The sequence below is a fragment of the Sminthopsis crassicaudata genome, chromosome 1 (assembly GCF_048593235.1).
Source record: "Sminthopsis crassicaudata isolate SCR6 chromosome 1, ASM4859323v1, whole genome shotgun sequence".
Classification (NCBI taxonomy): domain Eukaryota; kingdom Metazoa; phylum Chordata; class Mammalia; order Dasyuromorphia; family Dasyuridae; genus Sminthopsis; species Sminthopsis crassicaudata.
In genome coordinates, this window is record NC_133617.1 from 669038464 (window position 1) to 669258230 (window position 219767).

The 219767-nt window shown below is 41.8% G+C and overlaps 9 protein-coding genes and 3 long non-coding RNA genes across 19 annotated transcripts; 4 read left to right on the plus strand and 8 right to left on the minus strand.

The window, feature by feature from the left end:
* The first annotated feature begins 8115 nt into the window (after positions 1 to 8115).
* On the plus strand, positions 8116 to 42382 carry P4HTM (prolyl 4-hydroxylase, transmembrane). Its single transcript, XM_074283231.1, has 9 exons — positions 8116 to 8737; positions 9592 to 9673; positions 24119 to 24309; positions 26068 to 26164; positions 29870 to 30032; positions 32216 to 32401; positions 36837 to 36927; positions 37475 to 37598; positions 40588 to 42382. The coding sequence occupies exons 1-9, from the start codon at positions 8333 to 8335 to the stop codon at positions 40803 to 40805; spliced, it is 1557 nt and encodes a 518-aa protein (XP_074139332.1). The 5' UTR covers positions 8116 to 8332; the 3' UTR covers positions 40806 to 42382.
* On the minus strand, positions 12820 to 20281 carry LOC141551514 (secreted frizzled-related protein 5-like). The gene is made up of 4 exons (XM_074283233.1): positions 19932 to 20281; positions 17525 to 17694; positions 15625 to 15711; positions 12820 to 14037 (listed from the first exon to the last, which is right to left on the minus strand). The coding sequence occupies exons 1-4, from the start codon at positions 20231 to 20233 to the stop codon at positions 13721 to 13723; spliced, it is 876 nt and encodes a 291-aa protein (XP_074139334.1). The 5' UTR covers positions 20234 to 20281; the 3' UTR covers positions 12820 to 13720.
* Positions 37593 to 40592, minus strand: LOC141551515 (uncharacterized). Its single transcript, XR_012484889.1, has 3 exons — positions 39609 to 40592; positions 39225 to 39375; positions 37593 to 38564 (listed from the first exon to the last, which is right to left on the minus strand). It is a non-coding gene; the product is annotated as an uncharacterized LOC141551515 (long non-coding RNA).
* A 190-nt stretch (positions 42383 to 42572) lies between the features above and the next one.
* Positions 42573 to 55051, plus strand: WDR6 (WD repeat domain 6). 2 transcript variants are annotated; one of them, XM_074283230.1, is made up of 8 exons: positions 42573 to 42793; positions 45816 to 47865; positions 48106 to 48264; positions 49205 to 49288; positions 49765 to 49881; positions 50336 to 50454; positions 50556 to 51421; positions 54351 to 55051. In XM_074283230.1, the coding sequence occupies exons 1-7, from the start codon at positions 42706 to 42708 to the stop codon at positions 51029 to 51031; spliced, it is 3093 nt and encodes a 1030-aa protein (XP_074139331.1). In that variant the 5' UTR covers positions 42573 to 42705; the 3' UTR covers positions 51032 to 51421; positions 54351 to 55051. The 2 variants fall into 2 exon arrangements, with proteins under 2 accessions (XP_074139331.1, XP_074139330.1); XM_074283229.1 differs by having other exon boundaries at positions 45816 to 48264.
* A 205-nt stretch (positions 55052 to 55256) lies between these two features.
* Positions 55257 to 63600, minus strand: DALRD3 (DALR anticodon binding domain containing 3). Of its 2 annotated transcripts, none has more exons than XR_012484888.1 (13): positions 63367 to 63595; positions 62775 to 63079; positions 61493 to 61755; positions 61257 to 61342; positions 59857 to 59982; positions 58673 to 58743; positions 58442 to 58503; positions 57958 to 58064; positions 57324 to 57491; positions 57095 to 57153; positions 56666 to 56779; positions 55994 to 56062; positions 55257 to 55853 (listed from the first exon to the last, which is right to left on the minus strand). XR_012484888.1 is itself a non-coding variant. In XM_074283232.1 (13 exons), the coding sequence occupies exons 1-13, from the start codon at positions 63550 to 63552 to the stop codon at positions 55734 to 55736; spliced, it is 1668 nt and encodes a 555-aa protein (XP_074139333.1). In that variant the 5' UTR covers positions 63553 to 63600; the 3' UTR covers positions 55257 to 55733. The 2 variants fall into 2 exon arrangements, 1 of the variants encoding a protein (XP_074139333.1); XM_074283232.1 differs by having other exon boundaries at positions 57324 to 57447; positions 57982 to 58064; positions 63367 to 63600.
* An 11795-nt stretch (positions 63601 to 75395) lies between these two features.
* LOC141551521 (uncharacterized) lies at positions 75396 to 77390 on the minus strand. The gene is made up of 2 exons (XR_012484891.1): positions 76572 to 77390; positions 75396 to 76337 (listed from the first exon to the last, which is right to left on the minus strand). It is a non-coding gene; the product is annotated as an uncharacterized LOC141551521 (long non-coding RNA).
* Positions 75962 to 92386, plus strand: NDUFAF3 (NADH:ubiquinone oxidoreductase complex assembly factor 3). Its single transcript, XM_074283238.1, has 5 exons — positions 75962 to 77399; positions 89291 to 89483; positions 91000 to 91066; positions 91574 to 91674; positions 91788 to 92386. Exons 1-5 carry the CDS (start codon positions 77326 to 77328, stop codon positions 91902 to 91904), a joined length of 552 nt encoding a protein of 183 aa, XP_074139339.1. The 5' UTR covers positions 75962 to 77325; the 3' UTR covers positions 91905 to 92386.
* Positions 92387 to 94706: 2320 nt separating this feature from the next.
* IMPDH2 (inosine monophosphate dehydrogenase 2) lies at positions 94707 to 100390 on the minus strand. Of its 2 annotated transcripts, none has more exons than XM_074283236.1 (14): positions 100117 to 100390; positions 99674 to 99722; positions 99435 to 99536; positions 99278 to 99352; positions 98876 to 99082; positions 98387 to 98474; positions 98105 to 98304; positions 97914 to 98004; positions 97570 to 97665; positions 96145 to 96288; positions 95726 to 95870; positions 95281 to 95424; positions 95091 to 95174; positions 94707 to 94930 (listed from the first exon to the last, which is right to left on the minus strand). In XM_074283236.1, exons 1-14 carry the CDS (start codon positions 100212 to 100214, stop codon positions 94876 to 94878), a joined length of 1578 nt encoding a protein of 525 aa, XP_074139337.1. In that variant the 5' UTR covers positions 100215 to 100390; the 3' UTR covers positions 94707 to 94875. The 2 variants fall into 2 exon arrangements, with proteins under 2 accessions (XP_074139337.1, XP_074139338.1); XM_074283237.1 differs by having other exon boundaries at positions 94905 to 95001.
* A 73-nt stretch (positions 100391 to 100463) lies between these two features.
* On the plus strand, positions 100464 to 103006 carry LOC141551520 (uncharacterized). The gene is made up of 2 exons (XR_012484890.1): positions 100464 to 100864; positions 102763 to 103006. It is a non-coding gene; the product is annotated as an uncharacterized LOC141551520 (long non-coding RNA).
* On the minus strand, positions 102512 to 174352 carry QRICH1 (glutamine rich 1). Of its 2 annotated transcripts, none has more exons than XM_074283234.1 (10): positions 174228 to 174352; positions 130390 to 130719; positions 122306 to 123334; positions 109665 to 109842; positions 108012 to 108166; positions 105931 to 106045; positions 105002 to 105110; positions 104445 to 104596; positions 103910 to 104000; positions 102512 to 103449 (listed from the first exon to the last, which is right to left on the minus strand). In XM_074283234.1, the coding sequence occupies exons 2-10, from the start codon at positions 130696 to 130698 to the stop codon at positions 103257 to 103259; spliced, it is 2331 nt and encodes a 776-aa protein (XP_074139335.1). In that variant the 5' UTR covers positions 130699 to 130719; positions 174228 to 174352; the 3' UTR covers positions 102512 to 103256. The 2 variants fall into 2 exon arrangements, with proteins under 2 accessions (XP_074139335.1, XP_074139336.1); XM_074283235.1 differs by lacking the exon at positions 174228 to 174352 and adding an exon at positions 173210 to 173355.
* Positions 174353 to 175894: 1542 nt separating this feature from the next.
* QARS1 (glutaminyl-tRNA synthetase 1) lies at positions 175895 to 189383 on the minus strand. The gene is given in 25 exon segments (XM_074283239.1): positions 175895 to 176078; positions 176913 to 177038; positions 177245 to 177311; positions 177467 to 177594; positions 177933 to 178025; positions 178415 to 178519; positions 178930 to 179073; positions 179192 to 179279; positions 180361 to 180498; positions 180740 to 180832; positions 180938 to 181068; positions 181144 to 181252; positions 181444 to 181522; positions 181651 to 181750; positions 182971 to 183057; positions 183332 to 183417; positions 183755 to 183826; positions 185195 to 185255; positions 185410 to 185463; positions 186217 to 186254; positions 186257 to 186280; positions 187119 to 187194; positions 187642 to 187751; positions 188554 to 188701; positions 189208 to 189383. Coding segments are annotated over 25 exon segments (2322 nt in total). The 5' UTR covers positions 189322 to 189383; the 3' UTR covers positions 175895 to 176027.
* A 16896-nt stretch (positions 189384 to 206279) lies between these two features.
* LOC141551523 (G-protein coupled receptor 22-like) lies at positions 206280 to 215264 on the minus strand. 4 transcript variants are annotated; one of them, XM_074283241.1, is made up of 3 exons: positions 215062 to 215264; positions 212853 to 212947; positions 206281 to 212143 (listed from the first exon to the last, which is right to left on the minus strand). In XM_074283241.1, the coding sequence occupies exon 3, from the start codon at positions 212111 to 212113 to the stop codon at positions 210746 to 210748; it is 1368 nt and encodes a 455-aa protein (XP_074139342.1). In that variant the 5' UTR covers positions 212114 to 212143; positions 212853 to 212947; positions 215062 to 215264; the 3' UTR covers positions 206281 to 210745. The 4 variants fall into 4 exon arrangements, with proteins under 4 accessions (XP_074139344.1, XP_074139342.1, XP_074139343.1 ...); XM_074283242.1 differs by having other exon boundaries at positions 212853 to 212952; XM_074283243.1 differs by lacking the exon at positions 212853 to 212947 and having other exon boundaries at positions 206280 to 212143.
* Positions 215265 to 219767: the final 4503 nt, after the last annotated feature.

Sequence of the window (219767 nt, forward strand, 5' to 3'; positions counted from 1 at the left end):
GAAAATTATTAATGTGCTATGTAAACAACTCATGGCTTGTTTTCTGGGCTTTCTTAAGTTGGATAAGTAAGGATATGAGATATGACGATGTATCCTGAAAGAATATTTCTTTAATAGTTTTTATTTACCAGATATATGCATGGGTAATTTTATAGCATTGACAATTGCCAAACCTTTTGTTCTAATTTTTCCCCTCCTTCCCAACCCCAGATGGCAGGTTGACCAATGCATGTTAAATATGTTAAAGTATAAATTAAATACATATATTGTATTTGTATATGTATTGTATATGTATACATGTCTGTAACGTGCTCTCCTGGCAGTTACAATTACTAGTCTGTCCTAGACCCACCAGAGTACCTTTGACCACTGTCCTTTGCAGTGTGAGCTCTACCCGGCTCGCCTCCTCTGAGGCCTTCTAAGGTCTCTGGCCACAATCTCTTGAATCTATAGCTTAGTAACCGGTAGCGCACTCAAGAACAACCACATGTAATCTTAAAAGCCTTTATTATACCTACTCACATAATGCTCTAACTGATGCCCTGACTTGTTGGTTCCCTGGTGAACACCTGGTCAGAAGACCCATGTGTTCACTACCAAAACCCTTACCTCTTTTGGCTACCCATCTTGGCTTGGCCACCCAGGCTAGGGAGCCAGAGTGAAGAGCACCAGGTTAAAGAGGGCAGTTGCTGCCTGCAGTGGGCTTACATAGGGCCTGTGAGGTCACACACACAGCCAATCAGCGAGAGAGTCACCCATTACGAAACTATCGCAATATGGCCAGGATCCCGCCCAAGGGCAGTCCTAATATCCACAGAAATTACTTCTGGGCCTCAATCTCCCGATGCACTGTGTCCGCCCATTTAAAGGGCCCTTACAATTCCCTTTCTCTTGTTTTGCGGGAACCGCACATCTCACCAAGCTAAACTTTTAGCACCAGCTATAGTTCACTTGATCCATGAGATGACAGTGTTATGCCCAAGGAGGTCCAAAGCAGCAGATCAGTAAACAGAAGTATGACAATGAGAACCAGGCTCAACAGTGGCCCAAGTGTTCAACCCATTCATCAAAGTCATACTCGAGATAATAGGCCAAAGAGATTGGATGCCTATGAGGTAGGATGTCAACACTGAGGTGGGAAGTCAACAAGGTAAAACATCACAATTCTAGTTAACAAATATCAGTAGGTAGGTTGTCACAATTCTAGTTACATTTATCACAGTTCTAGACCAATTCTAGTTTCTTACAATTTTCTGTTGCACTTTTCATACTCCTAGAACAATTCTAGCTTATCACAATTCTCAATTGCATTTTCACAATCCTAGAGCAATTCTAGCTTATCACAATTCTCTATTACACTTTTCACAATTCTAGAGCAATTCTAGCTTATCACAATTCTCAATTGCATTTTCACAATCCTAGAGCAATTCTAGCTTATCACAATTCTCTATTACACTTTTCACAATTCTAGAGCAATTCTAGCTTATCACAATTCTCAATTGCATTTTCACAATTCTAGAACAATTCTAACTTATCACAATTCTCTATTACACTTTTCACAATCCTAGAACAATTCTAGCTTATCACAATTCTCTATTGCACTTTTCACAATTCTAGAACAATTCTAGTTTCACAGGTGCACATAAGCAAAGTCATGTCCAGTAACATTGTCTCAATAACAATGGCAGGTGGGTGTGTTGGTTTTTCACCCACTAATTTAAAAGCATAGTCCTTCAATAGAAAGCATAGGGCAAAGCCTCTTCCCAGGCCACCATATGGCAAGTGGCCACGGGAGAAGCAAGCAGGCCCATTGTCCATTTACAGTCTTTATATTGCGTATCACCCAAAACAGTCCATCTCAGCTGCAACACTGGAATTGTGTCTGCTGTCTCTGGTGTCACAGTCAGGAGGGGCATCGCTGCCATCAGCGTCTGAAGGGCTGCGGACATCTGGCTGGTCTCTCTGGACTGTTGTCTGGTCCTTCTCTTGGATCCCCAGGTTACAAATGTCTCTGGTGGGGATGAACTCTGCTGCTGGATCTGCACCTAGGAAGGAATGTCCCCGGGGCCCAACTTGGGCCTTTCCAAATGCCATCCAGGCCTTTCCACATCACAGTGGAAACAAAGTTGTTGTCAAAAAGATTAACAAGCCAGACAAAAGTCAGTCTGTCACTTAGCTGCACTTTCTGTGTATGCCCGAAGTGCATTGCTAAGGTAAAATGCAAAGAATTTAAAAATGTAAAACCAAAATAATTTAAAAGTGTAAAACCGAAATAGATTAAAAATATAAAACCAAAATAACTTTAAAATGTAAAATCAAAATACTTTGAAGATGTAAAATCAAAAATGTTTTAAAATGTAAAATCAAAATTTAAAAATTGTAAGCAATCACATATCCCAAAATTCCCTTCTCTTGTTTAGAAGAGAAGATCTTGGGGATAGTCTGTGCAGTAATGACTTTACTAGAACACTCGGCTATATCCCTGAATTCTTTTGCCTAAAAATCAAAGTTTGAATTTCTGATACCGAATTGTACTCCAGGAGTGTGAATCAATAAATCTGATATTACTTTTCCTCCTGGGTCAAAGATCACACACTGTCTATTTATTCTAGTGATTAAAACAACAATTTTCCAACCCATTCTAGACATAAACACTGTTTTATAAGTACCCGTAGGGGGTTGGGAAATCAAGCTCACCTGTGGAAGTGGAAAATCCACGAGGTAAGAAAAGAGGAGTTTCAACTCTCCAAAGACGATCCTAGCAGTTTTACAAGTATAAAACTCCACTCTCTCTAACTGCAAGGTCTTATCCCTGTAAGGTTTCTTAGAAATTAACTGAACTGTATTTTTAAAACTTTTCTGATTATACTCAATACCCCACAATTCCTTTTTGCCTTGGGGCATAAAGCCTACTCCTGTCCTTTGAAATGAAGACACAGGAGTTTTGAATGGATTAATGGGCAGTGCAGATGGTATTATCGCCCTTCCTTTTCCTCCTCCCCCTTCTCCCTTGGCCCAAGTAGGTGAGGCAGAGGGAAGAATTGGAAAATCCCCCAAAGGCTGATTCCAAATCAAACCTGAGCTTTGCACATTAAAAGAACTAAACTTCTTCTCAATGGAAGAGTAATGGATAAATTCCTTAAAACAACAATGCAGGAGGTAAACCAACAAAATGCTAAGAAGAATTTCTACAACTTTAGTCCATGTGGTTCGTTTATTTCCTTCCTTAGTTTCAGCCACTGGTTTGAACTCTTCCTGTTCTATCTGTATTAACCTAGCTTTTTCTTCTTTCTCTATCTCCATCTGTAGTTTAACCTGCAATTCCAGCAACTCTTGCTGTGGCATTTCGTACTCTATACTGTCATACATACGCATTAGCTCTAGGTTGCTCCCTCTCCGAGCTATATTTACTGGGTGTGGGGATAGCCTTCTGGGAGCTTGACTACAAGCTTCCTGCTGTTCTTCAGTGGTGATCTTTGTTAAAAGATCTTCCATCTGGCTCTTTAACCTCTTGATATAAGCATTATGTTCAGCTGTGTCCTTGAGTCTGATCCCAGATTTACCTGGGTCCATATTGCTTCTCTGTCTTCCCTCTTAAGTGGCGTTTCTACCGGATCTTTCAGAATCTTAATTCTGAATATTAAATATTTTCAAAACCTGATAATTTCTGATGCGTCCACCACGTTGGGCGCCATTTGTAACGTGCTCTCCTGGCAGTTACAATTACTAGTCTGTCCTAGACCCACCAGAGTACCTTTGACCACTGTCCTTTGCAGTGTGAGCTCTACCCGGCTCGCCTCCTCTGAGGCCTTCTAAGGTCTCTGGCCACAATCTCTTGAATCTATAGCTTAGTAACCGGTAGCGCACTCAAGAACAACCACATGTAATCTTAAAAGCCTTTATTATACCTACTCACATAATGCCCTAACTGATGCCCTGACTTGTTGGTTCCCTGGTGAACACCTGGTCAGAAGACCCATGTGTTCACTACCAAAACCCTTACCTCTTTTGGCTACCCATCTTGGCTTGGCCACCCAGGCTAGGGAGCCAGAGTGAAGAGCACCAGGTTAAAGAGGGCAGTTGCTGCCTGCAGTGGGCTTACATAGGGCCTGTGAGGTCACACACATAGCCAATCAGCGAGAGAGTCACCCATTACGAAACTATCGCAATATGGCCAGGATCCCGCCCAAGGGCAGTCCTAATATCCACAGAAATTACTTCTGGGCCTCAATCTCCCGATGCACTGTGTCCGCCCATTTAAAGGGCCCTTACACATGTCCAAACAGTTGTTTTGCTGTACAAAAAGAATTGGACTTTAAATAGTGTACATTTAGCCTGTGAAGGAAATCAAAAATGAGGTGGACAAAAATAGAGGGATTGGGAATTCTATGTAGTGGTTCATAATCATCTCCCAGAGTTCTTTCGCTGGGTGTAGCTGGTTCAGTTCATTACTGCTCTATTGGAACTGATTTGGTTCATCTCATTGTTGAAGAGAGCTATGTCCATCAGAATTGATCATCATATAGTATTGTTGTTGAAATATAGAATGATCTTGTCTTGCTCATTTCACTCAGCATCAGTTCATGTAAGTCTCTCCAAGCCTCTGAAAGAACATTTTCTAAGGATATAATTTAAAAGCAGATGGAGCTTGGTGTTTGCCTAGTCTGTATCCTGACTTCTAAATGCCATGGGAGACGTTAATTGATATGGTAATTAATTGTGCTACTGAAAGCTGCATTTGACAATTCGTGTATGCAGAAGACTCCTAGTTGCCAGAAAAGCTGTGAAGATCTAAGATCTAGGCCTGAGATTAAGATAACTGTATAGTCTAAGCAATGCCTGAAGGATCTGATTTCTTGGATACCGAAACTACACTGATGCAAATCAAAACTAGTTTTAAGGTATTGCCCAAGGCTCAGAGTCACACACTCACAAAACAACACCAGACAATATTTAAATCCAAATGTTCCTGATCCCAAGAATAGCATCCTGGCCAGAGCTGCCCTGCCCTTGCCCCAGCCACCATGTTTCCCTCTCCACTAGATATACATTAGTCCATGGCATCTTGTAATACTATTATTAACATAATCCCAATTAGGGTTCAGCTCAAGTCCTGAACCAAATCATCCCACATTTATTTATCCTTGTGTCTATCCCAACCTCTGATCATCTCAGCTATGGGCACCAGTACATTTCTCTAGTTTCCCCATAATCCTCATTTCGGGTTTTAGAAAGTGCTCTCAAATCTCAAGTGCTTTTCACTAGCAAAGTCACATCTCCTGCTATCTTAACATTGTGTTCCTGCCAAGTAACTGCCTGCTATAGTCTTTTTTTAAATAGTCTTCCATCTAATTTGACCTTTCCCCTTCCATTATCCCTTCTGGAACCCCTCATCTATTTTTAACAAGCACTTTTATCTTAGTATTTTTTTCACAGTCTTTCCATTTTACATTCTCAGAAACCTGGATCTTCAAGTACCCCATCCTTGTTCAAATCAATGCTGGTTGTGTATTTCCTCATGTCCTTCACACACAAAACCGGAGAAAATGGCATATTCTTAAATATAAAATTGGGGCAGCTAGGTAGCACACAGAGCACTGGGCCTAAAGTCAGGAAGAGTTGAGTTCAAATGAGCTTCTGATACTAACCATGTGACCCTGAGCAAGTCACTTAATCTTGTTTGTCTTATTTCTTCATCAGTAAAATGAGCTGGAGAAGGAAATGGCAAACCAAGTATCTTTGCCAAGAAAACCTCAAATGAAATTATGAAGAGTCAGATATGATTGAAACCACTGAACAACAAGGTCTTCAATGATCACTTGTATACATTCCCTCCACCAGGAAATAAATACTAAAAGTATACTTAGGAGGGGCCTCAACTTTTCCTTTTCAAAGCTAGATAAATCTAAACAAATACAAAATGTCAAGATGATGAATAGAATCTTTGTTTTTGTTTTGACAATTGGTATTAAGTAATTTTCCAGGGTCATATAGCTAATATTGTGCTTCTGAGGCCAAATCTGAACTGAGCTTCTCTTGACTCCATGGCTGATATGCAATGCACCTCACCATCTAGCTACCCCAAGATGGATAGAATCTTAGAAGAGTTAGATATGAAAGCCCTCTGAAGAAAATTGAATAAGAGCTCTGGGACTAGAGTTGGAAAAACCCGATTTCAAATCCAGCCTTAGACACTAGCAATTGTTTTAAAAATTTTTTTGGTTATATATGATTATTTTTTACTTTTTTAATGTTATTTTTGCTGAGGCAATTGGAGTTATGTGATTATAAATATACACATTTCTTTATGAATCATTTGGAGTCAGTTTCTTAAATTGTAAAATGGGGATAATCGCGCCTATCTCAGGATTGTTGTGAAGATCAAATGAGAAAATATTTGTAAAGTGCTTAGCACTGGTCCATAGTGAATGTTTTAATACATTTTTATTTCCTTTCTTCCTTCTTCAACTCCTGTGACTCCTATGGCTGTGTGCCACATTCATGATCTTAACTTTGAAATTCCACTTTCCAGTCATTATTAGCTTTCACTAAATCTTCCCATCTGCTTCAATTCTCTGAAATTTATCCTTCACTTTTACTGTAATTTTCAGTCCCTCACATTATTCCTGTTCTCCTAATCCACTATCTCTACCTTGTCCTCACATCTCTCTTGATAGTTTAAATATTTACTGTACTCCATATATAACTCCATTGCCTCTTGCTTGGATGTTGATACCCTATCAATGATCCCATAGGTCACCTTTCTTCATTCTTAGTCATATGACTAACTGGGTCCATTACAATTTCATGTTAGCCAGTGTCAAATGGGCATTGACTGCTGCACAAGTTTTCTTTCTGATGGACTTTATCACACTCCATCGTCAGTTATAAACCTTTTCTTCCTTCTAGCTTTGCCACGCTCATTTTGTATTCTCTTAGCAGGTAGCTTTGCATCTTACAGGTAGGTGGCACAATGGGTCCAGCATTAAGCCTGATGGCAGAAAGATCTGAGTTCAATTATAATTGCTGACTCTAGTTGTGTGACCTGGACAAGCTACTTTTTTTTTAATAGTTTTTATTTACCAGATATATGCATGGATAATTTTACAACATTGACAATTGTCAAACCTTTTGTTCTAATTTTTCTCCTCCTCCCCCCGCCCCAGATGGCAGGTTGACCAATACATGTTAAATATGTTCAAGTATAAATTAAATACAATATATGTATAGATTGGATAACCACTGCCACAAAGAATATTGATATATTTTGGTGTATTTTTTTCTCTTTAACTTTTTAGGATATATATATATATATATATATATATATATATCCTAGAGTAGAACTGCTGCATCAAAGGACACATACAGTTTAGTCACTTTTCCCACTCTTGATTCATCAATATTATTCTGTGTATAAGAGACTAGGGAGCATGGATTAAGTGCAAAAAGGGACAGGCAACATGCCTGGGGGATTGAGAGAAGACTTTTAATGAAGAAAGTAACAGAATTGGGTGTTGGAAGAAGAAAGGAAGGGTAGGACATCAGCAAACAGTCTATTCCAGATGTGTGCGAAGGATTAGGAATAAATGGGGAAAGTATTAAGGGTTTACTATGATAAAAACATAATAAATCTTCCTCAAAGCCAGAAAATTTTGTTGTTTGACCCCCGGGCAACTTTTTTAATGCTATATAGATCCTGAACAATGCTGAGCTGGATTAGGAGAGGGAATTTTCTCAGGAAGTTCCGGAAGGCTTGGGGAGACAATAGCCATTTATTAAGCACTCACTATGTGCTAGACACTTTATAAATATTATCTTCTTCCCTATTACTTGTTCCCTAAACCAATGAAATCATAGGTCCAATCCCTATTCTGTACTATGTACTTAGTATTGGGGATGCAAATAGGAAAACAAGTATGCCTCCGCCCCACAGCCTGCTCCCAGCGCGCTTCTCCCTGCGCACACTGGGCCCCAACGTATCTCCTAGCAATTATTTCGAAGGTGGGGCGAAGGGCATGAGGGGGGGGCGGGGCGGGTGTCCATTGTAGCAACCTCTGGGCTGCTCTATCTCCTAGCAACCATGGGCGGGGAAGGCCAATGCAGCATCCTCAGTCTTGTCCCGTCTCTTAGCAACCATCACGAGGGGGGAGAGGGCAAGGGAGGCCGGCGCGTGCCCGCAGCTCAGCGCCACTTCCGCTTCTCTACTCAAGTAGGTTACTAGGGGCGACCGAAGCCGGGGCCGGGGCTTAGTGCCCCCGGGTGCCCCCGGGCGCCCTCGCCGGCCTCTTGCCTAGCGGCTCATCCTCATCTGGTCGCGGCTGGAGTAGGTGTGATGGCGGCAGTGGCAGCTCCGCGGCCCGAGGCTGAGGAGGCCTCGGAGCCCCCCTGGGCGCTGCTGGGCCCGGGGGCGGACGGGGAGGTCACGGCCAAGGCCCAGCTGGCCCCTCCGGGCCTGGCCGGGGGCAAGCCCCGCGGCATCTGCTCGCGCTCTTACTTCCTGGTGCTAATGGTGTTCGTGCACTTGTACCTGGGCAACGTGCTGGCGCTGCTCTTCTTCGTGCATTACAGCAACGGCGACTCGTCCGGGCCCGGGCAGGGGACCGGCCAAGCGGAGTCTCCAGACCCGAGCCCCGCGGCCGCCGCCGCCCCCGCAGCCGCCCCAGCTGCGCCAGCCCCGGTCGCCCCCCCAGCCCCTGGCCTCTTTGGAGCACCCCTCCTCCGTCTGGAGGGCATCAAGGTAAGCGCCAGGGACCCCTCTGGGGACTAAGAGAAAGGACCCCCGAGCTCAGCCCCTCCCTCATCTCCTAGAGAAACTAAAGCCAAACGAGCCAGAGCGACCTGTTCAAGGTCACGGCCAGAATTTAAATTCGGGTCCTTGAACTCCGGATGCAGTGATGGGCACTTTGGTCTCCTCTGAGTGTGGGGATGAGTTTGGGGAGAGGGAAGCATATGACATCTACAGACGGCCTCCTCCTCTTCCTCCTCCTCCTCCTCTTCTCCCCCTCCCCCCCTTCTACAGCTGCAATGTTAGAATTGTATTAGACCTGAAAGATAATGGATGTGTGTGTATCCATTCATATATTTACCACACACAAATTACATATATATGCATATATATACTTAAGCGTTTACTACATGGATACATGTATCCATGTAGTATCTGTAGTGATAGCATAGATAAATAGTATCTATCTGTCTAACATAAAACTGAAGAAGTGGGGACAGTTGTTATTTGGGATGGTTGTGTCCTAATTCTCCACTTTTTTCTGATTCTCTGATTCTTCCCAAGGGAGGAATGTGTCCTTAAAAAGAGGAATTACCTTATAAGTGAGATGATTTAGTTTCCAGGAAATCTCAATCTTATTATCTGGTCCTAGAGAAATTAGATTATTTGCAGTAGAAGCTTAAACTATTTCCCAAGGCCATTTGCCTTATGTGCTGTGAGTGAGCCCTATTTTGTGACTTTCAATTAAATTCAACAAAGATTTGTTAAAAGTATAACATAAGGGTTTTGCAAACCTTAAAAATCCAATATGTGCACAAAGTACTATGACTAAAGTATTCATTTGATCCCAATGTGCTGTTATCCAGGTTGGTTATAAACAGAAGGTGGAACTGATCCCCAACAAAATACACAATGTGAAGACCCTCAGCTTGAAGCCTCTTCTCTTTGGTAAGGACACACCCACAAAATTTTCTACAGAAATAGAACTGTCATGGTTTATATTTGTGAAATTACCTCTAGAGTAAATTTTAATCCAAAAAAAAATTTAATCCAAAAATCTGAAAATGCATGTGTTTTGCTTTGTTTTGTTTTTTTCCCCTGAGACTGGGGTTAAGTGACTTGCCCAGGGTCACACAGCTAGGAAGTATTAAGTGTCTGAGACCAGATTTGAACTTGGGTCCTCCTGAATTCAAGGCTGGTGCTCTATCCACTGTGCCACCTGGCTGCCCCCAAATTCATGTTTATAATAAACAACTCGATTTCCCCTTTCCTCCTTTAAATATAGACCAAAAAAAAAAAAATCACAAAAGTAAATTCCTTGTGCAAAGGAAATGAAAGCAATTGTTTGGAAGCAGAGGGTGTTAGTTGGACTTCTCCACTCAAGCCATTTGAGTGAGTTCTTTTTCAGATTCTTGCAAAAAGAGTTTCCATCTTTAGTCTTACTACTTTTCTACAAAGCCACTCTTGGAACATTGTAGTTCTTAAGAGCTAAAATAAAAAACTTCATTAAAACTATTCCCCATCCCAATACTTAAGTATAAAATGGGGGGGAAAAAAGTGATTTCTGTGGACTTCTAAAAAGAGTTAATGGGTAAACCTAGAATTGAACCTGCCCTTTTAGTGTTATTGTGGTCTTTTGTTTCTTCTATCTTCTTGGATGATGTTACACCAGTGAACTGATAGTGGCTATTGGACAGTCTGTGCCTGACAAGAAACAGACTGGTAAAGTGATAAACTCCAGAATCAGAATGTTAGTTTATCATCCTAGGATCCTTCTAAATGACTGTTACTGATGGATAATTCCAATTAAAGACTGAAGCTGGTTGTCTCATTTAATTTCCAGTGCTCCTGAGAAACTTCTTTAAGGATACTGCTTTCAAATTATATATTTTTAACAGATGTGGCTCACTTGAGTATTATTAGATTTCAAGTAGAATAGAATAGAATAGAATAGAATAGAATAGAATAGAATAGAATAGAATAGAATAGAATAGAATAGAATGCCAATAAGAAAAATTGATGAGGAACTTGTGAAAACTCTAAATATTATATGACATTTGTATTTTTATCAGAAATAACTAAAATTAAAAATTTTAAAAAAGAACTAAAGGAATATCTTTCCCCTCCTTCTCCCTATCCTGACCTCATTAGGAACTCAAATCCTAGCTGTCCTGGTGCTTTTCCAAAACCTCAGACACTTGGCGGGTTTAACGGTGAGGGGAAAGGTCCATTGTCTTTGTACCTGATATCTTCAGAACCACTGTTCCTACAGCCAGGGCTTATAAGCCAGATCTGGTAGAGAATCTTAGCATTTTGCAACTAGGGACTTCAAGACAATGGCTAGGATCTGCATCTGGCAAGGGCCCATGGGTCTAAGCACATCCTTTACGGCCCTGGATCAGAGGTTTGTGATTTGGAGGATCTACTTGGACTCGTGTCATCTGAATCTCTGTTTTGAGAAATAACATCATTGTTTTTGTTGAAACATTTTTTAGACTATTTTGGTCTTCCTGTTGTAGTTTGAATCCCATGAGATTTTGGCTAAGATGTAGATAGGGAGAAGAGCCCCCAGCAGAAGTTCCTTTTGAAAGGGTCTAAGCAAGAGAATGAACAAGCACCATGAGAACTCCCAATTCATGGTCTCTGGGTTAGCCATGTTGAAAATATCTGATATTTAAGTGTGACTTCTTGGAACATCTTTTAATAAGGTAGTTGTTCTAGAAACCCAGCTGTGGCTTCTATTCCTTTGGGACCTATAGAATTGAGAATAAACACAGGGTCAGGAAATGGGGCTTCTTCAGCCTTTAAAAGTCTAAATGGTGATTTCTTGTCTGCAGTTAAGTGAGATTTTTGTGGAAAATCCTAATAACCTGAACGAGTATCAGGAGGCACCTGGTTCCATCCTTTATTATCCATTTTTATTATACTTTTTCAGCAGTAAAAAGACAGGAGGAGAGGCTGAGCCAGAACCAAATAGTCAGTGTCCCTTTGATGGCAGTGATGTGGTGGGACTTGCCAATTTTTCCCCTCCCTGTTACTCTCAAATCTCCCAGAATTCTAAGCTTCTAGACTCTTATTTCTAATGATGCTGAGGTAACATGGACAGTAAGTATTGTCCAGTGAATTAAAGAGCTATGGCAATCCCAAGATGGAGATTCAGGTAGCTCTCTTGGAATGTTCTCAGGACCTCACCTTTCCCATTTGGAAGGAATGGTATAAAAATGAGCAATTATATAGCACTTCAAGGTTCAGATGTGCTTTGCATACATTATCTTATTTGCTTTCCACAGCAACCTTGTAATATCAATAGTGTAAATAAAAGTATTCTTGTTTTGCAAATAAGAAAACTGAGTCATAACAGTAAAATTATTTGTCCCGGGTCACAGAGCTACTAAAGGCTCAAACTAGTACTTTAACCCAGGACATGTGATTCCAAATCTAACTTTTTTCACTGTGCCCCAATTCTGCTACTACTTCCCTGAAAAGAGATTATATAATCTGATAACTCTCACTATATTTTGTTTTAGCTCCCAGATCTTCCTTTTCCATCTCACACAATTATCAGAGCCTGGACCCCAGTACACTTGGCCAAATCTTCTCTCTTCCTTCTTAAAATGATTAGTTCTTTTGAGCAAGGACTACATCTTATCATTTATAGATTCTGTGGCACTGATAAGCACTCAACAAATACTCAGTGGGTTATTATTTATTTACATTTTCCTACTGTTGAAGAGTTTTTTTTTTCCTTTTAGATGTTTTAGAAATAAAGGTAAAATTAATCATGATTGGCCTTCTTAAATTTTTGTTTTAAAGATAATATCTCTTTCTCTAGGCAGCAGCTTAATAGTTCAATTTGATACACATATACTATCTCATATACTCTGGCTGGGTTTCTTATGAAGAGTTTGTCTCATTTCTTTACATGTTCTTCCTGTTCCAGTATCCTTTGAATATTAAGAGCCCTTAACCAAATTTTCTACTGGAGTATGTTGAATGCCTTTCTCGTTGAGTCATGTTTTTATTTTTTATTTTCCTAAAAATAAATTTGTGATAATGTACAAAATATTTATTTAAAAATGCATTATTTGGTTTATTATCAGATCACTAAATCTTTCTGTCAGTCCGTCTCTCTTTCTCTATATTTTAAACAAAGACAGTTTGAAAAATATTATGAAAAGAACGTGTTCATAATAAATCCTGGAGACCTAACAATAACAGACTTAGATTTTAAGTGTTAATATTAGTATAGGTTTTAAGCAGCTTATCCTAGATGTGTACATGGAAGTCTCACTGACTATCCCAGAGGTCTTTTTTAGTGTTTCCAATAAGAACTTTAGGCTCAGCAAAGTTCAAGAAGAATCTATCTTGATTTGTTGAGCCTGGCATATTGATTTTGGCTTCAGAAAGATGTACCAAGTGAATCTCTGGGGCCCTTTCTGAACTGTTAGTAATATGTGCAGATTACAGAGCATTAAGTGGGACAGACATGGAGATATCTTCATAATACTCTCAGATGTCAAGGAAATGTATGCACAGCATTCCCTTTAGCATTATCCTTAGTGTCAAAGGGATCACACCCATCTGTCTTTTACTGAATTTCCCTCCACTTCATCTGAAATGTCCGTTTGTCTTATGTCAGTTGGAGGACCAGCCTGCTTTGTCTTATTTAACCAGTCACTTAGTATCTCTCTCTGGGTTTCTGTCTGGGAAGAGTCTGCCTTCCATCACACCTGTGTGTCTTTGAAATGCGAAGTCTGGGTGCAGTAGGAGAGGATGAGGATTATTTTGCCTCTCTCAGCATACATTATGGACAAGAGCTGGATCAACAAGTCCTTTTTTATCTTGGATAACCAGTTACTAGGGGTCTGAGTAAGATAACTTCCCTGCTAGAGTTTTGGCTTTCTAGTCAGTGTTCTTAGATGGAAAGGGGACGCTATTTTCCCAGGATGAGGGAGGCATCTGACTGCACACCTTTCTTCTTCTAGGGAGGCTGCCCTAGGGTCGGCACCGGTGGTGCTTCCACTTTCTGACTGCATGCTGTAGGTTCCGGTTCCTCTTGTTCCAGGCATAAGCCTTGTTAACCACCAGGCGGCTGCCCTGGACCTCCCCGCTGATTATGTAGGCCCCCGCATGAGTGCCCCGCATAAGGTTGTGTATGCAGGTAGCATCCCACTCCAGCCACTGCTGTAGTCTGGGGTGGACCTCTGCTGGCAGCAGTGGCCCACGCTTCAGTACCTCCAACCGCGAATCCATGTCATAGTCAGAAATGCTCAATGAGGTCTGGTTCCTCCGGGAGATCTGGATCTTCACGGCTAGGAGAGGTAAAACAAGAGTCGCAGTATGCCTTGATCTCCTGGCTCACCAGACAAGTGACTGTGGAGTCTCTTCACAGCTTTGGGCTTCTCTTCCATGTTCCCTATTAACCACTTCTGTGTGCCCTCCTTCCTATTCTTATCAAATTCCCAGGACTTCTTTCCAAGTCATTTATCTTTCAAATGGAAGTATCTCAGTAGTCAGACTGAAAACTGGGAAAGGACTAGAATCACTGACCCAAGATCCTTTTCTTCTGCCTCCTCTAATTTAAAACACGAGATAGGAAAAAGGTGGCAGCATCTTATCAATGTTAGCTTGTTTATAAGAACTGGTGTGAAAGATGGATGACTTCAGGGACCTGAAGGACTGAAAGAGGAGGGAGCAGCTCACACAGCAAAGGGTTGCATTGGTACCTGCTAGAGCCCCCCCCAATCCAGGTGCAATGGATGATAGATCCTTGGCGCAGTATTGGGGGGCACAAGCAGGACAGGGTAGAGCCATTGCAGAGGTACTAGAAATGTGTGCTCTTGGATAGATTCTCTCACCATCATCACAAGAGTTCAATTACCAGAAGCCTTTCCTGATGCCCTTAGTAGTAGGAGCTCTTAGGAGAGAGCTCCTCAAGGTAACATGAATATTCTTAACTGTTTGTGTTTTTTTTTTTTTCTTGAGGCAATTGGGGTTAAGTGACTTGTCCAGGGTCACACAGCTAGGGAGGGTTAAGTGTCTGAGACTGAATTTGAACTCAGGTTCTCCTAACTTCAGGGCTGGTGCTCCACCCACTGTGCCACCTAGTTGCCCCAATTCTTAACTGTTTATGGTTTGTATCCTTTTAATAGAATATAAATTTCTTGGACTCACATTTTTTCCCTTTTTTTTTTTTTTCATATACTCAGTTGGCCCCCCTTCTTCTATTGGTGAATTCCTCTTGTAGGTACTTTTTGTTTTAGGGATGGGCTAATTTCCCTCTAGGCTTTGCTTCTCTACTCTCCCTAATCCCCCAGTTCTTTTAAGCTATCTTTGAAATGTTGTCTTTCCTCATTTAGAATGTAAAATTCTTAGGGCCAGGATACTTTTTTTTGGCTTATATTGATATCCTCAGGACACTGTGCCTGGTATTTACTGTTGCTTGCCAGCCCAGTGTTTCTTACAGTATTTTGTATAGAGTAGGCAATTAAGAAATGTTTACTGGCTTAGATTAGCTTGAACTTTTCCCTCCTGAGATGTTTGAGTGTGAACTAAAAACCTTTCACTCTGACTCACTTTGGTAAGCTGTCAAACTCTTTGGAAATCCCAAATCCTATGAGAAAACTTTACTTCTGTTGTAAGGGTCGTTGTCCTGTTTTGCAGGACATGACTTTTTTGTATCATTGGCCTTTAACCCAAAGACTGATGTTCTGTCTTGTGATCTCTCATTTGGCATTTAAACATCACCTTCAAATGAATTGCCCTGATCCTTATACTGGCATTTAGCACAGCACTCAGGGCACAGAAGGCGTATGTTGACCTTTATTTGCTGGACAGAGTGAGGATCATGGGAGCTGAGGGTGTTGGGGAATGCTACTGCAGCCCTAAGTAATACTTACCAAAATCATTGGTACAGAAGGTATCCAGAACCTCCTTTGGGGAGCTTGCCTCTTCCAACTCACAGTCCCGGCAGCTGGCTCTAGGAACTGGTGGGGGAAGGGGAAAATGTCACTGTAAGCTATTGTTTTCAACAGTAAGGGAGCTGTGTGCCAAAGTGGTGAACTTGAGAGCCATCGTTCTCTCTGTGCCCAGCAACTTAGCCATTTACCTCCTACCCAGCTGTGAAAGGAGGGGCTACCCAAAGCTCACACCCATGGGTCTCACTTCCCATGTTCCAGAGCTCGATAAAGATTGAAGCTCCTTCTGTTTGTTTCTTTTTGTGATACCAGGAGGGCTATCTCAGACTTAGCCAATGAAGAAATGCAAGCTATCCACAGCCAACCAGAAAATAAATGCTCCAAATCACAAGAGATATGAAAATTAAAACAAGTCTGGGATTCCTCTTCATACCTAGCAGAGTGTCAAATAGGACAAAAGAGAAAAGTGACAGGTATAACAGTAGCACACTACTGGTGGAACTGGGAGTTGATTCAGCCATTCTGGCAAATGCTTTAGAAGGACCCCCAGACAATTACTGCCCTGGTCGTTGTCTTTGGCCCCACAATGAAATTGTTAGGCAGCTTCCCCAAGCATGTTAAGGATTCAGGACTTTTTGTGGTAGGAAGAATTAGAAACAAACTAGATGGCTACAAATTGGGGGCCGATCAAACAAATTGTGGCATGGGAATATAATGAAACTTTAATGTGTCATAAGAAATGATGGGAGTGATATATTCAAAGAAATACTGCATCATTTGCATGAATTGGTACAATGAAAGGAGCAGAAGCACAATTGACATGGGGGCCAAACCAAAAACAAACAAAAAAAAAAGAGGAGCACTTTGAACAGTTGATGCTGAAAATAGCTTCCATCTCTTTGAAGTGGATCAGTTACAGAATTAGACCAGCTTTCCCAAGACAGGGCCAATGGACTGTTAGTTACAAAGGTGGCAGAAGGCAGTCTTGATTGCCACAGAAAAAAAAGAGTGTCTAGTCTTTTAATGCACACACACAAAAACAACAAAAAGGGGGGTATCACTTATGGGATACACTCTCTCTATATATATACACACACACACACACACACATACACACACGTATTACAAGTTTTTTTGTTGTTGTTTTTTTTGTTTTGTTTTGTTTTGTTTTAAGAACTTTGGATCTCAACTCACTTCCAGTTGATCAATGATGGACAGAAATAACTACACCCAGAGAAGGAACACTGGGAAGTGAATGTAAATTGTTAGCACTACTGTCTATCTACCCAGGTCGGAAGCTTCGGAACTTCGGAAGCTAATAATTAATGTGCAACAAGAAAATGGTATTTATACACATATATTGTATCTAGGTTATATTGTAACACATGTAAAATGTATGGGATTACCTGTCAACGGGGGGGAGGGAGTGGAGGGAGGGAGGGGATAATTTAGAAAAATGAATAAAAAAATAAAATAAAATAAAATATTAAAAAAAAAAAGAACTTTGGATCTAAAGCCAGGGGAGTTGGATAAGGTTCCTGACTGAAATATTTCTCATGAACTTGTTTGAACCTGAGTTTCCTTTTCATAGGGGATAGGATGAACCACATAAGCTCTGGGGTTCTTCCTACCTCTAAATCTTGTGATCACAAAAGTTATTAAAGCAAGTCTTGAATCCCCCACCCACTGGAGCACGGGAAGAACATTTAGCCTTTGTTAACATGACTGGCTCTGTGTGGGTGTGGGTGTGTGGTAGCTGTAGTAATGTCAGTAGCGGTAAGAGTAGTGGGAGTAGGAGGAGCAGGACTAGGGGCAGGAGTGGGAGTAGTAACACTAGTAGGACTAAGCAGCAGCAGCAGCACACTAGAAGAGGCTGACTTACTTCTCCTGCTTGTACTCATCTCATCAGTGATTGCAGAGATGCATAGACTGTGATCCATGGGAAAGTTATCGCAGTGGAGGATCTGGGGCCAGGGGTATCCATAACAAGCCATGATGGGGGCGCAGCTGTCCCGAACACTTTCACAGAGACTTCGGCAAGGGTAGATGATCCTAAAGGAAGGAGATCAAGAATACTTCTTAATGAGGGGCAGCATACCCAGCCAGAAGACTTCTAAGGTCTTATCTTCAGCAGGAGGTGGGCCATGGGCTGAGGAATTTTTTTTGGCTACAGCAACCCATGAACCGATAAGCTAAAGCAGGAGGGCTTTCCTCCTTCATCATCAATGCAATTTTAGATCTTGGCAGTAGTGAAACACTAGCTCATATTTATCATGCTTTCAGGTTCTCAGCATTTCCTGTGAACAAGAATCATTCCAATTTATAGAAGAGGAAACAGAATGAGAGATATTCTCAGTGGTCAGTCACACAGCTAGTAAGCAGTAGAGCCAGGATCGAAAGTCACATTTCGGACGTTAGAACCAGCACTCTATCACCCCATACTATTTCTGTATATGTTCTCTGTCGTCCCAACTAGGCAAGTTCAGTGAGGCTAAGGGAAATGTCTTGATTGCCAGTATCTTTCATAGCTCAACTCAGCACAGTACACCCTGTACATTATTGGTGAAAGGAAGGAAATATTTCTTAAGCACCTACTATGTGCCAGACAGTGTGCTAAGCACGTTATAGAGATTATTTCATGTAATCCTCACAACATTCCTGGAAGGTTGGTGCTGCTATTGTCTCCCATTTACAAAGTTGAGGAAGCATAGGCAGTCAGAGGCTAACTGACTTGCCAGATCACACAGCTATTCATTGATTGTCTAAGGTCACATTTGAACTCAGGTCCTGACTCCACATCCAGCTCTCAGTTCATCAGCCACCTGGTATTGGTCAGTCAGAGAGGCCCTCCAAACCACAGGAATAGAGTAAACACTGGTCTCCTAAGTGTCGAAGTTTCAGTCACCCACCGCCTCTACCTTTCCCCAAGTTTCAAATGGCCTTCCAACCTGCACATGTGGTATTCCCCTGGAAGCACGGGGAATATAAAATCCTGAGAGAGGGTCTTCTCTGGACGGAGGCACTCAGGAATGCCTGAAGCAAGGAGCGTCTCTCCCACCCCTCCAGATCGTCTAGAAAAGTGTAGCAAGAGCTCTGCTCTTCATTTCAGTCCTTAGTATTTCCACTGCCTAATACTATCACCGTGAAGCCAGGAAGGCTTGTTTTACTGTCACCTTCATCAAGAATGCCTGCCCCCACCCCTTCCTTCTGCCTTCCCCAGGACTTGATTTGTACCTTTCTGGGTCATAGATTTCTTTTCCTAATCTCACTTATTTTGTATTAGTGTATGTTAAATTGTCCCACTGGACTTTAAGCTCCATGTGGGTGTGGACATTATCTTAGCTAAACTTCAAAAAATTCTCCAGTTTGTAGCACAGCTTGGTTTTGCTGTCAAACTGAATGAAATCGTGGTTCATTAATAGGGGAAAACACTCTTATCTGAGGAGTTGCTTTTTCCCCTCCCTCTACTGCCAGGAGACCTGGGGGCTAACCTGATATGTCTTTGGCTGTGAGGAGCTCTTTGGTGTGTCTATATCTATCCCTAAATCACAGCTATGAGAAAGGAGGAAAATGGGGATCTCCACATGGCACCATCTGTATAACTAGTGTGAAGTTCTTGTTGGCATCCAAGGATTTTTATGTCCTTTCTGGAAAGAGGGGTAATTTTAAAAGCCTTTTGGGGTATAGATCCATTTATTCCCTGAAAGGGAGGCTGCCATGTGAGTAATATGAGTGCAATTCCTTATAACAGGAGAGTAAAAGGGAGAAGATCAAACCTTGGACTCCTGTCAAGTTCTGGTGGAAAAAACAGTTTGTAAGGAACCATTTACAACAGTGGATGACCTTAAAATGAACAGCAGGGCAAAAAGAGATCTACTTTAGGAATGGAAAAACGTGAATAGCAAAATGGGAACCTGGCTGTTGAGTCAGTTAAGTGGTTCCTCATTTCAAAGTGGGATGTTACCAGCTAGCAGAAGTGGGAAAGAGGAGGCTTTTTTTCTCTTGGTTGGGGGTAGGATTCAGTCCTTTTCCTAGGGGGATTTCCACTTCATCTAAAGTGGGGCAGGAGCATTCTCCACAGTTATGACTTCTATGCTGGAAGCTCATAATCTGAAATGCTGTGTTTCTATAATAGCCTCAATAAGTATCAGTAACACAGAAAGCCAGCAGCCCCAGCTGCTCCATCCATCTCAAGAGAGAACCAAAGGACATGAGTGAGATAGTGCCACATGTTCATTAGCTGCCCCGTGGGGAACTTTTCCCTAGAAATAGAGAATTTAAAGCCTTACCTGTCCAGGCAAATCGGTGCAAAAAGTGAGCAAAGAAAGATCCGGGCATCAGGATGACATTCCCTGGCCAGCAGTGGCAGCCAGCTGGAGGACTGCTGAATCACTTCAGCCATGGTTTCATGTTCCAGCAGGTTGGGGATTCGCATTTCAGAATAGCCAATATCATAGCATAGAGCCATGTTCCTTGGAATGAATGTGCACCGGGAGGAGCTCCTGGGGAAAGCTGTCCCAGCCCTTAGAAAACAGACACATAGACCAACCAAGGCAAGGAGCAGCCTCTCCATGGACCCTCTGGTCTCCATTCTGCACCTTTAAGTTAACCTTTTAGATGGACAAATGTTCCAGAGGAGCAGAGGGGGCTGCTTCCTGTAGCTGTATGTGCTTTGGAGGGCTTTTTTATATGTGATCCTCTCCCTAGGCTTACTGGCCAGTTGTAACAAAAAACAAAACACAATTAACTGTTTTCCTAGAGTCTTTAGATTTCTAATTGGGGCCCTTGGCTCAGCTCAGCAGGTATGTTAATGAGGGCATCTCAGGGCTTGGTTATTCCAGCTCCTGTAGTCTGTAAATCTAGACTTGTTTGCTTTCGATTAGGTCACTACTGGATGCCATTATTCAAATGCTGCCTCTTTAGGGAGGCCCCTGGATTAGGCATCTGTTAATAAACTCTACCAGTTAGTTTTCTTCTTTCTTTTCTTTCTTTTTCTTTTTCTTTTCTTTTCTTTTTTTTTTTTTTTTTTTTTTTTTTTTTTTTTTTTTTTTTTTTGTGGAAAAGCAATCACGTGTTTGACCAAGTCAATTAGTTCCTATTGATTTAGCTCTGCTACTGGTTAAGCAGGCTTCCAGCCAGTAACTCCCGGTAAACCTTTCAGGCATTCTGCATAGATGTATTTTCAGGCTGGGAAGTTGTTTACACAAAGAATATGACTGTTTCTTTTGGGTTGTGCCAGGTGTGGGTTATGCATCCTGTCTCTTCTTGACCTTGCATTATAACCATATAAGTACAAACAATATGCAACTTCTCTATCCTTTATCTTCCAGTTTTTCCTGTTTTCAGTGATAGATTGTAATTAGGAGTAGCTTGCTTAGTGGAGAGAGAGATAGGATAAGTGGGAGACAGACTTGTGGAGACATATTGAAGGGAGTTGGATAAGTTGTTCTACATAACCCAGAAAAAAATATATTTATTTATTTAGTTTGGCGACATGTGTTTACATAACTATATTTTGTGATTCATGGTTATATTAATCTAGTCACATCAACTCAGTTTGCCCACTTTGATTCATTATAGATACCACCTTTTGCACATACATCAAAACCTCAGACACAGAGGCTGGTACTTCTATTTCTTCTTGACTTGTGCGGTGCCAATAATACCCTGATTTACCTTGGAGGCAATTCATAGTGAGCTGAGGGACTATGAGAATTTTTCTTCCAGTGGGGAGATATTCACAAACATCAGCATTTTGGCATTGCCCCTCAGAAATTTCTGTAGTAAGTATGTGAACTTGTTGTTCTGGTATGGACACTAGGCCCAAAGTAGAGAAGCTCTTGTTGATAGCCTGGACTTCTTCAGCCATCCTCTATCTGTAGGGCCAGTGGACAAGCCAGGGCCCAGTCCTTCACTCCCAGCCAGGTCCACTGAATTGAGATGGACTGCACAGTACAAGTTCTGCCCCTGTACCTCTGAAATCTACATCTGGAAAACACTATGGCTTTGTGAAGACAGTTGTTTTGGTTCAAGCCAATTCTGGCAAGTCAAATGGAGCAGGAGCTCTGCCTCTTCTTTGGAGGAAATAAGGTCATATTGGGCATTGGTGTCAATCAGCTCTTCCACTGCCAATCAGCCGAGTCTCATGCTCACCCCACAGGCATTTTAAATCCCACTTGCACACGCTAACAGGTCCTGGATGGTTTCATTGTAGATTGCCACAGAAGTAGCCACAAAGGCATAGCTCCAGCCTTGGGCCTCTGCTTCTCTGGCTCCTGAAAAAAGCTGCCTTACAAATCATGGGGTCAGCCCCTTAATCTGAGGTCTCCTCCAGGCCTCCTTCCATTGGGAATGTCTTGGCCGCTGCCTATCTGACCTTAGGCAATGATGCACATGGGAAACCGTCCAGGGTGACTGCCCAAGCAGGGAGACTTCTTCAAACACCTCATTCTGTCTGCTCCCCGTGGGAACTCTTGGTCAGAGAGGTCACAGAGGACAGAGGGACCTGGGAGCCCTTCTCTGATGCTGCAGAGAGATGTTTAGAGGCTTTAGGAGGCCCAGGAGGAGCAAAGATGAGGTTCTCCAGGTAGGGCAGGGTGGAGCAGCCCTTACCCTCGAGCTCTTTCCCCAGCTGTACTAGGCAGATGCCAACAAGGCAGCTCTGGGCTGGGATCTCTCCCTGATTCTTGTGTCTCTGGACCAGCCTCCCAGTAAGTCCCTTGCCCCTCTTGCATTGATTGAACCAGGCCTTTCTGATATACAGAAGTTCTTCCTGCGGTTGACCTAAAGACTACAGTGGAGACCCTTGAATGAAGGGTCTCTGTGCTGTTCCAGGACCTCAGTTCCTCTGCTTTTCAGGCTCAGAGGCACTCTTTATCCCCAGCCTTCTCTTTGTGCCAAGGCCTAGGACGGGCAGTTGAGGAGATAGAGCCTTGTCTGGAAGCATCTTCAATTACATATTCACCTTTTCCATAAGGGATAAAGAACTTCAGTTGCTGCTACTCCGGTTCTTTCAAGCCCCAGGGAGGGGGAAGGGAAGTCATCAGAGGGGAGAGGGGGCAGGCCAGGCAGGGACAGGGCACAGTCCGAGGCCATTGCTTCCACCTCCCAGAAATACTTGTTGTAGTATCTTACATTCCATGGAAGGGCAGCCAGGTGTCACAGTGCATAGCACACTGAGCCTGGAACCAGGAAGACTCGTCTTCCTGAGTTAAAATCTGGTTATCAGACACTGTGTGACCCTGGGCATATTACTGAGCTTTGTTTGCCTCAGTTTCCTCATCTATAAAATGAATTGGAGAAGGAAATGGCAAATCACTGTAGTATCTTGTCTAAGCCCAAATAGAGTCACACAAAGTTGGTGTCCGTAGTTGATCCCCATTGGACTCGTCTAGAAAACTAGGACACTCATCACACTATTGTGGCAGAAAATCATCAGATGGGAGAGAGCTGGGTGTTGTGCAAATGGAGCACTTGTTTTGAGACCACTTCCCCCTTAGGCTCATGATCGGATTTCTTCTATGAAGTATTTAAATTAAAAACAAACAAACGTAGGGGCAACATTTCCAGGCACTGGCACCAGTGTCGACTGCCAGAAACCTAAGTGACCATCTACACCAATGTCCCACGTTCAAAGTCCTAGACAAAACCTGTTCCTGGCAACTACAAAAGTGCAGGTGCCCGATGGGTAATTCCAGCCTAGATTCAAAATGAATAGATAGATGGACTTAATATTTGTTATTGAACTCTTTCCTTAGTTTCACAAGGAAACCTGATTTATTATAATCTGACCTAAGTGAAGATCCAGCCCCTGAGGCACTTCGACTGAGACAGGGCTGCAGGAGTCATGCTGCCCAGCCCTGCTCTGAACTTGGGTGATGTTGCTCCTTCTGCAATCTGTTATAGTCTCTTAGGGATAGCCATAGACCAGTGGTTTCTAAAGGGGTGTGATGTGGTGTATAGAGTAAGATTCTAATGGGCTCCAATCATTAAAGAAGGGGGGTTACCCTTTTCCCAGGCTTTTTTTTTAACTATATTTACTATAAATTTAGTATACTATACTATATATACTATACTATATATACTAATAATACTATACTATAAATAAAATATATTTACTATAAATCTGTCATCAATGAAGTGGCTGAAACCCATAGTCTTCGTTTTCTATAGGGAAACTGTCAGCCCTACAATCAAAAAAAAAAAAAAAAAAAAAAACTGTCTCCTTGGGATCCACTTGATATTAATCTCTTTGTCATACTTTTTGGTGAGGAAAGGGAGGAGTTAGAAATGAATCCATTTATAATTGCAATAATAATTTACATTTCAAAAAACTTCAGCTTTTTAGGCTTTCCTCCCTCTTTCTCCTGGCAGCACTCCCAGATAGATCAGCTTGGGTTTTTCTCTCAGGTGGCACAGATAGGTGCTTTACTTTTAATTAGTAACTTGACCATCGGCCTTTTCTTCTTCCTTGCAGAAATTCCTAACTTTCTGAGTGATGAAGAATGCAAGTTGATTATCCACTTGGCCCAGCTGAAAGGGCTGCAGAAGAGCCAGACCCTACCCACAGATGACTATGAAGAAGCCATGGAAATGATTGAAGTTAGCCCGATGGACATCTTCAATCTGCTGGACCATAATCAGGATGGGCAGCTACAACTCAAGGAGGTAGAGGAAAAGTGGCAGACTGGGGAGCATTTCTCCTAGAGGAAGGAGCGTGGTTTGGGCCCTGCTCCTCTCCTGAACTCAGGGCAAGGTGCCTGTATGTCCTCCTGTGTAGTCCAGAGTCAGGGAGTAGCCATACTACAAAGGCTACCCTGCTTCCTCCATACCCTTTTTAGAAAAGCCTTTCAGAGGGTAAATGCCCTTCCTGTGCTTAGGCTCAGAAACTCTTCACGGCCCAAATCCCAGTAGGAATCCCCCTCTCTCCAGTACTTGGTCCTTCCTTTGTCCTTCAGCATTGGAGGAACTGAGCTCTGGATTTCCTGCCTGGTTTTTTCACTCCCAGTCTCCCCCTTGCAAGGCCTAGGTCTTTCTTTATGTCTCCCCTAGAAATCCTTTTGTTTTTCCTAATCTAGCTGGTTCTGTTGGCCTCTCAGAAAGAGGCTGGGCCCAGGACATTGGCTCCCACCAGGAACAGTTAATGGGAGTGGAGAGAAATGAGAGGCTCCAGCTAGGTCAGGCTGAAGATCTGGCCACCATTAGATACTCTTCTTGGATTACCAGGATGGGGATTATCCACTTTTGTTTGTGAACTAAACTATAGTATTGTAAATGCCAGGCTGGTTTATGTGTAAGAAGAGCTCTGGCTTTGGAAAATGGCTCCAAGAGTGGTTTGCTACTAAATAACTTGGTGACTTTGAACCAGTCACTTCCCCTCCAGAATTTCAGGTGTTTTATCTATCTAATAAGTAGGCTGGCCTGGGGTGAGCCCTTGAGCTCCTAACACTAGATTCAGGATCCTTTTTTATATATAATAATAGCTTTTTATTTTTAAAATACATGCAAAGATAATTTTCAACACTCATTCTTGTGAATTCAAAACTTTGTGTTCCAAATTTTTCTCCTTCCCTTCCCTCCTCCCCATCCCCTCTCCAGATAGCAAGCAATTCAGTATAGATTAAACATATGCAATTCTTCCAAACATATTTCCACATTTGTCATGCTGTACAAGAAAAATCAGATAGGATCCTGTTCTCTACAAAGGATTTCCTTAGGATTCTTTTAAATGGTCAACTTTCTACTGAATATCTACATATTTCAGCAATGTATCTGTGGTATAACAGGAGGCCATCTTTAGAGCATATTTGTGGAGTAATATGGCAGGAAGATTTTCAAGTTGTGAGGACAGGAGCTGGAGTCAGGAGACCTGTGTTCAAATCCTGCCTCAGATATCTAACAGTGCTGTGGGAAAGACACTTCTCCCCATGCCTAGTTTCTTTATCTGTAAAGTGGGAATAATAGTAGCACTGGGTTGTTTGGGTCCAGTGAGAATATCTGTAAAGCACTTTGCATACTTCAAGGCATACACAAATGTTAGCTATTATTCATAACTTAAATATAAATTTTCTTAGGGATATCATATTTTCACTTCACTTAACAAATTTCAATTCAATAAATATTTCTTAGGCCCTGACTCTGTAGAAGGCCCTGGCTGGGAGATAAAAGATGATGGTCCTGGTGTAAGGAACTGTAGGCTCTAAAGTAGAGCGTGATCTGCTTTGTAGAGAGGTCCAGACAAGAGGCTTTCAGCTGGTGGGGATGGAGGGGACAAGTCCAAGAAGTGCCTGGAGGATGTGGGGCTGAGCTGGTGAGGCAGAGAAGGATTCTCCCCTGGTGACAGGGGACTGTAACTGAACTGGAACAAAATCCATGCTGGGGCTGGGCTCCCTCCCTGATAAGGCAAACCCATGTTGGTCATTTCAGGTGCTGACCCACACCCGTTTGGGGAATGGGAGGTGGATGACGCCTGAGAACATCCGGGAGATGTATGCTGCTGTCAAGGCCGATCCTGATGGTGATGGTGAATGTGGGGAGGTGGGAAGGCGTGGCTCCTTGAAAGAGTTTGTGCTTAATCCTGTTGTCCAAAGGGGACCCCCACCAGAGCACCGGCCTCAGCCGTCTGGGACATGTTCTTGTAGGTCTCCAGAGGGATGGGGCTCTTCTAGCTCGCCTTTATCCTTCATCAAGCTTCCAGCCTGGGGCTGACTGGGGCTTTCTTGAAGAAGGACCTGTTGAGGAGTGGGGGGCTGTGGTGATGTGCCCAGGAGTACCTGGCGATGCCCTCTGCCTCTTAGTGTCAGCCAGGGAGGGAAACTTTAGGAGGTTTTAAATGTAAAGGGTACGGTTGCTTAGAGATGACAAGTAAGAGGATAAACTTTTACTGAGCAGACTCTGTGCCAAGCTTTGTGCCTCAGCCTCCTCGGCAGAATGTGGTTATTCATAAAAGTTGGGGGTTTAATCAGCATATGGAAGTGAGACAACAGATTGGATAGAGGGAAGACTCAGATAAAAAAGAAAATGGAAAGACTGGCATGAAGCCTGGGCTGTGGGAGGGCTATTCTCTGGGCCATCCTTATGCTCCATGATCACCAAGTGTTGCCCCTGGAGAGTTCCTTGAAAGAAATGGGCTTCTGAGTGCTGGGCAGTCATTTTAGGTGGCTGAAGACTGCATGCAGTGGGGCTTGTGTTGCTCAATGGTCCCCATGTTCACAGCCATTCCCTCTTTGGGAGCAACCACAAATCCAGGCAACTATTTCCTAAAAGTTCAAAGTCAGGGCTATGGAGAGGATGTCACCTTTAGTCCTCTCCATGAGGGGCTCCTATTTATTCCAAAATATGCCAAGCCCTCTGGAGTTGGAGTCTTTCTTTTTTTCTTCTTCAACTTTCTCCTATCCTTATGTGTGAAAAAATCTGAATATAATAGTGGTACATTTCCTAATGTTTCTGACAGATTAAGTATGTATTTGGGGCTTTCAAAATGAATTATAAATAACTGTAACATTCACTGTTTCATGATAAATATATTTTGTAGTAGTAAAATGATGTCTGAGAGGAAATGTTATTCTCAATGGAGAAAAGGAGAGAAGATCAAGGAATGCCCACCCCTGAAGGAGGGGCATGACTGGGGTTTTAAGAATGAGTAGTAGGTAATTCATCAGGTAAAGAGGGAAAGGGAAAATAAGACTAAGCACAGAGATCAGGGAAAGCACAGAGATCAGGGAAAGCACAGAGATCAGGGAAAGCACAAGGACTGTTTGGGAAAGTGAGAGTAGTGTGGGGTCATAAAGGCAATTGGATGAGGAAGGTTGGAAAGGTAAAGTAATGGCAGATTGTGGAGGGCCTTGAGTCCTTTGGAATGAGGATGCGATTACTTCCAACTTCTGGGGGAGAACCAGCAAAGCCCTGGGGCAGAGAGATCCAAGAGAAAAGTCACTGGAGGAGAGATGGAAGTCTGCATCCTGGCACAAGAAAGCTCCTGAGCATCCATCCTGTCTGCCCAGGCCAGGCTGCTGAAGGGCTGGACAGGCTCTCTGTGGTGGGATCCTGGCACTCAGAAATAACCAGAAGAGAAGCTTTGGTGACATTTTCATCACTGGACTTGGTCTCACTTCACTTTAGATAAACTTGTCACCTACTGTTCTCAGTGTGTGAGCAAGACAGGTCATTTTCAACAACTGAGACACTCTGGGCTGGGCTCAGATGACAGTGGTCCGTAAGCTCTGACACCTAAGTAAGATGGGAAGACTTAATATGACCCCTGATAAGCAATGCTGCCTGTCCTGGGGGAGACAGAGGCTCAGCCTGAGTTACAGGCCTTTAAGACTCTTCCTCAGCCTGCAGGTTTTCACTTTCTTTATGGCCTCAGGTTATCAAGACCCAAACTCAGGGAAATGTCTCAGTAGGTTTTCACAAACTAATCTAATTATGGAAAAGTGGTTTTATTTCTTTGGGCTCTTGGGTTTTTTTTTTTTTTTTGTTTTTTGTTTTTTTTTGTCTCTACCTTTGAGACAAGGAAAATGGAGTTATGGCAGAAACACTAAACTCAGTCATTTACATTAGTCTCAGATGCGTTTGCAATCTGTTTTATTTCTGCTAAAAAAAAAAAAATTAAAAAAAAAAAGAAAAGTGAGAAACCTTGGAAAAACATCTTATTTAGATGGTTCCCACACAACATACACAAGAAAACCTGCTCTTTAGAAGGTCTACATTGCACTTGAAAGTATAGGAATAAATGGAGTGTTCCTTAGAATGATCAATAACATCTATTTCAAATCACCAACAAGCATCATAAGTAATGGGGATAAACTAGAACAATTCCTAGTAAGAGCAGGAGTGAAATGAGGTTGCCCCCATCACCATTATTATTCAATTTTGTATTAGAAATGTTAGCTTTAGCCATGAGAGAAGAAAAAGAATTTAAAGGAATTAGAGTGGTTAATGAGGAAACCAAATTATCACTCTTCGCAGATGATATGATGGTATACTTAGAGAATCCCAGAGAATCAACTAAAAAACTACTAGAAACAATTCACAACTTTGGCAAAGTTGCCAGATACAAAATAAGTCCGCATAAATCATCAGCATTTCTATATGTTATCAACAAAGTCCAGCAGCAAGAGATAAAAATTCCATTTAAAATTACAGTAGATAATGTAAAATCTTTGGAATCTACCTGTCAAGATAGTCAGGAACTATATGAACACAATTAGAAGGGCTGCATTGAACAGGCGGTACCAAGATAGGATTTCTAGTAGGTACTAACACTTGTGGATTCCTTTTTGGCCCCCAAGAGAGGTGAAAGCCTGGGGTGGGCAGCCCTGATAGTCTGTGACATCTGGAGGTCTTTGTTTGAATGCTCAGCTGTCACACTTGCCCTTAGAAAACATGTTGGACTTTTCTTTCAGCTCAGTCTGGCTATTAAAAACCCAGATTCCTTCCCTGAAAAGGTCATTCTGAGAGGAATGGATGTTTTCCCTAGCAGCCTGCCCTTATAAACTAGTAAAGGCTGTAATCGTCTCTCCTCATTGGGATCATTTTTAGGACATTTTTTTTTTTTTTTTTTTTTAGGCCATAGAATCAGACATGGTTATACTCAATACATGCCGCTAGAGTGGAGGGAGGTTTAAAAATCATAGAATTTTAAAGCTGGAAAGAACCTCACAGGTCATTTGGTAGCCATCTCCTCAGTGCAAAAATTCCTCCTGCACTTTCATTCCTTTTTTGACAGGTGGTAATTCAGCTTCTATTTAACTCTTTCATTGTTGAGGAGTAGGCTGTTCCACTACTGGCCAACTTTGTGAGAAAGTTGTTATATTCAGAAAGACATGTGTTATTCATTCCTTATGTTAAACCAAAATCTTCCTCAATGTACATTTTAAAAGGTTACAATGTAACCTTTTCCTGGTTCTGCTCTCTGGAGCCACAAAGGATGTTTCCTCTCACCTCCATGGGAGGGCCCCTCCAACACTTGAAGAGCAAGACCATGAGCCCCTGGACATTGCCCGTTTTGCATCCTCTCCTGAAGATGTTCTGTCACTCCTAAAACCACGTTCCAACCGTAGTTTAATCCCAGTCAGGCACCCGGTCTGTATTAAGGACTTACTGTGTCAAGTGCCACGCTAGTCACAGCAGCTACCAAGAACTAAGGGATCACCAGTGTGTGTGGCCGGGGTAAGCCCAGCATCCCGTGGTACCAACAAAGGTCTCTTCTCTTTGCTTTCCACAGGTGTGCTCAGTTTGGAGGAGTTTAAGCAGTTAAACCTCAGGGACTTTCACAAGTACATGGGGAGTCAGAAGGTGAAGGTGAGCGACCTGGTGCGCAATAGCCAGCACACTTGGCTGTACCAGGGCGAGGGCGCCCATCAGGTCATGAGATCCATCCGGCAGAGGTGAGGCCTTAGTATAGCCGCGTGCTCCTGGCACACTGGTGCCCACCTAGCAGGCAGGGGGGAGAGGAAGCATTGTGCATGGCAGAGAGAAGAGAGATACCAGTGTAGGATAAAGGAACTTAGCTTAGCTTTTCGCTGCTCCAAATGGCTAGCTTTCCCAGCGCCCAAAGTGGGGCTAGGAGCAGTCACGCACAGTGGCTGGCCCGGGTGTGGTATCCCTGAGCTGCCAGCCACTGTCTGTCAAAATTGTGAATGATGTGGCATGGCTTTTCCTGAGGCAGGAGAAGGGAATCAGAGAGGCTATCTGCCAGCATAGAGGAGGCAGCTTCTCCTAGGTCCTTCAAAAGAAAAAGGTTGTTGTTTTCTAAAGTTCTGTGGTGACTCTTTCCCCAAGAGACACACTTAGGAATCTAGCTCTAGGATACGATGTGAATGTTTAATGGAAAGATGTCTGGCTTTGAAAATTATAAAAACAGATTTTTTTAATATGGTACTTTAAGGTTTGCAAAAAAAAATACTTTGCAAACATCTTGGGTTGAGCAAAGAATTTTAACTTTGTGAGGTAGGTAAAACAAATATTTATATCCCTCTTTTATAAATGAGAAAACTGAGTTTTAGGGAGGGTGAAGGGTCACCTAGCTAGGCTAGAACTCTTGGTTCCTAAGCTTTCTGAATGAGGCATTTTGTGGAGAGACAAATTAGAAACCCAGGGACTATCCATTTAAAAGGGGAAACTGCCAAGTTGCCCTCTCAAACCCTGGGCCAGAGGTTTCTCAGAATGGGGGGGGGGTGACTTAGAGCATCCAGAGCTGACTCCCAAGAGGAATTCCTTCTTTAGCAGCTTGGAAAGAAGTGCCATCCCCATCTAGACTGTGGAACAGGCGGGGAAACTGGAGTTGGACAATTGGTCCTGTTTTTCACAGCTCTGGCACTGAAAATTTGGGGTCAGTATGGGTATAAATGTAGACTGTAAGTAAACCCAAACACAAGACCAGATCAGTCCAGTTAGTAGGAGCAGCTGAGTCCCATCATGTGCACCTTCAGTACATGGTGGGGTAGGGGTAGGGCTGGCTTAAGTTTTGTGTCCTTGGGGACCTAACTTTGTATTGTATAAAGTGGAGGCAGACTAGGAAGTTTGGGGGAAAGTGTGGAATGTATTAAATTGATTTAGCAAACTCTAGTTAATGAGACATTAAATAGGACATTTGTTAAAAATTGGATTGTAATGAATTGAAAGGCAGGTGGTGTTTAATTAAAACAAATACACCCTAATTAGGGGTTAACTAGATACAATTGGAATTAAAAAAAGGTTTGGCTGTTTGTTTTCAGTTAATTATCAGTAAGGATCTCTTCTGGTGAATTGCCCCCACCTTCAGTCAGCCCTTCTCCCTAAGTCTTTCCTGGTGTGACCAGATAGTTTAGGAATGGAAGGATGTTCAAGCTTGCTTCCTTAGCTCTGTGGAGAAGTTCTCCAGATGAATGATTAGCTCTTGCTCTCAGACCAATCTTAATGGAAATCTAATCTCACTCCTTCCCACTGAGTTGTCCTCTCTGTTTAGATGGGATTTGGAATGTAATTCACTGAGGGAATTGCCATTAACAAAAGTTCATTTGATTTTGGAGTTGTTGGGGTGGGGGAGGGTATAAGCCCTAAGAGATTTCCTAACTCCTGGACTTCTGATCATTGTGAGGATCTTCCATCTCCCCATATATTTCCTACTGGGGGCTAGGAATGACCCAGGACCGGAGACTGCCTGGGCTTCAGTCCCACCAGATAAGTTGGGAGTGGCTTCTCAATCATATAGATAAATCTCTTCTGCAGGATTTTTCCCTGGGGAGCATGGTAGGGACATGATGTCCAGATCTTGGGGTCCCTAGAATGTGTATGTCAGAGTAATTTGCCTGGCTCCCAAGGATGGCTGACCTGGCTCAAAGGTTGCTCTAGATTTAGAGCTGGAAGGGTCCTCCCAGGACTAACTCATTTCACACAGGAGAAGTGAAGAGACTCTCCAGGGTCTCAGTGCCATTTCTATGGCTCCTCAAAGGGCACCACTTTGGAAAGGCATGACTGAGGAGGACAAGAAGCCCATCTAGAAATGTTGCTGTTGAAGGAGGTCAGGATTCCACATTTCAAAGCAGCAGGAACTCTCAGGACCTCTTCTCTGCTGTGCTTTCTCTTCCAGGGTGCTCCGTCTCACTCGTCTGCCCAGAGAGATTGTGGAACACAGTGAGCCCATGCAGGTGGTCCGCTATGACCAGGGTGGCCATTACCATGCCCACATGGACAGTGGGCCGGTGTTCCCAGAAACAGCTTGCAGCCACACAAAACTCATCGCTAATGAAACATCCCCCTTTGAAACTTCCTGTCGGTAAGGGTCCCCCCTTAACCCTGCAACATAATGGAAAGATGGGGTGCTGAGAAGGAGGAAAAAGCAGCCTTTGTGCCTGTGCCTGTGTCTGTGGCACTAACTAGTTGGTGACTTTGAACAAATCACCCCATCTGGGTTTCAGTGTCCTCCTCTGCAAAATGGGGGGCTGGATTGTGGACCCCTAAGATTCTGTTTAGTTCCAAACTCTTGGAATTTGTATGACTGTTAAAGAATAAGGCTGGTGAGCTTACCAGAGGAGGAATTCAGATGTGGTCTGTTATAGAGTCCAGCTGTCTGCCTTCCATTCCGGTCCTGACTGATTTTTGACAATCCTTTTTTTGTTGTTGTTGCATATGTTGCCCAACATTTATCTTTTAACTTCTCCCTTCCCTTTTTACCCCTATCAAATGAGTTTAGCTCAACTGGAATAAGCTCCCTCATAATGTACTCATCTTTTTCTCAGTTTATAATTTTTCATTCCTTTCAGCTTCCTTCTCCTCCCCCATCTCCTCTGTATTCCTGTATTCTCCCTCTCCACAGATAGCTTTTTCTCTTTTCTTTTTGTGGATCCTTTTCTTCTGCCTCCAAATGTATCAATATTCTTTATTTCAATAAGACCAATATATCACACACACATCCTCTATCATTTAGCCTTGATAACCCAGATAGCCATTAGTCTAGCTTTCCTTTCCTTTGAAATTCAAATGTATAGTTTTTATATGCTATTCATTTATTCCTCTTTTAACCCTTTGCCATCGATTTCTCATCCCTATTATCCTACTGTAACTGATCTCAAAGATCACTTCCTTCTTGCAAAATCCTTTTCTCAGTCTTCATTTTCAGAAACCTTTCTGCAGTGTCTGATACTACCACATTTCTACTTCCTTGGTTCTTCTAATTTTCTAAAGTCTTCTCTCATTCGTTTATATTTTTTCCCCACCATGGTCCTAAATCTAAACAGCTTTCTTAGTCAGTTTGAAAAGTTAGTGTTTCTAAAGAAAAAAAAAATGAGACACCTCTCTCTTTTCTTTGAAGAAGACCAGGGGTATAAAATATATGTAACAGCTTCTTTCCATGGGCTATGATTAGTTTTGCTGAGCTGCTTTTACTTTTATTATAAGGGATGACTTTCTGAGAGGGAATAAAGGTGAAGATACAGTGGAAAATGTAAATGATGACTATCAACAGAAAAATTAGAATTTCTATAATATCTGATTCTCAAAATCTTATTTACTTTTCTTTTCCTCAAGTTAAAAATAAAGTGTGTATGTGTGTGTGTGGGGGGGGGAGTTGAGGCTGAAACTGGAGGAATTTGGATAAATGTAACTGAAAACAGTTCAGTGACATACAGCAACTTGAGACTTCTATCCATCTTCCTATGCTCTAAGCATTTCTCATAGTTATACTCATGGGTGTGTGCCTGACTAGAAGACAAGATATCTAAAGCTCTGATCTTGGTTTTCTTTGCTGTTGAACTCAACTAGTCCCATGGCTATAAATATCCCTTCTAAGTGAATGATTCACAAATCTATATCTTCAGCCTTAATCTCTCAAATCTGACATTCTCCAGTCTCATATTTCCAGCTGCTTCACTCCTTCTACAAGAATGATTTATGTAATAGTGCCAGGAGTAACTCTGAGCATTTGTCTGGACCTTCAGAACTGAACCTTTGGAAATGGTCTTTGGGTTGTTGTTTTACTCTCAGATCCCTTTAGCTTTTGTGATTGTTTTTCAGTTATTTTCCAGTCATGTCTGTCTGATTCTTTGTGACCCAAATTTGGGGGTTTGTTTGTTTGTTTGTTTTTGCAAAGATACTTGAATGGGTTGCCATTTCCTTTTCCAGTTCATTTTACAGATAAGGAAACTGAGGCAACAGGATTAAATGATTTGCCCAAGGTCACACAGCTAATACATATCTGAGGTCACATTTGAACTCAGCTCTTCCTAGCTCCATGCCTGATGCTCTCTCCATTCATTGTGCCACCTAGCTGCCCCTCTTTACTCTTTAGAGTAATATCTTTCTTATGCCCAGTACAGAGCAGACTAGGATAGTAATTTGGTCATGCATTGTTCATGTAGCTGATTGGGTCTAGCCTTATTCCTGTGGAAGTTAATGATGTATTTGTAGAATAAAGAGAATGATCTTTATATATATATATGGTTGTTTTTTTGTTTTGTTTTGTTTTTATAGCTTTTTATTGAGAGAACATATGCATGGGTAATTTTTCAACATTAACCTTTACAAAAACTTCTGTTCCAACTTTTCCCCTCCTTTCCTCCACCCCCTCCCCTAGATGGCAAGCAGTCCCAGATATGTTAAAGAATATGTTAAATACATGTATACACATTTATAATTGTCTTACTACACAAAAATTAGATTTAGAAAGAAGGTAAAAATAACCTGGGAAGAAAAATAAAGATGTAAGCAAACAATAACAGAGTGGAAATGTTATGTTGTGGTCCACAGTCATTTCCCAGTACTCTTTTGCTGGGTATAGCTGGTTCTGTTTATTACTGATCAATTGGAATTGGTTTGAATCATCTCATTGTTGAAGAGAGCCATGTCCATTAAAGTTGATCCTCATACAGTATTGTTGTTGAAGTATATAATGATCTCCTGATTCTGCTCATTTCACTCAGCATCAGTTCATGTAAGTCTCTCCAGACCTTTCTGAATTCCTCCTATTGGTCATTTCTTACAGAACAATAATATTCAATAACATTCATATACTACAATTTATTCAGCCATTCTCCAACTGATGGCCATCCATTCAGTTTCCAGTCTCTAGCCACTACAAAAGGGCTGCCACAAGCATTTTTGCAAATGTGGGTCCCTTTCCCTCCTTTAATATCTTTTTTGGGATATAAGCCCAGTAGTAACACTTCAGGGTCAAAGGACATGCACAGTTTGATAACTTTTTGAATAGTTTTAAATTGCTCTCCAAAATGGCTGGATTCTTTCACAACTCCACCAACAATGTATCAGTGTCCCAGTTTTCCCACATCCCCTCTAACATTCGTCATTAACTTTTCCTGTCATCTTAGCCAATCTGACAGGTGTGTAGTGGTATCTCAGAGTTGTCTTAATTTGCATTTCTCTGATGTTATTCACAGCTTATTGCTTCCCTGAGAAGAGTCTTTAAAGTTCAAAGTTCATTTACTTTATTCCTCCCAGAGTACAAGTCCCTGAAAAGAGGATATCTGGCCTCAGCTAGAATTCCAGGAGAGGAGGGGATTCTATCTAATGCCAATCAATAACTGTTAAGCAATTTATTTTAGATCATTGCAAAATGATGTGACTTAGTCCAGAGTCATTCTTTCTGACCCATCCTCTCTCAGTGGTGGAACTTGAACCTGAATAATCTTTACACTCTGGCCAGTTCTCTATCCAGTATGCCCACTATGTCTTGCTAGGCTTTGTATAGAATGGGTTCTCAACATATTCTGGTCAAAGGGGATGTTTACCTTTGGGCTGCTTTGAATTGTTATGAAGTTCTTACCAAGATGAGATCTGACCCTTCGCAACTTCTACCTACTTTTTGCTCTCCCAGGCCAAGCAAAAGAAATCTAATCTTTTTTTCCCACATGATTGCCTTTTAGATACTGAAAGATAGGAATCATGTTCCTGCCCCTACCTCTGCTCCATTGTCCATAGTTTTTTCCCCTCTTTATGAGGGTCAGCCTCTCTAGTTCTTCATGTAACATGGCTTCTGTATCCTTCACCATCCCAGTTGCCCATGTTTGGATTCACCCTCCAGGTGGTTAATGTCCTCTTAAAATGTAGCATCTGGAACTGATTATCAAACTCTGGATGTGATTTTTCCTGGATCAGCAGGACTTAAATCTCTCTTGTCAAGGGACAAGACATCCTGTGTCTTGATTAATAAATTAAGCAGACAGAAGATATTTTTTGAGAAAGGGACTAACAATTTTCCACCCTCATTTTTCTCCCTTTCTTGCATATCATGAGGCCTTTAATTTTTGGGGTTTTTTGTATTTGATTTTTATTTTCTCCAGTTACATATAGAAATATTTTTTTTGGTTATACATTCATTCATTTTTTAAAAAATATTTCCTTATGTGTCATGTTGAGAGAGAAAAATCAAATCAAGAGAGAAAAAAAAAAAAACAGGAGAAAAAGGAAAAAAGTGAACATAGCTTGTTCAGTCTCCATAGTTCTCTCTCTTTTTTCCATCCAAAGTGTATTGGAAAGTGTATCCAAGTGAAACTTGGATCATTGCATTACTGAGAAGAACTAAGTCTATCATAGTTTATCGTCACATAATTTTGTTGTTCCTTTGGACATTTATCAATTGGAGAATGACTTGTATTCTTATAAATTTGATGCAGTTCTTTTTATATTTTAGAAATGAAAAGACCTTCAATTTTGATTCTGAGATCCTAATTGTTATCTTGCCTCTTTCTGCCTTACAGCTATGTAACTGTGCTGTTTTACCTGAACAATGTCACTGGTGGTGGGGAGACAACCTTTCCAGTGGCAGATAACAGGACCTATGATGAGCTGGTAAGAGAACAAGTATTGTAGCCTAATTGGTTTACCTTGTACACACTTCTGCCACCATGGCCCTTTCTGAAAGTGACTAGATGATGTCCAGAGAAAAGTGAAAGATTGGCTTAACTTGACCTCTGGGATCTGAAGAAGAGCAATGAAGATTGACCCAGGTAGAAGCCATTTTACAGTGTGACCTGGTCAGGGCTTCAGCTGAGGAATCCTCTTTTTCTTCCTGTGTAGCTTCCTGAGATGACAGGAACTGGATTTTTCTGATGACTTGGGGAGAAGGAAGAGTCCTTTTGCTTTTAGTGAAAATTTTTTCCTGCCCTGATTCTTCAAGCTCTATCTAACATTAGGTGGAAACAGCTCACAGCCTGCCTTAGGGACTAAAGCAGATGGTTGGGGGCTCTATCCCACCCAGCTTTCTGGTAGCCCCAGGGGTGGGCAGTTTGGCAAGAGGTTCCCGGGAGTCAGAGATATCCACCCACCCCTCAACTTTCTCTTAGGCTCTTCCTGTGTTGGCAGCACAAACACTTACTACTTGCTGTGCCACTTACAGTCTCTGATCCAGAATGATGTCGATCTCCGAGATACCCGCAAACACTGTGACAAGGGAAACCTGAGAGTGAAGCCCCAGCAAGGGACTGCTGTCTTTTGGTACAACTATCTGTCTGATGGACAAGGTATAGCGCCTGACCCTCTGCCCTCCATGATGGAGCGGGCAGGTTTCCCCTCTTGTCAGGGCCCCAGAATTCCTGAGAGGCACTTTCACTGGCTCTGTCCGACATCGTTGGTTACTTCATCCCCTGGCCTGGATGTGAGGGGTTGGACAAACCAATCCCCTGACATTCTGAGTTCAAAGCATCAGTGTCTCCTCACCTTAACATAAACATGTCTGAATTGTACAATCTCTTCCTGACATTCCCTCCCCTTACCCACTTTTCTTCTTCACCAAAATACTTCTTTCTGAACTTTTCCATTTCCATGAAAGATCCACTTGACACTTTCCAAAGGGCCCTTTGTCACCTTACCCCCATGTGGCCTGGGGATTGACACAAGAGGAACTGAAGCAACATTAACTGTGGTGAATAAAAGCACCCCAATTCTGTTCTGACCCTTGTGCTATGAAAGGGAAGTCAGTCTCTACTTTCAAAAAGCTTATTGAGGCAGCTGGTTGTGCCTCAGAACACTGGCCCAGGAGTCAGGAGGACCTGAGTTCCAAACTAACCCGAGATTTTTAACAAGGACTAGCAAGGTGATCCTGGGCAAGTCAGTGAACCCCAATTGTCTCAATGATGACAAAAAAAAAAAAAAAGAAAAGAAAAAGAAATCTTGTGGTATAGATGGCCAAACAGGATATATTAGGTGATGGCACAGTGAATAAAAAGAGGAATTGGAAAACCCCTTCTACCTGTGGGACTTTGAGAAAAGTTCCTTTCTCTGAAGCTCCTCTTTCCCCAATATCATGAGTTAGTTGAATTAGATGATCTAAATCATACATCATGAGTGATAGAGTCGAGTGCAAGCAGATCTTAAAGGAAGGAGAGATTAGTCTAGGCTGATGTAATCCCAGGAGGTTTCTTGAAAAAGATAGGGTGGGAGGTGGGCCTTGAAGGGTTGGCAAAGTTTGGACAGGGTGGTGAAGGCATCTGAAAAAGAATAAATATCTTCACTTCAGCAAACATCATCTTAAATGCCTATTGTGTACAGAACACTATGCGTGGAATTGAGAGAAAATTTAGAATGATAATGCCAGAAGTGGTAGCGTTGGCAAGCCTATAATCCCTGTTCTTTGAGGGGGCTAAGACCAGTGGATTCCTTAAGTACAGGGCTTTTGAGACACAGTGGGGCTAACAGCTTCTGTATCATTTAGTCTGGGGATTGAGCCCATGAGTGGCTGCTGTACTTTGTCTGGACAAGATAGGGAGATTCGGCTCTTTGTTTTTGTAACTCATGGGGGGGAAGATGATATAAAGACAAATTCTTGCAATGCACACTATTGGAAAGTGTTTCTCAAACATTTTCCTCTAGCTAGGATCCTTCAGTTTTTAAACAAAACTTTGGCAACCTTGGAGTAAAATCCTCTAAAATGATTATGTTTAATGCCTCTTAACAAAAGATATATTTGCTTAAGGAAAAAGCTTGGACTGTTTAGGTCTTTTTCGGCACAGTTGGAGAAATACTAAAGATTGGGGCAAGCTTTATGGAGGTAGTAGCCTCAGATACCAGCTGTGCGACCCTGCTCAAGTCACTTAAAATTCTGTTTGCCTTAATCCCTTGGAGAAGGAAATAACAAACCGCTGCACTACCTTTGCCAAGAAAATCCGGTGGACAGTGTTGGTGTGATATGTCCATGGAGTCACATAGAGCCATCACCGAACAGCAGCAGGCCCTGTGCTCACAGGCAACGAATCAGCAAGCATTGCAGAACTTAGCACTCAACAGGCACGTTGCTAAGTACTGGAGGTGAAAAGACGAGAAAAAAAAAGACAATTTTTATTTTCAAGTAGTTTACAGATGGGGAAAGACAGATCATAAAAAATGCAATAGAATGGAGCTAAGGAATGTTGTAGAATGGAATAGATTAACTGATTGAATATGGAGGGAGCAGGGGAGAGGAAAGAGGTTATGAATATGAGAGATTCCTTAGGTAGTTTAAGGAGGTGTTTTAAGGGAAAAGATGTAGAGCATACCCAGGTAAGCCTGTCCCATGAGGAGGGTGGAGCTGTGGGTTTGGAGCTCAGAAGAGAGACTAGGGTGGGAGAAAAAAATTTGAGATTATATTTGGAAACACAGGAAACGTGACCTCCCTGCCTGCCCCGCCCCCACATAATTTGTGAATCCTAGTCTTTTCAAACAGATAAGTGAGCTCTTCCCTAGCCGTAGTTTTCTTTCTTTTTTTTATTTTTATTAATTTTATAATTATAACATTTTTTGACAGTACATATGCATAAGTAATTTTTTACAACATTATCCCTTGCACTCCCTTCTGTTCCGAATTTTTCCCCTCCTTCCCTCCACCCCCTCCCCTAGATGGCAGGCATTCCCATACATATTAAATATCTTATAGTATATCCTAAGTACAATATAAATGTGCAGAACCGAATTTTGTTGTTGTTGTTGTTGTTGCAAAGGAAGAATTGGATTCGGAAGGTAAAAATAACCTGGCGAGAAAAACAAAAAATGCAAACAGTTTACACTCATTTCCCAGTGTTCCTTCTCTGGGTGTAGTTGTTTCTGTCCATCATTGATCAGTTGGAATTGGATTAGCTCTTCTCTATGTTGAAGATTTCCACTTCCATCAGAATACATCCTCGTACAGTATCATTGTTGAAGTGTATAATGATCTCCTGGTTCTGCTCATTTCACTCAGCATCAGTTGATGTAAGTCTCTCCAAGCCTCTCTGTATTCCTCCTGCTGGTCATTTCTTACAGAGCAATAATATTCCATAACCTTCATATACCATAATTTACCCAACCATTCTCCAACTGATGGACATCCATTCATTTTCCAGTTTTTAGCCACTACAAAAAGAGCTGCCACAAACATTTTGGCACACACAGGTCCCTTTCCCCTCTTTAGTATTTCCTTGGGATATAAGCCCAGTAGTAGCACTGCTAGCCGTAGTTTTCTGCTGGGAGGCTTATGCTTCTTTCTTCTTCTTCCTCTAGGCTGGGTAGGAGAATTGGATGAATATTCGCTGCATGGTGGCTGTCTGGTCACCCAGGGAACCAAATGGATAGCTAACAACTGGATCAATGTTGACCCCAGCAAGAGTCGCCAGATCCAGTTCCATCGGGAGATGGCTCGTTATGCCCAGGAGGAGCTTGAGGCCCAGACTGAGTGGACAGTGGACAAGTCTTACAAGAATGTGCATGTAGAGCTCTGACAGTGCAGGAAGCCAGCCAGCCCTGGAGTAGCGTCTTCTGGGGCAGCCGTGGGAGCCTTGGGACAGCTTGGCTTTTTTTTTTCTACCAAGGCTCCCTAGCCTGGGGGGTCTAATCTTCCCCTCATTTTCAGGGCTCTAAGATGGTGGCTGAGGTTTTAGGCTGAATTAGGGGAGATGTGGCAGAATGGCACCATGCGCACTCAGGGGAGCCCTCTTGCCCTGTGTCCATGGAATTTCTCCTGGGGAAAAAAAGGCCTGAAAGGATTTTTAAAAAGGAATTTACTTGGAGCCCAAGAGCGTTCATCCCAATTCTTGGGGCTTCCACCGGAGGTGAGGCTGCTTGTTCCCTATTTCCATAGAAACCCTCCATCAGTCAGGCTTCCAGGGGCAGGCCCAGGCTAAGGCCGAGAAGTGTGCGCAGCAGCCCCCAGGAGAAGAGGAGGAAAGCAGGCTGCAAAGTCTGCAAGGACGGAGCGCGGCCGGGCTTGATTCTCACCTTTATGGCCCGTAGTTGAGAATTTCAGCCCTTGAGTTATTGTAGAAATGTCACAGTCAGAATTCCAGGAGAAGGAGGAGCCGGCCAGGCTGCTAGAACTCTGGCTGACTCCCAGGTTTCTCGGAGAACCCGGATCCCTGAGAGAAGTGTTTGTTGTTGCACTATCCTGCAGGGGCCATGGCGGCGGTCAGCTCACTAACGCTGTAGGGAGACTGCAGCCCTCGGAGCTTCACCCCTGCTGCGAGGGCCAGGCTTGCAGGTACCCGGGGCGCACTAAGCGAGACAGCCAGTCAGAGCGGGGCGGGGCCTGAGAGATCGGTCCTCTGCTCCTCATTCTGCAAAGGACCCAGACTTGTCTGGGCTCGGTGTTTTGATGACAGAGCCAGGACCAGGAGCCTTAGCTGCACAACGTGGCGCACGCATGGCCACCAGGGCGGCAGGAGCACTGGTTTCTTCTCAGGGGAAAATAGGCTTTAATCATGCTGAAGTACACGCTATTGGGAAAAAAGGGAAACTTTTAAAGTGCAATAGTAACAATTGTATGGAATGAAGTGGCGGTTTGGGAGCTATTTATTTTCTCACTTAAAGTCAGGTGTTCTTTACTAGCAGAGGCCGGGTCCTGGGGGCTGTCTGCGATCTCAGGGTGCTTGCTGTGTACTAGCGGAATTCTTCACTTTGCGCGTCTTCCTCCCGGCTCGGGGCCCCCCGCTGCACCCCAGCAAAGAGATGCACCTGGGGGCAGCTTCCCCTACGCTTCTCCCTCCTTCACACGCACGTGCGCATTACGGCTCTTCAGCGGAACCGAGCCATAGGAGCCCCGCCTTCCCTGGGCGCGGTTAGGGTCGGCTTCGGTCCTTCCGCCCGCAGTAAGGGAAGGACTGCCGGAAGTCTGTCCGCGCTCTCTGGGTTCCCGGCCCGGAAGTCTGGGCAGTGGGCGGGGGATGCCCGGCCTCCCTCTTCCGCGGCTGGGCAGGGACAGCCCCCAGGCTGCCTGCGCCGGCCCCTTCACTTTTGTGTGTACGTGTGTGCTTTGCGTGTGGACCCGAGGCCCTTCTAAAATGGCCAAATAAAAAATCAAAAGTGGTTCAGACTCTGTGGTACTTTCGGGGCAAAGGTCACGGCGCTCCGCGGTGCGGCTTAGTTCCGGAAGGGACCTGGAGCAGACAAGGACGGGTTTCGAATCACGTGGGTCATGGGGAACAGCCCATTGGTTTCTTGGTAGGACGGAGGGGTGGTCTTGAAATGAAACTGGCCAATGATTACCGACTTCGGAAGGAGTAGGTCGGGACGCCGGTCCGCGACAGACCGCTCATTGGCTGCGGTGCCGCTTTGGGCTTCTGCGCGCGAGTCGGGCGCCCGTCAGGAACCTGCGTGCGTGTGCCTCGGGCCCTCTGCGTGCCGGCCATGGGCTCTCCCAGAGGGAAGGCGGACTCCCTGCTGCTACTGGCGCCCATCACCGCCCTGGAGTGTGTAGGGGACCGAGTCGTGGCAGGTAAGGGGCTCCGGAGACGTGCGAGGCCCCTCGCCCTCGGCCTGTGTCTGGCGGGGCCTGTGGGCGCGCGGGCCTGGGAGAGGCGGAGCGCGACTCCTTATCTGCCGGGCGGCGGATCCCGGCCTCAGTGTCCTCGGCCCACTCGTTTCCCCGCTGGTGCGGACCCTTTGTCCCACGGGGCTGTAGCCGCCGATCGTAGATGGGCCTGGGAGCAGAGAAGGCGGCAGCGGGGCAGGCCCCCCGGAGTCAGGCTAGGATCGGGCTCCGGAGCGGCTCTGCAGGACGGGAAACTGAGGCAGCTTTTACCCGGAGTCAGGTAACAGACCGAATTGCCAGCGGCCTGAGTGTGACCTTGCGCGAGTCAGTCCCCTCCTCTGAGGCTCCTGGGCTTCCAGCGGCGGGAGGCGTCTGGGGTCCCCAGCAGAGCCGTGGCCCGGGGTGAGGAGCGCCCAGAGCCTCGGGGTCTCGTACTTTTGCTGGAGGAGGCTAGAGGAGAGCAGTGACTTGCACTCAGTGAGTCGCACTCAGGAAGCGGCGGAGCCGGTGGTTGTGAGCGCAAATCTGGTGTTCTCTCCGTGTACCCGAACCTGACAGCCGGCTTGGGGGGGGCGGTGCGGGCCGGGGAAGCGGGGGAGGTAAACCGCGTAGAGCGGCCGAAACAAGCCGCTCTACCTGCATAGATTTCCTGAGTAAAATGTAAATGCGGCCCATCCAGCCGGAAACCCGCATGCTCCGTGCGAGCTGCGAGAACAGACCCAGCTACCCCAGGCCCCGCCCAGCCTTCAGGAGCCCCCGGGCCGGCGTCCTGGGCTCTCACCTGCTGAGGCTACCCCGCGGTCCCAGCGCCCCCTCGTCCTCACCGAATGCTTAATACGCCCCAGTCACCAGGGCATCGTCTTGCCTCTCTAATGTCCTTGGCTCCAAAAATGTGGCATCGTAGCTGCCAGGGACGGGGCTATGCGGGGCCTCTAGCAACCGTTTGGCTAAAGTTGGGAGAAAAAGTTGATGAATATAAGAAATGAAATATCTCACCGAGAACTCCACTGACTGACTGACGATGCAGGAAACAGTTATTTTACATTCTTGCAAACATGGCTGTACCTCGTTTGTTAGATGGGAACTCCCTTACAGAGGCCAGGGCAAGCCTTTTGGGGTTTAGTTAGCCCTGGTCCATCCTTCCGGATCCTTTCCCGGTACCTTTCTCCCTTACAAGTAGACACTACACCCAAGCTTAAGCACCATGTGACCAGAGCCTTTCTTCCTTTGGTTCTGTCCTGTGAGTCTTTCCCCATCCTTCCTTATCCAAGAGGCAAACTCCCCCTCCTCATGTAGCCAGTCCCTGCCCCCAAGGAGCTTACATTCTTGTGTTCTTTTGGGGGGAAGATAACCCTAAGGGGGGGAGGGCAAAGTCTATAAGGCTCCTGTTCAAATCTAAAACTTCCACCCCCGATAATTCTTTGATATCCTTGTGGGTTTCATCTTTTTGATTTTCATTTCTCCAATTTAATTTTAATAATTTCCCATCCTTTCACACATGATTGATTTTAGTTATTTATAAAGATTATTTAAATTGATTCTACACACCTACAGAAGTAAATAGGTTAGTGGAACAAATTAGAGATAGCCAGACCAGTCAAATAGTTAATCATCAAGCATTTATGTATCTTGTCAAATCCTAGGAATGCAAAGAAAGGCAAAAAAACCAGTCACTGTCTTAAAGGGGTTTACATTTTAAAGAAGATTGTGCATAACTTACTAGGTACATGTAAAATAAGCAGTTTCCCACAAGCCTCCTGGAAGAGTAGAAAGGTGAGATTTAGAATCTTCCAAGTGTGGAGAAAACCAGTGAATGTAAAGGCACAAAGATCCAGGGTGCAGTAATCTAGAACTACAAGTAGACCAATGTAGCTGAGTATCAAAGGGGGGAAGTAGGGTCCAGATTTTAGAGAGATTTGAATGATGTTTGGAGTTTATTTTTTGATCCTGGTGGGAATAGGGATGAATTGAGATTCATTGAGCAAAGAGGCCATTCAATTGTGAGCTCCTTAAAGATAGGATCTATCTTTTGATCTTTTTTATGTCCTGCCTGGCACACAGTAGATGCTTAAAAATGCTTTATTGATTGTGAGGTGATGTGGTTAGATGAATCATTTTGGCAGCTGAGAAACGGCTTTTAAATTTGGTATTCAAGAGATCATTAGCAACTATAAAGAAGGCAGTTGATGAGGCCAGAAGTCATTTTTACAGAAGAGAGAATAGGAGCACTGACTGTAAGCTCCTTTCCCAAATTTCTCCCAGATAAGAAAGCATGTAAAATGAAAGAGGGGATAATTGGATCAAGATGAAGGAGATGTGGCCACAAGTGCAAGCAGCATGGAAAGCTTGAGGATGACTGGGAATGATGTGGGGACCATTCACAAGGAGGGAAGGACCACCCTTCACCTGAGGCCGGAATAAATGGAGATGTCTTCGTTTATGGTGGAGGGATAAGAATATGAGGAAAGGAGAAGAGAAATAAATTTATGTGAATGTCTGTTTTGGGGGGGGAGGGGAGAAGGTTTCTTGGAATAGTAATAGGATTGTCTTACTTGGTGTGGAGGAGCCCATTAAGATTAGAGAACTTTGTGACTTTGTAGTGGGCCTCATCAGCATAGTTTTGTGATTTTCTTTCAGCTCTGTTCAGAAGCACATGAATAAGCATGAAGGATGCAGGTGGTGGAAGTCATCCAGGCACGAGGCAGCAGTGGGGAATGGTGGATTTGGAGACACAGGAGCAGCTGTTAAACTCTCAAGTCACTTGCTGCTTTACTTACCTTTGTGACCCTGGGCAAAGCCATCTGACTCAGGGTTTCTATAAAATGAGGAGATGGCTGGATGACTGACATTCTTTCTGACTCTTAATCTATAATTCTGTAGGAGGGCTTGATGAGCCCTAAATTTCTTAAGTCACATTTATAGGGACTTCATCTTCAGAATGTACATGTTGATAATCTTGACTTTATTTTGTTATTTTGCTATCCAGGTGAAGGGCCCAACCTGCTAATCTATTGTTTGAAAACTGGTGGGCAGCTTGTAGTAACCCAATTTGTGCCAAGTGTCCTCCATCATTATTACATCCATGGTATCAGGGAACTTCAGAGCCCAGCATCTGCGCAGGCGTCAGAGACGACCTTGGCTATCTTTGGAAGCAAAGGCCTCCGTGTGCTGACATTGAGCTGGGGAGAGGAGGCAGTGAAGCTGACATGGCTGTCCCAGCTTTGTGAGCTTCACGACTGGATCTGGGATCTTCACTGGATCCAGGTTCCTGGAAAAGCCTCTCCTGCCCTGGCCCTGGCCCTGGGACATAACTCAGTGGTCCTTTATGACCACCTCCATCAGCAGGCCTTGCAGGAGGTACACTGTGATGAGGTGTGTATGATCTATTCGGCTTGCTTGGTAGGGAAGGACTGGCAGGAGCTGGTGCTGGTGGCTGGTACTGTCTTTAATCAGCTGGTGATTTGGCACCCAGCTGATAGCACCAGTGAGAAAAGAAGAGTCGGAGTAGAAAGAAGAATAAGTGGGCACGCTGGGGTCATCTTTAGCATCTGCTACCTGGAGAACAAAGGCCTTCTAGCCTCAGCCTCCGACGACCGGAGCGTCCGGGTCTGGAGGGTGGGAGACCTGAGGAGCCCTCACAACTTAGTCCAGTGTGTCCTGGTGTGTTATGGTCACCAGTCCAGGGTGTGGTCTGTCAAGCTCCTGGACAACTCTATCATTAGCATTGGAGAGGATTCAGCTTGCATTGTATGGAACTACGTGGGTGAAATCGTTCAGAACTTTAAAGGACACAAAGGTCGGAGCATCAGGGCTGTGGCCATCCACAAGACACAGGCCTGGGTGGTCACAGGCGGAGCTGACTCGGGCATTAGGCTTTGGCCCCTTAAAGGGAAGAGGCTTCTGGACAACAGTCTCTTACCGCTGGACTTTAGCTCGTTCACAAAGAAGGGATCTCCAAAAGCCTTGACTTTAGTCAGTCCTTCCTGGCTTCTTGTGATGACTGATCTTGGAGCCGTTTATCTTTATGACTTGACAGTTAAACAGTGGAAGTTCATCTTGGATGATATCAGCTACCAGTCCTACAGTTTGCTGACGGCTGTTGAGCTCCCTGGTGGCGGTGTGGTGTGTGCCCTGGGAAACCTGGAGGGTCACGTTAAAATATTCTCCCTCGGCTACCCTCAAGAGGCAAGGGACCTGAAGCTGTATAAGGGGAAAGTTCATAATCTGAGCTGGGTCCCACGCCAGCCCCAGGATGCAGGAAGGGATGCTCTGTGCTGCGCCCTTTTTGCTTCTGGCCCGGAGGGTGTCATCTTGTGGCTGGACATCTCTCTGGGTCCTTCAGGGAGGCTGAACAAGGTGGAGGAGCGATGGCGCTACGTCCTTCCCCTCTGCAAGCACAGGTGGCACACCTGCCTCACCTTCTTACCCCAGGGGGACTTGCTCGTGTGTGGTGACCGCCGGGGCTCTTTGCTCTTGTTTCCTTGTGGAGAGGCTGCCGCTGAGCCGAGTGGGGAAGAACGAGGAGACCGGGAGAGCAGCAGCAGTGCCGACAGTGACGAGGATCGGGGGGCGTCCGGGGAAGGTGCCCCAATTGACCTTCTGTTTGGCATTCATGGGAAGCAAGGAGTCACCTCAGTGACCTTCCATAGGGGTTACATCTACAGCACGGGCAGGGATGGCTCCTTCCAGCAGCTGTGTGTGCAGGGCCGGCGGCTCCGGCCGCTGTGGAAACGCAAACCTTGCAAAGGCCTGGACTGGCTGGCTGGGCTCAGCTTCTCTCCTGATGGAAACCTCCTGGTCCTTGGGTTCCATTCCACTGACTTTGTGGTCTGGAGCCCAAGCACTCATGAGAAGCTGCACGTAGTGCCCTGCGGCGGAGGCCACCGCTCCTGGGGCTATGCCCACTCTCCGGATACTATGGTCTTCGCCTACATCAAGGCTGGGGACGTCCTGGTGTATGAGGTCCACGAGGAGCGCAGCTGCTGCCCAGCAGTCCTGAAGGAGTCCCTGCATGGCCGGGAGCTCACCTGTGTCAGGTACGTTGGGGCCGTGCGGACGCAGGAAGGAGGCCGCACGATTGACATCCTGGTCACAAGTAGTGAAGACACAACTGTGAACATCTTGGCTTTTGGAGCCGCTTCCTCTGGCGCCTTTTTGCTTGCTACCATCAATAACCACATCTCCAGCGTGCGCACCCTGGCACTGGGTGGGCCTCATCCTGATAGGGGAGAGCCTCAGACAAGACTCCAAACTCTCCTTTTCTCTGCTGGCAGTAGGGCTGAGATGCAGTGCTACCAACTGCTGGTCACTCCAGACCCCAGCACCCAGGCAGGGCTCGCCTGCCAACTTACCCATCTGGTCTCTCACCGCTTAGATGAGCACTGGGACCGCCAGAAGAACAAGCACAAGGTTATCAAGATGGACCCTGAAACCAGGTGACATTTATAACCTATATTGACTTACACATGGGAAGCTTGAGAGGAAGCAGGGTTACTAGCAGTAAGGAAAAGGCCTGGGCTCTCTTTCTTCTGTCTGATGGTGGAAAGCTGGCCCTTGGTCTTTTGGAGGAAGCCCTGGTCTAATCAGGTTTTCTATTTGTTCATCACCTACTGTGCAATGGCCCTAGCCTCGGGGTCTGGGTGGAGATGGGGAAGGGGATAAAAGAGGAGAAAAGATGTGGATGCTTAACACTAGTAAACAGTAAAATGTTGTAGTCTCCATTGGTGTTGATCACTGTGCTCTGGGAGCTCAGAGGATGGCAAGGGTGGGGAAAGCTTCATGGAGAAGGTGATAAATTCTAAATGGAGGGCCAGAGGCTTTTTTTCCCTATGAAACAAGGGTAGTTTTTCTGCTTATGGGAGGGTGAAAGGTTTGTTTGAAAAGGAAGATAATGGAAAAAGAAAATTCATTACTAATGTCTAAAGGTGTATGCTTAAGGTAGTGAGGATGTTAGCTAGGAAGGTGGCAGTGGGAGGGAAAGGGAGAAGAGGAGGGATGAATGAGAGATTAAGAAGTAAAATTATAAAATCAACAGGGTTTGGCAATTGTCAGGAAACAGAAAGTAGCCTGGAGAATGAGAGAAGTATATCCACAGGGATCCCTCCCTGGGAACCCTTGATCTTGTGAGGAGAGTCACTAACTTTAGGAGATAAATTTGGATAGAGGGGAAACAGATCTAACATTTAACAGTTATTTTTGAGCGGCAACCAGAGGGCTAATGTGTCTGAGCTGGATTGCTGCCCTGTTGAGTCACACTAAAACTACTGCTGTACCTTACTAACAAAAGAGGAATTTAGCGTAGCTCGAGTCCCTTCACAGCCTTTGGGTGCTGATTATTCCTTCACCAAGATTAGTCAGCTCTGTCTCTAATCTCAGGTACATGTCCATTGTGGTGGTGACCAGTCCACAGCAGAGACCTGGCCTTGTTCTGGCTGCAGCCTGCAGCGATGGCTCTGTCAGGTGAGTAGCAAGTTCGTTTTTTTGTTCTTTGTGGGAACATGAGGGAAGATGGAGGCAGAGGTGAAAACAAGGACAGGGAAAGAAAGAGCGAGCCATATAAATGACAGATCTTTCAGAGTCTGGTCCTGCACGCTCTTGGATGAGACCATACTGCAGTCACAGTTTGTTCTCAATTCTCTGCATGTAGGTCATGATTTAGGCAGGTGTAAAATACATGGAGACTAGTTTCTCCATACTGCCCAATGGGGATAATTCATAACAGCGTCACATCATACTTGGCAAAACATGAGAAGGAAAGAGTAAAACCCTGGCAAGTGATGTTATAGGGGTGGCAAGATTCAGTGCCTGCCTGTGGTCACCCAGCCAAGTGAAGTATCAGAAGCTCACTGTGCCAGACGCCTAAGTGCACAGGGAAGTTGCCACTTCACTGGGAGATGACTATATGATCTTGCTTTCCTCTTGTTCTTTTTTGCGAGGCTCTTTCTGGTGGATGAATTAGCTCGGAAAGCACAGCTCTTCGCAGAGTCCTTTTACCATCAGCGCTGTGTCCTAAAGATCCAGACATTGACATACGAGGCAGGAACTGGAACAAGGTGAGTTGGGCCTGGGCCTTGTAGGAAATTGCTTTAGCAACCTGTGCCATACAACATCCTGAGCATTTGGCTCAACCAGCCAGAGTCTCTTAGCCTGCTGGAAGCATCATTATCCAACAAAGACAGATACAGGCCTGAGAGGGAGAGAAGGTTTGGAAGGACCCCTGAACTTGGAGGCCTGCAGACATGTACCTGTGTGGGAGTCATCAGTGCACTCAGCTGGGTCTGAAAGTTCTGTTTCTGGTTGGACAGGATTTGGGCCAGACAAGAACAGCAGTAGCTCTAGGAAACCCTACTGGGCTTCCTTGCCTTGGCTCATGAAACTTAGCCAGAAAAACTTGGGCTAAAAATGGTGGGTAAAAAGACCAGTTCCCTTCCTGACACCCTGGCAGGCCTCAGAGTGGGCAGCTGGATGCCCTTTAACCAGCAGTTTCTGAAACTTTCCCCTTCGTAGAGGTGTGGTCCTGTGTAGCGCTGCCACGGATGGGAGCATTGCTTTCTGGGACATCACTGCCATCTTAGATCGTGCACCTGAGGTCCTAGAGTCGCCAGGGAGAATGCAACCCCCTTGTGGTGAGTCTGGCCCCACCAACCTCCCTGAGAGCATCTTGCTTCAAGCTTGCTCTCCTTTCCTGATGAGATGGCTTCGTCTTTGACTAGCTTTTGCTTTCTAGATCTGGGACGCCCCTGCCTGACCGTCCAGGCGCACAGCTGTGGAGTGAACAGTCTTCACATCAGGGAGACGCGCACGGGGCAGTATCTTGTGGCCAGTGGCAGTGATGATGGCTCTATCCACGTCTGTCTGGTTGCTGTTAAAATGCCCTTGATTCCACAGGGCCCATCACAAGAGGACAGGAAGTTCACTCCAGAGACCCACGTACATGTGGTGCAGAAGTTTTCTGTGGTTTCAGCTCATGCCGCCCATGTGACCGGATTGAGAGTCCTGAGACCGGACCTCCTGGTCTCTGCCTCTGTTGACCAGCGCCTTACATTCTGGAGCTTAGGTTCTACTGGCCTGGCTTTTGTGAGCAGCAGAGTCTGCCATGTGGCTGATGTGGCTGAAATGGATTGCTGGACCAGCAGATCGTGTCAGAGCTATCGCTGCGTCCTCTCTGGACAGGGCTTAGAGATTGTCCAGTGGGTAGGGTGAATGGTGCCCTGAGAACAGCCAAGAAGAAACCCAGTCTAGGGCCGAGCTTCATGAAGAAAGCTTTGTCCCTGGTAATCCCAGCCCTGGTTCTGTCCCTATCCCTGGCAACAAATCAAACACTTGATCCCCTTCAGTGAAGGAATAAAGAAGCTATAAGTAGGGGCAGCTAGGTGGCACAGTGGATAGAGCACCAGCCTTGAATTCAGGAGGACCCAAGTTCAAATCTGGTCTCAGACACTTAACACTTCCTAGCTGTGTGACCCTGGGCAAGTCACTTAACCCCAGCCTCAGAAAAAAAAAAAAAAAAGAAGAAGCTATAAGTGGCCCAGTCACCTGAGAAACCTTATTTCACAGAGAGAACAAAGGACTTTGAGGATGTTGGAACCCAAGGTAAGAAAGAGTGGCTCTGAGAGGACATATCCTTCATGGCTGCCAGGGTAGTAAACAGTATCTTCCTCTGATCCTGAGGCTTCTGGGCATCTGAGACAGGAACCATTAATGTGCATGATCTGGGAGGAGCTCTGTAGCATTCCAGCCTCTCCAGGCACAGGTTGGGTAGCCCTGGGGGACAGGATGCTTAGGAAGAGGGCGTTTTGATTTCTTCTGAGGAAGGAGGAATGAAGGTGTTTTACTCGGTGAGAAAGTTTTCTGAATCACAGAGCTATATTTCAGAAAAGAGGTTCATGTTTCTGTAATACTTTGTGTCTAAGGATTTTCCCCAAGCAATTAGTGAACTGGGGAGTCTAAAAAGCACGGCTCTCATTTTGTAGCAGAGGGAGCAAGATTGGCATTTATTTGGCATCAGTCCTGTCACTGTCCTGTTCCCCTTCCATTACCTTGGGTACAAGATTGCCATTGCTGTGACCTTCAATTTGCCTTGCAGTTGGGATCCTTCTCTCCTACTGCTTTCCCACTTTTCTTGCTTTAATGCAGCCTTTTCTTTGCCCTTTGTGTGGGTGGCTTAAACCTTGGGGTTCCTTCTTTTATAGATCAGTTCTTGTAGTCAGAGAGCTTTCTGTGCTTTTGAGTCTCTTGATTCTGTCTTCAGCCCTTTGTGTTCTGACTTTCAGCATCTCACACTGTTCTCTCTGGAGAGAGTTCTTAATTGGTTGTGTTTTCTCAGTCTTTATCCTTCTTGACTTGTTGCCTGGGCTCTCGTGGGTCACCTCCTGAGTGACTGCCCCTCTCCAGGCTCCTTTGCTGACTTGAGGTCCACCTCACATCCCTAACTATGGGATCTGTCAGGGGTCCGGCTCTCACTCTGCTCTGTTCTGGGGACCCTCATCAGCTTCCATAAATTTTAACTCTCATCTCAGTACCCATGACCTCCCAATCTCTTTATCTATAGCTCCAGTCTCTTCCCAGTCCACCATCACTGTAGCTCCAGTCTCTTCCCAGTCCACCATCACTAATAGTCTGTGGAATATTGCAAATCACATGTCCCAGAGACACCTCACACTCAATTCCCTCAATTCCCCTCGTCTAGCATTCTGTCTTCAGTCCAAGGAACTGCCTTTTTTCTAATCTCCCAGGTCCATAGTTGGTATCGTGTCCCTCCTCATATCCAGTGTGTTGGCACATCTCTACCATTGACCTTTTCCCTCCATTCACATAGCTGTCCTCTTTACTGAGGCTCAGATGATCATTGCAAGTGACTTCTCATTGGTCTCCTCCCTGCTTCAGGGCTTTTGCTACCTTGGTACATGCACTGAAGGCAAAGTCATTTTCCTTAAATACAGAAATGACCAGGTGATTTTTCAATTCTTCCATCACTGGTACCTTCCTGTTTTCTCTAAAATCAATAGTTTTAAACCTCTTGTTATGTCATGTGCCCCTTCTTAGAATGTTTCTAAAGTCATAAAATACAATGCATAGGGTTACAAAAAGTTATACTGAAATAGTTATCAAAATATCAAACATATTCACAGATCTGTTCTCGAGAATAAAATTTAAATTCTTTTTAAAAGCTTTTAAACCCTGCACAGTAGCCTAGCCCAACCTGTCTTTCCACCCTCATTGAATATTACTCCCCTCTCACACCTGTGATCCTGACAAACAGGCTTTCTTTTACTCATTCACAACACTCCATTTCCCATCAGCTTTTGCAGTGGCTATATCCTTTGCCTTGAATGTACCCCCTCCTTACATTTGCCTTTTAGGATCCCTCTTGTTCTTTGAAGCCTTTATTGATTTCACATCCATTACCCAACACCACTCTATTTTTTTGCTTAATTGCTCCACATGTTTGTATTGTTATATTTTTTTATTATACTCATTTCCCCCATATTATCAAATCCTGTTTAAAGCAGTTATTGCTTCATTCTGTCTTTGTATTTAGATCTCCAGCACCCTACATGTAGTAAGGGCTTATTTTTTAATTGATGGTCTGAATGACGTCCCCACATGTAGAAGCAGCAAGCCAATCTGAGTGTGTTCAAAAAAACCCCAGCAGCACCATGCTTCACTAATGATCACAGCTCCAGTCTTTTTTTTGGGAGGGGGGGGGAAGAGGGAGGAGTGGTGGTAGAAAAAAGAGGTGTTGTCCTCTTTAAGGGCAAAGGTTAATATGGAATTCCTTTTGGTTCATGCAACTTGATTTGCAGTTCCAGCTCTCCACATACATTCACTTCAGCTCAGTTTCATTTGTTCATTTATACCCTGTGCCTGGGGTTTGGTACACTTGTATATACAGGCTCTGCTCTGAGAGCTTCTGATCTATTCAGATATACAGGAGAAAGTGAAATAAGGACAGAGATGTGGGCAAAGTGCTATAAGAATTGTGGGCGTGGGAGCAGGGCTTGTATGTCAATGTACAGTGTCCTTAGTGTCTGAGAAATTTTACTTGAAGGTGATGGTGGTGACAGCAAATCATTTGAAGGTACTTGTTGTAATGCTCTAGTCCATTTTAAGTGGAATTCTGAAAGAGGCTAGTAGGAGTTTAGTCTGGTCAGGTATGTTGGAACTGGGTTGTGAATAGCCTTCAATAGCAGAATCAGTGAGTAAAGCATTGGAGGGCCACAGAAGTTCCTGAGCAGAGAAGTAATCATAGTACATGTAAAAAGATTACTCTGGCTCTAGTATAGAGGGGGGCGGGGGTAGAAATGAAAGCAAGGCAGGTCCCATAAAGACTGGAAAGCAGAAACCCTAAATGCACTGTTCCATTTTGGCCCAAGAGCAGCAGAATTCCAAGGCAAATAAATTTAGTTGCCTCAGGTTATGTGCTGATGCCTGATATAGAAGTGTTCTCAGAGCAGGGGGGCCTGCTGAGGCTAAATGACTTGTTTTCTAAAAAGTTTCTCTGTATTTGTTTCTTCCACAGAACTCACCTCTCTGGGAAGGCAGCTTACAAGATAATCACATCCCACCTTCACTTGGCGCCCAGCCTGAGCTTCCCCATCCTCAGTTGCCCCTTCTTTCTGGCAAAACCAGATTTGGTTACTCAGAACCACACCAGATGGGTTAGCGGTGTCACTTCCTCGACCCCTTTCTCCTCCGAGTGTAACAGACTGCTGTCACACATGATGAACCCTATAACATCACTCTGCTCTCAAGACACTCAGGACTAGGGAGCCCTGGGGTCAGGGACCAAAGGTCAGACCTGCAGTAAGTTCAGGGGTCACAATCATGCAGAAGTGCTGTGGGTTCATTGGCTCCTACTTAGAAAACTGCTCCTGGATGTTTTTGAGGAGCCTCAGCTTGCTGCTGTTCCAGAAGAGCCAATGTAGAGGAGATGTGTCTACCTCCCAACCTCCCCCAATCAGTGTCCATTTAGTAGTTACTCTGTTGGCACTGATCAATCACACAGTTGAGTTGGGAAATGACAAAGGTCAAGGGGTAGGGGTGGCCGTTGGCAGCAGCGATTAATGGGCTCCTCAGTGAAAATCCGTATGCATTGTTAAATCAGCAAATCCCAAAGGAAGGCCCAGCCTTGGCCAGTCTCTTCATACTAGAGTACATGTAATCCTAGGACCTAGTACATTGGCTTGAGTATGTGTTTTAATAAATGCTTATTAAACTGGATTACTACTTGTGTCTCACTGCATTTTTGTGGTCTGAGCTACTACTGCCTGACTGTGTGCTTTGCCAGCAAGCAGCAGGACAATGTGGGGGCTGTACCGCAGCACAAGTGGAGGGTTCACCACCACCCCACTCCACCCCCCTGCAATGCTCATGCCTTTGCTTGATGAAATTGGGGCAGGAGGCGAAAGAATGGATTCAGAAGTTGTTTAAAAGTTTCAACTTGGCTATTGTTCCTCCTGAGCAGAAACCCAAGGTGCCCTCCTCCTGATAACCAACAAAAGCATTTTATTTTAGATAGAAATGTTTGCTGCCAACTTCTGCCAACAGTCCAGGGGCTTTCTGGGCCCTGATAGTACTAGAAGAGTTTCTCTTTGCTTGTTAGTAAGAGAAATGATAAATTATCTTAGGGAACAGTAGTGACTGCTGAGTGTGGCCCAGCAGATGGAGTAGGCCACCCAGAGATTGCTGGAGGCTATAATGGTGGGAGATAATTTTGGCCAAAATACACCATTTTAACCAAGGAAAGGTAGGCAGCAAGTCACCACAACCAAGCACCCACCTTGCTCCCCTTTACAAAAATGCCCTGAGACCATGGAAGCAGGGTATGGAGAGTCCAGTGCCCTAGGGGTAAGCAGTGAATGGCACATCGGGAAGGCCCTTGGAAGAGGAGAAAATCGTTCCCTCAGATCTGACTGAGTGGGGGAAGATGCAGGGTGGCCAGGGCACTGTGAAAAACCTCCCGAACAGCATGCATCAATTGTAGCCGAGCAAACATCTGGCCAAACAGGTGAGGTTGTGGTTCCTGCAGGGAAAGGAAGCCATTCCGCACATATCAGGGCAGATCACCACAGCACTCTCCCTCTTGCCACCCCCCAGACAGCACCCCCCCCAATGAGCCTCTCCAGCTGTCATGGCCCTAGAGGAGGTCAGAAGAGAACTCACCCCAAGGATGTGTACTCTGTTATAGTAAGAGCTGAAGTCCATGCTCAGATGCACCAGGAACTTGCACACCTAGGGAAGAGAATATCCCTCAGGTTCACCAAGACATAGAGGTAAGAGTGAGACCTGAAAGCAGGAGGCTCACCTTGCACCTCCCTTACAAAGGAAATCCTTGGATATAGGATTTTCCCAGGGGGAGCCAGGAGTAGGAGAGAAAATCGATTTTTGTCAAATTCTTTTGTCTATCAAGAACTTTATGCTTCTATGTAACCTAAATCACATTCCACCTTCATTCTTGAGCCCCAATGCCCAGCCTGAGAGCCCCATCCTCGGCTGCCCTTTCTTTCTGGCAAAAACAGACTTGATTATTCAGAACCACACCAAATGGGTTAGCAGGAATCACTTCCACATCAGAAAGTAGCCCTTTGATCCTCCATTCATGGCCTCTTTGGGTACCAAGCAAAACTTAAAACTGCTCCTGAGAACCAAACTACCTCTTGTGTCGGTCTGGGTGGAGAGGTGGAGGAATGTTTTATTAATCTTCCGGAAGGCCTGTTCTCTGGCAGAGAGGGGGCCATCTGTGCATCTGTGCCTCCCGACCAAGCTGGCTCAGAGAGGACTTGCCCCACCCTGACACACACCCCCCCCTGCCCCACGACGGGCATGGAGCCGTACCGCCTCTGTGTTGGCTGTTATCCGGATTCCAGGGCTCTTGACTTGGAGCTGGGCTGACTGGCTGAGCACCTCTGGAAAGGGGATGATGCCATTGAAAAGCAGAAGCCATTCCCCCTGTACAGAGAAATGCACTTACTGGAGACACACCTTCATCTGGTCTGGCCTTGTTCCTCTGATCGGCCTTACTCACCCTTGGGTTCCAGGACTGGCAGAAAGCTTAGTTTGATTTAACAGACCAAAGTTTAGTTGGGGTAACTAGATCATTAGTGTGGGGGAAAGTGTGAAGAGCCTTTTAAGAGTGAATAAAGGAGGCTTCAGGCAGGTTTATCCAAGAGTTCCATGTCTTTGTCTTTCTAATAAGCATATATTTGCTCTGCAAACAGGGACTTTCCCAACTATCCCAATCCCCTCCTTGTCCTGGTCACTCACCTCTTCACGTAACAAGGAGAAATCCAGCTCAGACACATCAGGAAAAGCAGGATATAAACCTAAAAATGAGAAAGCTCTCAGAAAGTGGCCAAACGCCCTTGGCCATCCAGAGAAGTAGGATGCTTAGAGCAGCTTCAAAACCATCAAGTTCAAGTATAGAAGAACAAGGCTCCTGATTGCTTCTGTCCTTGCGGGCATCTGACCGACGTCCCTGTCCCCCATAGCTTACCTTGCTCCACACCCCGCTGGTAGCCATCAAAGAGTGTGGCAAGGCGGGCACAGTTGTACATGACAAAAGCTCCACTCTTGGTACCTTTGGTAGAGATGCTGGTGTCCTCCAGGTCCAAGGCCATCTGTCAGCAACATGACAGTCCCTGAACCCCAAGAGTTCTTGTATCTGGAGTCAGCCCCACCTCCCCTCTGTGGCAGAAGCCATGTTTAGAATCAATTGTTTGAAGCTGAAAAAGAGATTACCTAGTCCAATGCCCTTATTTTATCAAGGAGAAAATTCAGACCTAGAGAAATGACTTGCTCAGTGACAGAACTGGCTGCGCCATATCTAGAGTCTCCCCTTTGATTCTCAGACTTATTTCAGATTCTTATCTTATTTTTCCTACATCACAGCTTCTTCCCCATTCAGCCAAGAACACTAAGCATACGGGCAGTTCTTCCTCAACTTTCCCTTTCACCCCGTCCCAGAACCTTTCAAAGGCATAATTTCCCTATCATGAAGGAACGGCATTATGCTGATCCACTCTTAAGTTCTGCTCTCCATTTTGGGCTGTAAGGGGGAAAGCCTGGCCCATAGCATCCCAGGTATCCTTTCTCCGTTGTGGCCTCCCAGGGTCTCATCCCTTGCCCACAGCTGCAGGCCAGCCAGGTCTCACCTGACTTCGATGGGCTGTACTTAACATTTCAAATTTGATTGCAGCAGAAGTAAGAGCCCCAATTATTTCATTCCAGGTCTCATCTATGTATGGGGCAAAATCCAAGACAGGCACATCAGTCTAAGAAAAATGATCAGCTCCCTCCCTCCTCCTTACAGTGCTCTCTGTTATCTCTAATCCCTTTTCCCTTTCTCAGCTCAGCAAGGGGTACAACAAACAAAACATAACAAAACAAATTTTGGAGGAAAAAAGGACAATGCATTCCACAACCCAACAGAGAAGAGATTTTGTACTGGGTCTCCCTCCCGTAATTCCCAGATCACTAATTGAGACACTGCTAAGAAACAGGAGAGGCCCAGCCAGTCCCCACCCGCCATCTTCTATCAGGGGCAGAGCCAGGAGCCTCAGGGAGGAGGGTGATCCCCCGGGGCCTCTGGCTCCCACACCCACAAAGCATTACCCTGAACAAAGTCAACTCCATACTTCAGCACAGAGGCCTCCCGCATCTGGGCCTGCCGGAGCCTGCCAAAAACAGCCCAGGTGAAAATGAGATGCAGCGGCCCCTCTGGCCAAAGCCCCCCAGGGAAGGCCTCCTTACCCCGGGGACGAGCCGGCTGGCTTTCCAGCCCCACTCCAATCGTCCCATCCCAGGATGTCACCTCCAGAACGTGATCCAGAGCAGCCTCCTCACCTGTAGTACTGGGGAGCACTCAGTGGGGTAGGGGAACCCACAACTTTCACTGGTCCACAGACAAGGTGCTTCTGAAAGAGGGGGAGATAGATGGTAAAGTCCCCAGACTGGCCTGAGGAGAGCTCTTCCCCCACCCTAACTGCTGGGCTTCCAGGTAGAGGCCACGAGCCTCCAGGTGGTCACAGTCCCAGCGGCTGCCCGCTTCCTCCATCACAGCCTCAACCCAGCTGCTGCTCTCCCCATCCTGCTCCCTGCTATGGGTCTGATCATCATCCTACCCACAATTTATCTGTGAGTAACAAATGACAACACTTAGGAAGAGCCCCCTAGGTGCCATGTACTGTGCTGAGGGAAAGGCATGGAAGCCAACAAAGACAGACAGCTCCCACGTCTCAGAGCTTGAGCTCTAAGCAGGAAAACGCTGCAGACAAGGCCCAGGCAGGCGCCAGGCAGGCTCCCAGGGCATGGCTTTGCACAGCTTCTGGCACTCCTCATTTTTCACACAGACACAAGACTTGGCCTTCCAAACCCTCACCAACCCGCTTACATGTTCCCTCTCCTAAAGCACTTGCCACTTGTCAACCAGACTAGCTTCTCCAGGCTCTGTCCAGCACCCCGGACACCCCCTTCCCCAGAATGCCTTCGCCCCTGCTGCGCCTCCTAGGCTTAGATCTTCAGTTGAGACAGTGATGACCCCAGTTCACAAACCAAAATACTTAACATTTCATCACACTCTGCCTTGTTCTCAGCCTAACACAGATGTTTATAATTCTCTTGTCTAATTTTGGTGGGTTGTGATGTTATAGCAAAGAGACAGAAACTGGGAAATTTCTGAATCCTCCATGATACGAGAGAGCCCAGTAAAACAGCAATGGCTAATAACTGTGTGCGTCACTGGTGAGATATGGGCCACTTGTGGCCCACTCAAGGTTCCATACAAAAAGGCAATTACTCCTCCTCAGGCCCAGCCCCTTGGGGTTTAAGAGCTGAATGCACAGAAGGGATACATGGCTGTGATAGAGGAGCAGGAAGGAGGAGGCAGCAAGTCATAACCTGAGAAGGCAGCAAAACACATCCATCCATGCAAAGATTAGTGTGTGCTGGTTGGCAAAGGGTGGAAAGGGAAGCCTATGAGTTCTCAGGTGGTCAAGGAAATGACGGGCTTTCACTGATCCGTTACTAACCTGCCTGGAAGGGGCACTGACATCCACCAGTCTCCAGAGCAGGTCCACCTTCTGCTGCTGGAATGCTTCCTCACAGCTCACCACATGCACCACGGAACAGACTGGGCCTCCCACCGAAGACTCAGCCTGCGGGAGGCAGCGCAAGTATTGGAACCCCCATTTTGTAGAAGGAGAAACCAAGGGACCACCAGATTCAATGGTTTATTCATGGTCACACAGCTAAAAAGTGATACAGCTTGACAGAGTCCAAGGCTCTTTTTAGTTTGCCAGTCCCCATTTCAGAGCAGTCAGCATCACTGCTGGGCTTGTCTGCTTAGCATAATTGCTGCCATACAGTAGGTGCTTAATAAATGTCTCTTGTAGAAATGCAAATTACGACAACCCTGTGGTAGCAACCTCTCAGGTTGGCTAAGATAACAGGAAAAAATAATGAAGAATGTTGGAGGGGATGTGGGAAGACTGGGACACTGATGCATTGTTGGTGGAGTTGTGAATACATCTAGCCATTCTGGAGAGCAATTTGGAACTATGCTCAAAGGGCTATCAAACTGTTCATATCTTTTGATCCAGCAGTGTCTCTACTGGGCCTGTATTCCAAAGAGATGTTAAAGGAGGAAAAGGGACCCACATGTGCAAAAATATTCACAGAAGTTCTTTTTGTAATGTCAAGGAATTGGAAAATGAGTGGATACTCATCAGCTATAAAACAACTAAATAAGTTATGGTAGAATAATGTAATAGAACATTAGCATGCTAAAAGAAATGACCAGCAAGATGATTTCAGAAAGGCCTGGAAAGACCTATATGAACTGATGTTGAGTAAAGTGAATAGAGCCAAGAAAACATTGTACATAGTAACAACAAAATTAGGTGATGATCAGCTGTGATGGACTTGGCTCTTCTCAATAAGTCAATAATTCAAGGCAATTCCAATAGACTTGGGACGGAAAGTGCCATCTGTATCCAGAGAAAAAATTATGGAGACTGAATATGAATTGAAGCATAGTATTTTAACCGTTTTCTTTCTCATGTTTTTTTTTTTTTTTTCCCATTTTCATCTATTTTTTTGGGCGCAGCATAACAAATATGGAAATATGTTTAAAGGGACTGCACATATTTAACCCATATCAGAGTATTTATTGTCTTGGGAAGGAGGGAGACAAGAGGAAAGAGAAAAATTTAGAACAAAAATTTTACAAAAATGAATGCTGAAAACTATTTTTACATGTTTTTAGAAAAATACTATTGAAAAAAAATATTGTAAGAACAAAAGACATCAATAAAGCTTCTATTTAATAAAATGAAAGAAAAATAAGTGTCTTTTGACTGGCTGACTTAACCCAGATCAATTCAAGGGATAACAAAAAGAGAGATGATGGGGAAAGAGAGATTTTACATACCTTGCTGTGACTCAAAGGGAGATTACTAGAGCAGTGCTGGGCAGCCTCTTGGAGCTCCATCAAGGCTCCCAGCTGATCCTCAGTTACTACAGAAGAAGGAAGAAAGGAGAGGTGGGAGGAGCCCAAGACTGGCGTTTCTCTTTAACTATGAATTGGCATTCTCCCTTGGCAGAGTCTGAACCAAAGGAGGAGAGCTGAGGGCCATCCCTCCCCAAAGGTGACTTCTTAGCTTTTACCTAAACAGATGTCCAAGTTGGGGTCAAAGCCTTCCAGGTCTGGCTGCTGCTCCAAAAACTCTTTCAAGGATACTTTGCATACCACTCCGGGAGGTAAGTCTTCGGTTGGGGCAGCAGCATGATCTCTAAGAACTTCCTTCAATGCTACAGTGGATTCTGGGGCTGAGGATGACTTGGAAGCTGATGGCCAGTTGACTTTTAGCTGCTTCAGGAAATCCCTAAGCCCAGGGTCCTGTACAGCTGGAACCTGGTAAACCGTCACCCTGGAGAGCAAACAAGAACCCTAAACCTACTGCATCAACGCCAAAAACAGCCAATGGTCCGACCTTCTTAAACTTCAAGAACCCATGTTCTTGGGGCCTTTACATTCAACATGTCCTAAACTGAAGTATTTTGCACTACAAATACTTAGACCTGTCCTTCCTGCAGACTTCTCTATGGACTCCACTAACCACCCAGTCACTAGAGTTTGAGCCCTCAGAATGGCCTCCTGCTTTTCTTTCATTCCTACATCCAAAAAGCTTTCTCCAAATTACAAAAAGTGGCTAAGCCCACAGCTTAAGTGAATTACAGGTATTTAAAGATGTGCCTTTTTAAAAAAGTCTTTATTAACAATGGTTCATAACTGCTTGCGGTTTTGCAGTTTACGCAGCCCTATAACGTTAGGGGACAGATAGCATCCCAGTTAGGAAAAGGGAGCTCAGTGGGATCTACCCACACTGACACCGGTGACCAAGAGTTGACTCCTCCCTCCGTCTTGAAGAACAAGGCTATTTTCTAGTCTTTTCTTTAAGTCTTTTCTTTTTTCTCCATTAGAACTAAAGAATCTCATTCATAACTTGTATACCGGCTTGTGCATTGACAATTATATTCACGCACAAGGGTTTCCATAACTTCATTTGCAGAAGTTCTCACGCCCACCACCACGGCTCACATCCTCTTTGGGCCCCAGTAAAGTTTCTTGATTCAGCGTCCTGATGATGCGCCTCTCCCCACTTTTGCTAGAATAGCTCTGAGCTAGCTAGCAGTCAGCCGTTCTTCTGGCGCGAGCGCTCTAACTCAGAAGGACCGGCCTGCATCGTCTCCACCCGGGACGGACTTGCACACCACAGGGACTACACACAACAATGAGGCGCGTCCGCCTCCTCCCCGCCAGCGTCCCGGTAGAAATTATGGCGGGATTGGGCTGGGGCGCAAGGCTTCCCGGGGTGAAATGCCTGCAAACCTTCCTTTCGCTTTGATAACCTGCCGTTTCCCGCCAGCCGCGCTGGCTCTGACTCACCCCTGTGTCCGCAGGGCCTGGGCCAGGTGGTCGGCCACCAGGACGGCTCTCAGCTGGCTCAGGCTTAAGGCGTCGGGGCCCCTGGCGCCCTGCAGGGACACGCAGTCCAGGATGACGCTGCGCTCCGAGGCCGACGAGGCCGGCTGGGGAGCCACGTAGCCCTGCAGGGAGCTCAGCACCTGTTCAAAGACGGTGGGCCTCTCCAGCTGCAGGGCCAGGCCGGCCTGGGTCTGCGTGCATTTCTGGATGGGAGGCACACCCGGGCCCTCTAGAGCAGCGACCCCCTCGAGGATGTCTTTTGGCACCTGGGAAGATGAAGGGGAGGGATGAGGAGCTGAGCTAGTGACCTGGAGGATCACATGACCCGCTCCTGAGCTGGGGCATCCCTCCTCCCCGGGAGGGGGCCCATTCGCCTCCTTTCCCCCTCCTTCCCCGCAGCCTCCGGTTGGAGGTTACACGGCTGCTTCCAGCTCAGCCCTAGGCAAAGGGGCAACGTCACGTGCGTGTGCCCCAAGCTGGGCATTCGAACCCCGGGGATGGGAGGAAGGCGCTAGGGCCGGGGTGCGGCCACTCTCCGCCCGCTGGGCCCTACCTGCCCGTCCCCGAACAGGGCCCGCAGAGCGCCGCGGGGCGCTAGGAAGTCGCGGCTGCGCAGGTTCCGGGCGCTGTTCTCTTTGAACCACACGGAACCGCCGGAGCTGGCAGAGAGCGGCTGGGGCTTCAGGGCGGCGTTAAGGGCCCCCAAAGTTTCTCCGACCCCGAAGCGCCCGGTCGCCATGGAGACCGGAAAGTAAAGGGCGGAAACGGAAGCCGGAGTCTCGGGCGTGGCCGGAAACGGAGCGAGCGCGGGGACGGCCACGTGGCGGCCAGGTTCCCTGAGCCAGACCTGGCGGCCGAGCACGTGGCAAAAGGGTGCCTTAAGCTCGGGAGCCTGCTCGAAGAGTGGGTTAGCCCACGCGAGAACTGCTTCTGCAGCCCCAGGCGCAGACCCCGCCTCATAGATTTATTAATCTCCAAAGTAGGGATCAAGCTGTTGGTTCTCGGGGGTGTCAAGAGTCCGGGAAGTTCCCAGTGGTACCGAGGCGGGGAAAACCTGCGACTCGTTCGAAGACCCCGCCCCCTTTGCCAGAATACGGAACTTTCCCCCTTAAGAGAGTGTGGGAGGAACCCCCTGTAGGTAGGGGGTCATGGGGCTCGGGAAAGGCTGCTCACATCCGGCTCCGACTTTTCTTTCCCAAAGATTCATATTTGACCCAACAGTAGGGCTTTTTTTTTTTTTTCTCGTTTAACAGTGAAAGGGAAGCCGGGTAGGAGAAAACCCGGGGCAGTCTTCCCCTCCGTGACTTTGGCCACATCCCCTGTCCTCTCCTTGTAAGGGGCCCTGGCCGGTGACTCCGCGGTGCATTCTAGCGCGTTTACCTCTCACCAGCTTCTAAAAACCAACCCTCCAGCATCTAGCTTTGAGCGCTGAAGCTCAGAGGCGTCATCAGGACCAGCCAGGCCTGCAGCGACTTCCCAGTACTCCAAGGGCCCACCTAGACTTCTAGGGGGAAAGTCCTCATAGAACCCGTGAGCTCGGCGGGTCTGGGTCTCAGGTCCAGACAATGGCTGACCCAAAGATGTGTAAGGAATCAGTGGTTTTAATTTTCTATCAAGGGCACAGTTGGGGGAAGAGAAGCTTCTTTAATATGAGCCCTATTTACTATTAAGCCTTGAAAACTTTAATGCCAGATAGACGGAACTTTTCTATATTCTTCAAAAATCAAGATTTTTCTTCAGCCTAACTTATAAAAGAGCAATTCGGGCTGGCCTATAGGCCAAAGGAAAAAAAAAAAAATTGTTCAAGTCTTGTAAACATGTAAACATGCACCGCCTTAAAGAATACATTCTCCCTTGAGAAAAAAATAGTGACAATACTTTATTTTCAAGCATCATACAGTATAGGGGAAAGAAACATTTTTAAATTTGAAATAAAGTAATTAGATGGGCCCAGGTTACTTTGTGCCTCTCAGCTTCCCTCTTTGTTCCTCCCAATTTAAGCCCAACTTCCTAGCTTTTGTCTCTTGACAGGCCCATGGTGTTGGGCCATCAAGTACAGCTCTATGACTTCAGATTCCATTTGAATTTAGAGAGAATCTGGATTTGAATCCAGTCTCTTACTTGCTTTTGTGAACCTTGGACTGATCACAATGAAAGGGCTTTACTAGCTGCATCTGTGATCCTTCGATTTGAAGCTAGAAGGGGTCTTAAGGGAGAATTTCATCTGTCCTCACTTAAAAAAGAAATCGTTTTTACTGATGCCTTTTATTTTAACACTGGATCAGAAGATGGCTTAGTGGATAATAGAGAACTAGGCCTGAACTCTGCAGGTTTTTCTTATTGTTCCAATTGTCCAGTTCTTCATGACTCCATATAGGATGTTCTTGACAAATACTGGAGGAGTATTTCTTCTCCAGCTCATTTTGCAGATGAAGAAACTGAGGCAAATAGGATTAAGTAACTTGTTCAGGGTCACAGCACTAAAGTCAGAGGCCAGATTTGAAGTCAGACACTAACCTGAGTAATCTCTCCTATCCAAGAAGCCAGCCACCTTTGTTAGATTTGTAAACAGGGGGGGGGGGGGGAAGTGAGAAAACATGTTGATCATGATGACAGTATAAACGATGCTTACCACTCCAAGTTCCCCACAGAGAAAGTGAGGTTTAGAAGGGGGAAAGGATATTACCAAGGAGCATCACTGGTTTTAAGTAACAAAGGATATGAACTCACCATTTTCTCCCTTCTTCAAGCAAATATGAATCAGAGAAATTCACTCTGGCCTTGAAGAAATCGAACATGGGAGTGGCAGATGATCTGAACTCCTAGGATAGAAGCTGGCCCTTAGCACTTCTCCAGGAGCTCCTCCAGGGACATTTTCACCAGGTAGAACAGGCCCCTTATTTCTTTGCCTGCTCAAGACTTAGTTTTAGTCCATGAGCCTTTCTAACACCCAATGCACTTTTTAAGTCACACTCTGCAAACCAACCTCTAAAATGGGGGTTCACCATTTTAAGCCTGCTGTCCCCTTTTCCAGTATTGCCTTCAGGGCTGAGGGAGCTGGAATAACAACAATAATAACTGGTAGGGGAAAGAACTGGGGATTACTTTAGCCTGAAGATGAGACTAGGGGAGGGGGGGCGCTCAAAGCATTTGGAAAGCTTGCACATGGGGAGGCCACAGAGAACATGCTGTGAGCTAGGTGTAAGCAATGAGATGTGCTAAGATAGGACTGCATTCTCCTTCACTGGACTCCTCCCTCAGGGGATGGAGGTGAGGGTGTTCAAGTGGTTGCATGATATGCTCTAATGAGCAAGGGCCCCATTTGGGTGCTGGTGGTTTTCTTTCTGAAGGTTCAGTTTTCCAGAGACCTGCCTCCAAGCTCACTTCTCTTTTCATTTCCTGAGCCCATTGTACTGGATCAGTGCTCTCTCCACCACTCACAGCCAAGAGGTGATCTGAGAATTCCTTGTCACGCCAGACCAACTACTGACTGTCTGCAGTGACAGGAAGAGACCTGCTAGCTCAGATCCTGCCCAGTGGCCTAGGCCACCTTGCCTTCCTCCCTACCAGCCATTCCCTCCTGTCTTTGAGAGGCCTCTATAGGACTCAAAAGAAAGAGGACAAGAGTTTGCTAAATTTAGAGGGAGCAGCAAAAACAGCATTCAGCTCTGGAATTATTCATTTCTAAGAAAGAGGAAGAAAGCTAGAAAAGAAGGAAAGACAGGATGGATTGCTCAAAAATCTGAGCTACAGTAAGAGATAAAACCTACTGCAGGCAGCTGAGTACTCAATATACTTCCTGGAGGGGAGCCCAGGGGAACAGAGACTAACCTTACAACAGACCCTCACTCAGTACCTACTTTGGAGATCCCTGCAGGAGGCTCTGAAAGAGCATTGGACAGACACGATATGCCCGATGGCTTCTTGGCTGTCCGCTCAACGGGAGTGATCGTGTCATTCCAAAGCGCTTTCTGTTCCAGAGTCCTGTGCTTCCAACCTTCAGAAGAACCAGGGGCAACAGTCATGGTTTCACTTTTATTTGCTGCTGCCAGCTTTTTTGCCCCGAGTTTCCCTCTTCTTTTGTTTCATCCTGCCCAGGAGTTCCTGGCTTCCAAAGACTGCAAAAGACCTTTTTTTGAAAGGAACTTCTCTTCCCCCAAAATTGTCATGAATAGAGAATCAGCAACTTTTGTTTCAAGACAAGACAAAAGAGGAGCTCTTAGGAGCTCAGTATATTCCTATCTGTAATACCCAAGGTTAGCTGCTTGCATTCTCAAGCCCAGGGATGCAGCTTAAGTATTTCTGTTGGGGTGGCTCTCTCCTTCCCTGCTCACTCATACTCCCAGCCTGTGTTTTAACATAAAACACAGTGACTTTGGGAAGGTTATATCATACATCCTGGTCTCTTTCCTTAAACTACTTACTGTTCTGAGCTCCACAGATTATGCTAAGAAATTGCATTCATTTAGCAAATGGGGGAAGATGGGGGAAGAGCAGTCTCATAGCCTTTAGACCAAGAATTGGCCTCCACATGGGCAGAAGAGTCATATGTATTAGGCAGGAAAGTTGAATTTGAATCTCAACTGGTATGATGTGAAAATGTTGAGTTAAGCAGAAGTCTAAGACAGAAATACTAATACTTTCAGGTTGTTTGTGGTGAGGAAAGCACTTTGTCAACCATAAAGAGCAATCCCACTCTGAGTTATTATTAGCAAGACCCCTTCCAGCTGTAAGGGTTCTTTCTTCCTCCCTCCCACCCCAGCCCTCATGGGGGAAGGGCCATGCAGGAAATTCACCCACATCAGCCCCACAGCCTGCTGGGCAGCCAGACACAGCCACTTCAAGGCCAGCAGCTGGGGACTGCTCTGCTGAACCCTGAGACAGTTGGAGTGGTTTTTCCCCAGGAAATGAGACACTATCTGTAATGAGCAGAGAAGCCGTGGGGCCCAAATGGGGAGAGAGGGGGGAAGCAAATGGCCCATCTTCAGGGGGACCTGGGTATCTCTTTGCCAAGGAAAGCACACAACAGGACAGTAGGCCAGGCTCAGCAACTGGCTCTTTCCACCCCAGACTCCACTCCAAAGCCTATAGCCCACATAAGGCATAATAGCAGCTACCTTCTTCCACTCTAGCCAAGTACTTGGGCTGGTCCAGGGGCCCAGTTGGAGGGAGGAGGCTTGCAACTGGAGCTGCTGGGGGCCCCAGATTGGGGATAGCTAAAGAAAAAGGAAGTTAGTCCCACACCAAAACAATGGTCCCCTACTCTTCAATGTGGCAATTTTTCCCCTTCCCTTCCCTCCCCTCCATTGGGACAGTTCTGGGTCTTCTTCCCATTTCTTGCCTTGGAAAACTCCCTCAGGGAAGAAGAGAAGACTAGCTTGTCCTTACCATTGCAAAGGGAGACACTCACCTATTCTGATCTAAGTGGAATGCGATAGGGTTGGGGGCACAAACAATCCCTAGCAGGTAAGCAGATGGGAAAAATACAGGTTTGAGGGTTCATGAATTTTTTTGTAATTTGTAAATACTTTTTTCTCTTTCTGGCCCACTATCTTCTTTTGCTCAAATAATTAATCCTTACTTGGTAGTCCAATGCAGGTGGCCAGGTGCACCTGGGGCAGACAACTCCAAGTTGTAACAAGAGTCTATATTGTTAGGAATCCAACAAGAGAGCAACCATGGCCCACAGCTTGGCTCCCAGCAGAGGTGCTTCAGGCCCTATCACAGCTGGCAAAGACAAGGAATCTCCCATCCTAGAGAATCAAAGTGACTTGGGTGCAGTACCCAAAAGGTCAAGTCTCCTCCAGCACTGGCTGCCTTTGGCCCCCTAGAGTGGGAGGACAAAGAGCATGGGGAGGAACAGGGTTGGAGATCCCACAGGTGCCCAGGCAGGAGAGCAGGGAACGAAATCCAATTGCAGCTGGAATGCTCTGAAGACAACAGCTGCTTTTGGGATTCCGTTGCCCGCTGTCAAGCTGTTGGAGACATTTCAGCCCCTGGGGGCTTCCCAGGACAGGGAGGCCAGGACCCCAACAGGAGGCATTATGATCTGGCACTTACCATTGCACAGATGGGCCGGGCCCCTGCCTCCCTCTTCCTGCCTGGCAATGAAGACTCTGAGTAAAAGAAAGCTCTCTTGGCTGTATAAGGAGACTAGCTCCAAATGCCAAAGGCCCCTGCCCTCTTCCAGCCCCGGACTGGAACAAGTCTCCCTCTAGGTGCTGCCCCTGCAGCAATGGTGCCAACTCCGCCTGAGAGGGAACAGGCTTCAGTCCCTTCTCAGCTGTCACACACACCCCAGGCTCCCACTCCAGCTGAGCCAACTCTGGGAAGATAAAGAGGCACCTGGTGAAACTGAGCCAAAGCAAGGGGAAAACAAAGCAGTCACCTGTGGCTACAGAAACAATGGGGTGGAGGGGGGGAGACGGATGGGAGGGAAAGGAGGGGGAAGGAAGATGGAGGCTGCCCCTGGGGCCTGGGGCCTCAAAGAGTGAGAATGGCTCCTGGGGAGCCAGGAAATCTGAGCTGCCTCAAACCTTAATCCGGATTAGGCCGGGAGAAGCTCTCCCCCTGGGGATTATTACCAGCACAAGGAAGCTGCTGCTGCTGCTGCTCCAGAGGCCCTCCCCACAAAGCCCCCTAGGCCCAGTATCCCAAATTTAAGGCCAGGGAGCCTCCTCTGAGGAGGATTTCAAACAGGTCTTGAGACTTGGACTGGGGCACTCCCCTGGCCCAAAAGAAGGCTGCTTAGATGAATCCAGCCCAACACTTGAGGTCTTTACAAATAGGCTTTCCTCATCCCGATCTTGTGAGGAACCGATAAGCAAGGATCTTCATTTGCTCAGGATGGGGCACTGGGCAAGGAGCCAGGATCAGACTCCGTACCTGACACCATTCAGTGGCTTATTTCCATACTGAGACACCAACCACTGAATCCCCGGTTCTGGTCACTGCTTGTCTTGAAGGAGGACCTAAGAGAGGCAATCAAGAAGGAAATGACCCACCAGCACGTTGGAGACTCAGCTGTCTGAAAGGAACTAGACCCTGGGGCTGCAAAGAGAGAGGAAGTGAATCCACCGAGGGCAGAAGCCTGAGGAGAGGAAATCGAGGCCTCCTCTTAACTCCTCTGGGCATTCTGGAGCTTGAGGTCAGAACCAGCAGCCCAGGATTCTAGGGGAAAGGGTGACAGAAGCTTGGAAGACTCATTTTTGGACTCTGTCCAGCCATGAAGCTAAAGATTCCCCATGCAGCATCGGCAGCACCAGAGCGGAGTCTCCTTTTTAGCCTAGGGCAGACAAGCAAGGCAAAAGACACACAGTACACTCAAATTTTCTTTAAACTTCTCCCAAATTCCATTGAAAAAGTCTTATTTGTGCTTCATTCCTTTCCTATCAAGACATATAGCAGTTATGTAGTAGAAAACAATGCTAGACTTACATGGCAGCTAAGGACTAGGCAAATTCCAGCCAAAATATTTAATCTGTAAAAAAGGGATCACAATGCTTTACTACAATTTATATTTGGGGGCTGTTGTGAGAAAAACATCTCACAAAATATGCTGGGGTCAGATAGTCATTCTCTCCTCCTCTCCTCAGAACTGGCCTCAAATCTCTGTGCTAATACAAGCCAGAGAGAGTCCATTGGATGGCAGCATTCTACAGCTGCATTTGGAGTCGGGAGATTTGAGTTCTAAAAGCACGTCTATCTCTTTGAGCCTTCACTTTCCTCATTTGTATAGTGAATGAGTTGAAAACAAGCATCAAGATTTCTTCCAGTTCTAATCCTTTAATCTCTATCATGCTTCAGGATACCAGGTTAGCCTAGGAAAGGGAACATTATTCTGACTCAACTGGGTCCTATTTTATCGGGGCCTGCAGGAAGCTCACAGAATCAGACTCTGGAGTGGGAGGGAAGAGCCTGAAGAGCAGGAAAGAAACTGGATGACTAGATCAGATGTTTTAAAGAGGGTCTAATTACAGATTCCCAATTGTTATGTGACTGTCACCTCTAGCTTCCCAGACAGAGTTTCTGGTAACTCTTCCCTGCCCAGGCTTAGAAAGATCCAGACATATAGGCAAGCACTAGGGCTAATGGGATCGGGGATGACCTTGGCCAGCTTGTTAGGATCCTGGCGACCCTAACCCTAGAGGTCTGTCCAAGATTGCCTAGATTCAGGTCCTCGTTCTCTTGGGGCTGCAGGCTCCCAGCAGGATGTGAGACTAAGAACAGAAGAAGAGGAAATGCTTGTGGGAAAAGCAGGAGCCAAGAACAGAAATCAGAGAGTGTGGAATTCAAGGCCTAGGGGAAATCTGAACTGACTGCCGGCTCCCAACAAGCAGTAGTCTCCCCTCCCCAGAGCACACACTGCTTCTTCCCCCGGGCACTGGCAAGACCTGCCTGGGGAAGATCCTTGTCCTGAGTTGGCCCCAATCTCCAGCACAGTACTCTGGTAGGGCTACTTAGAAGGAAAGGAAACTTTCACAAGACTTTTTTGCATTTCAGCGGAAAAGCAGGAGGAGGCTATCCAGAATTACAGGATGTTGGCGCTGGGAAGGGTCCACAAAGACCCTAGAAGCCCCCCCCCACTGAGGTGATTTGTGTACCGCAGTTCTCTCCACCGTCCATCTCCAGCCTCGGCCCTTCCAACACGGCAGGCTCCCTCCCGTAAGGTTTCAGCCTCCTCCCCTCACCTCCTACCGCCGCGGGTGGCGGGGCCGCCTTTCGCCGGAATAGCCGAGGCACCGAGAGCTCCTCGCCGTCTGCTCTGGCATCTGCAGCCTGCGGCTCAGAGCCGCCAGGTTCCTCTTGGACACGGCCACATGGCAGTGCCCGGAGGCTCGGACCTGGGCTCAGCGGCCCCCCCCCAGGCTTGGCCGGGAAGCCCTCCGCCCAGTCCGTGGGGGCCAGGCTGCGGGCTGTCCGCTGGGACTTTCTTCCAGCAGCCTCCCAAGGGGTGGGGCAGGTTCGGGGGACAAGGGTCAGCTTGTCCCGAAGATGGGAGGGGGCTGTGCAATCACGAGCTCACATTCTAGGGAGGGTACGGCAGAGGAGCTGGGCTTGGGACCTGTCCCATAAATGGGCTGACACGGAAGGGGCTCCGGAGCGGGGCGCGCTTGGGGTGCGGGGCGGTGGCTCCAGTTTGTGGCAATTGACTTCCCGAATATGCGGACTATATAGGACATTCAAGCCCTGGGACAGGCTGAGGTCCGAGGGCGGGGTAGGTCGGGCCCCTCTTACCTGCCGAGGTTCAGAGCGGAGCAGCAGGGGAACTTTCCCCTTCGGTGAGACTGGTCACCCAGCTGGGGCGGGGGGGGGAGGGAGAGGAGGCTACGAAGATGCGCCGCGCCGCGCCCGCCCCGCCCCGGATGCGTCTCGAGCCGGACCCACTCTGTGCGCGGGCCACTCAGTGCACTCCTCCGTCTTGGCCGCCTCAAGTCTCGGGGCTCTTTATAGCGGCGCCGACCCCGCCCCGCCGCCGCGAGTTGCCGCCGCAGCCAATCCCCGCGCGCCCGCCCTCCCTCCCTCTGGACTCCGCCCCGCCTCCCACGGCCCGGGTGGCCGAGCTGGGGCAGCTGGGCCGCGGGGCTGGGCGGAGGCAAGAAAGGGAGGGAGAGCTCCCTCGCGTTCCACCCGGTCCCTCCCTCCTCTTCCCTCCCTCCCTCCTTCCCCGAGTGCGGGGCCGCCCCCTAACGGCCAAGGACCCGACGGTTGGGAAAGTTCCAGGCGGCGGACTGGACTAGGTGGGGCGCCCCTCCCCGGCGGGGAGTGCCGCCGTTGGAGGACCCAAGATCTGAGGACCCAAGAGCTGAGAGCGGAGCAGCCACGGAAGCCCTTTCCACGGTTCCAAGGAAGTCCTGAGTCCCCTAGTCCTGTCCCCGAAGCCTTAGGTTCTGTACTGTAGAACTGTTCAAGACCCCTAGTTCTGTCTGCAGCCTTGGCCCTGTAGCTCCAATCCTGCCCCAGTAGCTCTAACACTGCCCCAAGACCCCTAATCTTGTCCCTGCAGTCCTGCCCCCCAGATCCCCACTGTTGTCACTGTACTCCCAGTCCTGCCCCACAGATCATTAGTTCTGTTCCTGAAATCTATCCCGACCTCGATGCCCCCCAGTCCTGTTCCTGCAGCCCCAATCCTGCCCCCTAGTCATTTGTCCAATTCCTCTTTCCTTCACATCCCCATTACTTCCCCTAATTCTCCCACAGTACTCAATCACTCACCCCTAGCCCTTTATCCTCAAATCTTGCCACAGACCCCCATTCTATTTTTATGACCTCAGCCTTTGGTTCACAAGCTCCCATGCAAAGTCCTACTTAAGTCCCTGGCCACCTTGCCATTCTGCAGCCGTTAGTTGCCCCAAGTAATTGTGTTTTCCCCCGGAGCTTTCAGCCCACAAGGGAGGGAGGGTGGTCACTGCTTTGGATTTAACTCCTTCCCAAATTGGGAGGCTATAAGGGTGAAAAAAACAGACATTAGATCAAAGGAAGGCAAAGTGTGACAGGGGAAGACTCAAAAGTATTTAAAAGGGAGTGGAAAATTGTGGGAGGTGGGAGTGGTAGTGCACATATTAAATTAGGGATCAGAGAGATGGGAAAGGGACACCTTAGGGTGAGAAGCAATGGTGAGAATGGGAAAAGCTTAGAACTTAAGAGCCTACTCTTGAATCCACTTAGCTCTGTGGCTCTTCTAACTTTACCTTTTCAGCTCTAAGTTTGCTCCTTTTCAAAAGAGAGAATAAAATTTGCACTAATCTTTCTGAACTGTTGTAGGCAAAGTACTTTAAGAATCACTCTAGAAGTGCAAGTGGATATGAACATTGCTGTTATAGTATAACTCCTATTAATTACTAGTACAGTAACGACTCCAGTGGTAGGAGCATATCATACCTCACTAGGAGAAAGGCACAGAACGAGGGGTCTTTAGATGGAGTTTGGAAGCAAAAATAGGAATTTTGTCCACAGAGAAACATTTCAGGTGCTAGAAATAAAAAAGGACTTTGGCCCTGGCCCAGGGCTCCTCCTCAGGGCCCCTCCCCTTCCCTCCTCCCACAGCTGGTGCTTCTTGGGGAACTTGATACCTGAAAACTGATCGGATTATCCAGGTCTTCTTTCTGCCATGGGACAAAGCCAGGTTACAGGTGTTCAGGTCCCCTCTTCCCTCTTCTGTACTCTTGTCCTCGGCTCCTTTCCCACAGTACCAACCCACTCAACTTCTCCCGAGTCCCTCAATTTCAGTGCTTACTATTGTTAATAGCTGGGCCATCGCATTTTGATGGGACCTGCTTTGATGGGCAGGCACTCTTGTGACCTCAGAACCAGTGTTGACCATCAGCATCGAGTGGTACCTTTGAGGCTCTCAGCTGTCCTTGTAACTGCTAGTTCCTGACTGGACCAAAGTTCATCTTCCAAGAGGCCGAAGCTAAACCCCTTATCCTGACCTTAAGTCTTTATTCCTGAATGGAGGGCCATTAAGTGCTGGTGAGATACAGTGAGCAGATAGGCAATGCACCACTCCTTCATTCAGAAAATTTCACCTTTGGTAGCTCTGTTGGTGTTAATACACTAGGAATACCACTGAATTTGAAATCAGAAGACGAGTTTGTGTTTTGGCTCTATCTCCTTCACTTATATAAATTTACTCAAATCTTGGGGCAATGGACTATTTGTTTTTAAAAAGGCCAAGGTCTCCCACTACACCCAGGGCCATCTCCAGTTGTCCTGATGTACATCTGGCCATTGGACCTAGACAACTCTGGAGGAGAAAGTGTGGCAGGTTGACATTGCACAGCCCTCCCTCTCTTCAATATAACTCATGTCAGGCATCACCTTGATGTCATGGTTCTTTTCTAGAACAGGGGACAAAGATCTGCGTTTCCTCCTTTACAAATGAAAGGATGGCCTATCAAGATCCCTCTTTAACATTGTGATTGTCTGAACTTCTGATTCTGGCATTCAAAGGCCTCTATAACCATGCATTGATTCATCATCCTAACATCATGCTATTCTCTTCAGCCTTTCCATCTACTCTATACATACACATTTTGTATTTATCTAAGTATACTTCATTAGTTAAGCTGATTCACAGGGAAGTAGTGGATAGTTTTACAACTAATAGGAATGTGGGAATTGAGTGATCCACACTGATTCAGTCTTGTGACTCAATTCTGGATCTAGTTCAGTTCCCTTTTTAATTATACGTCTAGTCCAATTTCTGTCTTGTGGGTATACTTTATTTAATAATAGTATTTTATTTTTCCAAATACATGCAAAAGTATTTTTCACCATTCACCCTTTGCAAAATCTTGTGTTCCAAATTTTTCTCCCTCTATTCCCCTCTCTTCTCTACCCAAAACAGCAATCTAATATAGGTTAAACAGGTGCAATTTAAAAAATATTTCCATATTAAAAATGCTGCACAAAAAAATTTAGATCAAAAAAGGAAAAAAGAAAAAGAAACCTAAGCAAACAAAAAGGTGAAAATACTATGCTTTTCTCTGAATATGGATGGCACTTTCTATCACATCTATTGGAACTGCTTCAATTCACTTCATTATTAAAGAGTCAAGTCAATCACACTTGTCCATAATCATGTCATCGTGTACAATGTGTCAGAAAATTTTATTGCATTGTTTGAACCTAGCCCTTTACGGCTAGAAAGGTAGGCCACCTAGACTGTTGCTTAGAGATCTTTAACTAAGGACATAGGTTATACTGACCAGAAACCTATGAGATCCCAAGATTGATATGTTTTTTCACAATTACACATCTCAAGTGACTCACACATCTTTGAAAACATGCCCAATACTTGTTAATCTGTTACTGTTTCCTGTTCCTTTGGCTGAATATAGACATGGGGGGGGGGGGGCGGCACAGGAGAAAGGTAGAGAGGGTGGAGTAGGGCACATTTTTCTAATTTCAGAGAATTGCACCCATTTGTGCAGAAAACCCCCTAATCTTTCTTCCAATTAGAAATTAGATCACCTAATCTTATACTAGGTTTACATCCTGTTGCTTTCTTTTAATGCATAAAAATCTATCTCCCCTGTATTAGAGTCCAAACAGTGCCAAACTGAGGAGGCCTGGTTCCTATATGTTATAAAATTGGCATGCATTGCTTAATAAATCAATGTTTGGTTTGGAAGCACAGGCCCAGGTTTCCTCAGTCATTTCATTTTTCTACGACCACATGCACTGAATTTATTAAATACTTAAAACAAAACAAAAAAAAAAAACCTAAGCTGTCCATAATGGAACTTGACAGAGCAGTCTAGGCCAATTCTCACTTCATTTGAGGAAACAATTTTTGAGAAAGATCACACAGATTTAAGTGACTGAGGCAAGATTTCAGATCAGGTCTTCTGACTCAGAAGTGAGCTTTCTAGTTCTACTATGCCATACTGCTTCCTCTTCTCTTCAGTCTTTGTGGCCCAACAGGATCCAGCCCCTTCATGAAGCCCTCATTTTTTTCAGACTGCCAACTAAGGTTTCTTCGAATTTCAAGTCGGAAGGTTTCTTACTGGCCTTATTAACCTGAAAAAAAGTGCCTTTACAACAAATCTGGCAAATGGCTATTCAGCCTTGGTCCTCAATGAGAGGCCTTCCTTCCTTGGCAACCCATTCTACTTTGGGATAATAGTAATTGTATTTCTAGAGTTTTCCTTAAATTAAGCCTAAAATAGACTTTCAGCAAGTTCCACTCGTATCCCTTTTTTCCCCTCTGGTGCCAAGCAGAGCTAACCTAATCCTTCCAAGTGACTGACAGGCCTTTGTAAATTTCGGAGGGGTGTGTACACGTTTCACCCCCCTCTCTCCTTTACGATTCTGAGCCGAAAAGCATTTTTATAGCTTTGGAAACCGAAGCACCGGGCCTTGCTGGAGTTTCTCTCGAGGCTGGCAGACGCTGCCTCCACCCCCGCTGGTCTCCCCTCTTTTCCATCCAGCGCCGGAGAAGGGATCCAGATGTCCGGCCGAAGGCCTGCGGGAGCACTCGGGAGTGGTGTGGCAGAGACACCTGAGCAGGGGAGGGTTCGGGTGGCGCCCGGCTGGCTGAACAATGCCCTGGGGCCTGGTGGGGTCGAGCAGGCAGGTGCCCACCTTCCCCAGCGAGAAACCCGAGCAGGAGCACAGACCACAGGGTCTCCCAACGCCCACGTCCCTGAGGCGCCGAGGGCCCCGACAGCAGGAGTGGGAAAGGTACCAACCCCTGGGGAGTTTGGGGGCTTTCCAGAGACGCCAGAAACCTCTAGCGGCGGAACCGAGCCGGGAGTAAGGGGCGGGGAGGACAGATGGGGCGGGATCCGAGGGTTAGATACCCAGACAGAGGGGAGGACCGAATTGGGCGGGGCCTAAGGAGAGGGCGGACCCGAGGCCGGGAGGCCCGGCCCTCCCTCCGCGGCTCGCGGCAATCCGCCCAACAGACAGGGGGCGCAGGTCCTTCTGCTCCGCCTCGGCCAAGGACCTGAGGCCCCTCCTAGCGCCGGTGCCGGCGAGTCCCGATCTGGGGCCTGTCCACGCGCCCATGGCTGCCTTCGCAACCGCTGCGCTCCGGGGATTGACGCGCTCCCTGCCCGTGCTGAGACCGACTTCTTGGTGGTGAGGAGATCCTCCTTTTATCCCTCAACTAGTGACCTTCTAGCTGATCCCACACTTCGAGAACCCTGGGTGAACCCGGCCCCGAGCTTCCCGCGAACCCACGTGACCCGGACGTTGGGCGTGGCCCCGTGGTGACCCTGACTTTACTGCCCCCTTGACCCCGACACTGGGTGTGCTCCCTATCCTAACACCACGTGTGTCCCGTGGCTCTCACTATTTTTACCTCAATGAATCCTGCATGTTTCCAACACTTGTATTGGCCCTGACGTCATGGATCCCCAACCTTGAAACCACATATGCCCTCAGTGACCCTCAATCTTCCCTAGTCACAGAGGCCTTCGGCTACGGCACTGCCGAGCCCATATGTAGTGGCCCTGACGGCATTTGTCCCCCTGACTCCGTGTACTCCACCCTGGAAGCCAGTGCAGCCTTGCGGACGCTTCGGACCCCCGACTCTTACCAAGCCCCTCCGGGCTGCTATGTGAGGGGTAGAATCTGTGCCTTTCATTGCTCGCTGCTCCCCTCGATCCCTTCTGTGAATTTCTGAGCATGTCTACTGCTGCTCCTTCTACACTGCACCCAGCGCCTGTGGGCCTCGCTGCCTCAGCACTTCTCTCCCTCCCCTTCCTTTTCGGTTTAAAGCACTTTTTTCAAAATTAAATTTCATAATCAGATGACCATTTTCTCCATCTCAACTCTCATTCCTCCCTCCTTTGAGAAAGCGAGAAAAACAGGCTTTGTTAAAATGTGGATGGTCTAGGAGAACGAATTCCTTCCTTGTCCCGGGCTGTGTTCTGAGTGTCTCAGGAGGCAGAGAGCTGGCTGATCCGCTCCCCGAGACCCATAGCGCGCCACACTCCCGGCCTGGGCCGCCGGCGCAGCAGGCAGGTTCCCATCCCACAAGCAGAGGCTCCCCAGCTGTTTAGCTACCACTTTTGCCTCGAGGCCGAAGAGCAGCTGCCAGGAAAGCGCCACCTGTGCCCCAAGGTCTTGTTGGCTAGAACTTTATCTTTGGCAATAATTTCCCATTTCCCCTTTTGGTACTTAGTACCTCCATTAACCCTGAGAAGTGATCCTCCCCACGTGCGAGCTGGCTTTGTCCGGCCCTTATGCACTGCACTGTTATCCAGATGACTTATCCCTCCTTTTCCTTTATCGGGGAATCATCTATTGCTTTTTAGCAGCTTTTATACTAACAGTTTCTGCTTCTACAGAGGCGGGTAATTCTGCAAGCAGTGGCCTGTAAGAGGCTTTAGTTCCCTCCCCTCCAAAGTAACTTATTTGATCCCCTTTCTTCTCTCCATGAGTCTTAACAAGTGGTTCCTTTCTTCCTCCTCTAATCCTTGAGGTTGCCCTTTATTACTAGATCCTCTATCCATTTGGGACTTAGCTTTGTGTGCCCTGTGACATGTGGGTCTCCATCTACGTCTGGCCAAACTGTTTCCCTGTTTTCTCAACAGTTTTTACTGACAAGTTTATAGCTCAATAGCTGGAAACTCTGGGTTTATAAAACACTAGGCTGTCATAGCCTTTTGCTTAGGTATAAGCTATGTGTGGTCTGTTGCATTAGACCATCTCTTTCGTTCACAACAAATATCAAATGGTTACTGCTTTGTAGTATGGTTTGACATCTGGTACTCCTAAGCTCATTTCTTGCTGCTTTTTAAAAAAATTCCATTGAGATTTCTTGACCAAGTTTTATTCCTCCAACTAACCCGTTATTATTTTCTTTTTCTGTACAAAGTAATCCTTTAGTAGTTTGACTGGTATAGCACTGAATAAGCAAATACATTTGGGTAAATTGGTGTTTTTATTATTTCACCACGGCTTAACATAAGCTGTTAATGTTGCCCAAATTATTTAGATGTCTTGGTGTAAAAAGTTTTTTGTAGCTGTGTTCATGCGGTTGTTTGTGTCTTTGCAAATAGATTCCCAATTATTTTATACTTTCTGCAGCAATTTCAAATGAGATTTCTAACTTCCTACTAGATTTTAATGCTAATGTGAGTTTATATCCTGCAGATTTACTGAAGTTGTTGTTTAAATTAGTTTTTTAGTTGATTCTCCAGCATTCTCTAAATCAATTAAAAAGTGATAATTTTGTTTTCTCTTTGCATATATTTGTTCTTCAATATCTTTTTCTTTCATTGTTGATAAAGGTAACATTTCTAAGTATTTTATTGAATAGCAGTGGTAAGAAGAAACATTCTTGCTTTACCTCTGATCTTAATGGAAAGAACTCTAGTTTATCCCCATTAAATATAATGCTAGCTCTTGCTCTTAGATAAATATTATTTATTACATTAAGAAAAGTTCCATTTATTCCTAGATCTTCTAGTGTTTTTTAAAAGAAATAGATATGGCATCTTCTCAAAAATTTTACATCTTTAGATAAAATCATATAGGTTTTTTCCTGGTAATTATTATATTCAGTATTCCCATTATTGACTCAGTCCTGCATGCCTGGTATAAATACAACTTAGTCATATTACTTTAGTCTGTTTGCTAATGTTATATTTATTTGCATCAACATTATTAAGGATATTGATCTATAGTTTTATTTCATTATTTTTTCTCCCTGATTTAGCTATTAAAATGATTTACATCAAAACAGAAATTTGGTTGGATCTCTTTTTCTTTTTTCTAATAGTTCATATAGTGTTAGAATATACTTGTAACTCTATTTGATTTATCTAAAATTATTTAGACCTGACAATGGTCAATTGAGGTGTCTTCCCAATGATTTACTAAACAAAACTATTTACCACATAAACTTCTAGTTTTCTCTCTCTCTCTCTCTTTTTGTTATAGCTTTTTATTAACAAAACATATGCATGGGTAATTTTTTTTAAATTATAGCTTTTTATTTACAAGATATATGCATAGGTAATTTTTCAGCATTGACAATTGCAAAACTATTTGTTCCAATTTTTCCCCTCCTTTCCCCCACCCCTTCCCCCAGATGGCAGGTAGACCAATACATGTCAAATATGTTAAAATATATGTTAAATACAATATATTTATATATGCCCATACAGTTATTTTGCTGCACAAAAAGAATTGGATTTTGAAATAGTATACGATTAAACTATGAAGGAAATAAAAAATTCAGGCGGACAAAAATAGAGGGATTGGGAATTCTATGCAGTGGTTCACACTCATTTTGCATGGGTAATTTTTCTTTTTTTTATATATTTTTTATTTTTTATTAAGTATTTTTTAAAATTAATTTTTATAATTATAACATTTTCTTTAGCAGTACATATGCATAGGTAATTTTTTTTTTTACAACATTATCCCTTGTACTCCCTTCTGTTCCGAGTTTTTCCCCTCCTTTCTTCCACCCCCTCCCCTGGATGGTGGGCATTCCCATACATATTAAATATTTTACAGTTATATCTTAAGTACAATATATATGTGCAGAACCGAATTTTGTTGTTGTTGTTGTTGCAAAGGAAGGATTGTATTCGAAAGGTAAAAATAATCTGGGAAGAGAAAACAAAACAAAAAAAACAATGCTCACAGTGTAAACTTTTCCCAGTGTTCCTTTTCTGGATGTAGCTGATTCTGTCCATCATTGATCAATTGGAATTCGATTAGCTCTTCTTTATGTTGAAGATTTCCACTTCCATCAGAATACATCCTCATACAGTATCATTGTTGAAGTGTATAATGATCTCCTGGTTCTGCTCATTTCACTCAGCATCAGTTGATGTCTCTCCAAGCCTCTCTGTATTCCTCCTGTTGGTCATTTCTTACAGAACAATAATATTCCATAACATTCATATACCATAATGCATGGCTAATTTTTCAACACTGACCTTTGCAAAAACTTCTGTTCCAACTTTTTCCCTCCTTCCTTCCATCCCCTCCCTTAGATTGCAGATTGTCCCATACATATTAAATATGTTGAAGTATATGTTAAATACAATATATGTATACACATTTATATAGTTGTCTTGCTATATAAGAAAAATTGGATTTAGAAAGTAAAAATAACCTGGGAAGAAAAACAAAAATGCAAGCAAACAATAACAGAAAGACTGTAAATGCTATGTTGTGGTCCACATTCATTTCCCAGTGTTCTTTCGCTAGGTGTAGCTGATTCTGTTCATTATTGATCAATTGGAACTGATTTGGATCCTCTCATTGCCAAAGATAGCCACGTCCATTAGAATTCATCCTGATATAGTATTGTACAGAACAATAAAACTCCATAACATTCATATACCACAATTTACCCAACAATTCTCCAATTGATGGGCATCCATTCAGTTTCCAGTTTCTAGCCACTATGAAAAGAGCTGCCACAAACATTCTTGCACATACAGGTTCCTTTCCCTTCTTTAAGATCTCTTTGGGTCAAGTCAAAATGGGTTCATGACCTAGGAATAAAGAATGAGATTATAAATAAATTAGAGGAACATAGGATAGTTTACCTCTCAGACCTATGGAAGGGAAATGAATTTATGTCCAAAGAAAAACTAGAGATCATTATTGATCACAAAGTAGAAAACTTTGATTATATCAAATTGAAAAGTTTTTGTACAAACAAAACTAATGTAGATAAGATTAGAAGGGAAACAATAAACTGGGAAAACATTTTTACAGTCAAAGGTTCTGATAAAAGCCTCATTTCCAAAATATATAGAGAAGTGACTCTAATTTATAAGAAATCAAGCCAATCTCCAGTTGATGAATGGTCAAAGGCTATGGATAGACAATTCTCAGATGAAGAAATTGAAACTATTTCTAGTCATATGAAAAGATGCTCCAAGTCATTATTTATTAGAGAAATGCAAATTAAGACAACTTGAGCTACCACTATACACCTGTCAGATTGGCTAAAATGACAGGGAAAGATAATGCTGAATGTTGGAGGGGATGTGGGAAAACAGGGACACTGATGCATTGTTGGTGGAAATGTGAATATATCCAGCCATTCTGGAGAGCAATTTGGAACTATGCTCAAAAAGTTATCAAACTGTGCATACCCTTTGACCCAGCAGTATTACTACTGGACTTATATCCCAGAGATCTTAAAGAAGGGAAAGGGACCTGTAGGTGCAAGAATGTTTGTGGCAGCCCTCTTTGTAGTGGCCAGAAACTGGAAACGGAGTGGATGCCCATCAATTGGAGAATGGATGAATAAATTGTGGTATATGAATATTATGGAATATTATTGTTCTGTAACAAATGACCAGCACGATGATTTCAGAAAAGTCTGGAGAAACTTACATGAACTGATGCTGAGTGAAATGAGCAGGACCAGGAGATCATTATATACTTCAACAACAATACTATATGATGATCAATTCTGATGGACGAGGCCCTCTCAATGAGATGAACCAAATCAGTTCCAATAGAGCAGTAATGAACTGAACCAGCTACACCCAGCGAAAGAACTCTGGGATATGACTATCAACCATTACATAGAATTCCCAATTCCTCTATTTTTGTCCGCCTGAATTTTGGATTTTCTTCACAGGCTAATTGTACACTATTTCGAAGTCCGATTCTTTTTGTACAGCAAAACAACTGTTTGGACATGTATACATGTATTTAATTTATACCTTAACATATTTAATATGTATTGGTCAACCTGCCATCTGGGCGGGGGGGGGGGGGGAAGAGGGGAAAAATTAGAACAAAAGGTTTGGCAATTGTCAATGTTGTAAAATTAGCCATGCATATATCTGGTAAATAAAAACTATTAAAAAAAAAAAAAAAAGATCTCTTTGGGATGTAAGCCCAGTTTGACAGCTTTTTGAGCATAGTTCCAAATTGTTCTCCAGAATGGTTGGATGTATTCACAATTGCACCAACAATGCATCAGTGTCCCAGTTTCCCCACATCCCCTCCAATATTTATCATTATCTTAAGACAATCTGACAGGTGTGTAGTGGTATCTCAGAGTTGTCTTAATTTGCATTTCTCTGATCACTAATGATTTGGAGTATCTTTTCATGAGTAGAAATAGTTTCATTATCTGAAAATTGTCTATATCCTTTGACTATTTATCAATTGGAGAATGGCTTGATTTCTTATAAATTTGAGTCAATTCTTTCTATATTTTGGAAATGAAACCTTTATCAGAACCTTTAAAGATTATAAACTTCTAGTTTTACCATCTAACCTTCTTTGTATTTAGATGCAATGCCATTTTCTGCATGTGTGACTAATTTTAATATTAACTTATTTTTTGTTACCATTCAGAAAAATGCAGTTCCCTTATTTATTTAAATGAGTTTGTTTTTGCTGTTGATTTATCTCACAACAGGATTGCTACTACTGCCTTTTTTACTTCATTTGAAGTAGAATAAATTTTGCTTGAGGCCTTTTAAAAGCTTTGTGTGTATTTTTCTGTTTCACTGTTTATCTTATAAACAATACATTGTTACCTTCTGCTTCTTAAAAGATTTATTTTATTAGAAAAAACAGTAAGAAGAACAGAATAAACAGAAAATACAAAACAAAAGAAAACATTGTTATGTTCCCAGAAGAATATTAGGGAGAATTCAAAATATATAATAACAAGTTACCAGATCAATAAAGTATATATATTAGTAGAGGAAATTATTCTCATGAGTGTCTTTTTTTTTTTACTTGTAAATTCTGTGCACCTTATTTACTTTATTCTTTTTCTACCCTTTCATTCCCGACCACCATCCCCAAGTGAACTACAGTTAAGAAAATATATATTTATGTATAAACACATTTCCCCTTTTTTTTACTGAAGCTTTTTATTTTCAAAACACATGCATAGATAGTCTTCAATTTTCATCCTTGGAAAAACTTGTGTTCCAAAATTTTTTTTCTCTCTCTCTTCCCTCTATTCCCTCCCCTACACAGTAAGTAATCCAATGTTTGTTAAACATGTGCATTTCTTCTATACATATTTCCACAATTAGCATATTGCCTAAGAAAAATCAAAACAAAAAGAAAAATAAATGAGAAAAAACAAAATGCAAGGAAATAACAAAAAAAAAAGGTGAAAATATATTGTGATCCACACTCAGTTATCACAGCCCTCTCTTTGGGTGCAGATGGCTTTCTCCATCTCAAAACCATTAAAACTGGCCTGAATCAACTAGTTGTTGAAAAGAACCACTTCTATCAGAATTAATTGTCATATAATCTTGTTGCTGTTTATGATTCACTTAGCATCAGTTCATGTAAGTCTCTTCAAACTTCTCTGAAATGATTCTGCTGGTCATTTCTTATAGAACAATGACATTCTATAACATTCATATATCATAACTTATTCAGCCATTCTCCAACTGATGGGTATCCACTCAGTTTCCAGTTCTTACCACTACAAAAAGGGCTGCTACAAACATTTTGACACAACACATGTCTTTACTATCCCTACTGACTCTAATTAAATTCTGCTCCATAACTTACCTTGCTATTACTTAACCTTCCCCCACCCAAGGATCCCTCTCTTTTCTTCCTTTCCTTTGCTCCCCATCTGCCCATCCCTCTTTCCTTATTTCCTTATAGATTTTGGAAGGTATTATACCCTTCATATGTAGTGTTGCCTGTTTAACCCATTCCCAATGTGAATAGGTTTTCAGAACTGTGAGCCCTATCATTTTGTTAGAGATGATATTTTTAGCCACAGGCCTAGTTCTTTTGATTGTTGGTACATATGATTTCAGGACCTGCAATCTTTTATTGTAGCTGCTGATACTTCTAATTGTAGCTCTAGCATTTTTTAATTTTTTTTCTTGTTTCTTGCAAAATTTTCTTTGATCTCAGGGTTTTGAAATTTGGCAATAATATTCCTGTGTGTTTCCCACAAAGGATATCCTTGAGGTGGTAACTAGTGGATTTTTTCTATTTCTTCTTTCCCTTCATATTCTAACATGCAAGGACAATTTTCTTGGATTATTTCCTTCATTATTGTATGTTCTCTTATTGGTCACAATTTTCTGGCAGTCCATTTATTCTTATGTTTTCTCTTATTAATCTGTTCTCCAGATCTGTCATTTTCCACATTCTGTTCTATTTTCTCATTCTTTATAATTTGTTTCATTATTTCTTGGTCTCTCATAGCTTCACTGGCTTGCCTTGCCCAACTCTAATGTTCAAAGAATTATTTTCATCTTTGAGGCTCTATATGTCTTTTTCTAGTTAGTTAACCTTTTTTTCACAAGCTTGTTTTTCTTGGATGGTTTTTTTCCCTCAGTGTCTCTCATTCGATTTTGAATGCTTTTTTAAATGTTATAAATTATCCCTGGCCAGGGAGCCATTTCACATTACTTTTTTGGAGTAGGAGCTTTTTTTTTTTCTTAAATAAAATGTCCTCTGAAGATGAACTCTGATCTTCCCATAATATGTTTCAATGGTGGGATTCTTTGTTCTTTGCTGACACATTTTTTTTTTTTTAAATAATAGATTAGTGTAAGCATCTCTAATCGTTAAGTGGGAGGATAGTATCTCAAGCTTCCCTTCAGCTCTCCACTCTGAGCAGGAACCCCAAACCAAGAGCTTCAGCCTTCTGCAAGTGCCCACAGCCAGTGGCGTCCATGCCCACTGCCTCTATCCTCACCAGGGGGCCTCCACTAGATGTTTCTGCAGAGCTACTCTGGAGGTATCCTGTACTTCAGAGAGATTAATTCCAGTCCAGGGTCTTTCTCTGTTTTTATCAGGAGAATCCTGTTCTGCCTAAGTCTTCTTGATTTTTCACCACATTATGTTCATTCATCCTGAGATGCAAATTTGTTCTGTTTGTGGTGGAAATCTGGAATGCTTGAAATTTACCAATCTACTCCACTATCTTCGAAGAATCTTCTTCTGAAGCCTTCTTCTTTCTATTCTATTAACTTCTTCCCTTTCATTGATCAGCTCATCCCATTCATTACCCATTATGCTTATTTTGCATTTTACTTCTCATTGTTTTATACTTATCTTTTTCTATTACTTGCCCTTTTTGAAAATTTATTTTAAGATAAATCCTACCTTTAATCAGTTCTCTCTTTTATTGCTCCTTTTTATTTTTTTCTTTTCTGTCTTGTTAATCTTTTCAGTAGGGCAACTCAGTGGTTAGAGAACCTAGTCTAAAAATAGTTGTTTTTATCTCCCAAGTTCAAATCTGGCCTCATACAGACACTTACCAGTTAATATGACTGAGCAAACCTTGTTTGCCTCAGTTCATCATTTATAAAATGAGCTGGAAAAGGAAATGGTGAACCACTGCAGTATCTTTGCCAAGAAAATCCAAATAAGGTCACAAAGAGTTGGACATACCTGAAATGACTCAAGGTTAGCAACCTGTTGGATGATATTTCTACATCCAACTGTATGTTTGTCTTCGTATTTGACTATTTTTAGATGAGATTGCAGTTTTATTTGATATATGGACCTCCTTCCTTCTTCTTTAAATAGACTTTTGCTTATATGCCTCAATTATGTAGGAGAATTTCCTTTCTCTCCTGTCCCTCCTCTCCAAACTAATAAATTCCTCTCCCCCTCCCTTTAATATGATCCAGACAGAACTGGGCAACTCTCAGGTCCCCATGATCATTGACTATTGTCCCTGATAATATTAGAGTTCTAAGAGAATTTCATCATTCTATATGTGAAATGTAACCAGTCCATCTTTGTTTAGTCCCTTGCTCACTTATAGTTATGTTGCTTCCTGTGTTTGTATTTCAAAATTTATATTCAGTTCTGGTATTCTTGTCAAGAGTGCTTGAAAGTCTTCTACTTCTTAAAAGATGTATTTTGCTCCTTGTAGAATTACACCCAGTTTTGCTGGCCAAGTTATTTTTGGTTGTAAACTTACATCTTTTGTCTTCCAGAATGTCATTTGCTAGGCTCTATGCTTTTACCATGGTACTGCAAAATCTTTTAAAATCCTAACTCCTTAGTAACTGAATTTTTTCATTAATCTGCAAACTCTGGATTCTGGAAGTTTTTCTTTTGGATATTTTCTTCTGGAATTGATTAATATAATCTTTTCTATTTTCATATTTCTCTCTGGTTCTAAGTTAATTGGAAATTTTTCTTTTATGATTTCCTGAAATGTGAAGTCTAGGCTCCTTAAAAAAAATTCCTAATTTTTTTTCTAAATATGAAGTTTAAGGTATTTTGTTTTGGTTTTCAATGATTCTCAAATTATTTCTCTCTGTTTTCCAGGTTAGTGTTTTTAGGTATAAGATACTTTGCATTTCTATTTTTTCCAGTTTTTAAATTTTAATATTTTTTGTAATCTAGTATAAAATTTTTTTTTTCTATTTGGACCATCCTTATTTTCAAAAGGTACATTTTTTGTGTCAGGTTGTTAATTTTCTTTCCAGTCCTTTTCTCATTTCTTTTCCATTTCCCCCCTAGTCCAGTTCTAGAAAGTTGCTCTTATTTCATTGATAAAAATCTTTTAGCTTTTTTTATTATTTTTTTTTTACATTTTTTTATTTCTGCTTTATCTCTTCCAGGAATACTAACTGAATTTATCCCTGAACTGTTTTTATTTGAGGCTTTGCTTAGAGATATTTCGGAGTTATTCCATTCTCCTGAGTTTGTCAAATGTGTCCCTGTCACCACAGTAATTCTTTATAATGGGATTCCTTTTGTTTGTTCACTTTCAGACTTAATTTCTGACTTTGGATTTTGTGATAGGCCAAGAGCCAGGGTCCAGGGCAGACCATACAGCTGTTGCTTGTGCTGTACTTGCTCTGTACTCATTATACATCCAGAACCTGTGACAGTTCTTGCCCTGGACCGGCCACCACTTCACATATGTCCCCTCATCATCCCCCCTGAATCTGTGATCTGAGAACTGGCGAGAATGAGCAGTAAGCAATGAACTGCTATTTAGTTTCTATTCCTGCTGCCAACACAAAACCAAGGCCCTCTGCATCAGATCTGGGACCTCTCCTTGCCAGACCCATCCTCAGTGTCCTGAAACTTCTCAGTGCCAATTCAGGCTGAGAAAATGATTTTTTAATTGGATTTCCTGATTGAGACTTTGTTTAGTCTGTTTCTTCTATCTTTGTGGAGTAATTGTATAGGAGGGCAAGGCTGTATTCCTACTCTGCCATCTAACTCAAGTTTTCTTGTCATGTCTGTATTTTAAGCCGCCATTTAGAATTCGATGTACAATAATTGTTTTTGTTTTGCATCCCTTGCCTTCAGTAGGTAGTAGTGAGGAGAATTCAGCCTCTGCTTTTATGGTCTTCAGTTTCTTGTCTAAGATTTCTCAATTTAGGGCAAGGCAGTTTCTCAGCTACTTCTGATGAATCTGTCATACTTGGAAAGAGATTTTTCTGACTATCATTCCTGGTAGCTCTAGTGTTGGGATTCCTTTCTACTTTGTTAGAGAGAACTTCTATATAATAACTCTGCCTCCTTTGTCCTTTTTGCTTTACTGCCTTGCCGATTTCATTCTCGGGCCTCCTGACCCTGCAACCTTGTTCTCTTCAAACGTTTTTTTTCTTTTAGTAGGAAAATCTTTTTCTTACTTAACTTTGGATCCATAGCTTTCAGATCTAACTCTTCTTTTCTTTTAGCTTCCCTTAACTCCCAAGTTTTTCCAAATTTTTACTCTTTTAAATTCAGTCTCAACCCTTCCAATTTTTGTACCTCCCAAACTCCTTCACTTCTTATACAGATTTAATCTTTTTCTCATAAAAGCTGTAAATGCTTGGTTCCACATGTGACAACCTTCATAATTCCATTCTCCCTCTGCCACAGTAATGTTTTTATTGACTGACCTTCACAATCCCTTCATCCTCCAAGTCTGCCTCTGTGAGCCTCAAACTTTGCTGCTCTCTTGAGTCCCCCCTTCCACTTTGTACCCTTCCCATCCCACTTACACCTTCCCCTGAGATTCCCTACTGTCCCTTCCCACTTCTCTCTGGGCTACTTCTGTGTATCTCTCCATGCAGGCTGTCACAAAGGAGCCACCACTTGACCCCTGTGGATGATGAGTTATTCCAGAAGACCACTATCACCTTGCTGGAGAAAGATTCACCCCACATTATGTACATAGACACCTACAGCCCCCGGGGCTTTACTGTCAATGGCAACCGCATTGTGGGGCCCTGTGCCTTGGTCCCCCACTCTGTCATGCAGTGGAATGTAAGTCCTTTATCTTTCTCCCTGCCTAAAATGACACACAAAATCTGTTCTCCTGTTCCCAACACCCAAAACCCAGGTCATAGTTCTCCCTTCCTATGAGGCTCCTGAAGTATTACCCAGGGCCTACAGTGTGTAAGCCACTGCAAATACAGAACTAGAAATAAAACAGCTTCTGCAATTAATACTTTTCTACTTTTGGAAGATGCCATGTGAAGTTCAGGAGGTAACAAGAAAATCAGTTTGTGTGTGAAGGGGAGTACTATTAAGTAAGCCAGAAAGTGGCCTGGCTTTAAATGCTAAGCTGAAGAATCTATATATTATCCTAGAGGGATCTCTCCCTCTTCCATTGAAAAAGAAAACATGCAGCAGCTAGGTGGTGCAATGGATAGAGCATCAGCCCTGCAGTCAGGAGGACCTGAGTTCAAGTTTGGCCTCAGACACGTAACACTTCCTAGCTGTGTGGCCCTGGGCAAAGTCACTTAACCCCAATTACCTCAGCAAAAAACAAAACAAAACAAAAAACATGGTTTGTAACAAATATAGGCAAGGAAAACAAATCCATGCATCGGCCAAGTCCAAAAAGATAAGTGTCTCATTCTGCACCGAGTCCATCTCTGTGTCAGAAGGTGGATAATGTTTTATCATGAGTCCTCTGTAATCATGATTGGTTATTGTTTGGAGCAGATCTTTCAAAGTATGGTTACTATCTAAATAGTTATTCAGGTTCTCCTTATTGCACTTAAGTCTTCCAGATTTCTCTGAAGCTATCCCCTTCATAATTTCTTTGAGCACAATAATATTACATTACATTCATATGCCATCATTTGTTAAGCCATTTCTCAATTGATGAGCACTCCTTCACTTAGTTTTTTGATGTCACAAAAGAACTGCCATACAAATTTTTGGTGAATTTTGAACATGCTTAATTTGAAATACTTAAGGGATTTCCAAAAAAATATTCAGCAGATAGTTGTTTTTAGGACAGGAGAGAGGATCTATTTATATAGAAATATGAATTGAATCCCTGGGAGCTGATGAGATCATCAAGAGACAATAGAGAGAGAAGGGAGCCTAGAACAGAGTCTTAGGAGACTCATTTAATGGTCAAGGGATGGATAATCACATGAAGGAGACTAAGGAATGGTACCAAGTCGCTGTAATGGAAGGGGAAGAGAGTATGGGAGTTCAACAAGATGACAGCTGAGAAAAAGTCATTGGACTTTGCGGTATTTACATAGCCCACATCTTGGGTAGCTAGAGTCAGCCAAGTGTCGGAGGCAGGTGTCTGGGTTCTGGCTGAAACAATGAAGTGAAGGCAGCAAGGGTAGGCTAGGCGGCCCTTTTTAGATTGGCATGAGCAGGAAGATATGGAGCTTAGGGACATGGCAGGGTCCGTGTTGGGTTTTGTAGTGTGAGAATGACCTGGGCACAGATACAGGCAACACTGAAGGAGTCTGAGGAGGGAGTAAACTACCCAGGGGCATTATTAACCCAACTTCTTTCCCTTCTCGGGTAGGTGGGGAGCCATCGGGACATCACAGAAGAGAGTTTCTCCCTTTTCTGGATGTTGGAGCCTCGAATTGGTAAGGCCACCCCATCCTACCCCACAAAGGAGGGCTGAGCCCCACTCTGAGGATGATGCTTCTGGGTGGCAATCTGAAGGCTACCTCATTTAAAGACAGATAACCTTTCCCCAAAATGTCCATTTTAAAGGTTTTTAGGATTACAACTGAACAACTACAATAAGTACTAATATAGTGCTTTGAGATTTGAAAAATGCTTAAAAGATGTTGTCTCATTGTATCCTCACAACCTTCTTAGGAGGTAGGTGCCATTAGCATCCCCATTTTACAAAAGAAACTGTGGGAGACAGGGTTAAGTGACTACTCCAGGGTCACACAGCTACCAAGGCTGAGGTTATATTTGAACGAGTCCTCCTGATACCAGATATAGCTCCTTTGTCATCTGTAATGATCATCTTCCTTTAGGAAATTGAGAGGCTGAAGTTTATGTCATAAGGACAGAGAAGTCACATCAGAAATGGAACATTAGTCCCCTCCCCTCTCCTAATGACTTGTCCTTCCCGGCAGAAATTGTGGTGGTGGGCACTGGCGATCACATGGAAAAGCTGCAGCCCGAGATTTTGAAGGCTATGAGGAAGCGTGGAATTGCTGTTGAGATCCAGGACACGGTGAGCAATCTGGGCAGTCTCTGCCAGCCTCTTCACCCAGACCAGACTACCAGCTTCCCATGGAAGCTAAAACTGAGGCTCCTTGGAATTCACTCTTGGTTTCTCTCTTGCAGCCCAATGCCTGCGCCACCTTCAACTTCCTGTGCAATGAGGGCCGGATAGCTGGTGCTGCCCTCATCCCCCCCCCTGGAGGCTCACCTGCTGCAGCTCTGCCCTCACACGTGGAATAAACTGTTCCTAATCTCCCTTGTTGGTTGTTAGGTATCTCTGGGAGGCTGTTCTCTTCCTTCTCTTATAATAAATAGCCCTAGATTACCCAAGAAGCTTTGGGGATACTGATTGGAAAAACAGAGCCCTTCTCTCTTCAACACTGCGATGATTCAAACCAGTTCCACTTGTTTAGTGATGAACACAGCCATCTATACTCAGAGAGAGGGGACTGTGGGAATTGAGTGTGGAACAGAACATAGCATTCTCACTCTTACTTGCTTGCATTTTTTTCCCTTTCTCAGCTTTTTTTTTTTTTCCTTCTTGATCTGATTTTTTTTGCAAAAGAGAACTATATAAATATGTATACATCTATTAGATTTAACATATACGTTAGCATATTTAACATGTTTTGAACTACCTGCCATCTGGGAAGGGAAAAATTTGGAACAGGTTTTGCAAGGGTCAGTATTGAATAAATCCTGTTAACTCTGTCCTCATCCAATCATTGCTTGGTGGCCAAGAAAAAAATTTTTTGCCCCTCCCCCCCATCAAAGCAGGTCCTTCCAGTTTTGACCAGACACCTCTGGGATTCTGAGAATTACTGTTTTGGAGGCAACTGCTCAAAGTCTAGTTTGGGAACCCAGAGCAGCATCATGTTCTCATATCAGCTCCAAGTAATTTCGTTTGCCAGGATGTCCTCCAACTGGAGCCAGGCCAGAACACCAGGAAATATTAAGCCCTACGGCCAATTGCAATTAGTCAACAGGAATTCATTAAATACTTCTGTACATGCTGGGAACCCTCTGAGTCATCAGTGATACATAAAAGTGGAGGTTCTCACTGTCAAGATCCTTCCCAACAGGTAGGAGACATGGGATAAACAGGAGAGATTTAAATAGGTTTGGGGGATAAAGACAGGTGGTCGTTGGTTGGGGAAAGGCTCAGGTAGTAAGAAATGGAAATAAAGCACAAATTTTAGATGTCTTCAGTCAAACCAAAGAGGAGAGCCAGGTGTTGGAAACACTAAGGCCAATTTGTCTAAAAAGATAAGATGGGGGGGGGGCTAAGTAGTATGAGTCTAGATAATAAGGAATCACTAATTTTTAGAATAGGGGAGAGAAGTTTTCACTGAAAGCTCAGAAACAAGATTATAGTTTTAAAAAAAGAGTAGCAGGCAGCTTTTTCTAGGTATAAATAAATGGAGGAGGGGTATGGGTCAGAAGCTAGGTTAATGGGATCTATAACTTTTAGGGGATATGATGTAAATTTGGATAGAAAAATAAAATGTCTAATTGAAATGAAGCATTTTCCAGGTAACAACAAATGTGTCTAAGAAGGGATCCACAGGTTTCACAAGGCTGTGAAGGGGATCTCACATATCAAAAAGCCAAGAACTCCTGGTCTAATAGGAGGCCTGGGAAGACGGGCAGGGGGCAGAGAAGGAATCGGCACAGGGGATCCCAGCTGAGGCACAAGCTAGAAGGCCTTGGCTCCACTAGTAAGATGATTGCTTTTGTGCCAACTTTGCTCTAACAGTCTAGGGTCCAACAGGCAGTATGCTAGAGGCAAGATTTGAAATTAGGTTTTCTTTTATCCCTGAAGCAAAACTGCTTCTGAAGTCAGATCTTGCATATGAGGGGGCAGGTAGGGGCGCAATGGATAGAGGACCAGCCTTGAATTCAGGAGGACCCGAGTTCAAATGTGGTTTCAGACACTTAACACTTCCTAGTTGTGTGACCCTGGGCAAGTCACTTAACCCCAGCCTCAGAAAAAAATAAAAAAAAAAAAATCAACATATAAGAGAGCAATAGGAGGCAAGTTGGAGACCCTCTCTGACTAGACTAGCTTATGAAACCACAGGCTCAAGGTCACACTGACTTCTGAGAGGTGGAAGATGGTCAAATGAACATGAGGTAGTTTGTGGGGTAGTTGTGCCCTGCCCAAGGCATAGATGGAAGGAAGAGACAGACTGATGAGGGTGCCCAAGTCACCTGGCCATCACTTGGCCTTTCTTCTCTGGAAATGCTCCAGTCTCAGTGGCACAGCTGGTGTCCTTTGGCAGCCTTACTCCTTTCCTTTGAGTTCTTACATGCCAACCTGTGTCCCCACCCCACCCCTTTGTGGCTTCTGCTGTGCCCCAAATCCAGCACACCCACTAGTCAATTCTTAAAAGATTCTTTAAATCCCACTGCCTCCTATTTTCAGTCTTTCAAATGACTCTGAACTCATTGCCTCTCCCACTTCTTAAGCCTTCCCATAGCCTGGCTCCCTGTCCTCCCTCCTGCTTCACCTGTGTGGTCATATCAGGTGGCACACCCCCCTGCAGAAGGAAGATTGGTTCTATTCCACCATCCTCGTGCCCCAGATTTGTCGTCAGCACCTCATGCTGGGCACTTGAAACGGACACTTCTCAGTGGGCCTGCTTGTTAGTTCCTTGTCAGCAGGAGGTTGCTCAGCCTGTGTGAAGCTGTAGAGGATGAAGGGGAGCCCACTGCCTCTTGGCACACCTTACTTCAGTTCTTCATGATTTGGTTCTTCTTCTTTACATGCAGTAGAAATCTGTAACATTCCCCACTGTTCCTTGTCCTGCCCTCAACCAAACAGCACAAGCATGATCCCTACTACCCTACAGCAAACATCACCCTCTTCTCCTTCAGGCTAAACACAGCCTGAAGATGTAGAGATGTAGGTCTCTCCATTTTGCTTCTGCTTCCCGGCCTTGTTTCAGCTGCACGCCAACAAAGTAGCCCCCCTTGCACCCTACCCCCACCACCAGTTGTGTTGTTTCCCCCGTTAGACTGAGGCTCCTGGAAGGCAGGGCCTGTCTTTTTATGTGCCTAATAGATGTTTAATGGACATTGGGTTTACACACAGCAGCCTTCTTCTTTCTGGACTGCAGGGGGCTGGTAGAAACACAGTGAAATCCCAGAGATGAGATGGTGGCAACTGCCCAGTATTTGCTAGCCTGGCTCCTGCTCCCTTCCTTTCCCTTCACTCCACACAACAAGGCCACAGACCACTATATCCAGCTTTTTTATTGAAAAACCTAGAGAGGGAGAGAGGTGAGAGGCAGTAAAAGCAAACAAGGCCACTTCTCAGAAGAGCCGCTTTTCATACCTGTGGGCAAGAAGAAACAGACAGTGAAGAAGACAGGGGGAATGTAACTAGCGGCCCAATGGGGGTTGGATGTAATCTGGGATACTTACGAATGGAGGCCGTGGACACCACCTTCCACCTGAGCAGATGACGTCCTCTTCTCAAATTTCAGTTCCCCTGAATACATCATGGCTCTGAAGAATGAGAGAGTCAGTCAGAGCAGCCTCCACACCCTCCCTTCCCCACAAGCCTCGAGTGAGGTGGTTTTGCCAAGGAAGGGCCAAGCCCCACTCTTCTTACCTGACTTGAGTTAGACTCTTGGCACCAATATCTTGGCAGGAGTGCTGGATGCCAGCAATCAAGTAGGGGACAAACTTGTGGATGGACCCTTTGTCCTGCACGGCCCCGGACACTCCTTGAGCTACTTTGATCTTGTCTGCTTCACTGTGGGAGAAAGAGGCAGAGCTGGGAGGGTTCAGCCATCCACCCCACAACACAGGTGGAGGCTACACTGGCACAGACCAGGATTCTTGTCTTCCCATCACAAACTAAGGTTGGCCAAGAGCCATCAGAAAAGCAAACACAGAATCGGCTCTTTCCTTTCACACCAACTTCTCTCCACTGAAACCCTAAAGGGCAGTCACTAGGCCCTGACCACAAGGTGCAAAGCCAAAGCCCACAAGGACACTTGTTTCCTGAAAAGCCCTCAGTTTTGGGGGTGGAGCTGGTCCTTTGCCCCCCTCACCTGAAGTAACGGTTCTGGCTGCCCAGGTTCTTGTCCATGGCGTCAAGGGAGCCCATACCCCGATATTTCTTTAACCGGATTCCATCAGAGAAGAAGTACTCGCCTGGGGCCTCCGTGGTGGCCGCCAACAGAGAGCCCATCATCACTGTGGGGAGAGAGCCTCTGCTTAGCATGGACTTCCTGTCCCCAGGGCACATAGAGGCACAGTGGAGTGAGGGCTGTGTGTCTTCAGGTCTGATCCAAGCCTTTTCTAGGCATCCCCCTGCCTATCTGATCCACAGAGGATTTAAGGCAGGAAAAACCCTAGTCAAAAGCTTCTTATTTATAAGAGAAACAGAGAAATTGAAATTTGTAGAAGAGAAGTCCAAGTTTGGCTTTTAAGCCAGATGCCCTTTTCACTTCAGACCCAGGGTGCCTACCTGTGGAAGCTCCAAGAGCCAGAGCCTTGGCAATGTGACCCACGTTCTGGATGCCACCATCAGCAATGACGGGGACACCAAAGCGCCGAGCATATTCTGAGACCTTGTACACAGCTGTCGCCTGAGGCCGCCCACATGCCAGCACTAAATGAGGAGACAGAGAAAACAGGGTCAGTTCAGTTGGGAAGATGTGTGGGAATAGCAACCCTACAGCCAGACTTAAGTTATCCAAGTACCCTTCATTAAGAGTGGGGCTGAGGAAATGGGGTGGACCTTCTCACTAATGAGTAGGTGCTTACTGTACCCTCTTATGCAGAGACAGAATAATCAAACAGGCAATGAGTGAAGTCCCACTATTGCTCCTATCAGATCCCCAACCTTGGCTCCCACCAGGCTCTGGTTATAGGGTGGCCATAGGTACATGCAGTCCTTCACCAGTAGGCAAGCTCTGTCAGTGACCATGGGACAGGACGGAGACTGTGCAGGTTAATGGTCACACAGCAGGCAAAAGCCTAAATTACAGAACCCTCCCTTTGAAGCCAGCTCTACCCACACCTGGGGCTTTCCCTCTGTAGGAGCTTAGGCAAGATGGCAGCTTAGCCAGGGTTTGTTGGAAAGAAGGAAGGAAGGGAGGGAGGGAGGGAGGGAGGGAGAGGAGAGAAAGCCAGAGGGAGGAAAGGATCCTGTTCCTACCTAGTCAATGGAAATAAGCAGAATGGGGCTCTAGGTCAGACTTCAGACAATGGTGGTTGTGGAGAAGTTGCCAGTGAGTTCCTCCCTTTTAGATAGGGGCGCATAGGAGAGGGGGAAGGGTCCTAGGGCTTCCATCTAAGGGGAGCCCTAGGCAGATTTCCTGCTTATCAATGAGTACCCCTCCCCCCAACACACATTGTCAGCGCCACAAACCCAGGGAGCTACAGCTACAAAGTCAACCAAGCAGCCGGGCAGTGATCAGCCAGGGGGCCTGGGCCGGCCAGGCCGGACTTACTATAGGTGCCCGTGACAGTAGAAGGGCATTTAGGGCTGTGGGACTTTATGTCTGGAGGGATCTTGGGAGCCACTAAACAAAACAAACAGACCACAGTTTAGAAAGAGAAGAGCAGAGCTGAGCAAAGGCGAGCAGGAGCGAGGCCAGGCCTGGCAGGGAGCAGGGTCAGAAAGTTACTGGGCAGAGGAAGCTGCTATGCACTACATACACCCAGGAGTATGGCCTGGTGCCCATCCCTCTCTAGAATCCCCCTTGCTTTAAGTGGGACTTCAGGCCCCTGACATCTGGGCTATGGCCAGGCAGAACCTGGGCACAGGAGACCTCAGCCACCTGATTAGCTGACCAGTGTGGGCACTCCTCCTTGAGGGAAAACTCCTGGAGAAATCCCCCTGCTACCCTGGGGATGTTGGGGGCACCACAAGAAGAGCTCCTCTCACCTTCCTGTGTAATGCAGATGGAGCCACTGCCCATGCCAACTCTCAGGGCGTCCACTCCTGCATCAATAAGGTTTTTAGCCTGTGCAGCCGTCACCACTGCAGAGGAGAGATATAAGTGCCTCAGAGTGGGGCTTCCCTAAAGCCCCATGGAGGCAAGTAGCTCAGGATCCTTCAGATAAGGAGGGCCCCACCAAGTTCCCGATTTACCCAGAAACCCAGGAATGGAAAGAATCTGAGCCCCCCCAGGCCAAGTTCAAATCACTGGGGCTCCCAGCACTGGGTCCAGGGAGAAAGGACTGCCCCCCAGAAGGCTTGACTGCTGCCCCCCCCCCCCCCAGCCTCACCATTGCCACCGATAACCTGGAGATTGTTGTATTTCTCCTTGATGTACTTGATCATGTTAATTTGGAAAATGGAGTTTCCTTGGGAAGAGTCCTAAGATGTGGAAGGAGAATTGGCACATTTACTTCTGGCAACTGCAGCTATCAAAGCAGCCAGGTAGGTCCCAGTTCTTCCCTTCCTCTTCCCTGCTCACCAGCACAACTACATCGACACCAGCCTGAGCCAGCAAGTCAAGCCGATACTTGTCGTCCTCGTGAGTGCCGATGGCTGCTCCGCACAAAAGCTGCTTCTTGGTGTCCTTGGATGCCAGGGGGTAGTCCCGATTCTTCTTCAGGTCCGTGCGTGCAATGATGGCTACTAGCTCATCATCCTCATTCACAATGGGTAACTTACCTGGGGAACAATGGAAGCAACACTGTTAAGGAACAAATGGAGTCTCCCTGGCAGTCCCTGTCACCAGTTACCCCATCCTCACCTTTCTTGCTCCGCTGCAAGATTTCATTGGCTTCCTTTAGCGTGACTCCCGCAGGAGCTACCACGAGATCCTCCCGCCTAGTCATGATCTGATGAAACAGGGACATTGATCTCAGCTGCCCAGTGACAGGGAAGAGGCTCCTGACCACTCTTCTCCTTTAGTTCCCCCCAGTTCAGATACTCTAGTCAATAATGCTCACCATATACTCAAATCCCCAGAATAACAGAGAGATTCCATTTCTACAGGACTTTGAAATTTACAATTCTGTCTAGCAGAAAATGTTATCTCCATTTTACACAGAAGCTGAGGTTCAGAAATAAGATGACTTGTTCTGAGTCGTGTAACTAAAAAGTAACAAATATTAGGATTTCAACCCAAGTTGTCCCAGACTCTACACTGGGGCCTTATGAAGGGTGTGATTATATCCAGTCTACCCCTGGGGGATCTACAGAAAGACAAGATGCTTTAGCCCAAGGAGCAGCAACCCACCTCGCCCAGGAGCCGGTCATGCTCCTCCTCCTTGAGAAAGTCAATGTCTCGAGAGGAGATGATGCCCACCAGGCGACTGCCCATCTTGCCATTGTCTGTGATGGGAATGCCACAGAAGCCATGCCTTGCCTTGGCTTCAAACACATCTCGGACTCGATCTTTGGGGCTCAGGACCACAGGGTCAGTGATGAAGCCCTGCTCATATTTCTAGAAGGCAGAACACCAGATGTTGAAAATGAGAAATGCCCAAATATCCAGCCTCAGACTATACCAGCCCCGCCCCCATCCATGGCTGGAATGAGCCTCTTGCCATGGAGCTTTATTAGCTCTCTGGAGCCCCCGAGCATTAAAACAAAGAAGACTTCCAGGTGCACCTGTGAACAAGAGTCCTGCCCCACTGACCTTCACTTTGCGGACTTCATTGGCCTGGAATTCTGGGGTGCAGTTGTGATGGATAAAGCCAATGCCCCCTGTGAGCTGTGGAGAAGCACGGAGGGCATCAGTCTGGACCCTGCAGACCCGCCCGCGGCCTTTCCTGCTCTGCCCTGCCGAGACTCACCGCCATGGCGATGGCCATTCCAGCCTCCGTGACTGTGTCCATTGGAGATGAAACAAGGGGGGTCTTCAGGGTGATCCTCTTGGTAAGTGCTGAAGTGAGGTCCTGGGGACAGAGGAGGCTCCGCTCAGGACGGTGAGCCAGGCCAGCCTGGGGGAAGAGCCCGTGCCCGCCCAGCAGGGGTCCCACCTGAGAGCGCTCTATCCCTCCCCCCAAGGTGCGGGGTTTGGGGTCCCACTTACTACTTGGTCTGCCGTGAAGTCTATGTAGCCCGGGAGGATGAGGAAGTCACTGTAAGGAGACGGCAGGGGAAGGACTTCAGCCTTGCCCCCCTCCCCCCTCCCCGCCTGCACCCACAGGGTTGTGCTGTCCCTTTCCTCTGAGGTCATCAGACCTGGCCCAGGGCTAGCGACTGACAGCTCCATGTGCCCGGAGAAGAGATATTTTAGGCCTGAAATTCCAGCCACCGCCTCCTTCCCTCACAGCCCCGCACGGGAAGGCGCCTCCCCCCCACCCCTCGCCGCGGTCCGGGCTCTGACATGAGCCTGCTGACGCCCGCCGGGGGCATCAGCCAAAGGCTGCCCGCCGCCTCCTGCCCGCCCGCTGGCGCCCTCCTCCTCTGCCGGCCCCGGCCTCGGCCTTTCCTCCCCCAGCCCCGGAGGTCGCGCCCGAAGCCCTCCCTCACTTGTACGTGAGCCCATCTCCGCAGTTGAAGAGTTGCTGCGCCGTGAGTCCATCGTCTGGGACGTAACAAGTGCCGCCACTGATAAGATAGTCTGCCATGGCGGGGACGGGACGGGGATGGGGAGAGGAGGTGGGCCGGGTTGGCGGGAGAGCCGACTAGAGCCGCGTGGGGTCGGTGCTTCTCCCGCAGAGGCCGAAGGAAGCTCGGTGGCGCCAATATAAACCCGCCCGCTGCGTCACGGCGCAGGAGCGCGGGAGGCGTGCCCGCGGCGTCAGACATCACGCACGCACGCGCTCGCTTAGGTCCGGGCCAAGAGCGAGAACGGCGGCGTCTTGCTACGCCGCGGGGCGGGGCTTGTGAAAGGCCCGCAAGGGTCGAGTGAGCGCTTGCGCAAAAGACAGTTGCTCCCAGCTTCGGGAAGTTAATGGGCTTGTCCAATTTGGAGGTCAGGGTCGGGTTTCCCGGGCCGGGCTCCCGAGGGCTGGAAGTCAGAAAGGTCAAGTCACGCCCTCACCCTTTGCCTCAGTAGTTCTATCCGCAGAGTGAGGCCGTGTCGCCAAGGCTCAGACCGGGATGCCCTGAGAACCGCGTTTCTGCCCCGACTGCCACCGGCTTTCTACGCCTCGGCGTGCTCGGCTCTTTAAAGAGGCTGCACTAAAACCACATGAATCGCATCAGGGGCAGCGGAAGTTCAACGGAGGTCCGGCTCACTGCCTTAGGATCTTAAACCATTTGCGCCCCATTCCCGGTGAGAACCGAAGCCCAAGAGGGCTGCGCCCGCTCAGCTGCGCTTCGGGCCTCACAGTCCTCCGTTTCCCTCCACCCCCCGCGTTCCCTAACGTGGCCGGCACTAGGAGGGAGAACGTGGCATTGGGTGGGCTGAGTTAGAACGCCTGTTCTCATGGGGATACCAGGGAGGGCCACCATTGGCGTGTGTAAATAAGTTTCTCCCAGAGGCGGTTGGGCCTACGTCGGAGGTCGCACCCAACCCTTGCTCCCAGCGGTGACCAGGTCTAGGTAAGCCGGGCCATCTCCTCTTTACAGTGAAGATAACAGCACGGACTTCTCTGAGCTGTAGTGAGGATAAAATGCAAACCTCAAAAGTGCTATATAGGGGGCAGCTAGGTGGCGCAGTGGATAGAGCACCAGCCCTGAATTCAGGAGGACCGGAGTTCAAATCTGGTCTCAGACACAACACTTCCTAGCTGTGTGAGCCTGGGCAAGTCACTTAACCCCAACCTCAGGGGGAAAAAAAGTGCTATATAGATCCTGTCATCATTAATAACCTGAAAGGCTTCCCACCACTTAGACCAAAAACTGACATAAAAAACCCAACTCTTCATGATTGGTCAACTTCCAGGGTGTCTAATATTTACAAATTGAACCTACAGTCAGGATGTGACTATCTCTACAGAGAGTTCTATTCCTGAAGCAATACTGTTTATTAATTGTCAAAAATGCAGTTATTTATATAACATTATATATATATATAATATATATTTATATATAATATGTTATTATAATTGTCAAAAATGGGCACTGTTAAAGGCCAAATGAAATTGTAGTCATTTAAGAACATAAGTGTTAGATGTTTATAGGAGTCAAAAAAAAAAGTCATTAAAAACGAAAGGTGCTGGTGTTCCTCTCCAGGTCTCCTGTGATGCCAGGGAGATGTCCTATTCCCGTGGATCACCTGGGAGCAGGAAGCTGAGGCTGCAGCCTCCAGTGACCAAGCAGAGTTCTATCATGGATGTTAAACAAGAGAAAGCTCTTCTTTCTGCCAGACTTCTCATAATACTTTAGGACTCATTTACAACAATGGGAGAAGGGAAGCAAACTGCTGAATTGGATATGGAACAGGCTTTTTCTTTAGCTTACTAGTAAGGAAACTTAAATTCGTATACCTTAGAAGAGTCATAAATAATCCTAAAACAATCTGATATTTTAAGATAGTCACACAGTGCTTAGTAGCATCAGAAGAGGCACTTTCCCTCCAACTGTATTTAATCCTGAACATAGGCAACCCTCCAGCCCTGATAGTCTCTAACTTGAAAAGAACTTTGGACTTGACTAGTGTCAAGAGGCTTGGATTTAAACTCCAGCTCTTCCTTGGGTAATCCTGGTTAAATTAACTTCAACTCTTCAAGACTCAATAAAATAATGAGGTAGGAATAGATGATCCCTCAGCTCCAAAATTCTGTGTCCTTTCCTCCAAAAATAACCATTGGAGAGGAATGGCATTCTCTCTATTAAGTGACAAAGCTGGAGAAGTTAAAAAACCCTAACGCTGTCTCCCATGTTTTGCTCTCCCTTCCCAAATAAAGACGCATTGTTCAATAGCATGTTGAAAAGACGTGCTTGTCATTCTTAATAAACAACTAGAGTAAGAATACATAAGAGAAACAGTGTTGTATCTTTATATGATACACAAGTGTATGTTACAAGAATTCCATCAGGCACATGTGCCTCAATTTTTAAGGCCTCAATGTTCGGCCCAAAAAAAAAAAAAAAAAAAAAAAAAAAAAAAAGCATGGTAAAGTTTTTACTTTAACATCTAAAATGTCATTTGTCTTAACGGGGCTCAATAGAAATTGTCTTTAATAAATCATAATTGAAGTTTTCTCCCCTTATTTTTCTTCCATTAAGATGCCAAGTTAATGTCTGAGCACAAAGAAAGAAAAAGAACATGGCTACACCAGCGACAGGCAAGGCCGGCCAGGCTCCGGGGAAGGCAGGCATAGCAGGCACCCCAGGGCAGGAAGGGAGGTCCATCATAATTTCTCTTCTCTCTGGAGGTGAGGAAGGGGTCATATTTTCTCCTCTGCAGTCCAGGCCCCTTCCCAGGCCCCAGTTAAAAAAAAAAATAATAATAAAGTTAGCCAGCAACTTTCCAGAGTGTCCAATTCTTTTAGAAATATATTGCTCCGGCAGGCACAAGAGTCTGTCACGGGTTTATGATGATGCATGGTGGGTAGATTTTACTTTTATATTTTCTTTTCAACAGAAACAGCCTAAAAGGGCTTCAGAACTACACCAATTAAAAAAAAAAGAAAAAAGAAAAAAACTGAGGCCTCTTCTTTAGTGTGAAAGTCTGTACAGTTTTTCCTCGTTTTTTCCCCATCTTGGTTGAAAGGAGATGCTCAGTGCATGTTACTGGCATTTGCCACAGCAATAGCTTCCTGAATTTCTCGTATCACCAGGATTCGGGTAAGCATCTGTTCCATTTGCTCTCTGTTGATCGGTTGTACTGAATACCAGATTGGACTGTTGGGTGCCACCACTGGCTCAGGTGTCAGGTAAAATGTGTCATTTCGGCCTTTCACACTCTGGGGACTGAAAAAAAAAAAAAGGGGGGGGGAGGGAATATTTAGGATAAATCGTGCTTTTACTCCTAAATCTGACAAGTGACTTTCCCTGTACTGTTTTTTTCCTTGAATTCCCTCCAAGAAGCTTCAAGCTCTAAATTCCATGGGATTTCTCATTGACCGGTAAAAAGGAAAGCAAAAATAAGGGCAAAGTGGCAGGAATACCATACCTACACACACTACTAAAGTGCATGAGAAAAAATGGTATTTGAGCAAGTTGTTTTTATTATATATCCCTCAGGTTTTATTTTTTTCCCTCTCTTTTTAAGATACTTTCTCATAAAGAAGGGCTTTCCAGGAGGGAAAGGGCTATAAAAGAAGGAAAAAAAAATGTAGGTGATATAAAATAATAAAAATCTATTTTAGAATTCCTTCCCCTAGGTATCAAATTCTCCCCTCCCAACAAATACAAAAGAAAGAAGCCTCACCATTTGAAGAGGTAGAAATCATAGAGTTTTATGGGGCACCTCAGTGGATTCTCTGGATTCTCAGTCTGCTCAGCATACATATCATCTGTAACTACAGAACCCACCCCAAATATATCGTGTCAGACTGTTCCTCTGCAGGTTTGGCTAGAACACAGCTCAAGAGGACACAGACAACTCCAGAGCCCATGCACACCCACACCTCAGATCAGTGAACCAGAAGGCATCTCCTTTCATCATTTTAGGAAGAAATATGGAGTTCACACTGCCTTCTCTGGAACTCTTGCTTTATGCAAGGATAAAGTTAAAGCTTCTCACCTGGCTGGGCAGAAGTGGGTTTAAGGATTATAGGATTTGACAAGGACCATTTTCAGTTGCTGCCTGCAGTAGATCAGCAAAAGGGGGGATATGGGGTTGAGGGTAGTGCACAACCAGAACAGGTTGGTTACTTTCTGCCTACAGTTATCCCAAGTTAAGTCCTATCACGTTAAAATAAGAGATAGGGTCTGCTACTACCCAAAAGGCTCAAACTCCCTACCTTTTTGGCCAGTCTGGTGTATGCCAAGTGCCTTCAGATATCGGATACTTGTGCTCTTATCCTTGGGATTTGAAGGGTTCTTCTTTGTCTGACGTAAAACTTTGGAAAAGGCCAGTTTCATGTGCTGGTCTACTGTTTTCAATAGAAAGTACCTAAATCATAAAATAAGGAAATATTAAAATGTGACACCCTTGAGAAGGATGCCAGAAAGACAACTTTGCTCACACAATGACCACAAGTAGCTCAGAGAAATATCTGAGGTCAGACAAAATAATTTAAAAGGGTATTAGGGAACCTAAATAATTTCATAGGCAGATTCTGGGTTACCACCCTGGGACACAGAGAAACTTGGGTTCTAAAAAAATAAACAATTTCAGAAACAAATTGAGTTCCTCTCAGATCTTAGGCTGACCAGTTTCTTGGGGCTTTTTTTTATGTGTTGAGGGATAGGCAAGAAAGAAACCTTGCCTCATAAGCATAACAGCCCATTCTTCTGTGTCTCCCTAAATACAACTACCACCCAAAGTGTTAAGTTCCCATTCTCCAGAAACACTTACTTTGTGTTAAAAAACATAAGCGTAGTGAGGAGCGTGGAGGGGGAGTGAGCCCCCAGTTGCTTACACTCCCATAGCATCTCCTCTGTCACACGGCTGGGCAGGACATAACCTACAATAAGAGAATACTTTCATAATATGGATATGGGAAGTGTGTCAAGGAGACACATGGAACAATATGTGTTGACATTAGAGAACCAAGTGGAAAATGGAATGCTTAGTATTAAAAATCAGGGAGTGATGATAGCATTCCTAACTTCAGCCCAAGATTTTCTACTTCCTTTAACCTGCCTTCAAGTCTTACATCTACAGCCTTTAAAAAAAAAAAAAAAAAAAAAAAAAAAAAAATCTCCTCTGTGCATCAGGCAGCAAACATATAAGGTGATAAAAAAGGAGATGATTCACAGTAATTTGGACTACTAACTCTTCTCTTTCTAGGCCAAAGCAAAAGATGACCTACACAGCTGAACTAACCTGTATAACAGTGCTGAACCCAAAGAGGTACAGTTCCTTAAGCTGTCAGAGGTACATGGAATTATATTCCTACTGCAGTAGTTCTAGTCTGGTTGAAGTGCCTCTTTCACCTAACACAGCATACTTAGACTTCCATGTCCTCTCATTTTTATAATGTGCTGGTCTCTAGAAACTTTTGTAGAGGCCAAGACTACTGGCCAGTTGGCTATTCCTGGCATGCCCAATGGATAGCGATCAATTAAAAATTTAGCTCGGGGCCAAGACACTGACTTATAGGCTTGTGTCCTAGTTGGTATTTGGACATTTTGCTAACTTCCAAGTTCTCTTCCCAAAAGGGTGGTAGAGGTGTCAACGCAAAATAACCCAATAGGGAAAGTGAAAGACTGTCAATAATTCACATTCAGAAACTCAAAATAGTTGCAAGAAACATGTCACTTTGGCCAAGGAGGGTGACTTACCGAGAGATGTGACCCGAGGCTGAACATCCTTCAGAACTTCATGAAGCCATTCCGTGAACCGAACATAATAGAGATCTGAAAATATGTCATCTACTCGGCCATTTTCAAAAAGATACTACAAAAGAAACAGAGACACAGTAGAAACAAGCAATTTTCTAGGTTGGTTCTTTCCAAAGAAGGTGTGTTTATCTTCCAAAAAATACAGTAAGAGAAACATGGCAGACTATAGGCTTCCTCCTCACCCACAGACATCCTTGGATGCAATTAGAGGCTGATAAGGTAGACGATTGGGGGGAGAGGGGAGGGTGAGAGAAAGGCAGGAGGGCAGGAAGAGATTTTTCTTACTGTGGGAATCATTGCTGATGGAAAGCAGCATCTTTGTGTCTTAGCAATATTGATGTACAACTTCCATACCCCTTCCTACCCATGAATTTCAAGTACCCACATGATTTTTTTTTTTTTTTTTTTTTTTGCTGAGGCAATTGGGATTAAGTGACTTGCCCAGGGTCATATAGCTAGGAAGTGTTAAGTGTCTGAGACTAGATTTGAATTCAGGTCCTTCTGACGTCAGGCAGGGTTGGTGCTCTACCCATTGCACCACCTAGCTGCCCCTCATATTCTTGAAGTAAGGTATGTTCTAAGGAGAAGGGGGCTTCTTCCTTTTGTGATCTTCTTGTTCACTATCTGCAGGAAGCTGAGGAGTTGGTAGTCCAACCCTTCGTCCTCCTGATGCTACCTCCACCATACAATTCTCTCCTGTCTTTTCTGTACTTTCTCTGGATTTTCTCATTAAATGAACATATTCATAAACATTTATTTTTCCTTATTAAAAACAAAAAACAAAAAAAAAACTAAGAGGCTTAATAAAACCTCTCAGGAAGACAAAGCAGTCCTTGCCCATAAAACACATAAGCTAAACTGTACAGCAGAGTAAACAAGAGGCTTGTTGGAATTCAATTCCAGCCTGCTTATTCCCTTGTCTAGGCTTAGCTAACTCCATCTCTCAAATTTTCTTGTACTACTCAATTTTTCAATGACCTTTCACAATTCCAAATCCTATGTTTCTACCATTGTACTCTTCCAGGATCACTATATCTTCTTTATTATTTCCTTGATTTTTCACAATCACCACAATGAAGTGCATATGGTAATTATTATCATACCCATTTCACAGAAAGGTATCTCTGTAAAGGTTCAAAAAGATTTAAGTAATTTACCAGAGGCAATATGAATAAATTAAGTAGTATTGACTAGGTCTGTAGAAAGCCTAGGTTCAAATCCTATCTGGCAAGTGCTACCTATGTGATTTTAGGTAAGTCACATAACCACTGGAACTCATCTTCCTTCTCTGTACCTACCTCAGAATGATAAAGACCTACATTTAAATCTTGCCTCTAAAACACAGTGTGGCAGTGGGAGGCTGAGCACATCATTTATCCTCAGAACCTCAGACAAATTAAATCTATAAGTGCCCTAGACCAATGAAATCAAAGGTTCTGTTAAAACAAAACAAAACAAAAAAGATAAGGGAATTTCAACTAGATGGCACCTGAAATCCTTTTTGGCTCTAATTCTATGATTTGTATGAAATATTTCATTGGCTATACAGAAGTATGCCCCAGATTTCCTGCCTCAATCAGGAATATTTTTATTGTATTGAGTTGCTTGCCCTAAGGTGTAGTGTACTTAAAATCCATATCTGTTTTCTGAAACTCAAGGTTAAAATTTAGCTCACCCACTATGTTTCATGACAAAATGTCAAAGATGCACCTAAGTTAAAACACGTTTTTATAGTGTATATGGTAGTAAGCCCATCAAGCAAAATGTTAAGCCTTTTCATTGGGCAGTTAAGAAAAAGGCAGGTAAGTAGTATAAGTTCCTTGGATTAGAATAAAGTATTTCATCAATTACTATTAAATAAACAGTATTAAATAAAAATCAAAAGAATCTTGATTGAGAAATAAACATCTGATTGATTAGCATCACATTATTTTACTTTCATTGAAAAAAAATTATTATACCCTCAAAGAAGTCTTAGCTGGAATTAAGAGATAAAATGAACTGTGATTTTTGGCTCCTACCTTCTGAATACATAGGAAGATATAGTACAGCACATCTGGGTCATATGGTTCACCTTCTCCATTTCGAGCTTCCCTTGTCATTAAGCATAAACCATAATTCAACTCTGCCACAGCTGAAGAGATAAGATCTTCCTGAAATCGAAGTAGCTGTCGACCTAAAAGAAAGTTACAAAGATTACCAAGTGCTGTGACTGTGCCATTAAAAATCCCTATCAATGAGTCACAGACAAGACATGCAAATTTAGAGTTTTCATCAGATTCACTGTAATTAACTTTGACCATGGTGTTTCCTCTTCCTGTTCAATTCCACCAGTTGCTTATTATAGCTGCAGAAGGGAAATTACCATTGCTATCAGAGGCAGGTAGGTAGCACAGTGGATATATTGTTGGGTCTAAAATCAGGAAGACCTGAGCCAGCCTTAAATATAACTAACTGTGTGACCCAGATAATCATTTAACCTCTCTCTGCTTCCTAAACTATAAAATGGGGATAAATAATAGCGCTGCATTCTCAAGAAGATTAAATAATATTTATAAAATGCTAAGCATAGAGCCTGACTCATAATAGGTTCTTAACAAATCTTTGTATCTTCTTTTTATTCCCTCTATCAAAGAATGACAAAATACTTGCAAGTAAGCCCCAAATGTTCAATTTTAATAATGGATTTTCCATTCAAAACTAAAAAATATATGCATAGAGACAAGACAACTTAATAAAGTTCAAAGGAACATACATGAGCATTATAATAAGCTTGGGAATAATAAATTACAACAAACATGGTGCTTTAAAATGCACAAAGCACTTTATAAAATAGTATTTAAAACTTTACAGCTACCCTGTAGGAAAAATATGATTATATCCACCTGGAAGAGGTGATACTTTTGGTTCAAGGTAGTTAAGTGTCTTGCCTAGTGATCAAAGAACTTTAAAGTTCTAAGTCCTCACTCTTTTCAGAAATACAATGGACAAAGATAATTCCTAAAGACTCATGGTGGAAAACTTTATTTACATCCAGAAAAAGAATTACGGAGTCTGAATGCAGATTGAATCCCATACAATTTTCACTTCTTTCTTTCTTATACAATTTCTCTTTTGTTTTCATTCTTCTTTCAAAACATGAATAATGTGGAAGTATGACTGTATGTGTATAATCTATATCAGTCTGCCTGATGTTTTTGGGGGGAAAGGAGGGAATTGGAATTCAAAATCTTATAAAACTATCTTTACGTGTAATTGGAAAAAATAAAATACTAAGGGGAAAAAAGGAGAAAATAAAAGCAGAATGGAGGTAGTCCAGGTCTACACTACTTGCCATTTAATACAACTTACTTTTAAATATGAAAGAAAGGGGCAGCTACATGGTGCAGTGGATAGAGCACCAGCCCTGAATTCAGGAGGACCAGAGTTCAAATCTGGTCTCAGACACTTAACACTTCCTAGCTGTGTGACCCTGGGCAAGTCACTTAACCCCAGCCTGGGGGGGGGGGATATATGAAAGAAACTAAACAAACTAAACACCAATAAAATGTAAAATAATAGGAATATCTTGTAAGATTTGCTTTTGTTGTCCTTCTTCCCCCATTCTCTATTGTCTTACATGCTAGGAATGAAAGGTGAGCTGATACTGAAACTAGCCAGCCTCAGAAACTTACGGCCAATGGGTGCAAGTCTGTTTTGGGCATCCTTCTCCAATTCGGCATTCTTAGTCTGAGCCCAACTTTTCCAAACTTCAAGGCCTTCTTCTGGCTTCAAAGAATTGGGGAGTAAGAGTTCTGGTGAAGGTTGTGGTTGGGCTTGTGGCTCAACTTCAGCAACTTGGACGGTTTGAGCCTATGACAGAAAATTCACAAAGCATCACAATCCTGGGTTCTCTCAAATCAAATTAACTCTGTCAATGAGCTACTTGGCTAAGTTCTTTTTCCATTCAGGTATTGGTTTTCTCATCTTATATAAAGAAGCGGTTTGACTAGATTAATCAGAGGCTTTTAAACTGACCTCTAAAACTTGTGGGAGAGGGCTGAAAAAAATTTCAATAATTGGTTTCCTTTGTAATCTTATGTTTTTACTTTGTGAATTTAAAAACATTGTTCGGAGCAGTCCATAGGTTATTCCAGATTGCCAAAGGGGTTCCGAATATCAGAGATATATGACACAAAATATTTCCCAAACTAAAAATTTCCTTCTTTATTTTTAGCTACAATGTACAACAAAAGAAATGAAAAGGTTTTCTGGATAAAATAGTTGCCAGAATAGAGGTTCCAATATCCTTGCTCTATCAAAAACTTAAAAAATAGTATGGAGGAGAGGGGGGAGGAGGAAAGGAAGGGGGAAAGGGAGGGGGAGAAGAGAAGGAGGATTAAGAAACCCAATAAGAAGTTATAGCAAGTAACTTCTACTGCAGAATTAAACAAGTTAACCAAAAGCCCATGGGCAATAGAAAAGTACCCCAAAAACCAGTATTCTTGCTCCAGCAAATAAGCCAAGAGACTTTCTGAAGGCTCAGAATGGATTACTAATAGACTGCAAGGTTTTAAATCTAGAAGTAGTAAGAATGCAAGCTTCCCCTGAGAAAGGTTCAGGGTGGTTGAAAATCATCAAAACCACTAGGAGATATAGAAAGCAGAGTGATATGCCTATACTCTGAGTATCATAGCACCCAGTATTGAGATGCCATTAGAGGACTGTAAAGATCTCAGAACCTTAAACTTTAAAGAGTTAGGAGGCCTAACACAGGGATATGGGGGGTCAGAGACCAAGTGGAGCCAATAACCAGTCCCAAAAGCAAAGCAGGGAATAATGGAGCTTGGCCCTAGCACAAAGCCCCAGTTAAGAAAATAAAAGATTAGTGAAAAGAGTAAAGCAAAGAAGATACTAACCACTATTAAAAAAACAAACAAACAAAAACTTTAAATTCAAAGACAAAAGAGATATGCAGACAAACAGATACACAGATATGTAAATCCAACCTAAAATAAGTGGAATTATAAGGGGAACCATAGGAAAAAAAAAATGGGTTTCTTATAAGGACTACAGGAATACCTAGAAGAAATGAAGCAAAATTTTAAAATATGAAGCAAATGCACTAGAAAAAAAGAACTGAAAGGAAAGCTCAGCATTAAAAAGTAAATTTTCTTTAAGAGTTCCCTGAATATTAGAATTGATTAAAAGGAAATCAATGGTTACACAAAGGTAGCAAGAAACTTTAATTAATGGTGGAACTGTGAAATGATTCAACTCTTCTGGAGAACAATTTGGAGCTATAATTAAAGTGCTGTAAAACTGTATATATACTTTGACCCAGCAATATTTCTATTGGGTCTGTATTCCAAAGAGATCTTAAAGAAGGGAAAGGGACCCATATTTGCATGAATGTTTGTAGCAACTCTTTTTGTGGTAAATAGAAATTAGAATTTGAATGGATACCCATCAACTGGGGGATGGCTGAATAAGTTATGATATATGAGGATAATGGAATATTGTTCTATAAGAAATAATTAGCAGGATGATAGCAACAATAGATTATGTGATGAACTTGGCTCTTTTCAAGGTGATTCAGGCCAATTCTCAGGTGGAGAGAGAGATCTGCATCCAGAGAGGGGACTCTGAGAACTGAATATGGATCACAACATATTATTTTTATTTTTTTGTTGTAGTTTGCTTTTTTTCTTTTTCATTTTTTTTTCTTTTTGATTTGATTTTCTTGTGCAGCATGATAAATGTAGAAATGTTTAGAAGAATTGCACATGTTCAACCTATACTGGATCACTTGTTGTCTAGGTGAGGGGGGAATCAAGGAAGAGAGGAACACAAGATTTTGCAAATGTTGAAAATTATCTTTGCATGTATTTTGAAAAATAAAAAGCTATTATTAAAAAAAAGAAGAAAAAAAATAGCACTACTTCCAGGATTGTTTCAAGGACCAAATAAATGATTAAAGTGCTCAGCATATTGCTTCATACATAGCAAGTGTTATCATTTACGATTAGCTATCATTATCAAAGAGGAGAAAAAAGTTTCTTATAAGGAAGGTAACAAATTTCCACTTATCAATTGGGGGACCAAAGCAAGTATTGTACCAGAAAACATTGTAGAGAATACACTGACATTTTTCCTCTGACAAAATTCTTACTTAACTATTACAACACTGGGCTTAGCACTTATTAGTGTCTGTGTGTGTGTAAACTGTATATCTTGACTACTAACTTGTCATTAAAGAAAAAAATTTTTTTTTGGCAAGGTAAATGGGATTAAGCGATTTACCCAAAGTTATACATTTTGTGTGTGTGTGTGTGTGTGTGTGTGTGTGTGTGTGTGTGTGTGTGTGTGTGTAGTGTTAAATATCTGAAGCTGGTTTTGACTTCAGGTAGTCCTGCTCTCTAAATTGTACTATCCAGCTGCCCCATCGAAGAAATCGAATAAAGATTTTTTCCCCCTATTTGACTACTTACTTCATTTTTTGAGAGACATTAATCTTAATTACAGGAACTTTTTAATTTCAGGCAATTATTTGTTTTCTCTTTTGTAATTGTCTATTTCTTATCTGAGAATGCAACTCCTAGCCACACTTGTAAGAGGCATATGATCTGCTTTTTTTCTAATTTTTTAGACAATATGATAATTAATATTAAAGTTATGTATCTTCTTAGAATGTATTGTGGAATCTTGCAAATGAATCTATACACGTCTTACGTGTTCTAACAGAATGAAACCCAGGTATTTTAAGCATTTTATACTTATGTGAAATAAGATTTCTCTTTCTATTATTGTCTCCTGAATTTTGTTATTGTTACATAGAAATGCAGTTGTGTTTTGAAGATTTATTTTGTACCCTTCTCTTTGCTGAAGCTATTACTTGTCTAGATTACTATTGCTGTCGATTCTGTAGAATTTTCCAAATATACCATCCTATCATTACATAGGCCTTTAATTTTTCTCGTTTTATGTATGGCTTGCTGTTGTTAGCATTTCTTTAACTATCTCAAATAATACTCAAAGCATTCTTTCTCTATCTTTATATTTGATGGAAAAGGTTTTACTGTAACTAACTGCATATGATGCTTATTCGGGGGCTTAGACGATGCCTTTTAAGATATTAAAATTCCCTCAATGCCTATATTTTGTAGTTTTCTGCCTAATTAATGTTTTGGGGTTTTTTTTTTCCCTAAAAGTTTGTCCTACACCTACTAAGACTGTTGTGTGCTTTGGGATATATATATATATATATATATATATATATATATACACACACACATATATACATATATATATATCATAATTTTGTTGTTGTTATTAAAGCTTTTTATTTTCAAAACATATGCATTAACCCTTGCAAAACCCTGTGTTCCAATTTCCCATCTTATCCCCTAGATGGTAAGTAGTCCAATATATGTTAAACATGGGAGAAATAGGTTTTGTTTGTTTGTTTTAATTATTTATTTGTTTACAAACAGTATGCATGGGTAATTTTTCCAACATTGACCCTAGCAAAACCTTTTGTTCCAAATTCCCACCCTCCCTCCTCCCTGTCCCCTATCCCCTCTCCCAGCTGGCAGGCAGTCCAACATGTTACATATATTGAAATACATGTTAAATCCAATATATGTTTACATATTTATACAGTTATCTTGCTGCACAAGATCAAGATCAAGGAAAAGAAATACTGAGAAAGAAAACAAAATGCAAGCAAATAACAGAGAGAGTGAGAATGCTATGTTGTGTTCTACACTCTGTTCTCACGGTTCTTTCTCTGGGTGAGAAATCTATGTTAAATCCAATATATGCACATATATTTTATACAATTACCTTCCTGCACAAGAAAAATCAAATCAATCAGGAAAAAAATAAGAAAATAAAATGCAAGCAAATAACAACAAAAAAAGTGAAAATGCTATGTTGTGAACCATACTCAGTTGAATTTTTTAAAAAATATGATCAAGTATGTTGTTTTCTACATTAGAACCAAAGATCCTTGTGAACACCTCCCAACAAATTCAACTTGATAATAGATGATTTTTTGAATAAATACTACAGTTCAGACAAAATTTTATTAAACTTTTGAACTGATAATCATCACTGACATTGGCCTATAGTCCTTCTGTTTATTTAATAATCTCTCTCTCCCCCTCCCTCCCTCCCTATAGGCAGAATACTTATAACTTTGTGTAATGACTTTTCTTTGGTCATTTTTTTTTCTTATATGCATAAAAATCTTAATTCTCCTAAATATCAGTTACTCCAGCTACTTAGTTTCCTTTCTTCTGAAGCAAGATAAGTTTCTGTAAGCAAACTATACTAATTATAAAGTCCCTAACTCCAAAAGAAGCAGCATTCAGTGATATTTCCTCACAAAGATGAAACATGATTTCCCTCTTTTTTAATCTATTCCTTTAGTTTCTCACCCATTCTCATGTGGGTGCTCTTTTTCCCAGTTCACCAGTCTTAAATCTGACTCAAGTGACTTCTAGTGGTAGGACTGGCCCCAGCTGGATTTTGGGTTTTCCCCCTCAAATTTAATGACACATCATACAGTCCCCTCCCCCCAACAAGTGTCCTGCTCCATTCCCTCTGTTGTTTAGTTCTCTGCCCAGCATCACCTTGCCACCCCACTATTGCAGTCTGAGCAAATTTCATGTTGTTTGGAATTTGGATCTCCTAAGCACTGGTTCTGACAGCACTCAGGAGTTTTACATGTTCCTGGCTGAGTTTGATATCTCTAGTGTTAATAGATGGCAGTAATAGACTTGAAATCAGGAAGATCTGGATTCAAAAATCCTACCTCTTATAGTTACTAGTTATATAAGTCACCTGAAGAAGTCACTTAGTCTGTGCCTCTGTAAACTAAGGGGGTTGGACTCAATAATCTCTAAAGTCTTCATAGATAAATGTGATAATATTGTACCACCAACCATCTAACTTTCCTTTTACTGCTTCAGGATGCTAGAAAGGTTAAAGACTGCCCCATTAATTAAGGCTCTCCTTATAAGGAGTATATAAGGGTATAAAAGAGAGAAGATTCTAAAATCATTCTCTGCCTGGAGATGTTCATACTTAAAGAAACCTGGGAACTAAGATCATTTGAGTAAGCAACTCACATGCTCACTGTGTAGTAGAATGGTGACAGAATTTTTCTTTTAGCAAAGTACATAAAGTTGAATTTAAGTGAAATCTACTGTAAAATTATGAGTTTTTAAACACCCAAATCATGGTCAGGGGAAGACAAGAAATGTGCTTCCTTTTTCTCAATAGAAAGGTAAGATCATGGCCTTAAAATGTTTTTGCGTATATATTGCCTGATGCAACCAATGCCTCAATAAGTTTTAAATGATTTTCTCTGTAACAAGGAAAAAAGTTCCTTTTCATATATTTAGGAAGTCTAATAAACAAAGTTAATGGGGTTTTTGTTTTTGTTGTTGTTTTGTTTCTTAAAGAGAAAGTAACAAGGAAACATTTGGGATTGGTAAACAACTCAAATTACTGTGTAAATTTTTTTGCCACTGTCAGAAACAGTGCAAACTGTTAGTCAGAAACAGTTAGACTAACAAACATTAACAACTGCCAAAGTACTGTCTATACAGGAAAAATTCCTTTTTCTTTAGTATTTAAATCACTGCTTTTATATCCTGCTTCCCAACAAGTATGGCAAATTCTGGGTGAAGATAACAAAACAAAGTGGGAGGGAATATTTAAAAATATTTTATCAGTCTAAGAAAATTCTAGATGATACTTTGGTCATATGATGAAATTTCCAGCACTAGCATTCCATGATGCCTGATAAATGAGGAACTTAATACATCTCATTTGATTTTAGGCATTTAGGAGTTAAAAGGAATAGAACAAGGGATGTCAGAAAGAGCTGAATTTAAATTTGATCTCAGGTACTTACTTTATGTACGACCCTGGGAAAATCACTTAATTTCTCTGTGCCTCAATTTTCCAAACTATAAAATGGGGATAATAATAGCATCTTCCTCACATAGTTGTTGTGAAGATTAAATGAGATCACATTTGTAAACCATTTAAACAGGGCCTGGCATGTAATAGGCACTTAATAAATGTTGTGGTATACAATTGTAATTTGGGTTATGAACAATGACAAGCATAATGATTGTTTTAAAACCTGGAAAAAGATACACTGATGAATTAATGCATAATGAAGTAAACAGAACTAAGACAATGTTGCACATGATAACAATAATATTGTTCAATGAAGAATTGTAAATGACTTAGCTACTACTCTCAGTAAAATTCTCAGTAATACAATGATCCAAGACTATTGATGAAGCATACTATCCGTCTCCAGAGGCAGATTTTGTTTGAACAAAAAATGAAGCATGCTATTTTTCACCCTCATGTTTTTTTTTTCTTTTGAATTCTTATACAAAATGACTAATATGGAAATGTTTCACATAACTGCATATACATAACTTATATCTGTTTGCTTTCTGTCTCAAGAAGGGGGAAGAAGGTGGCACTTAAAACTTATACTTGATCTGTTCACCCCTTTCCCTTTCTTCTATTACCAATACTTTCCTGACTGCCTAGATCAAATTTATTGAGATCAAATTAAATATGTAGTGACTAGAGAAGCAGCATGAAAGAGTGGGAGCTATATTGAACGAGCCATTTCTTCCATTCAATGTTTCAGGCAACTGTCTAAGATACCTGTATGTACTGGTAGATGAAACATCCTCATTTGGGAGCCATTATATCAATGATAACACAGAGCTGAAGCTAATCCCTACATTATGATTAGTCAGTAAAGCAATGTATCTTCCCTCCCATTGTCAAAATAATAATCAAAGAGAATACAGTCATTTTGCCCACTTGTAGAAATAGACTAAGTAGTTTAATTTAATTTAGTCTTTTATGGTAATATAAGTGACTAAAGAAATAAAAATCTAATGAAATCTTAAGAGGGACAAAAGTATTAGTTGAAAAGATCAGAGAATGTTTTATGGAGGAGTTGGCCCTAAGCTGATTCAGATTGCAGATTATAGCATATATTTGACTGAAAAAGTTAATGAAATTTGTTTTGCTTGACTAAGGTGAGTCTTGTGGAAGATAAAGGTGGTTGGAAGAGAGGGCATTTCCAAATAATAGATAGTTTGTGGAAAGAGAATGAGGTAGTAGATGAACACAGGCAAAGGGGAACCAGTAGTGATCTAGTTTGGCCTGAATAAAAATAATACAGAGATGAGGATATTGTGCAATAAAGCTAAAAAAGGAAAGCTAGAATAAGAGTATGGAAAGCCTAAAGTTCCAGGCTGACAAGTATGTATTTTGTCCTACAAATAATCAGAAGCCACTGAAGGTTTTTGAATAGGAGAGTCATTATATCATGGGATCTACACCTTAGAAATATTATTTTGGCAGTTTTAAGAAGGATTACTTAGAAAAAGGAAATGCAAGAAGTAGACAGACCAAAATATCACAATTCAGGTGAGTTTTGATGAAGCTTATATTAAGTTTCACCTAAGAGACTAAAGGTAATCACTGAATGGGTGTAACTTCAATCAAACTGAGACCTTTTAAAAACCTTGGCTTAAATAGGCCAGGTTTCCTACTACATTCAGAGCTATCGCCAGCCTGACCTATATCTGGTCACTGAACCCAGATGGCTCTGAAGGAAAAAGTATGGCAGGCAGCCTTGCATTAGTCCTCACTAATTTAAATATAATTCACTTGCATATCACAGTATCACCTCCATGATGTCACAGTCCTCTTTGAGAACAAAGAACAAACAACAACAGGTACTAAAGATGTTTTGGGCCCATCATAGAGAAAAGTTTAGCAACTGACTGAATATGGGGTCTTAGGGAGAAAGAAAAAAATTGAAGCTGACTTTTAAGTTTGCTAACTTGCTTACTTGGGAGGAAGTTGTCTTTAATTTTAATGAGTGTTTGAAAGAGAGACCTAATTAGGGGCAGGGGAGATTATGTTCTAGACATAATGAAATTACACTGTTGTGATGAAATATGCTTTTCACCTCCAGAGAGGTAATGGGCTCAGATGGCAGATTAAAGCATATTTTTGATTGATAAAGCCGATGAAATTTGTTTTGCTTGATTATACATAATTTTAAGAGATTTTGTTTTTACTGATTTCTCAAGAGAGACAGGAAGGGAAGATGACAAAGAATTGAAAAGTGAAAATTCAATGCTGACAGGATATTCAGTTGGAGAAGTGTAGAGATAATTTGATGGTGGAAGTCCAAATTTAAGAGAAAATGATATATGCGGATTCCAATTATCTGCAGATAGAAGATAAATGAACCTGAGAAAGATAAAATCACCAAGGGAGACTATAAGCCAGAGGTGAAAACTCAAAACAGAGCTTTCTTGAACATTCAAGACCTGATGGGTAGAAAATAATTATGACTTAGTAAAGAAGACTGAGAAGGAATCATCAGATTGCAGGAGAACCAGGAGGAAAGAAGAATCAAAAGAAAAAGAAGAAAGATTATCTAAAAGTAGGAGTGGTTGAAAGTATCCAAAGGTGCTGAGAGATCCAGAAAGATGAAGACTCAGAAAAGATCATAAAATTTTGCAGTTAAGATTAATTGTAAACTATGAGAACAGTTTTAGCAGAGTAGTAGAAATAAAAGAGTAACTATGAAAAGGGCCATCTCATCTTCAGATATTAAAGCACAAGAAAGTGTTGAAAATATAAAAGAAGGGTTGTGAGGTGGATTAAGGAATATAACAGATGACTGATTTTTTCAATAACTGGGGAATGGGAGTGAGGGAAGCAGTAATTTGGAAAAGATTTACTACAAGGATTGCTCTTCAGTTGTTAGGGCCCAGGTAATATTAGAAAATAATTCTAGGCCCATGACTTTGTTTAGCAATGGCTAAGATTATCTATCTTAAGTGACTGTGGAGAAGACAGGTGTTGGAGATGACCCAGGGTTTACCAGACTAGGATAGAGCAAATTATCTGACTATGAAAGAAAAAAATTGAGACTGAGGAAAGATGATAGAGTGGGAGAAGAGATAAAAGGACTGGAGATTTATGTCAGAATAAACAGATTTAAAAGAAGTGAGACTGGGGCAGCTAGGTGACGCAGTGAATAGAGCACCAGCCTTGAATTCAGGAGGACCCAAGTTCAAATCTGGTCTCAGACACTTAACACTTCCTAGCTGTGTGACCCTGGGCAAGTCACTTAACCCCAGCCTCAAAATAAATAAATAAATAGATAGATAAGTAGACTGAGATGGAAATACAGAAAATTTTGATTAGTGACAAAATTTCAAAGTTTAAAAATCATAACTATAAAACTTTGAATGGCAGAGAAGTCCAAGATATAACCATCCTTGCAGGTGGCTGCAATAGAGATATAGTCCATTATGAGTGTTGAGAAGTTAATAAAATAGAAAGCTAGGATGTTTGAGGTACATCAATATGAATACTGTAGCATGAAGGCAAAGGAGGCATATTTTTAATGATCTATTTCTCTTCCCAAAGCATAAATAAAATTAGGTTTAAAAAATTTTTTTTTTAAGTTTGAGGACAGGGTTTCTAATGTCAAGGAATACTGTGAGCAAGATATTGAACTCCTTGAAAAAACAGGGAGAGTAACCTGGAAGATGGAAGAGGGTGAAACAGAAGAGACTTAGTAGGTATTGATGGAGTTGTGAACTGATCGAGCCATCATGGAGAACAATTTGGAACTATGCCCAAAGGGCTATTAAATTGTGCATCCCTTTGATCCAGCAGTGTCTCTAAAACAAGGGAAAAGAACCCCCATGTGCAAAAATGTTTGTAGCAGCTTTTTTCTTTTTTCTTTCTTTCTTTCTTTTGGTGGTGTCAAGGAAATGGAAATCGAGTGGATATCCATCAGTTAGGAAATGGCTGAATAAATTATGATATAGGAATGTTATGGGATATTATTGTTCTGTAAGAAACGATGAAAAGGCTGACTTCAGAAAAGCCTAGAGAGACTTACATGAATTGATGCTGAGTGAAATAAATAGAACCAAAGGAACATTGTACATAGTAACAGCAAGATTATACAATGATCAACTTAACTTAGCTCTTCTCGGCAATACAGTGATACAAGACAATTCTTATAGATATGGGATGGAACTATACAAACTGAATATGGATCAAAGCATACTATTTTCACCTTTTTTTTGTTTGTTTGCTTTTTCTAGCTCATGTTTTTCCTCCCTTTTGGTTTGTTTCTTCTCCTAACGTGACTCATATGGAAATAAAAAATAAATATGTGTGCATATATGTATATATATAAAATTTTTAAAAATTTATATATATACACATACACATATACATACCTCCCCCTTCTTCCACAAAACATTTAACTGCTCCCAATCTACAATTCCTTTGAATTCTGCACCATTCAATACACCACTTGAGAATCTTAAGTTGCTAAGTTAACATGTATAATTTGTTTCGTAAATAGATTCTTTTCTTCCTAAAGGCAGCGAGTTGATACAATGGATAATGTCGTGGTCCTGTAGTCAGGATCATCTTCCTAAGTTGAAAATCTGGATTTAATAACTATATAACCCTGAACAAATCAATTAACCCTATTTGCCTCAGTTCCCTCTTCTGTAAAATGAACTGGAGAAGCAAATGGCAAAACACTCTACTATCTTTGTTAAGAAAACCCCACAAGGGGTCATGAAGAATCTGATATAACTGGAAAAAATAACTAAACAATAAATTTCCTCTCAGTACAATGCTGCGAATACAGAGGTAAAAGTTAACCACCATCTGAAAATTCTCAAATGTGAGTTCTATGAAATAATACTGATCATAAATCTTACGTAGATAATACAAAAGGAACAGAGAAAAATGTCTTTGTTCAAGCAATTTTAACATTATCTTGACAGAGGACTGCAATTTTATGTAGGCCAACACAAATTACTATTTGTAAATAATAAAAATATAATTGTAATTTTTGGACTGTTTCCCACTAAAAGATCATAGATCATGAAGGCCTCAAACCACAAAGATATGCTAGAGCAAGTCAATAGCTCGTACTCAGAAACATTTAAACACCTTCCACATATGAATGTCAAAAAACTGTCTACCGCGAATATAAGATGGAGAAGAAAAATAATCTCATTTTTTCAAACAAATGGAGAAACTGGGTTCTCTGTTGTGTCACTGTTTTTGAATGCTGGAACTACTTGGAATCAACTCAGAAGTTTCACCTTTGTATACAGCAAGAACAAGCATATAATATACAGCAAATGAAGATCTAATGTCTCAAAGGAGAAAATGAAGCTGCTCAAACCTTTTACACTGAGATTTCCATTCCTCTCCTCTACACACTGAACTCCTTGCCTCTCTCTGCATCTCTGCAAACTTTCCTATCTGAGGCTGAAATCTCTATTCTATTTACTACCTTGTATAATCCAGAGTCTGTCACCTTAATTCTCCGAGTTTTATTTGTTATATATAATGTCCCTTAATATTAAAGCTAAAATTTTCACCAAGACTTTTTGGCGAAAACCTATATAATAGATGACCTTTAAGAATTCTATGGTCTATTTCAGGTGTGAGACACAGCATCACCAAGGAAAGATTTCCAAGTCAGTACCAATAGGTCCTATCAATGTCTGGAACTTTCTTACCTTGCAATATCCCTTATCTAAGCTGGCACTCTTCGCCCACTGGCAAATTCTTTTTGGGCTCTCCACTTTATAGACAGATGGCCTCCAGCCAAGCTTCTCCTGGTAATGCTTCCAACTCTCTGGATTTTACCTCTAAGGCTTAGAAGGTGAATCTTCTTGTACCCCATCACTACTTCTTTTCAGACTCCTTTTATGTGTTGCCAGGACCCAATAGATCTTAAGATCCTTGATTCAGGGAGTTTCTTTTTGATCATAATGTATATCAAAACAATTAGCACAGTACCTAGCTTAACAAGTATTTAGAAAATGTGTACAACCCAATCACCCTTCCCCACTGCTGAAGCACTAAAGTCTTCTTCATTAAAAGAGTTTCTAATTACTTCAAAGACACCTTAGAGGCCATCTATTTGCATGTCAGGCAGAGATAACTTGAAGAGAGTAACTTGAAGATAACTTGAAGAGATAACTCTCTTTGAGTATATTTCCTCATACCTAAAAGTTGACTTTCTATGATCCTTTCAAGTTTTAAATTCTGTCCCAGTTAAATCTTCACTTTGGGTTAATAAGATACTAAAAACAAAGAATTTAACAATCCCTATTCTCAAGGAACTTTGTCATTACTATATGGCTTCAAAAAAAATAATGAACACAACTATAATACTAAGTGTAGGATAAATCTGACAAGTGAGACTTACTGAACAGGTGACTTGTAGCTGCTGCTGCTGCTGCTGCTGCTGCTGCTGTGTCTGCTCTGGTGTTGTCTGCTGCTGTTGCTGAGGGTCCCATATGTGAACAGTCTGCGCTGCGTTCTGATAAGCTCCTGCTACAGCCTGCACGGCCACCGGAATGTGGATGTTGCCATTCATGAACTGTGCTGGAAAGAGAGAGTTTGCAAGGGTCTGCACAACTTCCTCATGGGAGTTTTTCACTACTGATGTGGTGCCCACCATTTTATCTTTATCATCCTCCAGTTTTACAGTTGTCAAGGCTGTTGGAGAGCCACTGACATGGACAGCATTATAGGCCTCCTGAGGAATAGCAATATGGGTAATGTTCTGTTGCTGAAGGTCACCCCGAGGTTGAGCTGAGTAAACAGGGATGGTCCAAGTCTCTCCAGTTGGGCTGGTAATGGTCCCAGTGGCACTATACAGGTGAGCACTGTCCACTGTCAATAAGTCTGGCCGCAAGGACACATAACTTTGTTGCTGGCCCTGTGGAATGGCCAGCACAGTAGCAACTGGTTGCCCAGAAATAGCATACGACACAGTTATAGGCATATCTACTTTACGTTTCTTCACAGGCTGAAGGACACTAGCAGTGCTGATGCGCCTTTCTCCTTCCCGAGGCGAACCCTGTTGGGAAGGTGGTGGGGAAAGTGCACCAACCGTCTGGATCTGAATCTGCTGGCCACCAGCAATAGCTTGTCCCGCAACTAATTGGGCTTGAATCTGCTGGTGTTGTATATGCTCTTCCTGGATCTCTGTGGCCTGGATTTGCTGGGCAGTCTGCATATGCTGCACCTGGATCTGAGCAGCCTGAAGCTGAGAGGGACTTGGGCTCTGCAGAGTCTGACTTTGTATTGCCTGTGATGCTTGTTGCTGGGCTTGCCCTTGGATCTGCACTTGGACCTGGATGGGCTGTTCTGAGGCTTGATGGACAGTGAGCTGAGGAGACAGCTGCTGTGCTGAGACCTGCTGAGGAGACTGCTGCACTTGGACCTGGACCTGAAGTAATGATAATTCATGTTAGTTAATTCAGTTCAGTATTTACAGTTACAACCTTTAAGGCATTGTAATGGGTGCCAAGAAATATACAAAGACACAAAACTGACCCAGTCCTAAAGAAGTTTGTAAAGTAAAAGATAGGATATAACATCCAGGTTTTCCCACTTAATACCAGGGTCATACCATTCCTGGCTTCAACTTCATTTGTAAAATGAGAGGCTCTGAGTAGATTTTACAAATGCTTTCTAGCTAGAAAACTCATGTTCTTTTTTTGTTTAGACATGCAGCAAAAGTACCACAAGAAACAAGGTAAAATGCATTAAGTGCAAATTAAAAGTTCCAGAAAGTCATAAGAAATGTGAGAAAAATATCCCTTTTGTGGGATTAGAAGGAGAGCGCATGAGCCAAATAACAAGAAAGTAGTACCTGAACTGGGTCTGAAAAAGAGGAAAACTTCAACAGGAATAATTTAGGGTAGGATAAGGAGCAATACATTCCAAGTATAAGGAATGGAAGTGGAGAAAGGAGAAAAGAGTATACAGAAAACACAGAGATGAGAAGGGGCAGAAAGAGAATCAATCACAAAAAGTCCATTTCATAGGGAGGTAGCTAAGTTATACAATAGTTATACAAAGTGAAAAGTTAGAATCAGGAGGAATTGATGAAAGTAGCATCTTAGATTGGCTAAGAGGACAGGAAAAGATCATGATAAATGTTGGAAGCAATGTGGGAAAACTGGAGCATTAGTAGATTATTGTTTAAACTGTGAACGAATCCAATTATTTTGGAGAGCGATTTGTTACTATGTTCAAAGAGATATCCAACTGGACATACCCTTTGACCCAGCAGTGTCTCTATTGGGCCAGTATTCCAAAGACATCATAAAGGAGGGAAAAGGGATCCACATGTGCAAAAATGTTTGTAGCAGCTTTTTTTGTGGCAAGAAACTGGAAAGTGAGTGGATGCCCATCAGTTGAGAATGATTGACTAAGTTATGATATATGAATGTTATGGAGGTCTGGAGAGACTTACATGAATGGATGCTAAGTGAAGTGAGTAGAACCAGGAGATCATTATCATTTTCATTTTTTAAAAAATTGTTGTTTGATTGGTTATCTTTTTTTTTTCTTATCTGATTTTCTTGTGCAGCATCATAAATGTGTAAATAGGTTTAGAATTGCACATATTTAATCTATATTGGATTGCTTGCTGTTTAGGGAAGGGACAGGTAAAGAGCAAGTGAGAAAAATTTGGAAAAACCACAAGGTTTTTTAGGAACAAATGTTGAAAAATAAATGGAAGGAGAAGGGAAGGAAAGGGAAGGAGAAAGGGAAAGGGAAAAGGGAAAAGGGGGAAGGGGGAAGGGGAAAGGGAGAAGGGGGAAGGGGGAAAGGGGGAAGGGGGAAGGGGGAAGGGGGAAGGGGGGGGAGGGAAGAAAATAGCACTACTTCCAGGACTGTTTCAAGGATCAAATGCTCATACACAGAAGATGCTATATAAATATTAGTCATTATCAAAGTAAAGAGGAAAAAAAATTTCTTATACATAATGAAAGCAAGAAACTTCACAAACTTCCAATTATCAAATGGAGGACTAAAGCAAGTATTATACCAGAAAACACTGCTGAAATTATACTATTATATTTTTCCTCAGACAAGCCTCTTGCTTAATTGCTACAATATCTGGCTTAGAACTACAGAATTTGTTTAGAGTAACAATTTATTACTAATTACTAATTAAAAGGAGATTAAAAAAAATAAACCTCTAAATTATATAATGGAGAAAAAACAAAAATCTAACATTTTACATTAGGTCACTGAATTCTGGGCATCAGCTCCTGAAAATGCTATAACTCTACAGTTCATATAATAAACGTTGCCTGGAAAATAGATGGTGCATATTGAAATAACCTGAATGAAGATCTTTAGGTGACACTTAGGGTGACATTGCAAAGAAAGAATTAGCCAAAGGAATAGGCAGGATTTGGAAAGTGTACATGTATTTAGTAATAAGAGACATTTAAGTGTATTGCTTCACTTTTTATATCATGGAAATAAAAGCATGCAGAGATTGCCAAAGACAATAATCAGCAAAAATTAAAAGAGTTAAAAACAATAATCAATTCCTTATGTTACTCTCTTACCAGCCATCTATGTTTTTAAAATTCCTACATCATAGGCTACGTGGCTTCATTGACTCATTCTGAGGAGTGATTTATGAAGAGCCAACAATAAAATATGAACATCATGTTAAGAAAAGTAAAAACTGATCAGTAAAATTACGAAGATAAACTCTCAATTGCAAAAAATCTGAACCTCATAATAGAGAAAAGCAAATCCACAAACAATATGATTCTTATCCCTAAAGTGATCAATCAAAAGAAAAGAAGCTAGAGTATTATCTGCTATCAAAGTCATCAGAATTTTTAAAAGACCGTGTCTCAATTCTGAAAGACATTTTGTGATTAGGAACTTCATTTAACAAGTGCTCTTCCTCCTGATGTCCCTTAATTAAAAAAAAATTTTTTGTAACAAAAATTTTATATGCACACAGAGAAATTATAAGTTACCAATATTAAGTTCCAAAGCCATTCAAAAGAATATTAATAATACTCAAAAGAATTGCACATCATTAACAATCATATAAAAGTATTTAACTTTTAACAAAGCATTAAAGCTGAAAGTACTCATGATGCTATGGTTGACCATTTTGACAAAGCATCTGACAGTACTATTCTGCTGTCTCTATAGACTTTTACTCCAATTTGTTTCGACTGCAGAATGCTGCTGCTACTGCTACTAAATGTCACCTAGACACTTAGTAGTATAATGAGGACTAGAAAATTTCAAAAAGAATCATAGAATAGTATACAATTCAAGGTACCATGTTCTCTCTTTACTTGAAAAGGTTGCCCCAAATAGAATTAATCATGTAGTCTGTTCCTAATTACCTCAGTAAGAAGAAACCCATTGTTAACTCCCAGGACTAATGTGAAATTATGTTGTGATTTTTGGGAAGTTATTTCTGACACAAAGACTAAATTTGCTGCAATAGCATCAAAGCATCATAACTAAGGGCAGCTAGTTGGTGTGGCAGATAAAGAGTGTCAGATCTTGAGCCAGGAATAACTGAGTTCAAATTCAGTCTTACACTTAGTAGTTGTATGACCCTGGGCAAGACACTTAAACATGTTTGCCTCAGTTTCCTCATTTGTAAAATGAATTGGAAGAGAGGGAAGCCACTCCAATATCACTGCCAAAAGGAATTACAGATAGTCAGAAGGTACCAAAAACAACTAAATAACAAAAATTATAATAAAAACTCACCATCACAATATCACTCAGTCTTTATGAAACCTATGAAGCTAACTGTTTCCTATAAAATTATTTTAATAAATAATTAAACTATTTAATTATTATATTTATTTTATAATTATAATTATTTTAATAAATAAAATTCATTTATTCAAGAAACTAATTAGTGACGTTAAGTAGGCTATGTCAATATTCTCAAAAATTTCTGAAAGGGAAAGATTCTAACAAAGATGGAATTAAGTTCTCATTCCCTGAAGAGAGCTAAAACAAACAAAAAAAAAAAAAAAAAAAAAAAAACAGCCTTTCCTGTTTTAGGTCTAGCAGAGTAAAAACAAACAGCAAGCAATAAGAAATGTAGCAGCAAAATCAGGATCTCACATACTATATCTACGAACTCATCCTTTTGTAGAACACAGCCAGAGGTAGGAGAAAGAACATAAAATTTAAGATCAGAAAACAAAGGGTGTGAATCAAGACTCTTGCCTTTTGATTGGGCAAGTTTCCTTCCCTCTCTTGAGTATCTGTATTCAGTCTCCTCTGTAAAATTAGAGACTGAATTAGATAAAACTCTTTCAACTCTGTATCCTGTTCCCTAGAAAACTTTTACCCTGCCTTTATTCTATGAGTGTGAAACAGGACAGATTTTAAGAATAAGATTACATTACATTTCTTTTAGTCTCAATTTTTTTCTGGATCATAGTAGCTACTTTTTCATAAGAAAATTACAAAACATGTTGCTGCTAAAACACAAAATTCTAACTACAAACAAAAACTTCTGACAGAAAGATTAGGTGCTATATAATCTACATTTCCTATCATTTACTAAGTCCACCCACTCAGGGAAATAAATTTCAAGCAGTCCATAACGTGAGGGATTCTATTAGGATCCAATTTGGCAAAGAATAATGGAAACTGTATAAAAACAGCTACCAAACAAAAGATTCCTGATTAGTTTCTGCCACTTTAAGGATAAATATCCAAACCTTAAATAAAGGAGACTTTTGTGTAGATACATGGACTTGCTTTCTCAAGATTCCCAAATCATTCCTTGTACAGCAATACTTCCTCTGGGTTATCTTCTTATTTGTATAGGCAAAGGAATCAGACAAGATTCTTGGAGCTGGAACTTGTCCAAAGGCTCTGGCTCTTATAAGAAAGAAGATGAAGGCTGCTCTCTTTGCCAGAAGGGGTCACTAGAGAACACTAGGAATTTAGAACAGGAATTGAATTCAAGGCACTATTTACAAATGGCTCATAAAACTATAGAAATTGTAGTATACCAGACATTCTAAAATGTGCTTAACAAACTGCTACTCTTAACAATCACTAAATCTCTATTAGGGAAATGAAATTTCCCTAATGCAAATTTCAAAATTTGGGCTAAATATAGCAATTGCAAAGAATAAGCCTAGGGAGTTTATTCTCTTACCGATTATGGAAGGTTAAGGAAGAGAAATATAAAATCTAGCCTGGTAATTCCTCCAATAGCTACAAGTACATAACATGTAGGGTACTTAACATGTAAATAGGCTGTGTTTCAAAGTACATTTTAGGTTAGCTATTTGGAAACTAAAACAGATTACTTGTTAAAATGTTATATGATGTGGTTAAGTTTCCAGATTCTCCTCCAAAAGTCTAGGGAAAACAATGGCTACAGAAGAACATGACTAAACTTGGATGGAGTTGAAAGTCATTTATTTAAATTTTGCCTGAAATCCTTAAAACATGAGCAAGTTATTTCCCCTCTCTGCAACCCATTTTTCTGAACTACAAAACAAGGATATTTGCACTATCAATGCTGCAACCTCTTTTTTTTAAACCACTAAAAACTATGGGGCAGCTAGGTAGCACAGTGGATAGAGCACCTTGAAGTCAGGAGGACCTGAGTTCAAATCTGGCCTCAAGACACAGCATGTCCTACCTGTGTGACCTTGGGCAAGTCACTTAACCCCAATTACCTCAGCAAAAATTTTTTTTAAAAAATTAAAATAAAAACTATTTTCCAGGTCAACTATGCATTTAATTTATTAGACTTGGTTCCAACTTACTTCTAGTTATTCCAAAAGCCCAAAATGATTTTCAAATGACAATTACACTCTAAATGATTTTCAAAGAAGATACTATAAGCTCTGAAGTTAATATATAACCCAGGAAGTAGTTTGGTCAGATTTATTATTATCCTTCCTCTTTGAACCTTTCCATAAAATGCTGTTCAAAACCTTGGTTCAAAGCCAAAGAACCTCAAAGATCCTAAGATGGATCTTGATCTAAAGTTAGAAGAGATAATGAGATTTTATCTTTTTTATTTATATATAATGCTATCACCACTTCACAATTTTTCAAAAGGTAACTAGGGAGCTCATACACGGAAGGATTCAAAAGAACAAATGTAAAAGGATGGGAAAGATGACAATTTTTAGAATTATACAATCAAGACCTTCAAAGTCGACCAGTCGTCCTAAATTAAAACAACTTCCATATTTAATTCTAAATTTTAGTGTTGAGTCACAAGTTCTCCCATAATATTGTTCAGCATATGAAAAGTTAAGAGGTAAGCATATTAAAGCTCTTAAAATGTTTACATATTTCACATATAAACTGAAGCTCAAAGTCTTAGTTCTTTCTATATTAGAATATTCTATTATACAGAATTATATATATATTATATTATATATAGTTTCTTCTTAATTCCAACTGTACAAAGATAGAATGGGCTGCCATTTTAGAAAATTCTCAATCATTAGAAATAAGGATGGGAATGGGGAAAAGGGGTGCTGTGCTTCAAAACATTCTGGGAATATTTTTACAATCTATAGTTTAATAGTGGTAAAGATGGAACAGACTGAGAACAAGGATTAAAAAAAAAACAAAAAAGGAGCTGGGAAGACATAACTTATCATCTGATATATGCCTAGGAAGCTCCAACTATTGTTGTTATTTTGTCATGTCCCCCTCCTTATGCCTTACTGTGGAGGTCTTGTTGGCAAAGATGGAGTGGTTAGCCATTTCCTTCTCCCGCTCATTTTTTACAGATGAAGAAACTGAAACAAAGTTTTAAGTGCTTTCGCTGGGGTCACACAGCTAGTAAGTATCTGAGAAGATTTAAATTTAAGAAGATGATTCTAGGCCTGGCACTCTATCCACTGTGACACAACAATTATAGTCATGTAAAATTCAATATCCAAATTGCTATCTACATGTACATTGAAGCTGTACCAATGTAATCTCTACCAAAAGCAGTCTCAAAAGTCAGGACATAGTCCCAATCTTGCAAAGCAAGTACTGGTGATCCTATCCTCACTAGTGAAGGGGGAAAGGGAGTATGGAGATAAAAAGAGGATGAGGCAAAGAATGCAGGCTTCTCCATCACACATCATTTGAACCCATGTCCAGAATATAGTTTAATGACTTCCTAATAAGGTATAATAAGTTCAACTAGATAATGTCACAGAGATTCCTTCTAGCTCTGAAAGAACCAGTGTGATTTATGGGATTCTTTCAATTAATAGCTACTATAGCTGTATTTTTCAAACCACATAATGGCTCTCCCCAATGGTACTAATTCTATGCAAGCTTAATAAACCAAATTTTGAGTACAATGTTAATACTCTATAAAATAAAATAAGTCACAAGGTCAAAATCATAAGCAGATGACCAAATTGTAACAGATGAGCAAAATAAATTTCATATAAAATAGAACATTAAATTATCACTAGAAATAATCTAGCATATCCTTGTTACCTGAACCTGCTGTGGCTGCTGGACCTGAATCTGTTGTTCTTGCTGGGTCTGCTGTTGAACACTGGTAGTTACAGGACAGGCAAGTTCAAGTAAGGATCCTGCCACTTCAGTGCTATCTGTGTAAATGCAGTTTCCACCCTGTTGGTACACCATAGTAGTAGTAGCTGTCTGTTGGAACTCCTGAAGTGCTTCAGGTCCCTTAGATGCTAAGGAGTCCAGGAACTCCTTCATCCTGTGTTGTGGGATTGATCGTGCTTTTACTCGGATATATTCTTCAAAGGAAATGGTGTTTTCCAAAGAATTATTCATATTGCAAAATCTTTAGAATCCCTAAAAATAAGAATAAAAGAGAAGGAAAGGTTCATTTCTTTTTTCCTTTTAAACTCCTGATAAGAGCAGAAACATTAACAATCTTCACAATGGAAAAGACTTTTTTGTAAAGCAGCTAGATATACCAGGAATCTAGGGCAATGATTTTTTTTCATACGCATTTATATAGAAACACATTTTTCTTAAACTACATTACTTCTATGCTGAAACCAACTTGTAGCTGTTATTGTTTAGTTTTCCTCACAATGATATGAAATAAAAATAAATTAATTAAAAATAAATGGAAAGTAGTGTTGTTAATCAGTCTAAATATGGTTTGAAGTAAACAGACCCAAGGTGTGGTAACTCATTTGCTACTTGCAAAACTATACTGTAATCATAATTTTGTTTTGAAGGGAAATGGAAGGAAACAGGAAAAAGGAGACCAAAAGCTGAAGTTGAAAGAAGCCTAGAAAACAAAACTATACCCATAGTGTATCCTTCACATAGTTGTCAAAGCAATTTTACTAAAAAGAAGTTATGATGGCTACCTACTGATCCTAGGATCAATTATTTCATTCTTTACTAATTTCCATTTTGAAGTAAGCATTATAACATACATAATTAGTTCAGCAATATATGGTATTGGTGGCATGTGTTTTAGAAAAAATTTTTGATTGGGTATATGAAGAAAAAAATTGTGGAGATCATTGAGCTAGATCCTGTTTCTTGCTACTCCACTGGGACTTCTGTACATGTAGCTATTGCTAATCAGTGAATCAATATTAGAGAAAACAAGGAAGGGGGGACAAAGAAGAGAGCAAAAACTTAAACTACAATTTTTTCATCAAAATGGTCTGCATTTTATCTTGAGTGTGACAAGAAACTGGGGAACAAAATTTAATGCACTTACCCAGGCTAAAACTTAGTACCAACAGAATTATCTGAAGAAATAAGACATTTCTAAATGGTTAACATCAACCTTATGCCTTATAACATCAACTCTGCATGATGCAGGGCTAGTACAAACATGTTTATTTTAAACAGTAAAATCTCCACTGGCATGTACAAACTAGCAAGAAATGTGCAAAAAAATTGTTTGTTTTTTTTTTTGTTTTTTTTTTTAAATATTAGTAAGAAGGTTACTAAATGCAAACCTTTGTTCAGGAGCTCTCCAATACAGCAGAATAAGCACTAAAGCTTCAATTTAAAAAAAAAAAAAAAAAGAATTTCTATGAGACAAAGAATTAAGTCTTTATTTTACCCCAAGTACAGATTGCCCAGGCCACAAAGTAGGGATAAATATTCCATTAAGTTAATGAACACACACTAGGTGCTATTAGCTATTTGTGTGACTCTGTGGGTCTTCTTGCTATCTCACAGGATTAATGAGGTCATTGGTCTATTGATAGATAGAAGGGACCTCAGAGGTCATCATCCTGAACTTATAGAAGATGGAGAATTATGAGGGATCTTGGTCCAACTACCTTATTTTACACACACACACACACACACACACACACACACACACACACACACACACACACACACACTTTTTCCAGCTAGAGACCTAGCTAGTCTTGAACTTAAAAAGAACTGAAGTTTATCTGTTTAGGTTATGTACACATCCTAATAACATTAGAGCAATAATCTAGCATAAGAATTTTCTATTACAAATCTACTATGTTCAACTTAGTGTTATATAGTATGTGACCAAAGTGCACATCTACTGCAGAAATAAATGTTTCTGGTTCCATTTTTTTTTTTGGGGGGGGGGGGGAGAGGGAGAGACAATGGGGGTAAAATGACTTACCCAAGTCATTACTCAGATAGTAAAGTATCTGAGGACAGATTTGAATTCAGGTCCTCCTGACCCCCAGGTGGGTGCTCTATCCACTGCACCATCTAACTGTCCCTGATAAATTTGTTCTTACAGATTTCTATACAAAAAACTTTGCCCCCTTGATCTTAAAAACAGCTTCTTCTACAGTTTTTCTTTCCTTAAAACTTGATTCATCAAGCACACTTAATCTATTATATATTTTAAAAGCCCAATATTACCTTTACACATATTTATCCCTTCTTTTCTTCTGGGAGATTCACTCTTAAAAAAGAATAAAGGATAAGAATCCTGAGACCTGGCAGTCTTTGACTTTAGAATCATTACCTGTATCTTTTAAAATTTTTACTCTCATTTGTGAGAAAATGACACCTAACTGGAATCTAGAACTCATAAAGTCTCCTTCTAAGGTAATTTTTCTATATACAATTCACAGATTGTACCAAATCTTTTTAGTGACTGTTGTTTCCAAAAAGGAGTTCAAGAGGAAATTAAATGGTAAAACTTTTTCCGGGTCTTCTCAAAACCATGAAAGAGTTAAAACACAGGAAGGGGTAAATGTGTAAATATGTAAAAATTTCAAAGTAATTAAGTTTGAGGGCTGGGAAATGGCTTCCTTCGTCAAAAACAATCTTCTTATAATTCCTATGTACATTTGTGCTTAAGCACCATTCCATATACATTCACAAACTTCAATGTCCTTTTGATTATAGTGGAAACTTGTCTCATTTGTAAGTCAAGAACATGGAGAAAGCAATGGAATAGCTTTTACATTCCATCTTTTAAAAACATCCAATCTTTTAAAAGCAAGCTTTTCACTTAAGTTCAAAACCTGACTTCATATAATTCTGTTTATCCTAACAAATAATAGCATCACTATGGCCATTAATATTATTTCATTCAATCCTAAGAACTAGTTTGAGACAGGTAGAAAATATTATTTTCTTAAAAGGCCATTTCCCCTATTTTGAATTCACAAGCCAACCTGCCAAGACTGGAATACCCTCATCTACTTTTCTTCCTTTAAGATTCAGCTCAGATGCTTCCTCTTCCTCAAATTCCCCCAGATGGAAATTTGTTCTCTCCAAATTTGTCTATATAAATAAAGCACTTTGTCTAAACCTTCCTCTAATCCTATCCATTCTCCATTGTGACAAAGGAGACCAAAACCCGAAGAGTCAGATGCAAAAGTGATTTGCCTACAGTCACAAAGATGAGACTGTGACTTAAGATTTCCTGACTCCAAATCCAGGGTTCTTCCCACAATACTATTGGTACTTTTAGGGATAAGGACAGATATTAGACCTATAATTTCAGAATTCCTCAGTAAGGAAATTTCTACTGAGGAAGACATTTTTTCTGAAAATTAATAGTCTTAGAAAGCTGCCTAGAATATTGAGAAGGTATTGATTTGCCCAAAGTGACATAACCAGTATTCTTTTAAAAATATATCTTTGTAATGAGATAATAAATAGATTAGAGGAACAGAGGATAGTCTACCTCTCAGACCTGTGGAGGAGGAAGGAATTTATGACCAGAGGAGAACTAGAGATCATTATTGATCACAAAATAGAAGATTTTGATTACATCAAACTAAAAAGTTTCTGTACAAACAATACTAATGCAAACAAGATTAGAAGGGAAGTAACAAATTGGGAAAATACTTTTAAAGGTTCTGACAAAGGTCTCATTTCCAAAATAAATAGAGAACTGACCCTAATTTATAAGAATTCTCCAATTGATAAATGGTCAAAGGATATGAACAGACAATTCTCAGATAAAGAAATTGAAACTATATCCACTCATATGAAAGAGTGTTCCAAATCACTACTGATCAGAGAAATGCAAATTAAGACAACTCTGAGATACCACTACACACCTGTCAGATTGGCTAAGATGACAGGAACAAATAATGATGAATGTTGGAGGGGATGTGGGAAAACTGGGACACTGATACATTGCTGGTGGAGTTGTGAAAGAATCCAGCCATTCTGGAGAGCAATTTGGAACTATGCCCAAAAAGTTATCAAACTGTGCATACCCTTTGACCCAGCAGTAATACTACTGGGCTTATATCCCAAAGAAATACTAAAGAGCGGAAAGAGACCTGTATGTGCCAAAATGTTTGTGGCAGCTCTTTTTGTTGTAGCTAGAAACTGGAAGATTAATGGATGTCCATCAGTTGGAGAATGGTTGGGTAAATTATGGTATATGAAGGTTATGTTATATTATTGCTCTGTAAGAAATGACCAGCAGGAGGAATACAGAGAGGCTTGGAGAGACTTACATCAACTGATGCTGAGTGAAATGAATAGAACCAGAAGATCACTGTACACTGCAACAACAATACTGTATGAGGATGTATTCTGATGGAAGTGGAAACCTTCAACATAAAGAAGAGCCAACTCACTCCCAATTGATCAATGATGGACAGAGGTAGCTACACCCAGAGAAGAAACACTGGGAAGTGAATGTAAATTGTTAGCACTACTGTCTATCTACCCAGGTTACTTATATCTTCGGAATCTAATACTTAATGTGCAACAAGAAAATGGTATTTACACACATATATTGTATCTAGGTTTTATTGTAACACATGTAAAATGTAAGGGATTGCCTGTCATTGGGGGGAGGGAGTGAAGGGGGGGGGATAATTTGGAAAAATGAATACAAGGGATAATATTATAAAAATATATATAATAAAATTAAAAAAAAAAAAAAAAAAAAGAATTCAGGAGGATCCCGGTTCAAATCTGGTCTCAGACATTTAACACTTCCTAGCTGTGTGACCTTGGGCACTTAACCCCAGCCTCAGAAAAAGGAAAAAGAAAAAAAAAAGAAAGAAAAATCAGATCAAAAGAGAAAGAAAATGAGTAGGAAAACAAAATGCAAGCAAACAACAACAAAAAGAGTGAAAATGCTATGTTGTGAACCACACTCAATTCCCACAGTCCTCTGTCTAGGTGTGAATGACTCTTTTCATCACAAGATCATTGGAACTGGCCGCCATCATCTCATTTTGAGAAGAGATATGTCTTATCAGAATTTATCATCTTGTTACTGCTGTGTACAAAGGTCTTCTGGTTCTACTCATTTCACTTAGCATAATAAGTTCATGTAAGTCTCTCCAGGCCCCTCTGAAATCATCCTGCTGATTGCTTCTTATAGAACAATAATATTCCATAACATTCCTATACCATGACTTATTCAAGCATTCTCCAACTCAGATGGATAGCCACTCAGTTTCCAGTTTCTTGCTATTACAAAAAGGGCTGCTAAAAACATTTTTGCACATGTAGGTCCCTTTCCATCCTTTATGATCTCTTTGGAATATAGTCTCAGGAGAGATACTGCTGGATCAAAGGATATACACAGTTTGATAAGTCTTTTGGGCATAGTTTCAAATTGCTCTCCAGAATGGCTAGACCAGTTCACAACTGCACCAACCATGTATTATGTCCCAGTTTTCCCACATCCCTTCCAACATATGCCATTATCTTTTCCTGTCATCTTAACCAACCTGAGAGATGTGTAGTGGTGCCACAAAGTTATCTAATTTGCATTTCTCTGATCAATAGTGATTTGGAGCACCTTTTCATATGAATAGAAGTGGTTTCAATTTCTTCATCTGAAAATTGTCTCCATATCCTTTGACCATTTACCAACTGCAAAATGGCTTGAATTCTTATAAATATAAATCAAAATTCTCTACATATTTTAGAAATGAGACCTTTATCAGAACCCTTGAATAATTCTCAGGATTCCCTCTTCCCAAGTAGACATCTTAATTGTGTTAATGTGTTGAATGAAGTTATTTCAATAACCTATTAAGAGTCAATCAACAAGCATTTATTATCTTCCAGACACTTTACTAAATGCTGGGGGATATCATGAAAATAAAAAAACAGTTTATGCCCTAAAGAGCTCATATTCAAATAGAAGAGATACCATTCAAATAACTATGTACATATACGATATATATAGCTTAAGTGAGAGATAATTCCAGAATAGAGTATCTATGAAGATAAACCAGGAAAGGTCTCTTACAGAAAAGGAAATGTGAACTGAGTTTTGATAGAAAGTAAGGAAGTCATTGGGCAGAGGTAAGAGAACATCCCCAATATAGCAGAAAAATCTATTCCAAATCATAACTTTTAGGAGTTGGAGCATCTGCTGAGTGAAATGAGCACAACTAGGAGATCATTATATACTTCAACAACAATACTATATGAGGATGTATTCTGATGGAAGTGGATATCTTCAACATAGAGAAGAGCTAATCCAATTCAAATTGATCAATGATGGACAGAATCAGCTACACCCAGAGAAGGAACACTGGGAAATGAGTGTAAACTGTTAGCATTTTTTGTTTTTCTCCCCAGGTTATTTTTACCTTCCGAATTCAATTCTTCCTTTGCAACAACAACAAAATTCGTTTCTGCACATATATATTGTATCTAGGTTATACAATAACATATTTAATATGTATGAGAAAGCCTGCCATTTAGGGGAGTGGGTAGAGGGAAGGAGGGGAAAATTTGGAAAAGAAGGGAGTACAAGGGATAATGTTGTAAAAAAATTACCTATGCATACGTACTGTCAAAAAATGTTATAATAATAAAATTAATTTTTAAAAAAATTTTAAAAGGAGTTATTGCTCATGAAAAGCAAAATGTGAAAAAAAAAATAACCGTTTCAAAAAAAAAAAAAAAAGAGTTGGAGCATCATGAGTAAGGACTAGTAAAAAGAACAGTATTAATATATGGTAGAGTATATGGAAGAAAATAAAGTATAAAAGACTAGAAAACTAGAAAAGGGGAAGCAAGGGATTTAAAAATCAAACAGGAGATTTTATATTTAATCCTGAAGGTGATGAGAAGCCACAAAGTTTGAATAGAGAAGAAACATGGTTAGTTAAACATATACTTGAGGAATATGAATTTTGCAGCTGAATGAAGAATTATTTGAATTGGGGAAGAGGAACTTAAGGCATAAAAATTAATCAGAAGACTACTGCAATAACAGCTGTGTTACATCATTACTGCAATAATAAAATGCATCTCTCTGGGATAAAATGAGGGCCTGCACCAGAGTGGTGGCTATATGAATAGAGAAACACATAAAGGTAGAAATTTAAATACTTGGTAACTGACTGGATATAAAAAATGAGTTAACATCAAGAATGACAACAATGGGAGCCAAGATGGAAGAGAAAAATCAGAAAGTCGTCCTAGTTTGCCCCAATTTCCCTCAGAAACAATGGTAAATCAAATCTCTAAACAGTTTCTGGAGTGACAGAACCTCTAAAAAGATGGAGTGAAATTATTTTCCATCAGTTAGGTTGCGCAGTGGATAGAGCACCAGCTCTGAAATCGGAACAGTTCAAATTTGATCTCAGACACTTAATTAACACTTCCTAGCTGTGTGACCCTAAACAAGTCACTTAACCCCAATTGCCTCAGGGAAATAAACAAACAAAAAAATCAGTCTTAAAAGGACTTCAGGAAAGGTCTGTCTCAATCGCTTCATAAAAGGAGCCACAACCAATAGCAAAGATGTCCAACCAAGCCAGGAGGCTCTTAGCTGTAGCACAAATCAGCAAGCAAAGCTCAGCAACCAGATGTGAGACCTCTAAACCCAACATAGAAGGAATCCCTAGAACAACAGGCAGGATTAGGCCATGTTGGTTACATTGATGCAGGGGGGCAAGAATCCACAACCTTAGCACAAGAAAGCTAGTGACCAGGCAGGCTCCTGGTGCCAAGTACAAGAAGTTTCAGATGTAGTCCCTTGTACTGTAGGAGCAGAAGTCATTTTAAAGGTTACAAAATAGGCTAAAAAATGATTTAAAAAAAAAAAGAAAAGAAAAGTAAAAAGAAAAGAGCAGTGACCACAGAAAGCTACTACTGCAACAGGTTAGATTAAAACACAAAATCAGAAGAGCACAAAAATGTCAAAATGACTACAGTGAAAACCTCAAAGAGGAAGACAAATCAATTTTAAAATCAAAAAGCCTTTCTGCAAAAACTGAAATAGGATTTTAAAAATCAAATAAGAAAAACTGGGAAAAGAAATGAAAGTTTTGCAATAGAGAATCTACAATTTGAGAAAAAATTCCTTTAAAAATACAACTGGCCATATTGGGAGGGAAAAAATCCACTGAAGAAAATTCCTTAAAAATACAATTGGCCAAATAGAAAAGGAAGTACAGAAGTTAACTGAAGAAAATAATTCCTTAAAAATTAAAATGAGGGGTGAGGGAAAGAGGATTCTGTAGATGGTGAAGTAGGTTACTAAATTCCCCCCCCCCAACAAATTTGAGCCTCAGAAGCAACATAAGACTGTTGAAAAATCAAGACAACTTGGGGCAGAACAGGGCTCCTCCTCACTATAAGAAGACCAGAAGAAAAACTCCAGGCTGGGGACTAACCATTGTAAAGGGCAAACAACAAAGATCCCTGGGGCTAGCTGAGGTTTTGGCTGGAACCTCAGAAGGAATTACAAAAACCTCCCTGATAGTGTAAAAAGTCCTGTTAAGAGTTCAGGAACACTGAGGGAACCCCAGCTATGCTAACAAATACAAAGACCAATCCCTGGGTGAAAAGGACGCAGAATAACTTGTGAGTGCTGAGGCAGTGGGGCATACTATTGGTTTTGGACACCTGCAGAAGGCTAGAGCTTTTGGTTCCTGGTCAAAGGATTGAAAGTGAAGCCATTCCTCCATCCCAGGATTAGAGGTGCTTATACTAATACTTCTCATTTTTAAAAAAATGAACCAGCAAAGAAGAAAGAACCCAGCCACAGAAACTTATTATGGTAATAGGAAAGACCAGAGTTCATCTTCAGAAGAAGATACTACAGTAAAAAAAATCTTTTACCCTAAAGAAAAAGGTGAAATGGCTATCTGTTCAGAGAATTTTTAGAAGTCCAATTTTTATATTTTCTCTTCTTGATCTATTCTCTAAATCTGTTGTTTTTCTTATGTTTCACATTCTGTTCTATCTTTTCATTCTTTATAATCTTTTTTGCTATCTCTCAGTCTCTTAAGTTTTACTGGCTACCCCTTGCCCCGTTTTAATTTTCAAAAAGTTATGTTTTATCTTTCTTGATTCTGTATCTCCTTTTCTATTGGATTCTTTTTTGACTTCTAAAAATTCTCTGAACAGATAGCCATTTCACCTTTTTCTTTAGGGTAAAAGATGAGGAAAGAAGACAGGGAAGGGATCCAGAGATGAAAGGGGGTTGTTAAATAATAGGGAAGCAAATTAAGGAGTAGAATTAAAGCAGAGTCAGCAAGGATAGGAAAGATATGTGTATATAAGGGGGAAAGAAGGGTATGTGTGTGTATGTGTATATATTTACATACGTATACATAAAATATATCCTTTTTTTACTATTGATTGGGGGGAGGAGGATGAAAAGATGAAAAAGGATGAAGTAAAAAAGGTATATAGCAGAGAATAAAAACAATTTACAAGGAAGAAAATATGAACACTCATGAATATAATTTCTTCTATTATATATATACATAAACTTTCTTGAACTGGTAATTCATTGTTATATATTTTAAATGCTCCCTGATGTTCTACAGTCACATGACAATGTTCTCATTTTATTTTGTTTTGTATTCTCTTTGTTTATTTTTCTTAAACTGTTTTTAAAATAAAACAATTTTTTAAAAATTAGAATTGAACAAGTAGCAGCTAATGACTCTAGAAGACATCAAAATCCCAGTCAAACAAAACCAAAAGGATGAAAAAAATAGAAGAAAATGTAAAATATCTCATCAACCTGGAAAACAGATCCAGGAGAGAAAATTTAAGAATTATTAGACTATGTGAAAGCCATGATCAAAAAAAGAAGAAAGAAGAATAAGAAAGTTCTTTGGGGGCAGGGACTGGCTATTTAATGAGGGATAGAGATTCATGTCTTGTAATTCAGTAACATCCAATTAATGAGGAATCAGGGGAGGGACTTGTGCTTCAGGATAGAAAATAAAATGCTGCCTTTGGAGTTTGAAGTTTCAAAACTATGCACCCATTCTTGCAAGAGTGTAAAATAAATATTTCCTGCAATCATCAGTGAGAAAGGTGAGTTCTTCCTAAGCTATTTTGTTTCTTAAAGCATCTTTCAAGAAATCGTCAAGGAAAATTGCCCTGGTATCTTAGAATCAGAGGGTAAATATTATTGCAAGAATTCACCAATCACCTAGTGAAAGAGATCTCAAAATGAAAATTCCAAGAAATATTGCAGCTTCATTCCAGAATTATCACGTCAAGAACAAAAATAAAGAAGGAATCAGAAAGAAAATAATTCAAATATCAATGAGCTACATCCAAGATTACACAAGATTTTGCAGTTTCTATATCAAAGGACTGGAGGTCTTGGGATATAATATTTTAGATGGCAAAGGAATTTGGATTACAACCAAGAAACAACTATGCAGCAAAACTGGGCATAATCTTTCAGGGATGAGAGTTGAAATGAAATTAAATTGAGCACTTTCAAACTTTTCTGATGAAAAGACCAGAGCTGAATTGAAAATTCTACCTTCAAATACAAGAGTCAAAAGAAGTACAAAGAGGTAAACAGTAAACACATTATTTAATAAGGCTATAGCCTATACACTGCTTCTGTCCTTGATGGGGATTGAGGTCCCTTTAAGATTCTTTTCTAATGCCCAACCCATGGCTGACTTTGATTCACAAATCCTGGTCAAAGGCACCCTTTGAATATCTGGTCCCAGCCCCACCATCAGCTCAGCTTCCCCCAGCCCTCACCTAATCTGAGCTAACTGAAAAGCCCACCAAAAACTTGGAGGTACTGCCCATCATCTTCTAGGTATAAAAGAAATGAGCTGGAGCGCTCTCTTTGCAGGAGCCCTCCCAGCCAACACATGATATCCTTCCAGCCAATGTAAGGGTTACTGCCCGCCCAGCGGCCACCTCTGGCCGGGGCATCTTTCTAACTGAGCTTTACTTCCAAATTTCTACAATAAACCTTTTATTTATCAATCTAGGTTTTCGGGCCTGTAAATTCATGTACAGGGGACACTGCGCCTCATGGAATTACTATCTATGCGCCGAGAAATGGGGTTCCCCCTTTCCTTTCCCTCATTATCCTTACATAGGAAGTTGATACTTTTGAGAACTGTATCTGTTAAGGAAGTTAGAATATACACAGAGGGCGATGACTTAGATGTAATTTTAAAAAAATTAAGGAATTAAAAAAAAGGATTGTAATGGGAGAAGAGGAAAGGGGGAGGTGGAATAGGGTAAATTATATCTCATGAAGAGACATAAAAACTATTACAGAAGAGGGAAAGAAAGGAGGGGTTAAGCATTCTCTGAACCTTACTCCAAATTTGGTTCAAAAAGTAAATAAATCAGTTGGGTGTTGAAATTTATCTTAATGTATAAAGAAAGAGAAGAGGGGCTGATAAAATAGAGAGTAAAAATAGGAGAAAGGGGAAAGAAGGAATAGTAGAAAGGGACTTGCTCTTCAGGATAGGAAATAAAACCCTGCCTTTTTAGTTCCAAAAATGTGTCTACTAACCTAGGTACCCACTCTTGCAGGAATGTAAAGTCTTTCTTGCATTCAGTGAGTCAGGGGAGTTCTTGGTTAAGATATTTTGTTTCTTATAATACCAAATTAGAAATTGTGAAATTCAAAGGAGAAACTAATAAAATGGAAAGTAAGAAAATGACTGAACTAATAATAAAATTAAGATCTGGTTTTATGGAAAAAAAATCCAATAAAATAGATAAACCTTTAGTCAATGAGTTTAAAAAGGAAAGAGACTCAAACAACCAGTATCAAAAATAAAAAGGGTGAATTCATCACCAATGAAGAGGAAATTAAAGCAATAATTAGGAATTCTCAGTGAAATGGATGAATATTAATAAACAATATAAATTGATCAGATTAAAAAAAGTCAAGTACTTAACTTAGAAAAAATCTCCAGGGCCAGTGAATTCTACCAAACACTTATTGAACAATTAATTTCATAACTATATAAACTACATGGAAAAATAAGCAAAGAAGGCATCTTACCAAATTCCTCTTATGATACAAATCATGGTGCTAAAATTAATACTAGAAACATTAAGTTTATTCTCTTATTGTTAAAGCTAAGTCAGAAAACTGAAACCCACAGAAATGGGGAGGGTTAAGCTCCCTAGGGGCAGGGACTGGGTTTTGTTATATGGGAAGGTGAACTGAGATTTGAAAAAGAATTCTTTTATTTTTTGCACCTAGTTTTCCACAGTAATATCCTAAACTGGATGCACCCTGGGTCAGGGACTAGTTTGAGTGGGAAACACCCTACATGGTTAAAACTTTGATAGTCTTAGGCTTTTTTTTACCTCATCTTTAAAAACTGCACTTCAGAAACTCCAGCCAAGGGGAAAGGAGCCAGGGGGATTGGGGAGGGGAGCTCCAGTTGGGGAATAAAAAAAGGGAATATACTCTTTGCCCAACTGATACACCAATGTGTCAGAGATTGCACACCCTTTCTCATGAGAAAGAAACTTTTTGCTACACTTACACTTGGACTTCTGAAAATAAACTCATATAAATCCATCAGTATTTCTATATATTTTAATATATTTAATAAAAGCCAGAGAATAATGTTGAATGGCTACATGCCCAGAAAGAATTTATAGAACTAAAAAGAGCCTTTAAAAATCAAATGAGAGTAACTGAGGAACAAACAAAAATGTAAATATACTGGAGCTCCAATTAGAATTGTACAGGACTTAATCAGCAGCTACAATAAAAAGACCACAGGTTCAGGAATACTATGAATCAACAATCAAAAGAACTAGAACTGCAGGGGAAAAGATTATGTTCAGCAAAATTAAGTATAATATTAAACTTTAAAACCCTCAGCTTTTCAGGATTTTGTCTGAAATAAGCCTGAATTCAATATAAAATATGACATAAGAGCCAACATCAAAGATTAATTTCAAGAGACTCAATAAGGACAAACTGTTTGTTTTATATGTGGAAATGTAAACCATGTATAAGATTAACATTAGTCAATTAGTTAAGAGGAGGAAAGAGTTGAATATGATATAACTGTAAAAAATTATTTTATAGAGCTAGAAAAAATAATAATGAATTCATCTTGATGAACAAAGTGAATGAGATGAGGTGAGATCTTTCAAGACAGTTGTGAAAATCGAGTAAGGCTTCATCTACTTCAGAGTTCGAGTAGGCCTGAAGGACTCTGAAGGTCGAGCAAAGGGCATTGCCTTCCCCTCCTATGACATCTCCCTATTTCATCCAAATATGGGCAACTATGTACTTATTGGTCAAGTTCAATTTCATGGGTAGATCTCGCGTTTAGAATGTAAGACTCTCAGCCAATGAGGATGAGGGTCAGTGGTGGGAGGGGGCATTTTGCGTTAGGGATTAAAGGTGCTGTCCTGCCCACAGGAGGCGCTTCCTCTCTTCGATAGTCTACTCGAAGAGTGGGACGCTCTTCTCGCGAGAATGTACAATAAACTTTGCTTTTCTCTAGAGCTCTCTCCAGCTTTTTTTATTAAATGGTGTTCCCTCACCATTTCCGTACCACACAAAAGGGTCAAGAATATCAACTAATGGAAAAAAAAAAAGTGCAATGGAAGTTGGTCTAGCTATACCAGATCTAAAACTATATTATAAAGCAACAATCATCAAAACTATTTGGTGCTGTTAAGAAATAGAGTGGTGGATCTGTTAGGTACAAAAGACAAATAGTAAATGATTATAGTATGGCAGAACCTAGACATTGATCAACATCTCACACCCAAGCCCAAGATAAGGTCAAAATAGCTATGTGTTTTAGACATTAAGACTGATACCATAAGCAAATTAGAGGAGAACAAGAAATAAGTTTACCTGTCAAATCTATGGAGAAGGGAAGAACTTACAACCAAACAAGAGATAAAGAACATTATAAAATGGATAATTTTGATTACATTAAATCAAAAAGATTTTGCATAACAAAACTGAATGAGACCAGGTGACATTTTCTCAAAAAGTCTATGAGATAGAGTAGATCAGACCTTAAGACTAAATCATGTGATCCTGATTGGGACTGATTGAATGAAATTTTCTCAGTTTGAGACTAAGTCACATGATCCCCATTCCCAGAGCTGGAAGATCAGGTGTTGAACTCTGAGTTTCAGGGGGTCCCATGGTCTCTAAAGGTCAGACTCTTAGGAAGTTACAGGAAATGACAGAAGCAGACAATATCATTGACTATTGATCAAGAATGGTTATGTCCTTTTAGTCTATCCAATGAAAAGGTTTGGGTCTTTTCCTATTTAACCAGGTATTCTATTTCTGGCTGGTCAGGTTCCATGAGTACATTGGGATGGCTCCGAGGTATATGTCTGGGCTTCTCCCTGCAGGGACTAAATAAATGTTTTTTTCTTTGTACCTGAAGATATCTCTGATTAGGTAATTTGGGAAAGGGGTCTAGCACCCATCCAATACAATCCCTATTCCCAGAGTCTGCAAGGCCAGGCCTTAGGCCCAAATTGCAGGAAGTCTCATGATCTCAAGGTCTACAGGTCTTTAGGGTAAGAAAAGTCAAAACCTAGGTCAAAGCTTTAGGAAGTGCTATGACCCACAGGAAGCAGACAACATGGCTCAATAATAATTACTTCCTTTATAGTCCACCCAATGAAAAGACTTGGGTCTTTTACTATTTCCACCTTACCAGGTCAAGCACATGTTGGGAGCTGAGATGCCTTCCCAGATGTGCTTGGGCCTCTTCCTTTAGGGACTAAGTTAATGTTTTCTCTTTGTACCTGAAAATGTTTCTGAATAGTTAATTTGGATAAGGAGGTCTAGCAGCCGTCCCACATAAAATCAATGCAACAAAGATTAGAAAGAGACCAGAAAGTTGGGAAAATTTTTTACAGTGAGTATTTCTGATAAAGGCTTCATTTCTCAAATATATAGGAAAGTGAGTCAAATTTACAAGAATACAAGTCATTCTCAATTGATACATGGTCAAAGGATATGAACAAGTAGTTTTCAGACAAAGAAATTAAAACTATTTCTAATCATATGAAAAAATGCTTGAATTCACTATTAAGTAATGAAATGCAAATGAAAACAAGATAGCATTTTCCACTTCTCAAATTGGCTAAGATACCAGGAAAAAATAGTAATAAATGTTGGAGAGAATGTGGGAAAACCGGAACACTTATACATTGTTGGTGAAGTTGTAAAATAATGCAATCATTCTGGAGCACAATTTGGAATTATACAGAAAGGGCCACCAAACTGTGCATATCCTTTGATCCAGCAGTCTTATTACTGGGTCTATATTCCAAAGAGATCATAAAAGAAAGAAAAGGATCTGATACTAATGGTTAGTGGCAGTGCAGAGAGTTGATGTGTAAGAATCCCCTTCTGGTCAGTGCAGGTTCAATGTGAAACAATTCATGAGCCCAAAAAGTTTGACTGGCAAAAAGGAAATTTTATTGGCACTGAGAAACCAGCTTTGCTAGGAAGTCTGACTTCCTAGTGACAAGGTCCTGGCAGAGAAATAACAAAAAAAGTTTTCACTGAGAAGAGGGTCTCTTAAAAGCAGGCAGGAGACCTGGCTATGGCAAGGAGAGGTTCCTTGACAAGGTATAATCCTACTTCAGACATTCTGCAAAGAAAGGAGTTTAAAATTGTCTTTTTTGTAAGAGATCAATTGAATGAGATGCCTTCAATGTTGTCACTGCCCCTAGATTTCCAGTTGAATGAGACCACTTATGTTATAGCAGGTCCAGATCTCCAGCAAGCTAAGTAGGAGTGGTCCTGTACTAATAATTCTCAACTCAATAAAGGATGCAGCTAGTCACCATTAAGATAACAGAATTAAGCCACTTTATTTTGATTCCCGAGTTGGCCTCTCCCAGAGAAGAGTTTCTCAAGAATTCATCCCCATGGGTTCCCCCCCACAGTCAGGAAGGACAGTTTCATGGTTCCCCTGTCAGATCCACATTGCAAATATGGTTATAGCAACTCTTTTTGTAGTGGTAAAACACTGGAAATTGAGTGGATGCCCATCAGCTGGGGATTGGCTGAATAAGTGATAGTATAAGAAATAATGGAATATTTGTTCTATAAGATATGATGAGCAGACTATTTAACAAGAACTGGCAAGACTTACATGAACTGATGTTAAGTGAAATGAACAGAACCAGGAGAACATTGTACACAGTAACGGCAACCATGTGCAATGATCCACTACTAGAGATTTCACTCTTTTCAGCACTACTTTGATCTCAGACAATTCCAAAAAAACTCATGGAAAATACTATCCACATCCAGAGAAAGAACTATGAAGTCTATGAATGCATATCAAAGCACACTATTTTCACTAGTTTGTTTGTTTTTTTCTTTCTCATAGCTTTTCCCTTCTGATTCTTCTTTCATATGACTAATGTGGAAATGTTTAACATGATTGTATATGTATAATCTATATCATATTGCTTGTTGGGGGGGAGAAAAATTTGTAACACAAAATCTTATAAAAACGAATGTTGATATATTGGAAAACTTGCCATTTAGGGGAGGGGAGGGAAAGAGAGGGAATTTGGAACACAAGGTTTTGCAAGGGTCAGTATTGAAAAATTACCCATGAATACGTAAAAGTTGAAAACTAACACACACACACACCACCACCACCACCCCCATTCCCCCTAAACACACACATACACACACACACATACACACACACACACACACACACACACACACACACACACACACACACACACACACAAACACACACACACGAGATTCCAAGTCTGGGTATGACAGGATGGTAATGTCTTTGCCAGTAACAAAGAAGATGGAAAGAAAAGAAGACTTTTGGGAAAAAATATTGAGTTTCTTTTGGGCAGAATGAACTTGATATGTTTAGGGAACATCAGTGATAGGTAGCTGATAATGTAAATATGTTAATGACAATGACATGAGACAAGGATGAAGAAGCAAAACATCTAAATAATCTACAAGCCGGTTATATTTTTTAAATGGCTTTAAATTATAGGGTTGAAAAAGAATCAAAAATTATAACATAAACTGGCTGAATGAAAAAGATGTATCTATTCAAGATTAATAATACTAATTATGCAGATATTATATATGTACCCAAACTTTAATCTGCCAAGTCTTACTCTTCTGCTGTTTAATTTCTTTGGAACAAACATCCACACATTTCTACACAACATATTTTTCTTAGAACATATAGTATACAAATGTAAAATAACCATTCAGTAATGTGTAGAATCTATTTCACATATGTTTAGAAGGATAGAATTACTAGTAAATGTAGAAAGTACTTCTTTTGTACCTAATTAGACTTGTGCAAATAGCTTTAGCTAGAGAAAGAAAGGATTAGTTCTGAGATAGGAAAGTTTTTAACTGCTACATCAAAAAGAAAAAAAAAAAAACCTGACATGTTTCTGTGGACCTACAACAGGCCAATTTGGGTCTGCAGAAATAGTTGGTCTATTGATTTAGTCTGCTCTATTTTTAAGTAGGTCTAATTTCCAACCAAAAAGCCTTCTGAGGGCCTAAACCTGGGGCTTACAGAAAAACTGCAAAATGAATTTTAAAAACTGCTCTGGGATTTTCCATGCTTCTCTACCTTGGAGTGGCTTGTAGAATCAGTCCTGACTAGGCTGGTGATACTTGATGGTCTAGATTCTTCTGAGACTGGTGCCCCAACATCTTCAACATATCCCTCCCATTTCTGGCATGGAGGAGGGGTTAGTCACTGGGCCATAGACCTGCAGCTGGACATCTGGATCCAAATTTCTCTCCAGAATCCTCTCCCCAGGGTTCTAAAGTCCTTCAATTTTTTAAAAGCACTTGAAAGAGCAATTTTCTGTCACTTTAAATGTTGGGATTGTATTATTTAAATTGGAATTCTGATTCTGAAATTGTATGAGACAGTTACTATAAACTAGTGAGTGCTAAAATTGTGAATTTGTTTATTCTAAGATTTTAGAAATATATATGCATTGATACTGAAGTATTATTACTAGACATTTAAATCTGTATTTGATTTGCTTTTAAGTTTTAAAAAAATTGTTATTCTCTAGTAATTTACCTAAAAAGGTTACATGTTTCTATCTCCTAATTAGATTAAATCTATTTAAGCCACCATGTTGCTAGCTAAATTGCACACTGGATAACTTGTAAAAATTGTATGAGCTGAGCTTTAAATTTTTGCCATTCCAGCTAGATAGGTGGGATAAATTTTGGGTAGCGAGCTGTTGTCTCCAGAAGCTGCTGATAGCTCTCTGGAAGGAGATCTTCTGTGTCAATTCAACTCTCTCAGACAGAATCTTCTTCCTGTAGAGAACCGTTGTCTCCAGGCAGTTGCCGTTAACTCTGGTCCAGAGAAGTGACTTCCCTTCCTGCAGAGAGCCACATCAAGCTTGATGTAGCGCAGAGACTTCTATCTCTGGAGTGCTGTCCTCTTTTATCCTCCCAGAGAATGGCCGTGGGATAATGCAAGGGCTTCTGGGAAGAAGTACTCCAACCAATGAGCTTGCTCCTCTTAGAATTCCTAAGGTATAAACTCCCTTTAAAGGCCCAAACCAAAGGTCTGAGCCAGAGAACTGTCAAGTCAACCTGAGTTCTCACCTAGTAATCCTAATAAAATTTGGTCCAAAGTTATTTAGATATCACCTACATACTGTATTTTAAGGATGATTTTACTTACTCCCTTTAGCAAGGAAATAAGAAAATTTGATGGAGAGGGGTATGTATAATTGCAAAATAAATTGTATCTGAAAGATGTATAATACGTGTAAAGAAAAATAAGATTCAAGTTACGTTTACTAAAATTTGATAGGATGGGCAAAAATTTTCCTCTGAGCTCTGCTGCCTTAAGAGGGGTTAGTGGAATAACATTGGGACAAATTGTAACCAAGTATGGATTGGTAGAGACCCATTCTGTTAATAGAAATTACTTTACTTCTAAGGTTTTATAGGAAATAATGGGGAGGGATGGCAAATTGAGTGACAATTCCATGCATCTGGGGATCTGCCCCCATCAGGGAAAGCAGAAACAATGAATCAGATTCTTAAGAAACTGATCAATGGTAAAGACTAAATAGCCTTGGACCAAATGTTTGTCTATTGTTTTGTTAAAGAATTAGATCTCTCCCCAGAAGTGATCTAAAACTTTCCCCACGTGAGATGCTGTTTGATTTACTTTTATTTGGGAGAAGAAAGAGAAATGCTAACTTTTGAAACAAAGGATAAGTTTCTGTAGAATTATATACTGGTTGTGTTCTCATTCTTTTTCAGACCTTAGGATGCAAGGATTACTGGCCCAGAAAACACTTTTAGAGTTTATGGTTCCAGGAGAGTGAGTACTTACTAAGTCCTACAAGGAGCAGAGTGAGAAAGACCTTATTAGAAATTACAAATGATTGACACTTCAGTCGGGAGGCTAAGAATATCAGAGTTAAAGGACCTGGGAGGAGACTCAAGAATGGACTATTAAGGACAATTGACAATTGACTTTGCACTAGAGCAATTAGGAATGCTTTGATGGGAGGGGAGATTAATTGTGCTTAGAGGAATTTTAACAGTATTGGTGTCCTATCTGTTATTTATATTTCCAGAAAAGTTTAAGGTACTTCTTATTTAGAAGAAGTTGAATTAACATTTCTTAGGATGCAGAAAGTATTAATATTAATTCTGATAGGGCTCTCTAAGGCAAAATTAGGACAGTATATGCCATATTCTACGTGAGTTTTAATTGGTTGTTTTAAGTCATGTTAAAGCTGTTCCCATTGTTGGAGATTTCTAAGAAAATGTCTTTGTCTTTGTCCCTCTGAACATGGTTAATACCTGAACATGTTTTGTTACAGATTAGTTATTGAGTATCTTGAAATAAAATAATTTCTCTAATGCTGAATTTAAAACCCATCTGCTTAGATATGAAGATATGCTGTGAACTTTCTAGGATGAATCTCTTACTGTTATCAAGATTATACTCATGTGATCCTTGAAAGCTAATTTCACCTGAAGCTTTGATTAATAAGACTTGCTATGTGAAATAAAATCTCTTGGGACTGTAGCTGATATTATATGGAGTTTTGAATTCAGGTATGATTGATGAATCATCAAGCCAGTAATCTATCATCTGAAAGGAATATGCCCTCAACTATTCAGAGGAATATGATCCTGAATTGTTACAGATGGGAGTTAGTATCTGGGCAAAAGTTGGGAGGACGACCTGGCCTCCCCTTGAATGTGGAATCTTTCTTAGTTTACCAATGGTATTTCCTTGAGTTAGAATCTATTTGATTATTCCTGAGTCTGGTTATAAGGTAGAATTGTTATTGCAAACAATTACCTAAAAGTCAAACTAAGCTAAGAATGCTTTATCCTGTCATGTGCTCTCAGGCTGGGCCTGAAGGACCAATTTTTGATTATAATCATGTCCCTATTTTTTCCCCTTACAGCATCAGTAGAAACTATGAACACAATTCAAGTTTATAAGATATTGCCATTTCCTTTATGAAAATATGTAGTCACAATCTAAATAAGTAGGTGAGTATTTGGCCTAGTCATCTATCTGTTGCTAGATGCATATGTCTTTTTTTTAGCAATTCTGTTGATGCTGACTTTTGACATAGGAAAGCTTATCTCCTCTAATCACTGGGGACAAAAATGGATGGCAATGATAGATGGCTCCAGATGGAAGGTGGGGATACAGAACCTCAATTTGTATGCTGAATAGGCTTATTAAAACACCAGGCAGTAATAATTTCTAACCAGATAATGAAGGCACTGGATTTGTTAGCAGACCAAGCCACTCAAGACTAGAGAAGCAGTATTCAGCATAGATTGGTATTAAGACTACTTGTTGGCTGAAGAAGGTGCAGGTTGTGGGAAATTAAAACCTATCTACTTGCTGTGTGAAAATTGATAATGGACAGATAGTGAAGAAAATTGCCAAATACATCAGAAAATTGGCCCATGTCCTATTTCCAAGACCTGGTTCTCACCGTTTAATTACTCTTGGTGGTCTTGGTCTAGAGGCAGCTGGTAGAAACAGATTTTTTTGGTTCCTGTTGATAGCTTTAAATGGAGTTATGCTACTCCCGATCTTTCTCCCCTGTGTGATACAGTTTATCACAAAGGTAGTACACACATCAGTGGTCAGGATGGTAAAAACTGAACCACCTGTGGAGGTCCAGTTAGACTTAGGAGTATTAAAAAGATGAGGATGGACTACAATAGAGAAAAAAGGCAAACCAGATCCAGAGGGACTGGAGACTGAGGACAAGATGGTTGAAGAAATGGATCAAGAATGAGGTAAACAACATAGCATTTCTACTCCCTCTGTTTTTGTCCGCTTCCATTTTTGATTTCCTTCTCAGGTTATTTTTACCTTACGTCTAAGTCCTATTTTTCTTGTGCAGCAAAATAACTTTATGAATATGTATACATCTGTGAGAGATAGAAAATCCTATCCAAAAATGACTACTCAGAGATCACTCATAGAAAAGCAGAATTATTTATTAGAATCTCGAGAAGCAGACCCCATCCTGGTCTGTGAGCCAAATTCACAGCAGGAGAGAGCCACTCCCTTGAAAATGTTCACAACTTTTATACATTTCAGCCAAAGAACCTCCAAAATCCCATCCTCCATAGGTTGTGATTGGTCATACAAATCTGCCACCATCCCCCCAATTTGGTCAGTGGAATGCAACCCACAAAGTGATTTACAGCCTCTTCTTTTTTGGACAATGGAATGCAGCCTAGGCCTTCAAATAATAGGTCTGATTTACATTAGCTAGCAGTCTCTAATCAATATGTGCTTAATCTGTAAATTCTTCACCATATCTTACTCCACACACATACATTGTATTTAACATATCTTTTAACATATTTAACATGTACGGGTCTGCCTGACCTCTAGGGCAGGGGGGAAGGAGAAGAAAAACTGAAAAAGAGGGTTTGGCAAGGGTCAATGCTGAAAAATCACCCATGCATATATTTTGTAAATAAAAAGCTATAATAATTTTTTTTAAAAGAATGAGGTGAGAAGTCTTCAAAGATTAATAAATAAGAGGGATTGAATGGGACAACCCAGTGAAGCCCTTTCATAAGACTATGGCCTTGACCTATGCCCTAATTGTGACTTGAGACTTCGAAATAACAAATTAAGCTATAGCTAAAAACTGCAGGTGTTCAATTATCTTAAGATAAATATTTCCCTCCAGTCTACCCACCTACCCCCCCATACTATCTTCTCATTAGCATTCAAGTACCTAATATGGTAAAGTGTTTTGGGTTTGATATTTAGTCTCTGAGTAAATTAGAACTCACACACCAATGGGAAGGAGGATAGGGGCTTCTGCCTTAAGATCTAATTTTGCAGCTTGTGTTTTACACTTCTCTACTGACACCTTGTCGGTTGGGGAGTTGCCCTTTCTCTAGAGATTGTAATAAATCCTTTTTTGCTCTTTACCTAGAGTATCTCTGATTTTAATTCAGGTTAGAGTTGCTGTCTCACACACACTCTATCCAACAAAAACACAAAGATTCTAAGTAGATGAATATGGTTTTGGATTTCTTTAGGAATTTAAGTCACAGTTTGGTCCAATCATAAATCAAGGTATCTGAGAAAACTCAATCTCCACAAAAGACAAAGATAAATGTTTTCCAGAGTTTAGTTCTTACCAGCCAATGCTAAAAGATATTCATGATGACCTGCCTTTCTCCTTATCTCTTCCCTATTCTATGAATGCCTAAGCTGTTCCAATTTAAAAGGTACCAACTTAAACTCAAAAGATTTGATAAGAATCAAATTGGCCTAGGCAAGTCACATAGTTGTTATCCTAAGATACTCCCCCAAGTACCAAATAATTGGTGTTTGTCTCCAATTCTATATTTGGCTAATAAACCCTCCTAAAATTAAATCAGTCAAGCAATAAAAAACTAAAATTTTAACTTCAAGAGGGTATTTTAGAAATAACAAGGATAGAGGAGAGAAATGAAAACTTGCTTGTAAGCTTCTCTAACCAAAGTATTACAAAAAGAATAGTTTTCTTCCCCTTTGACGTTAGTTCAAAGGTCATGACCGACCCTGGAGTGTCCCAGAATTGTCCACATGGGAACAAGAAAATCTTGATTTACAGATTAGAAAAGAGAAATTAGAATATGTAACATTGATAAACAGGGTCCATCTCTCCTCTGATTTTTCTGATGATAAAAACCAAAAAAGAAAGCTAAGAGTCAATTCATGCTTTTTGCACTCTTCAAAAATGGGGATAGAGGGAGAGGGGAAATGATTTTTTTTTTTTATTATATATATATATATTTTATAATATTATCCCTTGTATTCATTTTTCCAAATTACCCCCCCTCCCTCTATTCCCTCCCCCCGACGACAGGCAATACCATACATTTTACATGTGTTACAATATAGTCTAAGTACAATACATGTGTGTGAATATCATTTTCTTGTTGCACAATAAACATTAGAATCCGTAGGTACATGCAACCTGGGCAGACAGATTGTAGTGCTAACAATTTACATTCCCCTCCCAGTGTTTCTTCTCTGGGTGTATCTACCTCTGTCCATCATTGATCAACTGGAAGTGAGTTGGATCTTCTTTATGTTGAAGAGGGAAATGATTTCTTGAAGGATTCTTCTGATGGTTACACTGAATTTTCAAGTTGCAATAGTTTTGAAATCTGGATATATAATACAGTCTTCACGAGCCAAACAATATGAAGCATTCTAGCTCATCCAAGAAAGTTCTGGGTACTCTTTTTTTCTTTCTCTTACTTTATATTCCCAGCCTAGCCATGACCCATCAGCTTTCCTTAAAGCAGATCAACCCTATAACCCAAAGTTCCTTTCCTGGGAGTAAAGATATGAGACAATGAAATTAACACTAAATCTTCTAGAATACAAGTCAGAACTTTTGGCTCAACGGCCAAAGTGGTTTAAAAAAAAAAAGTAAAAAACCTCAAATCACTAAGTAGATGCAAATTTAAGAAAATGCAGAAATGAGAACCATTCCTCTAAAGCAGGTGGATAACTATTTAGTTCTACTAGTCAAATCTGAGCCAACATCTATCAATAAGGAATGATTTTTTTTTTACATTTTCAAATAAAGCTCTATTGTGTTTTAAAATGTAAAAACTATTGTTAGCTGGCAGGAAAGGGAATAAGCATCAAAATATGACTTTTTAGAAAAATGAAAACTTCATGAATAGGAACACACTCATTAACTAATATAAGATAAATATAAGATAAGCAAAATTTTAAATGAAAAAACTGTTGTAAACACAAAGGATGTCAGACATTCTAAAAGTTATGGTTCCTAGTACAATTAGAGCCAGAATAATCTATTTCTCCCAGTCTACTAACTGCTTCCCTATTGCCTACAAACATGCTCCATGTCTCTTCCATCCTCAAAATAACATCACTTAATTCATCTATCCCCCCCACAATTATCTTCCTCTTTATTAGTTGTTTATGATTTAATCATAAACAATCATCAGGGTTTAACCCCCTGAGAAAGCTATCAAAGGTGATTCCACTTTCTTTCCTCCTGCTCTCTTCTTTAAACTCTCTGCTGATGAGAATATAAATCTATTTGTAAAGTGTAGGTCTGATGTTTCATTGCCCCCATTCAATAAACTCCCCTGATTCCCTATCATCTCCAGGATCAAATTTAAAATTGTAAAAATGTTCAGACTTTCATAACATGATCTCCCTCTCCATCCCGACTAATTTTCAAGTCTTCTTACATCATATATTTCCTCCATCACCATTCACCTCCACTACCATCACACTACCCACCATGTACTTTTGTTGTTAGCCAACAAGGCCTATCTAATTTCACAGAAAATTCAGACAGAGCAAACCAGCCAAAAGTTGGGCTTTCAGACTGGCTGAAATATATGGAATTAGAATGAAAGTGAAACCTCTCTGCTGATGAATGGAAGAACACATCTATCTTTTTCTGCCAATATAATTTGATAGCAAAGTAGCTATGGTTTATATCCAGATTATTAGGTCAATCAATTGATCAATAAATTTCCTAAATTCCTTTCATGTGCCAGACTCCAGGAATAAAAAGAAAAAAGCAAAATGGTCTAATCAACCATATACAATATTCATTTTTATTTTTAGTACCAGGTGGCCAAAAATACTGTCTAGTTACTTATCACCTGCTAGATACCCAGCTACAACTATTCAACTCTTGGGGCATCTAGGTGGCACAGTAGATAGAGCACCAGTCCTGAAGTCAGGAAGACCTGAGTTCAAATCTCACCTCAAACACTTAACATTTCTTAGCTGTGTGATCTTGGGCAAGTCATTTGACCCCAACTGCCACAGCAAACAACAAAACTATTCATCTCTTCTTTCTTAGCCCACTACGTACTTTTCAATCCAGTTGACAAAGTACCTGCTTGCTAGACCTAAAGCAAGACATTCATCTTCCAATTCCGTATTTTTTCACTGGCTATCCCCCATATCTGGAATATTCTCTCATCTCATCATTTTACTTCATAGCTTCTCTTCTTCCCAAGTCACCTTCTACAGGAAATCTTCCCTGCTTCTTCTTAATTCTGGTACCTTCCCCCTGTAATTTATTTCCAGTTTATCCTCTAAATAGCTTGTTTGTAAACAGTTATTTTCAATGTAGTCTTATCCATTAGATTGTGAGCTTTTGGAGGACTGGGGCTGTCTTTCAGTACAGCACAGTGACTGGAACACAGGCATTTAAGAGTCTTAGTTTTTTAAATTGGAAAATAAAAGTATAATCACTTCTAAAATTGTGGCTTGTAAGAAGAACTAATAAGAGGACTAGAAGGCAGAGAAGATATTTCTCATAGTATATAGAAAATATATGAGAAGATATTTCTCATAGTATATAGAAAAATCCTTTCTTTTCTACCTTTAGAAAATTTATAAATTCAATCAGATCTGAAGGCAAGACAAACAACTTGAAATTTTAACCAGGAAATGTCCATATACTTTAGCTCAGAGTTTCCATTAAGTATTAACCCCAAAGAGATGAATGACAAAAAAAGAGGTCCCATATATGCCAAAATATTAATAGGCAATACTTTCTTGTAATAGCAAAGAACTAGAGATGCCTATCAAATTGAGGGATAACTAAACAAACCATAGTATGTAAGTGTAAAGGAATTATAAGAAATTATAATGTGAAGAATTCAAAGAAGTATGGGAAAATATACATATAAACTGATTCACAGTAGAGCATGTCAAATAAGATTGTAAGTTGAACAATGTAGACAAGTAAATGGAAAGAACCACAAAACAATCAATATTGAATGCTGTAATAAACTGCAGTAACCAATCTAATCCCAAAAAGGGCAAATATAAATTTGAAGATATGAGAAAACATCTCTTTCAGCTTCCTTCCAAGAACTAAAAGTTCCTAAGCTAGTACATAGCATATAACCTCAGATTTTTTTTTTTTTTAATGTATTGCTTGGATTTGTTTAACTGCTACTTTTCTCTTTTTATATCAGTGTTTATGACACTGGACCATAGTCAAAATTAGAAGGAAAGCTGAAATCTGGGGAAATTCTTTTTACAATCAGTGTTTCAAATAGAACTTATTTCTACAAAACAAAAAGCTGAGTCAAATAGAAATTAAAACCATTCAGAGTCATAAGAAAAAAATGCTAACACTGGTTGTAAATTTGGAACTAAGCCCCAAAGGACTTCAAACTGTGTATACCCTCTGATCTAGCAGTGCCACTACTGAGTCTGTACCCCAAAGAGATCATTAAGGACCCACATATGCAAAAATATTTGTAGTACCTCTTTTTTGGTGGCAAAGAATTGGAAAATGAGTAGAAACCTATTAATTGGGAAATGCTTGTGGTATATGAAGATAATGGAATATTATTGTTCTATAAGAAATAATGAACAGGCTAATTTCAGAAAAGCCTGGAAAAATTTACGTGAACTGATGCTAGTGAAATGAACAGAACCAAGGGAACAGTGTACCCAGCAATAACAAGATTATGTGATGATCAACTGTGATGGACTTTGCTCTTCTCAACAAAAAGGTGATTCAAGGCAATTAAAAAAGACTTGTGATGGAAAGAACCATCTGCATCCAGAGAAAGAATTATGGAGAGTGAATGTGAATCAAAAAGCATAGTATTTTCACATTTTGTTGTTTTCTTTTTTCCTTTCACCTTTTGATGTGACTTTTCTTGTGCAACATGATGAATATGGAAATATTTTTAGAACTGTCCATGTTTAACCTATGTTGGATTGCTTGCTGCCTATGGGAGGGAGTGGCATTAGGAAGGGAGAAAAATTTGAAAAACAAGGTTTTGCAAAGGTTTTGCATGTTTTTGGAAAAATAAAAAGCTATTTTAAAACTTCAGCAAAAGTAACCAACACATCAAATAAGTTCAGCAACATAAAACAGTGATCACACTCACAGTTCCTCACCTCTGCAAAGAGAGCAGGTTTTTTCACATCTTTTCTTCAGGCTAAGCTTACCCACAGTAACCATACAGGGTTCAGGTATGGAAGGTATTCCTAACGGTCCTAAACACCAATAAACAATACAAACAACTTAATTCCAAGGGCACTTTTCTTGCATTCCATTGGTGGAAGACATAGATGTCTCATATTAAAACTGATTTGTCCAAAAGAATAAACTGAGAACAAATGATAATCATTTCCAAGAGTACTGCTAATAAAAGTTATACTGCTTTTCTTTGCAAAAAAAAAAAAAAAAAAAAAAAAAGGAAAAGCAACCAGGTTACTGAACATTTTAACTAGGTAGCCAGAACTATACTCAAGGAATTTCAACATATTATATGATAAATAGGGTCCCTCCCCTATCCAGATAAATTATATCCTTAAATATCAGAATGACTGACAGCTATAATTATAGCATCATTATACATGATATTGTAAAAACTGTGGAAAACAGAAGTGTCACCATAAACCTAGAAAAAGGCATATGCCTCCTCAATTAAAAAGTTAAGGAACAATCTGAAAACTATAAATTAAGGAAGTTGTGATTCCTGGCAAAATTCTAGAGGATACTAAAAAGATTGTCTCTAAACAACAAAAGGAAGTGGAGAGCGCAAAAAAACCCAAAACAGTTTAACTGTATTAAGAACATATCATGACAGATTGGTTAATCTTCATCCACAGGGTTATTAAGCTTGTAGTGGTTTATATTAACCAGTATTGCTGATATAGTAAACCCTAGATTTAGAGATATAGGCTAGACACTAATACAATTAGATGGATTTTGAATTTAATTCTATCGAATTTCTATTCCAAAAAGTAGTCATTAAGGATTTTATCCTAACTTGGAAGAAAGTGTCTAGAAAAGTATTCCATAGCTTGGTCCTGAACTGTTTTAAAGATTTTTCTAATTTAATAATAATTTTTAAAAATTATTTGCTTTCCTTTACCAGTTCCACACTGGGGAAAAAACAACAATGAAGGAAATAATTATAACCATACAAAACAAATAGCAACACTGACTGTAAAAAAGATATATCTTATTTGATATGAATCCACCTCTGTCAGGAGATGGGTAGCATACTTCATCAGTAGTCAGTCACCAAACATCAAAGTTGTTAGTCTTTATTATGTGTGGTGTCTTTATTGTTAAAAATTTTATTACTGTACAGTGCTTTTGTGGTTCTGTTCACTCTATTTCATATCAGCCAGGTTTTTCTGAATTCAAGCCTTTGGTCATTTATTACTGCCCATTGAAGTTCCATTACATTTAAATATTTTGTTCAGCCATTTCCCAATTAATAAATATCCCCTCTTTAGTTTGCAGTTCTTTGCTACTACAAAAATAGTTGGTATAAACATTTTTGCATATAGATTCCCCCCTCTTTGATTTGTGAAGGTATGATAACAATGTCAAAGGATATGAACAGTTCAGTAACTTTTAAGGCATTACTCCTAACTGCTTTTCAAAATGCCTAGACCAATTCACATTTCTCATAATAGTGCATTAATATATTCTTTTTTTCTTCTTTTTTTTCCTGAGGCTGGGATTAAGTGACTTGCTCAGGGTTACACAGCTAGGAAGCATTAAGTGTCTGAGACCAGAGTTGAACTCCGGTCTTCCTGAACTCAAAGCTGGTGCTCTATCCACTGCGCCACCTAGGTGCCCCAAATTAATATATTCAATCTGAGAGGTAGGAGGCAGAATTTCAGAATTATTTTCATTTGCATTCTCTATTTGTGATTTGGAGTATGTTTTTTCATTCAGATAATGACAGTTTGGATATTTTTCCTTCGAAAACTGATTACTCAAATGGATCAATGGAATAAATTAGGTTCACAAGACAATAGTCAATGACTATAGTAATCTAGTGTTTGATAAATTCAAACAAAGATCCTAGTTTCTCAGATAAGAACTCGCTATTTCACAAAAATCACTGGGAAAACTGGAAAATAGGAAGGCAAAAACTAGGCACTGACTGACATCTAACATCCTATACCAAGATAAAGTAATGGGTTCATGATTTAGACATAAAGGGTGATAATATAAGCAAATTAGAAGAACAAGGGTTAGTCTACCTCTCAGATCTTCGGAGAAGGAACTAGAGAACATTATAAAATGTAAAATGGATAATTTTGATTATATAAAATTTAAAAGGTAGGGGCAATTAGGTGGCCCATTGGATAGAGCACCAGCGCTGAAGTCAGAAGGACCTGAGTTCAAATTTGACTCAGACATTTTACATGTCCTAGCTGTGTGACCCTGGGCAAGTCACTTAATCCCAATTGCCTCAGCAAAAAATAAAATAAATACATTTAAAAGGTATTGTACAAACAAAACCAATGTAGCCAAGATTAGAAGGAAAGCAGGAAAATGGAAAAAAAAAATTTTACAGTGTTTCTGATAAAGATTTCATTTCTTGAGCAGAACCAGGAGATCATTATACACTTCAACAATGATACTGTATGATGTATTCTATTGAAGTGGATATCTTCAACATAGAGAAGATCTAATTCAGTATAAAGATTTCATTTCTTGAGCAGAACCAAGAGATCATTATACACTTTAACAACAATACTGTATGAGGATGTATTCTGATTGAAGTAGATATCTTCAACATAAAGAAGATCTAATTCAGTTCCAATTGATCAATGATGGACAGAATCAGCTACACCCAGAGAAAGAACACTGGGAATTGAGTGTAAACTGTTTGCACTATTGCCTTTCTTCCCAGGTTACTTTTACCTTCTGAATCCAATTCTTACTGTGCAACAAGAAATTCAGTTTTACACACATATATTGTATCTAGGATATACTGTAACACATTTAACATGTATGGGATTGCCTGTCATCTAGGGGAGGGGATAGAGGGAAGGAGAGGAAAATTCGGAAAAGAAGTGAGTACAAGGGATAATGTTGTAAAAAAAAATTTACCCATGCATATGTACTGTCAAAAAAATTATAATTATAAAATTAATAATAAAAAAAAAAAGATTTAATTTCTAAAAACAGAGAACTGACTGAAATTTATAAGAATACAAGGCATTCCCCAACTGATAAATGGTCAAATATAAACAGGCAATTTTCAGATGAAGAAATTAAAAACATTTAATAAAAAAAGTGCTCTCTAAATCACTATTAATTAGAGTAATGCAAATTAAGACAATTCTGGGTTACCATTGAACACCTTTTGCTAAATTAGCTAGAGTGATAAAATGACAGGAAAAGATAATGATAAATGTTAGAGGGTATGTGGGAAAACTGGGACACTAATACATTGTTGATAGTTATGAATTGATCTAACAATTCTAGAGAACAATTTGAAACTATGACCAAAAGGTTATCAAACTGTGCATATCCTTTGATGCAGCAGTGTTTCTAGTGGGTCTGTATATTCTTCCTTCCTTGCACCAATTTGAATGACATTTCTGTTAAGTGTTCTCTACTCTCATTTCCTTGTTTCTATCTGCATACTCAAATTAGTTGAGATAATTTTTCCCATTTCTCATGTATGTATTTCCTTTTCTATCTTACTTTCTAAGACAATCAAAATTCTCATTTTCTCTTTCTCTCTCTCTCTCTCATCCCTCCACCCCCCACCCTATCCCTTACCCAAGGCTTTTTATTATATTCCTTATATGGTTCCTGACTAGTATATCATCTCCTCTTATTAGAATGTAAAGAATTCATCTTCTTTGTTTATGGTTGCTCACTCATTTAAACTGTTTATATTTCAAAGTTTCTATGCAGCGCTGGTCGTTTCATGCTTGGAAACTCTGTAGTTTTAATTAAAGACACACAAAAAATTATGCTTTTTAGGATCAGATTCAGTTTTGCTGGCTAAGAGATTTTTGGTTATATGCCTACCTTTAGCCTTCCAAAATATTACATTCCAAGATCTCTGCTCTTTAAATGTGGAAGCTGTGAAATCTTATATGCAGCTCAATACCTAAATTCTTTCAGTTTGCTTGTAGGTCTGAAAGTTCTTAATTTTATTTGTGGTGTTCCAGGAAATTGTTATAAGACTTTTTTTCCCCAGAAAGTGACAAGTGGGTTCTTTCTATTTATACTTCTAAGAAGAGACTTGTGTTCTCCTATATTCTCTTGAAGCTCTTTTTTGGTCAGGGTTTTCATATAGAAATAGCAAATCACTCCAATATCTTTGTCAAGAAAACTTCAAATGGGGTTCACAAAGAGTTAGATGCAACTAAAATGACTGATAACACTCATATAATCTAATGATTCTTAAATTCTCTCTTCGTAATCAGTATCCCAGGAAAGTCTTTTTTTTTCCTTTTTAAAAAATAAAATAACAAAAATATATCTTTCAGTCTTTTTTTTTTTTTTTTTTTGGTTCTTTTTTTTTTGGACTTTAATATTTCTTGGTGTCTCATGGAGTCAATATCTTCCTTTTAATCAACTCTAATTTTCAAAGGGTCTGTGGCTTCGGTTAAATTTTGTACAAAACTGTTCAGTTCTCCCAATTTTTTTTCATAGTTTTCATTTCTTTTCAATTCATTTCACTTATGAATTCTTTCTTCCTCTTAAACAGGCACAACAAACTTCTGCCTTATCCCACCTAGGAATTCTATTTGATCTGTGCGGGAGATATGTTTTGATTTAAGGCTTTGCTTATAAATATTTTAATCATTCTTTTCTAGTTTGTGTGTCTTGAACATCTCTGTCACTTTAACTGTTCTTTATAGTGAGGTTCTATTTGTGTACTCATTCTTCTAGACCTACTTTGGACTTCTGTTAGGTCAAGGCACTTCTGGAAGGAAATGTTTATATCTGTTTTTTATTTTGTTCTGTGTCCTCTAGAGTCCTGCTGCAGCTTTCACAGGGTATTGAGTGTTAATCCAGGAGCTTAAATGCAGGTTAAGTTGAAGATCTACAAGGTTTCAATGCACCCAGAGGAGTCTGACACATGGCATTTGCTTTTCCTAACCGGAATCTAGGCAATACAAATTCCTAAGGGGGTTTCTGGACATGAACACATGCGTTTGACCTTTTTAAGAGTTTTAGAAAACAGCTCTGAACTCAGCCATCATTACCCAGCTACAAAAGTTCTACTGGTTCAGAGTAACTCAACTACAGGCTTTCTTTTGGTTTGGAGTTCGGGCTCTTGTTATTCAGCTGTAGAACTCAGTCTAGGCTAGAAGGCTGAAATGGAGACTTTACTCCTGTGATCAGGATCACCTCATTATAGTTTGCTTCCATACTTGCTCTTCTTTCAGAACACAGCTTGTGGCCTGAGATGATCCTTGCCCTGGACTGCCATCCTCAAATGAATGTTAACCCTCCCTCCCACTTAATCCAAGTTGGGTAATGAGTGACAGGATTGCTACTAGGCATAAAGTCAAGCCCCTCTGTGTCAAATCAAAAAACTTTTTGTGGTATAAAACATACAAATGTCCAGGGATCTGTCTTTTTCCTGAGATGGAAAATTGATTCCTTCCAACCATTCTGGAGAGCAATTTGGAACTATGCCCAAAGGGCTCTAAAACTATACATATCCTTTGATATAGCAGTGCCACTTCTGAATCGGTATCTCAAAAAATCTTGAGGGAAAAGGTCCCACATGTGTAAAAATGATTATAGCAGCTCTTTTTGTAGTGGCAAAGAATTGGAAAATGAGTAGATGCCCATCTGAAATGGCTGAATAAGTTATGGTATATGAAGGTAATGGAATATTATTATTCCATAAAAAATAATGATCATGATAGAAAGATGATTAACAGACTTGGTGATCCAACTATGACAAACTCAGTGATCGAAGACAATTCCCATAAACTCTGGATGGAAACTACCACATATATCCAGAGGGAGAACTATGGAGGCTGAATATAAATTAACACATACAATGTTTACTTTTTTTCCTCTCATCGTTTTTCTCTTTTGTTCTGATTTTTCTCTCTCAACATGATTCATAAAGAAATGCACACACACACACACACACACACACACACACACACACACACACACACACACCTATACACAAATAACAAAAAAATTTGTTTTTACGTGTAACTGGGGAAATTTTTTTTTGAAAAATAAGTATATACACATAGATTACATATATACACACCAAATAAACTTCAAAAAAAAGAAAGAAAGAAAGAAAAAAGAAAAGAAAAGAACAAGAAATGATTCCTTATGATTTTCCCCCCCTAAATTTCCTGTTCAGGACTTGGTCTGGGTAATTTTCTAGGTTGGGGAAATAATTGTAGGAGAGAGTTCAACTATATTACTTTTTTCTACTCCACTATCTTGACTATTCCCCTTCTCCTTATCATTTTTTTTGGACAGTGATTTAAAAGGCATAGATCAGAGGTTAGCAAGCTTTTCCTGTCAAGACTCAGACAGTAAGTATTTTAGGCTTTATAGGCCAAGAGGAAAAAATCAAAGCTATTTTTATACAAAAATAACAGGAAAAAAAATTTTCCACAAATTTCTTTATTGATACTATTTAAAATAATACTTGAATACCTCTTTTTTTTTTCAAGACAGGTCTAATGAGAATGGAACTTTTTTTTTTGGGGGGGGAGCAGTGGGGCATGATTATTGTTTGCTTAACAGGTTTAAAGTTAGTACTTCCAAATGGAACACTAATGCATTATTAGTGATTTTGAGCTGAATTAACCATTCTGGAGAACTTGGAAGTGTGTCCAAAGGGTTTAAAAATGTTCACCCTTTGATTCAACAATGCTACTACTAGGTCTGTCGCCCAAAGAAAGCATAAAAATGGAGAAAGAACACACATGTACAAAAATATTTATAGCAGCTCTTTTTGTGGTGGCAAAGAACTGAAAATTGCAGGTGCCTAATGGGAGCAGTTAGGTGGTACAGTGGATAGAGCAACAGCTCTGAAGTCAAGAGGACCTGAGTTCAAATCTGGCCTCAGACACTTAACATTTCCTAACTGTGTGATCCTGGGGAAGTCACTTAACCCCAATTGCCTCAAAGGGGGGAAAAAAAAAAAGAAAAGAAAAAAGAAAAAGAAAAATTGGCGAACCACTGAACCAGCTGTAGTATAGTAATGTAAAGGAATACTATTGTGCAATAAGGAGATTTCAAAAAAAAAAAACTGTAAAGACTTATAAAGACTGATACAAAAATGAAATGAGCAGAAGCAAGAAAGTGGTCTCAGCAATATTATGTGATAATCAATTATGATAGACACAGCTCTTTTCAGTAACACAGTGAGGGAAGACAAATACAAAGGATTCAAGAAATAAAGTGCTATCTATAACCAGATAAAGAACCAATGGACTGAATACATATCAAAACATTTTTTAAATTTGCTTTAATTTTTCTTCTGTTCCCCCCCCCCATCTGATTCTTCTTTCAAAATTGTGACTAATACAGAAATGTTTTGCATGATAGCACAGCAACCTATATTTTTGGAAGAGGAGAGGGAGAGAAAAATTTGGAAAAATCTTGTAAAAATGGTAAAATGTTTCTTGGTGATGTAACAGGGGTAAAATAATATTCTATTAAAAAAACAAAGTATATGTACTGTAAAAAAAATTGATGAGTAGGCAGACTCCAGAAAAATGTGGTAAAGATATATAAACTGATGCTTGAGTAAAATAGACAGAACCAGGAGAATACTGTTCAAATAGTAATACTATAGAGTGATCAACTATGACAGAGACTTAGCTCTTTGAAGCAATACAAAGAAGATAATTCTAAAAGAATGATAGAAAATGCTATCTGCATTCAGAGATAGAACTATAGAGTCTGAATGCAGAACAATGCATACTAATTTCATTTTCTCCCCCTTTCTCACAGTTTTCCCCTTTTATTCTGATTCTTCTTTCACAACATGACTATAGAAATATGTGTAACATGACTGCACATGTATACCTATATCAGATAGCTTGCTTAGGGACGAGTGATAAGAGAAAAATTTGGATCCAAAATCTTACAAAAATGAATGTTGAAAACTATCTTTACATGTAATTGGAAAAATAAAATTAGTATTTGCTATTACCTAAATTAATTGCAATCTGTTAATGTTGATCTTTAGGGAGATGTTACTTATTTCAGCTTTGAAAATGTTTTTTCACATAGCTACTGTACAATACTGATATCCAACCATGAAAAAATGGTTTTAATTAAGAATATTTATCACTTAGAAAAAATTTACAGAATTCTATTATATTCTTTTAGTATCAACATGTCATTATATTACTTCCAAATGAAGTTATATAAAAAATTTCCTCAACTGCACAGTTAAATCAGTTTTTAAAAACTGCCTTTTCTTTGGCATTTGTATTTAAATTCAAAAAATACTGTTAGAATGGTAGTTGTTTTGTGTTGTTTTGTTTTTAAACCTACTTTAAGTTTATTTGGAACAGAAACCTCATTTCCTGTTTTAATTTCTGATAAGCTAGAAAGTATATAGAGCTTGACATTACTTGGGATTTAAGCAACCTCACCTGTCTCAAATTTATTTGAACACAATGTAAGTTTTGCTTTTAAGTTGCAGCAAAAGCTAAAAGCCTTTCAGGGTTCAATAATAATGGATGAGAACAGTTTTCCTCAGAAAAAATTTAACATTTTTCCCTAAACTTAAAAAAAAAAGTGTATATGCATTACATACATAATTTTTTTTCTTCTTTCCTTGTTATGAGCATGTAACTAAAAGTAATTAATAAAATGATACAGTACAGGTATATGCTTTGCAACAGAAACACTGTTGTCCTAAGCACAATCACTGCAATTTTTAGTGCACTAAGCAGCAGTTTGAAGGGATGGGAATACCATATGTAGTCTCTGTCACAATTACTCAATTTTGCCATGGCATCAGGAAAGCAGTCACAGACAATACATAAATGAATGTATATTATGGCTTTATTTAAAAATGTAAAAACCACTTTTAGATGGTAGACTATATAAAAATTGGCAGCAGATTGGACTTGACCCGCAAACCATAGTTTGCCAACTCTTGATATAAATGGTATAATTATCAAATCTCCAGATGACTCAAATATGAGTTGGATATCTAACACATGAATCAGGATACCCTCTCCCTTCCTCCCCCCCCACCCAAAAAAAAACCTTCATTGGCTAGAACAATTGGACTGAATCTAATGAAATAAACTACAATAAGGACAAATGTAAAGGCTCAAAAAATCAACTTTGCAGGTGTAAAAGAAAGAATATATGGTTAGACAGCAATTTATAGAAAAAGATCTAGGATTTTAGGGGATAGAAAGCTAGTAATAGATCAACAGTGTGATTTGGCAGCTAAAGAACCGATATGAAATATTGGACTATAGAAAGAAACAGCTTCCAGAAAAAAATCAAGTACTAAGTGACACTGAACTTTGTCCTAATATTGGGTTTAGTATTTAGCACTACCATTTAGGAAATATTCAAAGGAGGAAAACCAGAATGTAAAAAGGTCTTGAAATCCCATTATATGAGAACTGAGTGAAATAGACTTAGAATACTAAGAGACTAGAAAAAAAAAAAAAAAAAAACTCATGAGGGACACCATATTGTCTTCAAATATTTGAAAAACAACTCTGTGGAAGAGTAATTAAAATTAGCTATGCTTAGTAGCATAGATAAGAACTTAGAGCAAAAGCTGGATTTTGGGGAAGAATAAATGGTCTTAATTAAAGCTAACCCAAATGGAATGGGCTGCCCCAGATAGGTGTATTATTCCTAATGGAGGTATTCAGAGAATGCATTGCTTTGTCAGCTTTGCTGTAGTAGATAGTCTTTTGAGAGTTGTGGGTTGGCCTAGAGCTCTGATGAGGGCTCTTCAAACTCCAAAATTCTATAATTTTATTGTAAAACTTATATTTATGGTATATTTACTACGCCTCACAAATTCTACAATAGGATGCATAAGCTCTACTATCCTGACTTCTTTCCACAAAGGCTGTCAATTTTCTGATCCTAAGAATATATGTTAATCTCATTCCCTATAATATCTGCCAATAAAATACTGCCAAAGTTAACTGCACCAAAAAATAATTCCTAATATACAAGAAATGCAGATTTCTTCCTATTATTTTTTTTCCTCTCTGAGGCAATTGGGGTTAAGTAACTTGCCCAGGGTTACAGAGCTAGGAAGTGTTAAGTGTCTGAGGCCAAATTTGAACTCAGGTCCTTCTGACTTCAGGGCTGGTGCTGTATCCACTGAGCCACCTAACTGCCCCCTATTATTTATTTTTTATGAAAGCAATTATTCATGAAAATAAACTTTGACAAAGAACAAAAAAAAAATTACAAAATTGTGAACCTTTGTTACATAGTTTTAAAAGCAACATGATAATTTATTAGGCATCTATTTACATCAGGCATTTTGCTAGGCATTAGAGATACAAAGAAAAAAAAAAGTAATCCCTTCTCTTAAGGAGCTTACTATCAAATAGATAATTTTAAAAGTGCACATTAAATTTCAGAAAACAGTAACAAAATTGCCATTTGCTTGCCCCTTCTATTTTAAAATGTATCTCTATTACAGTTCACTAATTACTTCAACCGCAACAGAAACCTTCATTGTAACAAATAAGCACAGCCAAGCAAAATAAACATTTTTTCCATGTCTGAAAATGTATGTCATACTCAGCACTTCTTGTCCATCAGTGCTGTGCCAAGAAATTTCTCCTATTATTTCTCTGCTTCCAAGTAATTTGAAACGGCAAATTTACCTAATGGTCAACTTTTTAAAAAGAGAAATATGACTTGAGTCTACAATCTTCTCAGCAGTGCTGCTCATATTTACCTTCTTTCTCCTTTATCCATCTGCTACTGTGACCTATTAGAATTAAAAATCTGCCAATGGTCACTTATTGATCTGAAACTAAAAAATAAGCTAAATTTTTTTTAGGTTAACAAATACATTTATCTTTTATTTCAGATTCTTTGCAAGCCTTCTTACAAAGCATATATATATCTGTTCTTTCTAATTATACGACTCTAGTCCTCCACAAGATCTTTTATATCTCTAAATATTCCCTTCTGAGTTGCAAATACAGACCTTATCACAATGGGCACTTCATAATGCCTGAACAAAAGGTTTCGTGTATAGTCTGTTTTCTGATGAGACCCACATATACCTCCTCAATTCCGTTTATTAGAAAGTGTTTTCACAAGTACAGAAAACATACTTCAGGGCTCATTGTAGCAGTTCAACTTACGACCTATAACATAACCTCAGAAATTTCAAAAATTAATTTTTCTTTATAGAAAATTCATCAAAATTCAGTTTCATTTTAGCAAGTAATACATTTGTTCTATCTTTTCTAAATGATACTTGCTCAAAACGGACATAGCCCTATTCTTCAAGACATGAACATTATTAAGAGTCTGGGATGAAAATCCTCTAAATCATTTATCCTCAAACATTAGCAGAGTGAGTCACTGATTCGGGAACATTTATATTCTAAATTTATTTTGGGAAAAAATTTTCAAATTAAGATTTTAAAATTTGGTTTCCTAACAGAATCCATTAGCTTTACTTACAATTATGTAATTCCAATTTAAACAATGCAAACACAATCATTTAATCTCATGTTTACAAATCACAATGCAATCTTTGCATTTTAGAAAAAGGAAATAGGATTCCCCAATTGATAAATGGTCAAAGTTTACAAACAATTTTCAGATGATGAAATTAAAAGTCAACTATAATTACATGAAAAAATTCTCTAAATCACTACTGATTAGAGAAATGCAAATTAAAGCAACTCTGACACATGACCTCACACCTCTCAAATTGGCTAAAATGACAGGAAAAGATAATGATAAATATTGGAGGGGATGAAGGAAACTCAAACACTAATGCACTGTTGGTGGAATTGTGAAAATGATCCAACCACTCAGAAGAGAAATCTGGAACTATTCCCAAAGGGCTGTCAAACTGTGCAGTGCCATCACTGAGTATGTAAGCCAAAGAGATCATATGAAGAGGGAAAATGACCCACATGTGCAAAAACATTTGTAGCAGTACTTTTTGTGATAGCAAAGAATTGGAAAATGAGTAGATGCCTATCAATTGGAGAATAGCTGAAGAAGTTGTGGTATATGAAGGTAATGGAATATTATTATTTTCTAAAAAATGATGAACAAGCTGATTTTAGGAAGGCCTGGAAAGATTTACATAAACTGACACTGAGCAAAACAAGCAGAACCAGGAATACATTATACAAAATAATAGCATGAATGTGCAATGAGCAAATGAAAGACTTGGTTCTTCTCAGTGGTTCAGTGATTTGAAGCAATCCCAATAGACTGTGGACAGAAAATGCCATCTGCATCCAGAAAATAAACTAGAGACTGAATGTAAATCAACACATGCTCTGTTCACTTTTTTTTTTTTTTTAAATCATTCCCATGGTTTTTCCCTTTTGCTATGATTTTTCTCTTCCAACTTGATTCATAAAGCAATGTGTGTTAAAATAAACAAATGAATTTAAAAAAAAAGAAAAAAGCAGGCTCCAATGTAAACATATTAGAAAAAGAGAAAGGAAAAGTTAATAACAAGAACCCTAGACATATAAAAATACCATGAATACTATGCTCTAAATACACATTGCTTAGTCAAGAGCCAAAGTAATAGAAAAAGCATCATTTGGGCACAGGAAGACAACAGGCAAATCTCCAACATACTGCAGGTAAAATTAGCAGACATAAAGAAATCTTTTGATTTAAAAGTTTGTACCCCTAATGTTGAGGTTGACAAGCAGGGAGAATAAACTTTCTAAGCTTCAGCTTTCTCTTTTATCTCTTTTATCAAATCCCTATGAAGTGGAAGTGAATCTATTATGCTGAGGGAACAAATTAAAAGATCTGTCCATTTGTCCAGATGTAGAGCTGGAATTTGAACTCAAGTCTAATTCAAAGCCCAACACTACAGCCCAACTACACCATAATGCCTCTCTAATCTGTTATTTGAAATCATACAGGAAATAGAGGTTGTTGTACTGAACTAATCCTATTTTATATTTAGAAAACTGGAAAGGGAACAAAGTATATATTTGTACCCTTTATGTGGTTAATGCTAAGGTTGATAATTTTTATATCAAGTAACAAAATCATAGAGTAAAATTTACACATAATTATGACAGTTCTTTCTTGGAAGTTATTGACAATTCAATAGTTTAAACCCAGTCTAATTGATTAATTAGGTATAGTCTATAAAAATCCTGAATCCTAATCCTGAAATTTGGCACATTCACCAAAATTCTTACATTTAGAAAGAAACCTAACAACCTGTTGCTGGATATAAAAACATTTCCACCTTAAGGCTAATGGAAAGTTCTAGTTAATAGCTCCAGAAAATATTCAGGATAGTATGCAGAACTTTAAAAAAAAAAAAAAAAGTCAATGTTAAATTTAATAGGCACAAATACTTCTGGGATGTGAACTTTCACTCAATATGTTTTATGTATTCTGATGGTTGCCCTGAGCTCTTAATGTAACATTCTGAACAGCAAATAAGTTCTTTTCCATTTTCTTTATATTCTGATTTTTAAATGGATAAGATGGAAATTCGAGTTTTCCATTATTCCCAAACCCCTAAGTTTTTCCCCAATTATTGCTAACATCGCCTTATTTCCTCCACAAAGCTTAAGTCCAAACACAGATTTAGAGTCATTTTGTCTTAGAAAATGTTTCTCTAAAATTCAGGTAGATCATTTCAGGTCATGTAGAACACAATATACAGTAGAGGAGAGGATTCAAAATCTGTGAAAATGTGGAAATAAATCCAAATGTGGCCTGTATTGTACCGCAACTCTTAAAGCGGCAAGTTCTTCTGAAAATGAGTTTTTTTTAAAACGCCTTTATCAATTTTTCCTCTAGATTTCTACAGATTCTGTGAGAAGATAAAAGAAAGGATCTTTTTTGTTTTGTCATTGTTAACTTTCTAGGAACGACTTCTGGCCCTTAGACCAACAGACAAATAAAACCCAGGGGGTAAGATGACAGGACGAAAATTACAGGGGCAGTTTCCCCAGTGATTCTTCCCAGTTCTGGGCAATAGAGAACAGTAGGAATACGCTGTAGGGTGACCTTAACAGAAGAATCAATTTTTAGGAGACAATATGACTCGATGGAATTCTTTTATAAAGAAATTATCCTATCGACATAAAAAACGACAGAACAAGCAGCAGATACGGAGAAAGGCTCCAGGCGGTGCTTTGGTATCCCTCCTCCGAAGGGCCAGAGAGCCGTAGCTCCCGGTTCTCCAGTAAGCTCATGCACCGGTTCCTCAGCCTTCCGGTCACTGGATCCCAATCGAGGATAAAGGGCCAACCCTGTCCGAGGGCCCCCCTCCCCCTACCCCGTCCCCTGCTGAGAAAGGGCTGAGCCCCATCCAAACGTCATGGTGACCACAGCCGGGCCGGGCCCAGGGGGACGTCGGTAAGCGGGAGGGGGGGGGGTGAGGACGGCGCCGCGCCTGGGCTAGCAGCGCGTGCCCGCTCCCCCCCCTTTCCCTGCGCAACCGGGGCGAGGCTCCCTCCCAACCCGGAGCTCGTGCCTGCCTCGGCCAAACAGCAATCAAGGTTCACCCCTACAACAACTGAACCATTGGGGAAGGGGGGGTTGGGAAGACGGAGGCAGGTTCCACCGAGGTGCAGTGAAGGCAGGACCCAGGCGCGCCCCTCCCCGTCGGCCCCAGAGCCACAGCCCAGTGCCCGCGGGGCGCCCCGCCCCCTCCATCCGGGCGCGCCCCCACGCCTGGCAAAGAAATAGACCAGATTTCCCACCCACCTACCACCCCCCACAAATTTCCCCAGGCCCAGGCCCGCGCGCACTTAGAACGGCGGCGCGCGCCGGCGGGAGAGAACCCGCTTTGCGCGCGCGCACCCGCTTGCCCTCCTCCTCCTTCCCCCCCACCCCACCTCAGAGGCCAGGCCCGTGCTCGCAAACGCAGCCCTCACCACCAGCACCACTCCAGCTAACCTAAAAGGAGAAGGTTGGGCAGCGGGGTCGCGCGGGAGAACAGTGCTATACTCGACTGACCGGAGCCGCCCCGCACCCTCCGGGGCCCAGTAGATTCGGCCCGCTCCCCTGAGCTCCCTCCGCCGTTGTGTAGTGGTAGCGGCGGCGGCACCCTCTCGCTCACTTACTCGCGCCGTGGCGCCTCCGGCACCCTCCTCACCCGCGCCACAACCCTTACCGAGTGCCGCCGCCGCCGCTCCGCCCACGGGCCCCTCCGTGCCGCCTCGGGCCCCTGCTCTACCGTCGCCGCTTCGAGACCGACAGGATTTTCCCCTCACAGCTCCCTGGGCGCCATCTTACATTCAACCCCGACAGCCAATGGGCGCCGAGCTCCTCTCTCGCGAGATCAGAAAAGGCAAATCCCGCGAGAACTAACCGGGGCCTCCCGGCCTGCCTTAAAGGGAAAGCGTTCTGCTGCAGCCCCCAGGCGTCCTTAGATAGACTTTAAAAACTGCAGAAACGAATCAGTAAATTTATTTTTTCCCACCCTTTTGTCTTCCTTTCATTTGTAGATGAACATCTCCACTACTCCCCGACGCTGCTCCTAGCAGTAGTGGGTTCTGCAGGTCAGAGATGCGAACGTCTCTCGGCCTCAGTTTCCCTCCCCGGTCCTCGTCTGACAGGCCTAGAGGCTGCAAGAGTTCGGGTGTCCCTATGGCCCATTCATTAGACCAGGCGTTCGGAATGGATCCCCTCGAGACTACCGAGGCCGTTCCTCCTCTGGGACGGGGGTGGAGTGAGGGAGTAGGCGAAGTCAACTCTAGGAGCCACCCGCCGTGCAGGGAGGGGAGGGAGCCGCCCTGGAACCGGGAGCCTGAAGGGGGGAGGGGCTCAAGTCCAGAATGCTGGCGACCCTAAGGAAAGCTTGGATTGGGAAAGGCGCCTGGGTCTGGCCCGAGACGGAGGCCTCGGAAGGAGGGAGGCTCCCCACCGAAGGCATCAAAAGGATTGTTTTGCACCACCCTTGAAAGAGATGGCGAGCCGGGGTGAGCCTGCAGTGCAGGTCACAGTGAAGGCACTGCAGGCCAACCGGGATCGCCGGCACGGACCCCGAAGAGGAGGGGCTGAGCTTCTCCTCCCATACTGCGAAAGAAGAGCCAAACTACGGGACTCAGGGAGGGGGGCCGTGCCTGGGGCTGTAGCCCATCCTCCACCATTCCCTGGGTCGTGGGTCCTACCATACCCTTGCCCCTCACCTGGCGGGCCCTGGTTCCCAGCACCAGCTTCCAGGGCTGTCCAGCCCAGACCCCACACTGCCCTGGCCCCAGTCCTGGGGGGTTTCACTACAGGCCATCCTGGCGGGAGACTCGAGCCCTTTCTACCCCCTCTCTTCCCATACTCGGCGAAACAACCTCCTACTCAGCTGCACCAGCATCCTTGCTTAAGGTGGCCCAGAACTGATGCCCCTGCAGGCTCCGGGGTCCTCGGTGACTCTAGGGCCCAGCGGCTCCAGAAACGCCACCTCGGCACTGGTTAAATGGTTAGCTTTCCCGGGAGAGGGAGGGCCGGATCCTCTTGGGAAAGAGCCCCGGGGGAGCGGTGCAGGCCCCTTTGGAGCAGGGGGCAGCAAGCCCACAGCTCCCTGCAGTCCACCTTAAACCAGGCCTTGGGTGACTTTGGTGTTTGTATACAGTGGGAAATGTGGAGGATGTTAAAGCTGCAGACACACTCCCGGCCTTTAGAATAGGGACTGCAGGACTCCGAGAAGGAGCCCACGAAGTCAGAGCATGAGCCTGCTCCCAAGAAGGGCAGAGAGGGTGAGGCCAGAATGCCAGCCAGGGCATGCGCTTCTGCTTCTGCCTGCTGATGGATCCTAGAGAGCTTCTTTCCTCTGATTGGGGAAGGCAGCAGATCCCTTAGGACAAACTAGCAGGGCCTGTGTCCAGACTCCAAGTTCTTTTGTCCCTTACTCTCCACTGGATCCTGAACACTGCATCCCTTAACGAACTAACTGGTCTTAGAGCATAGGCCAGGGATGCCCTGGAAAGGGAGCTGGACTGGCATGCTGGGGCTGCCATTGATTCATGGTGTTACTGTTTCTTGTCTGGGCTCATTTCTTTTATAAAATAGGGGATGAATTATTAGCCTCTCAAGTTCCACTTGAACATTTATTCAGAGGAACATGGCACAACCCAAAACAAGCACCTCTGATCTCAAGGAAAATATTTTATGGCGATGAAATTATTTAAGGTATCAAAAAGGTGTTTCTGGACTACCCCCATTAAAATTCTTTGGGAATTATTTTCATTGTATTTGTATTTCTAGCACCTACCACTCTGTATGTATGGCAATACAGTATATTTCTAATAAATGCTAAATGAGTAATTCAATCCCTAGCTATGATCTCATCCAAGACCATTTACTGTCCCTGACTGGGTCATCAAAAGGCATTTTCTTGGCTTTGGGCCACAGTCCCCTACTAGCCTCCCTCTCCTCCCCTTCTTTCTCCCCCCCCTCCCCCTCTGGGAGCAAGGAGGAAAAGAGGAAAACAATCCTGACCCAGGGTGGGAAAAGTGGGAAAATTTATCTGCTCTCCTCCTCCCCAGCTGCTCATCAGGCCTGTAGAAGCAGATAGGAAGATTAAGAGAAGATGACCAAAAGTAAGTGCTTTGTTCTGCCCAAAAGAGCCAAAGTGGGTTTAAGCCACATCTCTGGCTCATTAACTCAAAATCCAGAGAAGAAGGGGAAAGGATTGCTAGATAGAAGGAAGCCAAAGCAAAGCCCAGTTTAGAGGTATAGGGGCCACTAGCTCCAAGTTGAAAAGATTTCCCTGATCCATCTTCTCAGGCCAAAAAGTCTATCTATGAATAGACTGTTCACCACCATGCCCTACCCCAATTCAGTTAGGACAGACTCCAAGAAAAACTGTGCTATTCTTTATTGGTCATCCTGAGATGGCACTGCAGATTAGCATGGCCAAGTCTGGCCCTGATAAGGCGAAGGTAGATGTGTCTTCTCCTTTCCTCCAGATTGATATCATCCTAGACTCAAGACATTCACATTTTTCCAGGATCCTCCTTCAGAGTGACTGTTCTGTTAAAAACAAGCTAGAAAGTGAGAGAAAAGAGGAATTAGGCCACATACTCAGGGGCACAGGGTTTATCCAGAGCCTTTAGGCAAAATTTAGATTGGCCAAATATGAAGTCCCAAGAAATGAACATTCCCTCTAGGCTTCAAAAGGCTGACCTCATTATAAATCACTTCAGTATATAATCACTTCACTATCCTGTGAGGTATACTCTTGTCATTGGGAGAGCTCCTCATGGTGCGAAGGTGATACTCTATTCTTGAGGACTACCCAATCTCAACACCAAATTCTGAAAGCTCCTTCAAACTGGTAAGGCTTCAAAGATGTATCAATAATAATCTCTGAAGATTAGCCTAATTCAGTCTGGGGGAGCTCAGCAACAGGGTACTGAGCACCAGTGATGAATTTGATTCAGTTACTCCAGAAAATGTCTATTAAAAGCATGGAAGGATTGAAATGTATCTCAGAGAAAGGTACCCTTAGTGATTAAAACATTTAGATGATAAATCATTAATTTAGATAAATCAAGAAAGGGAAAGGGGGCTGACGAAGGTAAGTGTTAGAGCAGGATCTAGAATTTATGTCTACTGACACCCAAGTTTCTGCCCCTTGCTGACAGTGAAGAGAAGATTTTCACATGGTATTATGTTTCTTCTGAAAACGTAATGAATTTCTGCTTGATCCCTGGCACTGTAATGATGTGCTATTTCCTGAACTTTAGCTAAGAGAGAAAGGGATAAATAGCTGAGTGGCTAAGGTCTCAATGCCTATTCTTTAAGTGAGAATTTGGATAAAACCAAGTGCCCTGAGCTAGGTTGGGCAGGGAGGAGAGGAAGGAAAAGTACTGGCTGACCTTTCCTTCTGAACTGTCTGGATCCACAGAGAAGTAGCCTAGGCGTTCAAACTGGAATTTATCAAAAGGTTTTGCACCACAGACTGAGCAATCCACAAAGGCATCTTCAATCACACACAGAGAATCCTGTAGGACACACATGTATTAGACTATTTTGTGCAAAGCTACAAGATTTAGAGAAGTTGGGGGTGGGGGAGGGAAGCTCATCCCCTGGACACTACTTTCTGGATATATAGAAGAAGCCTCCAATGCTTCCATTCATAGCCCTTTCATGGGAGGAAAAACCACCCAAAATCCAATGGCCACCTCCTTACTTCCCAGTGTAGACTCACCGGGTTTAAGTCACTTAAGAATCCACCAGGCACTTCAGAAGGATCCTCAGGGTTTTTATGTTGGAATCTGCAATTATATCCATCTTATGAGGCTCCATGATTGCTGGTCAGGAACCCAGTTCTCTCTTATATCTTCCCAATAATTGATAATTAAATTCTCTAAGGCTAACCTTAAGCCCAAAATAAACTAATCTTTTCCCAGTTTCTGATCCCAAGACTCACAGCCTCTCGTAGATTCGGACCTCACACTGCAGGGGCTCAGAAACCCAGTGTATAAAAGCTTTCGGCTTCTCAGAAGCATCTGACTTGCTGCATGTCACTTCCAGCTCAGTAACTTGCCCACTAGCATTCTTTATTTAAAAAGAAAAAAGGGAGAGATCAAGTCACTGAGTTCTCTAGGATGGCTGTTCTTTACTGTCTGGTTTCCAGACCTCCTAGAACCTTTGGGGTACCAGAAGTACTTCTTTGGTCATCCTGTCGACAAGATTTCCCCTATCCTGCTATAAAATATTGTGTTGGGGGGAGGGGAGGAAGAGATGAAAGAATGAAGGGCAATTCACTCTGGAAGGGCTCTATCCTTGACTTCTCCCAAATCACTTGGAGTAATTGAGGAAAATCAGTTTATTGCCAACAGAAAAGGAAGGCCCAATTACAGAACTATGAGTCTTGGGAGGTGGACACTTCTCACCTTGATGATATTCTGTACATCAATAACATAACCCGCATGTCTCAGGCCTACTGGCTGGCCTGGTGCAAGACGTTTGTAACCCTTTTCTGGCTCCTGCAAAGAAAGTTGTGTCAACACCAAGGGAAAAAATATTAGTAGCTGTCTTAGATGCCCAATTCTTGCCTCAAAAGATACCTCGTCCCAAGAGGGTAATTAAGACCAAGCAGTTGGGACACAAGATGACTCTGGGAAAGGCACATTCAAGGTAACTGGCCTATTATTAGAAGGCTTGGAGACAGTTACCAAAATTCTGACATGATACTAAAATTCCATTTTGTTGGTCCTATAATTATGGTACCAGCCATAGAGCTCAAACCTGTTAAGAGGCTTGGAAAAAGTGATCAAGCCTTCTTTTCCATCCCACCATTCTCCCCATAGGTCCAGGAGAACCATGAAGAAGCAGAAATCTAGGATAAGAAACCATACCCTACTCCACCCCTAACCTCTTTAAAGTCTGTGTGCTCGATGTAGATTGTGGGTGAAAAGGGGATCTGGTGAAAGCCTTTGGTCTCATCAGCAGGAAAGTTGGGTACAGTGACATCAATTGCCTGTAGCAGAGAAGAAAGCACAGGGAGATGGAGGATCACACATGATTTAAGGCTGGAAGGGATATTAACAATTTATCTGGTTGTGCCAATTGATTTTATAGACAAGGAAGCATAGCCTTCATTTCCAGACATTAAATAATCTGCCCAATCTACCAGTAGTAGAACTGAAATTTAAACTTAAAACTTCTAAATCCAAGGGCCTTTTATGCTGCTTCTCATCCAAAATCTTCCTCCATAGTAGGAATAGCAAAATACAAAGTTGTACATGGATGAAAATCACCACCAGACAGAGAAGAGCAGGGGATTATGGGACAAGAAGACAGACTAGGTACAGTTGTATTCCAGGAAACCACAGTAGTACTTTTCTCTAGCTTCATTCCCCAGACAGACTCCCTCTGCCTGCCCTTAACCTTGCTGCCTGGAAAGTTGGTAATGGTGACCCGAAGTGGCTTGAGTACAGCCATGGCCCTAGGGGCCCCATCATTCAACACTTCTCGAACACAGGCTTCTAGCAGATGAGGTTCCATTGTTGTCTGTGCAACAGTCACACCCACCTGCCAGGAAAAAAAGACAGAAGTCAGTCAGTGGCCAACCAGCCCCAGACTGGGTCTCAAGCCACATAAAGGTTACTAGGCCCATGATATGTAAGTCCCTGGGCATTCCCATACCTACCCGGGCACAAAAGTTATTGATCGCCTCAGAAGGGAAGCCTCGACGTCGGAGTGCTGTGAGTGTGAAGAGCCGAGGATCATCCCAATCCCTGCAACACAGAAAGAATGAATACCTGCCTGAGATGTGGCTCCTGTACCCACAACCCCGAACTGTGTGCAATCATCACCCAAGAGCCTCAAAAATCATGGGAATCAGTTTGAGGTGTGGAACTGCTTTCATGGAACATTCTAAGGAGTGCTGAGTTTTAGGTACTTCACCTCCCCACTGTGAGATAAAGATCCCAGGCATGCTGTCCCTATTTTACAAATGAGGGAGCAAAAGCTCTGTTTCTACTCTTGTGGCTTTTCCTATCACATGTAAGAATAAATGACTCCAAGTCAAGCTGTCTCTGGCTTATACTATGCAGACTTATAAGGGAGCTTCCCTTAACTGTGAGGATATTAATAACGAGCAAAAATAAATAAATAAATAAATTTTTGCAAGGTGCTTTCCACACAAAAACCAATGAGCCAAAGAGGAGTATCCTCAGATGCTGAAAACTTAAGATAGGTGAAGTAACTTGCCCAAGGTTTTCTGACTATGAATCAAGTTTTTTCTACTACATAGTAAAAAATAGATTTTCCGATTGTAAACAGGTCCCTCCTGAAACATCTCTAGTCCAAATGTCTCAGTTGCAGTGGAAGAAATTATGGCCATGGAAGGCTGAAGTTTTTTCCTCATTCCTGGAGAGCCAGGATTTGAATGCAAGACCCTTGCCATTGGTGCCCTGGTTGTAGGGCTTGATGTGCCCACACCACCTATATGTCCTGAGAGAGGAGATCCAACCCTCCGAGCAGAGGAAAATAGAATTCAGTATACAATCAGTATTCTAGGCATGGGTGAAGGCCCAGGCTCTGGCTCTCATTTTTTTTCCTCACTGTAGTTTTACCAGTACTCTACCCTCCTTGATCTAAATCTTCACTTATAATTTTATAAATGAGGAAATAGGCCCAGAAAGAGGAAGGATTTTGTCTAGGATCACAGTCAGGATGTGAGCCCTGTTTCAGATTCAAAATCTGGTATTCTTTCCTTTGCTATCTCAGAAAATGGTCCCCCCACCATCACCTGAGCCTTTTCAGGGCCCCAGTTGTACTGTGTGGCACTGCTACTCACTCTCACATGCCTCTCACCTGACTGCACCAGCCTCCACCAACTGAATGATCTTGCGCTTGGAGACAACTGTGTAATGCAGATTGAGGCGTCCATACTCCCACTGAACTGGGCAGTATACATCGAGTGCATTGCAGAGCCAGAAATAGGAGGAGCGCCTGAGGGCGACAGGTATTCTAGGATGGTCTCTCACAGACTCCGGCTGGGTTACACGGCTAAGCCCAGCCTGGGCTTCTAAGAACCCTTTCTCCAACCCCATGTCCCCACCTCCACCCAATCAGGTTCTTCCCCACATCTGTCCCCCAGTCACTTTCTAGCCCTACCATGAAGGAGAAAGACAAGCCTAGAGTTTACCTGAAAAAGGTTACAGATGCTGCTCTCCCTAGGTTACATACTCACCTGGCCTGGAATTCTTTGGTGCAAAGGGAGTGAGTGATGTGCTCAATGGAGTCACACAGACAGTGTGTGTAGTCATAGGTGGGATAGATGCACCTGCAGCGAGAGACCAAGGCCAGAGGCCCGTGAGCCGATGATGGCACCCAGCTGGCCCCACAGGGCTTGTGCCCTGGCCCCCTCCGAGAGCCCAGGGGGACCCACCACTTGTCACCAGTTCGGTGATGAGGCGTGTACTTGATTCGATAGGCTACCGGGTCCATCTTTCCATCTTCCATCACGAGTTTCATCCTCAGTGTGGCCTCTCCTTCAGCAAACTTCCCCTTCTTCATGCCCTGAGCAAAGGCAGATTACCACTCACAATCTGGCCCCAGGAAACCTCTCCAGGTTAGGGTCAAAGGTCAACTCACCTCAAAAAGCAATAAAGATTCTTCAACAGGCCGATCTCGCCATGGGGAGGGTGGAGGATTGTGGCCTTTAATCTCGTCTACCTGCTGGTGGCAGACGTAGGCATGACCCCTGCAGGGGCAGAAGGAACATCAGCTCCTTGCTGGTGGTAAGCAGCACCCAGAAGCCATATGCTACACCCACAGAAGTGCCAGGAGCCCTGCCAGCTCCTTCGGCTCTCCCCGGAGCTCAGGTGTCTCCCGAAGAGATGACTTCCCTTCTCCTTCTAGCCCCCACCCTCACCCAAGGAGGCCCTGGTTTACCTACGGATGAGCTCCACGGCCCAGGCATACAGCTGGTCAAAGTAGTCTGACGCATGAGTCACTTTGAAGGGCTTGTAACCTGCCAAATCAGAGACCCAGACAGTCAGTCCCTGAGTGAGAAAGCTTCCCCTCAGGCCCACTTACCCAAACTCCTCCTCCCATTTCTCCCCATTTCCAGTTAGCCCATCCTTGACCCAGACTCCATACCCAGCCATTCTACCATGTCCCTGATTCCAGTAAAGTATTTCTCCTCTTCCTTCTCAGGATTTGTGTCATCGTAACGCAGAAAACAGACTCCATTGTTGGCCTATAGAAACCAGATATTTTCATAGATCCCAGTACTAGATGACTATCCCCATTAAAATTATATTTTATTTACTTACAGAATTTAAAGCTTCATATAGAAAAAAAGTATGTTGAGATTCAAAAAAGCAATGTGAGTTCTCTCTCAAATTGGAAAATACTCATTTCCCCAAAGCTTTTCAGCAAAGAGCTTTGTTTCTAAATGCACTAACCACAATAATCTTACCAGCAAAACTCCAAGTTACCGAAGTTACATACATATGTCATAAACTAATAGTTTGATTTCACATGTATAACAGGGGCATTAAAAACCAAAGCATGGTAGAGACCAATTATCATCAAGTCCCTTCCGCAGATGTCAGTGGAAGTCAGTTCACTAGAAAAGTTTTCAATTGCCTGTGCAAAGCTCAAGCCAGCTGTGCCCCAAGAAGAGTAGCCTATCTGCAGGGAGCCCAGGGTTGGAGGGGAGCTATTCACTTTGGCCACTGAGTGACCTTTATATTCCTCTAGACATTTGAGAATCAAGATCAAGCAATCCCTCTGCCCTCAAAACTACTGATAGTTTGAAAGGGTCCTGAGGAATGACTTGCCTCTCCCCCAATAAGCAGACAGGGAACAGCTGGGTCAGAGTACACCCTCACTCATAGAGGGACTGCCCTCTCTGTGAGGTCCTGCCTTTTCCCAGAGTCAGAGGAAAAGTGGCTGTGTCAGAGTTACCACAGAGTCACCCTGCTCCCTAGCTTCACTGAAACATACATAAGGTTTAAAGTTAAAAGATGCTTAAAGGTCATCTAGTCTCAGACCCACATTTTTCAGATGAGAAAACTTGGCCCAAACACATCACCAGATGTTTGGTTCCTAGTCTCCAGCCACATTCACTATGCTATTCCCCAAAGCTATCACAATCAGCAAGTGTCCACTGTGTCTTTGAGCCACAGTGGTTCCTAATGCTCCCCACAATAACAAGTAGGAAAGAGTCCCCCCTCTATCCCACAGGGAAGAAGCACAATATAATGAAAAGAGCTCCAGTTTTGGAGTCAAAGGACTTGGGTTCAAATACTCTCTCTTCTATTCAATACTTGTGTGACTAAGCTCATCATGTAAACTCTGTGGGAGCCCAGTTTCATCTTCTATAAAATGAGGGGGCTGTATTCCGTGGCCTCCCAAGCCCCTTCCAGCTTAAGACCAGTGAGAATAGAGTGCTAGAACAGGTCGGCCTCCTACCTTGGCATAGCCAAAGTTGAAGTTGATGGCCTTGGCATGTCCAATATGCAAAATTCCATTAGGCTCCGGTGGGAATCGTGTTCGCACCTGAGAAAAAGGTTCAGAAGACCTAGAGTCACTTGGCTGTGTGACACCCTAGATCAAAGACGGTGCCTCAATCTTTTCTCCATGGCCACACTGGGAATCTGGGGCAGGGGAAGCCACCAGGGAGGCTTCTCTTATATGCCCACAAAGTACTTCCTTTGCCAGCCTCAGAGATCACAGTGGTCATTTGTACCCATCAGAACCCTGGGCCTTTGGCTATGATTCTCAGGACAACCCTCCTACCACCCCCATCACCAAATGAAGGAGGCCCAGGCACCTGGCCCCCTGTGATTTCCAAGTGCTGCTGCAACAGAGGCATGGTGTTGGGCGTGACCACATATCCAGGGGTTTTGTAGTTCTCCCCTGCAAATATCAAATAGAGAAGAAGCTTCCTTAGAAGAGGGTGGCAGGAAAAGACGGCACATTTCTTAGGGTTGAGGCCTATACCATTGTTGTCAGAAGGGCAGGAGAAAGAGGGGAGACTGGAGGAGGATCCTAGCCAGAGCTGCTTCTGACAAACACGCAATAGAGTGACAGCAGGAAACCCTGCTTCACAAGGAAGAATCCAGAAGCCTCCCCAGGGAACTATGAAGTGATGGATGCTGTGGTCAGATACTTTAATAGTCCAGGATCACGTGATGCTTCACCACGAATATTATCCTTATCTCCCAGACCCCCAACTGGATCACACAAAACTCACCTGGTTTGTGGAACCTCAGTGCTTCTCCCCTGAGCTGTTCCATCAGAGACAGAGATGTCACAGGTTCCTCACCTACAGAAGCCAGAACACACTGTAGGAACCTCCAGAGTACATACCTGCCCATTAGGCTCAGAAGCAGCGCCAAGAACCTGGTGGCTGACAATTCCAGCCAGAAAACAAAGTAACCTCCTCCTCCTAGCAAGTTATACCCAAGCTTTCTCTGGATCTTAAGAAAACTGAACTCAAATGAAAAGTCCTAGAACCGAGGGGGAAAGGGCTGTCATCTCTGTGCTCAGTGCACAGAGCAGGTGTGGTCCTTTTGTTGGTCTTGCATTTTCATTTCCTTGCCATTTAGTGATATCTAGACTACAGACGGAAGTAAGGCAGATTGGCACAGCTGCCAGCACAACTTTCTCTTCGAGTCAGTAAAGTCCACTGGCAATAAAAACCAAGGTGACTGGCAATGGCCTGGGATGCAGGCGACACTCCACAGAGCCTGCTTCCATCACCTTCATGGCCACTGGAACAAGCTGTTCTCATGCGAGTTTGAGGCCTGTCAGTTACTCTCCACCTGAGTGTGGCTACAAGTGGACACCAATGGCGGAGGAACAGCCCTGAGAAGGGCCCAGCAAGCCCTCACACCAAAGGTGCTAGTCTTCTCTGCACCCCGATACACCTCACTGCTGAGGGACAGGTGAAAAGGAACCTTCCTCAGAGCCAGTCATGGCATCCAGGACAAACCTGGGAGAAACAGGCCAAGAGAAAATCTCCCTCAGATGAAACTCCCAAGGGCAGGAGCTGTGGCAGGGGCCAGACCCAGGACACGGAAGTAGTAACAAACACGAGACCTGGAGTTCCAAAGGACAGTCCCATAGAAACTAGCCTCCAGAACCACTCCTAATCCTGAGATCAGTAAAGGCTCCTGGTGATCTAACAGGTACTAGAGTAGCACAGGTGTTAACCTACCTGAACCCGGGCTGCTATCAGAGGAACACAACCGCTGACCCCTAAGGAGGCTAAAAAGCATTATAGGACTTAGGGAAGAAGGGGCCGCTTATAGTGGCCATACACTAGGGGGGGTTGGGTGGGGAGGTTTGCTGGGACTATATATGGCAAGAAAAGTATGGCGGCCACCGAAGTGGATAGAGCACCAGCCCTGAAGTCAAGAGGATCAGAGTTCAAATCTGATCTCAGACACTTATCACTTCCTGGCTGTGTGACCCTGGGCAAGTCACTTAACCCCAATTGCCTCAACAAAAAAAAAAAAAAAAAAGGAAAGAAAGAAAAAAAAAAAAAAGAAAAGTAATTTGGTACTGAAGTCTCTGGCCCAGCATCAACCACACCACAAAGAGAGGGACTAAGAATAGAAAAAAGAAAAGAGGATTGCCTCCAGAGGGGTTGTAGAGCAGATATTAAACCAGGAATTAGCTTAATTCATACCATTCAATACTGTGGTCCTCAATGCCTTCAAGTCCTTTTCTTCCTGTCGGACCTTTGAAACCTAGAGAATGGAAGTAGCAAACAGCCTTGACTTAGCCTCCTTTGGGGCACAACCCAAACCCACAGCAGCCAGGAAGAAAAGTCCTGGTCCTGGTCCAGCCTCCTGCATCCTCAGCTTGTCCCAGACAAGTGCAGCAGCTGTAGCCATTCACTACCTTGGGCTTCTTCTCCAAATCAGCTTCTGTCTTTGGGCCCAGGAGATGGAGAACCTGAACAAAGACAGGACAAGGAAGCTGAGGCTGGGTCTGATCCAGGTGTGATGAGCACAATGCTATGTGCTCACCTTCCCTGCCTCCACTGCTCCCTCAATCCCTTCCTCTTGATTGTTGGGCTCCGAGATAGAAAACCTCTATCATGTCTTTAATGTCATCTTTTTTCTTTTTGGGGAGACAGAGGAGGAGGCAATAAGGGTGAAATTACTTGCACAGGTTCACCTGGCTAATGAGTGTCTGAGATCAGATCTGAACCCTATAGATAACTGAGGAAGCAATATATCAATGGAGGCAATGTATCAGAGGAAAGGGCAAAGGATTTAGAGGGAAAGGACCTAGCTTTAAGCCCATTCTACCACTAGTTATTCTTGTATAATTTTGAACAAGGCACTTGACCATTCAGGGTTTCAGTTTCCTTTTCTGTAAAAATAGGTTGGGCTTGGAGACATCTAAGTTCCTTCAGGAACGCTAGATAGCGCAGGATAGAGCACCTGCCCTGAGTCAGGAGAACCTGAGTTCAAATCTAACCTCAGACACTTAACACTGTTAAGTGTTAAGTGTTAGCTGTGTGACTCTGGGCAAGTCACTTAACCCCAATTGCCTCAGGGGAAAAATTAAGTTCCTTCCATCTTATACTTACTGCTTATGGGCACACAGCCCAAGGCAGTCTTAGGGACATGGCTTCTCAATTGACTGATTGACAAGTTCTAAAGTGGCCACCTGATTAAATATTAACAAACACAAACCCACCTGCATATCAACTTCATTCTTAATGGTCTTGCCATCTGCCACTTAAGCGCTGTCCTTGCCTCACCTGAAAGAGGAAACATTAGGAAGCTGAATACCTGGGAGAACTAGGTAATAAAGTATCATAGGAATCCAGCCCTAACTCATGAAATTTATAATCTACTTTACAGCATTGTATCAGTGTCAAAAACAAAAAATTCAGGGATGATTGTTTGCTTGCCTGTTTTTTTTCTCTCATTTTTTTTCCTCTATTGAGCTAATTTTTCTCATGCAGCATGATAAATGTGGAAATACATTTAGAAGAATTGCACATCTTAAACTTATATTGGATTGCTTACTGTCTGGGGGGAAGGGGAGAGGGAAGGGAAAAAAATAGAACACAACGTTTTGCAAGGGTGAATTTTGAAAACTATCTTTGCATGTATTTGGAAACATAAATAGCTATTATTTTAAAAATTAATAATAATTCATGGCTAAAGCTGGTCTTTCATCTGTCTTTAGAACCAAACCAAAAGCAGAAAAGATAGATGCCTATGCTTGGTCTCAGAGCCTATTAAGCTGCAAGAACCAAGGCCACATTTTCAGTTCTTTCATCCCTTCCAAAAGGTCTAGGGCAACAGGAACAAAAATAAAAATTGTAAATTCAATTCAAAAAACTTTTACTAAAGGCCTACTATGTTTAGAAGCTGTGGTAGGGAAAACTGTGGCACAAAAGACTTAAGTCTGGAAATGCATTCTGTAATCCACTTTATGATTCTGTGACCTTCAGCATGTCATTGCAGCTTCACCTCAACTTTCCCATCAGGATCTGCCTATCTCAAAAAAGCGAGGCTAAAACCAACGCTCAGTGCGGATTGTCAGCAACAGCCTCATTTTTCCTATTAATCAGGTGGCCTGACACTTACCCATTAGCACCCCCATGCTGAAATGATATCGTTCTTTTAGGAGTTGTTCACGGTGCCGACCAATTACAGCTTCAACCTGCAGGGAGAGGAGAATCCTGAAGATTTACATCACCCTCTCAAGGATAGTTTCTCATCAAAAGAGGATTTTAAAGAAGACAAGAACCTTAAATTACTCCAACCATCTGATCTTAAAGAAGACAGGGAGTGAAAGGAGTTAACAACATATCCAAAGTCACACAGTCAGCATATGAGTCAGAGAAGATTCAAGAGTTAAAGCCAAATCTTCTAATACCAAAATACTATAATATATTGCTTTCTCAAATAATGATAGGGTGGTGGATAAGGGATGGAAAGATACCCCAAGCTGGCTCAACAATCAGAGCCATGTCCACCATCCAGATTGCTTCTGTGCCAGGGGCTATGCCTCCAAACAAAACAGCTCTCCCTAATCTTTGACCCCAACATGCCTCCCCAGACCCCAGGTGGGGTTAGTCCCAAAATCATCCCTCTCCTTAGGACTCACAGCCTCTTCAATCTGCTCCGGGGTCACCCTGACCCCCACACCACATTCCTGCTCAAATTCTGTCGTGTTGATAGGGTCCAAGGGGTGGCTCCGAAGGTATTCCAGGGCAGCTGAGAAAAGAACCAGCCAGGGTGCAATCAAACACTCGTGCACTTAGATCTGAGGTAGTCTGGGCCATATAAAGTACAAGCAAGCCTGGACACAGAGGCAAATTCACCTAACCTTTAACCCCAAGTGAGGCTGAGACACAAAGCAGCAGGAGGAAAAGGGCATTCACATTAGCCAGACATCTTCAGCCTTAGCTGAAAACAGAGCAGCCAATATAGCATTTCCAATGGACAAGACTTTGGTTACAAGAGGTTGAATTCTACCCCAGAAAACCGAGGGGGGGCAGGGCTGGTGTTGCTAGGATATTCACCATGATATTAGTCTAAGCCATGTTTTTAGAGGAAGATGAGACAAGAGTCTGGGAATTAAAGGGAATGAGAAAGAGCCCCAGTACGTAGCAATGAGCTACATTGTAAGGTGAAGGATGGGCTGGTGGGTCTACAATATTCACTTTATAATATATCCTATGTGAAAATCCAATCACTGCTTGTCTTCCATAGCAGCCCTCTGTTGCTCCAGGACCCCCCCTACGAGAGTGACGTTGGGAGCAGGAGCCAGGCTAACGTCCTGGTGCAGGACCAAACAGGCCGGGGGTCTCTGCGCATGTCCCAGACTACGGAGGCTGGGGCGCAGAGAGGAGTAAGGATGATCCCAAAGTAAGCAGGTGGGGCAGGAGAGTGAAGGCTGGGGGAGAGGGGAGGAGTGAGTCAGCGTGATGCGCAGGCCTGCTTCGGAATCCGGGGCCAAATGCTATTCTAAGAGAGAGCAGGGGGCGAGGCCCCGGCAGAAGGGAGCGGTGCCCACCACTGAGCTGCAGGTCCGTGAGGATCTTCTTCGCGGTGACGTAGCCCACCAGGAAGGACAACCTGCGCGGGTCCTTGAGGCGAGAGGCCACATTGTAGAGAAGAGTTCCCGTAGACTTGTCAATGCTGGGCCCCAGGGCCTGCTGAGCCTAGAAAGGAAGGGACGAGGGATGGGGGGCGGGCGGTCCCAGGAACCCACCGGAGGGGCCTGTTGCTCGCCTGATCCCCTCCAGCACATGACACCCCTGGGGCAGGTCGCAGAGGCAGATCCAAGAGCCTGGGTAAAAGCTGACATTCCCGGGTGCAGGGGCCCGTTTGCCGAGGGTCACCTTCCCCAAAGAGACCCACATCTGGGGCACGTTACGGGGGAAGGGAGGGCGCTTCCCAGACATTACATAGAATGGGGTGTCCGTGGGGGGGGAGGGGGCCGAGAGTCGTGGGAGGCAAGTCCCGGGTGTCGGACTCCACAGCGGGAGGACTCCCGACCTTAAGGAGCGGCTGTAGAGGCGGGGGGAGGGGCACCCGGGGATCACTGGCCAGGGAGCATGGATGGTGCGCAGGGAAGGGGCGAAGTTCGGCTCGGGAAGCTAAGCCCAGCTGGGGGCGTGGGGGAGGGGGCGGTCCCGGAGGCCCCGGGCCAGGTTCTGCTCGCTACCTGCGCCGCCGCCGCCTGGAGCTGCGCGCTCAGCGCCTCGTTCTTCAGCGTCTCGCGCGCCTTATGTTCGCTCAAGCCGAGGCCAGTGAAAAGAGACAGCGAGTCGGTCGCCATGCTGGAGCCGCTCGAGTCCGGAAGAAGCGCACGCCGCCGATCGGTGCCGCCTCTGTCGCTCCTAACCAATGGAACGGCGAGGATCTAGGCGTGTCCGGAGAAGGACCAATGGGATAGCGTACGAGGGCGGGGCTGGACGGCTTTGGGACGCTATTAAAGACCCTCAGGCGGAAGACCCGGTCTGACTGGCTTCCGCCGCTTCCGGGCGCGGCCATGTTAAGTGCTGGCGTAGCCGAGGGGCGGGGCAGGGCGGAGGCTGGCTGCGGGCCTTCCCGGGATCCTCCTAAGGAAGAGACCAAATGGTTGTTTCGGGAGTGGCCCCTCCGCTCTTCCAGTATCGAGAGCCTGCGTAGTGCCCCGGGGGAAAAAACGTGGAGTATGTTAAAAAAAACCCACCCCCCCACCCCCGGGATGTGGGGCTGACCAAGAAACCGGCAACGCGCGCATTCCCGGACTGGCAAAGTGCGCAGTCCCGGCTGTGGAGCAGGTGTAGACAGGTTAGCTGCCGGAGTGCGGACTGGCCTGGATGTCGGCTGGGTTTGATAACGCAGTCAGCCAGGACAGTTGAAACCTTGAAAAGCGTCGTGGAGGTCACCGACGAACCCTCGTCACTCCCGCTCCGATTGACTGACGGCGGTAGTCCAGGCCGAGCCCCCTGGGCATGCAGAGCGGTGTGAACGGTGACTTTTGTGGCCGAAAGCCGGGAAGGGTCTTTCCCTCCCATAGTGTTACATTGTGTTTGACCAGGTTAAAAAAGGCCATTCTTAAACTCAGTACTGACCCAGCCTCAGTCGCTGATTGGAGGATTCTTCAGTCAGACTGAGACCTGCTAAAGACCTGAGCTTATGCTGAAGAAGTTGTCTTCCCAGCAGTTAAATTTAAAAAAAAAATTTTTTAAGTAAAGATAAGATCAGGGTTTCAAATAATTGCAAACTCGATATGAATCAGCGTATCATCATGCCTACCGAAAACGCCAATGGATCTGGGGCTGTCTGTAGGAAGACAGTCCAACTGTCCACTGCCCCGTTAGGTCCAATCGGAAGTATCCCGTTTTTTGATATGAAATGATGATTAAACAACCAAATATTGGAGAGATCAAGGATGTTTTCCTTTCCTCATTTGGAGCTTAGATCAAAGCTTTGTCCTTTGAAGGTCAGGGCAGATGAAAGGGAAAGGCAGCCAGCATCATAATGAGAGCTTGAGTTCATTGCATCGTACGTCGAAGAAGTAGGGTGTGTTTACTTAGAGAGGGTGTGGGAGCCCTTCATTTGTGAATTTTTCCATTCCGTCTTACTATCTGTTCCCAAATATAACATTCCATTTTCTGAACCTCTGTCTGGTTTCCTGTGTCTAGATTCCACTACTCTTTCTCCACCCCAATCACTCCTATCCCCACCTACTTCTTACAATCCCTAGTTTCTTTCAAAGCATGATCAGCCACAATCTCTTGGGAGAGAACTTTACTACTTCTTCCAGTTTGGGGTTCACTTACGCTCTTGAAATTCTATGGGCTTACTTGTCTGTAGCTTCCCAGTAGACACTAAGATTCACAAGCTTAATGACTTCCATTATTTCATTATCTTTGTATTTTTTTTTTACTATGTCTTTATTTATTCTTTAGGACCCAACACCGTGCCTTTCAAGTAGTAAAGCATTTAATGCTTATTGAAGCTTATTTAAGGGGTAATCATTGCCTGGTCATAGAAGAAGGGCTCATGAGTGGTCATAGTGGAGAGTTCTGACAGAAAATAAATCAATGGAGAAGAAACTGGCAAACCATTTCAGCAGCTTTGCTAAGAAAACCCCATGTATAGTTTATTTTTGAGATGATCTATGGAGAGGAGCAGCTGGGTGGTGCACTGGACAGAGCACCAGCCCTAAAGTCAAGAGGACCTGAGTTCAAATGTGACCTTGATGAGGTAATAGGGAACCTCAAAATGATGAGGTAACTTGAACCAAATCATGAGATAAATACCTAATAATGAGGTATATACCTCAATAGGATTAAGTGAGGTCTAGTGGCAGGATTCCGGGTACAGGGAGTCACATGTAGCTCCCCTGCAACCCCCTTAGGATTCGGCGCAAGGATACAAAATTAGATCAGGTCTAGTGGCGGGGAGAGTCCCCTGTAAATGAATTTACAGGCCCGAAAACCTAGATGGGTAAAAGATGTTTATTGCAGGGTTTGGAAGCAAAGTTAAGGTCTGGTTAGCAAAAGGCATTAGATAGAGGAAGATATACACCGAAAGCGGCGGGGACAGAGAATCTCTGATGCAAGCATCTTGGCTGGCATCTTTCAAATCTCTGAACCAAAGATGGTTCTAGCTTTGCTCTTTTTATCTGCTTGAAGAAGTAATGGGCGGAGCTCAGGTTAATTCCTAGAAGGCCAGATTTTTGGCGGGCTTTATCCAAGCCAGCTCAGATCCAGTGGGGGGCTGGGTACAAGCCCAGACTAGTTTGACCAGATCTTGTATCAAAGTCCAAGTCCCAAAGGAAGTTGGAGATCAAACAAGGAACTCAAGGGGCTACCGCCCTCAACACCCTCAGACACTTAACACTTCCTAGTTACTTAATCCCAATTGCCTCAGCAAAAAAAATAAAAAATAAAAAAAAGGGATCAGTGGAAAAAGAAGGAATTTATGGCCAAAGAAGAGTTAAAGAATATTATGAAATGCAAAATGGATAATTTTGATCACATTAAATTAAAAAGGTTTTGCACAAAGACAACACAGTCAAGGCAAGCAGAAAGCTTGGGGAAAATTTTTACATCCAGATCTCATTTCTAAAATATATAGAGAATTATCTCAAATTGATAAGAATACAAACTATTTCCCAATGATAAATGGTCAAAGAATATAAACAGACTGGGACACTGATACATTGTTAGTGGAATTGTGAATTGATCCAACCATTCTGGAGAGTAATTTGGAACTATGCCAAAAGGGCTATAAAACTGTGCATAACCTTTGATGCAGTGGTGTCTCTATTGGGCCTGTATCCCAATCATAAAAAAGGGAAGAGGATCCACTTGTGCAAAAATATTTATAGCAGCCTTTTTTATTGTGGGCAAAGAACTGGAAATTGAGTGGATGCCCATCAGTTGGAGAATGGCTGAATAAATTATGGCATATGAATATTATGAAATATTATTATTCTATAAAAATGATGAATAGGCTGATTTCAGAAAATCCTAGAGAGACTTATAGGAACTAATGCTAAGTGAACTGAATGGAACCAAGAGATCATTGTACACAGCAACAAGAGTATGTGAGAGACTTGGCTCTTTTCAACAGTGAGGTGATTTAAGGCAATTCCAATAGACTTATGATGGAAAGAACCATCCGCATACAGGGAATGAATTATGGAGACTGAATGTGGATGAAAGCATAGTATTTTCATTTTTTTATTGTTGTTTGTTTGCTTGGTTTTTTCCTCCTATTTGCTTTTCTTTCATTTTTTTGATCTGATTTTTCTTGTACAGTATGATGAATATGGAAATATGTTTAGAAGAATTGCACATGTTTAACCTATATTGGATTGCTTGCAGTCTAAGAGAGGGGGCGAGGAGCAGAGAGGGAGAAAAATTTGGAACACAAGGTTTTACAAAGGTGAATGTTGAAAACTATCTTTGCATGTATTTGGAAAAATAAAAAGCCATTAAAAATAAAACCAAAAAATGAAGTTTCAAAAAAAAGGAAAAGGAAAAGGAAAACCCCCTTGGACCATATTAAAATGATAGAAGAAATTGATGAGGGTGGTGCTATCTTTAAGAAACTAATCCTTTCAGGTTGATTTATTCCTTTCTGATTCCCAGCCCCTCCTAGCTGATGCATTAACAATTCAATAAGCTAAGACCTTTGATTCACAAATCCTGGTCAAAAGCACCCCTTTGAGTTCCAATGGGAGATCAAGGCTTGTCCCAGTCCCCACAGGATGTCAGCCAATTTGGAACTCCACCCATGGGCTCCTTTAGCCCTGGCTATAAAAGAACCAAGTTGGAGTCTTCTCTTTGCAGAGGTTCCAAACTTGCCAGCTTTATTCCTGGCATGCCAAGGGTCTCTTCCCATTGGAATACTGTTTTCCAGTGCCAACCTTTCTTTACCTAACACCTTTTACTAACTAGACTTGAAGTTTACTTCCAATCCCCACAATAAACCTCTTATCAATTTAGGTTTTCGGGTCTGTAAATTCCTTTACAGGGGACTCTTGCGCCACCACTAGACCTCATTTAACTCCCTGTCCTTGCGCCAAATCCAAAGGGCTTTCAGGGGAGCTCTATTTGACTCCCTGAATCTCGAACCTGCTGCTAGACCTCAAATCTTAATTTCATTTAGGTACCCCAATTTTAGACCTCATCAGTGGAATGTGGATCAGACAGTGGAAAATGAACTCTTCAGGTCAGAAAGTACTGGAAGAAAACTACAGCTAGCTCCAGTACTAAAGAAGAGACCATACCAAAACCTAAAGGAAAATTAACTGTAGACCCCCCCCCCAAAAAAAAAAAAAAAAAAAAAAAGGGGTCTAATAATGAAAGGAAAGTCTGATGCTGTAAAGACCCATATTGCATAGGAACCTGAATTGGCCTATTAACTATGAATATATGAACTGAGGAAAGCAGAGTGTGGTCAAATACAAGATGGAATGATAAGGACTGCTAGATGGTGCTAGAGTGACCCTGGAGTCAGGAAGATCAGAATTCAAATTCAGCTTCAGATACTTAACACTTCCTGTGTGACCCTGGGCAAATCATTTAACTCCAATTGCCTCATCCAAAAAAAATTAGTTAAAAAAAAATGATGGGGGCAGCTAGATGGCGCAGTGGATAGAGCACCAGCCTTGAATTCAGGAGGACCCGAGTTCAAATCTGATCTCAGACACTTAATACTTCCTAGCTGTGTGACCCTAGGCAAGTCACTTAACCCCAGCCTCAAAAAATAAAAAAAATAAAGAAAGGAAAGGTTAAATAGATATTTTGGGTATTGGGCGAACTTGATGAGGTATATATTTGGGGTACCCAAATGAAGTTGAGATCTAGTGGCAGGTTCGAGGTTCAGGGAGTCAAATAGAGCTCCCCTGGAACCCCTCAGAATTCGGTGCAAGGATAGGGAGTTAAATGAGGTCTAGTGGTGGCGCAAGAGTCCCCTGTAAAGGAATTTACAGACCCGAAAACCTAGATTGATAAGAGGCTTATTGTGGGGATTGGAAGTAAACTTCAAGTCTAGTTAGTAAAAGGTGTTAGGTAAAGAAAGGTTGGCACTGGAAAACAGTATTCCAATGGGAAGAGACCCTTGGCATGCCAGGCATAAAGCTGGCAAGTTTGGAACCTCTGCAAAGAGAAGACTCCAGCTTGGTTCTTTTATAGCCAGGGCTAAAGGGGCCCATGGGTGGAGTTCCAAATTGGCTGACATCCTGTGGGGACTGGGACAAGCCTTGATCTCCCATTGGAACTCAAAGGGATGCTTCGCACCAGGCTTCGCGAATGCTACTTCCTAGCTTCTTGAATTGTTAATGTATCTACTAGGAGGGGTTGGGAATCAGAATAAATCAATCTGAAAGGACTACTTTCTTAAAGGGACCACAACCCTCTTCAAATTCAAATGAAGGGAATGGGTAAATTTAAATCAGATTATCTTTACATACACTAGTGTGGGCAAGAATCCCTTAGAAGAAGTAAAATAGCCTTCATTGTTAATACAAGGATGAAAAAAACATTACAGGACTACAATCTCAAACAATGTCTGAATAATATCTGAATCCTGATCAATTCTGATAGAATTCACCAATGAGAGGATCCAAATCAGTTCCAATTCATCTGTAACAAACAGAACTAGCTACACCCAGAGAAAGAACACTGGGAAATGAGTATGGACCACAACATAACATTTTTACTCTTTCTGTTAATGTTTGCTTGCATTTTTGTTTTTTGTTCTCAGGTTATTTTTACCTTCTTTCTAAATCCGATCTTTCCAGTGCAACAAGATAACTCCATAAATATATATATATACACATATATTGTATTTAACATATACTTTAACATATTTAACATGTATGGGACTACTTGCCATCTAGGGGAGGGAATGAGGGGAAGGAGGGGAAAAGTTGGAACAGAAGGTTTTTCAAGGGTCAATGTTGAAAAATTACTCATGCATATGTTTTGTATATAAAAAGCCAAAATTAAAAATAAAATTAAAAAAAGAATAATATCTGAATCCAAGACAAACTATTCAACATTACAGTGATTCAAATCTACGCTCCAGCCACTAATGCTGAAGGTCAAAATTGATCAGTTCTATGAAGACGTACATCTTCTAGAAATAACACTGAAAAAAAAAAGATATCACATTCATCAAAGAATATTTGAATGCTAAACAAGAAAATCAAAAGATAATTAGAATAACTAGAAATAAAGCAGGTCAAAGACTAATGGAATTTTGTCAAGATAACTCATTGGTAATAGTATACTCTTTTTCAACAACTCAAATTGGCAACTTTACAGATGGACATAATCAGATGGTCAATATAGAAACTAGATTGATTATATACTTTGCAGCCAATGATAGAGAAGTTCTATACATTCAGTTAAGACAAGACCTGGACCTCACTGTGAACATGAGCTTCTTATTACAAAATTCAGACAAATTGAAAAAAGCAGGAAAAACCATCAGACTGAATAGATATGATCTAAATAACATCCCTTATGAATATAAAGAAGGGATGAAGTTTAAAGTATTAGATCCGGTAGACAGAAGTTTATAGTATTATGCAGCTACAACAAAACATTCCAAAAAAAAAGAGCAAGAAAGCAAAATGACTGATGAGGCTTTACAAATAGCTGAGGAAAGAAGGAAAGGGAAAGATACTCAACTGAATGCAGAGGATAGCAAGGAGAGAAGCAAGATGATTTTTCTTAAATGATTAATGTAAAGAAATAGAAAAAATAAAACAGGAAAGACCCAGATCCTCAGGAAAACTAAGGACAGTAAGGGAAAGTTTCATGTAAACATGGGCAGGTTAAGAGAAAAAAATTATAGGGCTATAAGGGAAGTAGAAGAGATTAAAAAGGGGCAGCTAGGTGGCACAGTGGATAGAGCACCAGCCTTGAATTCAGGAGGACCGGAGTTCAAATTTGGTCTCAGACACTTAACACTTCCCAGCTGTGTGACCCTATGCAAGTCACTTAACCCCAGCCTCAGGAAAAGAAAAGAAAAAAAAAGAAGAGATTAAAAAGAGATGGCAAGAATACACAAAAGAACTATGCAAGAAAGATTTTAATATCACTGATAACTACAATGGTTATCACAATGATCTAGATCCAGATAGCTTTAAAAATGAAGTCAAGTAGGCCTTAGGAAATATTAACAATAACGCTGATAGAAGTGATAAAAATCCTATTTAAAATCCTAAAACATGATGATATTGAAGTGCTACACTACTCCCCAAAATTAACAGAAGAAGAAATGGAATATTTAAATTATCCTATCTTAGAAAAGAATTTAAAACAAAACAGTAAGGAATTCCATAAGGAAAAAACCCTGGATCCTATTAGATTCACAAGTGCATTCTATCCAACATTTAAACATTTAATTCCAATAATATATAAACTATTTGGAAAAATAGGAATAAGAATTCTACCAAATTCCTTTTATGACACAAATATGGTGCTGATACCTAAACTAGAAAGAACTACAACAGAGAAAGAAAACAATAGACCAATTTTTTTTTCAGTTCAATAACTTAATTTTTTTTCTTTTTTTATTAATTTTTATAATTATAATTTTTGACAGTATATATGCATGAGTAATTTTTTTATACCATGATACCTTGTATTCATTTTTCCAAATTTTCCCCTCCCTCCCTCTACTCCCTCTCCTAGATGATAGGCAATCCCATACATTTTACATGTGTTACAGTATAACCTAGATACAATATATGTGTGTAAATCCAATTTTCTTGTTGTACATTAAGTATTAGATTCCAAAGGTATAAGTAACCTGAGTAGATAGACAGTAGTGCTAACAGTTTACATTCAATTCCCAGTGTTCCTTCTCTGGGTGTAGTTTCTGTCCATCATTAATCAACTGGAAGTGAGTTGGATCTTCTTTATGTTGAAGATAACCACTTCCATCAGAATGTATCTTCATACAGTATTGTTGTTGAAGTGTACAGCGATCTTCTGGTTCTGCTCATTTCACTCAGCATCAGTTGATGTAAGTCTCTCCAGGCCTCTCTGTATTCCTCCTGCTGGTCATTTCTTACAGAGCAATAATATTTCATAATATTCATATACCGTAATTTAGCAAACATTCTCCAATTGATGGACATCCATTCATCTTCCAGTTTCTAACCACTACAAAAAGGGCTGCCACAAACATTTTGGCACATACAGGTCCCTTTCCCCTCCTCAGTATTTCTTTGGAATATAAGCACAGTAGTAACACTGCTGGATCAAAGGGTATGCACAGTTTGATAACTTTTTGGGCATAGTTCCAAATTGCTCTCCAGAATGGCCGGATTCTTTCATAGCTCCACCAACAATATATAAGTGTCTCAGTTTTCCCACATCCCCTCCAACATTCATCATTATTTGTTCCTGTCATCTTAGCCAATCTGACCGGTGTGTAGTGGTATCTCAGAGTTGTCTTAATTTGCATTTCTCTGATCAGTAGTGATTTGGAACACTTTCATATGAGTGGATATAGTTTCAATTTCATCATCTGAGAATTTAGACCAATTTTCTTAATGAATATTGCTGCAAAAATTTTTAAATAAAATTACTAACAAGGAAATTACAACAATATATCCCAAGGGTCATACAGTATAATTGAGTGAGATTTATAGCAGGAATGCAGGGCTGGTTCAATATCAGGAAAAATGTAAGCAAAATTGAACATATCAAGACCAAAATCAACAGAAATCATGATTATTTCAATAGATAAAGAAAATTTTTGACAAAATATCACACTAATAAAAAAAAAAAAACAACTAGAGAGCATAAAAATAAGTGAAACTTTCCTTGAAAGAAGAAATAGAGATCTACCTAAAATCACTAGCAACCTTTACTTGTAATGGGGATAAGCTAGAAGTCTTCCCAATAAGTACTGGTAGGGGGAGGGAAGTAAGGATTTCCATTAGCACCACTATTATTCAATATTGCACTAAATATGTTAGCTATAGCAAAAAGAGAAGAAAAAGAAATCAAAGAAATAAAAATAATCAACTAAAAAACTAGTTGAAATAATGAACAATTTTAGCAAAGTAGTAGGATATAAAATGAACCCACAAAAATCATTAGCATTTTTACACCAATGCAGCAGCAAGAGAGAGAGAAATGTAATTTAAAATAGTTGAAAACAAATATAAAATACTTTGAAGTCTACCTGCCAAGATGAACTTCGTAGCTATATGAATACAATTACAAAACATTTTTCATACAAATAAAATCAGATATAAACAATTGGAAAAATATATTGATTTCTAAGAATAAGCCAAGCCAACATGATAGGAACAATTTTATGTAATTTGCTTATTCAGTGTCATACCAATCAATCAAAAAAAATTTTTATAGATCCAGAAAAAATAAAATTCATTTAAAAGAACCAAAAATCAAGAAAAAGAAAGGAATTACTGAAAATAAATTTGAAGGAAAGTAGACTAACTACTAAATTTCAAATTATATTATATAGTGGTAATCATAAAAACTGTTAATGGCTAAGAAGTAGGTAGCAGATCAGTGGAATAGATTAGACACAGGAATAATTACCATAATCTACTGTTTGATAAACCCAAAAGACTCCAGCTTCTGGAACAACAACTCACTTTTTGACAAAAACTGCTGGGAAAATTGAAAAATAGTAAGCAGAAAATAGGCAAGTAGCATCATCTTACACTGTATACCAAGGTAAGGTCAAAATGAGTATATTTGTAGATAAAGTGTGGTACAATTAACAAATTAGGAGAGTTAAGGAATGGTTTGCCTGTCAGATCTATGGGAGAGGGAAGAATTTATAACTAAATGAGAGATAGCATTACAAGATGTAAAATAGATAATTTTGATTATATGAAATTAAAAAGGTTTTGCACTAGCAAAATCAGGATTAGAAGGAAAGCAGAGAGTTAGAAACAATTTTTATAGCAAGTATCTGATAAACGCCTCTTTTCTCAAATATATAAAAAACCGAGTCAGCTTTATAAGAATACAAGTCATCCCCCAATTGACAAATGGTCAATGGACACGAAAAGGCAGCTTTTAGATGGGGGTGGTGGTGTGGTGTGAAGCTATTTATAGTGATATGAAAAAATGTTCTAAGTCACAATTAATTAGAGAAAATACAAATTAAAACAACTCTGAAGTATCACATTATGCCTATCAGATTGGCTAATGTGATAGAAAAGGAAAAGGATAAATGTTGGAGGAGACATTGGAAAATTTGTGCACTAATTCATTGTCACTGAAGTTGTGAACTAATGCAATCATTTTTGAAGAGCAACTTGAAACTATTCCCAAAGGACAATCAAACGATGCATACCCTTTGATTCAGCAATATCACTGCTAGCTCTGTATCCCATGGAGATTTTTTTAAAATGAGGGGGAGGACCTACATGTACAAAAATATTTATGCATGAATAATATGGAAATATGTTTTTATGTTGAATTTTTATTTTATTTTATATTTTATTTTCATTACAGCTTTTTATTTTCAAAACATATGCAAGGATAATTTTTCTTTTATTTTTTTTTAAGTTAAACTTTTTAATCTTCCTCTATGGGAAGATGATAATGTAACTCTTCTCCATTTAATAGTATTTTTTTCTAATTACATGTAAAAATCATTTTCAACATTAATTTTTATAAGATCTTCAGTTCCAATTTTTTCTCTCCCTTCCTTCCTCCATTCCCCAAAATAACAAGCAATCCAATACAGGTTATAATTGTATAAACATAATGAGCATATTTCCATATTAGTCAATACATGTAATTCCTTTTTTTTTAATATTCAAAGCCCCTCATTATCTTTATTTACATATATGTTACTTTTTTCAACATATAAATTCCCTGAGACCAAAGTCTATTTCATGTTTGTCTTTGTATCCACAATGTTTTCTTAGCACAGTTCCTATTACATAGCAGGTACTCAGTAAATGTTTATTGGATATAATTGATTAAAAACATTGAGTCTTCTAAAAATGGACTAGAACAATAAGCCCCAATTACTTTAGCACATATAAAATGTGATTAGATCATGTTCATAAAGACATATGATTATTCCTAATATTCCTTTTTTATTAATTTTATAATTATAACATTTTTTGACAGTACATATGCATAGGTAATTTTTTACAACATTATCCCTTGTGCACCCTTCTGTTCTGAATTTTTCTCCTCCTTCCCTCCACTCCCTCCCTGAAAATATGTTTAAAATGATTCTTTTTGTATATGTAAATATATGTGTATATACATATATATGTATATATATATAATATATATATATATATCAGATTGCTTGCTGTATTGGGGAAGGGAGAGGTAAGGTAGGGAGAAAGAAAAAAAATTTAGAACTCAAAATCTTTTTTTTTTATTAAAGCTTTTTATTTTCAAAATATACGCACAGATAATTTTTCTTTTCTTTTTTTTAAATTGAAAACAAAGTCACTTTATTATAAAATTTTTGACAGTATATATGCATGAGTCATTTTTTAATACCATGATACCTTGTATTCATTTTTCCAAAATTTCCCCTCCCTCCCCTAGATGACAGGCAATCCCATACATTTTACATGTGTTATAGTATAATCTAGATACAATATAAGTGTGTAAATCCAATTTTCTTGTTGCACGTTAAGTATTAGATTCCGAAAGTATAAGTAATCTGGGTAGATAGACAGTAGTGCTAACAATTTACATTCACTTCCCAGTGTTGCTTCTCTGGGTGTAGTTGTTTCTGTCCATCATTGATCAACTGGAAGTGAGTTGGATCTTCTTTATGTTGAAGATATCCACTTCCATCAGAATACATCTTCATACAACTTCATACAACATTGAAGTGTACAGCGATCTTCTGGTTCTATTCATTTCACTCAGCATCAGTTGATGTAAGTCTCTCCAGGCCTCTCTGTATTCCTCCTACTGGTCATTTCTTACAGAAAAATAATATTCCATAACATTCATATACCATAATTTACCCAACCATTCTCCAATTGATGGACATCCATTCAACAGATAATTTTTCAACATTGATCCTTGCACAGCCTTGTGTTCCAAATTTTCCCCTCCTCCCCACCCCCTCCCCTAGATGGTAAGTCATCCAATATATGTTATACATGTTAAAATATATGGTAAGTCTAATATATGTAAACATATTTGTACAATTATCTTGCTGCACAAGAAAGATCAGATCAAAAAGGAAAGAAAAGAAGAAAAAAAAATAAAATGCAAATGAACAACAAAAAGAGTGAGACTGTTATATTATGATCCATATTCAGTTCCCATAGTACTCTCTCTGAGTGTAGATGACTCTCTTCATCATGAGATCAATGGAACTGGCCTGAATCATCTCATTGTTGAAGAAGCAAAATTGATCATTTTATAATCTTCTTATTGCCATGTAAAATGATCTCCTGGTTCTGCTCATTTCACTTAGCATCCATTCATGTAAGTCTCTCCAGGCCTTTCTGAAATCATCCTGCTGGTTGTTTCTTACAGAATGATAATATTCCATAATATTCATATACCACAATTTATTCAGCCATTGTCAACTGATGGGCATCCACTCAGTTTCCAGTTTCTTGCTACTACAAAAAGGGCTGCCACAAACATTTTTGCACATGTGGGTCCCTTTGCCTCCTTTAAGATCCCTTTGGGATATAATCCTGTAGAAACACTGCTGAGTCAAAGGGTATGCACAGTTTCATAACTCTTTGGGCATAGTTCCAAATTGTTCTCCAGAATGGTTGGATTCACTCACAATTCCACCAACATTGTTATTGGTGTCCCAATTTTCCCACATCCCTCCAACATTCATCATTATCTTTTCCTGTCATCTTAGCCAATCTGAGAGGTGTGTAGTGCTACCTCAGAATTGTCTTAATTTGCATTTCTCTACTTACATCAACGGATGCTGAGTGAAATAAGCAGAACCAGGAGATCATTACACACTTCAACAATGATACTGTATGAGGATGTATTCTGATGGAAGTGGATATCTTCAACATAGAGAAGAGTTAATCCAATTCAAATTGATCAATGATGGACAGAATCAGCTACACCCAGAGAAGGAACACTGGGAAATGAGTGTAAACTGTTTGCATTTTTTGTTTTTCTTCCCAGGTTATTTTTGCCTTCTGAATCCAATTCTTCCTTTGCAACAACAACAACAACAACAAAATTCGGTTCTGCACACATATATTGTATCTAGGATATAATATAACATATTTAATATGTATGGAAATGCCTGCCATCTAGGGGAGGAGGTGGAGGGAAGGAGGGGAAAATTTGGAACAGAAGGGAGTGCAAGGGATAATGTTGTAAAAAATTATCCATGCATATGTACTGTCAAAAAATGTTATAATTATAAAATTAATTTAAAAAATTTTTTAAATTTGAATTTCTCTGATCAATAATGATTTAGAGCACCTTTTCATGTGATTAGAAATGGTTTTAATTTCTTCATCTGAAAATTGTCTGCCCATATCGTTTGACCATTTATCAATTGGATAAATGGAGTTTTATAAATTTGAGTCAATTCTCTATATATTTTATAAATGAGGCCTTTATCAAAACTCTTAAATGTAAAAAAGGTTTCTCAATTTATTGCTTCCTTTCTAATCTTGTCTGCATTAGTTTTGTTTGTACAAAAACTTTTTAGGGGCAATTAGGTGGTGCAGTGGATAGAGTACCATCCCTGAAGTCAAGAGGACCTGAGTTCAATTCTGGCCTCAGACACTTAACACTTCCTAGCAGTATGACCCTGGACCCCAACTGCTTCAGAAACAAAACAAAACAACTTTTTTGCTTAATATAATCAAAATTATCTATTTGGTGCCCAATTTTGAGGGCCAGTTCTTTTTTGGTCACAAATTCCTTCCTTCTCCATAGATCTGAGAGGTAAATTATACTACATTCTTCTAATTTGCTTATAATATCGCTCTTTATGTCTAAATCATGAACTTATTTTGTCTCATCTTGGTATACAGTGTTAGGTGTGGGTCAATGTCTAGTTTCTGCCATACTCATTTTCAATTTTCCCAGCAGTTTTTGTCAAATAGTGAGTAGAACTCAAAATCTTACAAAAATGAATGTTGAAAATTATCTTTACATAAAATTGGGAAAAATAAAATACTATTGAAAATTTAAAAATATTTATAGCAGCTCTTTTTTTGTGGTGGCAAGTTGAAGGGATGGACATCACTAAATTATAGTATGTGAATATAATGGAAAACTATTGTGCTATAAGAAATGATGAGCAAAAAAACAAAAAAGGAAGAAATGATGAGCAGAGAACATTATACATGACAACATCAATATTATATGACAATCAATCTGATGGACGTGACTCTTTCCAATAATGAGATGACTGAGGCCAGTTCTAATGGTCTTTTGATGAAAAGAGCCCTCTATACCCAAAGAGAGGACTATGGGAACTGAGTGTATATCACAACATAACATTCTCACTGTTTTTGTTGTTGCTTGCTTGCGGGTTTTTTTCTTACTCATTTTTTTTTTTCCTTTTTGATCGGATTTTTCTTGTGCAAGATAATTGTATAAATTTGTTTACATATCTTGGACTTAACGTATATAATATATATTGGATTACTTGCCATTTAGGGGAGGGGCTGGAAGGAAGGATGGGAAAATTTGGAACAGGAGGAGTCAATGTTGAAAAATTATCTATCCATATGTTTTGAAAATAAAAAGCTTTAATAAAAAATAAAATAAAAAGAAATGATGAGCAGGCTGATTTCAGAAAAACTTGGAAATAATTACATGAACTGATGCAAAGTGAAGCAAATAGAACCAGAAAAACATTGTATATAGTAAAAGCATCATCATGAGATAATTAGCTACAATTATTTAGTTATTCTCAGAAATACAATTTAAGTCAGTTCCAAAAGATTCAGGAATTGAAATGCTATTTATATCCAGAGAAATAACTGAGGAGTCTAAATTCTCATTGAAGCACACTATTTCACACTATTTTGCTCTGTTTCTTCTTTTACAATATGACTAATAGGGAAAATTGTTTTATATGATTATACATCTATAATCTATATGAAATTGCTTACTCTCTTAAGAAAGAGTCAGGAGAGGGAGGGAAAGAGAAAATGTAGAGCTCAAAATTTTAAAATAAAGTAAATAAATAGAATAACATGCTGCACTCAATATAGCAGCAAACTTAGAATACTCAACTGTGGCCACTGGATTGGAAAAGACCAATTTAAATATCAGTCTTAAAGAAGGGCAATGCAAAGGAATATTCAAATTGCTTTCACACGCCAGTAAGGTTATGCTTAAAATTATGAAGCTAGTTTGCCAAGGTGGTAGAGAGTAGACAGAATATTATCTGAGCTCCCCCAGTTTCCCTCAGAATCAAAATTAGATCAAGCCTCTCAATGGATTTTGGAGTGATAGAACCCACAAATATTCGGAGTGTAATAATTTTTCAGTTTAAGATATCTTGGAAAGTCTTCAGGAAAAGTAGCAACATTGCAGCCTAGCCCAACTCATGCTCCAGAAATGATGTACAAGGCTGATTTCAGAAAAGCCTGGAAAGACTAACAGAAAGGATGAAAAGAGAAGTGAGCAGAACTAAGAGAACATTGTACACAGCAACAGCAAGATTACGTGATGATCAGTTGTGAAGGATTTTGCCTTCATGCTGATGACTGCTGACTCATCAAGGTAATGCTTGCTGAAGATTGGGGTGACTCTTTTCAACAATGAGATGACTTAGGGCAATTCCAAATCACTTGAGATGAAAAGTGCCATCTGCCTGTAGATGGAGTCTGAATATGAATCAAAGGATACTCTTTTCACTTTTTTGTTGTTTGTTTGCTTGGTGTTTTTTTCTTCCCCTTTTGAACTGATTTTTTTGTGTGTGTCTGTATAGCATGTCGAATATGGAAATGTGTTTACAAAAACTTCACATTTAACCTATATCAGATTGTTTGATATCTTAAGGAGAAGGAAGGGAGATTTGGAGGAAGAAAAGTTTGGAACAAAAAGTTTTTCAAAGGTGAATGTTGAAAACAACCTTTGCATGTATTTGGAAAAATAAAATACCATTAAATATATACAACAAAAAAGTTTTAAAAATAAAAACAAATTTGTTCAGTGATTGATACCTTGTGAGCCTGAATGCTTCTACAATTATTGTTGTCTTTCATTTTTTGTTTTCAAAGACCAAGAACAGTGTGTAATGGATGAGGTAGAGTTGCACAGCTGCTAGCCTCACTTTCTCTTCCAAAGTCATCCAAGTCCAGTGGCAAAAGAGGTCAAGATGACTGATGATAGCCTGAGATGCAGTGAAGGATCTAGGAGTCTTTGATGTCCAAGCACTCCACACTGCCTACTTAAACTGTCTCTTGACCATTGGAACAAATTGTTCTCATTTGCTAATCCCTACCAGGGAAAGTCTTCTCATGTTTCAGGTAGAAATCCCCCTAATTCACTGAAGGGTTTGAGGCCCTTACCTGGGGCTCCTAGAACCAGCAGCCACACTCTGGTAAAACATTTTGGTAGTTAGGTTTAAAATAGGTTGAGGGAAATAAACAGGTTTCAAAACCATTGTACAACATGCAAAGCTGGTAGCTACCCTTAGGTGATTTCAGTGTACTAGCAAGCCTCCTTTTAACGTGCTTCAAAGATATTATGTTTTTTATAAATTGAAGGTTTTTGGCAACCATGTGTCAATCAATTCTATCAGCAGTACTCTTCCAAAAGCATGTGCTCATATCATGTCTTTGTGTCATATTCTGGTAATTCCTGCAATTTTTCAAACTTTTTCATTATTATTGCCTCTATTATGGTGATCGTGGTCTTTTAGGTGCATTGAACTGAACCCAGATAAGACCCTGATAACTATTGTGTGTTTTGACTTCTCCACCAACCTGCCTTTGCAATCTCTCTTCCTTTCCTCAGACCTCTCTATTGTCTGAGGTACAATAATATTAACCCTACAATGGCCTCTAAGTATTCAAGTGAAAGGAGGAGTTAATCAATCAATGCAACACACTTTATCTTTGTCTTATTTTTTTTTAATTGCCACAGTCACCCCAATCATCTGCAAGCATCACCTTGATGAGTCAACAGTCATCAGCATGAAGGCAAAATCCTCCACCAACACAGATTGTGACGTTCTGAAGGTTCAAATGATAGTTGGCCCTTATAGCAATAAAGTATGTTTATTTAAGGTATATACATTTTTAGACAAATTAGTACTAAATAGATTACAACATAATACAGACCTAATTTTTATATAAACTGGGAGACAAAAATTTTATTGCGACTCCCTTTATTGTGATGGTCTAGAATCAAACCTGGAATATCTTCAGGGTATGCCTTTTCTGGTGTTGCCAATTTCTACTTCTCTGGGTGGAGTCAAGCAAGCAAGAAAAGTAATAAAGATCTCTAAAAGTGTACTTCATGTCCAGAGGAAGCATCAATGGTTGTGGTTTAAAGAGGAAGAAAAAAAAAAAAAAGCCCACTCTTTATTATCCTTCTTGTTCTTTGCCAGCCTCAGCTTTTTCCAACTTCTAACATTATTTTTACAGGAATAATGTGCTTTGTGCTTATCCTCTATTGTGTAACCTTTCTTCCCTCTTATGTCCATGTAATTTATCAGTCATAGAGTTCCCTGTGAATCTGCATCCATTTTGGGGGGCAGCTTCTTTTCTTCTTCATGGATATATTTTATTTTCAAGTCTTGGGAATTTCACTTTTGAATCCTTTTTGTTTCTCTAAGAATGATTTCTTTGTATCATTTTAGGCATTGGGAATCCTATCTCTCAATTTTATGTAATATCATCTTTTCTGAGACCTGACCAGGGAGGGAAGTGGGATTATTCCTTTTTTGGGGATTAGTTAAGTTAAGGGGGGTTTACAAAGCTTGCTGGAGGACAATTTGTGTCTGTAGGGCCCAGACTCACAAAAAGGTGGCAAGGATAATATAAATTCCCATACTTAGAGCTTGAAGAGACCTTAGCATTTACTAAACTCCCTTATTTAACAAAAACTGGGATCCAGAAAAGTGTACTTATCCACATCACACAACCGGATCACTTTCTCTCAGACTTTAGCTACTGCTCCAAGAGCCATTTTTACCAATTAGAAGGATTAAGGTTATAAAGCACTTTTTATCCTGGGAAACTAGGCAGTATAAGTAGTATGATCCTCATTTTGTGAATGGAAGCCAAAAGGCATTATTTGTCCATAGTTCCATATCTAATAAATTTCAAAGCTGAAATTCAAACCTAGATCTCCTGCCCTTGGGTTCAACGCTGTCTTGCTACCATTCAAAATTAATGTTTTGTTTTGCTCGAGTTCCATGACTAAGATTATTTGTCCAGCTGCTGTCAGTTTTCTTTAGCCTAGGAGGTCATGCTCAATTGTATCCAGTTGACTGAAAGCTGTCTTAATAGGTATGACAATTTTTGTACTTAACATATTTAGAGCCTCTCTAGATGATTCCTGGAATTTTTCCCACTCAAGAGCCCATAAAGTATCTGAAATATCTGATCTTGTGCCCACAAGAAACGTTATCCAGTATCTATGTATCCTTCGGCCCCGGGGTAGATATGAAGAGCTCTGGACTTGGTTAGTTTCCCAACCTAATTTTCCTTAATGCATACCCCTACAAAGTGTCTTCGGCCCCAAGGTCAATGTAATTTTTTTAAACAGGCATCTGGAAGGATTTAGTTTCCAAAGAACAAGGGATTAGAGATTCTTAGTCTTACCGTTCTGCAGAAACTCACCAGTCTGGCAGCACTTCTTGACTGAGCCACAAGGGTGCGCCTGTGGAACATCTGTGAGTCTCAGACTCTAAGAAGGAAGGGCCCTCAAAGATCCTAGACTCCAGCCTCCCTATCAGTCCAGGAATCCTCTCTAAAGTATCCTTAATAGGGAATCTTGTCGCCTCCGCTTAAATACCTGCAACGATTAGGTACTATCTTTTGAGCCAGCTTTTTGCATTGTTGGCCCGAAGTTGGGAAATCTTTGCTGATGTTGAGGTGAGATATGCCTTCCCATCACTTAGGGTTCTGTGTCTGTCTCCCCCCATGACCTGGGCCTTTCCTGCTCTTCTCTTCTTTCCCTTTTCCTTCTCCCCTTCCTTCTTTTCTACTACTCACCTCTTTTAGAGATAGACAGAGGGAGATAAACAGAGAGCGGGGCACAGTGGAGACACTAAGAGGGATGAGATCCAGGATTCATTCTTACAAACTAGATTACACTATGACATATTTTACTGAGTAGGGGCAACTTCTCTTGTCAACCTCAAACCCCCTTCTTTCCTTCCTTCCTGGAATGTTTCAGTGATCATTCTTACCTCTTTCCTTCAGTAACCTGGCTTGTTCTTTCAACTCGGTAGCACAGTAAAGTGGCAAGGAGATTTCCCTGGAGTGACTTTCAGTTTCAGTTCTGTTACTTAGCCCTCCTGTGATCTTGTCACATTTCAAGAGCCCCAGCTTTTGTTTTTTTCCTATAGAGTGAGGAGTGGAGATAGAGGGTCTGTAAGTCCCCTTCTAGCTATCAACCTTTATCCCTTTTTATATTTGGATAATATGCTTCTTTTCATTCTAACTCAGAATAAACAGATCTGGGAGATGGGATGAGGTGCAGATTCAGGACCCACAAGTGGCTTTATAGCTTATGTGTTGCCTGCCTCTCTAGGTCCCACTTCCAAATGAACCTGCGCTACCCTCAGATCTACTTCTGCTAAGCCATTCAAATCTCTCTTCCCCAACAACCTGCAGACAAGTGATTTTTTTCTATAACTGTCTGAGAGTTAGGGGCAAGGAGGGTATAGAACCCAGATCTTCAGTCCGGAACAGAAGGTCCTCAAGAGAAGAGTACGATCAATGAGATTTGAGTGGGAAGTGGGACAAGAGCAGTATTAACTGACCCCAGTGAAGGAAACTCTTGTGAGGAGAAAAACTTGGGTTTCTGTTGATATCTGCAGATTATTTTCAAAACAAGTCAGCTCCTCAGGCTTCTTGGAGCAATTGTTTTTAAGTACTTGTTCTTCCTTCCCTCACAGAAAGGGAACCAATTGCCTCTATATTTCCACATGGCACCTCGAGGACTCAGAGAGAGGCCAGATCTTTTGAGGAAGGGATGGTAATTAAGTTTATTTAGCTATAGGGGAAGGAGCAGAAATTTTGTAAGTATTTTGAAGAAAGACCTGAAGCCACTTCAGACACCAGAGGAACTGACTACCAGAAAAATCACACTAGACTGGACAGTATTAAAAGTAAAAACTACATATAGGGCTCCCCACCGGAGCATTTTCTTGCCCAGGTAGGGGAAGCAGCTGCCAAAGGCCTTGGGTATCCCCTGGTGATATCACAACCAGAGGGATTTCTACTGAGAGCCAGTCCTTAACCCTGGCAGTTTGGCCAAAGCCTGAAGAAACTCTTCGTTTTCCCCAAGCCATTCCATCCCCATTCCTCCATTAGGAACACCTCCTGGGAGAGTGCTGGTAGAAGGACAGATACCTGCCTAGTCCTCTCTAGGACAAGCAAGGCAAGGACAAACAGGAAGACTAGATAGGATCCCACCCCAACCCTCCAGCTAAATGTGAATGGGGAGGTGGTGACTCTCAGGCTGGTGACTCTTTGGGGGCAGGGATGGGGTACTTGAGGATCTCCATCTGGAGTTATTGCTGTGACTAGCCCGGTCAGGGCCATGGGTCTCCTCTGGGGTTTTCTTCTCCCTAGCCCCATTATTGCCTTAATGGTGCAACAAACAGGGGTACCCCACCATCCCTGGGAGTTGAGCACTCTGTGGTTGGTGGCTAGGGACTTTGTGAAACAGAACGGAGACTGTGCTTTCTTTGGTGATGGGTGATGGGACTGTGCTGGCAGGAATCTGAGCTTAGAAGGGGCTCTCCTCCAGCTCCCCTGCAGGTTCCAGGGGCCCAGGGGTGGTGGGTGCTGGTGACAAGTCCTGGGCCCCCAGGCCACTCGGGCGGGAGAGCAGAGAGTCTCCAGTCTGTGCTCATCCGCAGGACAGGATCGATGAATGAGACCTTCGGCTAGTGGACAGAGACACGGGGCTGAAGCCCTCAGTCTGCGGACACCTTTGGGTCAGGAAAGCCAGATTCCGCCACGAGAAGGGAAGCTGCACCTGGACGAGTCTGTTAATCCAAGGAAGGGCACAGGGATCTGGGGAAATTCGTGGGTGGTGACAGCGCAAGGGCAACGGCCGAAGTCCTCAGGCCGGGGGCTGCCCTTCCACGCCGCCGTCCCCGGCTCCCTCTGCCTTGCCCTGGCCTTTGCGCGTTCCCAGCCACGAATTCCGCACAATCGCAGCCGCCGGAGCGGGTGGTTCGGGTCGCAAAGCGCACACCGCGTGCCTCCGGGACTGGCTTCGCAACGCCCGGCTGAGCGAGCGGCGGGGGAAGGCGTAGAGCAGCGGGTGCAGCACCGTGGTACCGTAGGCCGCCGCCAGGCAGCAGAGGCGCAGGCGGGCCAGCCGCTCGCTGGGGCCCATGCACAGAAGCAGCAGATTGCCCACAGACAACGGAGCCCAGCATCCCACAAAGGAGCTGACGATGAGCAGCGAGCGGCGCAAAACCCGCCGCCTCCGAGCCCGCCTGTCCCGGTGCCTGCGCACTGCTCGGCGCAGCGCTAGAATCACAGACACCGAAGTCTGCAGAGCTGGCGGCGGCGGCGGCGGCGGCGCGGGGCCCGGGGCGGCGGCGGCGGCCGGCGGCGGCATCGGACTCAGCCCCCGGGCTTCTCCAGCCCCGGCCCCACAGCCGAGTCCTCGCCGCCTCCCCCTTCTCCTCCTCCGACTGGCTCGCGCTCCGAGCCCCGCGCTCAGCGCGTGGAGGACGCGCGCGTAGGTCACCAGCAGTCCGATGAGAGCCGCCACGAAGGCGGGGATCTGCACCAGGAGGTGGCCCCTGCCAGCAGGCGCCCCACGGCCGGTCACGCTCCCATCTCCTCCGGTCCCTACGCAGGACACGCCGGTGTGGTTGTCCGGACCCGAGGCCTCATCCCACGCCCCCGGCGCCAGACCGGCCTCCACAAAGGGCAAGAAGAAGGCCGCCACGGAGAGCAGCCAAGCAAAGGCCAGGAGGAGCAGCGCGCGCGCCGGCGTGAGGCGACGCCGCGCGGGCCGGGCGGACATGTCATAGCGGTCCAGGCTCACGGCGAGGACGCCGGCTGCCGTAGCCACGCCGCTGAAGGTGACCCCGGCTTCGTGGAAGCGGCAGAGCAGGCTGGAGGGGCGCAGGGAGGCCTGAGCGCGGGGCGGCGCCGTGGGCAGCAGGAGTACGGCCACGCTGAGCGGGACACAGAGCGCGCAGATGAGCGTGTCCAACACGTGCAGGCTGAGGGTGAGGCGCGCGCTGGCTGAGGCCCGGGGGCCAGCTCTGGCCCGGTGCAGGAGCAGGGCAGCAGCGTTGCACCCCAGGCCCAGCGCCAGCTCCAGGAGCAGCACTCCGGCCAGCGAAGCCCGGAAGCCCCCAGGGAACGGCCCCCCAGCCCAGCTGGCATCCTCCGCGTTGCCCGATGCAGCCCCTGCTCCGGGTCCATCACTTGTCTCCAGCACCGGAAGGTCCGAGTGGGTCTCCATGGGCGGGGCTCAGCATAGTCTCCAAGCCACCTGGAGAGGAAGGAGGGAGGAAGAGTAAGAGAGGGAGGAGGTGAATTTGCAGCATTGAAACTGAACCTCCCTTCCTCCCACCGGCCCAGACCCCCTAACCCTGGCAGTTAGGCAGTTTCCCCCCCTTCTCTGTACCTGTCAATCAATAAACTCTCGGAACAGTCTACTCTGTGCAAGGCAGAGTAAGAACAACTCTTCCTTCTGGTGTTTACCCCTGGGCAAGTCTATTAACCTTTCTGAACCTCAGTTTCATGTGCTGCTTGGCTGTCCCGAAGAAAATGCTTCTAAAACTTAAGTACTGCCTAAATGTGAATTTCTCTGTATTGCAGACTGGAATACTTGGAATCCCAAACCTGGTGCTTCCATTCATCATCTTTGTGACTTCAGCTACTTGCTTGCCCTCTGAGCCTCAGACCAACTAGCTGTTATTTAAACGTTGCATATTCTCTAGCGGTGAGCACAGAGAGCCCAAAGTGCTTATTAATTTGGACCAGGTTGGCTTTTGGGTCTTTTTCTCCATTGGAAACTTCCTCCAGGAAGTCCAGGAGGAAAGCAGTACAGTGAGTGAAAATCAGAAGCCCTGGGTCAAATCACAGTATCTGAAAGTATTTGTAAAATGGGAGTGGAAATATTTTCATCACCTTACAAGGGTGTTGTGAGGAAATTGATCGGGTAAACATTAAAGTTCTGTAGAAATGGGAGTTATTACCTCTGTCTTCTGCTTCCCCTCAAGATGGAAGCTCTCCAGGAGAGATGCAAGGCCTCCCCAACCTTGTCTCTATCCTTCCTGAAATAGCATGCCTCCTGCTCTGGGAAATGAGAATGTAATTAAGTGCCTGACTTCCTTTGGCCAACAGCTCTGGGCCCAGGCCCTGAATGACACCTAGCTTTAAATGCCACCCTGTCCCACCCCCTATCCCCATCCCAAGAACTGAAGCCACTTTTTGCTTTAAGGAGAAGAGAGGAAGGGCATAGGACTGTGTTGTTTGGAAACTTGGAATTGGTTTGGCCAAAGGACATCTAAATTTGAATCCAGGCTTTGCCATTAACTACTTGTTTGAATATGGACAAATATTTAACTTCTTCATGTCTCAGTTTCCCTATCTATAAAAGGAGCAGGTAAAATGAGCTTTAAAGTCTTTCCTAGCTCTAACCTCCTATATTCTAAGGTTCCTTCCAGCTTTAATGTTATAATTTCAATGAAGGAACCAAGTGTCAGAATTGGGAAACATGCAGCAGCTGTTGCCCCATCTGGCAAGATGACTAATCCACCTCCATCCCACCAACCCACTTCCATGATGTAAATTAACTAAGCAAGGGTAACTGGACTAGGAATACTGATTTTGTCTTTCTTCCCTCAAATACATATGATCACTAGAGGTGGGAGGAGGGAAGGAGGAGAAAGACTGAGAATAAAGGTAAAGATCCTGCCCCACCTCCCACCCACACCTACACCTATCATCTGCCCCTTTTCTCCAGTATGGGGTCTTTCAGTGGGATGGGATACAGGCAGACCTGTCCAGAAGAGACAAACAGCTTTCAGTCCCTCCTGCAGGATTGAGAGAGAGTATGTGTAGTTCTCTCCTCTGGCACTGCTGAAGATGAGATGCCCTTGGTGCATGGCCAAGGTCAGATGATTAGCTCCTCCGGAGGCTCTAGGTTGGGCTGGGTATTTGTAAACAACCGAAAAGAGACACAGTTTCCAGTAGCCTTCTTTACCCTATCCCCAGAGGGGTTCCCTTTGGGAAGTGTCTGACTTCAAGGCTATCTCTAGGGAGATGAATTCAGAGCTGAAGGAACCTCAGGGCTTACTTCCTTCAAGCCCCTGATGGCCCAGTCAGGGAAACATTCAAAGAGAGGAAGAGACTTGCAAGTCCAGCTCAGAAATCCATGACTTACAGCATAGGATCCTCAAGGTATTTCCTTTCCACTGAGTTGCATCTCACAGATGATTCCCCACAAGACCAAACCCTTCTGTGCTGGCGTAGGACATAGGCCCTCCCCACTTCAATCTATCTGGAAGGGCACTCACCTCTCATTTCAAATCCGGATCAGAGCCCACCTCTGACAGGAAACTTTCCCTAATTTCCCCAATATTCACCTTTTATTCTTTCTCCTTAAAGCCTTTTTTTTTTACCTTCACTATTGAAATATCTTAATCTCTGACGAAAGATGAGGTGTCTGTCCCTCCTTTCTCTGGTCTCTTTGCCCCCCTCATTCTCCTTTCTCAGGGGCAGAACGAACGCTCACTCCAGAATTTGGATTCAAATCTGAGTAACTTAATTACCTATGTGACCCCTTATTTAATCAGTTAAACTAGATGGTCTGCAAGGTCTCTTAGCAGTTTGAAAATCATAAGATGCTGAGGCCCTAATGGCCGATGGGTCCAATCTTTGAGGCAGGGCTACCTCAGATTCGGCTACTTACTATCCTGCTGGCTCAGGCAGGGGGTTCACCTTCCTTTCCTCCACCAATAGCCTCCAAAGATGAAAGGTGGAAGAAAGGGACTGGTATTGAGATTCTAATCTTGTGACTGGGGGGTAGGGAGCGGCAGAGGGAAGGGGGAAAAGGTTCTGGGGAATCAATTTCTCTCGGATCAGGACCTTTCCAGTCGGTGCTCCTCACTCAATCCAGCTGGGTTTCCTTCCCAGCCGTGGCAATTTTTCATCACCCTTTGGTGACAGTATAGATTTCGTACAAATACTCCCCAAAGATGGGACCTAATACCTGGTCTGGAGAAGGGACGTCTTTGACAGGGGACAATGTGGAGGTGCAGATACCTCCTGATGGTCCCCAGCAAGCCGGCTGCGCAAAGGGACGGGAACTGACTTCGCATCAGATAGCAGCTAGCTAGGGGGATGGGGATCCCTTTTCCTTGTCTTTAGTGCAGTTCCCCCAATCTCGGTCCGGGGTCTCACCTGGGCCCACAGGCTCAGCTTCCCGCCGAGGCCAGTCCCGCTGGCCTGGCCTGGCCGCTGCCCACAGGGGGCTCCGGCGTGCCCTGCCTCCCTCTGGGCTGGCTCCACGGCTGCTGCGGACGCTCCCCCATCTCCGCTGCTGCCGGTTCAGCTCCGGCCTCCAGCTCTCCTCCACTCCTGACTCTCCGCTCCGGTTCCCTTCCCCTGCCCTTCCCCACCCAGCCTGCGCTGCACTGCGCGCAGCCCGGGACAGCGCAGCCCTTGCGCGCCCCCGCCCTTTCCCTACGCGAACAGCCTCTTCCCTGCGCGTGTCCGCGTCTCCCGCGTCTCTGGATACCGGTCCCAGCCAGGACCTAAGGCGCCCTCCCCCCCACTCCTTCAGGTGTTCAATGCCCACACACCAGACCAGCGCCTACCTCAGGCCACGCCCCAACTGCAGCTCATGGGATGGGGAAAAGGGGCCTATGAGGTTTGGTTTCAGTTTTTCCGTGCTCAGGATGCCTTCTCCAGATGCTTAGTGTGCCATCCCCCAGAAGCAGTCTATCTTCCCCGGTGCTTGTTGCTACATCCAACCCATCATTCATCCATCCATCCAACATTTGTTAAATGCTAGCTGAATTCTAAGCCATTAGGTGGGGAAGATACTAAGTTTAGCTAAGGCAGGGTGACCTCTCAAGAAAGCTTACTAGATGTATGTCTTGTGTCTAACCCTGAGCCTTAGTCCTTATGCAGTTCGTTCTAGTAGAGAAGTCCGATAGGGACTGGGTTGGCCTTGACGAGGAGGGGCTATCACATTAACCTGGACCAGAAGGAAGCAGAAGAGGGATGAAGGGTTTTTAGGAGGGGGGAAGAAGGAAGCAATGAGGGACTACAGGTCAATGACTTTTAAAATGGGAAAATGACTCCCATATATGCAGCCTTTTTTGTAGTGGCAAGAAACTGGAAACTGAGTGGATGCCCATCAGTTGGAGAATGGCTGAACAAGTTATGGTATGTGAATTATGGAATATTGTTGTTCCACAAGAAACGATGAGCAGGATGATTTCAGAGAGGGCTGGAGAGACTTACATGAACTGATGCTAAGTGAAATGAGCACAACCAAGAGATCATTGTACACACAGCAACAAGATTATGTGGTAATGTGGCTCTTTTCAACAATGAAGTGATTCAGGCCAGTTCCAATAGACTTGTGATGGAGAGAGCCATCTGCACCCAGAAAAAGGATTATGGGGACTAAATATAGATCACAACACAGTATTTTCACCTTTTCTGTTTTCTCATTTTTCTTCTCCCCTTGTTGATCTGATTTTTCTTGTACAACATGATAAATGTGGAAATGTTTAGAAGAATTACATGTATTTAATCTATACTACATTACTAGGAGTCTAGGGGATGGGGGTTAAGATATGAGGAGAAAAATTGGAACTCAAGGTTTTGCAAGGATGAATGTTGAAACTATCTTTGCGTGTATTTTGAAAACAAGCTATTATCATTTTTTTTTTTTTTTTTAATCTCAGTTATAGAGCTGAGGTGTTTTTGTGAGAATGGGTTGGATTCAGGGAGAAAGGTTTGGAACAGCTATATGGGATTATGATAGGAAAGAGATGAGATGAATTCATTGCTCCTCTGAGCTTGAAAAGATGTCAGTTGATTCAAAGCTCTCAATATTTGAACAGCAATATCCTCTACAATGCACCCAAATCTAAATCCCTGGCAAGTGGTTAGCTAGCCTCTGCTTAAAGACCAATAATAAGTAATTTACTTCTTCTGTGGTTACTCATTCTACTTTTGGACACCAATAATCTTGGGAAGCTTTTCCTCATTTTCAACTAAAATCTGTTTTTCTTATCAGGGAATAGTGAGTATCCTGTTGAAGTCAGATAATATAGTCTGGAGGTTATCTTGAACTCTTCCCCCTCACCCCCCCCCCCCCACCTCACATAGCCAATCAGTTGACAATTCAGTTAATTCCACCTCTATCTCTTCTTTCTATACTTCATTACAAGCCTGGATAATGACAATACATTCCTAATAGGTCTTCTGGTCTTTATTCTTCCCAATTCATTCTCTCCTTCACATCATTATTCCTAGAATAAATTAAATTCCACTTGAAACTATCAAAAAATGGCATTGATTCATTCTGAATAACTTTCCTTATACAAAACCTGATCATGTCAGCCTTCTGCTCAAAAATTTTCATTGGCTTCCTACTTCCTAGCCAGTTATAATTCTGTCCTCATCAGGGCCCTCCAAAAACCTAACATCACCCTTCCTTTCTAACCTTATCTCAAATTTTGCCTGTATGTTTTCTATGCATGCAAAATGGATTATGTCCCCTTTTCCCGACTCATTCCCCTGCACTTTTCTGATGAGGTACCTTTGCAATATGCCAAAAATGTACCCTCCCTTTCTTCCTTTGCTTGAATTTCTACTCATTTTTTAAAAGCCCATATCAAACACCACTTCATTCAATAAGCCTTCTTTGATTCTCCTCACCCTCAAATTCAGCAACCACCCCTCAATCCTAATGTAGTTTGTCCTTTTCTAATGTACAGATTATGTATTGTATTCTAGATTGTGAGCTCCATGTGAACAGGGACTCTCTTACCTACACTTTCCCCTTCAATGACTAGCATTGTTCTTAACATGGTTAATATTTATTGAATTAACATTTTGATTTTGACCTACTGAGCTCCATGCCATAGGGAAAAGAGAGATGACAGGGTAATGTTAAGGGGGCTTGGTCTCTCCCTTTTAATTTGTTTGGGGGTGATCCACAGATGATGAATGAGGGGAAGTTCATGTCCTGAACTCCCAACTTTGCTTATACATTTATAAGCCAGACATTGAATACAAGCATCTCTTCAACCTTGTCTGCATAAGCTGATCAAAGGTTTACTCTCAGTTCCTGACATTATTAAGCACAGAGTGGGGAACAGCACTGAGGAAAGGTAAATGCTTGTTGGCCTAAGTTCACTTTTCCCTTGAAAAGTGACCCATTTATCTAGCAGAATCTATCTATGCAAAAATGTTATTTCTAACATATAGATGAAAGTTTTCCAAATCCAACTCTTTTAAAGCAAATTTAAATCATTCTATCTTATCATTCCATATCTATAACTATGTATAAATAAAAATTAGCATTGGTATAATGAAGTTCTCAAAATGGACAAGCTTGTGCATGCAGAGAGGAGTATAACCAGCCTGGGAGGGAGCCTGAAACTAGAAAGGATTTGGCATTAGACTCAGAATGGGCCTGAAAGGGCAGCTAAGTAAAATTTATTAAAGGATTGTGCTTGGAATCGGAAAGACCTAGTTCAAATCCTGCTTTAAATGCTTACTAGTTGTGTTTCCCTGGGCAAGTATCTTTGTACCCACAAATGAGAACAATAAGTACCTACCTTGCAGGGTTGTTGCAGGAAGTACCTTCCTTCTCCCTCCCTTTTCATTTAGTTCAATCTCCTCCTTTTACAACTGAGAAACAGGTCCAAGGAGTTCAAGTAGAATGGGAGTAGGTCACACAGGCTATGACTGGCCAAGCTGAGATGCAAACCCAGGTAAGAGGGTGCTCACTGTCTTGTGCCCTGCTTGGGCTTCCCTCAGGGTCCCTCTCTAGCACTACCTTCTGCACAAGGTCCCCAGTCCTTAGCTCTTTGTAGGGATTCTGTGTATAGTTATAGACATTCATTTGTCTGGGCTGTGGAATGTCATGTATGGGCAGGGAGTATTTCCCATTTGTTTTCAAAAAGCATAGGAATGCTTGTTGATTGACTTAATCACAAAATTTTAATATATAAGACTGGTAGGGACCTCAGAGATAAAAGTATCCAACCCCTCATTTTCTCATTTTATGAATGAGAAACCTGCAGCCCAGAGAGATGAGGGAGTTTCATGCCCAAGGTCACCCAGGGAGTGGGATAGTGGAGCTGGAATCTGAACCTAGGTCTTCTGACTAAATTCATTACTCTTTCCACTATGTCTTGCTGCTATAATGGAAGATGTGCACAGAAAATTCCTTCATAGGATGGAATGTGGTGATGGTATTCAATCATCATCAATTGTGTCCGACTCTTTGTGACCCCATTTGGGATTTTCTTGGCAGATTCTAATGTGGCTTGCCATTTTCTTCTCCAGCTCCTTTTTATAGTTGAGGAAACTGAACAATTAGAGGCAAGTGACTTGCCCAGAGTCACTGATTAGTCAAGTGTCTAAGGCCAGATCTGAACTCAGGATGATGGGGTCTGGTCTGCCCCACTCCCAGCCCAGTGCTCTATCCCCTATGGTGTCACCTCGCTGCCAAAGTGGAAGGCAAAACCAGATAAATCAATCTGGAGTGGAGATCTGGGCCTCAATCCCGGATTACTGCTACCTGTGATCATGGGCAAATTCTTTCCTTTGTCTGGGACCACTAGAAGATCCAAAAAGTCCCTCCCAGCTCTAACTCTGATGAGTCTAAGATATTTACTGGGTCAAGTACTCCATACTCAGTTCTTCAGATCTTTCTCCAACTCCCTGAGGTAACCTGTGGCCTAAACTCTGGTTTGGGAATCAAGACTGGGTATGAATCCTGACTCTGCTACTAGTAACATAAGATATTATTTGTACAGAGTATATTAGCACAGTACCTGGCACACAGCAAATGCTTAATAAATGCTGGTTCCTTTCCCTTCTCCTCCTTCGATTACTTTGAACAAGTGGCTTGATTT

Excerpts from the sequence above, each read along its gene's own strand:
- P4HTM (XM_074283231.1), top strand. The coding sequence starts at position 8,333 with ATGGCGGCAGTGGCAGCTCCGCGGCCCGAGGCTGAGGAGGCCTCGGAG. Across the intron at positions 24,310-26,067 it reads GGCAGCTACAACTCAAGGAG|GTGCTGACCCACACCCGTTT; the intron begins GTAGAGGAAAAG and ends TGGTCATTTCAG. Across the intron at positions 36,928-37,474 it reads ACAGGACCTATGATGAGCTG|TCTCTGATCCAGAATGATGT; the intron begins GTAAGAGAACAA and ends TGCCACTTACAG.
- LOC141551514 (XM_074283233.1), bottom strand. The coding sequence starts at position 20,233 with ATGGAGACCAGAGGGTCCATGGAGAGGCTGCTCCTTGCCTTGGTTGGT. Across the intron at positions 17,695-19,931 it reads GCACCGATTTGCCTGGACAG|GATCATCTACCCTTGCCGAA; the intron begins GTAAGGCTTTAA and ends TCCTTCCTTTAG. Across the intron at positions 15,712-17,524 it reads GATGAGTACAAGCAGGAGAA|TTCCTAGAGCCAGCTGCCGG; the intron begins GTAAGTCAGCCT and ends TTCCCCCACCAG.
- WDR6 (XM_074283229.1), top strand. The coding sequence starts at position 42,706 with ATGGGCTCTCCCAGAGGGAAGGCGGACTCCCTGCTGCTACTGGCGCCC. Across the intron at positions 48,265-49,204 it reads AAGATGGACCCTGAAACCAG|GTACATGTCCATTGTGGTGG; the intron begins GTGACATTTATA and ends CTCTAATCTCAG. Across the intron at positions 49,289-49,764 it reads TGCAGCGATGGCTCTGTCAG|GCTCTTTCTGGTGGATGAAT; the intron begins GTGAGTAGCAAG and ends CTTTTTTGCGAG.
- DALRD3 (XM_074283232.1), bottom strand. The coding sequence starts at position 63,552 with ATGGCGACCGGGCGCTTCGGGGTCGGAGAAACTTTGGGGGCCCTTAAC. Across the intron at positions 61,343-61,492 it reads CAACTTGGACATCTGTTTAG|TAACTGAGGATCAGCTGGGA; the intron begins GTAAAAGCTAAG and ends CTTCTTCTGTAG. Across the intron at positions 57,448-57,981 it reads GTACAGCCCATCGAAGTCAG|ATGGCCTTGGACCTGGAGGA; the intron begins GTGAGACCTGGC and ends TGTTGCTGACAG.
- NDUFAF3 (XM_074283238.1), top strand. The coding sequence starts at position 77,326 with ATGGCTGCCTTCGCAACCGCTGCGCTCCGGGGATTGACGCGCTCCCTG. Across the intron at positions 89,484-90,999 it reads ACTCTGTCATGCAGTGGAAT|GTGGGGAGCCATCGGGACAT; the intron begins GTAAGTCCTTTA and ends CTTCTCGGGTAG. Across the intron at positions 91,675-91,787 it reads CTGTTGAGATCCAGGACACG|CCCAATGCCTGCGCCACCTT; the intron begins GTGAGCAATCTG and ends TCTCTCTTGCAG.
- IMPDH2 (XM_074283236.1), bottom strand. The coding sequence starts at position 100,214 with ATGGCAGACTATCTTATCAGTGGCGGCACTTGTTACGTCCCAGACGAT. Across the intron at positions 99,083-99,277 it reads ATGAAGTCCGCAAAGTGAAG|AAATATGAGCAGGGCTTCAT; the intron begins GTCAGTGGGGCA and ends TCTGCCTTCTAG. Across the intron at positions 95,871-96,144 it reads GGCTCTTGGAGCTTCCACAG|TGATGATGGGCTCTCTGTTG; the intron begins GTAGGCACCCTG and ends CTCTCCCCACAG.
- QRICH1 (XM_074283234.1), bottom strand. The coding sequence starts at position 130,698 with ATGAATAATTCTTTGGAAAACACCATTTCCTTTGAAGAATATATCCGA. Across the intron at positions 108,167-109,664 it reads CAGACTTGCACCCATTGGCC|GTCGACAGCTACTTCGATTT; the intron begins GTAAGTTTCTGA and ends ACTTTCTTTTAG. Across the intron at positions 105,111-105,930 it reads GCCTCGGGTCACATCTCTCG|GTTATGTCCTGCCCAGCCGT; the intron begins GTAAGTCACCCT and ends CTCTTATTGTAG.
- LOC141551523 (XM_074283243.1), bottom strand. The coding sequence starts at position 212,113 with ATGGAGACCCACTCGGACCTTCCGGTGCTGGAGACAAGTGATGGACCC.